Here is a 216465-nt window from a genome sequence, read left to right as displayed (position 1 = left end):
ATTTGGGAGGACATCCAGCTAAACACTGACCTTCCTACATTGTACCCCTGTTGCTTTACTAAGTATGGATAAATACCTCATACAACCCCTGCAGCATGTATATCTCAGTTTAAATGTACACTATATTAAGAATGATTCCACAGTTCTACTTTGCTGTCAGACAGCCTTTTTTCAACATGAAACCGCCTGTTGTCTAAGTGAAGTATCACTCTCTCTCCTTTTGCAAAAACAGTCGCAGAACACAGGAATTATTGGTCTATCGCTGCCTTGATCTGTCGGTTTATTTATGTTGTTGTGTAACTTTACTGAATCCAAACTATTCTTTTAAAATACCGATGTCACACAATCACACAAACAAAGTAACTAGTTGAGGCAGCAGTAGATCAAACACTCCTGTATTCTGCTAAATAGAATTATAAATTTTGCCAGTGGAGTCTGGTGGTATTGCAGGAAGCAATACTTTACGTACATATAAAACTTCAGTTGCCTGTCAGAAAAGATTTTTTTAGGTGTCTGAAATACCTTTTTCTGCTCACCACAGCAGTTCATAGTTTAGCTTCCAAACTGGGGGCATGCCGACCACCATCATTTTGTAGGTAACACACTGACAGTGTATAGGTACCTCAAACAATGCCACCTCGAATAATCCGAACTATCCCTTTAATCTGTATAGGGGTACTGTATGCATGTGCTGTATGACTTTTCATCATGATTATCCACACTGGTGTCTTCCACTGTGATCACACTGGCAGGTCAAAGCAGCTCTCTGAGAGCTCACCTCCCCACCGTGTAACAGTGCACCTGACAAGCTTTGAGAAAATGAAGGTTCAACTTCAATGTGCATCACGCCATTCATTGACCGCAGAGATGAGATTGGAGGCTTTGAAAACACACGGCGCACGGCTCTGAAGCACTACCTCGAAGCAGGCTACCAGGCAATTGTTGCTATGCTACCGTAGAAAGCCCAATCAAAGTGCAGTGTGTTGCTCGTTGAGGCTGAACTGCACCACAATGTTCCAAATACTTGTGAGGAGCGCTGTTTACACTCAAACCATAGACAGCACACAAAAAAAGCAGGAAAATGCATGCTAATGCTGCCGCTTGGTCCACCTCAGGTTTCTGCAGAGAAAAAAACAGCTGTGTAAACAATCCAGACTGATGCATCACATGAAGAATATCCACTATCGATCATTATGTGGTGTAGCGTATAAACCTCAGGAAGGCAGATGCATGTGATTTGATGACCTCAGCCTAATGAATGACATCCATTTGTGATTATCGAATGCGCTCATAAAAATGAAAGACATTCAGCTTCAACATTTACTACACTCATGCTCGATTGCCCAGTCCTGATTCTTGATTGCTCACAGTGTTGTATCAATTTTACAACATCATTGGAAATTAACGAACATGTTCTTATTGACCATAAACAATAAAGTCATAGCCCTTGAGGAAAATCAGTGAAAATGTGATGCATATTTTAAAAAGATCAATAATGATGACACAGGGCACTTGTCCTCAGGGGGTCTAAATAATACTAATCAGACTAAGCAAAGGTTAGATGTGTCACACTGCCCTCTGTAAGACAATTCTCACTGTGTGTTTTGTGTAATTGCATTTAACACAACATGGAAGCCCATTTCCACCAGTGAGATGAAGAAAAAAAACTATAATTATACTGAGAAACATTCTCAAAATAATTAGTTGGTATTCAAACTGATGATAACTGCATTAATGAAATACTGCACTCATATGATGCCGACCACGGGGTTGAGCTCATTACCGTCATCACCGCAAATTTTATTTTGAAGGGTCAATCTCATGTTGAGATCAGAGCGTGGATCTATTAACACACCTAACGATCAGCACAGTCACACACAAGTCAGGATCACAATTTCTGATCGGCTGACAGACACCACAGAGGACACTGAGTGGATTTATTTTACCACTTTTTCAAAAAAAAAAAAGGACGCTTCAGTTCAAGGCTGGATGACAAAGCTTCTGAAAAGGATATGATCACACCGTAGCTGATGTTTTAAAGGTACAAAGCTAACATTAGCATTTGCTTAACGTTAGCCTTTCCTGCTCAGCTTAAATCAGGGCTAACCTGCCTCACTTTTCCAGCAGTTAGGAAATAATAGACAAGACCTTTCTTGGTCTCAGGAAGCTGCAACGTTTAATAACTGACACTCTGGAGCCTATACTATACATTTACAGCCAGATTCACAGCTTACTGCAAAGTTTAAGTTTCTGCTCCACTATGAGCGGCACCATCAATCTACTGCTGTTGTGGTAGAAATAGGAGTACAACAATGAAGCTCTTAATTCCAAGAAAGTGCAGGACAGGATGTGTCTCAAAAGTGTTCGCTCTCCCTCACCTATTTTTTTAAAGGAGCTCCACTATGATTATGACAGCATGCTTCAATAAAGTCCAATACAACGTAATTATTAAAGCAGTCATTGTAAACCGGGAAAATGTTGCTTTATCACCACAGTAAGAAAAAATCCACATCGTCACGGCCCCAGTTAGTGTATCAAAATAAGAAAAAGTCCCCAAAATAATGAGTTAGTATTTCATAACTAGAAGAGGTCACTCAGCAGGGTGCAGGCAACTCAAATATTTGGATGTAACTCCTTTGTAATCACCAAGATTTCAATTAGTAACTGTAATTGAATTACATTTTTTTCCCAGAAACAGTAATGGATTGCTAATATATTTATTAAGTAATTATTTTACAGCACTGCTTGTGTCATCCTTTGTATATAATTAGCGTATGAATTCTGGAATGGCCAAAAATATGTTTTGTGAGGTCACAATGACCTTTGACCTTTGACCACCAAAGTCTAATCAGTTCATTCTTGAGTTCAGCTGTTTGAAGAAAGTCCTTCAAGGCGTTTTGAGATATTGGGTTCACAAGAATGAAAAAAAAAAAAAAAGTTGTTCAAGGTTTTTCAAAAAGTCTTAATCACAGAGGTCCTTCTGCACACAATCATGAATGTGTTAAAAAAAAAAAAAAATAGGCTGCTGGGTCCAGTAGTGTTACAGATTACTTGCAGAAAAGCGGACAAGTTACAAGTCTGTTGGTCACTCACACACCTACAGTCATGTTTCCATCACTTCAGAAAATATTACACTAAATAACATTAATTTCCTCAAGACTTACCCTAACGATGTCCACTCTTGCCTAACCTTTGCCCTAACCTTAACCTTAAGCTTAACCTAAACCTAGCTGTACCCTAACCCTTACCCAAGTCTTCACTCCATAGTTTAGTTATTGACATTATGGGGACTTTTGTTTTGTGCCCATAAGTGCACACACACACACACACACACACACACACACACACTCACACACACACACACACACACGATGTGCTTATGCCTGGAGGGAATAAAAATATAAAAATCTCAAAATAATGAGTTAGTATCTTCAAGTAATGACTTACCATCTCAGGACAGATCTTATTTTGAGATACATACTGAGCATTTTGAGAAAGTTTCTCATTTTAATGACTTTACAAGATCTTTCTTTAATCATTGCTTTGGCAGAAATGGGCTTCCATAACACAGAGCAACAGGCAGCCAGCAGCTTAACACACAGCCTACCTGTTCATCCTTGGAAGTGAGCAAACTAAAGGCCCGCCACCCTGCAGGCAGCACACGACTAACTGACCTGAAACACTCATCTGTCCTCTACACCAGAGGAGTGCACATCTCAAACGGTCACATGGCTCGCAGGCTCCAAAATTAGCATGGGCGAGGCGCTACACTTGATGCTAAATAGCTATTGATGGAGGACAAACACTAATACCAATCTGTAATTCTGCCCCTTACCTCACCCATGTCCCTCTGCAACTCTCAGTGCATTTCATTTATACAACACTTGGGGTGGTGCATATTTAACCAGACCCCCGTGGCCTTTTATTGATACAATCAAAATAATTAATTAAGTGTTTGTAAAGGTCTGGCATGAGGTTAATCTTCTCAATGGTTTATCAATATCAAAACAGCACGTCTGTGACACATAACGTCGTCCAGCAAAGTCTGTAGTCAGTAACAGCATTACCTCTCTCTGCCTCCTGAGAGTCAGTGAGTGTAAGTGTGCTTGTTTGTCTTTGCATGTGTGAGTAGGTACATGCTGTCTGCATATGTATCATGTCACGGATTCCTCTTCGTTTTTTTATACTCCATGTATCTTTTATATTACACTGTCTTTCAGCTGGATGGATTTCAGTGTGCCATTGATTTATCTTTTATCAAACGCAGTCTTACTGTTTCTCCCCGGCTCAAAGCTGGAAGGTGGAGGCTTCGCTTGGTCATTCTCTTATTCCTCTGGCTTAAGGGTAACTCATGTAATGCCCTTATTTGCATTCAAAGTGTCCTCATTTTCAGTTTTCCTTAAAATTCAAATGTCAAAGCCTGATGCAACAGCCCTCACTTGTCTGGATAACACGGAAACAATGAATGTCAACACAGGGATTCACCACTATACGCCGAAAATATGTAGTATCTCATAAATAGTAGCATTTTGTCAAAAATAGCACTGTAGCTTCCCTTCCTTCTTTTCCTATCTGTATTCTACGTGGGATTTCTACACGGAACTCCTACGAGAAAGGGTTAATGAATTCCTCACACAGATAGATATTGCCATGGAAACAGCTGCGTGACTGCTTGCAGCTTGTATACACACAGGAGAAAAAAAAACAATGGTGCCAAAGGTATTTTAAAATTCAGCGAGCAGAGGCTTTCCAGTGCACATAGCTGCATTTAAGATTTTTTTTTTCTTTTTTTTTTTTTTTAACAAGCACGGAGCCACAAAGAGGAGTGAGGAGTAGCCACCTTGCACCCTCACCCCCAGGTCCTCCCTCCCTGTCTCTCCTCCCTTCCTCTCCATCTTTGCAATTCAAAGGAATGTGATTGGCATTGGAGATGCATTTGCAATAGCCATGGAGTTAATGCATTCAAAAATATGAGGTCTGGATGTGGTAGATGGGAAATAATACTCTGCTCTGTCATTTCCTTTGCAATAACAAAGTACATACACACACACACAGCCACTAAGACACACACATGCACAAACACACACACACACACACACGCTCTAACACAATTCCAGCAGAGAATAATTAATTCACAATATGAAACAGACCTTAGGCAATGTGCCTCGCGGTTGAGCTGAAAAAGAAGGAATAGATTGAGGGCCGTGATGCTTCTTACGCTCTCAAATACAAAAACGTACACAAAAGCATGCATGGCTGCACAGACACACACATTGTGCACATGTACATGCAATAATTATTTGTCCCTTAAGATTATACAAGCCTTCCCCGTGTTTTCAAAATAGGTGGCACAGTACGCTATGTGCTTAGTGGGATAACCTAATCCATCTCAGCACAAAAACATGTTCTTTTAGTGCCATTAGCCATCCTCCCAATAGCGAGTCAATAGTCTCCAGCGCTGCCCAAATGGACTTTTGTGCTTGAGTCTGCAAATATGACTCTATAGGTTGGTTTTCTGCAGCATTCACCACTGCTGGCACTAAGTTGCTGAAGCAAAATAACTGTGTTTAGATTCATAAATATTTTGAGATGCATTGAAAAGCTTTTAAGTCCATAGAGAGGAGTTGGCATAGTGATGCGAGGTACTGTAAGGTGCAGCGAGCACGGAGCGCGGAGTGTTCTGTAAACAAACAAACAAACAAATAGAAAGGATAAATAAACAGGAACAAGCAGAAATATTAAAACACAGATATGACTTGCAGAAATCCACGCAGCTTTCTGTGCAGCTTGGACTAAAAGGTTCTCTTTCACTTGAGGTTGTTTTTTTTTCTCTTTTCCTCCTTCAATCAGAAACAAGCGCAGGGAATTCTCCCAGGAACTGAACCACATTCCATCAGCATGTGTCCTGTCCATTAAGCTGGATGTTGAGTGTGCAGTATGCTCCATTTTTGCAGATACATACACTATGTTATATAGCAACAACAAGGTTCTTCATGCTTTACATCGGCCTTGCAGAGATGTGCACAAATACATCAAAACATATCTTGCTGCAAATTACAAATACTTGGTCAAAAAAATGTATCAAAATAAAATAGAGCAAAATCTAAAATATAAAATAGATTTGAAATGGCCTGTCTGGAACCTCAGTCAGCTGTCTCTGTTTCTGTTTCCTGTACTTAAATATGCTATGTGTTAGGCAAGGCAAATTTTGATGACAGTTAGAAGATGTTGCTGGGGATCCTATAAAAGTAACACATACTATAGTCACATTTTAAGTTAGCTAGCTAACTAGGTAGCTAATCTCCGTCATTTGTTAGATAGTGAGCTAGCTAAATGTGGTTTCTTTTTTCTTTAGATGAACACACAGCATATCTAAGTGCAGGACACAGGAAAGGAGAAAATTGACAGAGGGAACAGAGGCGCCAAACTTTGCCAACTGTTATTCAAGAACAGAGCAAAAAGGGGAGGGACGGAGGAAGGGTTAGTTCAGGGTTGCATGCTGGGTTGTTTCTGCAAGTACAGTAAGTAAGTTCTAGAGTATATGTGTTAAAGGCTGCTACTAATGATTATTTTCATTATTGATTAATCATTTTCTTGAGTCATAGATTAGTTGTTTGGTCCATAAAATGTCAGAAAATGGTGAAAAATGTTGATCAGTGTTTCCCAAAGCCTACAATTATTTTTTTTTTTTTGTCCGTAAGCCAAAGATATTGAGTTCACTGTCACAGACGAGTAAAGAAACCAGAAGACTGGTCCACAGCAAAATCCCACACTCTTTGGCGGCCACAGTTTTCGCCACAGGAGGATGAAATTTGTTACGGAGGTCAAGTGCACATGTGCTAAGGTTTGTGTTTGTGTTCCTACCAATGGCTAAAAGGGGGCGTGGTAATGTGAGCAGCCTATTGCAAAACAGCACATAACTTTCAAATGGATTCACGTACTATAACCAAACCCATGAACACTTTATCATAGACTCTTGTGTAAGTCATCACTGGAGTAAGCAGAGTTCATTTTTCATTGATGGCAGTTAGCCGCCTCCTATACTTTAGCCACGCCCCCTTTAATAACCGATGAACCGTTTGTCATGGAGCCTCGCAGCGGGTGTCACTGAACAGTTATTTTTTTCAACCGGTGTGACTTTGTTCTATTCCTCATACTTAAGCTATGGAGGTCCAGTGGTTGTGTGTGTAGGTGAATGCATGTACACATGGATGCCTCTGCATACGTGCGCTGCAATGGCTGGTTGCATTTGCCTTGTTTCTTTAAAAATGATTAAAAATGATTAATCAATTATCAAAATAGATGTCAATTAGTTTAATAGTTGATACCTACTTGTTGCAGCTTTATCTTAAGGGAAATTTGCACAAAAAACCATAGTAGATGCACAAGGAGCACAAATGAAATTCTACAGTTCAAAATGAGTGTGTTGTTGGAGAGGACAGGTCACATGACTCACTACAGTGGACTGTGATTAGGACTACTGTGGTACAGTTGTTTTTATCTGAGAATAAAATGGCATATTCAATAATGTATTTTAAGTATTTCAAATATATAAATACAAGGTCTTGCAAGTATTGTGTGTCAAATTATATCTTATTTTTGACTTAAACCAGCAAAATGCAAATTACAAGAATACTCTAAAATAATTAAATATGTATTTTAAATACATTTAAATGAACCCACCTTTGCAGGCATGTAATGCAGAGAAGAAAAGGGTTTGGTTTGAGATGATCTTCAATCAATTGTGTAAGTTAATCTGACTATTTTCATATTTATTATTTTAAGCTGCTGTTGTTATTTTGCTGTGTCCATTTTGATTTGTGTTTAGACTCTCTGCTTTGTCTTTTTGAATATGTATATGTGGGAAAGAAATCAATAAAAACCTAAATGGCAATGAAATGAAGTTTCAAGAGTCTGTGATACTGCTTTTAATCAAGTCCCTGTTAAAATAAGAATGCAGTAAAAATAAAACATAAATCTGAACAGATGACTACAATCATATCAAGTCTTCAAATGTACTTGACAGAAATGAATGAAAGCTATTTTGAGAAATGAACAAACATCTGCTATAATTAGTCAGCAAATGTCACAGGTCACAGCTCACATGGGATCAGTCAGTTCATAATTTGAGCTCAGACCGACGCATCAGCTCCTGCGTCACATTCATCCAGGTTAATTAAAAAGAGACGGACCTCAGCGATCCCCTCGTCACACAGCAGGACGAAACGTGGTCAAGTATAATTACACAGCTGTAAGCAGATCATAATTGGATAATAATTTTTTAGTAATTCCTTTTGGGATCCAATCCTCCGCTGGGAGTTTTTAATTGATGAGATAACTCACAGCTGCCAGAAGTTACAAGATTAGGTGACTATCATAGCTTATCACACGAGCACAGAGAATAAGTCATAAAGCAAATTAGTGGGAGGCTCTGTGACTTTGTCAGGCAGGTACGTGGAGAGATATTATCTTATTTGCTAAATGAGCCATGGATGGACACTATCATTTTTTATAGCTACACATTACACGCCAGGCTAATACAGTCGCAAGCAGGCAAGACATTAAAGATGCATTTCTCAGGCCTTTTCAGTCTATAATCTTAATGTTTCTAATTATCAACAAAGATTTTCAGCAAAATAAAATTCAAAGGTCCATGACCAAAATGTTCAGTCTGCTGACAGTGTGCAGGAATTCAGCCTGGTCTTTCATATGAAATAAAATTTGAAGAAAAAAAAACTTACAGTATATGATACTATTTTAAATTTTCTGCAAAACATCATCAACATTCTACAGGTTACCCACAAGAACTCATGATAAGGATTCTGGCATAGGAGGCACAAAATTACCCGAAATTTGAGGGTACATATTAGGTAATTCAAGGAAATTAAATTGAGGGAACATAAGCATGTCAAAGAAATGGTCTTTTTAGTGAATATTCTTGTTTGTTTTCTTGCTGAGAGTTACATGAGAAAATCAATACCACTCTCAGGCTTGTGCAATAAATATGGAGGCAGGCTGTTAGCTTAGCTTAGCATAAAGACTGGAATATAAGGTAATAGCTAGTTTGGCTATGTCAGAAGGTAATCCACGTACCAGCTCCTCTAAATCTCACTAATTAATACATGATATCAATACATAAATTCTGTCACACATAAAAAAAAAACAAAACATATGTTTTGATGACATCTGGAAGTTATAGCCTCTAGCAACTAGCAAGCAATAGCAATTTCTCTGAAGCTTGTTGGAAGCATTTGGGATAATGTCAGCACACAACTCAACAAAATATATAACTTATGTCCAGCATTTTTATACATTTTAATGTGGAAATGTTATATATTATAGCTTTAAGAGGAAAATAACTTGCTATAGTTTAGGGAGACTTATGTGTCTAATTTGTTGAGGGCTGTACTACGAAACAAGCTCAACACAGCCAGGCTTTCTTTGCATGATCTGGATCATTGGTACCACGACGGTTGTTATGAACTCGCTTTGTTAATCCAGACTCTCATCTTAAGGCTTTGTGCACGCCCACATAAAAGGGGCGTTTGTTGCACCATTTGACTCTTCCTCTGTATGAAGTGAACGCGAGCCACCTACTTAAGTCAAAATGATCAAGTTGTTATAATTATATATTATATTATATTCACCTTAAAGGTGAATATTTTCACATTTCCTCACTCCTTTATGACAGTACACTGAATATTGCTGGATTGTGGGCAAAACAATTTATGAACCAAACAATTAATCAATTAATTGTGAAAATAACTGACAGATTAAACAACAATGAAAATAATTTTTAGTTGACGCTCTGCACCATGGTTAAAGTTTAGAGGTTTAGGCACAGAAACAACATCCTCCCTTTGCTGACTGTGTAGCTCTATAAATACTCTATTGCCCTCGTCACAGTTACCCCAGCTGCTATAGGGTTTTGTCACTTGAACGTAAACATCTGTCATTTTCCTTGAAAAAACTGCGACGTTTAAGCCTTTAGTGCCTTAGACATCACAATGAGACACACAAAAACCCTGTCTTTGATTACATTAAGAAATCATAGGTTTAGACAGCTTGAGAAGCTGCTGTGACGTGTCTCACTGTCTTCCAGCAGGCAGGAGGTTCTCACAGATGTCATCAGGTCAGAAGACTCCATCACCCACACCTCCAGAATAATGACTACCAGCTGCTGTGACTGACAGAAAGTCACATTTTCACATTTCCTAATTATTTCTGAGACACTTAAAGCCACCTGAGAGTGAAGCTGTAAAAGAAAAGTATTCTGATTAGATAATATACAGTAACACAAAGCAAAAATTCACTACAGGCACTATTTTTGCTTTGAGGATAAAATGTCTTGCGGTTGCTGTTCGCACCGTCCTCCATCTTGAAGCAGGTGAAAATGGAAGTGAGCAGCAGGGAGGAAACGTCTTGAGATTCCAATGAACAGGAAGCTTCATGTCCAAAACGGAGAGGAAATCTCAGCACCTGGTGAGTTGTGTTGATTCACTCGTGTTGATCAATAATCCTATCAGCCCAACGCAGATATATTATGGTCATTTTGCGTGACAGGGCAGTAAAATCTTACTTATTACCCCTTTACAGTAATGTGGAGCAGTTATTTATTGCGGACATTATTTAGCCTGATATTCGCTTTTGAATCAGCTGCGGTTGTGTGCTGACCTTGAGCCTCTGTCTCATCACCACACGTCTTTCATTATAAATATCTGGACATGCGGCACACAATCCTGATTTTATTCCTTTTCTTTCTTTTTTTTTTTTGTTGCAAAAATTCATCCCCCAAATAAATGAAGCTGAAGAACTGAAATAAACAGCAACAATGAAATACTGAAATAAAATGTCTCTGAAATTGATGGGTTAAATTTCAGCAGGTGTAAAACCTAGCCGCCCATTTTTATATCGCTGGTCTGAAACATCTGGAACAAAAACTGCCTTCATTTTTTTGCATCACTGAAGCAGTCATTAATAAATTTGCTATATGTAAAGCTACATCTGCTTAATATGATCAAAACCCAAATATGGCTGGGTGAAATGATAGATGGGGGAAATATTTGTAACAGAACAGCCTTATAATGAAGTACTGTGGGGCGTCCTGGCCTACAAATCTTGTTCTCCAAATTTAAGAGAATGTGTGTTTTGGTCCAGAACCCAACAAATGACATATAGTCATGATTTTCAGCGAAAATGAAAATTGTGCTGCAAAAAAATATCATTCCTACAAATCGTGAGTCATATTGCAATTGCAATATTTGTCAAAATAATCCCCATATGATGTTTTTATATCATAAAGGGACAAACAAAACACTGGCTCTGCATATGGCCTTTCACATTTTTTTGCAAGTTTTACAGCCACTGTAGGTTCTTCTATGTGCTTGGAAGGGGAGGGTGAAGTAAGTTGACTGCAATCTCAGACCTTACTGCTAGATGCCACTAAATCCTACACACTGATCTTTTAATATCTCACTATTAAGTGCAAGAGGAGCACTTCTTAAAGAGACTGTAAAGCAACAATGAATGTGTATTCTGAGTTTGTCACACCACAGAAACGTGTTATAAACCAGCCAGCCAAATTTGAATGGTGAAAAAAGGCATGTCACTGAGCGATGTTTCAGATCCGCCTAAAAAACCCTGAACACAGAAATTGTGAACAACAGTTTACCGATCTAACTCTTTTCACATTTTCAGCAACTATATTCTAACATATATAATGTGTTTAGAAGAAAAACAATTACAATTACAAGAATGATACTGTCCAAAATCACATACTATGCAGTACATTGCCAAAATGTGTACTATTGTTTAACATACTTTTGTGTAAATAAACAGCAGTATGTATCTTTCTGGACACACTGCTCAGCACCTATGACATCACTTCCTGAGAGCCTTTTTGAAAGTCAGAGACACATAACTGTAGTAATATATACAAGCAATTAAAAAAAATTAAAATTACATCACGCCTAGTAAAGTGATGTTTTGCCAGACTTGCCTTGGTTGCTGTCTTTGTTATCTTTGTTATGTTGTTGTCACTATTGCATTGCATTATGGGATATTTATGCTGGTGTAGTGTCCAGTTTGCATACTTTAATATTTCCTGGAATCAATATGCAGATTGTGTAATATTGATTTCATACTGTATTTTTGTACATACTAAAAAAACTCACATACTATTTTAGCATACTAGAAAGCATGTTAGTATGTAATTTTAGAAGCAGCCTCCCACTCAAAACACTCTGCTATTTAAGGAACAGTAATGTACAGCACGTCATGATTCAGGGCATGTCTTCAGGCACAGCTGCACGCTGACCTTCAAACCCTAAACCCAAACAGCCAATCACAGCCAATCTGTCAACATGTCCACCTCTGCTGACACACCTTCCAGTTTCTGTCAAAAAGCCCATGTTTCATGGCTGCAGCGTGCTGCACCTCCAACACACAGCTGTAGTGGTGCACGGAGATTCTGTAGCAAAGAAATGCTTGTTTCTGACTACTTTACTGTGATTTAAAGAAAGGCATACAATATGTATTGTATTGCAAATTATAGCTCAAATATTATCTTGAAAGCCTGAAAATTCAACTTATCCTGTTGCTTCAGTTCTGTTACACACTGGAAATCATTTTTAACTGGTTCAACTTCAAAAACATAAGTTGCCCTGCTGAATAAAAATGTGAGTTAACTGAACATGGGCTGAACAATTGGTTCAAAGTCATCCGATGAGTTTTGAAAATGTAAATGTGAATGTGACAAAAGCATTCAAGTTTCATAAACTTAAGATATTAATTTGAACCAACTAAGTGTACAGGGGTAGGAAATTAACTGGATATGCTGTAACAACAAAAAACTTGAGAACATGCAAAATTTCAAGGTTTCTTACTACAATAGATTTTTGAGTTTTGAGCCCAACCTCTTAAGTTTTGAAAAAGTTTTACTAACGACTAGTTTTGTTGAGATAATTGACTTCTCTTCTTTAGATAAACTTGAGTTTTAGAAACCCCACAAAAAACTGCATTTCAAAAATTGTTGAGTAAACTCATTGAAGTGAAAGTTAAAAATGGTTAGTGATTTAATATTTTCAGTTGCAACCATTCAATTTTAAATTTTCAAAGTGTATCAATAGAAGATAAGTAAATTATCTCAACAAATGATTTTGGGTCAGAAAAACTTTTTTTTTTTAAAAAACTTTATTTCACAAGAGTTTGCATTTGATTTAAAACTAAGACTCTAGTGAAGACAGCCTCCTTGAAATGATGAACTCTTTCAGCATATTCTTTCTGAAGTAGTCTCAAAATAAACATTAGAAATTTTTATTTGATTTAACTTGAGAGACTTATATTTACATTAAATTAACAAGAACAGATGAATCGATTCCAGTAAATTCATATATGATGTTTTGAAGGTGGCAGGTCTTAACCTCGCCGTGGCTATTAGTCCTGTCTTGGTGTACAGCACAACCTTCATCTGCTTCAGTGTGTTCGGACCGGCTGCTCAGTTGGTGTTCCTCCACAGATGATTAGAAGATGCCAACATTTTCCCTTCTCAGTTACAAATATTCCTGTTTTCCTGAGTTTGCCAGCAAGCTAAACCCATCCTTGTTTACTCCCAAGAATGCAGTTAAGCCTTTCTTTGGCTGAGATTTTGATGAGATGGAGACTCTGGGGCCTCCTACAGAAACCATGCAGGCTAACTATTTGGCCCCCCAAGGCCAACCGTCTGGTAGCAGGCAAACCCACGCTTCAGAGGAAGGCCTTTGCAACTCCTCAGCCACTCAGCTGGACAGATAAATTACTGTGCCCACACACTCCGAGCCAGAACAATGAGCTTAGCCGCTGCACTCCAGACTTGCTATTGTACATTATGTTACTGGCTGACCTGTACCAAAGGTCGGTCGCAGGAGAGGGACACCAAGCCCTGGATGGCCGTTGTAATCCAGAACCTGTTTAATATAATAATTTTTAATGTGTGAGGGAGCAGCAGAGACAGCAGTGGGCCACTGTTGCAGATGACTTATGTATAATGACCCACAATAAGCAGCACTGTCATGTCTTGTGGAGTCGAGAGGACTGTTCAGTCAGGCCGTGGACAAAAGTCCAAAACAAATATGACACCCAGAGTTAAAATTACTATCAAAACTTATGACAGTGTGTCCCAGTGCACACGTGGAAAGTTTTTGAAAGTGTCCTTTACTTGAGAAGCCTGACGATGTCAAACGTGCATTCATGGCTGAGCCTGACAGATGCCACAGAGTGCGTTTACATGTGTACAAGTGTCCTGGTCATGATTAGCTATTTGGAGTATCCTGGTTGTGTTTTGCACGTGTAAATGTCGTATTCTGGTTTTGAGAAACCTGGACATGCTACCTGGAGTACTCTGATATAAACCAGGATACTGTGGCATGTAAACACGTTTCCTGGTTTATGAATATTCTTTGCTGGTATGGAACAGAGTGGTTGAGATGTTGAGAGATCAAGATTGAACAGCACACAGGTGATCAGAAACCTGGATACTGTTTTTCATGTTTCATGTAAACGCCATATCCCAAATATGACTGATAATCAGGAAACCTATGCACATGCATAACATAGTCATAGAAATCAGTCTATACCAGCATTCCAAAATTATCTACCAGAAAACTTCAAACAGACACCCAAGTGATTGCATTTATCTATTTCCCTGCATTATTACTTGCTGCAGGCGAGTATATCACATTCATTGGATTTCATTTGACTTGCACCTGCTGCCAAACCCTCTGACCTTACAGGATGACTGGTTACCAGAATGCTGTCTCATCAATAAGTTGTTCAATCATATAGTCACCAGTCGATGAGTTATAAAATGGGCAATTAGCTTGCATGAAATAGTCAGAAAAACATTTTTGACCAAACACTGTTTAAAGGTGGATCCATTATATATGTATTTTTTCTTAGTTTCTTCTTTTAATCATTTCTAGCTCTCTGACATTTTCTAACATGAAAATGCTATTTTCCCAAGGTGCTCAAAAACATTTTTCTGCATGCTGTCATGGTTAGAATAAAAGTGTATCCATCAAGCTAGCAGCAGTAGACCTGCAGGCAGCTCAGAACCCAATGGCAATCATCTGACGAAAATCTAGCATTCATATACAGGTATCTGTTTTACAGGCTGGTATTTTCCCTATTTGTTGCACCCTTGGTAAGTGGAGTGAGGTATGTGACATTTGGCTCCGTGTATAAATGGTCACAAAAATTGAACACTGTAAAAATGCTAATATTGGATGTTATTCAAGGTTGCTTTGTCATAACATCTGTAGCAGAAAAACTGCCTGTGCTAATGGAGCTGCACCGTTTGGGTCATTGTCAATACATGTGTTCGATTACATGTCATCTAAAAGGTGGCGTATGAAAGTCCCTGAATAATAATTTCTTTCTGCAGTAGCATCTACCAGAACTGCTTTCCTACATTAAACTGCTCTAAATTATCTTAAATGAGCAGGTCATCATTTTTGAAAAGAGACGCCGGTTTTGAATTTTTCAAATGTATTCTTTTTTTTTTTTGTGGTGCTCTGAGCACGACAAGCTGAGTGCCATTTAGTCCCATTACTAGAAAGAGGGCAGGCATCTCTATGACCAATTTCTCCAAAACTCTGCAACTCACAAAAATCTAGTTGGATAAACAACACGACAGGCCAAAGGAAAAATCTGTATTTTTGATTTAGGGGTGAACTGTACCTTTAAGTCTTAGACAGCTGGAAGTAGAATTTGAGACTGTTTTGGGACTCTGAGGAAGAAAAAGTGACTTTCAAGCCCTAGCTGTTGCTGGCTAGCCACTAGTTGCTATAACATCCAGGAAAACACAGGATACATCAGATACGTCAAAGAGTGAGGAAGGAAGTCGGCAAATGTGACTAAACATAATGTGAATAAAACTTTAATATTACCCCATCCATGAACATGATTTCTGCCTGAGTCATGTCAGATAAATTTTAATCAGCAATGGTAGCTGTCTAAAAGTGAAGAAAACAACTCCCATGATCCCACTGTACTTCACAACATCATCAAACTACGTCTTTTCTTATTGTTTTAATGTGAGAGAGACCCCCCAGCAGCAGAACTTAACACACTGTGAGTTTAACTCAAGGTTAAGTCAAAGGTCCTTCTGAAAATCATCTTCATATTAAAGACCACACAGAACACATGAAAGCCATCATGACACCATTACGATCAGGTAGGATGGTGAAGCCTTTTAGGCATCTCCACCCAAGCCCATCATCTCATAATCTATCTGTGGGTGTAAATTGCTCCATTTATCAGCGAGAGCCATTGCCGATGTCCTGGACGCCACTATCTTAAATCACACAGGTAGTCGACGGCTGTGATGTACTACAATATGCTGCATCTCTCTCATATTTCAGCCGTGTGATCCCATCAGCAGCAGGAATGGCACAGGAGTCACTTTCAAAGAGGAAATCCCCCCTGCTGGAGAAACGCGAGATCAGAATAGTTTCCCTTGCAGAAATACAGCTCTGATTTTACAGCAAATCGTGGTAGTGCCAAAAACTATATTTTCTGAATTTTTTGAATCCTCATATACAAAAACAGATTCAGAGAGACTAATTTCTTTTAAATAAGAGGTGTAGTGCTGGCAGCAGTGCTCACTGTCACCGTGCCTATAGGATCAGTAGTGAATGTCCTTGGTCAGCAGACTACAGTGGACTCAAAATTCATTTTTAGAAGCATCTTCCTTGTTTGCTTGCTTCAACACATCTTCACAAGCAAAGCCGTTACCTGGCCACCACATTCAGTCATGTACTTGTAAGAGATGCAGCAGAGCGCAAATTAACAAACATGCAAGGACACGATCTTTTCCCGTCATACAAGCTATTGACTTAGTCATGGCCACTCATATCCCAGAAGTGCTGAATTTACAACCATGTGCCGTCTCTAACTGAGATCCTACCAGCAGAGAAGAGACGGCAGCCACGAGTTTCACAGTTGTGTGAAGTATCAAAATGGCCATGCTTGTTTGACACTGTCACTGTTGTTTTCAAAGCTGTCTTGTGTTAGTGCTGCGAGGCTCTTGAGGCCCACTGTCGCAATCATCCATTCCCCAGGCCTGCATATGTATGGAGTTCACAGGGGTGGAGGAAAGCACTGAGCATAGCATTTTTTGCGCAGCAATATTGTGTCGATACACCAAGTATCAATCTTTTATTTTATAAATTATTAAGACTGCAAACACAACTTGAACTTTTTGCTACAATAAATATATCTATATATATATAAATATCTATTTACTATCCAGTGCCCCTACTTCTCGTCATTTATTTTACATTGCTCAGATATGCAGTGTGACTAGATGGCATCCATGTTATTCAGATCACTATAGAAGCCAAACCACTAAAGCACATCATCTGGCTCATCAAATCACAATCCAAACACCCAGATCCACCACTTAATCTATCCTGGCATGACTGGATGATAGAAATTGCAGTGAAACAACTGAGGCCAGTGCTGTCTGCCCATTTGATACTATGCTAACTATGCCAAGAGCTCTCATGGTTGACACCAACATATGCATAGTCGTAGTGGCACATTGCCACTTTCAATTCAGTTGTTGACACTTTTTTATAGATTCCTAGCTGTCGTCCCTCTTTGTTTGTCGGCATAGATAATGAATGGGATGTTGTCACTTTGCAGCTCTTGCTCTTGCTAATAGAATTAAGGCATTACTTTGAAACTGCCAATTTTTGGAAGACAGTTTGACATTGTGTGTGATTAAAGAGTTTATAACTTATTGTTACAGTTCAGAGTCTTTCTCCTTTGTAGCACAAGCTCAGATAATTAAAAATGCTTAATTTCCATACATGAATCTGCTTTCTACAGTAATACTTTGACAACATCTAGCTGTGACCTACAGGAATTTCAAAATGAAGATTTCTATTACATGTGACATTAAGTGAAACATTGTATGTTCCTTACAATTTGCAACAGGGGTACAAAATGACCTGAGGTCAATGTCATTTTAGTCGTGAGCAATCAGCAACCACTGTGCTGTTCATGCCTCATTGCCCTCACTGATTGTGATGAGATCAATATATGGATACACAGGGTGAGGGAGAGGCTGGATGTTAAACATGTCTCTTCTTTTTCTTAAAAACTGGACTATTTGATTCAGTAGTGTTAGTCATGTTAATAATATACTTTTAAGAATAATTAACACCATGAATAAGGTTTATATATGGATTAACTATATTTAATTATTATAAAGTTAAGATGAAATGAAAATGTTTTTTCAAACCCTTTTAGATACATCCCCTATCTTATTGTGCACCTATTATACATGCTCAAAAAATACAAAAAAAAATTATATCAAAACCCAAACACGTTTTCAAATGAAATATCATGTGTGCTTTCAACAAACCAGTTTGAACCACCAATATCATAACATCCACCCATTAATCAATCCTCAACATTTAGGGGCACAGAGGTTCATCAGTCAGCTAGCTAGAAACAGCATGGCACCTTTGGTTAATGTATGATCACTTTTCAATTTTCATATCAAAATCTGCTTGTGATTAGTAACATAATATGGACTTGGGACGTGCTATTTGTGTGTGACACTTCTGAACTTCAGCTCTTCCTCCCAGCATGAGCAGTGTGGCGCTACTTCACCAAAGTGAGTTAGTGGATAGAGGGATAAATAAGCCTAGAAGACTGTGAGTAGATCCTGATATAGAATTTCTTCAAATAACATACATTTACAATAAATATTTTAAATATATATGTATGAATGATCTGAAGTGTTCCTTAATTGAAAGAAGCTAAAAATCAGGATAAGAGCTGTGACCTGACATAAGCGCAGATCTGACCCAACACAGGACTCATCAACACAAGAACCTCAGTTTTGTTTGGGTGATGCAGCTTTGGTCGAGTAATACCTTCAAGTTCCTAAAATCTTTCAGAGCGGTACAGCGGAGTATCATCTGCATAGCAAGTAAAATCAATCACACCTTATGCACTGTTATAACAATAATGGTATATTTACAAATGTACTTTGATTAAGCTTTATGATGAATAGCTACAAGTGCATTTAAATTTGTGAATGTGTGCCTTCTACTGCATGCATGCTGTAATGAAAATCATCCCCCACCACTGTACTCCCAAGCCAATGCAAGCCTGAGCACAGAAGTGCACCTGTAGCTTGCATAGAAGTACATTCAGTACTACAGTGTTAAAAAAAAATACACCCATTTGTTTACTGAAACATTTCAATTATATTTGCATGTTTTTGGGTTCTGTCTGCATGAGTTTGGCTGTAATACATCAGATTTTTATAAAAAAGACCTATAATGATAAAATAAACACTAAAGTTTAGCATTACTCAGCCTTCCTTGTACAATTATAGTCTTTTTTCCTTTTTCACATTAATTTATGCAGGATAGGTTGGCTGAGCTGAGCTATCTTTTAGAAATTCCCAGCTTCATACAGTCACACACAGTCCAGTCCAGCCAGGATCTAATGCTCTGACCACCTGGGATCTCCACTGGAGCCACTCGCAGTTAAATGCCTTGCTTAAGGGCACCTCATTGGGCAACTTGTAAGACATTTCCAAAAGCATCGCTGCAGAGTCGAAATTCACAAGTAGGTTTCCCCTGTTCTGGAATACATTTTGTTAAATATCTGACATTTGTTTTCATGCTAATCTTCCTTGAGGCGCCTATTTTTCCGACAATTGTGTAGACTTTGTTCTGGCCCTGGTGATCCGAATCACGCAGACTCCCAACAGGAACAGCTGCGGAGTCCACTCTAGGGAAAAGGAGGTGTGTGTGTGTGTGTCTGTTTCTGAATGTGTGTTTGTGTGTGCGCCTCTCTATGTCTGTGTGCATGTGTCGGTTTGTGTGGTGGGGTTCAGCCAAGGGACCTGAGCCATCTCAAAGCAGCTGCGCTACTCTTTTAGAGAGGTGGTCTCACATCGATGGGAATGAATTAATCAGGTATAAGCAGCACACACTGGATTAGTTTGATATGTTTGTTCATCATTGTCTGAAAATGACAAAAATGGCAGTAACCCAGTTCTAAATGCATAAAATGATTAAAATCATGCAATGTAAATTTATATAACGAGCATCTGACTCAATCAGCTATTAAATTATTTATTCCATAATTAAGCTTACAATGCATATACTATAATCACAGTCAATATTACAAATAAGCACATGACTGACTGACTTGTTTTCTCTGTGTGTCTCTCTCTCTGAGATGGTCAGTGTTGAATTAAGCGCACTTGAAGCCTGATTATGCATTCTTCCGTAATGCAGCCTTCAGTGGCCACTAATTTAGAAACAGAATCTTCCCCAGGGCTTCTTTCTGCTTTACTTGGTATATATGGATTCCCATATAGATGATTCACCTCATATTCCAAAGGCAAGGGGCTGTGAACTCATGGGCAGGTCCTACTGGGTCAGGGTTTGGGCCTCCATATTTCTCCTGGCAGGCCATGCTTTCACACTAAACCAACCCAGAAAGCAGCGGTCATTACTGCAGGCAAGCCGAGCCCTTCTCTTGTGGTGTCAAACCAAATGTAAACTAATCTGTCAACCTAAATGTGCACAGCTCAGTATTCTGCATGTCTAAGAGACCCGAGGGAAGAAACTCATATACTGTACAGTATCAAGCAAAGACAAGACCAGAGCCAACTAAAGGGCTTGGAAAGCAAATGGATTGTGCAGCATAAGAGAACAGAGAAAGAGAGATTTGGAGGAAATTACAAAGTGCAGGTTGCGATTGTAGGGACGATTTGGGTAAAGATCAAGGTCCTCATTTATAAAACGTTCTTAGATTTATACATGAACTTAGTCTTAAGATGATTTCCGACTCTGTGCTTATGTTCGATGCATAAAAGATGCTGATCATGAAAATCTTGTTTATGCAGGTTCTAAGACGCCCATTTGTAATTTACATACCTGTGATCTATCAATCTCAAATTAACTTCAAATTGATCTGTCATTGTATAAAGAACACAGTACAGTGTGCAGGAAATCTAAAAAAAAAAGTTACTGGTGTTAAAAAAGTTTACAAAAATTTTGCATGTGTCACATATCGCTATACAGAATTTTTGAAATTTTATACAGTATCAGGAAACACGATACTCAAGAGTATCAACATTTTCTTACTCCCCTTATGTGTAGTATACTGGAACACTTTGTATGTACATCTTATTAGTCATGATACAATAACAGTATTGTGAGGACTACATTGTGATCGAGACACTTATGTGGCCTTCTCTCATTTTTTAAATATTTTTCGAGATGTGTGAAGTATGGCCAGCATCACCTGTCCCTTGGGTGTCCTCTGGTTATTTGTGTGTGAAGATCCAGTGGAGGTGCGTAAAATGTGGCACATTTGTGCCTTCTGATCTCATCTGACAGAGCTGAGAAAAAATGGTGGTGACAAAACAGTGCTGATTTGTGCAGATGTGGACTGTCCTAAGGGAGCCCTTTTGCGCACGCGCTTCATTGATTTCCCAACTGAGGGTAACTGTGGAACCAGAGGTCACACCCCAGTGCCCTTGCACAGATATTCACCCATTTAGGGGAATAGGATGTACACAGTGAGCAGGCAACAAAGTGTAATATCACATTGTCCACACATGTCACCACTCATGTCTAACGGCCTCCTGAATGAACAGCCTTTTGAGATGTGAAGGACGTTTCAGAAGCAGACAGACAGGCAGACACACAGATGTGATCACAGGAACCCTTGACATCCTGTGGTTAGTCTAGTAGAGGTCCAGTAAAGCCATTGGTTCTTTCCTGGTAAAGCGCATTAGAAGCCACTACATCATTCGTCCCACACTGTCAGCCCAGAAGTGGCGTGCGATTCTCCCCCTGTACATTTATCATGCCATTACTGCTGGGATAGCAAGCAAGGCCAAGGAATGAAAAAAGAAGAAAACATATATTTTTAATGGCATTTGGAATTGATTTTAGTTGTCAATGCCAAAACATCAAGTACTGTTCATTGGACCAGTAGTTTAATATCATGGCGTATTCCATCATTGTCATTTCTCTGTTCAAAATCATCAATCTGTTTGTCGAGTTGCGTAAAAAAGCTTACAGTGTAATGTTGCATTTTCTCCATTCAGCATATTGCTTTCAGTCCTGGAATATTGTACGTGCAAGGGGAAAATTACATAATCTGTTTAAAATAGATCTCTGCTACATAATGTAGCAGTTAATAAATGCAGCAATTTCATAAACTTTTATGATCATTTCTGCCTGGAAGATTTGTTTTTGTTTGGATAAAACAGTAAAGTGCTGACGTGCTCTCTTGTCCTGCCATTGTAAGTACTCTTGTACAATCAGAACCTGAAAGACAGGATTGATTTATGAATCTACCTCCTTCTGCCCGGGGGTATTGATAGACCACTCGTCACACCGCATCTCATTGCCAGTATTGATTGCGCTGTATTTCAGGGTGGGGGGGCTGTGACCTTAGATACTGTTGTGGATTGCCTGACTGTCACTCACTTCACATCAAGGGTCACACGCAGCCCTCATACAACCCATAATACCAGCATAAGATCACTGCTTATATTGTGCATGTGGAGCACTCTGTCTGATTATCACTGGTGGTCTCTTTGGGCTGATATGTTCTCTTCAGCTGAATGTAGAAAGTTACAAAGAGAGATGGATCTAAATGTGCAAACATAAAAGCACTACAAATAATAAAGCCATAGGAAGTTCATATTGAAGAGCACAAAACTACAGCTACAATAACAACATTCATTTTTGTTATTGATTAAACCTTTAAAATCTAAAATTTCCATATTAAAAACGCTCAACTATGTTATATGTTTTGTTGAGTTGTGTACTTAGATTATCTGCAAGCTGCTTGTTAAATGGTAACAGCAAATGCGGTAATGAGTTTGAATGTGTCAGAACAACCAGCAAGGAACAGAATAACATAACACAAGTCTCGCTGTTCAAACCTGGGAATAAATAACCTTTAACTTCAACTGCTTCTCGTCTCCTGTCTCCGTCTCAAACTGCTGTGTCTTCATTGTCCCCAGAGTCCTGTTCGTCACGTTGGTCACGTTGCTGTATATTCTTGGTCATCAAACTAGTCTGTGTCAGTCTGTGACCCAGTCTTGTAGGACTGCTAACAAAGCTTAGCTAGCTAACTAGCTAATGGTAGCTACAGCCAAGTTAGCAGCAGTGACTACTTTTTCTGTGACTAACAAATAAATGAAAGCATGCTCGACTTCTCATCGACTAACAGATTAGCTGACTATTAGGGGCAGCTCTAAATATTACCTTATCTGTAACATGATTTCTTCCTGAGTCATGTCAGATATATTTTCATTCTCAGTAGTGGTTGTTAAACATTGAAGACAACAACTACCATGATCCTATGCTATTTCACAGTGTCATCATACTATATCTTTTGTTATTGTTTTAATGTGAAAGAGACACAGCAGAACTTACATACTGTGCATTTAATATATTGAGTATTTTGCCTTTCAATTGTTTAAAGTCTATAAAATGTTTAAAAAAAACAAAAACAAAGACTCATAAATTCAAAAATGAGAAAAAGAAGTAAAAGGAAATCAAATTTGATTCTTATGTTCGTCTGTGTGACTGAAGAGTTGCTGGTTCAACTTAATATTTTAAGCTTATTGAACATGTTTTCTCAAGTACAACTGAAGTAACATTAAGTTCATTTGACGAGAAAAGTTTATTTGTTGTAAATGTTTTAAATCATTACAAAATGACAACAACTTGTCAAGTCAACTTGAAATAAAAAAAATCTTTTTAAATGAAAACAAATAGTTTATTTTTACAGTGTAACTTGGAGACAGAGCTCCTTTAAATCAGCGCCTATAGTGTTATATATATTGCAGTCTGTATATGGTCTAATCATATGTAAATATGGCTATTTATAAATGCCTGTGTTTACATGTGTTTGTGTGCAGCGTGCTCCATGTGTCTTGCATAATGGAACCGGCTTGAAATGTTTCAGGTTTGGACTGTTTGTGCCTCCGTTTCACGTTTGTGTTGGCATGCACAGGACAGGCACTGGAAGCGTGACAGTTGAAGCCTCCACCTGGCCCCGCTGGGTCCACCTGCTCCTTCACTGGCAGGTTACGCAGAGGAGGCCGACTGTTGCCATAGGGAACAGGCGGACTGGTGAAAAGGGTTTCTTTTAGGGGCAATCTGGAGGACCATGGGTGAGCACTTAGTTCCTCGGGGCTCCTGGCATCTGTCGGCGCTTGTGGACTGGCACAAAAGGCAACACATAATTAACTTCATTATCTCACCTGGCATTGTTAGTGCGGGTGCGAGCATATTCTTTTTATCCTTTAATAGTGTGCAGGCTGTATTAAATATGAGGGTCTGCTGCTCGCCTCCGTGGTATATTTCTGTCTCCTGCTTCTGTTTCATTGGAGCAGCCTCCTCAGAAGCCCCCACCCCCTTCATGTTGGTACCATTATAGCTCCTATGACTGTCTGTACTTCTCTCTGTGTGTTTTTCTGCACCTAATGCCAGTGAACACAGAAGCTTCCACTGACAGCATATGTTTGTGTTGCCTGGCCACGTGACTAGAAGGAATCCCGCATGTGGAACTGAATGCATGTCCTGTTTCTCAAACAGACAACAAGCTGCAACGGTAGAAAATATTTTGATGAAGCGATGACTAATGGCTGGGAAATCTATGATGGAATAATGTGGATGCTGGTTTGTTTGCGCTGCACACACACATACAAGACAATATTTCAAAGGGCATCATTAGTTTGCTTCAAAAATTACAGCTCTAATTAGGAATATCTTTTAAAAAAATCCCATCAAAGGATCCGACATTCAACCATATTATAGATCCAGGTGCATATGATGTATAAAATGCAGAGAATTTAAGGGCGATAAAAGTCCTCCTCTAATCAAATCCTAAACAAGGCCAGTAGTACAGCATGTGTTTCAAAAGAGGGTGCCATACTGCAGTTATTGACCGGGGAGGATGCCAGTAAATTTGCATTTCTCAGCAGGATCCAGTAAAGGGGGGAAAAAATGGGGAAACCCCCTTGAACCGAACAAAGCCCACAGAGATTTTCAGTCTCATGGAAGTGGGCCTCACAGTGGCGGCAAGACGAACGGCATCCAAACTGTGTCTCATGAGTGAGGCGTGGGGTTGGTACAGAATTACTCTACAACAGCACGCCCATTGGTTCAGAGAGGAAAAGACAGCTCAATCCGCTCCTGGGCGGGGGGGAGGGGGCCGGCGAGGAGGGGTGGACAGCGTGGAAGAGATGAGGATCCAGGAGAGGAAGGAGGAAGCATGCATGGGGAAAAGAAGCTCCTCCACAGAGCAATGTGGAGAAGAAACGCCGCGAAATATAGAACCTGAACAAATGTGATAATGAGATAAGAGCGACAAAAGGTATATAATATGGAAAAAAAGGCTATGTTAGACAATGAAGCCTCGCAATATAGTTGCCATGGAGATGAGCAAGTCTCCCAAGCCTCGTCATTTCTCTGACTCCTCCCGTGAACGCTGGGATAAAAATAGACATGGGCAGAGAACAAAGAGCTATTTAAAAAGAAAAAAGAAAAAGAAAAAAAGAAGACGGGATGAGTGAAGAAGAAAGGTTGTGGAAAAATGGGGACATGTGTATAGAAGTGTATATGTGTGTGTATGTGTGTGTGTGTGTGTGTGTTTGATTGGTGAATGAAAATGGTGTGAGGCAAACATGCTACCACGCGTCTCTGTCAAATGGTGGAGCAGAGTGAGTGACAGACACAGCCTGCTTGTCTGGGTAAGGAAATCCCATCATTACCATTTGTCATTATTAAAGCAACAGAGGAACAATGTGAGGGGCTGCTGCCTTTGTCTTTACTCACCACGAACACCACATACACATCATTCTTATTCCACCTCCTCTTCTGCTTCTATTATTATTAATATTATTATTTTAAGTAGTAGTAGTAGTAGTTATTGTGTTGGTAGCATCATGAACATTGTGTGTATTGTATGAGACAAAATATTTGTAATTAGAGCCCGACAGATATATCGGTCAGCTGATATCATCAGACCGATATTGGCCTACAACAGCTATATCAGTCTATATCAGTATCAGCACATGTAATGATACGATTTTTTTTTTTTGACAACATAATACAGATTATTATTATTATTATTATTATTATTATTATTATTATTATTTGTTAGTCCTATAAGCAGCATTTTATAAATATTTGCTCTGTTTTCTTAATTTAAGTTTATGTATTTTGCTCTGTTTGTTTTTTTTATTTATTTATAGTTATTCATAATCATTATAAAAACTGGTGAAAGTTTACTGTCTCAGTGTCCTGTCATTTGGGACAAAAAAGTTTATTGTTAAACTGTGAAATAAGCCACCTCCATTATATATCTTTGTCACAAGTGTATTATAAGCACATTTGAGAGATCATCGTAAAAAAATTTGCGTTTATTGGAAAATATTTTCTCCCTGATATCAGTATCAGCATCAGCCCATCCAGTACCCACTGGAACCTATTTGTAATATACATTTTATGCAAAGTTTTTTTTTATTTATTTATCATTTTTAACATCAAAATCTACATTTTGATTCTGATCAGAATAATATTTTGATCATAATATTACTGCTCAATAAAATATGATACCCTTTAGATAAGTTATTAAGTATTAAGTAAGTTAAGCTGAAGTTGCCTCTGAGCACTTCACATTGTATCAGATGTGACATGTTCTCGTCTATCGCTGTGTGCCACTTTCATACTACATTCAGATTCTGAGGAGGTTTTGAATATGCAGTGTGTTCACAAGAAAGAAGTGACAAAACAAAGTCTACTCAAAGCAGATGGTATGCAGACTAGATTTGGTCAGTTCTGGAGTGTGCTGTTGATGCACACTATTCTCCCACAAAGCAGTGCGCAAAGAAAATGGAAAAGCTCTTACTAATAGTCTAAAAAAATGTGGGTGGTGGTGAAACCACCATAATAAGTATTAAATCTTAGTTGTGAGGTTTCACAGGCAGCAGTTTTCCAAAGTTGGATTTTGATGACATCCGACAACACACATATTGTATAATTTCCTGTTAGTATAAAATGGTCAAATATGTTGCTATTTTTGAATACCAATTTCTAAAACAATATACTATGATGCTCGATATATAGTGCATAGTATATAAAATGAGTGTGTAGTATGGATTAACAGGAAAAACCTGCTGGTTCAAACTGGTTAAAGAATAAATTAAAGAAATAGTTTGCTGAAGCAGGCATGAATGCCAGCACAGAAGCTGTGGACAAGCAGTAAAATATTTTAGCCACCAATGATAAAAAAAAAAGAAAAAAAAGATCAATATCAGTTGAAGTTTACGCTATCTTTAGAATACTTTCACTGTTTTACCTAATTTACCACCATTTAATAAGTTGCTATATCGGGCTCTCTAAGCCACCAGAGAGGAGTTGCTGGTTTACTGCTGCCTCAGTCTGTTTCTTTGTTTGTGTGATTGTGTGACTTTGGTGTTTTAAAGGGTTAGTTCAGATTCACCAAAGTTACACAACAGCACAATCAACCTAAATGATGGAAACGGTGGTAGACCAACAACTACCGTGTTCTGTGAGGTTAGGTTACTGGTTTTGTTAAGTAGTCTGGTGGCTTGGGAAAGAGTGATGTAATGGTGGTTTTCCATCAGAAATAAGGCCATCTGGTGGCAGCTACAGCTGTGAAAATATTCTAAATATAGTGTACACCTGAATCTACTGACTTTTTCAGGTGGGGCTTTTTTAGGCAGCTAAAACTGTGCTGTTGCTGACTCTGTCCACAGCTGTTCACTGCTTAGCTTCCTACACCTCTACTCCTGCTGCTTCTCCAAACTGGCCATCTACTTTAAGTAGGTACCTCAAACAACGTCACTTCAAAAAACCTAAACTACCCTTTTAACACCCCTAAACAGTGTGAATTTACTGACCTCCAGTGGTTTAACTTGCTCACCTTGCTGCAGTGATGTATAGGTAGACTCAGAAACACTGTGACATCACTGCTGGGTGGGGTTACAGGTGCAACAGGTTTGAAACTTTGAATAAGAGAAGGCAGACGGACTGGTCACCCACCAGTATGGAACACACTGTGAACACACACATGTATGACTGTGTGTCTGCAGCTTCAAGACTGCAAGTCTTCGGGTTCACTAGTGAGCCATCCAAACAACAAAACCTCACATGAAAATAGACTTATTCTGTTGACTCAGGGGAAAAGACGGGCCCAGAGAGAGACCCAGAGAGTGGCAGCTGGCCCTAGCTAACAGGACAACTGCTAATGGGACACCCCATCTGCTGCCCCATCATAGTGCCAACCTCTGTGCTTCTGGAAAATGTCCTGAGCTCCCCTGCTGTCTGGCATCTATCATCTCATAACATTATCTGCACACCAACATCCATAATGCACTGAACATTTGACACTGCAACTTCTAGTGGATGAAATCAACTGGCAAATGATCAGATTAGAAACCACTGAGAGCATTTTGCATTATTATATCATTTTCTCAACTGTGTCCATTCCAAGAGATTTTAGATTTTATCTTTTTACACAATGGACATTTTCCTGCCGTAAGTGTCTACTTTGCAGCTTCGGTTTTTATAAGCAAACAAGCTTAGTTTCAACATATGGTCCATTGTTATGTTTAAACTGCTACACCTGGACCAGTAACTACAACAAGATGCTGCTTTCACACATCAGTAATTTAACATCATGATGACCATTCATTCGTAGGAAAGTCCATTTTTACTTTTGATCCCTAAAGGTTCAGTATGTAAGATTTTCAGAGAAACTATTAGCAGAATATGGCAGAAATTCAATGTAATATTTCTACATATGTTTTCATTTTGTATAATCATTTAAAAATAAGAATCTTTGTATTTTTGTTACCTTACATTAAACTGTTCATATCTACAGAGGCTGCAGGTCATCTTGCATGGAGTCATGCTGCACCACCTTGTTTCTCAAGTAGCCCAAAACAGACAAACCCAACACTGACTTTAGATAAGGCCTTTCACGCTTTGCTGATTTTCACAAATGCCATTAGGAGCCTGTTTCACGTATAATCTGTCTCATGTCCTATTGTCAGGATAAAGTGACAGATTCAGCAAATATGACAAGAATATCTTCATAGAAGTTACCAACCATAGCTTTAAGTTCACATTTCACCTTACTACTTCAGTTCAGATACATTTTTAAATGCAGGTCTTTTTTGCAGGACAAGAGGTTTTTATATTGTGGCACTGGGCGCAGATGACAGGGGGACGGAAGGGAAAAGTCACCTTCTGAAAAACATGAAGTTGCCCCATTTCAAGAAATGTGAGGACTGGAAAGGGGGAGAGAGAGTGGGGGGTGACATGCAGCAAAGGGCTGCAGGCGAGAGTCAAACCCACAGCTGCTGCAGAGGACCCATAGCCTCAGTACCCGGGGTGCACACCCTCCCAACTGAGCGACCAGGACATCACAGGTTAGTTAATAATGTTAATGAGTGTGTGCCAATAGATCAAAATGAATCAGAAAAGAATCTTAGTGATGATGTAACAAAAGTTTTTACTGTGAAAAAACACGCCCTTACCATATAAAACAGCTTTTAGAATGGACTTTGGTTTCAGACTCTAAAGGCCTCTGGGAGAATTTAGAATTTTAACGTGAATAATTCATATAAATTGAGGTGACTGACCTTCAAATAATGAACCTTTTAAACAGCATCTAGTAACATAGAAACTAGGGCTAAAACCGACCTGCTTTCTACTTCTCACGCTACATAATAAGCAAAAATACCAATAGAGGTAGCCGTTCTGTTTGACAGTGGATAAGTCCAGGGCTGACTGTCTTTGCCTGTTCACCACTGCCCCCCCCCCCCCAATGATCTGCATTCCTGCTTATTCTTTATTTTGTTTGGGGTGTTTTAGCTTTTTCTTTTTCCCCTTGGCTTACTGTCTTGTTAACTGCCTTTAGCAATATTTTGACAGTTTCAGTAAAAAGACATCCAACATCCACTGCTTTCATTCATTTGGAGCTCACACTGACGAGTATAGAAAGAGTTGTCTCTGCTTTTCCATTAAGTACTAAGGAGCATTGTCCCCCTGGACCTCTAATTTGTAAAGTGCAAAGCATCACTCTCCTCCACAGCATACATAACAGCCTCTTTTCTCTTGTCTCCGATTTATAGCTGCCATCAGTCACTTGTCCGCGCACCAGACACCAGAGTTATGATGATTATCTTGATGCGAGTGCCCCTGCACTTCCTCATTCCTTCATCCTCCTGCCTGGACCGTTAACACATGGATCAAACCTGCCTTTGCAGCACCATCTGGTGACCACTGCTGTGATTCAGGAAGCCTTCCTGTAGATGAATGAGGGAAAAGAAATACAACCCCTATACTCATGTTTTTTTTTTTTTTTTTTGCTCCCTACCTGTAGTACCAGTCTGATCCTCTGGATGGTGTCTCAGCCCTGTGTGCTTCCTCCTCACTGATGGTCTGAGGGATTTTACAACCTGCACACAGACAACCAGCATAAGAATTCTTACAGTTTTCTGCTTCATTATTAGCACAGTCTCTCCTAAAACTACTACTCTTTGCTACATACTGTATGGATGAAGAATTTGTGTTGGCGGCTGTTATTATTGCCCCCACTGCCCTGATTTAGAGCTGCTGAGCAACTTGATTCTGGAGACACAATTGTGTACAATTAGAAGCCACATGTAAAGAAACCAGTTTGGAGTATCTCTCATAAAAATGTAAATTTCTTGTTCTTTTGTTCTTGCTGTTTAACTAATATTGTATAAAAAGACAGTTAGTTCAGATATTAACTCTGTACAGCCTGACACAAGAAATAACCACCAGAAAATTCAATTATTTAAATTGAAGTGTTTATTGGACCTTTTGACCGCCGCCCCTAAATCATTATATAATGTCATTATATCATTATGTGTGATTGTTTGTTTGCATTGTATTTCATATGTGGAGCATTTATAAAAATTCATTCATCAATTATTTTTTATTTTAGAAGCAATAACAAACAATTTTCATTGCTTTTGAACAGTTTGGCACATTTCAGTTGGTTTGGTTCTTTTTTTATTTTTTTCCAGTCCTTTTTTTTCTCACTGTGGGAGGAAAAATATAGTCCAGGAATAGTTTTGATGAAAATCAATTCAAAAGACATTTGTTAGCAAGTCCTATTCAGAAATCCTAGTCAGAACTATTTGCAACATACAAGTGATTATAATGAGAGCAGGTTGAATATGTGAAAAAAAAAAAAGCATACAAATATCTAAATTCTGACTCTAAATTTATCTAAAGTTGGCATTTTAACCTTAATTTAGCCTCTTCCACAGTATATCTGTGATTGTGGTAGAAATAATGCAGATTGCATTGTGAAATTCAGCAGAATAATGACTGAGGGATTTCCAAACACATCATCTTGTCTACTGGCTTTATCATGATTTTACTATAAAACAAGGGACAAAATATTAAATAATTATAGGATGTGTCACCAAAGTATTCACATTGAAATATTATTAAAAATATGAATGCTAGTAGTAATACAGTAACTTTTTTAAAAGTATCAAAGAAATCCCTGCCTAAAACATGCAAGTCACTACATGAAAGCAGCCATGTTGGAAGAGGACATGTCTCAGATGATTTTCTATCACTTTACAGTTTGTTTGTTTTAAATGAATTGAATTTGAAAGAAAGAAACAACTACCCATGAGAGGGACTGTGCATTTCTTGGTTTCCTCCGATTGGGGTGGACATCCCAACTTTATAGTGATATACTGCACCCAGTTTCTTTGGAGTATGAATTCAATATGTGGCCAGTTCTTACAAACTATGGCTCCTTAAAGAGACAGTAAGGAATGTCTTATAATCAGCACATTAATTACATTTGCATGTTAGAGCAAATTGCAACCATTCTAATCTAAAATTTGAAAGAAAAAAAAGTCATTTATAGCAAAATTAAGGGACAACTAACTGCTTAAAGTTGAATATATATTTTAAAAAGATGTCTCTGGTGTCCATCAGAGATCATTTGTGGCTGAAGTGAACATAAAACACAGTAAAAATGTAACAGATAATGATAAAAGTGCATTGTAATACAGAGCGCAGCTGCTGGTATTATTAGATTACACAAAGTTAGGTGTAGCACCTCGCCAACCCAGTGACCCAGAGTGTGCATGTTCTGATCATCAGTGTGTCAAGGTTTCACCCCATTCCTTCATGATATCAGAGACAGAGGCTGCTCCTGTAACAACGTGAGCGCTTTCATCTCTATTTTCAGCAAAATAAAATTAGCATTTCTCTGCCTTCCTAAAAATAATTAAAAAGAAGGTTAAGGCTTTTTACACCAAAGAACAAACTTTGATCCTGTTCTTAGAAAAACGTACAAAGAAAAGCCTTTCTGTCCCGTTCTACAGGCAACATCACAACTGACATACCAAAAAGAAAGTATTGAATTAAGTTTGAATTTGAGTTCATTTGCACAATTTGTCTAAATGAATAAAATGATGACCATTTACGAAGGTGCAAACCAGTGGTGGAAGAAGTACACAGATCCTTTACTTAAGTAAATGTACAATGTAAAAATACTCCATTACAAGTAAAAGTCCTGCATTCAATATCCTACTTAAATAAAGTACAGTATAATCAGCAACATATACTTAAAGTTTCAAAAGTACACTAGTTCTATAGAAAATGTATTATTATTATTATTACATGACATTATTGGATGGTATTTGTAACAAGGGGTCAGAGGTCACAAGTGCATTCTGCTTCTGTTCTCCACCTGAGTAAGTAAGCAGAGAAGAAGAAGTGCCTAAGAGACTGAGAGACTGATAAGCTGCTATTTTAGTCTTTGATGAGCTCCAGGAGAGGTAATACTGAGAGGATAGAACCGTATAGAGATTTTCTGAAATGCAAGAGAAGAGATGGAGAGATCAACCCTGGTTTTAACAAGGAGTAACAGGCTTATTTTCTCACTCTGTCTGGGATTTTGTACTTTGCTTTTCATAATTTTAGTGAATAAAACCAATTAGATCATTTGATCTATTGAAAGACGGAAACCTTTTCTACTTTTGATTTCTTCATTCCACTCATCCAAGACTTCTTCATCAACACTTCAGTAAGGCCCTTGTTTTTTCTTCTGTTTTTTTAATTATTCTCTATAATTTTAGAAATGCTGATTTTTTTTCTCCTCAGAGTGCGATAGATCTGTTAAGACAGGAGCCCTATAGACGGGGGTAAAGCCTAGAATGAGGGGCAGACCGGCTTTTGTCCTTGAGCTCCGTCAGACACTGATATTCTCTCGTCTCTATTTCCATATTGTAGTTTAGAGAATATTACAGATCCAAGATGAAACTGACAGAAGGGGGCGACCGAGAGGAGAAAGAGCAATTACAAATACTACTGCTGCTTTAGCATCCCAGACAGCAACACAGATTTATCAACGCACAGCACAGTTAATGATATTTCAGAGCTGTGGTCAGGGCCAAAGTAATAAAAATACTGCCTTGCACAAACCTCACAATCATAAAGCATCTGCCCCTGCACTCTTTCTACCTCTAATGGATGAAGAGGGGGCATGACATGTGAACACACATCCCCCTGTGCATAGCATTACTGCCCAACACTGATAACAGAATGGACTAAACACAGAGAATTAATTTGACTGTATAATTATACTGTGTATTGTGATCACAGTGGAGTTGGCCTTTACCTTTTACCTTTAATACTTATTAAAGATTTACATATTAATTGGGGTACAAAGAAATATTCGTATATGGTTGATAAAAATGTTAATTAAAATGTATATTATGAAGTTCACAGTGAAGTACTTTCATTAAGAGGAAACGTTATTATAAATATTCATTTAAGGATAATAATTGTCCAATTACTTGTCCATCCTCCAACTTATAACTTCTTTTTGGTAAATATTGAGATCAGTGACATGATCCATGGTCTACATGTAGAGGTTTACTTGTTCCTTTATCTTCGTGTTGATGCTCATTAACTTTAAGCCTAAACTATATTTTAACCATGTTTTAAAGCTGAATGAGCATTACCCAACCAACATCAAATATGTATTAATGCACTTTTTGACCCTTATAGTAAAGTTAAAAACCCTTAAGTAACACTTAATAAATGCACAAGGATCATGAATAAGCATTACTTAAGCATAATTAAACATGTAGTGTTAGTGTTTCTTAACCATTGTATTAATGCTATTTGTGAGCCTTGTTAATTTATTTAAATTTAAATGAAACTCTCTCAAGAAATCAAACTAAACACTCACAAACACTTGTCTTGAGTTTCAAGTGTCTTCAATAAACTTGAATCCAAATGAATGATGTGTGATGTCAGCTCAACACCAAAGATGTAACCCAACAGAAATGAATGAATGATGCACAGAACAAACTCTTTGACACTGAGCTGTTACTCCAAGGATCTTAAATCTTTAAACACTTGTGTAAGATATGACTTTCTTCAGAAACTAATTTTTTACGGTGACTGGAGACAATGAAACCTCCGATTTGAATGATGATTGTGATTCATGACTGTCTTCAGGGGAAATAAATATGAGTTGTAAAGTGTTCTTCATTTTGCAGAGCCTCTCCTGAGTCATGGTTTAAGAGCCTTTGCAGTTCAGGACATTTGCAATCACCCTTTTTTGGACTGTCTCTCATTTAAAGTGTGGTTTCTTTAGGTGGATAAACAACGAGCAGCAGCAGTCATACACACACTGGTTCTAGTCTCTGGGTTACTGTCTCTACAATTGATCATGAATGCAAAAGAAAGCTACCTCATTACCGCTCACAGAATTACATTTCATGGTGAAGAGCTAGACTAAATAACTGTCTCAATGCAGCCAGATTCACGACAGCCCCCTCATCGCCAGAGAATGCAACTATTCACACAACATCTCCCACAGCTTACACTGCAAAAAGCCACCTCGTAGCTTCTCTCATCACTCTAATTTCCCTGGGGCCTTTATGTATGAGGAAGTTTTTAGAGATGGGTACAGGCTCCACGCACACATCCCATCCAAACACTCCCGCTGCCATCGCTTGCTTCCTCACATTTCTGCAGTATGGTCTGTGATAAAAGCCTGTCCTTTTCTGCCATTTGGTATTCCCAGCAGCTGCAGCCTCAGTTTGTCATATCGGTTATGATGGCAAGTCACTCGGAGTGCACTCTGTGCTCGCTCTCTTTACGAAGGACACACACCATTTAAAATCAGTGCATAAACCTGTCATTCTCTCCTGAGACCTGTTCTTGGTAGGCAGATGCTTTATTTGTGGCACTTTTTGCACCCTAGGACTTGGGTGGTCCTCCATATTTTGTGCTGTTAGGCTGCATATGGCACTCTAATCAGCTAAAGGGATACGTGATTTACATTCACTGTCAGTTCTCCCCTCCTGTATCACCATTCCAGACGTGGTCAAGGTCACTTTGCTCCAGAATCCAACAGATAGTCTGTCCGGTCGTTCTGTGAAGCATTGGCTGTTAAAATTAAACACTCGTCTGTTTTGCCCTTTTATTCCTAAAGAATAAATGATGCACATAACATATCTATACACGTATCATCCCGGGGAGTCAGTCTGCATAAAGCAACCAGATATTTGTCTGCAGTACAAACGCTGTGTAAAATCATTCACTTTAAGGAGTGACACCAGAGGTGAATAGTGTTATTTTTTAATTGATACCATGCAACATCTGCAGTTGATTATTTACATTAGTTTTTGTATTACAAGTTTTTGTGTTTACATACACAAATAAGGCATAATCTAATTAAAAAAGTACTAATTTGCATTCAATTCCAGAACAAAAATTGGAACATCGGATAAAGCCAGGCTCAAAATTTTAGCTTTAGGTTTTTACATATTTCTTACCTATATAATTTGGGATATATCTTTTCATCATTCCATAAAAATCTGCAAATACTGTCAAAATTTAACTAGATATCCCCATGAAACTTTCCAAGTTGATTCCTAACATTACATACTTACACGTACAATTACACTACTTACAAGTACAAATTTTCTGATGTTTTATGGTTTAATATTGTCACTGTCAGGCAGAAAACTCATATGAAAAATCCCTGTGTTTTTAAACAAACTGAAGTTAGTAACTGTTTTTAACACTTCTCAACAGTCAAATAATTATAAAACCCACAAACAGACATAGAGTGTGACCAATTGCATTGATTTATGAAAAGGGAAAAAAAAAAGCCAAAAGATTGAGATTTGAGATTTGCGTCTGACAGCAGCAATATGCAAATGAGGCATTATCTGATTAAGAATGCACTAATTTGCATACATTTACAGAACATGAATGGGAGCGCTGGATAAAGCCAGGGTTTAGAGTTTGTTGTTTCATGCTATTAGAGTCAAAGGTTTTTACAGAGGGAATTTTGGAAATCTATTTTTACCACAAACAAAACAAACCCCTCTGTAAAAACCAAGTTCTGTATATTTTAAAGGGATAGTTCACCCAAAAATGAATACTCAGTCATTATCTACTCACCCTTATGCCGATTAAAGGTCTGATTTAGTTTTTTAGTCCACAAAACACTGCTTGAGTTTCACAGGAAAACAGCATTGCAGAGTCTCCTAATCAATGGAAATAAATGGTGGCAAGCATTCAAACATAAAAAAAACAACACATAAAAACATAAAATACGTCCATACTGCTCGTCTGGTTTCCTAAAGCCCCAACATGCCAAGTTACAGAAAAAATATTATTTCCCCCATGTTTTTAGCCTGAATCTTCACTGTCGATCCTTAGCTTGGAGCCACGTTCACGTTCACATGCACACCATCTGATTTGTGTGTGTGTGTGGTGTGACACGGTGCAAATGGCATGTTGGGACTTTAGGAGACTTGGATTATGCCAGACAAGCACTATGGAGGCATTTTATTTAGTTTTTTTTTTTCCCAGTTGTTGTTTACATTTGAAAACTGGTCACCATTCATTTCCACAACACTGTTTTCTTGCAGACAAACAAAATAAACCCAACCCACAATCAGCATGAGGGTGTGTAGATAATGTCTGAATTTTCATTTTTGGGTGAACTATCCCTTTAAAGACATGCATTGTAATTTCCATACATGATGCAAAGCTCTACAGGTGAAACAGGGTATACAATTTAACTTATAATTATTATTAGGAGAATCAAAGCTTTTGTATTAGTTTTCTGAAGTGTTATGTTTAAGTATGAATTCAGGAGAAATGTACAGAAACAAATAGACAAAGTATATTAATCACCTGTGTACATGTGTATTTTGGATGTTTTCCTTTCACTCGTCTGAAAGAAAACATGATATGGAGGCAAAATCTCAAAACTGAACAGTGTATGACAAAGCAATGTTTTGCTTGTAGTCTCTCACATTGTTCTGAAAATAAAATCATAACCTCACATTTTATGATGTCTGACTGTATGTAACGCTGTGATATCTGACAGCACAGCAGACGGTTACAAATGTGACCACTGTAATAAGACGTATTAGTTGAAGTTATTGCCACAGCTGTGGAACACCTCCAGCTAAAGAAGCCATGCCAGGAGCAAGACATTGAAGTATAGATTATCTGTCATAGATGTGAAGATTAAAGATTCAGTTTCTCCACCATGAAAGCTCTGTGGAGCTTGACAATTTCATAAGATATTTCAGACTGCTCATATATTAGTCTAACACAAGTTAGTTTCACAAAAATAAAGACTGACTTATTTTATGCATGAAAAGTTCGCCAGCCCACCCCCAGGCTAACGCTGAACCAAGAGCCATGTTTCCATGGTAACAATCAGTAACACCTGCTGACCAGTGGCACCGAACAACAAACAAAGAGAAAAACATGATTCATAATTTGTGGTTTGCTAACAATGTTGCCGAGCGAGTAAAGAGAAGGAAAACAGTTTTTAGCGACTGCGGTAAGCTGCTGGAAACATTCAGCAGTGACATTGTCAGTTTTCATTTGCACAAGAAAAATATCCTGACTGACCGACAAATTAGCAGATGTCCCGAGCCACAGCATCTCAACTCTGCTACAGGTCTGCACAGTGCTGAGATTGAATGTTACTGGAGGTTTTCTGCACTGCTACACTATGAATTGTCAGGTTCAGTTAGAGAATCAGGAGCTACTGTGCATGTTGGCTCAGTGGAAAGACTCTGCTAGACTAAATGGAACACAACCACAATTAGTACCATTAGTAACACCTGTGTTTACCCTACTATTTTACATCAATATGGCCACCCTGAAAAACTATTCTTCCAGGAGTAAAACTTTTTCTTCTCAACAGAATGGAGTCTTATAGTTTGAAGCAACTGCTCAGTCAGCCATGTTTTCATAGTTAAGTTTTAATTTAGCTAAAATTCATGGAATATCAGTTCTACTTAAAGTGTAACAGAGTCCACCGTAGCTTTTAAAGTCACTAGAAACGCACAGGGCCCTGTGTGGAAAAGTTTCTGTGCTGTAGCCAGGCGAGCTAACGTTAGTGGCTCAGAGAGACGGCTCTCTCCAGTGTGTGTGAGTATCTGAGCGGGAGTGCCAGTACATAGTCATAGCCCTGCTCTTTCTCATCATTGAGGGAAAGCACGCAGTCCGGTGTTTTTTCTCCAGATGTCAAAACTGCCAAAAGTTAAAAATACTAAGGGTTAGCAAAAAATACTGTAAACTCCTGTGAATGATGAGTCTCAATAAGCATTTATTTGAAAGCGAGTGCTGTGATTAGAGGGTGTTAAACTGCCCTTTTAAGTCAAACTCATGATATAGAACAGTCCCAAATCGTCGACTCTATCTCAGCATAGGCCTCGCAAGTTTCAGGATGATTGAAAACAGAGGGCGGCGTTTTGAGTCATTTTCAACCACATGAAATGCTGATTTCTATAAGAAATGTCAATATCAACACCAGCACTGATGTGTTTCATCATAGTACAGTGATATACTTTAGACTGCAGCTAAAAAAAAACATGTTCAATCATGCAGTACCTCTTTAAGATAACTACAGTAGACAGCTTTGTGCAACTGATGCATTTTGATGTCTATCTGAAGTCTGACTCACTTTAAGATCTGAGCTTTGGTCAACGTCTTTCTTTGGCCCCTGAAGACACTTTTTTTTACAAGTGCATATTGTTGCATCAGTTCAGAGCTGAACTCGGGGTTCACCAGAGTCAATTAAATGCAAACGTATACAGGAATGAGCCAAAGCCCAAAAATTCAAGGGCTATACACAGTCTGTCTCTGGTTTTTGCAAAACCTCACTTTTCAGAAGATGCATCATGTTGATTTGTCGTAGCTGGAAAAGCACAGGTGTTACTAATTAACATTAACAGTGGCTTTGATCTATAGTAAGTCATCATTAATTTTAGCATTTAAACCTGTGTTTTTCTTACTGTGACATTTCAAAATGTCTTCCATGAAAAAGGCCCGCTGCTTTCGAGCTACTGGTGAACGTATCATGCCCTGAAAAGAGTGTAGAAATATCCATCATACTGCCGCTGTCTCAAAAACAGGAGAAAGACAAAGTTGCTGTCACATCAGCTGTCCAAAAAAAAAAAAAAAAAAAAAACAACCAGAGAGGGAGCAGACTACACAAAAGCTTTTTCCCTAATTCATTTTGGATGTTAGGTGCTGATAGCAAAAACAATTACTGTAGCTACAGTGAGTGATTTCACCGAGTGCTCCGGTGCTACAAGAGCACAAATAACAAGACAACAGACCCAGAATGCCACAGCACATTAAAGTGTAGCAGTGAAAAGGTCCCTGAGTGAACAGGACAGGCCAATCAACCTGAGTGGACACGCTGCTATGATGAGTGAGAGCTTTACAGCCAGTGAAAGGAAAACTCACCTCTCCATTATACAGAGGTGGCAAGTAACAAAGAACAAATCATTTGTTTTTGTACTTAAGTAGAGTTTTCAGGTATCTGTGCTCGACTATTTATTTTTCTGGCAGCTTTTTAGTTTTACTCCCTACATTTTTAAGCAAACATTGTTACTTCTTTCATTTTCAAAACAGGCTTCTTACCTTAGCTTTGAAGCATTTGAGGGGAATTATCGATTATTTTTATTTTGCATCACTGTGCATCACCTTCCTAGGATCAAGACCAAATTTCAATCTAAATGGATGGGAGAATAACAGAAAAGACATAGAAAAGACAATTCCTTGGTGTATCTATCAGGATCGCGCAGGACAGATGTAACAAGACGAAAATGACGTAAGAAGACAAGAAAGATGCAACAAGGCAAAATGGTGTAATAGCGTAAAAAAGACGTAAGAAAACAAAAGTGATGTAACAAAAAGAAACAACACAAAAGACATAACACGACGAAAATGACATAGGATAAAAAGGACATAATAATACGAAAAACAATATCAAAGACATAACAAGATGGAAGAGAAACAACATTACGAAAAAGACGTTAAAGAAGAAAAAGACAAAAAATATGACAGAACAGATGTAAAAATAAAACAAATTCATAAGTGTCATTTTATTTTGGAAGGAAATACTGCAAAAAGAAACGATGACTTTAAAAAGCAAAGGGAAAGGTGGAGAAGATTTATTGAAGTTGAAAGCTGGCAAGAACCTCAAGGGCAGGTCTCTCTCTCTCTCTCTCTCTCTCTCTCTCTCTCTCTCTATACATATATATACATACATATATATATATATATATATATATATATATATATATATACATATATACAGAGGTGGCACAGTCACTCATTCTGCCTTCAGATATAGTCTGATGCCTTCATACATTGTTTTATTTTTATAAGACCAAAAGAAAAAGATGAAAAAGACGTAATGTTGAAAAAGACAAATAAGATGTAACAATATGAATTAAGGCCAAATACATTAAGTAAAAGACATTACAAGACAAAAATAATATAATAAGATGAAAAAAGTAACAATTCAAAAAAGACAAATAGAGCAAAAATGAGATAACAAGATGAAAATGATGTAAGAATATGAAAAAGACCAAAAAGATGAAAAAGACATAAAAGGCATAAGAAGATGTAAAAGTCATAAGACAAAAAAAATGACAAAAGACAAAAAAGGACATAACAAGATTAAAACAATGTAAAAGATATAAGCAAGAAAGGAAGACTCAACTGCAGAAAAGTTGAGGTTTAGTTAGTTCATTTTACATTCATCAGTCTTTTTTACACAAATATCTGCATGTCTGCTTGAATAAAGAATGTGTGTACTTGTGCGATCACTGCCATTATATACTCTGTTAAAAGCAAAGAGACACCAGGTCGAGTGAACAGAAAATACCAACATAATGGACTAAAAAACGGTGGAGGAACTGCAGTAGAGTGAAAGACGGGCCCGGCACACACCAAAATACCTTCAGATTTGCTGCTTCACATGCTCCCCATCACAGCTTAGTATTAAAGCTGCACCAGCACACGATTAAATTATCATGTGTGTTGGGCTCCTGTAAGATCATTGAGGGTTGTGATACTGTAATAAAAAGCAAAAAAGGAACAGGATGAGGAAGGAAAAGAGAGACGTATGAAGAAGTGGAAGAGCTTCTGTAATGTAGTGTGAGAAGGAAAAATAGGCCAAGGCTAATCCCCAACATTACAGCTCAGCATATGATTTAGAGGGTGCTGGAGTAATTGCGTAACCAAGTATGCCATTAAGTCATAAAAATAATGTTATTTTCCTGATTTAACCTTTCACATTCCACGATTCTTACATCTATAGACCTGTAAATCTTTAAACATGCTAAAATCTTGAGCTTACATGCAACCCTGAAACTAATTCTTTAAGCACTTGAGGCTGAATATTCATGTTTTGATGGGAGACTAAAGCCTGGACTAAGCCAAATCAAATCAAATGTTATTTGATGCATAGCCTTTGATGAATGATTGCAATACAAAGTACTTACAACTAAACAAAAAGAACAATACAAATGTAACTTAAAACAGCAAAAAATAAACGTGAGATGGTAGAAAAATGGCAGAAACTTACAGATGAGGTACAGCACTACTGTGATGCAAAAATAAACACTTTAAAGGTGCAACATGTAAGAAGTGGCAACCTGCTGAATTCCTACCCCAAACAAATAGGGGGCAGCATATGATCAGAGTGACGCAGAAAACGGTAGCTGCCATTAGCTAGTTGGTTAAGTTAGTTTTGCAGTTTGCAGTCCAGAGCAACAGAGGAGTGTTTGTGTGTACACCGCCAGCCCCGGAGCTTTGGACTGCTGGGAGGAGGAGGTTTTTGGGGCTATGGGGAGTGGATCCCAGCGTGGAATGCTGGCGAGGATCAGCATCGGAATGGGCAACAAAACTGGAGATTGGCAAGCAGGCAACAGAACTGGACTCAGCAGCCAGACTAGACACCTCCTAGACCAACAGAGGCCAGTTTGACAACAGGGAATGGAGTATCGTGGTGGTGGGTGACTAATACCTGGACTAAGCTGAATCAAACCAAAGGTTATTTGTGTTGAAAAACTAAACAAAAAGAACAGTTACAGAAAAAAAGTCCTGAGCACAGATCTTTTTTTTCTTTCTGTGCAAACAGCCTGCCAGTACCAAAAAGTCACTGAACAGCATTTTTGCTGCAAGCCAAATTTCAGGCAGGACGATAAAGACTGAACTGAACTAAGATCTTGAACGAACACTGCAACCTTTTTTTTATAGCTTCAGAACTTTTGATACAATCAAATATTTGTAATTTGTAGTTACAGACAGTGGGACCAGTGCTGAACACAACACACACAAGACAGACGGAGGCAAGTTTTATGGCAGGGAATACAGTGCCACGGTGGTTTACAGCGGTTACGACCAAGACTCTGACTGCTGGGACAACGGTGACATGATGGGTGGGGACAGGAGAGGCGTGAAGAAGAGAAGCAAGGTATCTGGGGATGGCCGGGACGGCATTCCAGGAGCCAAACCTGGTATTAAAACCTTGGCACTTTGGTGTCGGCGGATTGAGAGCAGACTGAAGACAACAGTCTCCTCTCAAGGTATCAAGTGGTATTACGAGACAGGACGGGCCAGGACCAGCTGGTTAGCTGCTAAATTCAGCAGACATCTCTGCAACACAATACACTGACATCTTTGACATAATGTCATAATGTTATTTCTGCATGCTCTGCTGAGAATTTCAGCTAATTTTTTAATGTTTTAAACTAAAAATCTTACATGCTGTACCTTTAACTGACATTTTACTATACGTAGTAGTAATGAATGGAGTTTTTTTTTTAGCCACGTTTGTGGCTTGGCTCTGTGTTTGGCAATGTTGGTTTTCTTAGTCACTTTGGTCCAGACTGAAATATCTCATAAACTATTGGATGGACTGTCATGGCATTTCATCACACAGAGACAATGATATCTATTGAAAATCTATTGAATGTGTACTATTGTTGTGTTGTATATTTAAAGCAATTTAACAAGTGAAACCAGATGCAAATTACCTGCTTTTACCTAACATGAACTGGTTTGATTGAATACTGGAATTTAGATAACTTTCAGTGATGCAGGCTTTGTAGCCATGTTAGCACTGGTTTGTCGACCCTTCTGTTGTTCTTTTCACAGTGTGAGAGATGTCTTCGCTGACAGAAATTCCTGATATCTCTGACTGAGAAATACAACTCAGAGGCTGATGCGAGTGTTTTTCCCCCACGCGGCCCCTGATAAATACACTTTGAATGACGCGACGTGAACACGGCGCTGTGAAGATTGCATGGCTGCAGACAGCAGTCTTGTTATAAAGTGCATTGTGATTTTAGAGACAGTGAGATCTCATTACTAGTACATAAAAATGCACAACCCCTTGTATCTTCCTGTCAACACAGTAGTGTTAACTGAATTAAATCCCTAATTCATTCCTTTAAATATTGATCATGTCCATGGAATTTTGTTGAAATGCATCTGATGGAAATTCTTCACAGCAGTTTATTTTTGGCAAAAACAAATCTCTCTCTTGAGTTCAGCTGTTGGCAAGCTGAGGGGTTGTTCCAGTTAGATAAAAAGAAATGCCCAACATGTATTCTTACAATCAGCTGTGATAAAACATTTGGCAGGTGCTTCCGTTATGCTGCTGGGAGAGTCATGCATGCACAGCTGGGCCTAATCCAGGCTTGTGATGTAAACTATGGGAGGTTTACTTTTTTTTTTCTCTTTAATGAAAACACACTTTACGTGATCATGCTGCAAATACAAGATGCGGTGTCAGAATCAGATTTTGAGCAGCCTCTTCCTGACATATCAAGCTGTGCTCACTGTTCCTGGGAAGACATCAGACCGTGGTGGGACTCCAGATGAGCGAGTCAATGCTCAACAGCTCCGCAGTGCTTATTGGAAAGTACAAGTCAGAAGTAGTAGAAGAGGTAAATATTTTAGTGCAGAGAGTTCACAGACTGTGTTATCAACCCTTTCTTCAAAATTTAGTCTTTCTGCAAATATTCTGTCTCCTTGTAATTGCCCCATGTTCTTTGAGTTAGGGATGCACAATATGGATTTTTTTCCAGCTGATACGATGATTGATAGTTAGCTGCTTCTCAAGGCTGATGCAATTAAATTAACCAGTAATTTTTGTATTTTTAAAAAACTATAACCTATAGTTTATACACTCCCGAGTGTGAGATGTAGTGAGCAAGATGGATGGTTTAAAGGGAGAATTCAGCAGTTTTCATGTGGCTCTCCAGTTAGTGCTGATGGTAAATGCATTGAAATTGCATTGTATCACCACCTTAGCTTATAGCTAGCCAGAGCTTATAGTTTATAGCTAAAGTGGTGATACATGGCAACATGTCACTATAACACTGTTGGCCAAAACACAGCATGAAGTGACAAAAATCCTCATCAGCACCAAGGCAGGAATTTTATGGCAGCCATTATGGCAGCCGTGCCCCAGTTTGGGCTTACACCCCTCAAAAAAATTATATGCCCCGAGAAAGGGAAATATGCAAATATGGACAGAAATGTCCACTTTTGATAAAGTTTCTCATTATTTAGTTTCTAATTATTTCATCCTTAACTATGAAGTTGAGTTCATTACAGTATTTCTGCAGATTTAACATATTTTTTCTAGTTGATGACCTTGCTGTCGTGGCACCCTAAAAAAACCCAAATGGCCTTGCCCCAAAAATGATAAAATTCCAGGTCTATCTAGCACGCCCCCTGTCTACCCAGAGACTAGGAATCCAAACTGAAAAGGCCTGTGGTTCTTCCTTGCATCTGGTGACACCAGATTTTGCAGCAGGAACATTCAGCTGTCTTGTTCAGTATAAAACACACTTATTGCTTCATCTGACTACATTTACCATCAACACTGACTCGACTTACAAATGAAAAATGCCACATTTTAAGGTTAATATTCAAAAGTTTTGACCCAACCAAATCTAAGTGGAATCACTATGGTAACAAAAACAAAAAAACAGCTCTGAAAGAAAAAATCTTTTTTTTTCTTGCAATTTACATGAAAAAAAAAAAAACTAATAATAAATTCACAAATATACTTTGGCTTTTATAGAGAATTTTGCCTAATAATTCAAATACTTATATTATAGATATTAATATCTAATATATAATCTATAATTTCATTATTGGAATAATAAATAATAACATAAACCTTCCATTATCTGCCAATAATTTACTTGCACTGATATTTATCATGCATCTTGACATGAAGCTGCTGATTAAAGAGTTAATACATAACATTAAATTAATTTTACAAAACAAGATCTTTTAGGGGTTTTTCTCCAAGTTTGTGTGCATTTGGATAACTTTCAGATTACCTCCCGATTATATCAAACTGTCTATATAAGGAGTCAAGCTGACCAGCTGATGAGGAGGCAGAATATCTTTGACAGTACAGACAACTTCACTTCCCAAATGACCGTCAGTGTTTTTTGTAAATTTGCTAATAGCTGTTCCTCAACATTAAGATTCTGTCCTTACTAGACCGACACAGAATAAAATATAAAACAATAAAATTAGTGATTATCAAAGTGACTTTGAAGATAAGAAGTAAAGCAGAACTAAAACTTAACAGTGGACTTCAGAGCACCCTGCGGTCTCCACTGAGTAGATCTGAGGTTGCACACTGGCTCATAAGGAATTAAAAGGTGTAAAGTGTATTTTCTGATTCAATCTGGAAACTAGCGTAGTGAGGCTCACATGGCCATGATATGATCTTGATTCTCTTGGCTGGTTAAAGTACAGTGGGCCGCATGCTGAGCTAATTGCAGAAGGTGGAGTGAATTCTGGCTGAGAGCGGAGGAGAGGGTAAACTAATCAACTAATCTAGCCAAGAAGAGATGAAAGCAGGGATAGCTTTCTTGAGGGGAGAAAGAGATAATAAAAGAGAAAGAGAAAGACCGAACCGCTTTCTTCACTTGATCATTAAAACAGAGATTGGAATGGGTGTCCTGGTGGCTTAGTTCACTAAAGCGTGCACCATGAAAGCAGCATCCCTGGGTCAAATCCAGGCTGGGACCATTGTTGCGTGCCAGCCTCTTTTCTCTCTCAATCCATCCTGTCAGCCTCTTTAAGCTGTAGAATAAAGCCAAATAATGTGCAAAATTATTCAGATAGATTGAAATAAGAACAGTATAACAATTACTGACAGCTCTCAGTGTAGCCAAACAATCACAATAACCTTTTAACAAACCCAACAAAATCTAGTATAAATAATTGTTAATAATTACAATAGATTCCACTGAATTGCTGCCTTTTCTATCCCCAGGACATTACATGCATACATATGCATTAAAAGTGCCTATATTATACATTATATCATCATACAAAGTGTCCTGCACTTTATACTTATTATCCTTGCCTAAAGGGGATAATGCGCTGGCTTGTGTGTGTGTGTGCATGCATGCGTGCATGACTGATGGACCTGGAGCTTGTCTGCAGGTAATCTTGTATATCACTGCATCGATCAGCCTGATTTTCTTTTCCAAATTCACGACTGAATGTTGAAAGACCTCTGTGATTTACAATTTTTGAAAATCCTCAACGCAGGTGCGGCCACAAGCATTGTGTTTTTTGAGTTATCCCGTTTTTGTGAATGCGAATCTCAAGAACACCTTGAGGGAATTTCTTTGCACTTGGTACAGGTGATAACTTGGACTCGAGAATGAACTGATTAGATGTTGATGGTTCATGGTCAAAGGTCACTGTGACCTCACGGCCACCTCACTCATATCAACGTGATATCTTAGGAACAGTTGGAGGAAATTTCTTCAAATTTTGGTACAAGTGTCTGCTTGCACTTGAGGATGAAGCGATTTTGGTTGCCAAAGGTCAAAGGTCAAGGTCACAGTGACACAGTGACACAGAACAACAAGCAGTGCTGGAAAGTAACTATTTAGTTACTAAAAAGGATTAAATAGGATTTTAGCATGTCCCCAGTCTTTAAAGGTATACTCTGCAACATTTACGTTAAAAAACAATTTATTTGTGTATGATTCAAATAAACATAATCCCTTTCAAACATCACATTTGACCCACTAGCAGTGTGTAGTGGCGTCTGTATCTGCAGAGACCCTGCCTTCTGCTTGTATTACCTTATTTTTTCTCTCATTGTTTTGATGTGCTCGGGAGGCTTTACCAACTTAAAACGTTGGTATTTGATGTCTTGTGTTCACAAACAGAGAAGTGATGCAATGTGGCTACATTTCATGTATTTGCTAATGCTATGCTAATAACCCTATCCTGTTATTTTGAGTCCTGTTATGAAGAATGCATGATCATCATTTTGAAACCTGGTGAAAAACAAAAGATAAAATGGCCTAAGATTGACCGTTGCTTATTTTGAATATTAAGCATGTATTATTAGATACTGTTCTGAAAAAAGATAAAGAACAACATTTAATTTTGACAAGTTAGAAGATGCAAATGGCACAGATTCTGTGAAATGGCCCAAAGGGTGAATCCAAAAGCACATTTCTGTGGTTCAGATTTACAGACAGCTTCTCTGTACTGTAGGTGTGTGCACTCCCAGCCAATGGTAATAAGCACTTGCACACCGAGCACACCATCAAAATTTATATCCTACTACACCAACCATGCTGCTGTTTGTGGCAAGATCCCTGACAAGCTCTCACAATTTATACCCTGTTCCACCATCTGCACTGCTGTGGAAGCATCACTGACAAGGCGAGTGCACTTATGTTGTCAAATGAAATGTACTGCAACATGTCAGCTCTTACTCTGAACAAGAGAGCGATTATGTAGAAAATATACTATAAGAGTGGGACTTTGTTTCTATTATATCTGCCCATCTTTTATATTTACATATTTTGTCCTGCAGTAATTAAGAATGATGAATCCAAACATGCCATCAGCTCCAGCTCAACTGGAACAGTTATAAAATGTTCAGCTGAAGGACACTTGGGCAGGATCACACCAGACATACCAGTGTCCAGTTTGAAAGAGAGAGTGGAACTGACCTTTTCATGTAGAAAGAAAGACTTTGACTCCTTGTTTGTATAACTGCATAGTTATGAGTGTAGAATACAAGCAGCAGACTGGGAGGACAAGGACAGCGATAAAGAAAAATATCATTACAGTGTCTGATAAAAATGTCTGTCACTCTCAACTTGTAGAATACTATAGCCTGATAACAACACAAGCTCCATGAAACAAATATCATCATGAATATCCTGTTAGGATACAGACAGACGAACGATGGGACTGCTGGAGGGACGGACAGAGCAGAAGACTTAAGGCCAGTCCACACAGAGAACATTTTCAGAGGCATTTTGGTTTCTTTCACCAGCTCTTCACTCACAACAGATAAGCTTCAATTTTATAAAATCAATCAATCCACACTGACTCCAAGGCACACATGTGAGATGATGACACAGCCACCCTGAGGTCCAGTGTGTAAGAATCTATTGGCAGAATATGACAGTAATGGAACATCATTTTTCATAGCATATAATCACCTGAAACTATGCGTTCTTGTTACCTTAGAATGAGCTGTGAGGGTGTGGGCGAGGGCGAGGGTGTCAGGTGCGCAACTAAAATTGTTCTAGATACAGAATTTCATGTTTTTCGCAGGTTTCTAGGTTCTCCTACACACTTGGAAAGGGAGAGTGAGGCAAAGTGTTTGAATCTGCAAGCTCACTGCTAGATACCACTAAATTCTACAAACTGGACCTTTAAGCTTCAGGTCTAGTATTTCCCCTCTGATACATTTGGTGAAGCACAATCTCCTCAAATGTCTAAAATCACACAAATCTCCTCCTATTTTATGTTATAAACTTATCTAATGGTATCTCTACTGATAAATGAAGGCTGCCAGATTTACAATGAGTTACTGGTTTTACTGTAGGAAAAATCAATGAACTGATAAACAATAGCGCTCTTGTCCTGTTTAATCCTTGCGCAGCCTATTTGAACAACAATTTTATTCAGTAAATTTGTGATGTAAGTCTGCCTGTCCTTTGATCACATGTCACTTCTGACGTGTCCACAGATAACAGCTTTGCTGTTACAGTGGTACAATGAGCTATTGGCTAAGACCAGCTAAGTAACATGCTCATGATGACAATGCTAACATGCAAATAATGTTCAGCATGTCCACCATCTTATTTTTGCATGCTAGCATGCTAACATTTGCTAATGAGCCCTGAACCCAGAGAACATCTAAGGCTGATGGGAATTTCATTAATTTTGTGGTAATGTATTTGATCATGAACCAAAGTAACTGGTTTAAGCTGGTCGAATGACATCAACAATCAATGTTTACAATACACTAGACAAGTGAAAACACATCAATAATACTGACATATTTTATAAACACAAATAGCTTATTTTTTTAAAAACTAGAAGCTGGAATGAAAGCCAACATAACTAATTGGATCAGATTTTTTTATTAGGTCATAAGTAGTTCATTGTCTGTTACTATAAGGGTTCATTTTCGGGACAATAATGGTTCAGGGTTCAGGACAACTGCATTTAATTTGAGACTGTCCTGAATTTTTCAGGACGTCTGCACACTCTTGTGGTCACTGATTTTTGTTTTGTTTTGTTTTGGTTTTTTTTGTGAACCTACATACCAACAATAGCAGCTGTGGATTGTATTTAGATTGACAGCATACGGTAGTCGCCGCCCAAACGTTTCCAAATGTGGGAGATGTGAGCAGCAAGCTAGCTACCACCTCAAATTCAACTTCTACTATCTACTATCTACATAACATATGGAAAACAAAAAAAACCTGACCATGAAAATACCATGAAAAGTAATCAAAATTACCATCTCATTATTAGTAAGATTGAGCCATTATTCCATTTCTGTTTCTTGTTCATGAAATAATGCCATTTCCAGTGTGGGGGTTAATAGGACCAGTCCTCACCGCATGACTGCATGCCACAGGAGGAAGTCCCTGCTGTGATACCTCTAGGGGAAAGCGTTACTCATCCCCTCCTCCACACATATTTTCCAGGAAAATCTGATCATTAGTAGTGGATGTCTTCGAGGTTCCAGTCTGCATTTCTCACCTTGACATTAGAGCTCCACGGCTTCAGTGGTCGGGGATTAAATTTATGGCAAACTAGTACCCTCCAGTGCTCTCTCCCTCTGTGCCCAAAGCAAACAGGGGGTTATTTTGTCCAATTTGAAATGTGTTATTCAAAAGAGTGTCCTGCAGTGCGATGACACGGCCACCTCATTATCAAAATATTCATTTATCGAATTCAGAGGACGGAGAGTCCTTAAATGTCGGTCCATGCATACGGCATCAGCTGAATAACTGAGAAAACCTGACATTGGTTTCTGTTAATTGTCCCTTGTGGAAGCGCATAAAAAGGAATAATGGGTCCAGAGTGCTTTGTAGGAACCAGACAGTGTTATTAGCTACCAGCTCTCAGTAAACAGAACATCTCCATGCTGTGAAGTGCTATAATCAAAGAAATGAAAACATTGTGATCTGCTAAAACAAAAGCAGCACTCAGATCATCATCGGACCACGATTTTTAAAATTCCGGCAACAATGTGAGGCTTTGCATAATTTAACAGCTTTTCCGTCAAGTTCGTTATGGTACAGGAGACCTTTAATCACAGAAATCTTATTCTGACGTGCTGAACAGTGGACCTATGAAATAAAAGAAAATCTGGTGCAGAGGAGAAAACAGTCAGCCTTGTTAGGTGTCAGCAAACAACTACTTGCAATTTAAAGATATGGTTGAGTAATGTCACACCAAAAAAAGACACAAAAACGTCAAAAACACACTGAGCGTGATGTCATGCTAACTGAGTTTTTGTTGTCATTCAGTCACCATATTTCTTATGATGGCTGCACGTGCATATTTGCGCATGCGAGTGCCTGTCGGTCAGCCCTGCATCGTTTTCAAAATGATGGCCTGGTGAGTTACTTTATCACATTAGAGCTAAACAGTTCACTGAAGAGACCGTAGGGTTGAGTTAAAAATTCAGTTAAAATTCTCACAAGATCTTTTGTAGGTTTGGGGTTGCGTTCCAGACAAGAGAGCTGAAATGGCGACCACCTACTTACAATCTTTCTGGTTTTATGATGAAAAAAATCACTAAAATATGTTTCTGAAAATAATTTAAGTGAGAAATAGGCTGTAGTAACAGAGTATTGATCCACATTTGATCAGCCTGGTTTGACAGTCTGAGTTTTTATTATTTATTTTATTGATCTGTGCATTTGGTTTGGTCTGAGACGCTGGAGCTCTACAGCAACCTGTGAGGTAAATGTTGTAAACATCACCTTTAAGAAGATGTTAAAGGAATACCTCAATATTTTGGGAAATATGCTTATTTGCTTTCTTGACCAAAAGAACTCTCATCCACAGTGTTGGAGAGTAACTAGTTACATGTAACGCCATCACATAATCAAATTACAAAATTGGTGTAATCTGTTGTGAAAAAATATGTAATTAAACTACCATTACTAATCTGAATATTGATGATTACAAAGGGGTTACATATTTTTTTCAGTACAAGGCTTACAGACTGTAACATTCATTCATTTCCTTTGCATCTTTTCTACAGAGTGAGTCAACAAAGCTGTTCATTGGGCAGTAAGTGTTCAAATTTTGAGTGTTTTTGATTGTTTTTCTTGTTTGAAATAGTCCTCCCTGTGTTTATGCGCATTTTCCCTGGTCGCTCTAGTTTTCATAGAAAAAAAATATGTTAGGTAAAGTTCCCTTGACCACTGCATTGACTTAGAACTGGTGTCCCCAGGTGCTGCATCATGGCTGTCCACTGCTCTTAATGCTTAGCATGGGTTAAACGCAGAGAAAAAAGTTCCCTAAGGGGATCAGTAAAGGATCATTTAACTTTACTGACTGTACAATCCAGTTAATTAAATCCTACTTTTGGGAAGCTTGTACTTACCGCTGAAATGATGAATATATTGACAGAAAATTATTAGTAAAACATTTGATTGAATAAATGCAAAAAATCAATTCAGTGTAAACTAAATATCTTTGGGTTTTGGACTGTTGGTCAGACAAAACAGTCTGAAGACATCATCATGTTTTTTTTTTTTCTATGTTTCAGATTCTATAGACTATGAGATGGGGCTGAACAATTACTCTTCCTCTACAGACATCAGAGAACAGGCTTTTTCGGTATAGACCTGACCAAAACTCACATTATCATCATCTTAAGATTTTTTTTCAGTGAAAATGAAAATGAAAAAAATATATTGTTCCTACAATATTGCAATCGCAATATGTCAAAATAATTGCAATAGGATTTGAAAACAGTAAACAAATGACTCCATAATGAAAAAAGAAATAGTATGTTAAAAACACCTCTCGATTAAACTCGAAAGTGAGGAACAGGTGCAGAACATGGGGTTGTGGGCGAATGATTTTGAGTGACAACGACCACTGTTCACAAGTATAACACTGCTTTCAGTTCTGATGGAAACCACAGGATGACTAAGACCCACCGCAGAGTAGCTTTTGTTGATTTAATATGCTTCACTGGAAGCTCTGCTGCTGTCTTGACTGCACACGGACACACTAGCTACTGTCAAACCCACGCATACCTCTGTGGCACACACACACACACACACACACACACACACACACATTTCTCAAATCAGCACTTGCTTGTGATGTGCGTGTGTGTGTGTGTGTGTAAAAGAAAAGAAAAGTGTCAGATGCCGGAAATTGTAGCCGTGTGACACAGAGCTTGTCCTTTAGGATGTCGCAGAGCTGTGCTTTGAGTTGTGACATTTGAATCGGGGCTTAAAGTCACACAAACTCCCCGGTGTTGATTATTACACTTTTGACAGGTCCAACACATTCACAGATCTACAGAAGACTTAAAGTGGTTGTAAACATGAGGCCATATTGGTCCATTGATCACAAGGAGAATCCCAGGGATGACGAGATAATTGCTTCAGAGCCTTTCATTACCATACCTCCTTTCAGTGACTGTAAAGGTCACGACCCTGATTGTCAGCCTCCTTCTGGTTCCATGTTGATCAATTTCAGTCATCAGACAGGCTTTATTGATTGTCAGAAAATGGGATATAATCAATCATTTTTAAATTTCTTTGGAATCAAAGATCCAGCAGGGACTTATGTTAACCTTAGCATTCTGAACAACAACCAGAATGAGCTTGCAGCCGTGCTTATGAAAGAAGGTAGGAGTGGATCAGATTAAAATGGCTGACTTAGACTTTCAGTAAACGCATTTTATTAACTACAACCTGCCATTACCGTATGATAAATTACCATGAGCCACCTATCCCTTGAGATGAATTTCCAGACTCCAGGTCTCACATACAGTGAAGTCGTTTTCCTTCCACCGCCGCCACTCGCTGTTCTTTTTTATCTGCCTCTGAAGACGCCTTTGGCTGTTGATGAAAGCCCCGGCCAGCCACATTTTCTCAAGCTTTAAACCGTTCACTGTTCAGCCTTGGCTGCTGGCTCAGGGTGTCTCTGCTGTACTTATGCTTTATACTTTCATATGCCCGATGCAAAGCATTTACTGCATCTTCCCCATTGCACTGTGAGCTCTCCAAGGTAAACAGAAAGCTGAGTGATGGACCCTTGTAGAGGGTCAGGTCTTACAGGATGGTGTTTGTTTTCTTTGGCAAGCCAGCGAGTTGATTTTCATATCCTTGCATTTGCCGTTCCCTCGTGTACCCAAGCTGACCTAACTTGTGCCTACTCAATAATTCTTTCTTATTTTCTTTGCACCTAAAATGCCATAATGATGTATGGTTGTCTCTCATAACACATCAATAATTAATTTCTGTTGGTTTACTTTGAATTACGACTCCCGTGCACTGCAGCAAATGGCTTTGCTGCCTGTGCCAACTGTATCTACAGAAAAGACTAACTTTGCATCCTCTTAGGATATATCGCAAGAGCTGCTGTCTCTCCTCTGAGCAGATAAGCTTCTTTCCCTTCCTTCTTTCATTCTCTCAACTCATCACATTTCCCTACTTAGCATGAGAAACCGTGTCGAGAACAAGGGAATTACAAAAAAAAGTTTCTCAAATTGACTTTTGTTAAATAAAAACTCGAGTCTGACCAATATATTAGTTGACCGATATTAGCCTATCACAGCTCTATCAGTCAATATCAGTATCGGCATATATGTTGCTCCTTCTTTTTTTTTAACAGAACATAATGCAGATTGTTCATATTTGCAAATGTTTCTGTGTATTATAACAGTATCAGAACCAAAAATCTGGTATCAGTCGGGCTGTAATCACAGCATTACTACAATAGCCTCACCAATGGAATATTTAGTTTGAAGGCAGAAAAGTGACAGGAAAGTCATTTTGTTTAATTTCTTTTTAAATTTTTTGCTATTTGCATCTGAACAGTCACAAATCAGCTATTCTGTTTGTTTGATTAGCCCCCCTAGTTTAGCTATTAAGAATGACAAAGTCTATGTTGAAAGGAGGTTGTGGCCTCCCCCCTTGGGAGACCAGTGTTAGAGTCCCACAGATCTAGGAGGTCACTTGGTCTTTAGTATTGTCAGCTTTTGAGGGCACAAAGGCCAAATGCCAGAGTAGCCAGGCCATCAGATAAAACAATTATTTTAAGGCCTTTTCACACCTTTCTGTTCACATATTAATGTTTTTCAAACTGGTATCCTGCCTTGCTATAAATAACTTGCATTTTCATGTCATTTATTTGCATCACTCTTGGTGTGTAAAGGCCTTTCTGTGGAAATAACAAAGTTAATCTGAGGATGATTTTCTTTAGTTCAATCTTTATAATGACTTCATACTAAATGTTGTGGAATTTTCATGTTTTTATATTAATTTGCACGGTAGTAGTTCAGAAAAAATAACTAAGTATCTAAGAAATTATTTTAGATAAGTTTCTCGTTATTTTGGGGAAACTAAGTCAATATTCTGAGAAATGATGATCCTTAATTAAGATATTTTTTTCATCACATTGGTGATAATGGCCTGCCACAGGATTACTAACATTTCATGAGAGTATACATTGCTGATCTGTTTGTCTCTTACTGTTAACAGAGACTCCAGTCTGAGTGTAAAGCACAGAATCGTAGAGTACTGTCAGTGTTTATATCATATCATCTAACACTCGTCTGAGCGCCCTCTCTCTCTGCTGAGAGTCTGCATCACACTTATCCCACTTTTCCAGTGGTTCAAAGCAGGCTTGAAATCTAACCCACCACTGGTTATGTCTGCAGCGTTTCACTTGATGTTGCCCAATCTGAATTCTGCTGTGTAAAAAAAGTAACGACAAGAAGGAGGCAGAGGAGAAAATGCCAAAATCAGCTGGGGCAGTGCAGTGGCATCAAGGCCACAGTGGGGCATAAGGCCAAACTGAGGGGGCACAGCGGCCATAGAGAAATTCCTGCCCTGGAGCTGTAGTGGTATATTTTGTGCACCAGATATCCCATCCAGGGCAACATTTATCCTTTAGGCACGAGACTCATTCTATCAACTGTAGTTCATGCCTCAGACTTGTTCTATCCAGGGTAACAGCTATCCTTTAGGCACGAGACTTATTCCATCCAGGGGGACACATATCCTTTGCGCACGAGACTTATTCTATCAGCCGTAGTTCGTGTCTCAGGCTTGTTCCATCCAGGACAACATTCCCTTTTATGGAAGATCATGATGCCATCCGGCAATCTTAGTGAGGCTGGGGATCTTGGAGATGTGCCTGGTGCTGACCACGCAGATAAGATATCAGGCCAGCTGCTATGATGTCATTTAAACAGTTCAGTGTTCTTTTCATGTAATGCATTGTGAGCCAAAATGTTCAAAGTGGGAGGAGGCGCCTAGAGCCTCCTAAACAGTATATAACAAGGTGTTTTGCACCTCTTTCTTCAGTCTAAACCTGGGTTTGACTCAAGCTTGTTGATTTTTCCATCTAGAGAGATCAATAAACTTTGTGTGGCTGAACTTTGTTGCTTCACCAGTGATTTTTCCGGACTTTGCCTGATTCTTATTTTTGATGGATTAAACTTTGGGAATATGCAAGTGATAACAGTGAATTTTTATCAAGGTTTTTAGGGTGTTGTGGCTTTAAGCCCAGACCTTACTGGCCTATTTTTCTGAGTTTTTTGTCACAACATTAAATGGCGAGCCCGCTGACGGAGGAGTGAAAATCAAGATAACCTGACGCCTGATACCGGGAGGATCCCCTGTACCCTACAACCACTTGGGTGGCCACCAAATAAGGTAAGCAGAGCCTATTTATAAATTCTGCAGTAAATCTAGGTGTGTTTGGGGTGCAGGATTCCGCCCAGGTCTCAGGTATTTAATCTTTTTTCCTCACAAAGAACCTAGTTAAAGCTATAAACACAAAATTCATTAATAAGTACTGAAGCATAAATAATATCACTGGAATGGACAGAGTTCTGTCATAAGTCTGTCTTAAGTGTCTCTATGTTTTATGTGTTCTGTGTAACCTGAGTGTACCATGGTGCGGAAAGAATGGATGAATGCCTGTTGAATGTGGTGATAACTCTTTGGATAATGACAGTCCACATAATCTTTGGAGCGCTTATCTGGTGTTGGGTTGTATCACATCAGGCAGAACCAGAGGGAGTGTAAAACATCAAAGGACAGCGTTTGTGTTGGGTACTATGGTAGTGTTTGTGTGTTATATGTGTGTTAAAAAATAGAAATAGAGGTTTATAGAGATAAGAGTTAAAGTGCACAAAGGGTTGCAGGGAGAGGGACTCCCTTAAAATCTCCGTACCTTTAATGTTGAGGAAGTGTATTTAGAGGTTCCTACATTTTTCAGTGTTGAGGAAGTGAATCTGAAGAAACTTTGATCTGTTGACGTTTCCAGATTGAGGGTAGGAAGGAGTTAAAGAAATAAGAGATAAGCAACCCAGCTACAGTGGCTACCGCTTCTAGTTGCTGAAACATTTCAGCTGAGTGCTGGGGTGCCTCAGCGAATGGGAGGACTGAACGGGCTGTAAGCTAAGAAGCCTAAGAGAGGCAAAAGCGACAGTGGCTACCGCTTCTAGTTGCTGAAACATTTCAGCTGAGTGCTGGGGTGCCTCGGCGAATGGGAGGACTGAACGGGCTGTAAGCTAAGAAAGCGATAGCGGATACCGCCGACCGTCTCTGAACTATATCAGCTGAGTGCTGGCATATTTCGGCGAAGGGAGGGGCTGAACGGGCTATTGGCTAAAGCGCGCTGAAGTGATCACAGTGTAAATAGTGCTTGTTAATAACGCTCCAGTAAATGAGTTAAAAAAAGGTGAATAGGAAACAATTGTATGAACAATTTGTAAAAGTAGTTAGGAGTGGCAGTGCAATATGTGTAAATAAGATAAGGAATGTAAAAGAGCTCTGTATGTAATCTGTGGTGTTAACAAAGTGTAAAATAATCAATGAATAAAATAATAATAATAGCTCATTAACAGCTAAATATTTGTGATAATAATAGTTAATAAAATAATAATAAAAGATAATAGGGAGTAGAATAAAGAGAATGATAAAATAAATAAATGATATAATAACTTGTAAAAGTTTATGGATTTAGGAGATATTAGTGATGATGAAATACTCACACTTGATCATTATATAAAAAGTGGAGATAAAGAAACTCAAGGGATAAGAACACATTTTTGGAAAGACAGAACATATATTGATAAGAATGGAGTAGAAAGGTGGCAAGATGCACAGTTGATCAAGCTAGAATTGTGGCAAATTACTTCTTTTCATAATCTAGAACAAAAGAAGCAAGACTTTCCACATGTGCGTTGGGAGGCATTGTTACAGTTGTTGTGGGGTCCTGTATTGGCATACCAATTAGAACCTCTGTTAAAAAAATCCTGAATCTCAAGTAACCCTTCCGCTGCCTCGGGATTTAAGATTGAGGGGAAATAACGGGGAAGAATTATCACCAAGGCTGTGTTTCTCTGTCGTTCCCAGAAAAGTAAAGTGGGAAACAGGTACATTTGGGTGTTTGTCAAAAATTCCAGAGAGTGACGGGTCTCACCGGTTTGAATATAATCCTTATAAAGAAATAAAATACGAGGACGCTATTACTATCGGTAAGATAATAGTGTTGATACGTACTGCGCCAGACGATAATCAACCTGAAATTCTCAGATCTCTAGCCAGCAGCGCCAGACAAGGATATATGGGGGCTCAACAGAGTGAAAATACAATGCAAGGTCCTACACCTGCAGACGTAATTGTTAAAAGACACCCAGAATGCCGTAAAAGAATCCAACATTGTATGAATAAGTGGCACAAGAAGACCGCGGGTAAATATCGCTGGCCCGAAGAGGGTACTTTGATATAGCATGTTGCGAAGAGGTAGAAACAAGACTAAGAGATGTTGAAACAAAAGATGCCATGACCAGGCTGAAAAAGAAAACTAAAAGAAATAAAGAAAGAGAAGTCTTAGGTTGGTTCAAGAAAGAAGGATTTCACAAACAAATGCTCATGAAACAGGAGCAGAAAAGGAGAAGAGGAGACACAGATTCCAGCACCGTCAGTGCCCATTCCCCCTCCCCCTTATGAGCATACACACACAGCCAGCGCAGGTCTGTACCCTGTGAGAAAACTGAGAGAAATAGAAGGCCAGATGAAAGGCTCCTTCACACTAGCCCTTGCTCACACACATGCAGAGGAGAGCAGTGACTCTGAGGGAGGAGAGACAGAAGAAGAGGAGTTGAGCGAAGAAAAAGGAGGGGCACAGGAGCATATGGAGACACTGACAGACACCTCATCCACTCTAAGCCAAAGAGAAGCTCGATTGCGTATAAAAGCAGCACGCTTAAATGAGTGTAAATCCACAGCAGAAAAAGAAACAGAGAGACAGAGAGCTCTTAAAGAAATAATAAAAAAGCAGGAACAAGAACTTAGACTTTTTAGAGAATCACAACAGAAACTACAAGAAGCTAAAGCTAATACAGCAACACATAGAGATACAACTGACTCACAAAGTGTACGGCCTAAAACAGTCAATCGTAACTTGTGGAGAGATAAATGAAGCTGACAAAATGTCCTCTAAAACTATGATAGAGGAGGAAGAATATTCTGACATAGAGCCTTATGAGGAAGATAGACAGCAACCATACCTTAGAGCTATGCCACGTAAGGTAGCTGCTTATACTAGAAATACTAATCTGCCCTTTGACACCCCACCTCCTAAATATTATTCACCCAGGCCTAAAGTAATGAGATCACAGTCCTGGGAACGAGGCCCAACATTATTAGAGTCAGAAATTGATTTAGAAGCCTCTGAGACATGTTGTAAGACAACCAATGGACCTGTGTACAGATACATTAGTGGCAGAGTGTGTATAGAGGATAAAGCAGATGCCCGAACCAGACAAGAGGAAGCACAACACAGGCAGGATGAGGAGATGCGAAAACTTGTGGATGAGCAAAAAAGAATTGAAGAATCCCTAAATGAGGCTATTTCTAAATGTGGATTTATTAAGCAGTCTCTTACAGAGCCTCAAACACTGGCAGAACCAGTGCAAAACCAAGAACAAAGGAGTGCAACTCGAAGTGGAGCATATTATCAGCCATTAACTACTTCTACACCTAATGTACAGCCTGACACTCAAGAAAAACTGAATGGGTTAATGTGTCCACTGATAAGCAAAGGTGATCAGACACGTTATGTGCCATGGTCCTTCATGGACATGGTGGGATTGGCTGGCAGACTGCCAGAACTCACTGGTGGCGCAAATAAATGGATTACGGCACTGGAGGAAAGCACAGCAGGTGTGAGACTGGCCATAAGAGACATAAAGGCCCTGCTTATGCACATAGCAGGTAAACACACCACTGAGGAACTCTTTGAGAATGCTGGCATAGGAGTGGCAACAGGAGGAAATGCAGTGGATGATGTGGCATTTGGTCCTTATCGTGGGGATGTGTGGCAACAACTGAGAAAACATTATCCAGAGAAAATGGATCCCTCCAAGCTAGAAGGAGAGGTGTTGGGAGAAGGAGAATGTCCAACTAAGTTTCTCCACACTTTCCAAAAGAAATGGAAAGATGAAACAGGCAGCGCTTGGAATGCTAATGACACCACACAAAGCCTGTTTAAACTGATGGCGAAAGAGGCCATGCCTAAAGAAGTGCAGACACGCCTAGACAATGTTGTGGGGCTAATGAAAATGGATTGGCCTTTGTTTTCTGAGCATATTGTGCATCATGTAGAGAACTACAGGAAAGAGAGGAGCAAAGAGGAAGAAGTCAACCGACACTTGGCCAAGAAGTTAACTCAGCTCCAACTAAATGAGCTAAGCAAAGGAAAGAAAGAAAAGGCCAAAGCTCAAGCTCCTGTAATAACTGTGGCACCTGTGCACACAGCCCCTTTAACCCCTTCACCTCAGACCCCTACTCAACCGCAGCCACCACCTCCAAGTCCAGCCAGTTCCAATGCTAATTGCCGGAAAGACTGTACTAGCTCCATTACTTTATTCAGCTAACACCCATGTTAACTTATTAGGAAGAGGTATATTATGCCCACTAAAAGCTAAAATAATGTGCACTCAAGATGGACTTTATCTTGATTTCCCTGAGGATTTTACTGGAACAATGATGCCAGCCATGACACAACAGACTGATGAGCATCTCACACAACCTATTGTCTTTTGGCTGAGACTGACACCTGAGGAGTCTCACTTGAAACAGACATGGAGAACATGGCTACCATGGATAAAGACTAAAATGGGACCAACAGCTGAGCCAACTCTACCTTTACATTGCACATTAATGTTTGATGCTGATCAAAGTCACATGGACTATGTACAATGTTGGGATGACATGATCAGTAAAAGACCTTTTTTACTTGAGAGTGAAGATATTTATTTAGGTCCCCAAGGTGTTGCAGCCGCAGTTAACTTACCTAAAGAAATGCAAGAATGGTTTCAAGTAACAAATTCTGTACCTCATGTAACCTTATTAATAGCAGAAGGTCATGAATCTCATGAACTAGGGCCAATGATTAAAAATGCCTTAAAGGTGTCAAACTGGTCTCCTACAGACAATAAATATATTCACATTTCAGCTGACAAACAGTTCATCAGAATATCAATGAAAGTAGGAGATGAGACAATAGCAGAAAAAGTTGTGCTAGAAGAAAGGTCATGTACACAAATGACAGTAACAATAAACCAAGAACAATTATTAAAACAAGTTCCAGACCAATTATGGTCCAACCACAAAACAGATGTGGGACTGGTAAAGTCTGCTCAGCCTGTTCATGTAAAAGTAAAACCAGGGGCCAGGTTGCCCTATCAAAGACAATATCCTCTGCAACAACATGCTATAGCGGGAATTAAACCCACAATTGAGGGGTTATTAAAAGCTGGAGTATTAACAAAGACCAGAAGCCCCTGTAATACACCTATTTTTCCTATAAGAAAACCACATTCTAAGGATTACCGTTTAGTGCATGATTTAAGAGCTGTTAATGCTGTTGTGGATGGTGAGACACCAATTGTACCAGATCCAAATACTTTGTTATCAAATATTCCTCCAGATGCTTGTTGGTACACAGTCATTGATCTATGTTCTGCTTTTTTCAGTGTACCTTTGCATCCAGATTCTCAGCATCTGTTTGCATTTACCTATCAAGGTGAGCAATACACATACACCCGTTTACCACAAGGCTTTTCTGAAAGCCCGTCAGTCTTTAACAAAGTACTGACTCAAGATCTGCAGGGCCTTGATGTCCCAAGTACTGTATTACAGTATGCAGATGATTTATTGATTTGTAGTCCTTCAAAATCACAGTGTGAAAAAGACTCCATTACTGTTTTAACTGCATTAGTCAATGGAGGTCACAAAGTAAGCAAAGATAAACTTCAATTTTGTCAACAACAGGTTGAATATTTGGGTAGACAACTTTGTGGGGGAAAAAGGCTCATAGCCCCCTCACAACTTGAAGCAGTATCAAAAGCTCCACAACCTGAAACAGTGGGACAAATGTTATCCTTTTTGGGAATGACTGGGTTCAGTAGACCTTGGATTTGTGATTACGCAATCAAAACTGCTCCATTGAGAGCTTTAATAAAAGCTGCAGGACAAACAAACAATAAAGCTCAATTGTCCTGGACTGAGGCTGCAGAAGGTGCATTTTTAGCTCTCAAAAGTGACATGCAATCAGCACCAGCTCTGGGAAACCCAGACTATACTAAACCTTTCCATCTTTATGTTGCAGAGAAAGCTGGATATGCCTGCGCTGTGTTAATGCAAGATACACCTACAGGTAAACAACCTCTGGCTTATTATAGCACAAAGCTGGACAATATTGAAGCAGGGCTGCCACCCTGTTACCAGGGATTGGCAGCTGCAATTTTTGCATTTCAGAAAGCATCATCTTTGACTATGGGACATGCAGTAACTTTGTATACATCCCATCAGTTACATGCACTGCTTACAAGTCCACGTTTTGTTCTAACACAAGCCAGACGCACAGGTTATGAAGTAATTTTGGCTGCCCCTGAATTAACTATTCAGCGGTGTAATGTAATAAATCCAGCTACAAAAATGTTGTTGCCAATTGATGGAACACCTCATGATTGTGTCCAAAACACAGATAAATTCATGCGCGCACGAGAAGACCTGTATAATGAACCAATTTCAGCTGACTTGACTTTATTTGTTGATGGATCTTGCTTCCGTGATGAAACAGGTATGCATGCCGGTTACAGCATTGTTGAACTAAATGCTAAAGATAACACCTTTACTACAATACAGTCACAAAGGTTGATCAACCGTGCTCTGCCCAATTAGCTGAAATAAAAGCTCTTACTGCTGCATGTAAACTTGCTGCAGGAAAAAGAGTTAATATATATACAGATTCTGCATATGCCTATGGTGTATGCCATGTACATGCTAATATCTGGAAACAAAGAGGTTTCCTTAGAGCTGATGGAACACCTGTAGCACATGGGGACGCAGTGTTACAACTAATTCAAGCGTTGTGTCTTCCCACAGCTGTAGCAATCATTAAATGTCCAGCTCATCAAAAAACAGATAATATGATCGCTAAAGGAAATAATCTTGCAGATGAAGCTGCAAAACAAGCAGCCATAGGGGATGTAATGGCTCCAATTTTAGTTGAAGAAGACATGGCTCCTATAACTACTTTGGAATCATTAGTAATAGCTCAAAATAGAGTATCAGAGCAAGAAAAACGTCTATGGGTAAAAAGGGGGGCAATTAGAACAACAGACCAAGGACCAGCAAATGGGTTGTGGAGAAGTTCTCATGGTCATTTTGTATTACCAATTTCTCTGTTGCGCCATGCAATCATGTCCACACATGGTATTGATCATTGTTCAAGAGGTGAAATCTTAAGAAAACTGCAACAAGTATGGTGGTCACCTTACATGGCAGCAACAGTAGACAGAGTTCTAAGTGAATGTGAAATATGTGTACAGTACAATGTCAGGAAAGTTTTTACTGCTCCAATAGCTCATATTCCAGTTCCTGATGGTCCATTTAGACATCTTATCATGGATTTTGCTGATATGGGAGTTGAACAACGTGTTGGTAGATATAGATATCTTCTTGTTGTTGTTTGCAGGTTCAGTAGATGGGTTGAAGCTGCTCCTACAGCAAAACAGGATCATAAGACAGTTGTCAAATTTTTGTGTAGGGAAGTTTTCCCCAGATTTGGTCTACCAGACACTCTTTCTTCTGATAATGGTCCAAGTTTTGTATCTAAGGTAGTACAGGAAACTATTAAACAACTAGGTATCAAACAGAAGTTTGGTAGTGTTTATCATCCACAATCCCAAGGATCTGTTGAAAGAGCGAATGGTGTTGTGAAAGCAAAAGTAATTAAGATTGTGCGTGACAGTGGTGGCAGACTAACATGGGTTGATGCTTTGCCTTTGGCTTTAATGGCTTTGCGCTCACAAGCTAACAGAACCACGCATCTAACACCACATGAAATGCTGACAGGTAGGCCTATGCCACTGCCTTATTTGAGGGGTCCTACAGAAGGACCCCCACTTGCACAACTTGAAAATGAATTGTCTGATTACCTGAGACATTTAACCCATATCCATAAAATCATATTTCAACAGGTGAAAGGTGCCACTGAGAATCGCACCAGTGACGTTTCTGACGAGGGTCTAAGAGTGCGTCCAGGTGATCTGGTGTATGTTAAAGTTTTCAAGCGTAGGTGGGATCAACCTCGCAGAGAGGGACCATTCAGAGTTACTCTTGCAACCCCTACCGCTGTTAAAGTAGACGGTAAGGACGTTTGGTTCCATCTTAACCACTGCTGTAGGGCGTACGACCCAGCGGGACCAGCACCTCCACGTAGAACGCGGAGAGGCGTGGTTCCCCCTGGGCCGACCGGGGATGGCAGGGCCACCCTACCCCTATCACCATCACAACAGGAACCACAAGGAACAAGACACTCAGCACGTTTAGCTGCTAGACGACGCACTGCACAAGATTCCATACCAGAGATTGAACCAGAGACTGAACCAGAGGCAGACATTGAGAGTAGTGGATCATTAGGGGAGAGAATTGAAGAATTTAGCACCCCTAGTTCACTTAGTTCACCACATAGTAATCTTGAGGGAGCCCAAGAAGAACAAGAACTAGAGTCAGTATCAGAAGGAGAACTACCTCTAAGTGGGTTAGAATCAACACTGAGTGCAGGAGAAGGGCCATCACAAGTTTTGTAGGAAAGGGTAGAAACTCAAAGCCAATATGAAACAGAGGAAGGGTCCCCAGAATCTTCAGAAGATTAATACAATGAACCCCATAGCTCCGATAACCTTTACCATTTTTGCCTTTATACTATTAGGAGTTATAATCCTCATTTTAAATAACCCTGAAAAACCAGAAGATGTAGATGTAGCACCGGGGAATCAAAACGGCCAACTGATTGATTGCGCGTTAGCCATGGGAGCTGTAGCCACTAAACAAAGGAAGCTGCCAATAAGAGAAACCCTAAACGTAACATATGTCCAAACCACAGCTAAGAATTGCATGCTCATGATGGAATCAAATGGGACAAAATTGGTGGGAATCATTGCAGGCGTGCGTTGCAAGGGAAAAGGAATGGTGACAATCAGGATGCAGTGTACCTATAGGGAATGCAAAGATGAAGACTCTCAAAAAGTTCTAACAGCTAAGGTAGCGGCCATGTGGCTGAGGTTGGCTCATTGTAAGACTAAAAGGGATGTACAGACTCTTACTAGGTATAAGACTGAAACCATTCGGACCAGCTATCTAAAAAACAACATGTTTTACCAATGGATGGAATACTCAGCTAGACAAGTTAGCAACAACTCATGTATAGCCTGCTATAGAAGGAAAGGAATGCCCAGTGTTAGACCTCTCCCTGGAATAGATAAATGCACCCACATAAAAACATGCTTCATTGAATGTGTTATGAGGATGATGATAGGTCAAAAAAGCCACAGTAATAGTACCGAAATCTGTACTGTTAAATGATACACAACTTAATGACACGTTGGAGGCTGAATACTCTATCCAATGCAAGTACAAATCTTACCGATACATCTGGTCTGCCAACGGCTTCAACTTTAATATGACAATACCAACTAAAGTGTGCAACACGAGACCAGAAGCAAAACTACAATGTGCACAAGTGATTGATGCCTCAGGAGGATATATTCTAGGAGACGGTCAAACACCCATTAAGTGGGGAACTTTTTTCAACCTTGAATTCGGCACCCAACCCTTAGCTGATATTTTTTGGCTGTGTGACTCAGACACCCAATTAAAACTTACATTATCTTACGGGTGGACAGGGATATGTACACCAGTAATGCTGACAGGACCAGTGTATCAGAATGAAAATGAAATGTATGAGCTACCCTCAGACAGATGGTATGAAACAATGTTTTAAAGAAATGACAACCTGATGTTATCATTCCCACATACTTGTATATACTGTAAGATAACCAATCGTAATCAATTGTAGAGTATGATAAGTAACTTCATGATGAAAGTATGTTAATCTTTGGAGCTAAATATTAAATGTTTGTGTTTTCTAGGTAAATAGGCTGGCACAAATCATGATGAGGGTACAAGAGCCTACTACACAACGCCGCCATTGGCATAGAGTAATACCAACCCTCAACCTACGAGCAGACAGCTCCGCGGTGGCACCCCCATCTGATGGTTCCACCTCCGCCACTTCAACAGATGACAACAGTGGCTCAACCCTCCATGGCACCACCTCTACCCCTGCAACGGATGGCTTCACTGGCTCCACCTGCACCTCCACAGATGACTTCTACTGCTCCAGGGACGACTGCATCACGGTTCCATTCTTCGGCCCCGAGACGCCATTCGGGACTCCCATATGGGACAGGGTTCGAACCACAACCATCCACCTCTGGCATATGGTCACCACGTTGCTCTCCCATTCTTTTGCATCTGCTTCAGGGTGGTTCCCAAAGACCACCTAAACCAGCACAAACCCCTTGCACTGATGACAGTGATTCAGACGCAGACACCTCCCCTTCCTCACACCCTTCTGAGTGCCTTCCTGAGGGCACTGTGGACAAGGCAGAGAGTTCTCACCAACCTGTCCCCACGAACGGTGACCCTGACCTGTTGGCCTATGCCACAGCACAGAAACTTTTGCTGGAGCTTCTCCCAGCTGACCTTAAGAAAGATCTCATTGATAGTTCTCTGGTTACTTTGATAATTACTGTATTTGTTTAATTACTGTGAGTTGCTTGCTTGCCATACATATAATATGTAGTCATAGGGGTAACTGGTTTATCCACAAAACAACAGCATATTCTGCACTATGGTACGGCCTTAAGCCTATTATGTATTCAGGAACTAGTACAAGCACATTACTTATATTATTTTGAAATGTCACACTACTGATTGCTGATATGCACTTATATTCTACATATTCATATTATTGTGTGCCTTACTACTGCCACCTTTTGACATTCTGGTCTGCTAGTTGTCTGTGTGTTGAACACTTTATGTGTGGGACTTCACAGTCCCAAAGGGGGGACTGTAGTGGTATATTTTGTGCACCAGATATCCCATCCAGGGCAACATTTATCCTTTAGGCACGAGACTCATTCTATCAACTGTAGTTCATGCCTCAGACTTGTTCTATCCAGGGTAACAGCTATCCTTTAGGCACGAGACTTATTCCATCCAGGGGGACACATATCCTTTGCGCACGAGACTTATTCTATCAGCCGTAGTTCGTGTCTCAGGCTTGTTCCATCCAGGACAACATTCCCTTTTATGGAAGATCATGATGCCATCCGGCAATCTTAGTGAGGCTGGGGATCTTGGAGATGTGCCTGGTGCTGACCACGCAGATAAGATATCAGGCCAGCTGCTATGATGTCATTTAAACAGTTCAGTGTTCTTTTCATGTAATGCATTGTGAGCCAAAATGTTCAAAGTGGGAGGAGGCGCCTAGAGCCTCCTAAACAGTATATAACAAGGTGTTTTGCACCTCTTTCTTCAGTCTAAACCTGGGTTTGACTCAAGCTTGTTGATTTTTCCATCTAGAGAGATCAATAAACTTTGTGTGGCTGAACTTTGTTGCTTCACCAGTGATTTTTCCGGACTTTGCCTGATTCTTATTTTTGATGGATTAAACTTTGGGAATATGCAAGTGATAACAGTGAATTTTTATCAAGGTTTTTAGGGTGTTGTGGCTTTAAGCCCAGACCTTACTGGCCTATTTTTCTGAGTTTTTTGTCACAACAGAGCCCCAACCTGGGAGACTAAAGTTTAAGTCCTGTGTGAAACTAAAGGGGTTGATCATTTAATTATTAGACTTAGCTGGTGTGTTTTTTAAAAGATTTTTTGTGGGGCTTTTTGCCTCTATGGACAGTGACGGCTGAAGAGTTGAAAGGAAAGGGGACAGAGAGACAGAGGGGATGACACGCAGCAAAGCGCCATAGGCAGGAGTTTAACCAGCAGCCACTGCAAAGGACTGATAGCCTCAGTACATGGCATGCATGCTCTACCAACTGAGCTACAGGGTTCTCCCAGCTAACATATTATTTTCATTTTTTTAAATGACTGTTTTAAATTTTCACTCTCAGCTTGGTTAAATTTGGGCAACAAAACTACTTGGTTAAATTTAGGAAGAGATCATGGTTTGTCTCTGCCATGCAGGTGAAAATAGCCACAGTAGCTTTGTACACCTGGGTGTAAATAGTCACACTGGTGATTACACCCAGGATTCAAATAACATTGTTGGCTACTGACACCTGCCAACATTTTATGTGCACATAACATAGTTAGACATGCAAGGCTGTCGCATACCTGGTTATATTATGTTTAATTTGACTGCAAATTTAAGGGTGATTTCAGCTCACAGCTTAATTCAATGATCTAAGGTTTGCTGCAGGAAATGTTTCCCTGGCAGAAGTCATTCTTTCGGGTATTCTCCACCCCCAAAAATCTTGAAAGAATAGTTTCTGCTTCATAAAACACACACATCACTTCTGCAAACTCTTTGAAGCCTATAGAGCTGACTGGCAGACAGGTTCTTTTTCAGTGATGCTACATCGAGCTCAAATCACCAGGGCCTGTCTGAAGATGTAAGGAATGGATACTATGTGAACTTTTCTTTTTTACTTGATGAAAGATCAAAACTTATGTTAAAGCTGGATACAAACTGAACTTGCACAGCATTTCAGTCTTCTTATATGAAAATCTATACAGCCTGTGTGTACACTCATCGTGATAGAGGATGTTGAAACAAAAGCACAAATACATATGGCTTTATGTTAAATAACTTGACAAGCGGATGGCTCAGTGGTGTGACGTGTGGATCTTGCAAAATGTTCTCATGGGACCTTTGCTGCATGTCGTCCTGCTAATCTTCTCTGCTTTAATATGTATGAAGAAGACAAAAACGCCAATTAAAACATAAACAATAAGCATGAATTTAAAATCTTTTTCCACAATCCAGCTACTGTATAATCACATTATTAGAATATGAGAAATAAGTCTCATAAATCTCTGTTGGATTACAAAAGAGGCATTTATAATGTAGCCCTGCTTCACCATTATTAGACTTTTATGAGCACCGTCAGTTGCATTGTATTACTATTACCACTGCATTCTTACAGCCGAGCTTTTGCTGGATTTCTTTCCTTTAATATTAACATTAATTGTGCATTATTCATTACGTCCTTATTATTCTATTTAACTTCAGCAGCTTAAATACAGCTGAGATTGATGTAACTTCACAGTTAGAGTTCTGGGTTAAAAGTACTTCCTTATACAGTTTTACCCCATGGGGCCCTACTCCAAAGTCTCCTTGTACCAACAGTTTGTGCTTGTAGTTAAATTTTAAGAAACTTCTTAGAGTTGCTATGCTTTCGGAGTATTTTAATATTTCAAATACAAAATTAAGTTATTGTTGTGAATCCATGATCCATCCATCCTGTTAGTTCTTCTTCATAATGTAGCTTAATCCACTTTTCACACAGATTTTTTTCTCGTTATCTCCCAGTCACATCTTTTGGCCCCATTCAAAGTGTCTCTGTAGTGTGTAAATCAAATGTGGACCGTCACCAGCTGAGACGTGAGATATTGTCATCCATGCATGGGTTTGACTGGTGCATTGAGGGAATGGTGTGGTACTTTGGAATAGTTCCATAACCAGCAGGGGGTGACAGCGCTGGTTGCAAAACAAAGTCCAACTGTACGAAGTCTTACAAGAAAATGACCCTACTTCTCATGTTTATTTATGATCTCAGTAAACAGTTTCCTAATGAGTTTACGTCTCAATCACTAGTTTCAAGTCTTTTTTGATGCAACACAGTGTTCATTTTGTAAATTATGGCCCCATTTACTGTAAAATAGATGTTAAAGCAGGGTATGCTTTAGGACAGGGCTACTTTGTGATTGTGTGAGTCACGAGTGCATTAAATGCAACACACAGGGCTCACACACCTCAGACATATTTCTTGCATTTTAGTGCACTGTTTTGTCGTAATATGAGAAAGATCACGAGGAGACAGCCCACCATTATTACCCACTGAATGGACCAGCCAAAAACAAGCACCATCCAAGTCACAGTATGTCAGTACTGTGCATGCTCTCGTTACAAAAACTAAGATGGCAACCCCACAATGCCAAACTTGAAGCTTAAAATCAGTAGTCCACAAACCAATGGGCCACAGTGTCTCAGTCCACTTATTCTACTGTCTATAGTCATACATCAACCGAACAGGTCGAGTCTGGTCAACTCTTTGATTTGTAAAACTCTCACAAGATTTGTACACTTCAATGTATATGTTGTACAAGCTAATTATGTTTTGTAATGTGGTTGAGATCTGGTAGGTTTAAGGACAAAAAAATGGTTACAGGTTAGAGTAAAAGATCATAGCTTGGGTTAAAATGATAATCTTTCATAGGTCGCCCTAGGTGACCTTCTCGTGGGTACTATGCATGCTCTGGTTGCAAAAAAAACAAGACGGCAAACCCCATAATGTCAAACTCAAGGCTTCAAAACATTAGTCCACAAACCAATGGGTAATGTTACTGTGGTTCCACTGATTCTACAGTCGGATTTAAAGTTACAGAGTCAAAGTGGCAGCACTGACTCCAATTTGCAGACCATGGGGATGTCAAACAGTTCCAGACATTTGGCGCATGTAGCAGAGATGTCCAGCAGTGATCACATTGATGTGGGTTATCTACAACAGAACTAGAGCTGATGGTTAAATACAGACAATGACAAGGGGACAGATGACTTATTATACATGTAGAACATGATTTTTTTCAATGAATTAGCATTTATTTTACCAGAAAGTTTTGGAGGAAGTCTTCCTACATTTAAGACTGTAAAAATGTTTGCATGTGTTATGTGTTTAAGGTCTCTCATTAGCATAAAACACTTCTAATTGACAGCCAACGTCCAGAGCCCTCTCACAGTGCTGGTGCATCCTCCTGCAGCTCAGAGCACCACCGTGGAATTCAAGCAGCTGACAGAAGGACAAAATTCAGTTCATTAAAGCTGCAAATGTAGAGTTATAATCCATTTCTACTTCATATAGAAATTAATTATCTGATACCTGGTATTCTGGTAGACGTGAAGACAAAATATAACATTATCTTTATGCCAGATTTTAATGAGTAGATTTTCTAATTGCTTGCAAAACCAATATCTGTATTTTATATTGAGCATTACATTTTGTCTTGAAGCCACATGGTTATTGTGAAGCATAGTAGTTATCTCCTTGTACATGAATTATTCAGATTCAGATTATTCCTGTTTTAATGGACTGTCCCAGCATAAACATAATTAAATATACCTGAGTGAACAAGGGTCTTTTATATAGGCTGCTCTTATTGGTGCCACCTCATTTAATAAAATATACACATTAATGCATGCACACACAGTATATAGGGCGCCATACAGTATTTTTCCAAGTTAGAAAAGTAGTCCTTTGTGAAATAAACAGCACAAATACACAACTGGGAACTTCAGTCAGAGTGATCCTCTGGCACAGACCTGTGCAATCTCCAGAGAACTATGTTTTTGAGAACAAATGTAAACTTCATGCTCTGCGCTCGACAGCCAAACAGGCTACAACACACTTCTGGGACAAGCAGTGCTCACACAGTCTCACGAGGCCCGCTGTACGTATACATCTGGGGACGGCTGTGGAGGGGGTTTCAGTGTAAATATGTTCCTGGCCTTCATTTCAGCCATCTAATCAAGGACTGATTAAGCACCAGAATACTGAGAGAACGCAATGAGCTCCAATTAACGAGGTGATGGGATAGAAAACCAGCAGCACCCCGAGTGCCAAGAACCGGGATTGAGAAGCATTGCTGTAGAGCGACATGTTTGGCCATGAGCACCTCTCATCCTCATAGCAGCTACATGTCTTGTGTGGAAAATGCCAGCGTCCCATCTGGGATTATTTGGAGCTAAATGGTTTGAATTCAGATTGCTGCTGGAGTCTTTGAGGGGATCATAGTAAAGGTCTCATTATACATTTAAAGGAACAATATTTAGCATGCTAAGGCTCAAAAATGAGAATTGCAGTCCAAATATCGACTTGCCTTAGATCATCCAGTATATTAAATAGGTTGAATCCCTATTTAATATACAATCTATGGTTGAATCAATTTGTTTCTCCTGCCACTTCCTCCCCAGACACAAAGCTCTGGCAGGTTGTCTGGAGGCTGCAGGGACACTGAACCTACACGAGCGCAAGATGAGCGCAACATTATACTGAGACAATGACAAGTGATGACAAGTCCTTCACTGTAATTCGATCAGCTGTATGTAAATGTCAGTTGTCTGTAGATGTAAAGCTAAGCCTGTTATCCTGAAAATAAAAGCCCACTGCTCTGAAAATACACACTCTAGAGTTGGAGTTCAGTGACTGCCTGCCAGACTCCATTGACGTATTGCTCAATTTAACTGTTACAAACACCTACTCCTTCTAAAAGATTATTACTGGTTTCTTACAACTCACAAACACATAGTAACTCATTCAGCAAACATAGCATTTTTCTTTCATTTCTGATGACATATCACGGTCATTTTATCATTAAGCGCAGTAAATATATTACAGACTTCTCTTAAGTAACATCCGTCAAAAATTACTACAACTAATCGAAAACAAAATAAAAGCAAAACAATTGATTCAAAGGGTAGCTGGATGCTGTTATCAGTAGCGTAACGTCTTATGGCTTGTTCATGAGCAGTGCATGGCGTTACTGCTGCTTTTTATTCTGGTGCCCATATTAACAGGTTAGAGCGTCCACTGTGTGAGCGTCACACAGTGTGCAGTGCTGCTCACGTGTGTGTCAGGCACCGCTGCAGCCACGATTCATCTAGAGATTGGAAACTTGCCTGTTTTTCTGTGTGGTTCTCGCAAAAATACACGTCGAAAATAATCTGCTGACAGTCTTATCGACACTATAGCAACAGGACACCTCTCGTGACAGTTTCATTGTCTATATCTGTGCAATATGTCACAGATATGTACAAAAAACATAAAAAATTACGTGCAAGGCAGTGTTTTTTTTTCTCTCCTCCCTCTTTCCATCCTTCCCTCTCTGAAGAACAGGGAAAATCTTCGGATAACAGTTATTTTCTTGTTTTCCAAACTCTTCCGCAAAACCAGCGCAAACGTGTAGTGTGAACAAGCCGTTATAGTGTTGCAGAAAGTCACTGGATGCTGTACTTGTGGAGGGATGTGTTGTTTACCAATAGAGATGGAACAATTAGCTTAAAAAGAGAAAAACTGTGCACATTTTCAGATCAGCTGATTAGATTCTCTTAGCTACTCAAATGTGAATATTATCAGGTTTCTTTAGTCCTCTGTGACAGTAAACTGAATATCTTTAGGTTGTGGACAGGGCAAGACGTTTGAGGACGTCAACTTGGGCTTTGGGAAACAGCAATCAGCATTTTTCATCATTTTTTGAAATTTTAAGGGTCAAATAACTAATCCATTAATCGAGAAAATGAGCAGCTGTACCTATGATGACGATCTATACATGACCTGAACAATCTTTGGTTGTGTTGTCGCTGTGTTTTTACTGCAGGAATGAAGACTCTGGGCGACAGTAAAACGGCTACATAAAGTGGACAGATTGATGGATGGAGGGAGGAGTTGTTAACAAGCAACAATATTTTTCAAAAGCAATTAGCATCAAGCTTCTGTTTTGGACCATGACAGTGTTTATGAGCTGAATCCCAAAGCATTAGGTGATTAATTACACGCTTGACAATGATTTGTGTTGCTTGATTTTTACGTGATGGTCGCAGCACTTCCTCCTAAAGCAATATACAACATTTAAAGGCAAACATTGGCTCTGTGCTAAATGTGCACATTTCAATCAGAGACATTCTCGACTACTAATGTAAAAATGTTTACACAGTTGTATTCAGCCACACAGACTCTCTGCAGTCCTCCCTGTCAGAATCTACACAGCTCAAGATGTACTGCAGACCCTGCAAACACACATCGCTGAGATGTGAAACACCCGTCGTTGCGACGGACAGGCCTGCAGGAACATACCACTGCATGTGTGTCTGATTACTAAGGAACCAGAACAGAAAGAGGCCGGCATGGTGAATCCACACAATGAGCAGTGTGGCAGAGTCACTGAATGACAGAGGAGCTGATGGCTTAAATGAAGAGCTGACAGCTTCAATGAACTGCCTGGCATTAAACGCTGAGAGTAATTAGCGCTAATTAGGATCGGATGATGGCTAGCTGATGCGGCGTTGTGATTCCTGCCTGAACTTGTCTGTAAATATGTGCTTTTTCTCACATTTAACTCATAACGTTCAGGACATTGTTTCATGCATAGTGATAGTGATGTGATTGTTCATTCATTTACCAGCTACAGCTACGGAGCAGCCACAAGGCGGCTCCACAGCAGGTAGTTAATCACTGATTGATCTCATGTGACGACACGCCGCACCCGTCTGCAAGACCCTAACACGCTGCTCTGTCTTCATGAAAGAAAAAGCATCAAGTCGTCAAATCATTTTGTATTTATTTATCAGGCCTGACAGCCCCTGCACCTGTGGCTCAGACCTGAGCGCAGACACATCAGGCAGAGCGCCGGCCCCTGGGTTAGATTTTCAATATACGATAATGAATGTCGAGAAAACAGCGGCCTCATTTTCAGGAATACAAAATGTCGAAAAGGTCACACTCATTAGGCGCAGAAAAGAAGAAAAGCGGGAGAAAACAAAGAAGGCTGGTGTCCAACAATGAGATTGCTTTTCCAACATGACATTCAGATACACGTGTCGACACCTTGGAGCCACCGATCACAACTCCTTGGCCGACAGCACCTCTTGAGAGAGTCTCAGTCATAGTGATGCGGTTGTTATCAAGTGATAAGATTTCCTCATTCATGGCTAAACTGAACTGGATTTGGGCACTGACAACATTTGAGTCCAAAGTCTGCTTCTTGAACAAATAAAAGGGACAGTTCACACAAAAATCAAAACTACATATTTTTCCTCTGGCCTGTAGTGCTATTTATCCATCTATACTGTTTTGGTGTGAGTTGCCTAATTCTGGGGATATCGGCCATAGAGATTTTTTGCGTTCTCTCAAATATAATGTGACTAAATGGCACAAGTCCTGTGTTGCTTCAAGCACCAAAAAAATACATCTGAAAAATTCAAAACCAGTGTCTCTTTCCAAAAATCATGACCCAGTTACTCAAAATAGTCCTCAGACCTTGTTGTGAGCAGTTTCATGTAGGAAATAATTTCTTTCTGCAGTTAAATCTTGAATCTTTCCAACAGAGAGACAGCAGTTCCTACATGAAAATACTCACAACAAGGTCTGTGAATTGTCTGGAGTAACTGATTTCTGGAAAGAACCACTGGTGTTAAATTTTTCAGATGTTTTTTTTTTTTTTTTATCTTGAACCAACACAGTACCTGTGTGTTAGTCCCATTATATTGGAGAGAAGGCAAACATCACTACAGCCAATAGAATTGGGTCTAAAGGGTTAAGATGGATAAATAGCACTATAGGCCAGAGGGAAAATGGTGAACTGCCCCTTTAAGATACAGGGATTACAGTGTTTGGACCTCACATATGATAAAAATAGCCAATTCAGCGATGCAGTAATGATTTTGTGAGCTGATATAGTTGAGAACACCTCAACTACTAAATAAATTTCAAAAGCTCTAAAATGATCTCAAATTATGACAAATTATAAATATCTTCCTGATAATTTTCTCCCATTTAGTCTCTATGGATACGTCTGTATATGACCAGAACTGAGCACTGCAGCCGGTAACTCCTTCAAACTTCGACACTTTCCTCTTTTAAACTGTTATTTCTTGAGTTTTATTGTTGGAACACTTATTCCCTCTGACAGAAATACACTCGTATGCAGAGTCAGCCTGAGGCATAATCGAACTAAGCGCCTGTTTAGGGCCCCTGTGGCCACCTGAGGGCCCCTGAGAGAAATGGAAATGTTTTGTTTTTTTTGTGATGTAATTATTGACTAGTTTTTGTAAGCATAAAAAACAATATTATGTTAATGAGCTGGCTAGCTAACACTACTTTCATAAATTCCAGCTGCCTCTGTCAGAGCTGGTGTCATGTTCATGCACACAGTTAAGGCCAATTACTTTGAATATAAAAATGCAAATTAACATCAGACCAGTCTTGTGACTTTGCTCCTTTTTAAGATTAAACCATAGAAGGGTAAAAGCATGCCAGACTGACATTAGCGTGATGTCTACAACACAGCGACAACTAATAAAATTGATAATGGGTGTGACAGATTTGCAGCAGGTGCATGAATGATCAGACATTAACAATAGTCAATAGTATTGGCAGCTCTGAGGCGGTGGGGGAGCGCCCAAATCAAATCCTATCATCACCATCTTGCTACTGCTGTTTACATTCAACATGAGGCGAATTCAAAAAATGCACAACATGATTATTTCCTAGGTATATACTTGTATATGAAAATAACTATAGTGTTTTGTTTTATATTTTATCCTATTATACTTCAAATTTAAGTATCTGTATACATGTTCTATGTGTGTGTGTAGCATGAAAGAACTACAACTCTCATTTCGTTGTATACTGACAACCTCCGAGTCTCAAGTCTGCTTCTTGAACAGTTTAGACTACAGGAATTACGTTTTTTAGACCAGGAATGTTCTAAAAGTTTCAGTATCAGAAATGCAGTAATTTTGTCAGATTTATGAGCTGAAAGGGATGTGAGGAAATCAATTACTGGATAAATTCCAAAAGCTATAAAATGATCATAAAATTTGGAACTTTAAATATCTACCCAATAAATCTTTCCCATATCATCTCTTGGACAGCTTTTCTTTACATTACACAATATTTGTCCATTTCTAAATAAGCTGCTGCACTTTTTCTGCATATAGTTTTTTTTTCTTCAAAAGCCAACCTTTGTCCACAAGCTGGGACTAATTAACAAAAGCAGCCCAGACATACACATATCTCAGTGTCAGTTTTTCTGGAGTTTATAATTATTAGCCAGAGGACATGATTATGCCGGCTGAAGGAATTATTGAAAGGAAGCTAACTGTAAGGCACTCGGTAACAGTAGAAAGTGTGGAAACACGAGCACGCTGTGTTTGATTCATGCTTAGCTACATATATTGAAGAAGGTAAGAATAAAATAGGTGTAAAATGTTACACTTTCAGCAGGTCATATTTGCAAGTATGCGTAGATTCTTGCATGCTGGAAGGTTAAACATAAAAACAAATAAAAGGACAGAGATTAAAGAAACAAGCCAAGAGGCAGCTTACACAGCAGGTGGTATTGATGATATAGGCAGGGAACCATTTAGCTTTGGGGCGCATGGATGATTTTCACCCTAAAATAAGCAAACAGGATCTACACCCAAACACTCTCTGTTCCTGGCTCACAGGCTCCTTGGCAGAACTGGCCGGCACCTCTCCCCCTCCTCGCCCACGGGAGCTCACAGCAAATCAAGTTTATTACAGCCTCTAATTACAATTACTGTCTCAAAGGGCTTCACAATGAAACAATAAATGAAAATGATAAATGGAAATGGCACCCCAACCTTAGACCCTCAACAACAACGGGGGAAAAGCCGTCCACAGCAACTTAATTAGGGATGAGATGTGAGAAACCTTGGGGTGGACCTCAGAGAGAGGAATTCCCCGGTCCCCTTTTCCTTTCACAAAAGCCACACAGTGGGCGGTGAAAGAATCAAGGCGTGCTTGCAACAGGTTTGTTGACTTTATGTGGCACAACTCTGATTTTTGCCGAGATGAATAAAATGCGACAAAAAGCTATTTTTGTGTGTTTAAAGGTCTTAACAGTCGTCCCATTGAACTGAGTTTAATCAAGTTATTTTCAAATGATAGGAAATACGATTACTCATGCTGTAAAAGTTGTTCAAGATTAACAACTGCAATTTTACTGAAGTCACCCAAATGTTTGGACATTGTCTGAGGGCTTTGTCTGCAAAAGCTGCTCATTCATTACTCATGAATGTCAAGTCTTTATTTGGTTTACCACAGGCTACAGTAGTCTGACTGCATGAACACCCAGTGCACCAACATTATCAGGACTATACTGTCTACAAACGAATGTAGCACAAATACTTTAAGTCAGTAATTTCAGGGGAGTCAATTCACTTGCCATCACTTCACTAAAGGTAGAATCAGTAGGATTTGTCCAAGCTGTTCGTAAGTGCAACAGTGAGATAACTGATTATTGAGTCTCATTCCTTAGATCAAACACCATCGCTTTGTTTTCCAAGCACACACACACACACACACACACACACAAAAGAGAAAATAAATAAGGAAATACAGGCAGAGGCAATGTCTCTGCAGTTACAGCCACCACCACTACCAAGGCTGGGTACTGAACTCACTACTTTTAAGGGCACTGACTGATCTATGTTGGTACTAAGGAGCACCAGTTCACGGTAAATCAGTTGGTGCCAAATTTTGATACCTGGGAGCGCGTATGGGTGAGAGAGCATCTCAGAGTATAGAGGAAAGGAGAAGGAAAGAGAGTGGTGTTAGAGTTAGCAGCAGCATGCTCAAGTGAGTCAACTGTGGTTACATTTTCAAAACTACATGGAAAGTACTCAGTGCAGTATATGTAATGTGAACTGCTAAGCTGGAGAGGTCATAATGTTGCATAATGGTCATAAAGGAAAGTGTTGAATAGTATGCCTTGAAGTTGAAAGAAGCATCCCGTTTTAGATTTATAACTATTTAACCAAAAAAAATCATGAAAGTAACATGTGTGCTAAAGTAAACACATTTATTTATTTATCAGGGGTCTTTTACATGGTTACCAAACCAAAAAAGGGTCAGGATTAGCCTTCACAATAAATCCAAAAGATACTCATGTTACAGATAGATTGCAGCAATTATAAAATCCACAAGTCTGTAATATTTCATTTGAACATGAGCTGAAATCTGACTGCCAGGTCACTCCTATCAGTTTTGTCTATTTTTGTTGGTTGTAATTAATTTTATCTTGCACATTAAATAGCAGCGAACAAAATCAGGTCAGAGACTGCTGGCTGCTTGCACAAACACTCCCACAAACACACCTGGGAGTTGACAGAGTACAATTGCATTCTTGTACGATTTGCTGCTGCATGAGCAGAGGTTAGAGGTGACATTAGGATTTGCGCAAGGGCACCTTGAGCACATTCCCACACGAAGGTGACACGTCTCATTTGTCTCTTCCCTCCTCTGCCCAGATATTTTTCCCTGCTTCCTCTCACTGATTAGACCACAAACAACCCCCAAGGTCACAGAGTGGGACTGATCTGCTCCCATTTCCTACTATACTGCAATGACTCAGATGAGATTGCTATATCACTGTCAGCGGCGGCTCACAGGCTTGGCATCTCTGGCAGTTGTGGTTGGACCTTGGGCACCTGCGTCAGTGCTCAAACCGCGGAGCCCCGCTGAATAAAGTGGGCCCACTCGCTGCTCTTTCTCGCCTGGGAGCTTGTTGTGCAGTAACAGCACAAGGAGGGGAGAAAGAAAGAAAGAAAAAAAAGAGTCCCTTCCAGCTGTCGAGAGCATCACTGACAAGCTGGTCGGTTAACTGGGAGCCCCTCTTCTTTTTTTTTCTTGTGCTCGTCCATGTGGGCATTGATCTGCGTGACAGATCACCGCCTCTAAAGCAGCCCTCGGGTTCAGGGTTTGCCCCTCCTGACCAGCACCAATCTGAGATGGGTAGAAGGAGGGGGCGGGAAGGTTAGTTTGAAGAGGGCAGAGCTTTGCGAGAGGACGTCGATTTCCTATTATTTCACCGCTGGAAGAAAAGAAAGAAAGAAAGAAAGAAAAAAGATCCAAACCCTGAGAACCCAGTGGACAATAACAGCTGAGGGAGAAATCAGTCGGACCAAGGAAACCCAGCCGGAGAAAGAGAAGAAACAGCCAGAGCACAACCCGTACTGCTGCTGCTGCTGCTGCTGGTGGTGGTGAGGAGATCAGTCTTTTTATTTCTTCACTGCTTGTCATTATTACCTCTGCTGTGTTTGATTTGCGAGGTTCCGCACACGTCGCCGCCAGGTTGATACCTGGACGTGGCTGCAAATGTGGTCAATGGCAATGTTTCATTCACATGCAACAACTGCTGTTTGTGTGGCTACCGCAGTATAATTGATGGTTTAACAGGTCTCCCTGCTCGCATGCTGGAGTGAGGATGATGCTGATGCGAGGATGCGGCGGGCGCAGCACGCTGCCCTGTCATGATGAAAGATTTGATCTGGGCTGTTTAAAGTGGCGTAAAGCAACAAATGGGCTGTTATTTTATTTTATTTTATTAGCGGGAATCGCAGTTGAGACAATGGCGCTGGTTATGTGGCTTTCTGGTTTAATGGCTTGACTTCTCAGGACAGTCAAACGGCAACACAATGCGACACTCCGACTCCAGCGGTAATTGTTACTTTCCCTTAATGGGCAATTAAACCACGGTGATAAACCCGCACCTGCACCGTAACTCCAGCCGAGTGCGTTTTTTGACCCATGCGTGTCACAATCACGCAACCACCGCAACCAGTGACAACACTGTTGAGCAGAGGCTAACTTAACCTTGAATAAAAAAAAAAAAGGGTCTGCCAGCTCTCTGCGCCCCCCACCTCCCCTCAAAAACAACACGGAATACCAGCGGTGCCTGTTTGTGTCCGAACTGATCAATTTAACTGACGCAAAAACAGATGAACTGACGACGACGTTAAGAAATAAAAAAAAAACTACACGCTTTTCACTTAAAGGCTTTGCGTCTCTCAGTCATTTAAAGTCGGTGTAGTTAGGTGTTTTTCTGGAGCAACGAGGAGACATGAGCTGCCTCATTAAAAAACACAATCCCTTCTTGAACAATCTCCGTGTTTCCGTCACTCTCTCCCTCTTCATCCCCTCACTCCTCCTCCTCCTCCTCCCTGTGGTGACCATACATGCATGGCATGTAGTGATGAGCAATGTACAACCTCAGTGAACACCAGCTGGTATTATAACCTTGATTTCTAGTTGAAAACTGGTTGATATTCTGTCTGTCTGTCTGTCTAAGACCTCTTTTTGCCTTTTTTTCAACCAGCTAAAATATGTTTACATCCTCAATTTGTCACAAAAAAAGATCATTCTGATAATTTGTGATAAGTCGGTGTTTCATGTAAATACAGAACCATTGAGACTGTGTACTGCCAACAAGAAGCTTCCAGGCAGGGGCAGATCTAGGGGGGTGGTATGGAGTGGCAGTTGCCACCCTTAAAAGATGCCTTGCAACCATAGCTGCCACCCCAGTGAAAGACAGTTCTAGTTCAAAATAAGCACATGAAATGTCATGGTTTTACAGAATTTACAAAACTGACATTCTGAAGTCTGAGTGCAAGTGAATGCAGCAAACGATGGTGCTCTAACTCATAAATTCATGATCTGTTTTAGCGACATTTTAGCCTAATTGATGGGCTTATATCCAAAGAAAAAAGGTGTGTTTGAAGATTTTAAAGTTAAACAATTCTTTCATTTCTGTTGCCACCTTCAGATATTCCTATCCAATGCTTTAATCATGTGGCACAAAAATGTAAAATAGTTTTATTTGGAGGAAGCAAATATTGATATATGTGACTGTTTGTGATTAAAAACATATATTTTTGCCACTCCTCAAAGTCTCCTGCCACTCCATGAATATTTCTTTTGATACGCCCCTGCTTCTTGATGGGAGTTCTTAATGTAAAATAAAGAAATTGTGCTTCTTGCTGTAGACATAATGTGCATTCACAAGCATTTAGGCGAATTTGTTACAACTTCAACTATTCTCAACTATTCTGAAGGTATATGTTACCAGTATGTATAATAAAAAGCAACACAGACGCCCAACTCAACAAGCAGACGTAGTCCAGACAATCAGGGTTCAAGTCCTGCCAGTGGTCAATATTTTTCTGGCTTTCAGCTGAGACATTTCTATGCAAGTTCTTAGTGAGGCTCCAAAGTGACGATAAGCTATTATTTACAGATTGTGGTGGATGAGAAATATCACTTTTGCAAGTCTTGGTGAAATACAGTCTAAATGTGAACACTTAATGATTGTCTTCAAATATTCAGTGAAAAACTCTTCACTTATGATCCAGTTCTGTATGTCTTTTCTCCAGTGACAATAGTCATTTTTAAACTTCCTTTCAATGGAAAAAAATGCTCAGTGGCTTCTAACTTGCCACATGTTTTTCACTTAAGGGATTTGCTTCCCTTAATAATTCAAACTCAGTGTGGTTGTGTGTTTTGCTGTAGCAATGAGGAGATATGAGCCCGGCTCATTAAAAACACACAATCCCTTCAGTATCTCTCTCCCTCTGTGTTTCTGTCACTCTCTGCTTCCTTATCCCATCACCCCTCCTCCTCCCTGTGGTGACCATACATGTATGTATGTAGTGCTGAGCAGTGCATAACTGGAGTGATGCTTCTATAAATCAGACCAAACAGCTTCGATAATTCAAATCTTCACAAAGCATCTCACCCGTTGCAGAAGTACATGCAACTCCCATTCTCTCAGGATCAACACAGACTCTCAGAATTACTACTGCATTGTCGTTTTGCTGTTTGTTCGCTGGCCAAGAAGAAACAGGGTCACACAAAGAGGCAAGAAATGGTTTCCATCCTAGGGATGTGTAGGAGAAGCTCCCTAACTGAGCACCCATGCTTTGCCATGCCATGCTTTGAATTTCCAGTAGGGGTGGGTGATATCACCCTAAAATAATATCATGATATTCAGGGTATTTGTGTGATAATAATATTTCTGATGATATGAAAAAATACTGAAAAATACTTAAATGTGCAAAGTTTGCTGTATTGCTCTCTTTTGTTGTTACAGTCTTCTTGTACATCTTAAATGACTTTGTTGTGCATCTGATCTTTTGCAACAAAAGCACTTCCACAATACTAAAGTCGCTCCCCGTTTTGTAAATAAGTCCTCCACTGTGGAGGAAGTAGCAATATTACTTTAACTTTCAGCCATGTTTGTTCTTGCTGGGCGTAATGATGATGAAGTTAAATATTGCCAATATTGTGGTATGATTTTTTTTTATAGTATTAAAAATGATCAGTATTACCATGGATGATACATTATGACACACTTTTTTTCCCAGACTAAAAAGGTGGAACCAGCAAATGCTTGAAAAATGACTGATTACTCAATCATCAACATAACTGGCAATGAATTTTCTTTTGATTGATTACTGGACCAGTAACAGTGCAGCCTGTCCTCACCAGAAAAATGAACGTCTAGTTGGACTGTGCAAGCACCTTATTATAACTCATATTTCCCGTATTTTTAGGCAGTGACCACTAGCTGGCGCAGTAATTATGCTGGTTATATATGTAATTTTGGGAGTCATTGGCAATCGACCTATTCTGTCGTGTAGGTATGAGGAGGTGTTACAGGTTAAAGTGTATGTGCAGAGGTGAAAGAGCAGCCTTCACATGCAGACACTTCACAGCAGGAACAACAGTGGTATTTCATTAGCTTTAGCTTCATCTTTTCATGCTTCTCTCAACCAGCCAGTGTCAGAGGCCACGCTCTGGTTTAATTACTGGACACCATCCAGATCAAGGTTAGAAGACATCTTTCATGCTGAGGATAATTTCCCACTCTCCGCTCTGTCCTTTTGCCTGCCTCGTTTTAAATAGTCCCTCCTCTGCGCATCACATATTCATGTTTTCACCACACCTCTCATTTGATGTAATGCACAGTCATCTGTAGCTCCTCGCAGCTTTCCCCCCGCCATCTCTCTCAGTCTGCACGCTACACGGCTCATAATGCGATGACTCTCTGGACTCATGAGTGTGACCACAAGTAAATGACTTTTCTCAGCCAGTTTCTTCATCTGCTGAGACATAACAGAGCACAGAGCCCCCTTTTCACAGCAAATGGCTGCGTGGTGGAAGGAGAAGCAAACTCAGATTTATCGTCCAGCAGGGAATGTGTCAGGCAGAGCAGATTTTGTTGAGGGAGAAGGTGTTATCTTTTTCTGAGAGTTACAGACGGATATGCTGTGCTTGTGCGACTTTGTGAACCTGCTACTTCTGAAGTGGCGTGATTAGACAATCTGTTTGTAATTGCTATTATTTGCATTCTGCATGCAGATGCAGTCAAATAAAACGTGTAGCAAAGATAGAGGCAGATTGTTGCAGGGATTAGCAATTCGATATTGTTCCTCGAGGCACAGTAAGGCATGATGCAGTAAAATGCAAAGTATCTCTCGAGTGATTACAAAATAAATGAGGGTAATGTCTCCCAGAGTGTTAAGGCAAAGCACTGTCTTTGGGGTCTTTTTGCAGGAGGCACATATTCTGTCCATAAATTAAAGTTAATGTTTACAACATGTTTTGGAAATGATTCAGCGTGCTAATAGGGTTACACTCCACACTCTTCATATTTGCACTTTAAAAAGCAGCGAGCACAATGTAAAAAAAAAAAAGCTATTTGCTTTCACTTAAACAAGCGAAAATCTGAAATAGCTGTGTTTGTGTGTGAATGCAGCCACATGTGCATGCATTCACACAAACACTCGACTTCCATGGCTAACATATGAACATTAAGTTTAAGTCTCACCAATGGAAAAAGGAAGCCTCTGCCAAGTCCAATGACGCCTGACTCTAAGGCTCTGCGACAAACAATTCATGAGTTATGGAAGGGGGCGTGGCTAAAGTATGAGGGACGAGGCAAACCATCATCAATGAAAAATGAACTCCTCTTTGTCCAATGACGACTCCCACCGTTCCACAAGAGTCTGCAAGAAACAGTGCATGAGATATGAAAGGAGCGCTGCTAAAATGTAGGGGGTGGGGCATAAGTCACTAATGAAAAAGGAAGTCTGCGGAGTGTGATGATGTGATGACAGCTGGTCCATGAGTTTGGCCTTGGTACATGAATCAGTTTAGAACTTATGTGCCTTTTTGTTATAGGCCACTCCCACTGCCACACCCCCTTTTTGCCAGTTGGCACCAACAGTTAATCGGCTGTCCTTTTTCTCATGACCAACCTTCATACTAAATCTTGTGCGAGTCTGTGAATCCATTTAGAAGTCATGTTGGAAGTTATGTGTCTTTTTGCTATAGTCCACTCCCACTGCCACACCCCCTTTTAGCCCAGTTGGTATGTACAGACACCTTTACACACACACGCTTGACCTCCATGCCAAATTTCAGCCTCTTAGGATGGAAACTGGCTGCCAAAGCGTGGGGAATTTTTGCGGACCGACCAAGTGACGTGTAATGGCCTTTTGAGCAGGGTACTGCAGTGCTTCTCATGTCTCAAGTCAAGCACACAAGTGCTCTGCGAGTAAACGCAAAGAGCTCTATGCATGGTAACCAGGGAAACGTCTTTTATTGCACTACTGTTTGCCAGAGCCACTGCTACACATACCTGATTTTTCCAGTCTTGTCCTGATGCTCTGCCATAAAAAAGTCCTCCTGTTTATGTCCCTATCAGGTGTAGATTTCTGGAAAACGACAAATAGTGAGGATCGGCCTCTCATCCATGGTAGCTGCGCATCACGTAGTAAAAAGTTTATGGCAGTTCAGTTCCGGCCACACGCAGGCGTGTGCATGAGACAAGCACAACCGCGACACTTTAATGGGATCACACCCGTTTCTCGCCCCCCTGTGCGACTGGCCACGCTTCCCTACCTGAATTATGAGGCGTGAAAACTGCTCCCATAAAAGTGCTGGTAAAAATGCTGGTTGCAGCTAAAAGTTAGTTAAGTGTCCGAGTTGCACTACAATTTTTAAGTTGGCTGAATCTGAAAAGAAAAGTTGAGGTAATTTTGTAATGATTCAAAACAAATAAACTGTTTTGTCAAATAATATTAAGTTGAACCATCAAGTCTTCAGTCACACTAACAAATGTTACAAAAAATTGTTACATCATGCATATTTTCTTCAAACAAACTTTATTTATTAAATTGAATAAATAAAATTTGTATATCTGCATTAAGTTAATGAGAAAAGATTAGTTGATTCCACTAAATTCCTGTATGATTTTTTTGCAGTGCACATACACACATTCCCCTACAGAGAGCTTTTTTTGGAGATGTCAATATGTACTGAGATCCACCACACAGCTCAAGTGGAGATGGGACTTTGGCATAAAGCTACCGTCTGATGATGATAATGATAACAGCTGACAGGATGTAATCACGAGAGCTCTCTAAGTGTACTGAAGCCTCGACCAAGATCATGTCAGTCAAGAGCAAGAGGCTTTGAGGGGAAATTTACAGCTTGGCTCCACGGTGGCCAAAGACGATGAGAAGTGGAACAAAAGCAGGAGAATGAGAAGACCACGCTCGCTTAATACAGCCCGGGGGAAATGGAGATACACTTACCTCACTTATCCAGCACAGCCGAACATAATTCACAGAATGAAGTGACGAAATTGAATATTTTAAGGTTTGGGGAGTGCTTTTGCATTACTGAGAATTTCTCCAACATATTCACTGCTTCCAATAATTTTACTTACCTCATTTATTCTCTGTCTTGGTGAGCTCCCATCATTTCCCCATTTATGTGAAAGAAGAGGAGTAAGATTAATCACTGAAGCACCATTCAGATAGGAATAATATTACCTCCAGACGCCCACTGATTCGTGATCATTTCTGTGATTGTCACTGATCTTAATCCTGCAGAAAATTTCCGCCACATGTGTAATTTGTTACGTAAAGAAACTCCACAAATGGATGACTCGTGTTGCAGTATTTTGGCAGCGACAGAGGGTTCCTGACAAGAACGATCTTGTGTGAATGCACATCCCAGTAATTTAGGGACTGGAACTGCATGCCAGAACTGCATAAAATATTTTCCAACAAGTACATTATGTGCAGAGCAAATCATCGAGTATTGTTTGATGAAAGACTGTTGGAGCTCGTGCCACAGTCGCACAGTTAAGCCGTTCAAATTGTTAGATAATCACTGAGATCAGGTTTGATAAAAGTATATTTTTCTATTTAATTGTAGAGTGCTAGTCAAAGGCAGTTTCTTTGTGGGGGCAGAATAAGCGAAAGAAAAATCAAGAAAGAAATTTTAATCTGTACAACGTTCTGCACATTTTGCCCCTAAATGAATTCATTCATCCTCGAACAATACCTTCTCTCAGGATCTATTGTCACCACAGATGTTCACCTTTTGTTTCTTGCACTCCATTTGTAGTGCATCACAAGAAAGGAGGAAATCGCTATCACAGAATCAGGTTTTATAAACAAAAGAGCAAGAAATCACTGATCCAACAGGCATTTAAATTAAGCAGTCAGATGGGAGACACAATGAAATCTGCATGTCAGGGCTCCTCCACCTTTTCTATTCAGTTCCATTCAAGCATTTTTCGAGAATTTTCAAGCTGCAGTTTCAAGCTTTTCCAGCACATTACAGCAGTGGTAACTACACATTTGGTAATTACATATTTATAAACATATACTTAACATGATACAATTATTTCACTTCCTTATCACATTAAAAGAGTAATCTTTAATATATGTATTGTAATAAATAATAAAACAACCATGATATGTCATCAGAGATCAACAAAACATGTTAAGTTGAAATGCATCTTTGACAACAACGCTACAGCCGCGTTATCCTCCTATAAAATTTCCATTTCAGGCAAGAATAACAACCCATTTCATGTTAACTAGAGTTCAAATTAATGCAGAATGTTCTCTGAATAGGTCAGTATCTGTTTATGAGCCATAAGAAATCATTAATATTCTTTTTGAAGGGGCAGATGTTTATAATGCTTAAATTGAGCAACATGTTAGTGGAGTCTGGCAGGCAGTCACTGAGCTCAAACTCTAGAGTGTGTATTTTCAGAGCAGTGGGCTTTTATTTTCAGGATAACAGGTCTGACTTTAGATTGACAGACAACTGACAGTTGTAAACAGTTGATCAGCTTAGAGTGGAGGAATTGCCGTTGCTTGTAATTGTCAGTTTACAATGTTGCACACATCTTACACTCCTGCAGTGAATAGGGTTCAACCTGTTTAATATACAGTCTATCTATATACAGTCTTTCTGCATGCACAATTTCTACATATTGCTCCTTTAAATCAGATGATACTGTGCTAGAAAAATCTACAGAAAGGTGACAAAATACAGGAAAACACAACAAAGTTTCACATAGGGCTGCAATGATGAATCAATAAATCAGTTATAAATTGACTAATAAATGAATCATCAACTATTTTGATTTTTTTTGTTGTTGTTAAAAAAATCTCTTATTCCAGCTTGTCCAAGATAAATATTTTCTGTTTTTTCACTCCTTTATGACAGTTAACTGATTATCTTGTTGTTGTTGTGGACAAAACAAAACATCTGAGGAGTTTTGAGCTTTAAAAATCAGTGATCAACATTTTTCACCCTTTTCTGACATTTTATAGACCAAACAAGTAAAGGCAATTACAGTTTAAAGGTTCAAGCACTTTATTCAAAATCCAATGACTTTGACTGAAATTCAAGTGTGCAAGGTAGATTTTGTTGGACTAAATATTCAGATTTCATAACTTTCCTTCTTTTTCCAAGAACCCATATCTAGCTGCAGGTAGAAAATATAATGCTGCCTTGCTCTCGCTTATTTTCACCCACTCTCCTTAAGCGCATATGTCTTTTGGGGTTTACTGTGACCTTTTAAGGTTGACAGTCAAAGTCTCTCAAATGTCAGAATCTTCCAGGGGCCTAAAGCTTCATATCAGGAGTGGCAGAATGTCTGCAAGCCCTGAGAAACTCCTAAACTGTCTAAGATTGTATTATACACATTCAAGACCTGAAATGTTGCTGAAGACAGATAAACTGTAGCCTAAAACCTTTTTAAAACACTGTTTGTCTGGTGAAGAATTGCCCCAGTCATGCATTAATTTGATCAACTGGCACAGAAAAGGTAGCAGAGCATTAAATATTGGACTTTTGATTGAGGTTGGCAGAGGATTAAGAGGTATTTTAGGTCTTTCAAGTTGAAGACACTCAATGTGGTGGTCAGATTTTGTTCCAGATCCAGATAAGTTGAGAAATAGTGCTTGGAGGTTATTGGACAGCAGGTGCATATTTTGTGAATCAAGCTGCATGGCACAAATTGCAGTCAAGTGTGATGTGTGCAGAGGAAGTGGCAGCGCACTTCTGGTGTTTTCGAGGCTGCAGGCACACTGGAATAAACAATTAAACCCTTACATGGTTGCATAACCTCCTGTCCACGTTCTAAAAGAAGTGTTTTTCTTTCCTCTGTAACAAATGTCTCTTTCTCTCTGGGAAATTTGACCAACACGATTCGATAAACATTCCAACATTCTGTTGTAGCGCATCACGGTGACCAGACAGTCACAGATCTGCCTCAATTGCACTGATGATACTTCAGAAGATGATGCACACAGCTGTTGCCTCGGTAACCCAGTGTTTTTGGCTGAAGATACGGCGAGGGGATTATTGGGAACCAACGGTCCTGAGGGGTTTCTATGATGTCAGCAGAGAGGGGAGAGAGACGCTTTAACTGTCTTCTGAGTTTTTTTTTTTTTTTTAAATGGACCTGAGTAAATTGTGTGTCTAACAAGTGTCCCCAGGGCGTCACCTTCGTCAACACTGATCAATTTTACTGCAACAATGGGAAAGTGCGTGGGATGTGAAGATAGAACCCAAACGGTACAGAGATTCTGACAGTGTATTGCAAGTCCAGGGGCCTGTTACACCTAAACTGACTCCCTGCTAGGCCTAAGCAGAGGGGATTGTTTCTGAACGTATTTTTAAGACGTTTTTATTGTGGGTTCACACCAAGTCGAATTGACCCAGACCAAGGATGTACAGATACCGATACCAGTATCAGGTATTTGTCTGATTCTGTGCTCATATACTCATACTTGTACACATAAAACTACTGTGATACCACCACCCCTGAAAAGTAGCGCCTTCAGAGCAAGTAATTTGATAAACATCTAAAGAATCAACATAATTCAGAGTTTGAGTTTGTTCATGCTAGCAGCAGGAAACAGCAACAAAAATTTGTTACATTTAGAAAGTGAGGAACGTGACAATAATAAAACTTTTTTTTAAAGTCATTGTAAGAACTGTAATGGCATTATTAAATACCAATACTGGTACACGGCTTTGGCAAGAACCCAAATTTAAATACTTTGTCTAAAAAAAAGCGGTATTGGTGCATTCCTAAACCGAACCCTGGGGCATTTACCCCCTTTCTTTAGTTTATTTGAGTTGGTGTGAATGGAGGACTTGAACCCTGATCCAAACTAAACAACCGCTCTCTGGTCCGCCTTGAAGTTGTGGTCTAGGACAGCTGTCAAGTGAACTCCTGAGTGGTTCTTTTCTGGAGTGAATGTCATTTGGACCAATCACAGATTTGTATGTGTCATTTCATTGGTTAAAGAAAAGTTTTCTCTTCCTGTTTTGGTGACTAGTGAACTAGCAGTGTGTTAGCTACCATAATGTGGACTGGCAGGGGACAAACCCAGACTCAAGACAAGGTGAGAAATGTCTGCATTATTAAATTAGGTAAAAACAGGCCATTGGTTGTCTTTTTACCCGCTGATAGTATGACCAATAATTGAATGACATTTCCAACTGAACTGCTTTAACTCAGTGTGTTGGTTATGTGTACTGCTTGGGCTATTTGTCAGTGAGTAAATCTTACAACATCTCAAGACCCGAGCCAAGTTCCTGTGTTCTAGAAGTAGAAAAAAACGTGAATCTGGTGTGTGTGTTTGTGTGTGTGATCCGACTCTCGCAGTGCGCCATGAATGTTGACATATATTTAATAAAAGAAAGATAGAACATGCGAGAGCAAGTGCAGAATCTCACAGTTGCACGCTCATGTAGATAGTGTCTCTTGAGTTTGTGCTGTTAACTGATTTGGCCAGCTTCATTTATCTATCAGAAAATGTGAATGTTCAACCGACCCAAGCGTTTTTATCTACCTTATGTTTACTTCAAGGGATGGCACTGGGATTAAGATAACACTTGGGCTTCGGCCTCACTTGAAAACTTGTACAGTAATGTTGAATACAATGGGAGGCGGTAGAGGTGAACAGTAAAATTAAACAATAACATTCCCAGGTCCTCCTCACTTCTGAAGATTTATTGTGTTTGTTTGTCTAATGTGATAATAAATATAATATTTTGGGGGTTTGGTTTGTTGTTCTGTCTGTGGGGTTTACCACGGTGCTCTCACCATCTGGTGTGTTATCTTTGTTTGATATATTCATGTACATTTAACAGCTTTTGCATGATCACGTCTGGCAGGGATACTTTAACTAACTTAAACTTGACTTGATCAAGTAAAGACTTGTTAAATTAAATTACTCTTGAGTGTGACGCTCTCTCCTCTAAACATAGACTGTTGGTCAAACAAAACAAGCGATTTTAGGATGTCACGTTGGACTGTACTGTATGTCGGGACGTGTGTTTGGCATTTTTCAGTATTTTTTCAATGTCTGAAGTAGGTAAGTTCTAGTAATTTCCCTGTTGATTAAACACACATTAATTTAGACTAGTCAACACACTTGGAAAGCAGTTCAAATTGAGCACAGTTTATTAATTTATAATGTTAAACCTCATCCCAAAAAATGCTGCATGTATTAAGAGTCATTTGAAGCTGTTAATCACAGCCCACAATCACCAAACCATATTTAAAATGCTAGTGAAATGTGTGTCACTTTGTGCTGTGCAATACGAACATTTCACATTAACCTACAAAACATGGCAACAACTTTTCAGGCGGAGAAGGGTCACTGTGTATGTGGGTTAACAACATTGTTTAGCCAGAGCTGACGCACTGTTTTTTATGAGCTGTAATCTGTCTAACTTTGCTGATAACAACATCCGTAGATGGATGGGCCACTGGGTGATACATGCTGGGCGAGATGGGCCATCATCTGACCGGGTCGCAGCCCTAACTAGTGTTGGGCGGCTGCATAACACCTTAGAGGCAACAGTTAACTGCATGAATAAAATATTGATATTGAATAGTTTAACTGACTAGTATTTCTAGTGCCAACTAGTGAGGATGGTGACGTTTCAAGCTTGCTGCAGCTTTCTAAAACAGTTTTGACTCATTGTGAATTTTTGGTCTGAACTGATCAAATTATTAATTGACAATAAAAATAATTGTTGGTTGCAGCTTTAGTGGACAGTAAAGTAAAAGTAGTGGAAGGTTTGTATTTCGTATTTTGTCACATAGCAGACACTGTACACTGATTCATGACAGAGCCTACGCAAAGGACTGTAACATTTCTACACAGAAGTCAACAGCTCCCTTCTTCATGCATAAGCTTACCACTGAGACCATAGCATTATTCCTTTTTTTTTATCATCTGCTGCCAGATGATTGTGGGCATTTTAATGTGCGTAGCGTTTGGCTACCCTCACGCTGTCTCGGCCTACTCTTTATTGCAGCAGGTGCACCATAGAGACATGTCTTTCGCAAAGATTATTTTACATCACTGTTGCATTGCCATGCTCAAACACAGTGTAGGTGTGATGATAGCTGTTGAAATATATCTTTTAAATGCACAAGGGGATTTTACAGTTTAAATTATAGCATAAATTGTTCCTGTCGAGAACAATGACTCTCAGATTTTCTGCATTCGCCACAGGAAATCTGTTAGTCAAGGTTATAATGACTGACTAACCTAAATGCCTTGATAAACAGAGAGACGGAGTCATGGGGATAACTAATGCAAAATATTCACATCAGACGAGGCAGCGGGGATGCAAGAAGACTAAACATCAAAGATGATAAAAAGGCCTTAATTGCAATGTCACAATGCTGGAAGCTTGTTCGTGAGCTCTGAGCCCTGACAGCAACAGCTTGGTCACCTTTAGTCTTTAACCTTGACAGAGAGGCTGTCAAGAGGCTCCTGTCTGAGGATTTCAGGCTGCATTCAGGGTCAGAAGGAATCTTAAGTTCAGAGACAAGTTGGGACCAGGTCATTCAAAGACTAAACACATTAGCGGTTCTAAAAATCAATGAGAAACCAGTGACAGGAAGCCAAAAAGGGGCAGGAGTGGTCCTGTCTGTCTCTTTGCTTTAGTTAAAAGCCTCGCTGCAGCATGCCTGCACGCACTGTAGCAGCTTCATGGGTAAGACAGATAAGCAGGCACTGCAGCATTGAAGTAGTCACTGTGAGTGCTATTAGAATATCATTTAAAGATCATTTAGTGGATATTTTTTTTTTATCTCAACCGTGAAATATTCAAATCTAACAGAGAGGCGGTAATAAAACATGTTTTCTTCACATTTTCTGACCCAGAAGGCACTTTTATCAAGAGACGGTGCTACTTTATTACATTTGATAGACCATGAAAGTGCACTGTAAATGCAATATACCTCAACAAAATATCAGTCATATATCTGTGGTTTTACGTGGCTGGCACCAGGCTGCCGGAGGAGCTTTTATTAACATTATTGTGCACCCAGCCTGAATATGTACACTGCAGACAGGAAGTGCAGTTTCTAATACACTAAAACCGCTCCATCTTCTCAAATGAAAAGAAATGTATCCTGCAAACAAATATCACTGTTGCCAACACAGTTTCAGTTTGTTTTCAACCTGGACCCTATTTCCACATGTTTTTGTGTCTGAATGATTAATGCTGAAATTGGTCCAGTATTGACTGAGACTGCTGCAACCGACAGAAGTAAATTTAAGCTAGGTAATCTCTGAGATCAACTGTCAAAATATGTCCCATAAATGTGCTTGTTTTTTCTCACTGACAGGCTCAGATTGTTATTTTAAGTGTCCGACAACATTCTAGAAAGGATCGACACAAAGACAGATCTTTTTGTTAAAAAATAAGATCCATTTTATTAAATCAGAAAAGGCTGTTTTATTGATCTCATCAAACCCACCAGACTCCCTTTGCAAAACTGTGTTGTTTTAACATAATCTTGATTTAAACTCACCAGAAATGTCTTGGCTTGTCCTTCTCGTCCAACAATTACCAACCCTTAATTCAACAATATACATGTGAAAATATTCTGGCTGCACATACCGTTTCTCTCCACGGCTTCTCTGATGTCTGATCTCCCTCTCTCTCTCCTCTCCTGATATTTTCACATCTAACACAGTAAATAAAGGGTTTACTGGACCAGACCAGAGTTTGTGATTGTTGGAACAGTGAAAAGACGAGTCAAGATGTTTTTAGCGAGTTTTATTTCACTTCTGTCGTGTTGATGACAGAAGTGACAATGTCAAACTTACAGTTTTACAAAGGGAGTCTTGCTGTTTCTGTTTCAACAAAACATATGTTACTCTTTAACAAAAAAAAAGTCTGTCTCTGCAGTGATCCTCTCCATAATGTTTTCAGACAGTAGAATAACAATCTGAGCCTGTCAGTGGGAAAAACAAGCACTTTTAGTGGACGTACTTTGACGGTGCACAGTTGCCCAGGGGGATCACTTTGCAGCTCATTTGGCTTCTGCCGGCTGCAGCGCTCTCCCTCAATACTGGACCACTAACAAAAATTGTTTTCCCCATTAGTCACTTAGACACAAAAAAATAAAATAGGTAAAATAAAATACATGCAGGTTGAAAAATACTAAAGTTAGCCTTTAAAGAGGGATGTGGACACTGATCTTTACATTAAACAGTATGTGTAACTGTATTTTTAATAATTGATGTGCACACCTGTAAATATCAAACTACACCACAGCCACAGATAACAGTCAGACGAAAAGCCCAAAGCATGACGTTTTTCTGCAATCAGCAGGGATGACATCCCACTGTCGCTGAGCTGGACAGTCAGACCTTGGCTTTGCCTTGATGCATATCCATGAACATCACGAAAAGGCGAGCGGACAACTCTGTCGGACTCTGACACCCACCTTGAACGAGTTTGACTTCACGCCAAGACTGTGAGCACAGCTCTCTGTGAGGACAGGGTGACTTGCAGCAGCAGCAGTGACTCTGTCCTCCTGTAAAACCTGTCACAGGTTACCTTGGAGAACACGGCCTCTTTATCAAAATAGCTGCCGATTCAATTTGACTAATCAATTAATTAATCATTGCAGCTGTAGTTTTGTTTTGAAAAAGAGATCAGAACAATATCTTTGGATTTGATACTGTACATTAGCCAGTACATCCTGATACACTGTACATTACCGTTCAACAGTTTGGAATCACCTCTTACATTAATGTTTTTATTCTTTCCTTCAATAATGTTCATTTTAAGACAGATAAAACAGCACCTCTCAGACACCATATGAGTCATTTCCATTTGAAAGAGTCAAAAGAGGAATAATTAAATAATTTAAAAAATCCATTTAGTTGCTGTTCCCACATTGCAATTATTTTTTCCCCAAAGACCCTTCGATTTTAAATTTGTTTTCCAGTTCAGAAGAGCATAAGAGACCCAGTATCCTTATTGAACCACAGCAGTGAAATTGGCCTCTAAATAATTTGGAAAGCTGTTTTTCTCTGGGCTCTTTGCAGACTATTCAGTGGTTAGATTGAATAGGTTTAAACTGTGATTTGTCAGTCCATAATATGTTTCAATGCAACATATTATATTGTATATTGCAATACTGCTAACCCTAGTCTAATTTTCTATTTCTGCTTTGAAGTTGTTAAAATAACTTTGCTAAAGTAACTGTTAATTCCAGCTTGTTAGAGGCATTATTGTGCACTCGACACTGAAACAGTCCCTTTGTAAACCTGTACAGATTTTGATGCTCAGCTTCCAGTTTCTTTTACCAACTAGAAGAGGTCACTCAGTAGGGAGCAGATCCCTGACCGGCAACAGATTGTGAAGCACCTACTACAATGCCGCCAAAACTGCCAGCTGCAAAGTTTTGTCAACATCGACACGACCCAGACATACGTTGCCTCTAGCTGAAACAAGATTTCAACCTGAAGCAATTGTTGATCACTTGCGGCCCCCAAAGGCAAGTTAGGAAGTGTGACGAGTCAGTTGTCAATAATCACATAAAACAGAGGAGCCAATAGAATTACTGCCTCGCAATTATATGCCTCCACCAACCAGTCAAGTTGCAATATGATGTATGTAGAGAAGACTTTGAAGGAATTTAATATGACATTTACCACCATTATTCTGTTGCCAGCGAGTCATAAAAAAATAAATAAAAAAAATCAAGGTTTTTTTTTTTCCCAAACTTGTGTACCACAGTCTTTTAGCACACAGTCATAAATGTGCACAAAACAGATAATAGGCTTATCAGACCAGTAATACGTGAGATTATCTCCAGACGAGCTGCAGGTCCGTTGATCACACATGCACACACTCATACACAGGCACACATGGTCATCCCTGGCAGGGATAATAATAATGATTATTCTTATTTAACTGCTGCTCGGAGCTGTCTTTGTTTCTGTCTGACCTTTCAATTGTCGGTCTGGTTGAACCACAGCGTTTTGTTCTCCATGTACAAAACACGACTTTTTCTTGCAAAGCCCTCACACAAAATAACATCTATTTGTAAAGACATCTTTCTACATCCTGAAAGCTTCTGTGGCAGGTGATTCCAAACGTTTGAACAGTTACATATGCCGATGTTAGAAAACTATTATTGGGATGATGTTATGTCAGTTGGATAATTTTTTTGTTTACGATTGTCCACTTTTTTCTGGTCACTGGTTGATCATTGTTGTGTCAGTCACTTAACGTTCCCCTTTCTAGTTGGTAGCAACATCTTTACTGACATGTAATCAATTATCAATAGTCTTTGATCAATGCCTGGCTTTTTCTGGTCCCTTTCTACCTGTTGTTAGCCTAAATTCAGATCATATTGTTCACATTCCTGTATTTAAAAGGTGCCAAAAGTATTTGAATGATATGGGTGGTTTGTTTACTCAGATCCAAAGTCAAGTTTTTTCACATTTCAGTGACCATGTAATGTCCTTATAAAAATTCAGCACCAGTGGGATATAAAACTTAATTACCATACAAAAGAATTTGAATGTGGAGTTATTTTCTGTTTTATTATTGTCTCTTCCTGGTGGCTGCCTTCTCATGATTGATCCTGTTTCCAAGGCAGAAGACTTTTTTTTTTTTTTTTTTTTACCTACTAGGCGCACACACACTATAAACTGGAATGACCTGGTGCTCTGTGTTTTCTTTTAGTGTTGTGTGTTGAGTAACGGTCAGGGTTTTCAAGAAGTAAGTTTGCCAGTTTTCAATTATGGATGAAGAAAGAAAGAAATAAACAGGACAGCCTGAATACAAACTCCATGGAAGCTATTGTTGGAGTTTTACTGGCCTTGAAGTCTCATCAAACAAAGTGCACGCAAATAACACGTTGCCAAGTGACTCATGACTTTAAATCCAAACTTTACTCTGATAACGGCTAATAATTAATTAAATAGCATTTATCAAAATGCTCGTCAATTATTTCTGCCAATAGCCTAATTGATTATTGAATTGTTTCTGCTGTAGACTCATCAGACTCTGAGTTTTCTATTGTTCGGTGACTATTTTGTATGTGAGCTGTAATGTCTCTTTAACGTGTAATTTTTTGGTATTTGGAGCACGTTTTTGCAATGAGTTTCTTTTTGAAAAGATGAAAGCACTGGCTTGACATTATCAGTCGACTCTGAGGTCAATTTCAGTTGCAACATGATACAGTCTACTGCTGGTGCAGGCCATGAAAGAATTCACAATAAACCGCAGAGCCTCCTGCAAAAGGCCTAAAAGGAAGACTCTCAGTATTACTAAGGGCGTTTTCACACCTATAACTGGTTTGTTCTGATCCAGATCAGTTGATGAGAATGTAAACTTGGAACGATTTCCCCTTGATTTGGTTTCTTTTCCATGTGTTTATTGGTCAAATATGTCTTGGATGGAAGCAACTAGACAAATGTAAGGAAAATAAAGAGATTATATCATTATATCACCATAGACCATTCCACACTGAAAATTATGAGAGATGCAATATCAATCATACCATTTGCAGACCAGCAGCAAATAAACAAATGTGCACATTTAGAAATATCAGTCAGTATGTTATTCTCTGAAATGTGTTGTTTCGTCTTTCAGAGGCATTTCTTCACCAAAGTTTTACTGTGCTTCTCCATGCATCTCCCAAAACCATCAATCGAACTGGCACCAAAGTTGCACCAAGCTGAGCATAAGATGGCCTTTAGTGATTTAATGTCCCTTCCTCCTTTTTATTTTTCTTGAATAAATACAGGAAGAAGTTCCTGTGTTCTGGACTTGTGCCTGTTTCTGTGAGAGAAACACTGATACGCAATTTAACATGGAGCACTGGCAGAGTTGGCATTTGCTCATCATAACTGTAATTATCTGGGCAATACACCAGGCAAAAGGAAACGTCTTGAAAATAGCAAACAGCTTCACACTTTGCAAAGAAGACATGCTGTCTTCAGAAGAGCCGTTTAGCTCAGACTTTGAAGAGTACACCTGGTAGTTGGGTTGAACACGTTCCCACCGCGAACGAAACCACCGCCTTTCAGGGGTCTCGGTGCGCTTGTTTCGGTCCACATCCGCATGTGATTACTGTGTTCACACCTGCCCAAATGAATCGCACCAAGGGGGAAATCAAATCAGATCCTGATTTAACTGGATTAAAAAACGCAGCTGTATAAACAGCATAAAAATCCAATACTCCAGTGCATACTGTCAACATGTTTTATTAAGTGAATGTTATGCACTTATGTCAGAAAGATTTGTGCTTTATACTGTTATGATATTCTATACTATTTCAAATAGTGTTGTTTTTACTTTGTACACCCCAGCAGCGCTCCATGTTGTTCTTTCCTTCTGAAGCACAGAACTTTGAAACATTCACATCTTTGAACTCATAGGAGAGAATGATAAGAACATTATATTCACTGTGAGCTGCGCCTCGGGGATTCAAAGTACTCGCCACTTTGTTGGGAGCGGCGGCTGCTGTTTATTTTGAGACCAGACTGTGATCTTACTAGTTTACAGTATATGAGTGGTACCAAAATAAATGAAAGCTACCTCGCCTTTCAGAGGCAGATAAAAAAATTGAAAAAAAAAAAAACACTCGATACACTCCGATGATTTCTGTAGAAGTAAAGACTTCACCATGAAACACAATTTAAAGATATGATTGATGAGTCTAATCAGTTACTTTTAATTACCTCTAATTTTATAAAGAAAGTTTGGGCAGTGAATATTTAACATGGCAAACTTTAATTTCACAGTCTCTCACCAGTATTAATGCACCATTTTCCTGATAAATGATTGTTACTGTGTGCATCTATTGGCACCAAATGAAGCAGGACTGTGAGTATGCTTGGCTTGTCTTTCCACTATTCTGCTTATAAATACTAAAGCTGGCACTACAGTAGATGGAACAACTCAGAATATCAGTCACAGACAATAGGAACAATTGCACAAATCTACAGTCTGTGTCATTTTGGAGCTGATTTTTGGAACTTTTGATGTGGCTCTTAAAGCTTTCTCGTGCCAGTGGTGTCAGACATAAGTGAACCTCGTTGTTGATTGTCATTGCGAGTCGATAAGCAGCTTGTCTCAAAGTTGTTGATTACAGAAATCAATTCTCAGTTCAATGAGTCGTGTCTCACTAATCAGTCTCTTGTCCTGCAAATGTATTGGTACGATTGAAGCTGAGGTTAAAGTTAGCAGGGTGACATGACGTCAGATAGCTGTGCCAGCGTACTGTTAGCATGATGGTAGACTGTAGTAGGTCTAATCAATGCTAAGATAGCTATGTGTAATATTTATCCCTCCACAAACTGGGGTTGTCTACCAAATTGGCATATGACGATGTCTAAAAGGGTCCTCGTGTTGGCACCACATGCCTGTAACTTAGCTGTGCAATGAACAGCAGCGACAACTTATTTTTGTTTTTTCTCTGTCAAAAACGGACCTGAGGCAACAACTCTATGGGAGCTTTGAGGGGACACGTTACTTCATATACAGAAGGCTTTAAAATCACATGTTACAATGGTAGAGGGCTCAGTGGTCGATGACTGTCAGCCATCGCAGTGGACAATGCCATCATTCATCAAGCCAACCCTGCTGCAGATACCACAGGCCTAGTTCAGTTACCAGTTTGAATGAGCTTTCCTTCAAAGATCTTAGCGTGGTTTCTGCATATTGTAGGCAGGCTTGTGCTGATTGGTGACAGGATCTTATATCCACGATTGAAGGCATGAAGATCGCTTTTTCCTTCGCTGATATTAAGGTAGTTTTAATTATCTTACTATCAGAAGGCATTATAAAAATAATAACTACAACCTGCACTGTACTGTGCATTTAGAGATGTTTGCCTGTCTGCTGAGCCCCACTGAGTGAATTTTAAATCCTTAATTACAAACCAGTTCCCACAAAAGTAGTTAACATTTGTGAATTAAATAAGAGTTATAAACGGGACATGATGCTGTGATATTGACACACCAAGCACAGACACACAGACTTTGACTTCACACTCATTTTAATCCATGCAGCTGTGCGCACCGGCTCCTGCAGGCTCTCACCGATGTAACTGCAACCTGAAGTGCTTATTTACGATTCAAGTCTACTTTTTGATAATGTGCATGTAAACATGAGCTTGACGCTAAATAAAAAGGTACTGAATGAATACATTTATTTTAATTCTGCAACTTAGGTGGAGCATGTCGCTCCCTCTGGACAGAGACAGACCACCTCTGGCGTAAACTTAAAGACTCTCAGCACCGGCTGGCCCGTTTGATTATCGCTAATAACAAACATAATCTACAGACATCATTATTTTCAAGTGACGTGATTGCACAACCCTAATTTTAGGCCTCTACTTTAGATTAACAGCATGTTGTATACACATTTAATTCAAAACAAATTGTAACAGTCTGCTATTCAAGTCTAGTTTGCAACACTCACATTTACCTCTGTTTGCACCACAAACTTGTGTGTGTTGCTGTCAACATTTGTATCCGGGAACACACTCAGCAGTGTGTGTCCAGATTGCAGGAGTACTGGAGCTTATCAGCAACACACTCCACTGCTGCTAGAAACAGAGCAGCATGAACAATGCTTAACTGAGTCCTGCTCGCCCCAGCGGCAGTCAGTCAGTCACACTTGTTGTGGTCGTGTTCATCGCGGCCTCTGCCCAACCAGCAAACTCCACCAGAGTGATAACTCGCTGCACCAGCAGTCAAAGCTGCTTTGATCACCAGAATCACTCTCACCAACCAGTCTGTCAGCCTGTGCAGCAGCAGCAGCAGCCCACACACAGCATCCACAATCATGCTCGTCACAGATACTCAGCCGCACTTGCCACAGTCGGGCCGACGCAGGCACAGTTCAAGTAGCCAGCTGCACCGAGCCGCGCTCTCTGCCGTGGTTGTAGCCAGAGTTGCACCCCCCCCCACCCCCCTGTGCTGCTTTCAGCATCATTCTCGCCAGAGACGTGCTTACCTCAGCCACAATCAGTCATGCTCACTGGAGTGCTACACAGCCCGAGCAGCTGGCACTACACGCTACATGAGACCAAGCAGCCATAGTTGGAGTCACACTTGCCAGAGGCACCCTCACAGCTGCCATCATTCACACTAAGTGGGATCCTACTGGCCACACACAAAGCCCCAGTAAACATCCCATCCACAGAGACACACAGCAGGATCCAGAGCTGATCACAGCCCTGTTCAGAGGCACGCTCACCTCATTCCAAAGCTGATGATTATCTAGGCCGGGGAAAGGTAACTCACAATGGCGGAGGATACTGGAAAAGCTATGAATTTATTTACGTACGTGTGTCGCTGGATCAAATTTGAATATGTCTTCTATCTGTCTGTGTGCTGTAATAAGAAGGTAATGAAAGTTGATGTGTGTGCCTAGATTTGTGAAATTCACATTTGCCGCGTAAGGTCTTTTTTGATGCACAGTATCTGCTCTTCAGATAAGATTAAATATTTCTTGCAACCCTAATGTATTTCAGGGAAGAACACCATCAGTAATATCCCTCTGTGTCATACTGGAAAAATGGGTGGCCAAATCTTGCCTATAGCACACACGCCTACATATCTGGCTTAATGACGATAAGTTAGAATATGAATTGCCTATTTTAAATTCAGTCAAATGACAGAATTTGTTCAATATATGGACATTAACGATAACACATATGACACTGAATAACCTGTTGGAAGTGTTAGATTATGCTGTATTTCAGCACAAATCTTTGAATTTCATTCCAAGTTTAAAATATATTGCTTATTTTTGCAAATGCACATGAAATCTCCAAGGGTAATTTACAAAACTGATAAAGTGGAACTCAACTCACCGTTGGTTTATTTTATTTTTATTTAAAACATCGTTTCAGTCTGGAGTTTTTCACTTTTCTTGAAGTCGTGCTGCCCTCTGATGCACTCGTCTCACATTCAGGAGGGCAGATTTTTCATGACAACTGACACATCTGAAAATAAACCACAGGCATTTTTCTCAGTAATCTGATAAATATCTTTTTTTTAGAATTTTAAGAGAAGCAGCACTTAAACAAATAACAAAAAACTGATTCAAACCAGAGGTACCACAACTAAGCCAATGGAAGGACACAATTAACCAAATCTATAAAATAAATCACAGCATGAGGAATCTAACTAAAATGTTTAATGTGAGATGGAAGATGATACCAAAAATAAATATTGATTATTAAAGGAGAAATCAGCACTACATTAACTATAAAAAAATATATAAAATGTTTAAATACTTGCTTCTCTGACAACAGTGATACAGCTGTGGTGTCCTCCTTTGAAAGTTTCTCCTATTCCAGCCTGTAACTTGTGTTACTGTTTGACAATTTCACATTAATTTACATGTTACAGTTTAAATTAATACTGAATGTTCTCTGAGCAAATTAGTATTAGTCTGTTTGAGTCGTAAGAAATCATTGAAAATGTTTGAGGGGGAGTAGATGTTTATAACGGTTAAATTTAGCAACATTTTAATTGAGTCTAGATAAAGAGAATTCAAAAAGAAAAAAGAAAATAAACTGAAAATCCTATGTCATACTTCATCCAAAACTGCATTTTCTTGTAGCAACAGATCAGAATAAACTAAAGTGAAACAAGCTTGTCACTTTGAAACCCCCTCCATTCATCTTAGAGTTGCACCTGATAGTTCATGTTGTTATATTTCACATCCTTGAACCCTTACAGTATATCCTTGTTTAGACGGCATACGAAAACAAGAACACACATTCCACACAGTTTCCTGCTAAGTGGCAAAGGCAAGCCTATAGAGCTTCAAGGTGAACCGCAGCATGGATGTTTGATTTATGGTTTAAATTATGCTGTTGGGCCAGTCTAGTGCGTGTGCTGAACTCTGCTGCTCTTTGTATGGCTATTACCTGAGAGTGAAACCTTGCATTCCAATTACAGTTGGGCTATATAGCTGTCGTTCACGTTAGTAATGACTATAGCTTCTACTTACACTGAATCGCCACCCTGCCCATGAATACCAAGCCTGTTAGTGTGATCGATAGCTACTGATCAAGCCACTTGAGAGTCGCACTCTTACTGTACACCAGGTAATCTATCCAGTGATCTTGTATAAAGGCTCTTGCAAAAAAAATAAGCAGGTTGTTTTGTGTAAATTATTGTGGTCAGTTGTTCTAAATTGGTTTTCTAATGTGCACGCCACAGCCGATCACAATAGTCAACATTTATGTTGAGGTACAAGTCAGTGTTTGGCCAACGAACAATTCAACAAATATTGTTCATGACTAATTTGATAATTAAATCAAAATTCAGGATGTGCTCAGTTCAGCTGTACTGTAGCTCTACTTTAACTTTAGCAGGATTAAAGTGGCAGGTTGTTAAATATTTCAAGGAGTCATTTGGGCCAGTGTCGTTGCTTGAATGATCATGGCACCAGGGGTTTCTGTTCTGATTTCATGACACTAACATGTTTAGACACATTTATCCTTTAACACCTTTTGCAATATCACTAAGTTCTTATATTAACTAGATACTTATGGGCGACAATGAATGGCAGCCTTCTTCAAAACACTTCAAGACTAAGAATATACAGTCATACCGAAGATGCAGATGCTGAAATTTTTGAATCAAGGATGATTCTCAGCGTTTCCCAAACATAGGGGTGAAACCCAAAATGGGTCCCAGATGTGACTTTATTGGATTGCCAATTGGCAGATTTGACAACCCCTCCACAAGGGCACTATGTGTCCCTGCTTCTTTGTCTTGCTCTCTTTGGGGACTCATCCCCCCTCCACAGCATGACATCACCATGAAGTTTACATTGTTTTCCTCATCATACACAGTCACACACCTATCCATGCCCCACACTGCTGATTCACTGATTCACCTTTGCTTGCTTTGCTTATGCTTTTTGTTTAAATAAATCACTTCTTTTTGGCCACCACCTGTGTCGTGTCTCCCTCCTTTGTTGTAGTCTTTGTGCCGGGCTCTGACAAATGGAGGCTCATCTGGGTAAAATGCACACAGCATTTACCCTCATCGTGACAGACAGCATGGAATGAGAGACAGAAAGTAGCTCTCAGTGATGCCAACTCTTGAGTGACATCCAACACGGGACGCACAGTCTTTAAAACACAGTAACAAAATATAGCTGGGATCAAGAAATGTATCAGCCACCTTACTACTGGTTACAGCACAAAAATGACAATTAGGCTACTAACATAAACCACCATGTTTTGAACAGAACATGGTGCAATGCTAATAAAAAGTCACCTGTATTTTGGAAAAAGCAACAGCTAACTTAATAAACTATTTAGTCTGGGCATGAATGGAAATGTGGGCCATCAGTACCATATTTCAGTATGGAACCTGTTTCCTGTTTGCCTTGTTAAAGTTACCACATTAAGCTGTTCATACAATTTCAACTGTATGTACAATTTCACACTCAGCAAATTAGATTTTTTTCTTGAAATAAATACCTTTCATATGGATTTTAAATTCATTCTTTGTTGTGTTCTTTGTCAGTTAATAAGTCTAGATGTTATGGCCATTAATGTTTTTTCTTTTTTAAATTTGGGTCCTGGGGAGATCCAATTTCTCTTTTGGGCAACTGAAAAAGCAAGGGAAGCCCTGCTCTAGAGGAAAAGTCAAGGGATGACCAAAGTAATGAAAATTCATCCTGAGGCAGACATGAATGTCTGTACCACTTTTTGTAGCAATCCGTCCAATAGTTGTCGAGATATTTCACTGAAAACCACAAATGCACTACTGCCAGTCCATCTAACAGATGCTGAGGTATTCCACCGGATAAGTGAAGACTTGGACCTGCTGGTGCACTACAGGAAAAGACAGGAATTTCCAAAATCAGTAGGTTTCATCCTTTGGGGATCAGGAATGTCTGCAAAAATCCTTGGCTATACAGCAAGTAGTTAATGAGAGTCTGTTGCAAACTGGTTGACTGACCGGCTGAGATTGCTATGCCTAAGGCCAGACCGCTAGCATGGCTAAAGTGATGTACAAGAAGGGACAGTGAATAAAGGTCTTGGGAATACCTGACATGTTCATGCACAGACCATCTTTGTTACAGTACTGATACGATGTGATATGAGGAGCATTAGATTGATGGCAATGTCCCATCGGAGATTAAACAGCCCATCTCATGTTCTTGCACTGGTGTGTCTTAAATCCTAGTGAAACCACACGACTTAACAGACAAGATGAAGGCAGACAGATGGTTGGCCATGTGCCCTCTTCACGTTTCTTGCCCTGTTTCTCTGATGACTTTGCAAGACTATCTGCCAGTCTTGTGAATGGACTGTTGTAGTGCAGTATTAATGCTGTTACATTTTTCAAACTCACTCCATGACCTAAAAAGCGGTGATTTAAGTCAGGGTGAACTAGGTTAATGGACCAACAATTAAAGATGCTGGTGATGCATTTAATCTTTCCTGTGTGGCAATATAACTCGAGCTGCATTCAGTGCTAATGGGCCTTGTGAATTCCACTGGTATGTACTGTTTTTTACCTTTCTGGACCATCGAGGCAGTGTCACTCAGTCCTTCACCAATTAGCAAAGCCTGATGGCTATGAAGAAGAAAACGATCGGAGACCTCTGACGTTGGAGAGGTGTCCTTAAACAGTACATTAAATTAATGGTTCATTAGTATAAGATGTAGTTCGAAGAAGCAGTTGGAAAAAGTATTTTTCAAAGTGCCTAAAAACCCCAATGTGACATGGAGGGTTCAGCTCATTAACAAAACTAGACAGTGTGAAGGTTTAAATAGCGGAGCTGCTGTTGCTTCTGGGTTCGTCTTCAAACGTCTTGTTAGCAATATACTTTATGGGATACTAAACATAAAAAATGAACAAAAAGGTAACCTATCTGTACAAAATGAGTCCTTGTTCATTATTTATTGCTTCCTGGCGTGAAGCCAGTGTTCCTTTGGGAGACAAATTTGATGGAGCTGTGACTCAGCGTCTCGGATAGCGGACACCAGTTTGTTCGTAGTCAAGTGATGGATATGTTTTCCCTCCATAAATGTCTTTCTGCTTAATTAGTCTTAGAACATAATGTCATCATGAGTTTTAAATGATTTATTATGATCATTTTGATTACTTGTTAGCATATTCCTGATTTATTTTTGGTCCTAAAGATGGATATTAATATAAAATGCTTCTATTTTATGTGAGATTTCTTTTTGCAAGTTTTTCTGCATTAAAATTTTCCATTTCAGAGAGCCAAGTGTTGGGTGTAGGTTGAGCAGGGTAGGAATTTCATGGCGGTCATGGCAATCGTGCTCCTTCAGTTTGGTCTTATGCCCCTCAAACAATGCTATGCCCCACAGCCACAGTGGCCTTAATGATTCGCCTGCATTGCCCCAGCTGATTTCGCTACCGTCTTCTCTGCGTCCTTCCTGTCAATATAGTTTTAAGACAGCAGTATATTTTGTTGTTGAGGTTCTGACTGGACAACATTAAGTGAAATTCTGCGCACATAACCAGAGGTGGGTTAGATTTAGAGCCTGGCAGGAACCGGTAGAAAACTGACAGAACACTCAGGATGAGCATGAGAAAGAGAGCATATGACTATGGACAGAAATGCTGACCATGACCCGTAATATTCCTTTAGAATTCTGTGGTTTACACCGCAGACTGAAGACCCTGTTAACAGTGATATAATGGCCAGATCCAAGCTATATACACTTGTCTCTGCTATGAAATGTCTGTATTTTCATTGTGCTGCTGTCCATGCAGTGTCTCTTTCTATGGAAGACCAGAAGAACTTGTAAGTCATCTAAACATGAAACTTTCTCAAAATAATGACTTATTATCTCAAAAAAATGAGTTAGTATGCTAAAATAATGAGAAACTTTGTCATTATTAGTTACTTAATTACTATTTTGAGAAAGTTTTTCATTATTTGGAGATACTATCTCATATATCGCACACTATTTAGTAAGATGATGTCATTATGTAGACCTCTGATTGATGTCCAGTGTCCTCATACTTGACATTAACAAATTATTGGAAAAAAAATTAATAGAATTTTTATGAGCTGTTCATAAATATACCAGAAAGATGCCAGGACATCAAATACTGACAATTTGAGTTGGTCCTTAGTGTCCTGAGCACAACAAAATAATGAAAAAATAAGGAAATACAGGCAGAGGACAGACTTTCTGCAGAGACGGCCATCATCACACACTTCTAGTGGGTGATAAGTCACTGGAAGGGAGTATGTTTATATGAGTCTTTATTGTTTCTTATAATGTTGCAGATTATGCTTTTAAGTTAAATTCATTATTTCTGTGGACTTAAAATCATTGCTTTATTTGATGGCCTTGCTCTCCTGGCATTTGGCCTTTGTGCCCTCAAAAAAATTGACAATACCTAAGGCCAAGTGGGCTTGACCCTAAACACATGAAATTCCAGACACTGAGACAGCTCCGAAGCTTAACATTATTGACTGCAATCAAAATTCAAGTCAATGAGAGTTGTTTTTATGCATTTTACTCTCATAGTAGAACTCCATCTCAATAAGGAGTTTTATGGAGCCAGCCATCCCTCCTGGGCCAAAGCAGCCCGACAAGCACCTCAAAAACTGAACAGTGCCAACAATCACGCACCAGTGAGGTAGCTAAAAGTGGTTTAGAACATGAATCAAGTGAGCAATCAGCAAGTTAATCATATAACAATTACTGCCATGCAAACAAGTGAAACCTGCTGTTAGCCATGAATAATGCAGGCAGCCCCGGGGCCAATTAGTGGGGTGCATCATCACTTCAAATGGGATTTGTCAGGTGATAACTTAGACACCACCGGCCTGATTTTGACAAACCCTGAAGGGATAATGTGGTTTTTGCACAGGGTCCAGTTTGGCACCTCACTGTTCATTTTCATCTGCTGGTTCAAGTTCATAAGAGTACTGTGGTGTCTCATACGTACATACAATATATATCTCATACTTGGTCTACTCTTTTCAGTGTATCTAGAGCACCATAATGTCCACATCAGATTACCATGTTCTTCCTCCACTGGCACAGTATTGCATGTTGTATCCATTGAATGCCTTTCCGTGCCACAATCATTTGTATTCCCATAGCAACCTCACAGCAGTAGGCTTCTGTTCTGACCCGCAATACCATTCCCTGCTCACAACTGAGCCATGTCAATGTCTCTGTGAAACGATTTGCTAAACATATGTGTCCATGCAGGCAACTAGAAAGAAGTCACACTATGTTCCGCCTCAAGGAACAAAGGCTTGTGATGCAGCTTCTGTATAACTTGAGAGTCACTGTCATATGAAATGCAATCTAACTCCAAAATCCTCTTATGTTCATCTAAAAGATAGTAATCTTTTTTTTTCTGATTTACTTTCCTTTGCTGCACTGAGTGATAACTGACTATTAATGCACGATCTTCCACTGTAAATAGAAAGTTTTTATGGATGCAGAAATGTTAACAATCACAGATGTGAGTTAATAAAACTGGGAGTTTGATCAGTTATAAATTTTGCAAGAAATGAGGTGAAGAACAAAGATGCTATATATACTATATTTCTCCTAGAATTTTTATTCTAAAACAAGCAGTGCCTTTTTGTGATATATTGATTTTATTGTTCTGTATCTTGAAACAAAAGAAACATGGGTCGATGACACAGCTCCTTAGATATTTTCCTCTTTTGGTCACCTACAAACAGATACAGTCCTACCACTGATGCATCCTCCCCAGTGCATAATGTCCCACTTCCAGTGTTGTTTACAGCTCATATAGGGGGGTACCAAGCACACAAATCAGTACTCGCAGACATACAGTATACATATACTGCATGCTAACTACCAGTATAAAAATACAACTCAATATAAAATGAAAAACTAAAGATACAAAGTAAAAAGAAACAGTTATGCAACAAAGCAAATACTTTGAGTTCACCATGTCTCCCACCACCCACACATCCACCTAGGGGTGTACGATCTGGCCCAAAAAAACATAACAGCAACATCTATCTGATTGTAATCCTGACTCAAGATTTAAATTGCTCTCCGTTTTCTTAATTTTGAAATGCTGTACATAGCCTATGAATTTCTGTATCTACTTCATTAAAACAGATTATTGCATTAAAGGTATTACACAGGTTTTAACATGGTGATTAAAACCCAGCCAAAAGATAACAATCATAATACAGCACTTTTCAAGTACTCACAACTCAGTTGCATTGTGCACAATATGTCACCCCAGAGCTGTGTGAAGTAATTCATCCAGTCAGCACAACTGTGTAGTTGGCTACATCACTCTATTGGTTACTTTTCGCCTGAAAAGTAGATGCAGAAGCCTTAGCTCACAATTTCAATGTAAAATCATAAGATTTCCCACGCCTAACACCGAGCCCCTCATTCTCCCAGCACCATATTCCTTCCACTCTTCCCCAGAAGGAGCTCAAGTAGGTGATTAGACATGATCTGATCTTCATCAATGCAGCTTCCTGGACTCAATGTGGGTTTTAGATTCATTCAAGTGATACTACATCCATCCAATAATGACGGCAAACATTTCGCTTGGACAATGTGTGCTGTGATTTCCATCTGAAGGCCGTCACGTTTTTAGCCGCCGTAAGATCGACTAACCACCATCGCTGTTGTGATAGGGATCATTCTAAATTGGTGCTTTGATATAATATGTGTAAACAGCACAGCCTCACATGTTCTGATAACAGTTGTGTCTCCAGCTTAATGGAAATCCACCATTAATGCTATAATATGCAGCGTCACTATAAATTGATACATTTCACTTCTCAATCCCTTCCTTCTGGTGCCTATGTCTTTTCTTTGTAAGCCAGCTTGGTTACCCCTCCTAATGGGCAAAGACTTTGTTCCAGCTGTAATCATAATCCATTGAAGAGATGCAGAACTTGTCACTGTCTGAACAGAGATATTAATTTCCCCTCCATGTGGGGCCCTGCTCTGCTGGCCATGTAATGCTATCAGCTTTGAAGGAATCTTGTCTGGTTAAGCCCTTCACAAACGTTCTATTTGACATCCATTTTCTTGCTTAGACTTTATTTGCGCTGATGGTGCAGGAAGGGAATTGCAGAAAGCATCACAGTTGAGTGGATGTATCTTCTTTTTAGTTTATTTTTAGTTTATTCTTTCATCATAGTCAACGCGTTCAATTTATGGCTTGCTGTTGTAGTAAATTAATAAAAGTGAATTTGATATTTTTAAGATATGTACTGGGTTACTTTAAAACTATATTGCAATACAGTTACTAATTACCTGTTGCAAAACATAGTTAGTAACATAATACAGTTATCACAATGGTAAAGTAATGTAACTTGATTAGTTTCCATTACTTTTGGATTACCTCAATACCAAATATGCTGAAAATTGAAAAAGTCCTACTGTTCCTTCTTTTGTTATGTCTGCATGCACGTTTAGATTAATAGCAATTATAAACAACTAAATATCCTTTATTACATCCCAGTCATCAGCATCACCACCTACAGTGACAAAATAGTTTTTCAGTAGTAGTGTGGAAAGGTTAGCTAACTGGATTTCTGTGTAGGTAACATTAGCAGTTGGTCTGTGTTTATAATGTTAGTGGTTTGTCTGTATAACTAATGTTAGCAGCTGGTGTATGTAGCTTACATTAGCAGTTGGTTTGTGTAATATTAGCAGTTATAATGTTGAAATTTCCACCCAGTGAAGCATTTTTTTCACTAGAGGCCATGATAATGGACTGACTGTAAGAGGACGCTTGTTTCAGTCGGACAGAGCAGTGTTTTTTTTATTTTAAAATTGTAATCCTGCTAATAATTCCCAGTTTGACTAAATATATCTGTAACCTCATTACATCTTTATTTTCTGTAACTGTAATGGGATACAGTCTGTCTATCTTTATTTAATCCTAATTACATAATCAAGTAACATGCAATACATTACTCCTCAAGTGTTCTGTCCTAAATGTACTCAACAGTCTAAAAAATAATGAGCATACAGTTTTTGTGTAAGAGAAGATGGATGTTATGTTTCCCAGAAAAATAGCACAAAACACATGCTATAATATTATATATATGTGTACAGTATGTCAGAAGAAAATAAATGAGTCAAAACATCTTTTAAACTTGATTTATGTATTTTACCAAGACAATTGTATGGAAACAGTGGAATTTCTGTGTGTAATACAGCTGAATTTAAACCCAGGACAACTGAACACTTACAGTATGCAACATTAATTGTGTTGTCATTTTATTTATTTATTTATTTTATTATTTTTTCTTCTCATCCTTTTGTCTTGAGCAAACAGTGACTTATTTTTCTTGCCCTTGGTCCTGAAGCTTACAATGTATCTTAGCCCTAGAACCACTGCTAATGATGTTATTGTTCGTTTTCTGTTTTTTTTTTTTTCTTCTGTTTCTTTAATGATGTTGAAACTGCATGAGCTGAGCCTGATGCCGTTTTTTTTTCCTCTAATCACAAATTTTTTTTTCCATTCCCACATATAGAAATTGCACCCTCAACTACAGCATAAATAAGAGGTCTTATATTTCTTATATTTATTATTCATACAGTATTTGGCCTATTTACCCTGCTCCTATTATGCGAAATACTTGTTTCTGAAATGTAAATGTAAACCAATATCAACTTAGTCAGTAAAAAGACTAACAGAATGTGAGGCATCAACAGTGAAGGTCTGCAATCTGAGTCGTGCAGGCATTGAGCTGCAAACAGAGTAACAAGGCCTGAGGTAATACATGAGCACAGGTGGTGAGTGCTAGAGAAGGTATTGCTCTGCACCAGGAATCCTTGATGAACTCTGACAGATTTCACCTACGAGGCAGACACCCTGTCCCTGGCTGAACAGCTGCCTTCCAGTTTTTTTTTTTTTCTTTTTTAATTACGGCTGTAGTGACTTGTATGCAGATCTGCAGGAGTTTGGTGCTCTGTGGCTCTAATTGTAAAAGTCACACTGATTTACATGATTATTCTATTTATCTGATTAGATCCCTTCCTCTTAGCAGTGTAATGAATGTTATTGCAGGGACAATTGCCATATTACAGTACATGTATAATAATAATAATGTGTGATTTCGGCATGGAAAGTTTCTCAGTTACATTCATCACATTGGAATTGATTTAAAGGACCAGTGCACAGAATTTAGTGGCATCTAGTGGTTATCTTGCTGATTGAAAACACCTCGCCTCACCATGTGCCAACCATGTAGGATAACCAACAGTGGCTGCGAAACTTGTAAAAAATTCAAAAGGTTGTATCTAGACCCAGTGTTTGGTTTGTCTATTCTGGGCTACTGTTGTGACATAACAGTGCACCATGGTGTAAGAGGACCTGCGCCCTCTGTAGATTTAAATGGAAGGGTTTTTCCCCAGCGTATTGCAAGCCTGGTGGACCACTGAGCCTTTAGGCCTAAGCATCTGGGGACTTTGCTTTTTTGGCGGATGTATTTTTAAAATGTCTTTGAAAACAGACATACATCCCTGTGCTAGTTTTAAAAAGGTATTCTTTTACGCACCACATGCCCATAACTCAGGCAAGCTGTGTTCAGCCTCTGAAGTTTGAAACAAAGTTAGACAGAACTGTACTGAGGAAGCTAAGCTAAGCTAAGCTAAAATGTGAACGCAGTGTCACACATGGGACCTTTTTCAGAAAAGATATGTATAGTTGTCAAAGGCAAGAGACTAAGCTTTTTTTTTTTTTTAACCCATTTTAATTATGCCATGAATTACACATACAATGTTTGTCAATTTTAAAATTAATTTTACAAGTCAATAAAGAATATATTTACATATTAATCCTTGAGGGATTAATCATTGAGGGATTAATGAGGGAACAATGAGGGGAAATCCTGAACTGTTCACTCTGCGGTAACAAAACCACAACAATTCTTACTTTAGGTGATAATACACTAATGAAAACATACTTATGAATATAACATTTCATTTCTGCCATATTCTGCCAATAAATCCCTGTAAATCTTACACAATGAACCTTTAAGAATAACTGATTATGACCTGTAATGGAAAATAAATTGTGAAAAATGGTATGCTCCTTATAAAATATGGTCTTTTTTAATCAGTGGTTATTGTGTCAACCCTGTTGAGGTCTGTTGGTATCAGACTCCAGTCATTTTTATATTGTATACTTTACAGATTTGACAAATGGATATCAAATACTGTAGATTCAGCACTATCTATAGAGAATTACCCAGCTGTGCTCGGTGTATGTAAACATGCCCAACTGAGTAAGCATTATAGATCTCACCTATTAGCAATCTGACAGGTGAGAACAGTTGATGGCTTATAGCAATATTGAATCGAGCCAAATCGGCTTTATTCAGACACAGACGAGACCGCTGGTTCCATCTCACAACCCAGCCTCACCTTTACATGTGAAAAGGGGGAAGGAATAATGGGTTGAGATAGATAATACAGGCCAGGCAGCCGTCTTATACGAGGCCATTCCCCGCAGCAGCGAGCAATCATGATTTTATAGAAGCCGAGGCAACACGTCGGCGGGTTTAAACATTACACTACCTGCGAGTACTTACAGGAATCTGCACTTCTCGGCTGTTTCTGTTATTGTTTTATCGCTCGTCGTCTCTGGTCTGCTGTTGCACAGCCCTGACGAGAGCTTAAGCCCCTGAAAGCCTTGCCTTGTCAAGTATCAAGTCACATTCACTGTCACATGCACTGTATTGTCACAAGCCACACCACGTTCACGCAGTTTACATTTATTTTTTCGAAAAAGGTCTGAACTCCCTCTGAACATCAGCTCACAAATGTTTAAGAGCTGTGACAGTGTTTTACTTTTAACCAGTTTGGCCTCATTTTGGAACCCAGATTTCTCTCCACTGTCATGTAAATTTACGCACGCAGTATGAAAAGTCTAAATCTATCTGTGTAAAAATAACTCCATCTGGTATGTTTTTTTTTTTATTAATTTCTTTATGCTAATAGAGGAGTCTTGTGCGTTTTAGGATGTCACACTGTTTTTCCACCTCTGTAAATGTACAGTCAGCTTTGTCGAAGTGGATCTTGGCGAAACAGCAAGCGAGGGACTATATTCTTTAGAGTGCTGCCAAGTTGAGCACTAATAGAAACATTTATCAAGACACTTCACCCTAAATTCAGAGGAGATTAAATATATTTAGCTTGGATTAAACTGGACAATCAGGGCCACTCGGGCTGTTTTATTCTACAGTTTTATAGTTGCTTTCGGCACCTGTGAACAGTATTCTTCTACTGAACATTAGTCAGACAAACCTTGGCACAGCCAAATGAAAATGACAGCGTGGAATTTATCTTTCTTCTGCCCTAAAAACAACAACAGAGGCTCATTGTCATGTGGTGCGGTGTTCATAATGGATCCGCTGTACTCTCTCATTACATGTCTGTGAGGAACAAAACCGAAATCTTGACAAATTATCACCAGCGTAACACAATCGTGACGGGCCCCAGTGGAAACAGTTTTGCCTGGCAGCCCCAATACATTGATCATTTGGCAGTGATGAGGCCTAATGATCATAATAACGCTCGTGCCCACAGTCTCAAAAGAGAGAAGAGAGAGAAACTGTCCTCACTCATTAGATCCACCTGTGTTCACTGTGCAGAGTGCCATCTACAGCTGTGGTTCACAACCTGTTTTGTCAAACAATGCATGTTACAACATTTGAATTAATTTTGAAGTAGATGTTATTTAACACTAATAATTAAATTGAAAAATACTGCCAATTCTTACATGTTTTTAGTTAAGTTTGTACCGCCCATAATTCATTACTTTTAGCTATAAATCCATTACTTTTAGTTAATTATTTCCACTCTTATTCGTTACTTTTAGCTAAAAATTTCACCTGATTAAATCCATTATTTTTAGCTAACTATACCAACTATTAGTTATCACTCATAGCTAATTACTTTAACCTTGCTAACTATTTCCACTGTTTATCTATTACCTTTAGCTAAGTATTGAAAATGTTAACCATTACTTTTAGCTAGGCTATCTATTCAGCCATTTATCCATTAGCTAACTGTTTTAACCAAGCCCCCAGGAAGAGCACCAGGCTTTAAAACCACGTTGACACAGTGGCCAAACCATGTAATAACATTGTCCCACGATGCACTGCTGCCCAAGAAGACTTTTCTCCCATAAGCTTACATTGTGAAAGAAGCAGCTGTAAAACAGTACATTTTTTGAGCATCACAACCCCTGTGAAATGACTCGTGTCACTGTTAAGGCTAAACCAGAAGTTAGGTGCTTGGCCAAAGGAAGTCTATAGCGCGCTTGCTTTATGGGATGTACAATGCAGGAGCATATACAGAAGCTCCGACACGGAGGTTGGCTTCATGCACCAGTAAGCAGCTCTCATTGGAACGAACAGAGGCCTGCCTCCACTGTTGTATCCAGCTCTCTGTGTATTTCCATGATTTCAGCAGTCACCCATAACATTTTTATCCCTAGTTGGGAATGTCTGACCTACAAGGTATTTTCTAACTCAACACCAGCATTAGTTAGTGTTGTTATTTGCTGACTGTTCTGTTCCAATTAAGCAGAGGCAGACGCTCGGAAAATGTATTGATCCTCAGTACCTTTTGTCTTTTCTTCTGTTTTTATCTACCCTGCTTTAAATCTGTTTTTGGCACAATTAATAGGCCCTAATTAGCTTGTGATAAACAATCAAGCTTCTAATTCTTATTATCTGCTTCAATATGACATCAGAAAACTACTGTACTCAAGTCATGTTAGTGCAGAAATGACTGACTCACTGATATACTGAATACAATCAATTGCTTCCCACCAGTATTTCAAACAACACTGGGTGCAGTTTGAATTTCTTCTCACGTATGTGTTTTAAATTATAGACCACAAAGATCAGTGGTAGATGTTCAGTGCACGACCGTCACATCAAACCAAATGTGACAGGATTTAGTGCTATTTTTAGTTTAACAGCCACTCGGATTACATGGCTATAGAGCTGTGTCCTAAATTCAACAATTACTGCAGCCGACAGTGTTTATTGGCTGATGAGGTCCACAGTTTTTTTTTGGGGGGATGTTCGCTGTTCCTTGACATCCTGCGCAGTTACTGCACCAGGGGAATTTATTTGCATAGAAAACAGACCATGAACTTTCTAATATTACAGTTTGAATTTCACTTCCCTTTAGGTCATGAATGACAGCCAGACTATAAAAATAAATGAAAAACCAAATTGTCCCCAACTGACATCCTTCTAGGAGAAAAACCAGGCCCTGCCTCTTCTTATTTCACCACTTATTATCTTTATTGTTCAACAAATCACTTCACTTCAGTCGTCCAGTCAGATTATTAAGCTAATTTGCATCAAAGTCATTTATAGCCTTTTAATTCTGTCAAATGTGATTACATTGCTCACTGCATATGCCTTTTTTCCCCCTTGAAAATAAAATAAATAATCTGACAGTAGAATTGAAAACAAATGTTAAAAGAGAGGGAAATGGAGAGTGCTTTAGCTGTACTGTCACCTTAGGCAAGCTATTTTTAATTTGCCAACAAAAGCACCATGTCTTTCTTCCCTCCCTTCATATTCTCTGTTTCAAGCTCAATCTGAGCCCCAGGGACCGCTGAGCCCCTCATTTGCATGACAGGTATTGGTAAATCGGGTGCAGAATTGTAGACAGCGGCCGGCAGCCAGTCTTTTAAAGCCTGTTTGTCTTCATATAGAAAGGATTTGTTGACACTTGTAAGAGTGCTGTCTGGTGAGCTTTCTGGATGCTTTTCACTGCAGCTCTAATTGGTGTTGAGGTGCAGAGACATGAACCGAATAAACACAACAGATCCTATAGGATACACTCTGAGAAATAAAAGTGCTAACTAGAACCAAAGCGTTCTCTGCTTTGTCCCCACAGGAGAACCACTTTTTGTACCTGGTAGAACCATTTATTACGGTTCAATTTTGAACCATTTCAGGAAGTTCTACCTAGAACCCAACTTAAAGGGTTATACCCAAAACCATCTGTGAACGGTGTAATGGTTCCACCCAGAACACTCTCTGGGGGTTCTATCCAGAACCATTCCACCTTCTAAGGGTGCTAACAAGAACCCTCCAAGGGGGGTTCTACTGAGAACATTTTTATATTCCAAGGATCTAGAACACAGTGGGTTCTACAGAGAACCTTTTATATTCCAAGGATTACATTTAGAACACACCCAATGGGTTCTACATAGCACATTTTTATTTTCCAAGGGTTTCATCTAGAACCCACCCAAGGAGTTCTAGAGAGAATCTTTTTATATTCCAAGTGTTTTATCTAGAGCCCTCCCAGGGGGTTCTACCAAGAGTCATTTTATATTCCAAGAGTTTTATCTAGAACACCCAAGAGAGTTCTACCAAGTATCACTTACATTCCAAGGGTTTTATCTAGAACAAAGTGGGTTCTCCAGATAACCTTTTATATTCCAATAATTTTATCTAGAACACACCCAGTGGGTTCTACAGAGTACTTTTTATACTACAAGGGTTTATGTATAACCCACCCAGTGGGTTCTACCTAGAGCTCTTTAATATTATGGTACAGAGAACCCTTGAAAAAAAAAAGTTCTTCAAGGACTTCAACAATCCTTGAAGAAATCTTTCTTTCAAAATGGGTTCTTTGAGTGAAAAGAGTTCTAAATGGAACATGTATAAAGAACCCTTGATCAAAAAAAATGGTTTTGGGTAGAACCTCAGCCCTCCAGGAAAAACTTATTTTACAAACTTTATTTCAAAGACTGTAGATGATGGAGTTTATGAAGTGAATAATGAGAATAATGAAATCTTTATTGTCACTGTTTTTGTTTACTGAACACATTATCAGAGTCTACCACTATCTGTGCTGCGTCTCTTTAACGAGAGCTCATCCTTCCTTTCAGCTACTTCAAACTATAATGACTACCAGTGATGAAACTACACTGACTGAACCTCAAGGCACAGAGGGATCAATGTATTTTCTAAAGATTTATTCATCCAGGACATTTAGAGTCTTAAAGATGACACATACGCAGCGATGATCCCCAAGTGAGTGGAAGTGACTTGAATAGGTGGCAATATATGTCAGGAAATTAGCATTGCAATTTTCAGACAGACATTATAAGACAAGGAAATGATACCTCTGGCTCCAGAGGGCATCCTGTAGATTTTATGGGGAACATAAAATCTTTAATGGATAACGGACCAGAATTAGTTTTAACATAAACTCGGTTTGCTAAATGTACAGAGAGAAAGGGAAAGAAAGAGAGGGGGAAAAAAAGGAAGAGGTCGGAAAGACTGAAGCCTAATATGATATGTGCCAAAAAGCGAGGAGCTCCGCTGTCTGCAGTTTTATGTTTACCAGCGTTCGTCAAGATACACAAGATCGGTTTAATTTGACACAGTCTGGGAGTCGGCCTGCCCTTGAGCCTGACATTTGTTGAAAGGGAGATGAGGGCTGAAATTATGAATAACATTTCAACTCATTTGCATGAACCTTACTCAGTTTAATTGGCTACATTCACAGTTTTGTTTTTAAAGTGGCTACTCAAGTAAGTCAGTTTTGGTTGAATTCCTGTAGAACTACAAGGACACTCAGAGAGCAGATCTCTGACAAGGGCACTAGTCTTTATTGATAAGCAAACATGAAAATTCATGGTCAATATTATTACTTGTTCTCAACAAGCATGAAGTCAAGTTTTTTTGTTATCTCTTATGGAGTTTACTGTTGACAATTCTCATTTGGATGGCAGTAAGAGTAGAATTAGTTGCATGATGTGTGTATTTACATTTCCATAGTCTTAAGTTTGAGAGGAAGGCATTATTACAAGGGTTAAAAGATGTTGCTGTGGGACATTTAAAAGCAACATATATGTAGTCACATCTCAATTTATCCAATGTTAGCAAAACACTACATCACTGACTAGTTAATCTACGTTACAACAGTCGTTATCTAGCTAGTCGCATCTGATAGCTAATGCTAGCAAAACAATAACTAAATAGATAGCTAATCAACGTCAATTGTTATCTAGCTAGCTTTTCACTGACATTAGCTAACTTAAGATAATATTATAATATGTTCCTTTTACAGGTTTCCAGCATAATCTTTTATTCAACTTCAAAATTTGCTTTTCTTTTTAACATAGACGAGCCTAGCACATAACCTTAGGAGAGGAAACAGGATATAACAAAGCCGACCGAGGTATCACCGGATACCAAGCAGCTCAACTTTTATTGGAGCCCAGACCAAAAAGGGGTGGGACTTAGAGAAGGTCAGTTGTGGCGTTACAATACTGATTCTCCCATGAAAATGTAGGAAGCTTTGGCAACTACATGTAGAGGCTCAAACCAGAGGATTACTGGTTCTAGTGAATGTGGACTGTGATTTGAAGCCATCATGTTTTGTCATTATTGAACTTAACAACTATCTACTGAACTTTAAGCACAGCATTTATTCCACCAAGGTTGAATGCTCTGTCTTGCAGTGTTGATGAAAGTGAAAAATGATTTGTGCATCCGCCCCTTGATTCAGATCAACTCCAAAATTTAGCAGGTTCTATCTTGGCGCATACTACACCCCTCCACCAAGTTTCATGAAAATCAGGCCGGTAGTTTTTCTGTAATCCTGCAGACAAACAGACAAACGGACAAACAGACAAACACACGGCAGAGAAAACATAATCTCCTTGGCAGAAGTAACAACCTGGATTCTCACATGTTCAGATTATAGCTAAGAATGCCTGGCTTACTTGTTTGCCTGGTTTTAGAAACATTCAGATGACACATTTTACTCCACTGAACTATCTTGACTTCTGTAGTATTTCTCAGCCAAAGAATGATGGGAGAAAATTGATGGATGGATGGAAGCTCGGTCACAGGTTAACAACGATGCCTGTAAATATCTTTGGATCAATAACACCTCATGGTTCTTGTATTTATGAAGCAGAATGTCAGTGTCACATCACCCATGAGCGCATTGATTGAAATTGTCAACATATTTCATACATTATTTATTTCTTAAAGTTAATAGAATAACTTATTGTTGATTTACAATTTCTATAAGCTTGGCCAGTTGCTGTAAGTGATGGAGCGTATTTATTGATTATACCTCCTTATAAAACTATTGTTCATTGCAGTTTTAAAGAACGTGCAGCCAGCTGTTTATACTGGTGCACAGTTGCTTGCAATGATCCAAAATACCATAATCAGTGACATCCAAGTTTCTACCGCTAGCTCATCTCAAAATACTCAATAATATGGGTTACAAACTGCCAAGAAATCATCAGCTCACACATGTAAGACATTTTAAAATAATTGGTTGGTTATTCAGAGTTCTCTGTCTGCCGGTGTAAAGACTTATTAGATGTGGATCTGGACTTAGCTCGGTGCTCAGCTACAATCAATACAAAGAAAGATCCATTTAAAGTGGTTTCACCTCAGAGCCATCGCAAGCGTGGCTCAGGAGTACGGTCACCAGATCGTAGCATTATTAGTGCAGTCCTCTTTGTACTTGAGCACTAACCCGAAGTGTATCTTTACATCCATTCATTTGTTTACTCCTCCTGTAATGATCAGTGTTCTACAGTAACGCAGACAACACTGATTCCCCCACTGCACAGCGTTTGATCTCCTCTCTGTACGGTGGCAATAAAAAGGCGGGGTAGGAGGGGTGGATCTCACAAAGGCACAATGAAAGCCTTTTAAGTACGACACAGATGCTACACGTGTGGATGCTCGAGTGGCCGTGTAACTGCACTACCCTCACTCATTTCCTTTCCCTCGTTTTCCTCGTGATTTCAGGCTGCATTCAATAACAGGCACGCCAATTTATAAGCACATGTATTTTTAATGAGAGGCCAGTTAATCTCGCTGAAAATTGCCAGACTGCAACCTCGCTGTAATAATTACCAATAATTATTCTACCAGTAAAGGAAAGAAACCATGTACTGCTGTATAATGTGTTTATTCCGGGCTTTTTACGTTATGTGTTATCCTGGTAGTGTTTAGTTAAATTGAGTTAAGTGGAGCTTATGAACGTCATCTCTCATGATTAGATGACAGACATGAGCACTCATCATGAATGTACAAATGAATGTAGCCGTAATTACACTGTATAGATTCAGTTTAATTTGGTTGGGGAATATTTAGGTGGATATTTATTATTTAATGTATTCACTTTGAGGTAGATTTAATTATTTAGGCTCACATCTGTGATGGTAGTTAAAGGTATGGATAATTTAGGCACTGTACAAAAATTATTGGCGTAGGGAGAGGGGCTGTACTTTATGCTTTACTTTTTAGAACCAGCCCTCTGTGGCTTTATTTTTTTAAAATGGACCACGCACAGTTTCAAACACAAATGTCACCATTTGATGTACTGTACCAGATTATAGCTTTAAGCTAATTCACATCTGTAGTCCCGTGGCAGGTCAGAACCAACAAAAACAACCCTCCCCTAGATGTAGAGAAAAGAAAGTGCAATAAACTCATCCCTACTTTCTAAAAACCATATCTAGTACAATTCTTTTAACCAAAAAAGAAAAAAATAAATAAATAAATAAAGGTGGCAAAGCATAAATAAAGAAAACATGAAGAATTTAATGTGAAAATGTAAACATTTAGTATCTTTATGTACCATTAAAAAGTGAGCTATGTACAAATCTTTGATTAACATTATATAAATCATTAATTATATCTCTACTGGTGGACAGAGCAGTGCAGCTGACCTGAAAAACATGGTGTCAGTGTCTGGGAAATAAAGTTACAAACTAGTAAAAGAAACAAAAATGCCTCTGCCACTGTTTGGGAGTATTCTGGGTTTGGTCCCGGTGAGCCAGCAAACCTGCAGATCAGATTAGCGTAGAGTGTGTAACAGCTGAGCGAGCGCGAGAGAGGGAGGTGCACAGAGTGATGGGAAATGTGCAGCGAAGTTGTTGGTCTGACAGCCAGTGTACAGTGTAGGTCTGAGTTTGTCAGTGAATAAAAGCTACAGCTTCTCAAAAGTAATGCAGAGCTCCTGAGTGTGTGTTGTTTCCCGACTGCAGGAATAGCGTCACTATGATGATCACCTCCCCCTGCTTCGAGGGACAATCTGCAGTAGAGTTGAGCCAGTTTACACAAGTTTTACTTAAATACTGTCACAGTACTGTCAGGAATAAATGCAGTCAGTAGCCATGTATGACAGTCAATAAGTGTATTGCAATTCTTTGATTGAGCCTCACTGTCCACCGTTGCTATGGTTACACTTACTCTGTCTAGCTAGGTAGGTTTGATTACCAGCACCAGCTGAGTACCACAATGGAGAATTCACACTTTGCCGCAGCTAATTTATATCTATTGACACTGTATCTTATGCAGTTTTAACCTGTTGAAAAATCTTTTGCTAAGTATTTCTTTTTTTTTTTTTTGTCAGATCCACCAAAAAGTTCATTTTGCACTCCATCAAACAGATATTACCACCGTAACTGAATGAGAACCAGGCACAGACGTCAGCTCTGTGTCTGCTGAGAGTCTCAAGCATCTTAATATTTTGGCTGCACCCTGGAACCAGATAATAAAGCCAAATAATAATTAGATCCGATGTCTCACCTAATAGGAGATCCGTTGTTTGACTGTTGATTCTGAGTTGTGTAACCAGCCACGTTAACCAGGTGTGTTTTGGATCAGCAGCTAGAGAGTCGGAGGAGAGACCGTTTCCTCCAGACAGGTGTGCCAAACAGCGTGGCGGCAAATATCATTACCCAAGCTAATTATTGTCGGAAAGCATTTAAAGTCCAGTGCTCACTGATGTGTAGGAGAGAGGGAAACAGCTGTGTATTCTCATACTGCACCACCAGTGAGCTCTCGTCTGACGCACAAGGTGATGTAGCTACATGTGAAGAGTGATACATATAAATGAAGCTTTAGGTGTCTTGGTTGTACGGTTAAGTACAGACGATGATGTGTGTGTTCAGGACATCAAAAAAGCATGCAGCACAGATCATATTAGTGATTTTCCACACTAAACATACACTGTCAACCTGTCTCCTCTCATCACTTGCAATATATTGCCTCCCTTTTCTGAATCTCATAAACTTTATAAACACTTTTTGATTTATGTTCTTTCATAAAAAAGTCTCACAATGTGACAATGTTTGACAGCAACACGCTGTTAAGTATAAAAATGTCAGCGTATCTGTTTAAGACCAAACAGAATCATAAATCACTGAAATCAAAAATATAAACCAGTCAAGAGCAGGAGGGTTGAGCAGGACAGCATGTTGTTATTGAAGCTTGAGTGAATTATTAGAAATCAATTTGTTGATCATTTGATGTCCATCACCTGTAAGTACCTGTTAAGGGGATAGTTTGGATTTTCTGAAGTGGGTGTTGTATGAAGTACTAGTTCTACCTACAGTAGAAGGTGGTCTTTACTCCCCCAGTTGGGAGAAGCAGAGAGGACTACTAGCACTGAAGATAAGCACTAAAAATACCTTGTGCTGCTGACCCTGTCCACAGCAGTGGACAGGGTCAGCAGCACAAGGTATTTTTAGCCATTTGAAATAGGGTTGTTGTTCTCCTGCTATCTTGATTAATCAGTTAGTTTGTGTTACTGTGTGACTTTGGAGTTTTAAAAGTAGCCACTTAAACAAGGTTCACCTAAAAAAATTATCAGTTTAAGTGTACAGTATATTTAGAATATTTTCACCGCTTTACAGCCTTTTTAGTTGTAAGCTAAATATCACTCTCTTTCCACACAAACCAAACTCAATCAATCATTTTACCTCATAGATCATGGTAGCTGTTGGTCTACCGCTGCCTCGTTCTGACTGTTATTGTGTTATTGCGTGACTTTGGTGAATCTGAACTATCTATCACCAAAGTCACATGGTTACACAAACAAACTATCAGATTTAGGCAGCGGCAGACCAGCAACTCCTGTGCTGTGTGAGAAAAAAATGGCTGATCTTGCAAATGGAGTCTAGTGTCTTTAGACAGATTTGGTTTATATAACAGCAGTTTCCCATCGGTAGGTAATGCACTGAGAAGCAGTGAGTACCTCATACAACCCCACTAACCCTCTAAGCTATAAACATTTTTATATTGTTTTCCCAAGTCACTTATGAGCTCTTAGCCTCGAGCTGAAATCATCTCCTTCTTTCTTCCGCTGTCATTTCTCCAGGAGTCTCCTGTTTAAACTGATATGGCTGCTGCACTTTGGACGCCTAAATCACTGGACCTGGCCTTGTGGATCTTCGTCCTGCTCCTCAACCTCCTTCCAGAAGCCAGGTACAAACGACACACTGCATCCCACCTGTCGGCCTCCCCCTTCTTCTGTTTGATATTTAGTGCTTTCCTTCCTCTCAACCCATTTCATTCTCCCCCGGCTCCGTCTCTCCTGTTGATGTCCCGGTGAAGTGTTTTGTATTATACCTGCATTAATCAGTCTCACTGCTGCAGCAGACATTGTAATCTAACCAAAAGCATTAGAGACAAAATTTAATCTGTTTTATAAGCAGCGAAAAAGCAAGAATTTCTTTTTATTATTAAACAGTGAGAAGGTCTCAGCTGTGACTGTCAGTTTGGCAAATGAAATAACCAGACCTCTATCTACAGGACTGCCTAAGAAAACCTTTAGCTTTGCATGATGAAGGAAAGAATATTAGTTTTTATTTCACCTGCACCCTCTGTGGATATTTTTTGCACTCAAGGACTTTCTGAACAACAATGTGACTTTCACACTTTTGGACGAGGTTTAAAATAGACCCCATGCCACCTTGTCCTAATTTAGGCCCAAAAAAAGAGCAAACATATAGTGAGCTCATCCTCTCATCTCGATGTAGCTGGTGCTCTCCGCCGCACAGGTCTACATTTCACTGACTGCTGAATTAATTTGCATTGTGCAGCACACCACAACTATGATTGTCCATTCACAGCAGTTTCACTCCTGCATCCTGGGCACATTTTCCAGTTTGTGTGTTAAGAGTCAGCAAAAAGGGAAAAAAAAAATGAGAGAGAAGCTCCAGGATGTCTAGGAGTCATTCTAATCACACTCCTTGTAATTTTTCAAACGAAAAGATTGCACAGGTTGCCATGCTAGCATTGTTGATAAGGTAGGATGTTATGGCAGGGAGACGCGGCGGAGTGTAAATCACTTTAAGATTTTGCACGCTAGGAAAGGCTCCCCGAACCTGGAAGAAAGCAGGCTGGGGAAAGAAATCAGAACAGTGTGACAGGGATTAGCCCAGTTTGCTTTGTCATTGTGCCACTTGGCTCTCCTTGCTTATTAGGAGCACACAGCGCTTGTAATTACATATATTAAATAGAAATGTGTGGCCAGGGGAAGGCGGTTGCCAAACCTGGTGAGAGATCTTTTACATGAATATGTGTTTTGGCCTTTCTGTACCCACCCACTCAAGGACATGATGTTTGTGGTTCACCTGACCAACTTAGGGACAAATCGGCTGTTGACACATGTGTATACATACAGAAATTTTGTGTACTATTGGTTTGGGGCTGTTTTTCATGGTTTCAGTACTTTCAGTGAAGGGAAATTAAAGCCACATAGTTTACTTCCAACTATGCTGCAACTATGTTTGTGGAAAACCCTTTTCTGTTATCATTTTTTCATATCATTTTCTGAGCACAGAAAACCTACTGATAAAAACATCTAGCTTTCGAATGGGTAGATATATATTATGGCAAATAATCCATATCCTTTTCTACCTTTTTCTTTTCTATAGAGACTGTTAACAAGCTGTATAGCTGTAAGGTCTGTCACCACCGCACTGACAATATTACATTCTGTGCCCATGTGAAAAGCCATTAAAACTTGCCAACCAAGTTTCTATGGTACGAAGTTAAGCAATGTTCTGCCATGTACAGAGTCAGGAGCAAGACCTATTTTAGCCACCCAAAAATTGATCAATATCAATATCACTCAAGTCCAGGAACGATTGTTTTCCAAGTTTGGTGTGGAAGAACTGTTGTGGAAGAACTTGACATGCCTGCACAGAGCCGTGACCTAAACCCAAGATCTTTAGGATTAGTGATGTCACAAATATCAAGTTTTTGATACTCATCGATTCTGAATGTTTGAGGCGGCCGGTTTCAATACTCATTTTCCTCAGTATTGATATACCTGCTCCTGCTTTCTCGCTCTCTCCTCTGCGAGATGTCTCTGCTCTCGCTCACAGTTCTGTCTTCTTCTTGTTACTTGTCTCATTCACTCTGGTTGGATACAATAGCTGACAACAGGCTGTGGTGTATTGCCACTTTTGTCATGGTTTTAGCTGCAGAGCCTCTGCGACTGGTTTTGGTTGACAAAGAAAGCAGCAGGAGGGCTGTTTAGAAATACTTTGCATTTGAGGCAAATGAACAAGATGGCCCGGAAAACTGTTGTTGATAAGTGTGTCGTCCTGATGTCAGCCCAGCAGCCATTTGTAATTCTTAAAGCTAAGCTAAGCTAATCCTCCCCAGAGCTATCAGAGTCTCAGAGTTTCAGTTGATAGGAAAAAGCTTTAACTATAGTCAGAAGTAAATTAACTTGGATGCTATTCTGCTTAACACAGAGCACAATTAACTTGAATTCATTTCTAAGATTAGTCAATTAGATCATTTAGTTATTTTTAAAGGCCTGGTCTTAAAAGAGAAGAATACATGTAACAGCCTTGTTATATTTATGTTTTTATCAAAACATAAATTGTGTTAACTGGAGTGGTATCTAAAACTGTATTGAATGTTAATACTTTTCAAGATACTGTATCTCCAGTATTGTGACATTTAGGATGAATTGAAATGCTGACTCTGAGTCAGGCTGTATCACCGAACATCAGTGGCCGACCTCACTAATGCTCCTGGGACTGAATGGGATCGGATCCCTGCAGTCAGCTCCCAACATTTTGTGGGAAGCTTTCCCAGAAGAGTAGAGGCAGCACATTAAAGCCCATGATTTTGGAATGAGGCGTAATATCCAGGTGTCCACATCTATCTACATCAGAGGTTTTCAGACTGGGGAGAGACACTGAGCTGCAGTGTGCGTCAAAATTAGTCCTCCCTCCTGGCCTCATACTGTAACTTTGTCAAATCTAAACACTCATATGACAAATATTCTTAGATTCAGTGTGACTCAGTTCCTGAAAATACCTCACTAAATCCACTAAGAAATCATGGGAAAAAAGCTTTACCATATAACTGCAGATTGAGAATCTTCATGTTTCCTTCAGTATCGAAGAGCCCAGTGACAATTGTCCATGGGTTCAATGCAAATATGAACGCTAATAACTAATTTAGCATACTTTTAATGGTGCCAGTTTGATGAAATGTGAATAAATATAGACTAAAAAAACAAAACAAAAAAACCCAGACATGCTAAGAAACACGCTAAGCTGAAATACTGGCTTCAACAGCAACACTATAGCCAGCATGTCCTCTGAAATTTTTTGCTCGTTTCTTTCTTTTTTTTTTTTTTTTTTTATATTATTTTTGGAGAATTTTTGCCTTTATTTGACAGGGACAGCTGAAGATATGACAGAAAAGTGGGTAGAGAGAGGGGATGACATGCAGCAAATGGGCCACAGGTGGGCTTCGAGTGTGGGGAGGAGGGGGCAAGGGGAGAACAACCTGCTTCAACCATGGATTGTGACAGGAACTCAATCTATTTAACATACTGTATATGGCACCAAATCACTATATAGACTGCAGTATTCATTTCTGAATGCGTGGGTCTTACATATTGCTCCTTTAAGTTATAATTAAGCTGACTGTAGTTACAGGAGATGAAAACACTTCCTTCCATTCCAGCATTTTATTTCTCATAAGTGACATATGTGTCATAAACTGAAGAGATAATTAATGTTCTCGTTATAAATTGAAAATGCACCGGAAGTCTGACCTTGGTTTGATTATGCAGCACGAGGCCAGAAAAGAAGATTGAAGACAGAATTATTGGCATCAGGATTCAGGATGTTATTATATAAAAATGGGAAATCATTAGATGTGATGAGTGCAGTAGGTTAATGATGGAAATATATGAAGTGTTGACTTATGCAGGGACAGAAAATTGTCACCACACTGCTTCTAGCAGGGCCAAAGCAGCAGTCAATGCGATTCATTATGCATGGACCTAACAGCATGTGACAAGGATTCTCACAAATGTTAATCTTTCTACAATTACTTGAGACATGATGTAGTGCACATATGCAAAGCCCGCACTCAGCAGTCTTTACTGAACACATTTTATTCAGTTTAACTTGTATTAAATGAAGCTTTACCTTAGTTCATTTGAGGCAAGACATTATTATAGGCTGAGAAATCCAAACCTGAACCAAAAATGGAATCCAAAAGTGAAAGTGTATATTAATTGTCCATCAAAGTTCAAGTTGCCAGAGTTTAGAAATAATCCTCAGAACATCAGCGCACACAGGCTCGCAGAATATCTGCGTATCAGCAGAGCCGTTTCTCTCTGAGAACTGCCACCTCCCTGATGCCCACTGATGCTATCGGCAGGCTCCAAATCGGCTTTAGCACAGTTGAGGCAGGAGACTTTCCTAATGGATTAAGGTGTAACAGACAAATCCTCTATATAAGGGTCTGTCATTCTGCACATCACCAAATTTCCTCATTTCCCACACACCAAAAGACGGAGCTGATTAAGCTATTATTCCCAGGAATCCATGTATTACATATGAATGAGAAGGCTGTGTTTATTTCAATGCAGAGAAGGTCTTTCAATCCATCAGCTCGCCTCACTTCAAGCCCCCCTACCCTCTTCCACATCTACAGTCAACACTTAACAAGTGTGGACACTTGGGCCGTCTTGTTGTCTATTTTGTTTGGAATCTATCGCCAAGCTGCTGCCTAACGTGGCATATAATCAATAGCTATAAGGATGAGTGCGCTATATGTACACTTGGCTTATGGATTGGCTGTGAAGTTGCCCAGCCTCCACTCGCTGTCTCACCCCATCTCACATGAATTATTCACAGCGTGGCAAAGAGGGGCATCACTTTGAGATGTGACCTGGTCAACAGATAACATTCTGTTTCGGTAGTGTTGTCAAGGTTAATGTGTCACAGGTCCGGACAAGGGTAATGTATTCACGGCTGAGCCACTTTGCTGATTGAATGACCAGACAAACACTTTCTACTTGGAGTCAAAAGAAAATAAAGTCAAAGGTTCACTGGGTGCAAGTATTGTTAAATTGTTGAATATATGCCTCCTGCTTTGGTCTGTCAGATACTGTTTCATTTTACTGGTGAGGCGTTCAGTGGATTCAAATTCTCTGTTCAGTTGAGGCAGTCACCACTGAGCAGCAACACAGGTTATGTATCCATTATATTAATCAACAGCATTTGTGAATTGCATGAACACACAACTAGTTTGAGTATAGTGGGTCACAGTGGTACCAGAAAGTAGCTCTGAAAGATCTAATGGATGCTTAAAATGGTTAGGATAATTAATTCAACCTTCACCTTGGTTTTCATTCATTAGTAAGTGGTTTAGATAGAAGAGTAAAAGTGGATTTGTTTAACCTGTCTGATTGCCTGTGGTGGAGTGTCTGCATTCCTATCAATCTCACCTATTACAGGAGCTATATGTGAGAATTGGCCACCTGTCAAATACTCAGGAGCAGTATGTCATCAGAAAGTTGGGGTGTCCACACCCAGGGTTTGACAGTAAACATGGCCACAAAAAGTTACTCTGTGGCCACTAAATATTCCATGTATGTGGCCAGGATTTATCCCCATACTGTCAGCCTTTGCCATCACGTTACAGCTCCACAAACGTCCCGATTCCTTTGCACATTTTTGTTCAACGTTCTATGAAAAAAGCGAACAGTACTCAGTACTAGCTACCAATATGTTGAGGCTGAGTCTCCTCAAACTGCTAACATGTCCCTTACAGAAGAACCAGAAACACAAAGGCGAACTATAAAAAACTGAAATGGCAACAAAGCAGGCGTTTAAGTGCCTAGATTATGACACATCTAAAGTACCATGGTGTGTGACACTAGTTTCCTCAACTAGCTGAGACGTCTAGCTTGTTTTTCATTGGTAATAGTTGTGTTACCAGAAGTTGTGCCTTTTCTGTACAGTTCTGCAAGTTTACAGTGGCCAGTGCTGAAAAATAATAGTATCTATACCTAACCACTGTTGTATGAAACAAGGAAATGCACAGTCATTCCCATATATCTTTCTTTTTCCCAACACACAGCTAACTTAGCAAATATTTTAACACTGTCAGTAGCATTATACAATTAGCTACCTCTCTAAATTACCATTAACAGCTGTTTACGTACAGTTCTAGATCACACATCAAGAGTTCAGCATCAAACTTCATCCCTTTACTCACCAAGAGCTGGCTCCATCAATAGAAAGCAACGTCAGTGTTAACTCGTTTTATTTCTATTTCTTCCACTTCTTTCTTTGGTGCCAAAATGGGGTAGCACTAGTTCTTTATCCTCTCATGTTGGGCTGAGGCCAGACTGGACATTACAGTGACTCACTATCACCTCTTGAGGTACAAAGTGGTATTACATGACAGGACGGGCTGGGGCCAGCTGGCTAGCATGCTCATTTCAACATACATCTCTGCAACTAGAACCATGTTAGATATTTTATTGAGTTGTGTACATACATTATCCCAAATGTTTCTAACAATGGTTAGATACAGAGAAATCCATTATTTATTTAAGGTAACAGGGCATTTCATACTAGTCACCAGCTGCTCTAACTTCCAGGAAAACATGGGACACATCAGATACAACAGAGAGTGAGGAAGGAACATTAATACATTAGTCATGTCAGATTGAGTTTCATCAGCAATGATGGTTAACAGTGAAGACAACATCTCCCAGGATCATACACTACTTCACTCTGTGTTTTGTTATTGCGTTAATGTGAGACCCTTACCAGCAGAACTTACATATTGTGCATTTAAACTAAAATTCTTACATATATACATTTTTCAAATAAAACCTACATTCATTTTTTTACGCAATTAATACAGTTAGTTTTTCTTAAATTTAGTCCCCTCTTCTGTGTTGTTAATTCCAGTGTTTACAATATCCTACTCATTTAAGAGAGGTTATGCTATACTAACGCTTGTAGCAAGAGTAATGTGGAGTGAAACCACTGCCCTTCCAGCAGCCCAAATTCTTTAAAAATGTCATTGATCTGTGCCCTAATTACTTTTGAGCTTCAGTCAATTTTCTATTGATATAGCGAGCATCTGGCCAATGATCTTCAAAGTGACCAATTAGCAGACATCCCCAGCAGGCATGAATCAAACTGAGGCTGGAATGGATTTCCCAGAAGGTGCCTGCACAGCTGCACACTGAAGACAGACCACTCAGTCCTGGAAATACACAAACGCTGAACTAATGTCTGAGGCCTCTCAGAATGGACCCTGATGATGTTACTGATCCGTGGAACTGGTAGCTTAAATTGCGGTTTTCTCGTTCTATCATGGCTCAAGCAGTATCTTTTTGCATTTTATGTTGTTTATTTCGGGGGGCGTTTTGTTTGTTTGTTTCTCCAGGAAACAGCTCTGACTCACTTTCCATGGAGCATTGTCTATGTAACACAATCATTCCAGTACATCCCATATCCCTCGCCACCAGCAACATCCACCCCCGACTCCCTCTGAAGTTGAATCTGAGTCTCAGGCAACGCTATGGATAACCGGCCTATTCAGTACAGATTTAAATCCTTATACCTATCTGTGCCTTTGAAAATGTTGCACAGATTGACTCAGTGTGGCGAACAAAGAGCTTGTAATGGATTTTCATGGGAAGTGTAGGTGTACAATTAAACAAGGAAGAGGAATCTATTTTTCTGCCCGATCAGAAAAGTTGTTTTTTAAAAGAGCAATATTCAGAATGGTGCATCCAAAAATGAGTACTGCAGACCAAACAGCAAGTTGGAGCCATAAACAGTATATTAAATAGGATGAAATACTATGTAATATGTAGTCTATGTCTGATGAGAGTTGTTTCTCCCTGCCCCCTCCTCCCCAGACTTGAGGACGCTCAGGCAGGCTCCAGGAGCACAGCAGGAGTGCAAGACAGGCACAACATCGTAATTTGACAAAAACTAGGTACGACGACTCCGACACTGAAAGTTGATCAGCTCTTTATAACTGTCAACTGTACATCTGTTAACATAAAGGCTCAGCCTGTTATCCATTCATGCCTTCTAAAAGATTCTAGATGGTTTCTTACGACTCATGAACAGACACGTATCCATTTGGCAAACATTCAGCATTAATTTGAACTCTAATTAATGTGAAATGGGCAAATAGTAACACAAGTTACAGGCTAGAACAGAAATTTCAAAGGATGACACCGTGGGTGTATTGTTGTTGTCAGAGACGCGAATATTTCAATTTAGCCTGTTTCCTTAATCTCTGATGAAATATCATGCTCATTTTAGTTATTACAGTACATATATTACAGATTTCTCCTTTAAATTGTTATTTCATATAATTATATATAAAGCTTATGTGTTACTGGTGGCAAATCCACACTGATTCATGATGAGTTTAATTTAAATCATAACTAATTGCATACCCCACACTCCTTCCCCACTGCTCAAAGCAGGCGAGCAGCTTCTTCTAATGCTGACTGCATGAACATTTTCTGCTGCTCAAGGCTACACAGCTTGTTTTCTGGTCAAAAACTTGCTAGAAGATATAAATCATGGGCTAAAAAAACAAAAGCTAAAGCATAATATGTACAGACACAGAAGCTGTGCTGTAATAAAGAACACAATATCACACAAACCAGCTGTACTGCATATTTTAACAGCTGAAAAAGATGCGTCAGACTTCCTTGGCAGTTTATCAAATAGCTTTTTGGGGAACAGACTATTTAATAATTCCTGTAGGGTGGATGGTTATGATTCTCCAGCCTGTGTTTTTTGAAATCAAATGTTTGGCAGAGTCATGATAGACTCTCTAGGAAACTAACTCAGAATCAAGATAACGGTAGTAGCTGTACACTTAAATTAATTGCCGCTAGTTAAGCTGATAATCATTTTATCTGCAAATGTTTATCAGCCAGTGTGTCCTTTAAATATTCTGATTGTTTAATAGATCATAGCTGTGGATCTGCTCACAGATTAAGAATGTACCGTATCAATGATGTAATGGGTGACTAATAATTACGCCTTGTGTATTTTGTTAATTCATGTTGTCATAAACTGTACAGTTTGTCCTACTCACAAATATTTGGTTTGGGGCTCATGATCCACTTGCAGCTTGTTCCAACAGCTGTGTAAAAGGGAAAAGCAGAACAAAGTCTGGAACAAGATAAATACAAAGTGTGCAGTAGGCCAAAGTAGGCTTTATGAAGTAGCCTTGTGATAATGCCAACTTTTATCTCAGACCGTGTGGGTTGGAATAAACTGGAAACATTAGTCCAAGTAGTCAGATGGCATCTGAGACTTACATTTTGCTAACCACACTGTCCCTGGATGGCTTGTATTCTGTTTTGGCAGATGGTTGGACTTATTGTGGAGGACACATGTATGAATTTTATAACAGCTGTGATAAAACATACAAAAACCACAGTACAAGGACCTTTATCATGATTTCTCTGTCTGTTTCCTCAGTGTTTTGAATATTTACTTATAATACAGAAAAGACAATTCAAGTTTTGTTTAAATTATGCAGTAACTGTACACTGTAAAATAAACTATTTGTTTTAACTGAAAAAAGTTGGTGTCCATGCCTTAAAATTTTAAGCTGACTGAATTTGAAAAGACAAGTTGAGGTAATTTTGTATCCACTCAAAACAAATAAACTTTCCTAGTGAAATAAACTTGATATAATTTCAGTTGTACTTAAGAAAACATGTTCAATAAGCTTAAGCTATTAAGTTGAACCAACAACTCTTGTTCTGTATTTGAATAAAGACAACATATGAAAATGACCCCAGTGAATTTATTATTATTTATTATGTGTGGGGACTAAACTCAAAACTGTCTGTATTTTTTTGCATTGTTCATTATTGCTAAAACAAACAACCATGGCACAGAAAGTTTTCGTCATATGTTTTCTTCAAACTATAAAAAAGAAGGGTCTCGAGAAAGTTTAAACTCCCAAACAATGCATGCTGGGAACTCTGCTAATACGCTGATTATGTTTCTTTAGAAACTTCATTTAGTAAGTTGATTGAACTCTGTGCTGTACATTCATTCATCTCATCATATGTTTATTTTGTTCTGAAAATAGTAGACATTTTACATTTAATTAACTTGAATAAATAAAACTAGTATATTTATGTTAAGTTAAAGAGAAAGGATTATTTGATTTCACTAAATTCCTGTATGATTTTTTTTTCAGTGTAAACTTATTCAGTCTGACTGTATTTTGAAAAATAACTTGCTGCATTATTAACAGCGTTGCTTCCTTTCCAGTGCACTTAAGCGTAAAAGCAAAGCATTAATTGAAAGGAAAAATACCACCTATCTGCCCTTACTCTTTTTTTTTATCACTAATAGATCCATTCTTCAGCACAGCAGGAGAGTCTTAGAGGAAAAAGGAAAATCTCGAGGTATTTATTTTTTCTCCACCTCAACAGAGAGGACTGCTTGAAAAAGAAAATATTGCACAATGTCCTACAAAAGAACAAAATGTGGTGCAATTAATCTTATTATGCTTATCTTTATCCAAATATCATCTCATTTGCTTGTATGAATATTCAATTTTCCAAACATAAATTCAGGATGGTTTTACTGCCCAGTTTGTTAAACCAGTGACAGTAACATTTATTCATGTCATGTTATCATAATGGCAGAACACCAGCAAGAAAAGATTCATTACGCTGATATTGGGACTTGGCACTTAAACTCATCGAGCAAGGACAAAAGATGATGCGGCAGACATAAAATCTGGGAGCTTGTGTCATTTTCATTCTAGTGTTGGGTGCAGGCCGGTAATTAGCTACGGGTGAATACTTGTCTTTTATGGATTACTTTTAAAATGACTTATAACGGTGTAAATTGGCAAGATAAACAGCTTTGTATCCACATTATGGGTTCAGCATTTTTTCCATATTGTTTATTTTCACCAAGTGTGTTTATACAGTAGGAAGGTATTGTTCTTCAGGCCTATTACCTGCCACTGACTAATGAGTAGCAGCAATGTTGCTGTTAGATTGCAGTGTGATCACACCTCCTTCACAGCTTTGGTTGTACCTGTGGCTCTACCACCTTCATCACAAGTGGAGGTGTGATGTGTGCCAACGGGTTGTCGTTTAGGTGTCTCCCAGAAAAAGGAAGCGGCGATTACAATGTTGCCTGGAATCTTTTCACATTGTCTCAGGTGTGAGATAATTAATGGCCCAGTTTGTCCTTCCTTTTGTGGCTCCAGACTGATGTCATTTGAGTCGGCGCTGATTTTGGTTCACGACCAGGAGTCTGAAAAGTCTGAAAATCTGTCTCAAGTCTGAAGTTTCATCAGACCTCATTAGCCTGCTCTTCATTACCACTTGAGGCTAGAGGCTCAAGGCTACATTGGCTTCTACCAGCATAACACACCTGAATCTCTGACTGAACTGCCAGTAGTGGTGTTGCATTGTGGTTAATGTAGGTACCAGGTTTTGACAAGAAAGAAGAAGGCGTGGAATTAAAAAAAAAAAAAAAAGATATGTTCAAAAATGAGTACTGCATCCAAATAGTGAACTGGAATCATAGTTGGTACACTAAATAGGTTAAAGCCCTATTTAATACATGATCTGTGGTTGATGCAAGTTGTTGGGACACTGAACATGAGTGCAACCATATAATTGGAAAATGACAAGCAACAACGAGTTCTACACTGTAAGACGATCAGCTATTTATAACTGCCAGTTGTCTGTCAATGCAAAGATATGCCTGTTATCCTGAAAAAAAAAAAACAAGTGCTCTGAAAATACACACACTGGCAGGCAGTAAGACATGCAGTCACTACAGACTCCAGACCCCATTAATATATTGCTCAACTTAACCATTATAACCATCTACTCCTTCTAAAAGACTTTTAATGATTTCTTAAGATTCATAAACAGACTCTTACTCATTTGATGAAAATTCTGCATGAATTTTGACTAATTTATGTGAAATGGGCATGGTTGGATTAAATGGATGGAAATTTAAAAAGAGAGCATGTAGGCTGCAGCGCTGTTGGATGAATATATTACAGATTTCACCTTTAACTGTCCATTGTGTATAACAGTGTCATAGCAGTGCAGTGCTACATCAGTGGAATGCTCCTTTAAAGAATCAACCTGCTATGATGTCTAGTGTTTTCAACTATTTGTATTAGAACTGAATTGATTAGCTGATCACCAGGAAATTAGTTGGTAACTTTTTTCATAACTGATTAATCATTTAAATCCTTTCTAAAGCATTTTATAAGTCCAGCTTCTCGATTGAGGATATTTTTTGCTCTAGTTTGACAGTTTTTTTCATAGTAGCCCTAAACTGAAAATCCTATGGGTTTGATAATTGTGATAATTTTTGTTCAACATTTTCTAATATTTTAAATAAATAATGTTGCATCCCTATTATCTTTTCCCATCACATGAGCAGGTCATTCCAGCATCAAGGGCTAATCTCTTTCCCCCTCCAAACAGCAGCTATGATTATCTCGTGACAAATTTGCATTTTTTTTGCAAACATTACAGACCACTACTCATATTAAACTAAGATCCCATGTCTGCAATCGTGCCCAAGCAATGCAGTTAAAAATTATACACAGAATGCACATATCCCCCAACCGCAGGCATCACTTCAATCCTACTCTCTCACCCACGTGCCTTAAATGCAAGATAGAAATTGGTACCCTAACTCATTGTTTTTGGTCATGTTGGAAACTGCAAATGTATTGGTCTAATGTGCTATCTGAAATAGAAAAGATATTGGGTTTAAAACTGGAGATGGACCCTGTGTTTCTCATATTGGGCCTCCCAAGCCGACGTTTAATATCAAAACATAATAAGAGGCTATATTGTATTCTTACTTATGCAGCGAGGAAGAATATTTTATTGCAATGGATCAATGAAAAAGTACCAACTGTTAAAGGCTGGCAAAAAGTGGTGTTTGATCTAGTGCCATTAGAGTACCTTACATGTATATTACATTTAAAAACAGATCAATTTTATAAAGTTTGGGAACCCTATTTGAAATACGTAGAGCCTGGGGTCTCTAATATCATGTTGCAGGGATTTTCTTGATTGCTCATATCGCACATTTTTACTGTAACCCTGGGTATTATTTATATGGCTCTGAGCTGGTGTTCTGTTTTTTGTTTTGTTTTGTCTGTTTGTCTGCTTGATTCGTTTTTGTTTCTGTGGACCATATTATGTATCCATTCTTTACTTGTAAAAGTGAAAAATTAATAAAAATATTGTTTAAAAAAAAAACTAAGATCCCATTATGTTAAATCCATTCACTGACTCGGTTTGACTCCTGTCGTGGTGTGGTCGGCTGGGTGTAAGGAAGGTCATCTGAATGTCCTTAATGTCGCAGTGTGGTTGGCATGCTGATCGACTGGAACTGACACAGGTCGCCACTGACAGGCTTCTACTGCAGAGGATATTCTGGCAACACCTCACAATGAAGGAAGGATGGACAACTGAATGTAAAAAGGCTGCGTTTATGCATGAAGAAACCCACTGTCATAGATGCACTCTAATACAACACACCTTACCTGCAAGTAATATGCACCAGTTCAGTAGAATGAGTAACATTTAGTTTTCCTAATGGGGTGGAAATATAGTCATTTTCTGCTCGTGTCAGCACAAAAAAAAAAAAAAAAAGAGACAGAGAGAGAAATCAAGTTGAAAGGAGCACAGCGATCAGAGATGAGGAGAGAGAACATGTGTTACTGAGATGAAAAACAATGAAAGGATAACACTGCTGTCAAGGATACAGGTAATGAGAAAGAGGAGCTCCAATATTTTCAGCCTCTTGTTTCACAGAGGCAGACACTATGACATACCTCACCTGGCCAGATGGGGATGCATATGTTGGCTGTTAAAACCTGCGAGACACCGTCGTACGTGTCCTTTACCTGTGGCTTCAGGATCACTAAATCAAGGCGATTTAGGCAATATAAAAGGAAATATCTACACACGGTGCCTAGTTGGGAATTACATGGACTGTAGTACAGCCTGTGCAGCCAGGATTTATGTGCAGGCCGGCTACAATAAACTCAGGTCCTGTTTGATGTATTGGATTCTGTTTGTCTGCCCTCCTCCAGCTGTATGAACGCTTTATTCCTTGGAAATTGTAATGAGATTTTGAATGAAAAAAGGCAAAATGTCAGCCTCGAGATCATTAGCTCTTGAGTTGTTTTTAATCTAGCTTTCCTGGGGCTTTATAAGAAATTATTTACCACATGAACTTGTCTACCGGTCCCGTCATCTGCTGTGAAAAATAACCACGTCTTTTAGAGAGTCAGGTTTTACAGCGCTGCATGTAGCAGTGGAGTGATACGGAGCATGCTTACAGTTACAAATGGTCTCTTCATTGCTGCTGATGCAGGTGATCGCGCTTTTCTAATCCCTGTAGATATCAGAGCTGCGTGTGACACCCAGGCTTGGCTTTCTTCTAAAAATGCCTCAGAAAGTAGGTTGGTGTCACAAACGTTGATATCACACGTTTCAGATCGTATCTGTGTTAGATAATTTCCTGCTGCTGTAGGGAGAGTCTTGTCCTATCCAGCATATTTCATTTGTGTTGCTGTATTTCAAAATAAAATGTTTCCTCTTGCTAAAGCTGTTATCACTTTTTTCAGATTTTTAAAATATATTTGTTACTTTAAATGAAATGTTAAATATATTAATTGCACTAACACCTTGCTGTGGATCTCCACATTGAACCTGGACTACATTTTCAAAACTTGTTCACAATCTTGTGATGGGAATACTAAACTTTCCCGTCCTAGCTCTCATTATTTTTTGAAATGGCATTCCTCCAGTTTTTCTTTTTGCACGCACCTGAAACCTTTCAGATGACAGTTCAGCGTTTGTTTTGCCGCCTCAACAGACACCGGAAAGACATCTCCCTGCCCTCTCTCTGACCTTGGTTGTCATGGCAGTGAATTAAAGCTAGTTAAAGATCAAGGACAACAAGAGAGGCGAAAACTGTTAAAATCCAAGATCAAGTGAGGCAGAGGCTTTTACAGCGATGGACTGGGGAATTGAGACTGTGTGTGGGAGGAGCGTGAATGTGTACTGAATGGAAAGAGGAGCGCAGTGCTAGAAAGAATGTGCCAGTGTTGTTTAACTAAAGAGAAGAATCTGCACCAAATGATACTGTATATTTAAAAGCAGCTTGACATTTGAGTAGATCTGAGTCATAATATGTAAATATGTGTGATTTCTCAGTGGATGACAGAAATGTCATATCCACACACTGTAAACACAGATTTCTGTAACCTTACCAAACAAAACCTCTATGTAGAGCTGAGACTAGACCCTGAAAATGCAGCTGAAAAATGGAATGATAGTTAAGTTTTATATCGGTCCATAATTATTGATCACGTAGGTTGTAACTGAGGATATGTTGTGTACCAAAAGGGTGGAAGCAGCTAAAGTGACAAAGTTTGTTGTATTAAGGCTCTTTTAAGCCCCCTTTACAGACGAAAATAGATATGATGCAACACTCACTGCCCATATAATTCAGTGTGTGCTTTACGTTTTCTTCTGCTGCTATCTGAGGCCGGGACACCATGGCAGCAGGTTAGGCAGGGTATTCCAGACATCCCTCTCCCCAGCACCACTTTCCAGCTCCTCCTGGGGGATCCTGAGGCGTTCCCTGCCCAGATGAGATATGTAATCCCTCCAGCAGCTTCTGGGTCTACCCCAGGGTGTCCTCACAGTTGGATCTGCCCAGAAAGCCTCCAGAGCGAGGCATCACGGAGGAATCTTAATCAGATGCCTGAACCCCATCAGTTGGCTCCTTTTGACACGAAGGAACAGTGGGTCTTCTCCGAGCTCCTTTCAGATGTCCAAGCTCCTCAGCCCCCAAAAAGTTTCAAAAACAGCCATTCCGGTGAGCAGTCCTTATTTAATCACAATTTTCTCTCCATCTGCATTAATTTTGTTACATGTTGATGGTGCGACCGAACAACACACTGTTGTTAAATGACTGGCTGTTTGCACGTCACTCGTAGCACGCAGATATGACAGGCTGTTTATGAACCAAAGTTAATTCATTACTTGTTATAACAGCGGTTTGAATTTAATGAATTTAAAAACTTATCAAACATTTTATCAGACTCTTCTTGTTGCAAATAGTGAAGTGTCTGTCACTAACACATATTACCATCGTTTTATTGCCAAGGCCTAGCTGAGTCTGCAAAGTACTGCAAGATATTATTGAGCCAACTTCCACAAGCAGTCACAGTGAGCATCTTTTTCCTCAACACTATCAAGCAGAGGGTATAGAACAGCAGTGTTGGCTGATTTGTTGGTAGTACCAGATGGAAATTAACATTTTCCAATTGATTTTATTTTCCTTCTCTTGTTCCACTGTCTGAACACGTTGTACTTGTTAAACACAGTCTCCCAACTTTTGGCCTCTAATGGTGATCAATGGGCCAAGGAAGCCCAATATCGGCCACCACGTCTTGCTTAAACTGGAAGTCTTAAACAGATGCTGCGGAGAAAGTGCTGGCCATGGTCGTCATTACTGCTGACCAACTATTGAAAACCTTTTTCCAAGTTGAAATAGTTTCAGCAGTCCTTGGCTCTAAACAAGAAAGCCGATGCAAACATCTTGGCACTGTCTGAAATGTGTAACAGTTTGTTTTCTCGAGTCAATACAATGGGTAAAAGTAGTCGGCGCTGTAAAGAAATGTTCCCAGTGGGCACAAAACCTAACTTGGCATCTACTCCAAACACACATTACAAAGTGTGTTCAGTGGAGGTGGTTTGGGCGTTTGCTAAAAATGTCCCCAAGGTGCCTGCTTTAAGAAGTGTGCCAGGGACAGCCAACTGGGAAAAGACCCGGGGGCCGACCCAGAACATGTTGGAGGGACTCCAGCCCAGCTGGCAGGGGAGCGCCTGGGGATCCCACAGGAAGAGCTGGAGGAAGTTACTGGGGAAGGATGGATGGATGGGTGGATATTGTACAGCAACAGTCCTACAGATCTACAGTGGATAGATTGTGTTAAAAAGATGGGAAATAGGACTGCATGATATGGCAGAGAAAAACAAAACAACAACACAATTTTCAGTTTCACGCAAAAAAAACTATTTAAATCATGATGATTTGACATTTGTTTTCTCAAATTTGGAGGGCAAGATTTGTAGGCCAGGGCATTTTTGCAGCACTACAGTATTTCATTATAATGCTGTTTTTACACACATTTTTCCATTGTTAAAAAAAAAATGTAGCTTCTGCAGTTTGGATATTGTGCTTGACCATATTGCAATTTCAATGATGAAAAATTGTGCAGCATTACTTGGAAATCTGATGTTTAACTAAATTAAGAGTCTATGACCATGTCAATGGCTCTGTGAATCTGTATTTGCATGTTAACATGCTTACACTGTTTTGGCTTGTTGCTGCGTTATATCAGAGTTTTCACCATAGTAGACAGGACAATACTGACCTGTGAACAAATACATGTAAATGGGGGAGTTGCTGTTTTCTGGATAAAAAGCTCAACACTGTTTATTTCTCAACTGATATCAATGTCTTGTTGATCAAGGTAGTCCATGATTTTTTTTTCATCACACTGATCATTTACAAGAAATTAATACATGGTTGCACCAGATTCAGCAAGAAGCTAATTTCCATCTGTAGTTTTGCTTGGCATGTTCAAGTATGGAAGGGATTTGCATCTCCATTACAGCAGGGCCATCCACTTGGATGTGTGTCTTCAACAGAAGATGAGCTGATCTTGAGTCAAGCAGCTGTAAAATGGCAAATAAATAAATTACATTTAAAAAAGCTAGCTATTATTTCGCTATTTAACAGCTTTTATTATGAAGCAGTAACTTAACATGAGTCCTACCTGGCTGAAAGCAAACATGAACAGAGATTCAGTTAGAAGCTACAAAAGTACTGAGTACTGAACACATAGAGACCTTTAAGATGCCATTCTCTCTGGGCAGACATGAGTTGAGTCACATGCTTGTATACGGAGGGGAGAAGGGGGGATCATCACAGGCCCCACTCCAGAAAATGGAGATGCACATCAGCACCGCACGATTTGATTTGGCACAGCCAAAAGTGCCAATGGAACAGCACTACAGCATGGATAAAAAAGCTCAAACCACTCTGTTTATCTGCTGTTAAAATGTAAAGTGCTTTCACATTTCATTACAAGTTTCAGTTTCCACACATTCTGAAATAAATTCTCAGTGCAGCTCCCCTCAAAAATGTGAACCAAAGTGGATGAAACAGGTTACATGTAAAATTTTGTCCTAGATTAACAATTATAGATGTGACAGTCGTCCCTAGAGTCAGCCAAAGCTAATGTAAGTTAGCAGCTTTTACATCCCTCCTTTCACTTTCCCTCCTGTGCATATTATCTGCTCCAAACAGGCAAGTGGAAGACAGAAGAAAGAAGCAAACAAAGAAAAATCAGTCATATTGTAAAGGCTTTGAATGAAACAAGGCATCCGTTGGTACAAGACAATGCGCTGCATAATGCGCTACTGCATAACATTATCAATATATTGTTGGTAGACTTGGAGTGAATGTGAGTGGGAGGATCTGGTGAGGAAGATTAGTTATGTTGTAAAGGTTAACTCATGCATGAATTCAAGCTTGGAATTTACTATTTATTAATCAAGAATGTGCTAATTAGACATCCCCTCCCCCACTCCGCCCCATTGTGGGATTTAGATGACAGGAAGATGGAATTAAATATTTGTTGCCACATACATGTAATAAATAAATCAATGCCCTCATAACCACATCAAGAAAAGTCATCAGCTTTTAATATATCTTCTCCAGAAAGCTCCGAGCAGCCTCACTAATCCCCTCCATTCATTTTCGGTTGCCGCCAGCACTCGGCAGCAAAACAGTTCAGTGAGTATCTTGTCTGGGCACTTTAGTGGTGGATGGGTATCAGGGTTCTTATCATTCATCCAGGGCTTACACATCACTCTAGAGGGGGTGACGCACCTTACAGAGAGACAAGGTAGTTGGGTAAAGAGGCCAGGGCATGTCCTGAAGTGCCCACTTTGAATTCAAGATGCACAAGTGGCAGCAGCGGCCAAATGTTTGTTGGGATGGGAGAGAATCGGAGAGGCTGTCTGATAAAAGAGGGGAACAAACAGAGTTGAACAATGTTCACCTTTACAAGGCGCATTTAAAAAGCACTCTGCTGATTTAGTATTGCACTCCTATGACATTGTCAGACTCATGTTGGATAGTGTAAAAAAAAAAGTCAAAAACAATTTGTTGAAGAATTAGAGAAAGTCGCTTTTCTATTCCGTGCACTCTAATTTTGTGTCAAAAACTGGTGGATACTGCAACTCCACCAACAGACAGTTTGGTAAGAGATACGGCTAATGTAAACTGAAAGGAGATGTATGTATTTACTGTCCTAAATCATAAAATGACCTTGATATGTCATCATTGATTAAGGAAACATGCTGGCCTCTCAGACAGCAATCCTACAGCCAGCATGTTTTCTTCCTTTATTTCATGCCTGTTTTACATTCATTTACTTGACATGGTGCAAAACTAATGCAGAATGTTCGCCGAACAAGTTAGTGTCTGTTTTTGAGTCTTAAGAAATAAATAATCCTGTAGAACTTGTCATTGCTTGTCTTTGTCAAAGCATAATGTTACATTTGTTTTGGGCTGATGTACAGAGGACTCGATTACATTCCCAAACAGATGCATACATGGGCAGTTACACCACGGGTGCCTGTTAGTTCTGTTTATACTACTTTATGGAGAGCTTAGAGGTTGGTATCTGTACAACCTGCAACAACAACCTGCCCTTTATGCTGCAAAATATCATCAACAAGAAGCTCCATTTGTCCATATGTTTATGAGCAAGAGAGTTTGCAGCTGTGGTTATGCAAGGTAGGGACTGAAGGAGGAGAGGGAGCTGTGGTAGCCAGAAAGCCAGTGAATCAGAGAAATTAAGTGTTATTTCCTAATTGTTTCGCAACAATTATGTTCTAAGCACAAATTAACACCCCTGCATACCCCCACGCTGCCGCAACACCTGACTGTGGCCTGACTGTGGCCTTACAGTGCAGACACACCAAATCTGGTGTTATTTCATATTTGATCAGAACTGCCTTGTTTGACAGTTTGGTTTGACTTTCTTGAGTCTGCTACATTGCGTTAGACAGACCTCATTTGCATGAAGTAGAGGTCTGGTCATGATTATGCAAATTCGGATATGGTGAACTTGCCGCGCTGTACCCGTCATGCACTGCACGACTGGATCTACTCCCTCCTATAGAAAATGAATAGGATCTGTCAACTTGATGTACCATTACGGATTTGGTGTGTCTGGTACAACCATTATTTCTATCTCATGGTTCAGGTCCAACCAATAGAGTCATTATAAACTTTTCAACAGTCTGACCTTTCTGACCATTCTATCAAATAAAACTTCCTAAGCTCATTAGCTCACACAGACTGAATCCTCACTTTCTAATATGTTGCTCCAAAAACCTCCTTTAAAAGGAAATTCATCATATTAAGTATAATAATATTCCATGGGACCTTTAAGTCAGTTGTAGCTACATTGTACAGGTGACAGAGCAGGAGTACATTCACCAGCTTAACCACAGTATTTCACTCAGGTCTTAATTGGTCGACTTTCTGCTGGCCCCTGATGGTGCCCCCTCAGACCTCTTTTCTTCAGCTCATAATGAAATGCGTGCCCTGCCGTGTGTACAGAGAGGATTTAATCAAATTCTTTCAAAGTGCTTCAAATATTCAACATCCAGGAGGATGTAGGATAAAATAACTGAATCATGCCCTCACTCCGTCAGCTCATGAAGCACCATCATCTCACACTGCCACCCAAACAGCTCTCATTACTGTTTACTTCCCTCCAGCTTCCTCACTCGCTCCTCCCTCCGCCCTCCACAAACCTCCTGGCTGGCAGCAGGCACCATCGTGCCCTCAGAGACCACCACTACATCTCTTCCCCGGCCAAGCTCTGCAATCCTTCACCTGTCAGACTGGTTCAGTGCACTAACCTTGGATCAGATCCAGTCCACTCACTCAGTACCCGTTCCACTAACTCAGACCGCTCGGCCCACACACATTTGTTCCCACCAGCCTAAAAAGTCAGTCTCACATTACGGATCGCCCACCATGTAGGACACTACACAACCTCATGAAGATTAATTAAAAATCATCACGGTAAAAGTGGACACAGTGACATGAAAGCAGTGAAAGCAGAGGAATTTATCAGGCTTTTGCGTGTACAGACAGTGGGTTTTGGACCCTGTAAACTTGAGTACACTAATAATTGGTGCATATTTGCACATGATTTAATCTAATTTCTAAAATATCTTCTGTCTCTCATCTTTGAAAGAGAAAAGAGAAAGATTCCCCTTCATTTCAGCTGAAGAACGTTGCAGAAATGAGACTGAGCAATAATTAAAGAGATGACTTCTACGGAAAATAGCCAATTACTAAAGTTCATTTTTGCAGGGTAACATTTCAAAAGCAGAATGTCTCGACTTCTGAGGGAATAAATTTCCACTAAAGTTAAAATTCTGTTTGCACACACACACTTTGCATGCAAGTTGTTTAATTGTCCATATGCTTGAGGACGTGTAATATCCTTGACCTGGCTGTTGTGTTTAATGTGATTCTGCTTTATACTGTTGCCATGAATGTGATACCACTAACAAAATGGTGCATTCTAATCCCAAATTAAAGCATTTTATGGGATAATAATCACTGAAAATTGCCTCCAAATATTTGATGTGCAGGTGAAAGCTTCAATCCAGAAATCCAGTTTTGTTTGTCTTTCAGCCAGCCCTGCCTCAGGTTAACTTTGTGCACTATTCAGTGCTCCATTAAGTCTGAACTGTTGTCGGATGTGGCAGCAATTTCCTTGTCACAAATAGTGAAGCATGACTTGTCAATTTTGGTACTGTAAAATGTCAGACTTTGGTCAGTCTCTGCCACAGTGCGAACGCGCTGCAAATAAAGCCAAAGATAAAAGGTGTGGAAGAGAAGTCTGAGCAAGTTGTTTCCTGCCTGTGGCAACCAGCCAATCAGCACTCACTCTGGACAGTTGTGTAGCAAAGAAAAGTCTTCAACAATTAGACTACTGTACGAGACAGTGACACAGAATATTTTGAGATATTTTGGTAGCTGATAGTGCCGACATAATTTATTCAGTGTGAAAGACTGACAGATTAGTTTATAGATTAGTCCAGCTGACACTGATAGATGAAGCAGCTGAGCAAATATTACCTACAGCAGAGCTTCTCAGAAATGTTCAGCTAGAGACCCAGGATCTAAACTTACAAAATGATGTACTGTCATAACATATACATTTATAATCTGATAAACAATACAACAAACCATAAATTTCATACTAAAATATTGTAGTGATGTCCTATATTTCCCACCATGCCTGGACTGAGTAGTCTGTTAAGTTAGCTGTGTTATGTTCCAAGGTCCCAGGTTACTTTTTGCTGGTGTTTGCACCATGTTGAACAATGAACATGGTGGTTTATGTTGGTAATTGTTGCTTGACCCCAGCTGCATTTTACTCTTGTGTTTGACTATTCTTGTCCTCTGTGTTAAATATAATTGACAAGTTGACGTTGCTTAGAGCTGCATTCTGCCTTTATGTGATGACATATGTATTTGTGGTGACCCGTGACAAACGTGTCAGCAGCCAATTTTGGGTCAGGACCCTAAGTTTGAGAAATGCTGACCTACAGTGTCATAAGAATAGTGATTAGACTTCCTGTTGATTTCCCAGGTGAAATAAATATGAAACTGAGCAGCTAATTTTCATTGTACAGTAAATCAGTGTGCAGACGAACAAGTTAAAGCTGCCGCTATCACCCAACATCTTGCCACCTTAATTGTATAGACTTACAGTAACTGTATGTCCACATAGTTTTGGTCGGGTGACGGCTGTATGGTGTATATGCATTAGATGCATTAGCTCATCAGAGGAAAGTACATTTTGATAATTATTCATGAACAATCTAAAAGGGTCTGCACACCTACACAGGTGTTTTCATTTTTTCTGACTAATTAAACCTCTGCACAGGTTAAAGTTGGGTGCAGCCAAACTACCCACACTAAGGGAGCTTTTTTATTTTGACTTGTCATAGCAGTAAATTAATCAATATTGATTAGCACTTAATGCACAGTAAGTGTCTCAGTAAGACATTCAGTAGCAGCGAGCCAACATGCACAGTGCCAGGAAGCTGGAACTGACTGAATTATTAATGTTTTTAGTGACACCTGTGCTCAAATATCTGCAGTGAAAACTGTCTACAAGAATGATAAAGGTGTTAGCTGTCCAACCCAGACTGGTGCAACTACCTCTCCCTTGCCCACACACACATGCAATTTTGTAGCGAATAATTTCTTTCCCAACAATTTTGTTGCAAACAAAATAAGTCAGACGTGTTTTGGGTTTTTTTAATCAACACAGGCTTTCCCAGGCTGGCCTCACACAGCATCAGTAAATATCACTCATCGCTTGATCAAATACTCACAATTCACTTTTAACCATCTGACTTCAACTTCACAGCGACCACACAGAATAATGCAATCCGACAGCAAGGCAGTTATTAAAAATGAACTTCATTTATATGCTGTAGCCATGACCAATGTAAATATTTCATTAATGCAGGATATGTTGGACTTAGCATCACATTTAAATGAGAGCAGATATACAGTACAACAGTGGTGGGATTTTTGTATTCTTGTCTTATCTTCAGTGTTTACACCTACAGTACCTTTGCATTTTCTGCTCCTTATGCAACTTGTTCTCCTTCAGGCAAAATTCAGAGACTTTCAATTCAGTTGACGCACAGTTTGTTCTCTTTGTATGTCTTTTTTTCAGATGTGAATAGTTCAGGAATATAATGACTGTTCTGTCCTTCTTTCTTTTCTTATTAGGTATTTATATGGGCATGTTGAGACAGTGTGAATAATGAAGGGGACTGAGGGAGTCAAACAAGGGGCTGGCGTGATTATAAAACCTGTGTGTTTTAACAAAAATGATGTCAAATTCAGAGGGAATGTCCCATTTCTTTGTCCTCATCAGGGAATTTAAACAGCTGGCTAATACTGGAAGACGTTAGCATGTGTGCATGTGTGTCTGTGTGCGCATGTGTGTGTGCTTCGGCAAAGCACACAGATGCTACACACCACACAAGTGCTTTGTTTTTCTGAAGTGGATATTTTCGTGTGGAGCAGACGTTGTTAGAACGGTTTCTCCGGGACTAAAGGTTTCTCATTAATTTTTGAGTTTCCACCGGTGCTGTCGGAGAGGCCACAGAGGCTTTTTGTTTGATATATGATTCATGTTAAGTGAGATATTACCTATTGCAGTTAAACTCGTCCCAGACATTTCTAAAGCTTTTTTGTATTTGGTGTTTTTGGTGCATCTGAGCTGCTTCAAACACGCGGGCCTGTCAGTTTTTGATAAGGTATGTGAATGAAAAGCCAGAAATGTACTTTTCCTTCAAATATTTATGAGTACACTGTTACACTGTCATATTTTAACATATTTTTGGCAGAGCTTAATTATACAGTTAGGTACCCATTTGACAAGCAGAATATATCAAACTGTGCCCCGCTCAATGAGGTGCAAATCGTGAGCTTAGTGTTAAAAGGCTCAGTCTCAGTGGAGTGCACTTTGGGATACTGAGCCTCAAATATCTGACATCATCTGGATAATCATTAGTACTTTCTTCTTAAAGTTGTAATTCTTGAGATTTTGGTCCTGGCTGACTTGGCCACGCCCATGATTACCATGGTGACACCAAGTGTAGTTTAATACAAACACTTCTTGAGCAGCTGCTTAATTAGAAATACAACAGAGAAGCAACCGGTGTCTCTGTTTACAGCGCAAACAAACAACTCTTTAATAAGTCACTTCAAATTTATTGCAAATCGTGAGCTGATTTCAAGCTGCACGTGGGACAGGTAGTTTTCCACACAACAGGAGGTCACAGTAAAGTTGGTCAGTTTGCTGAGAAGTTGCAGGTTAGCAGCTCTTTCTCGTGTGCAGCTCTTTCTAACACTTCATTCAGCTTCTGTCTTGTTCTGTTACTTTCTGCAATGTTTCAAACTGATCCATGGCCAAATAATGCCAAAAAAAGACTCTTGTCTTGTTTTATAGACTCATTTTTAATAAACAATCTTGCATTGCCTGTGGCAGCTAACAATAAAAGCCACAATGTCTTTTGGCAGTTAAAAGGCTTTCAATATGAATCAGCAGCAGCAGGAAGTAAGAACTAAAAGCCTCACTCCAGTGTATTTGGACTTTTTATGATATTTCATATTTTTCAGAGTCGTTTCCTGACAATGTTGATTAACCGCACTGTTGCCCAAATATTTTTTGACAAAATTTAATTTCATGCTCAATGTTAATAAATTGAAGCTGTGCTTTTATGACTGTACTAGAAGCTTGAGGTCATATGTCGTTCTCCAAGCGTGGCAGGCACACTGTCATGCCTCTTTGTCACCCTTGACTCTTTAGCCACCCCCTCACTGGTGACGTGACATGAACAGGAAAGAAAACCACCCAGGCGTAAATTGTGATCTCTGATTTTGGGCTTATCTTAGGTAATGAAATTTTGACTTGACTAAAATGTGCGACACACTTTGACAATAACTCTATCCCGCTACAGTGGTCCAGGATGGAGTCATCACCGAGTATCTTTGCAGAGATGTAGTGTTAGCCAGTTAGCTGGTGACATAATTTTGTAAGCCGCTGAGCAGCCCAGCTCAGCAGCTAACAACTAATCAGCAATTACCCCTTCCAGGTGGGCTACCTCTTGCCTCTTGACATCATCAATTATGGAAATATGTCTATTTGCATAACGTGCATGTTGGTCAAAGTACAGATTCTTCTGGAGAACAAGCTGCAGAGCCTCAATCATCTAAAGTGTGGGAGTATTTTAGACAGAGATACAACAGTATGGCTCTCTTTAGCTCCACAAACTGGACATGTCTTATCACAGCAGTACAACTGTTCTACACGAGTGCTGCTAGAGAAGCACCGAGTGCTCTGTCCTCCTGCAGCAGCAGCAAGACAGCAGCATCGCCATGTTTACTCTCTGTCAGCACTAAAGGCTGACATTTTTTCCCATCCCAAGGGATTCCTGTGGCATTCCCGTGGCATTCCCATGGGACTGGAGTCAATTTCAGCTTTCATCACGGGACTGGGACGGGATAGGAAAAAAGATATAAAACGTGTCTGGACTGTGGATTGACGGTAGTAATAGAAGTATTTCTGTGGGAGTGGGACAGGACAGGAGTGAAAGCACACTCCTGTTTCACCCTCTAGTCAGCACCCAAACACGATATATCAGGATTGTCATCATGTGGAACCTCTTTCTCTTAGTAGAAGTCACATAAGATATATTTTATAAGTGTTTCTCCATCATGTCCATGTTAAAAGTAATGTCTGAGCTTCTGCTATTAACTTTAAACCATGTGTCATCTTATGATGTATACTTTCCGTTTGCTTTAACAACCACGTATTAGTGAGAAATGGCCAAACCTAACTTTACAGACAGTCTGTAATTCATTTCAGTTATTTTCTGTCCTCCACACTGATGCAAAAATATGTTGCCAGTGATCGTCTTACCTGCATGTTACTGCAGTGATAAAATAAATCCATGTCATAACCAGTATTAGTTTTAAGTCAAGTACTTTCAGGGAAAGAGTTGATACGATGATTAGTAATTACAGTAAATTAATCTGGGTCACAACTTTGAATTTGAGGTCCAATATTTTTCTGATCAGGCATCTGACATGGAATCTATTTATTAGAGTAGAAATTAGACTAACTTTAAAATATGCCATTATTATGATTATTCTGATGTGCTTTATGTGTCTATTTTTAAGGATTATGATTGAATGAACTATTGAAATATTAATGAGACTTTTTTAAATTAATTGTTATATTAAAAAATAAATATTTTTTAAAAATCATTACATTAATCAAGCAGTTAATCACTAGATTAAATAATCATTAGATTAATCATTTAAAGTTGACCAGTCTGGTTGTCATGGTAATGGATTACATCCGACAATTAGCCACCATTCTCTCTGAGGAAGAACATTCACCTAAAAATGTTAGTGAACACTGGTGAGAGTGGGGTTTTAATGACGCTCTGACACGCTGTAAAGAGAGTGAACGTAGAGTAAACACTGAGGCTGTTATCAATGAGAGAAAATTATGCCGGATCCCTCGTGTGTTTGAAGGCAATTTAAATCCACTGTGGGAATGGCGAACTCCACCACTGAGAAATGAAAACTACTGAACGTAGCGGTAATGACTGACTGCAAACACATCGAATGGCTGTAGAAAGAATGTCGACCATGAAAGGCATCAAAAACAGGGTTTGATTTCATGAAAATCTTTCTACCTTTAAATAGTGAACCCAAAAAAAGTTGTTTTAAAGATGAAACATGATGGTCACGGATGCATTAATTAATAGGTAATCCTTTAGTATTACTGAGCATGCTCAGAAAACAAGTAATATTATCAGCACCACTGGGCTAAAAGAAAGGCTAATGTGGTGGTATTAATGCAGCATTCAAAACTTCAGAGAATAGTGCCAGCAGCAGTTGTTCTTCTGTAAAAACATACCTACTTCATCAATTTTTTGGGTCTTCATAAATATCAAAGTGCCGTTTTTATATGCTGTGCACCGGTGGTTCACGAGGGAGCCATGATGCTTAATTGATATTTATTTATTGCTCACAAATGCCCACGTAATAGCCACTTAGCTTGGAATTCATTTGCCCAAATGCCTCAAAATGATGATGCGTTTGCTGTTGAGAGCGTGCAGGAATGTCATTTTGAACTCCCAAACACCCAGAGCTCACAGTAATTACAATTGCATACATTTTAAGTAGTGACCTTCACCCAGTTAGTGTTTTAATGGATGGAGTTGTAGCTCAGATGGGCTCTTATGTTGAGTTGTTATTATTGGACAGATTAAGCTACAGAAAGCCCCTCTAAGAGGCCTAGCAGACACAAATTCACTGGCTTCTCTTTATGTAACATTGTGAGAACATTCTGGTTACTGTTCAAACATTAGACTGAGCAGCACAAAGCTGTGTGTGTGATAGTGCATCAGGACAGACTGGTTGTTGATGGGGATTACTTGGATATTATAGGTCAGCTCCTCAGGGGATATAAGTTTAATTAAAGACGGTACTCATTAACTCATCAGTGCTCCACCTACAGTATAGTGGCCTTTTCATCTCATCACAATATTGTTCTGCAGGGAATTGTGGGCCATGTAAATTAATATCCAGTGGCTGATAGCATATGATGAATTCTCTAACAAAACGCTGCGGAGTATTTCCTTCTTGGGAAAGAATTCATTATCATAAATTCACTGTTTTTTGTAAATAAGGACGTTTCATCATGTAAGGACGACCACAACAAAAACAAACAGAACACAGCGCTATTATCCAAACACTGATGAAAGCGTGAGGCTGATCGCTAACCTGAGATTAAGACTGTGAGGGATATATTATACAAGCAGGTGAAATGAGACCCAGTCACTGAATTGCATTGAAGATATTCTGTATCAACATGTGTTTAACTTTCCAACTATAATTATCTTTTGATCATGGTCAAAATCTAAAATAATACATTCTTACATCAGAAGGTATCGTATCTGTGAAGTTTTAATTAAGAACTCATTAATATACCATTTGAAGCTGTACGTTTACTGTAATATTATAGATCGATTTGCAGGTCACCAGTGCTTCAGTGGAACCATATTAGGACCGGGTATCAATACTCAATATCATTAAGGTATCGACAGAAAATGATATCCAGACCTAAATAGTATACCAAAGTTTTTTCTACATCTTACACGTTTTGACTCCACCGTCTTCTCTCCATTATCTTCTGCAGGGCAGTAGTTGGACACAGAGAGCCGCTTCCTGATGATAGTAAAGACAATATCACCATTTTCACCCGGATCCTCGACAGGCTGTTGGATGGATATGACAACAGGCTACGTCCTGGGCTGGGAGGTAAGCAACACTATATCTCACATAAATCACAGATAGATTTCAGACTGCTCACTGTTTCGTTGGTTGTTATGGTGGATTATGATACATGAAAACGTGCATCAGTCACGGCGTGTCTTAATGCATACTTAGTTTTTATATGTGCTGTGAATATTAAAGTAGTATTACAAATCTAAGGCAGCGGTTCCCAAACAGTGTGCAGAGACACACCGGTGTGCCGAAAGGCAAGTCCAGGTGTGGCTTGGGATCTTGTGACAACCATAGACTATACAAAAAGCTATAAATGTTTAATTTACTATATCAGTACTTTGTATATACTCATTTTCCAATTTAGAGGCAAATTCAATACCCTAGAAAAAGTCCCTTTAAAAAGTTTCCATCAAAGCAAATCTCTTGCTTTGGGAACTCTGCATCTGATTGGCTTGTTGGCTGCTTGTTGCCTCTTGTGAACAGACTGGACATAGAGGCCATTGTGCAAGAATATGAATGCAGGTGTGCCTTAAGATTTTGACTTGCCCTCTGGTGTGCCTTGGGGACAAAAAGTTGAAAAATCATTAGTCTAAACAGTATAATCTTTCACTGACCAGACAAATTATTTCTCCAGCTGATTTAATGGACACAATAATTCCTAATTCCTAACTGGGCTCAATTTAATGTTTTGGTAAATGACAAACAGTTTTTGTAGCCTCCAGCAGCTAATTATCGACATGGACTGGTAACTGTGAAAACAGGATCATATTTTTAAGTAATAACATTTTTTTTGCTTGTTGCTGTAATAATGATCAGAAATGCTGTAACTTTTTCATTTCATCATTCTGCTTATTATTGTTTAAGATGAATCAATTAAATAAAGCCTCAGGAAATAGTGAACAATGTCCATCCCAGTTTCTCAAAGTCCAAGGTGATGCCTTTAAATCCCCATGAATCAGAGGCTGAGAAACAGCAGTTTGCCATTTATGACAAAAAACACTTCAGTGATCCATCTATTATCAAAATACAGTAGTTGATGATTATTTTACTGCCAGTTGACTTGTCTGTTAGTTACATCCTTTACATGCAAAGTCTGCATGCTCTCCCAGTATAACCTCTGATTTCCCACCACCAATCAAGTCTCAATAGAAATGCCATTCTCAATTCTCCAGTCAGTACCCCTGACCAAGGTGTTGGCAAAGAACTGGAGTTTGTCCCTGGGCGCTGCACAGTGGCTGCCTACTGCTCCTAATACTAGGATGGGTTAAATGCGGAGACTGAATCTGACTGTATAATTGCAATTTTGTATGGTTGTGTATGTCACAATAAAGTTGAAGTTGCAGTTCTGATTATCAGACACTGTGCTGTATTTTCTTTGCTAAGTCTTTGCTAAATTGTTTATTTCCAGTGGTTGTTTTGGACCTCTTAACGTCAGTCACTGGCTCTCTATAAACATATCGTCTGCTTGGGGACATCAGCAGACATGATAACTCATACAGACAGCACACCGACACCAGAATCACACTGAAGTCAGCTCACTTTGCGCAGAAAATCTGATTTCCCTTGGGTGGAAGTCTTTGTTCAATCATGCCCAAATGGCAAATAAGCGCATATGTCAGTGAAAATCCCTCTAATTGATGCCATTTCATCCAAATATTCGCACCCCCAAGGACAACAAACTGCATAACAGTGAGCCCACATGCTCAAGCAGGCTTTGCCATTTCTCAGCCAGCCAGCTGGAATGGTCATTTCTGCTCTACTGCGCGCTGCTGAAGCCACAAGCGTGGCTACCAGGCTGCAGAGCCACCAGGCCGGATGACCTGGACTCCATGGCAGCAACCAGAACAGAGGAAGCAGGCACAATACGTTAATGTCATCTTCTGCCTCTGTGCAGAGGTTCTCATCTCCAAGGGCAAGGAGACGGCGAGGCCTGAGCCACTCAGGGCTCACAGTCATGATGGCTTCCTTCTGCAGTGCAGTGACTGACTGTGCAGACCTGTGTTGTGATGTGAAACATAGCAGGCTTTCACAACAGGCCCAAGAGGTTTATACTGGCCAGTGGAAAAACACAACAAGAACAGCATTACCTGCACCTCATGTTTTCTAATATTTAGTAAATTATCACTGAGCCACAACCACTGGCAGAACTATTATACTTTATTATTTAACAGGATACAGGAGTTGGACAGTGGTCAGCAGATCAGAGCAGTGGTTGTACAGAGCAGCTTCCAAGTGTGAATGTGTAACTGTGTGACTGTGATCAGGGCATAGATTCCTGCACTGGGTCAAGTACCTGCCAGGTAATCAACAAAAAGGTGTAAAGATATGTTTCTATAAATTCTCTCATACAGCCATGGGTAAAAATGAACTAATTACAGGTGAGTAGCAGGTGAGGACAAAAATGTAACACAAAATAATATGCTTTTTTTTAGAATTTAAATCCATTAATCTAATCAGCTAGCAACAAGTCAACAACCAAGCCAGGGAGAATATTGTGGTCAAAGGCCAAGTCACATGTTTAGGAGAAATCAAGTGGCACCAGAGACTGTGAGAATAATGTTGCTGCTTGAACAAAAGTGCACAAAAGTATTAGCTTTTAATGGCTGCAAGTTAGGCGGGTTCGGTTATTAATGGTTCCGGACAGTTCTGGATTTGATTTGGAGATAATATTTGTGGGAAATGGATCAGTCCTGGTACTGAGTTTTGGAGGCGGGGTTGGGCAGTGTCTACAAAATTGGAATATGATGATGTCCTCAGTGGAACATCATGATGGACAATTGGCTGAATCACAGCTGGGTCTAAAAGCGTCTTTGTTTCAGCACCACGTTTGTAACCGAAATGGAAATGTAGGCCAATAACCAGCAGCAACAGATTCTTTTATTTTCTCTCCCACGTGCCAAAAACGGGACTTAGGCAATAATTCTGAGGGGACACACAACCTCAAATACAGAGGGCATCGTCTATCAGCCCAACCCTATTTGCAGTTGAAGGTTTACAAACCCAGACCCGTGCAGGACTCTGTCAAGGCGTTTCTGAAAAAAAGAGCACAGCTCTCAGCAAAACTGCCCTGGATAGATAAAGGTGAAAAAAAAACATTACTTTAAAAGTTAAACATATGGTTAGACATGCACTTTGTAGTGTGTTTACATGCATTTATGTGGTTACATGCACTAGGCACTGCTATATGATGTGCCATCGATTTCATTACATTTTAATGATTTTTTTCAATTTTAAACTGTTTTTTTTTTTGTTTTTTTTATTAAACAACAAGACGGCTGTATTTTAAATCATTTATTTCTTCTTTATATTTTTTATTCATCATTTGTCTATTTTTTATGGAATATTAGTGTTGTCTTTTTAAGATCCCAGAGTATTGCATCTGTCTTACTGCAGAAATTTTTCATGTGATCTGCAGTGTTGAGTTGAACAAGCTGAGATACTGTGTCTGTATCAGAGTTATAATAATTTAGTTTTTTCATTAGTTTTTCCTTGTATTTTGTTTTTCAGTTTTTCTTTTCAATTTGCTTTAGATTCAGTTTGATTCCAGAGTGGGTTTACTTGTCTCAGTTTAGTTTTTATTGTTTAAAAATGTTTAGTTTTTCTTTTTGTTTTTTGTTATTGTTATAATATAGGCAGTATTTGTCAGGTATAAGATTGAAGAAGTTCAGAACAGACATAATACCAACAGCACTGACATCCCAGTCTCAGTATACATATGCAGCATTGCCTCCTTGTACTTGTTGCATTGACAAATTTGACTGAATTGACTAAACTGAAGACATTTTTAGTTATTTTTAAAGTACAAAATATTGTTTCATCTACTTTTCATTTTTATCGTAAATCTAGTTTTTAATTTATATTTCAGGTAACTAAAATGTATTTTCACATATAGTTTTAGTTTTTATTTTAGTTTTAATTAATTACAATAACGTTGGTCTCTCTACAATGTGAGTTAATATTACCTGTGTGATTCCCTGGAATAGCAGGCATCGTGTGTTGCAGATGCATCTGCATTCATCTTAGCTGTCAAATTATATCATGAAATTACAAGATGTTGGTTATTAATCGGCACACTTTATTTTTCTATTTTTATTTTTTATTTTTTCCTGCTAATGGTTTAGCTTTTGGACCTCAATTTTTCAACCATCAACCAGCTGGGGCCCTCCTCAGTCAAAGTCAAGGGGTTCTGCATGTACATGAAAAAAAAAAAAAAAGCCAATCTTCCCCCTGTCGTTCACATCTATTCACGCCCCCACCCACAGTCCTGGTGAGAAATAGTCATGTGGGAGCGTCTCAGACAAACAGACTGGATAGAAACTGGATAGAATCTGGAGAACAGCATTTAATTTCATTTTCAGCACTGGCATCTATTAGCTCTGCCCTATGCTCTGGTGCATTGTTGTAAACAGAAACGGGGCAACTCATTCTGTTCCCCCGCCTATGCCTGCCATGCAAACTGCTGACTGGGTGTTGTGATAATCACGTATTTGTGGGAGCTATTTGTGTCACAGGAATGATTAATGTGGAAGTGGATCTCCTCTCTCAGGGGGGCCCTTTGCCAAAGGATTGGAGACTTCACCTGTGGGTGGTCGCTTAGATCTGGGACACAGTTAGAGCCGAGGATCTATTCAGTTTTGGAGAAAAGCCTCATCACTCTCTCGTTGTTGCACCACCGGGAGCAGCTATTTGTCTCACCAGCGGCCCAGAAGCCTGCTTTACACATTTGGCCCAAAGGAGCTGATTCATCCCACACTGTAGAGGGCAAATTTTGGTCTGTCACAACTTTCATATCACGCCCTACTTAATGCTGAGTTCAGTTCATTCGTGAAGTTTCCGGAAACAGTTATTCCACAGCTGGTAATTAATATCATCATTAAAATCCGACTAACTTACTGTATAATGATCAATCTGCTCATCATTACAGTATCACGAATCAAATATAAATCATTGTGACAGCACAAAAGCAACAATGGAGCTTGTCATGTAATGTGACATGCAATTATACATGTAATTCTAATCGATATAAAATCATACATCGACATCATCTAGAAATGCTGCCGACTTCTCTGAGCTTGAAAGTGGAGGCCACAGCACAGATTGTTTTCAGAAATCATGGATGTTGTTTGACCTCCTGACTAAAGAGGAAAAGGAGCATCCAGATTGTTACCAGCACTAACTTCAAAAGTTAGCATCTGTGATGGTATGAGAGGTGTTTGTGCCCATGGCATCATGGGTAACTGTCACATCTGTGAAGGCCCCATTAAAACTGAAAGGTACATACAGGTTTTGGAGCAACATATACTGCTATTCAGACAACGTCTTCTTCAGGCAACAGACACCTTCTGCACGTGTTACACCAGCATGGCTTCGTAGTAAAGAGTTTGGGTATGAGAGTGGCCTGCCAACATAACGACCAATGATACATGTGATTATAATCAAAGAGCTACAGCGGCCCCAGGAATATAACAGTCATGTCAGATTCTTACTACAATAGTCTACATCATGTCTAATTTGATTATAATGTGTACTGAGATTTGTGTAATAACAAGAAAGTGTGCCCATTATTTGAATAATACATGCACACCAGCATCCTTAATGCTGAGCTCCTGCATTTTATTCCTGAGCCAGTGGTCCCTTAGGGGCTGTTAAATGTTTTTGGGGCAGGCTAACTAAAATTATTTTGGGTCAAAGGGGATGTCTTCTCTTCAAAGATACACACTTGGGCCTGGCCCAAAGCTGATTTTATGCTGTAGTGGACAAAAGTAGCTGAAGCCAAACAAATGGTAGTTTTACTGAACTAAAGACTTACAAAAGCATCTGTGAAGTTGCTCACAGCAACATTTTTGCTCCTAAATTGAGGCTGAAAAAAAAAAAAAACTCCTCCTGGGCCAAACAGTCAGAGTGCTATTACCGATGCTGTCTAGCAATGCTTGAATCTAGATTTTAGGAAATGTCTAATGCTGTTGGACCAGCATTATGTTCTTAAACCTGCGATCTGTGGCACAACAAAGTTGACACGGATCTGACAAAATGATGCCCAAAGACAGTTTGAATCCAGGTATTAAGCCATCCTCAGGGGCACAAATTCCTCACTGCGCATGAATAATTTCCTCAGTCTGAAGTGTTCCTCTAACCCTTGATTACAGTTGAATTTTTGTGTGAAGCGGCTTAGTTAAATGCCAACAGGCAGACTTCACCGTCATGTACACAAACAATCGGCTTAACAAAGACGGAGCTGCGGCGAGTCTTTCTGTATACAGACTGCACTGTAATGTTTTCTGCTTGTCTCTTCCCTCAGAGAGTGTGACAGAAGTGAGGACAAACATCTACGTGACGAGTTTCGGGCCGGTGTCAGACACAGACATGGTGAGTATTTTTCTCTTCTCCTTCCTCCTCACTTTAATCATCAGTGTGAGTCATCAAATCTCTGCAGGTCATCAGTCTTGTATTCACTTGTAATTGTTTCAATTTGACAAAGCTAAAAGTAGAGAAGATTTGGCATTTTGGTTTGTGCAGCTTTTCCATAGCAGAACAACTGAATTTCATTTCAGCTAGCACTGCACACATTTCATAAGTTTAAGGAGAAATTTGTAACAATAGTTACTGGATAATTCATAAAAGAAACATGATATGTCATCAGAAATGAAGGAAACATGTTAAGTTTAAATACTCATGGCTCTGATAACAACACCACAGCTGCAGTGACCCCTTTTGAACCCCATTTCCATTCCTGACCAGAATGATCATTCTTCATATTTTCACATTAGAGTTCAAATTAAAGCAGAATGTTGGTCGAATGAGTGCCTGTTTGAGTCATAAGAAGTTATCAATAATCTTGTACAAGGAGAAGATGTTAAGAATGGTTAAATTGAGCAATATGTTAATGGAGTCTGGCAGACAGTAAGGCAGGCAGTCACTGAAATACAACTCCAGTGTGTATTTTCAGAATAGTGGGCTTTTATTTTCAGGATAATGGGTTTACGTTTACATTTACAGACAATCAATAGCAATAAACAGCTGATCAATCTGCAGTCGAGGAATCGTCATCACTTGTCATAAAAAAAAAAATCACTAAATAATGTATTAATTAAATTATAATAAGGGCTGCGTCTGGATTTCCTTTTTTTTTTCCACAAAGAGAGATCTCCAATCCAAAAGGTATTTCTAAAGGTTCTTGCACAAACATTCTTGACAACTCTGCTACCAAGTTCAACACTCCCTTTTAATGACTTCTCCAGTGGAACCCCAAATTAAAATACACTTTTTGTTGAGTTGGATTATTATTTTGTTTGGTGGATGAAGATGCTGGCAAGGAAAAGGAGCTTGAACAGGATTAAGGCCTTGACAATATTGATTCTTGTTTTATAATTAGTGTGTTTGTTTACCCATTTCTGTACCCTTTTTTTAATTTCACGCATACTTTTTTTAAATTTCCCACCTTCTCATTTGGAGTCTGATTCATAGTTTCTTCAGATGTTAGAGCTTGCTCGTACAAGTAAAATATACCTTTTACATTATTTTCAACAGATACATTTGGTATTTTACCATCCTGTCACTCAAGACTTTTCTCACTTCTAGCTGTTTCTAGCTTTGCTCAGGGATATCAAATAAAACATATGAAATTATATCACAGAAACATTGTAGCTAAAGGGCCAGTGTGTAAGATTTAATGGCATCTAGCAGTAAGCTTGCAGTTTGCAAACACCTCTCCTTCCCCTTCCGAGTGTGAGAATCTACAGTTGCCACAAAACTCACAAAAACTGCCTAAGGGCAAATCTAGAGTCAGTGTTTGGTTTATCCGTTCTGGGTTATTGTCATGTAATGGTGGTGCAAGGAAGAGGACCAACACCCCCTGTAGATATAAACAGCTCATTCTCAGGTTACGAAAACATAATAGTTCTTATTTTCAAGTGATTATACACTAATGAAAACCTACTTATGAATATTATATTCACTTTCTGTCATATTCTGCCAATAAATCCCCATAAATCTAAAACACTAGACCTCAGATAATTAGTTCTGCCTGATTAAGAAAACAAACGGAGGAATTAAAAGCAATTCAACAATATTTCACAGGTGCAAAAGATCAAGGTTTTTGCAAAATAAAGCATTTAAATTCAGTCAGGAAATGAGTAAAGAGCATGGTAACCAGCCAAACAACCAAAGCAAACTCTTGTTTGTTTTTCTCCTCAGCTTTTCACACTCTCTGTGGTCACAGTCTGACAGACTACAGCTATTTTAAACCAATATTCCTGCTGTACTCAAAGGAAGCCACTTCTGCATGAGGCGTTCTACATGTCTACTTGATGTTCCTCCTACAAACTTTCTTACAGACGATTTTGACATCGTTGGTCCTAGTCATTTATTTTCTATACATAGTTGCCTAGCACATATTCCTCTACTTTCATGCTTGCAACACTCCAACTACTTCTGGAAAAACATCTACCAACTTTAAAGGAGCAATATGTAAGACCTGAGCATTCAAAAATATGGACTGCAGTACAGATAGTGTGTTGGAGCCACAGACGGTTTATTAAAAAGGTTGAATCCTTTTTTAATAATACAATATATGATTAAAGCGAGTTGTTTCCCCTGGCCTGCTCATCCCCAGACAGAAGCTCTGGCAGATTGCCTGCAGGCTGCAGGGATATTGAACAGAAATGTAAAACAAGCTCAACAGTTGGACACTTGGACAATTACAAGTGACAATGATTCCTGAATTGTAAGTTGATCAGCTGTTTTTTTAAATGTCAATTATCTGTCACTGTAAAGCTAAGTCTGTTTTCCTGTATGTGTAAAATACACACTCTGGAGTTGGAGTTCAGTGACTGCCCGCCAAACTCCATTAACATATTACTCAATTCAACCGTTATAAACATCTACTCCTTCTAAAAGATCATTGATGCTTTCTTACAACTCATAAACAGACAATAACTAATTCCGTATTAATTTTAACTCTATTAAACGTGAAACAGGCAAAAAATTTTGTCCTTTAATTCATTTGGGAAATGAGTAACATACCAACAGACCAAAGCAAACTCTAGTTTGTAGTACATTTTCACTCTCTGTGGACACAGTCTGACAGACTGCAGCTATTTAGAACCAATATTCCTGCTGTACTCAAAGGAAGCCGTTGCTGCATGAGACGTTCTACATGTCTATTTGATGTTCCTCCTACAAACTTTCTTTTGACATTGTTGGTCCTAGTCATTTATTTTCTATGCATAGTTGTCTGGCACATGTTCCATTGCTTTCATACATGCAACAATTCAACTACTTCTGGAAAAACAGAGTCTTGTTAACGTACAGACAACGACCGACTTTGAAATGCTGCTTCTGTCGGCTCAGCTGGACATTAATAAATTGAATATGACAATATTGCTTACTTAATAAAAGGGCACTACTTTAGTTCAACAATTAGATGAAAAAATCATTACTAATGTGATTTGTGGCTAATGCAGGTATTAGCCATTAGGTCATACATTTTTAATTTTTACTATGCAGCTAGAGTAGTCAAATAACTTTAGTGGAAAAATATCAACTGTAGGGCAGTCTTTACAGGCAGGAAAATATGACATTTGATATCCTGACTTTCTATTACAACAACCAAAGTCTCTAAAAGCATTTTAGACAAAGTCATTCTCAAAGTGCCCTATTTAAACAACAGTATTCTTGATTAACTCCATTGCGAGGCCTGGGTGACCTCCTTTAAACAGCAGATGCTGGAGATGGTTCATGCTTTGTCTTGGGACCTTATGCAGCCTTTGACATATTTGATCATGCAGCTCTAATTGACCGCCTTGAGCACTGGGTTGTTTCTCCGGCTCAGCACTGAGCTGGCTCGACAGCCTGTATGACGTAGCACGATTAGTGGGTTTTGGAGAACTTGAGATTCTTGATCTCACTAGAGGGCTGGCTCATTTTGTAACAAGTCTCTACCCATAAAGCTCTCTTGTGTGGTTCATGTTCAGACTGTAAGACTCAAACTTTACACGAGTCGATGAGGATCTCAAGGTCTTAAGTTGAGATAATTACTCTGGCTGGGAAAAGGCAAAAGTCTGTTTTAATACACCATTGATGAATTATATGTTATTCAGATACATCTACCAGCTACAGAAAAAGACAGATGATCAATTCATTTCATGTTTAATTGCTCATTATATGATGATTTGTGTTCTTTGGGATGGATTACCTTATTTGAAGTCAAAGGTCTTTGTTTGCATTGAATGAGAGGTTATGTAATTGTTTGACCTCATTTAACATTTTGACAATATAAACTTAGTTTTGCATTATTTACCATTCTTCAGCTATTCACGTGCTCACAAAGTAGTACATTATTTAACAATAGTTAAGACTTGATGACATTTACCTTTGCATATTAACTATACTGAAATTCATGGTTTATTTGGAAGCCTACAAACATTTTTTTAATCTGTGCAGGTCTGGGGGACATATGGCCGACTGTGAATAGGAGATATTTTCTCAGCATCAACTTGCAGAAACTGATGAGCGCTCATACTTCTCTGTTGATTTGCTGTAGATGTAGCTCATTTGCACTGTACATTACAACCATGGACACACATTATCCCTTTAGAGGCATATATTGTAAATCTACATTGTCCTGTTTTAGAATCTTTCTTATTTAGCATCAATATAGACTGGGTTTGACTACCAAATTTATTCAGCATCAGGGGCCAGACGGTGAGGGTAGACTTTTTGTTAGCATCATGGATGGATTGCAGATCTTATGGTCACCTAGCCAGACCAGCTGGACCACGATCGCTCCAGGACAAGAGCCGGGATAATACCTAAGCTAACCCGGCTTAGACCTGAGAGAGCATGCCAGAGAGCGGTACGTCATCATTGGCCCACTTTGATTCTGTACCAGCCCACATCCTCCTCCTTAAACAACCACAAAGAGTAGCAAACTAACTACAAAGGCCCCAAATTACTATAAACAGATGCAAAATTACCACAAAGAGATGCAAAACAGCTACAAAGAGACACAAATGAATCACAGACGTAAAACAACCTGAGATGACTCAAAATGACTACAAAGAGATAGAAAACAACCACAAATAGACACAAATTAACACCAAAATGACCACCAAGAGATGCAGAACAACTACAAACAACAGTTTGTAGAGCCTTGTTCATGAGTTTCAAATAGCCGATATTTTCATTTTTACAAATGTTCCCCCCTTCTTTAAAAACTGTGCCCCAGCCTGGTCCCCTCATTTCAGACTCTGTAAACTCGCCCCTGCCTTTAAGAGACTATTTCTGCTGAAGATACAGCACAGCAATGGAAGTATGTTGAACTTGCATTGTGGGAGTGTGTTACCGCTCTTTCTTTGTTACAATAGAGAGTGCTTTATCTTTTTCAGTAGATATCACCTTTAGGGTCTCTCAGGGCTCAATTCTTACGCCGATCTTTTATTCTCTTCACATGCCCCACTTGGCAACATCATGAATCAATGGCAAACACACAGAGTACAATCAGTGGCACACACGATGGCCGCACAGGATATGGCAACCCACGTGTGCTAATGTTTTGATCGTAGCATGTTAGAGGTAACAGCAACTGTTTTCTGTCTGTTGGAAAAAGCTAAATAGCTGTCATCCACACACACTCGCACCTTTGTCTTGTAATCTATGAACGTATTGTAGCTGCCAAGGTTTTGACTGTTCCAGGATGTGGAAACACAGCATCAACATTTCTAAAACTGACTAAACAATGCAGAAATTTAAAAAATTATTTCAGGATTTCACTGATCATTACCCAGGCAAGGCTCATTGTGGCCCGAGGCTATGCTGCATTTTCTGTCTATATGAACATGAACACTGTATAAAAGCTTTCAGCATTTCCTTTCATGATTCTTCACAGTCTAGCCTCAAAAGATGATCAAACTGTAGCCTTCAGGAAGCATCATGCTATGCAACAGACAACTCAGTATCATCTTGCAAAACATGTTGAAAGTCTGTCTATACTTACATGTTTACATACATTTATTTATCTTTTACATCTATGACATATGTGCTGCATTACGTGAAATCACTTTTTTCACCTTTATGTCTGCCTTTTGTCTGCACCAGCTGTAAACTGCTATTTTACAGTTTTCTCTTTACATTGCACATGTTTTTCTGCCAATAAGCCTTTTATGCAATATACATAATATACTATTAGAGATGAAACTGTATGAAAATTTTATATCACAATTATAGCCCTGTTAAAGTTACTGCTTTATGTTAATACAAACTCAACATTTATTGTATCCGTTTCAAATTAAAAGCCCTGTAGTGTTTCCATGTACAAAAACTCTCCATGTTTTAGGGGCAACCCTAGTTTACACTGATGCAAAACAAACCCATGTTGTGTCCTGCGCCTGCATCTGGGAGACTGCTGCTAATTTCAATGCATACCTATATATACTGTCTTGTGTCCAATACCCAATGAATGCTTTGATTACAAATTACTATTACACTGGATCAGTCCCGTCTCTAGTATAGTATAAATATTAACAATAATTTAGTAATACTATTTGTGCTCTTTGCATTCAGAAGGAACACTCCAATATCTTCCTCCTGCTATATTCACTGAATTCTGCTTGCTCATAGGTAGTATTGGTTGCAGAGCTATCGTTTGGGATTGTATGATATCCTCAGCAATAAAACGTTGGTCAGAGATCAGCACTGGGAGCTCTGGGGGAATGAGAGGACAAGGCCGAAGATTATACAGTACAGTGAGCAAATGTGGATAGTAGGCTGCACTAAATAAATAGGTCTTGACTCTGGACTTTAATAATGAGCAGTCTAAATTGCTGAAATCTGTGCCTGTTTCCAGAAGGGAGGGCACCCTCTGGGAGCGAGTAGGTGGGTGCATGGGAGGGTGGCTCAGTTTTTCTTTTGAGCTGAAAAAATTATAAGGACTGTTGCATCGAGCAAGCAGAGAGCTGGATCAGGTTTACAGATCAGATAAATGATGTGCTCAAGTTATTTTCATGGTTTTTAGAAAGAATATTCAGGCTTTGCAGACACTCTTGAGGTTTGATACTCAGAACCAATGAAGGCAAATCTACAGTAGGTCAGGGTCGTGCGATCGTGTTTTCTGGTTCATGAGTTTCCAGGCTAGTGAGTGCAGAACAAGTTGGTTGTGTTACTTGAGTGTGCAATGGGACGGCCTCGGAGTATTGAGCTTCGCAGTAAACAGTTCTGGGAAACAAAAGCACAGACCAGTTTTCTAGGTCAGTTAAAGGAGAGGAAATGAGTAATCCTGGAGGTATTTCAGAGGTGGAGAGGAGCTTTTTAAAATATTTTCCTTGATGTGCTCAACAAAGAAAAGTTCTCTATCTGAGACAATTCACCAGAGTTTAACAGATTAATTTGGGCAACTATCTCATCATTAAAATAAAGTCAGGAAACTCTGTTGTAGACTGCTAAGGATCTTCAAACTAAGTCTTCTTTGTGTTATTATGTTGTTGCTGCGTCATTGTTTTCTCAAAGCTAGTTTGTTTCCCTTCACATTTCTGAATGACTCATTTAATAAACATTATTAACTCTTTAATAAGCTGTAAATTGAAAGTGCTCACTCTCAATAAACTAATAAACAACTCTATAAATGCTAGATTTGCTTTTGATACAATGCAGGAAATTGAGCTCACCCCTGCTGGGTGAATATCTGTAAGCACATCCTCAAAGGTAAAAGCATCAGCTTTTATGTCACCAGGGAAATGAAAGTGAAAAACAGGTTATCCATAATAGTTTGAGCATTAATTAGTTACCTTGAAGTCATGAAAAGACATGAAGAAATGTATTTAAGGCTTGTGTTTTAGATTGAACGGGACAGCACTGAAGGATTAGAGGATGGAGATAAGCATATTGCTTTGTAGGAGGGGAGGGACAGAGGAAGCACATGCACACTTAAGATAGTACTGGATTGTGCTTTGCATTTAATGGCGAATCACACAAGTCAGGCAGTGCCACTGCACATTCTGCAGAGGCTCTTGTTACCGGCTAGTCTTTGAAAAAGTGTCATTTTCTAAAGCGTTTGGAGCACATTCACCACATTAACTGCAGGTGACCTTGAATTTAATAACTGCTGAAGTGCTTAATTCATGAAATGGATTGTTGATAAATTACCAGCAAGACTAAAGCTACAAATCCAAATCACATACTGTTTATTTATTTTTTTTTTTTACTTTTGGAGCTTTCCTTACAAAGTATGTACTATTGCATACAGTATTGTTCAATGGGAACATACTACTTATAACACTGCACCTTAAACTTCGACCCTATTCCTCATACATCCGTCACAGTCCATAGTTCTAAATTTTGAGTAAAAAGTATGGGATTTAGAGCGCAGCTTTATCGTGCTGTCATCTTTCATTGCGGCTGCTGTCATCTTCAATGAGCTGTCATCTGTCTGTGCTTTCTCAATGGTTCAGTCAATAGGCTTATTCAAGATGAGCCAGGCCTGCTCAGAATCTAACAGCTGCGATCGGCGCACAATTCGAGTCGGTTAAATTTGTGGCCATCTTGATCTGATGTCAAGCACACGTGAGCAGTGATTACCTCACGAGATTAAGGCAGCCACAGTTTTTTTTTTCAGACGTCACAGTAGCTCTCAGCCGACTAAAAGCAGCGAAGCACCTAGCTGTGAGCAATGACACTAGTGGCTCTGAACAGGTCTTTGTTTTGACAAACACCACATGTTGTAGAAATGTAATTGTAATATTTAATGCCAGATATATTAGTCTTATGTTGTGGAATGAAGGACTAATCTGTTCAAAAGCATATACTGTGGGGTTTATAATAATAAAGGTTATTTATATGTCATTTATCAAAAAGAGCAGTTACAAGGCGGACATAAAAAGAACAAAGGATCATGGGACAGTTTGATCATTGATCAAGAGGACAGCCATAACTATCTGAAGGTGGTCTGCAGACAACAGGTAGCCTGCACATGGATCTTGCAGGCTGTAAACAGTTCTGTCACCTCCTGTAAATTCTCTGGAGGGTTGCGGGTTCAGCAGAATCTCCATGGCTCTAGGGAAAAAGCCGGTCCTTAGCCTGTTGGTTCATGTGCAGATGGTTTTGCGCCTCCCTGAGGGGAGGGTGGTAAAAAGGGAGGGGTTTTTCATGATCTTAGAGGCCCATTTGAGGTTAAAGCTTGAGTAGATGTCTCCCAGGTTTGGGAGCGGGGTGCAGACAACCCACAAAGCTGCTTTAACCATCAGTAGATCTTTGCTGTCCACAGCAGTGCAACCAGAGTACCAGACTGTGCAGCGGTCACCTCACCTCAGGGTCTTCAGGAAAAAACAAAACAAAAAACAGGCACCTTCTTGACCAGTTGGGAGGTTTCAATTCAGGTCTTCTGATATCCCAGGAACCTGGACAATAGATACACAGTCCAGTGTGGTGTGTTTTTTTGTTTTTTCCTGAGGTCAATGATGATGTCTTTTGTTTTTTGTGTGTTAGGGATCAGGCCAAATCAGGTTGTCCTAGCACCATGCAGACACTGTCTGGACCCCATCCCTGTAGGCTGTTTTGTTATTATTGGATATCAGACCCACTAAGGTCATGTTGCCAACCAATTTAATTAGGGGTTTGAAGCAGTTAGGTACTTTTTCAATACCTTTTTTGTTAAAAATGGTTTGACATTAGAATTTCACAATGTCCAGTACTTGTTGTAGGTCAATATTAATGTGTTTGCACAGAAAGTGAAGTGAATTTTTGCCTTGCACAGACACCAAGGCTGTGTATTTGTGTTCAGTTCAGGCTCTGAACTTCACACACAAGAGACTTCACCTCTTTCTGTTATCTCCCTCCAGTCTCACTTCTTTTTCCTCTGTCCTCTCTGTACGTTTATGAAGTACATCAGATCAGAGTAGAATCCGATGTGACTCTGGATGTTAATATTCCTCCACAAGCTCGGGCTCTGCCTCCGGCTCTCTCCACCAAAGCTCCCCAGGATACACTGCCTTGTGACCATGAACGTGAGCAAAAGTTTGTGCCAATCCATCTTGTACAGATATTTCACTAGATATGTGAAAATTCTGACTGCTTGTAGTGCTAGATGAGAAGTCAGGGGATCACAAAATGTTATCAGGATTCATCCTCTGGGTTTCATGGCAATCCATTCATCCATTGTTAAAATATTTCATTCTGTACCAAGGTGGTGGACCGACCAACCGCCATTGCCATCCCTAGGGCCACGCCGCTAGCATGGCTAAAAACGAGCAGCATAAATGCGTAGGAAAACTGTTAAAACTGAGATGTGCCTTGACAAAGCACACTCTATACCCTAGGCATCTCATACTTTATGTCGTGTACATCCAGTGGTCCAATTACCCATCTCTGTTACATCAAGTGTCCCAGAAATGTCTGCTTCTCAGTCACCCTGAGGGCTACTCGTTCAGCCTTCACTTGGACCCCAATACGCTACATCTGCCTTTAGTGTCCGACTGTCCCCACAGGAGGGAAGATAACTGCATAATCGCGGTCAAACTCGAATATTAGGCCAATAACAAGGCACGTTGTTCAGAGTTGTGTCTGACCGCGGCAGATTTCTGCACCGTGTCACAGCAAGACCCAGAATGTGGGTTTACGATGTTGATGCTGATCTCTGTTAAGTAGGTGGGTGTGTTTCTCCACCTCGAGCCTACCCTTTCTCATTTTCTCTTGCAGACTTTTTCCTCTGTCTTTTCTTCTGCCTATAGAGTCACATCTTATTCACATGTATGCAGCGTCAGTGTTTCATGGTGGGATTTGACAGGTCTGCTCTGATGAAATGGAAAGCGATTGAGGCTGTCACAGATACTGTGTTGAAGCTTGCTTTGACAAAAATGTCAGTGATGGCCTGATCTCACCGGGGTTTTGCAGTCTCTGGGAGTAAACATTTCAGGGATATGTGAGTTTTTCAATACAGCTGTGCGTTTAAAATTCAGGAAAAGTCAAACTACAAAATGCCCGAGCACTGAGCAGTTCGAGGTCTTTTGAAGAGAACAGATGGAGGTGAATCCTGGATTCTGCATCAATCATGTTCACCTTGTTCAAAGACATGTAAGTCCAATTAAGCCCCTTTTCACCAGAATTTTAAAATGTCAGATTCTCAGCACCTTTCAGGAAAAAATAACTATACTCTTAAAATAGGGCTTGATTATTTTTCACTCAGCCCACAGGTCATCGTGTTCGCAGCGTCACAAAATGATTCATGTGCAGGGTGGAAACAACTTGAAAGCAGAACAGGCAGTCTTTCTGCACCCAAACACCCTATATTTATTTATTTTTTTGATGAAAATTGCAGCCACAGCTAACACGACAATTGAAGACTTCGGTGCCCTGCAATCATCTAACAATCAAGTGGAGAAAAGGGACCATTTTGAATTAGGAGCGACCTGTTGTATTGACCCCAGCTTCAACATGTTCATTTTGTGAGCACCGAGCAGATTACCCAGCAGGACGTGAGCATATGGTGATTGTAGGATGGGACATCATTCACTGTTGCTGCCTCATGTTGTGAAACTTGTGTTGTTAGGACTGATAGGACACGTGAAAATGAAGTTCATTGCGGTCACCCACAGCGTGACCAGTTGATTGATTTGCACACTGAGAACAGAAGTCGCATGTTTTGGTCGTGCAGAACTGCCGATTAAAATGTGTGATGTCAGTTAACACCGTGCACATGGTTTCTGTCAGCTCAGCTATAGTGACACAATGTTGACACAAGATGGGGGATTTTTACCTTTTAAGTGTTTAACTAAAATCATTATCTCTCCCTAAACAGAATCTCAAGGTATGTAGGTAATTTATTGTCACTATACAAAACAGGGTTGCATAACAAAAAGGATGTTTTAGGCTCATCATGCTACACATACATACAACATATATACAGATAATTAAAATCAGAATAGGATAGGAAAAATATAATAAAGTAAAAGAAATCAATATGCAGTTATTTATAAACATATATACATATAAAAGTAGCTCATTTTCTGAATTTGCATCTGGTTGATTCTAAATAGTTGCAACAAATTGCTGATGATAATATAGTCAACATCTTAACATAAAAAGTTTGTAATCTGGGGAACACTGTCCAGCAACTGTGACTGTACATTAAGCATCATAAATGTAAACACAAACAGAGAGTCCTGCTCCCCTCATCCTGATGGAATCTTGTGTGTTGCCTCCTGTCAGCTTGGAGTACGTTCTGCCCATCAAATGCAACAGCTTGATCCAGCCTAGCATGATAAAATTATGCGCCAGATTGCTGTTTCCTTGTGCGTGGCAGGAACAAGCTGTTTTGTGGACTGTGTTGACACCTGGTTTGATCGAAATGGTGATACTGGTGACTGAAAAATGTGCCCAGATAACCTACCAACTTGGACTGTGAACATAATCCACACAGAATGTAGATTTCCTTCAAACAATACAAGGCAAAACTATTTAGTAGTATATAAATAAATTATATGTTATGATTTTATACTATTTATATGTTGTAAATAGGGTTTGACATGAAAGAAATCATTCTATACTTTGACCAAAATGTATTTCCTCTCTCATTTCTTTCCTGAAAGTGAGCCACTGATGTTTATTTCCCTGAATGCAACTCACAATAACCATCATTTTATAATGTGTCTTAGATTTTAAAAATTCATTATGTTTTTACTGGCATGAACATAATCACCGCTACATATCCTTCATTTGTTTACTTTCTTTGTCTGTTCTAGCCTGATTATATTTGTGGAACAAAATGAACTAAGTGTCTAAGGTGTTGCACGACGAAGAGCTAAAACATGTTTTTGCCTCAGAGCTGCAGAAGCTGGAGAACGCTGAAGATAATTGGAGTTGGTATGGGATTCACAGCTCATTGCGAGTCTTACACAGGTTTCACTCCCAGCAGGGAAAGGTGAACAGCACAAAAGAAGCATAGCGAGAGGGGATAACTGACAACCCGAGAGCGAGATGGATTAGTAATTAAGACATTAATCAAATCTTTAACTAATCATTACAGTGCCCAAAGTGTGAAGAGCCAGGCTGAATGGATACACTGCCTCCAGGAAATAGCCTGTATCATTCACCACACCAGCTAGCTTCATCAGAATGTTATATCTGTTCTGCTGTGAGCCATCAAAAACCGAGGCATCATATATCACATATAACATTTCTGCACATTAATTGGGGAAACAGCTGTCTTGCACAATATCATATCTTGTCAGGGGCACTAAATCAAACCTGTCAAGCCCATCAGCTAATGTAGATAAACAACATTTGTACATCATGTTTGTAGCCGAGCAGCAACAATGGACAAATAGAGGAGTGAACTGCAGGTCTCTGCCAGGCAGTGGTTAGCACTGCTGCCTCACAGCAAGGAGGTCCTGAGTTCAAATCCCCCAGCTGGTTGGGGCAGGGCCTTTCTGTGTGGAGTTTGCATGTTCTCCTCGTGTCTGAGTGGGTTCTCTCCAGGTTCTCCGGCTTCCTCCCACAGGCCAAAGACATGCATGCTAGGTTAACTGGTGACTCTAAATTGCCCGTAGGTGTGAATGTGAGTGTGAGTGGTTGTCTGTCTCTATGTGTTAGCCCTGCAATGAACTTGTCCAGGATATACCCTCGCCTCTCGCCCAGTGTCAGCTGGAATGGGCTCCAGCCCCCTGCGACCCTTCGGGAATAAGCGGTTACAGAAAATGAATGAATATTTAGCATATGTGACAAAAATTCCCTCAAGACATTGCTCTGATATTGCGATCCCAAGAGTGAAAAGCACAAAGTCCTTCCAGCATACAGCCATGAATGTGCACAAAAATAATTAGGCTGATGGGCCCAGCAATGTGCTCTTCCACATACTCACACATACATGCACACACACAATCGCATAATCCCCTCCAATAATTTACTGCGTAGAAATAACTGGGACACAGCGATTTGTTTGGGTCGCTGCCGTCAGTTATGACATCAATTGGGCTTTTGTAATATATTTGGAAAATGAAAAAAATAATTGCTCTAAAATGGCAGATACATGGTTTGATTAAGCATGTAATTTAATGAAATACAAAGAAAAGGCTGGTACATCTGCTGTAAACCCACAAGAGATCAAATGCCTGAAATAAACCACAGACCTAAATGTCCAGATCTGTCTAATAAAACCAAATTAAAACTCAAATGTGATGGTATTATTAAAATGTGATCTAATAACCAAATGTTTAGAATTTAATGAACTCATTAATTTAAGATAAAAGGCTGCATTAATATTCTATCAGATATTAGACCCAACCTTCCTGCCATTATCAGAGAACCAGACACTGTGTCGTTTTTTAACGTCTGGACTCATTTAGACCAGTCTGCCGTACATCCTACCTTAACTGCCACCTTATCAGCCTTTCCTATCATTTTCCTCATTTCCTTTCATTCCCATCACTTTCTGAGAAGCACACTCACTTACGGGCGAAGGAGTGTTTTTTGTGTGTGTGCATGACAAGCTTGTTCTCTTGTTTTTTAATCCCTATTTTTATCTCTTTGTGCGTTACTTTCCCACAAAGCACTGCTGTGACTATCTCACAGTATATACTGAAAGTGTTCAGTAATTAACCTCGACTTGAAAACAGAGACGCATTTAGTTATGGCATATATGGTGCTGACAGTGATTTCTACATCATTAAACACACAGACAGTTTTACCTAATTCATTTCCGTTTATTGAGCTCTGCACTGCATGTGGTAGACAAGACCAGGTATATAAGAATCACATTATTCTCCATTAAATGTAACGTGATTTGACTTGCCCATTAAAACTTCTTCACCTCAGTGATACAGTAGTTGCTGTGTAGTGAAGCCCACAGTATGTGAAAGCGTACCGGATGTTTGTCTTCAGAGAGAAATTAACTGTCCCTCCATGTTTCTTGTCTGTCTCACTGTCCAACAAAAGCGCTAAATGACACAAAAATAATCTTAAAGCTAATTGTTTTTAAGTTTCTCAGAGGGCTGAAGTGAATTGGTTTAGGGTAAACCAAATTTGAAACTCATCCAGTTATGAGGGATTCTTATTGTAAAACACCTACAGTTAGCAGTTAGTCCAACATAGGAATATTAAGCGATAAAAAAATAAATAACTCTAAATCTCTTAAACCCATGTTAAAGTGAACACAACATTGCTCACTGATTTATTAGGTAATAATATTCCAAACAGTTGCTAATTACACATCGTGCAGCTACAGAGCAACATTAGCATTCACTTTGAGTCGTGTCTGTGTTCATCTCATGAGTCTAACATTCAATTGAAATGTTTGGCTCTTCAGGTGCTAAATGCTCCACCATGTTCGGCTAGTCGCTGACTTTGTTTGTCTGCCGTTTGGCGCTGGGCAGGAAGTGTTCAGTTGGTTTATCGGAGCTTTGTAGCTGAAAACCGCTGCCTGCAGCTGGAAACAAAGCCGATGAGAGCAGTGAGGCTGAACCCAGACAGTTAAGATGTGGTCCAGAAAACCGAAACAATGAGCTGAAAGACGCTGAAAGGCTTCACAGAACTGAGGGTAAGTGCTGCGTCAGTGATAATCCTCTGTGGGTTCGTCACTACAAGTGGCGTCACAATACACAGTCATCTGATTCACTGTTAGGGGAAACTTTGGCACTTTTCACGTGGATATCCAGTGTGGTAACTGTAGTCAACTGAGGCAATAAAGTCCTCAGTTTGTGAGCTGAGTTGTCCTGCTCAGGGAGCTGTGCAGCAGTGCCTACATGTACCAGGATGCATTGTACACACGCTTCTGACACCCATGTTCATGTTGCCATGTAGACGGGGCTCTAGTCAGGGCTCTTGGGGTCTAGAAACTTGTAATAGGCATTTTGCACTATTGTTTCAGATTTTGAAAATGTAAAAAGACAAATTAATAATGAAAATGATCTTTAATGGAGCTCTAGACATACGCTGTATTGTTTTTAATGTCGTTTATCCAGTTGTCAGGTTTAGGGTCTCATTATATTTAGGTCATTTGTCAGTTGAAACAGGATAAATACAAATACTTAATAGATTTTAAATAAATATGATTGGTGTTTAAAGACACATACAGCTTATCTTCAATGATCCACTTCTAATCCCGCCAAAGACTGTTGTGGTATGACTTTCTTTCTCTCTCCCATCTACTGTTTGCCAAGTCTCTACTTTCTAATAAAGGCAGCATGCCAAAAAAATATATGAACGGGCATAAAAAAGGGATCTGTATTGCACTTGTGGAGAGTGATTCTGTATTCATGAATGTATTTGTAACACTGTCATCCAGGTGCCATGAATGTGTTTTAAAGTGTCGTTTAAATTACAGTTGTTTGCTACAGTAAATCCATTCATGATCTTCACTGCTATAAAAAAAAAGATATTGGAAAACTAGTGTTGGGTAGAAGCTCTGCTCAGTCTCCTCTGTCAAGGAGAAATCAATCACTCCGTCCCTGGAGGAACACCAGCTGGCATTTGAACTGATTGTGCCATTTGGCCCAGTGTGGAGATTGACTATGCGTTTCCTCATTCTTGTCTTTCAATCTTCAAATTAATTCCCTGTGTTTACAGGAGATTTCTGTCCAAAAGACGCAAACAAAAGACGGCATCGCCCAGCTGGGCCAATCATGCTTTTGTCTATTTATTCATCGCTGAAATCTTTTTACATTGTTTGGGATGAGACTTGGCAATGTTGTTGGATGTCATACATAAGAGACTTGTGGACTAAAGTGCCAAACGTAGTGTATAACTGTGGTAATGGACATTTAAATGGTCCAGGGTCGTTCTGTGCCAGGATAGAAAAAACTTTCTTGTAGTGTTGCCGGAAAGTTGTGGTCGAGCAGACACAGGGCACAGAACAATAAATCACCAAATAGTGTGTGCTAGTGTCTGTGTGTGTGTTCATCAGTCTTTCTTGTGACCTGGAGAGTCCTTTGTCATCTGCACTGGGCATCTAATTCATGACCAAACTACAATGGGGTATAATTAGCATAAAAAAATAGATAAATCACTTTTTAGGTCAGTTTTTTCAATAGATGTGCAGACACTGTAGACACCTTAGACATTAATTAACAGATGCTTCAATTATATGAGGAACATAACTCAGTAATAATCATAATTGGCTGGGCAATATATTGCTAAATGTTGATATTATGATATGAAACTACATATCATCTTAGATTTGGGATACTGGATGGAGTTTTAAAGGCTGCATTACAGTAAAGTGATGTAATTTTCTCAACTTACCAGTAGGGTTGGGTACCATACTCTGTACTTTCAACTCACTCAAAGCAGACAATAATCACTGCAATGTTTTCGAAATACAAAGCTTGTGAGGGCAACATGTCTAACCAAACAACATATATCTAAAAGCTGAAGAGTGTGCGAATAATGTTAGCACACCTGCAGCCTTCCTTTAAAAACTTTAAATTAACCCTCCACGGACAACAAAACTTTAAGTGAGGCATCTCTTCAGGTCATGAAGTAGCTTGTTGGATAAGTTAATATACAGTACTTACACACCACATTATTGCATTAGCTTTTATGTCAGTTCAACTTATTGTCGTGATGAATTGGAAATCACAAAAAACAAATTGCTTCAGCATTGATAACTGGTTAAAAGACCTCATGGATTTATTAAAGGAATTTGACCACGGAGATTATGGATCCTGGATTTTTATAATATATCCGGAAAAAATGGTCCATGACTGTACTTTAATTGATCGAATTTAATTGATTTCCAAAAATCTACTTGTGTTTATATTTTGCTGTGATAAAAATCAATATAAGTATTTGGTGAAAAATCGGGTTATTTGGTTTTGTCCACATTGCCAAGCCCTGCTCAATATGTATAAAAAATAAAGACAGTAGTTGAGTAAAATGTGTCTGTGACACTCTCTGCAGGCTTTATTAAGAACACTGTTGTGAGCACAGATGCTGTGTTGTTGTTTTTTTTTTTTCAGTGGTACTGTAGGTATGCAGGCTGCCACCACCGGGAGGTCAATCACATCAATTAACAGACGTCCATCCTGCGCCGTTTAGAGGAGTCCTGTTGATGTGTTGAGTGGAAGCTGTACACCTCCCCCGCTGAGGATGATGGCCTCCTGTTGTTAAAGCCACTGAGAAATGACTTTTAAGTTTTTCACTCGGAGAGAGGCCAGTTTACAGCTCACCAGTGAACAGCACAGTACGCGAGCCCTTTCACCATATGAGCAAAAGCACAAAGCGAACTGAAGAGAAACACATACGGCGTGTTTTATTGATCGCTGATAATGTGTACTGTTGCGTGAGATACAGACAGCTTACTTCCATCCCACTCTGTTAACACGGCTGCAGCCAGTCTGCACCGCCACTGCACGCAGCTGATGAGGGGAGTCTGTTGCTAGGACACCAAGTCCTATTGAATGAATAATGTGAAATAAATTCCTTTTGACTGGCTACTTCCTGCATTCATTTTACTTTATTTACTTTTTGTGGGTTGGTGACAACACAGGAAGACTTTGTTGCATATTAATAAAACATGAAACAGATGTATTACAAGGTTTCTCGCTGAGGCTCATTTGTGTCTCAGTCCATGGTTAGGCTTTGAAAGATAAACACTGCCTTGTTAACAGAGTAGTAATTATATGAGGCAGGAATACATAATTTCAAAAATAGAACATACTCGACAATAACTGTATGACATGTATAATTGTATAGCGTTGCATAGAGGATAAATGTGCTGGCCAATTCACTTTTGCTTTTTTGTTGAAGCTGTTAACAGATGGTAAAGCACAGCACACACCTGTGCAGCTCTTATTGAAAACGATGACTGAGAGCAGTTTCACATACACTCTCCACAAGCTTTAAATTCCACATTTGTTATAAGTCACTTTTTATCACTTGTTTACTATGCAAGCAAAAAGAACATCTTTGGATTTTTATTATGGTTTTATAGTTTGTGGGTTAGCTTTTCTTTTTTCCTTTAATCCCTTCAGACATGGCGTCTTTCTGAAAATAACCACAGTGACTGAAAATGTCAGTCAATTCATGATGCATCATCATATTCATGCATGTCCCATAGTACCAGTAATCAGTGAAGTTTTACGTACCTTTTGCATTGTAGCGGTAAAAACACAGGTGTAAGTTATAAGATTTACATTGACTGAGCATTTGCAATACTAATAATGAATGGAATGCAGCCGTCATTAGTGTTATTATTTCCACCTGTGCCTGAACTGCTCTGACAAGTCAAAATGCCTGCTGCAAAAAGTGTCTATTAATGTTTAAGGGTTAAATGTTGCTACCAAATGGATTATCTTTATGTAACCAGTAGGGGTGCAGAGAGATGCCATCATTTGTTTCTCTATCTCTATTCGAATAGGAGAGCAGATGTGGGCGTGGTTTACACTGGAAGTCACTAACATTCATAACAATTCATAAGTTTACTGTTTAGAAATGCTTTGGTATTATTTTATAATCATATAATAATAACAAACAACTTCAGGTTGAAGAAATACCTGTTTCTGTTGCATTATTTGTGCTTTCCGGAATAACATATTCAGATTCAGTAGCATCCCTAGCAACCAGTGCCAGATCTCAGCTCTGTAAACTGTTATCTTGCCAACTAATCTTTTGCTCTCTCTGCCCCTCAGGAGTACACCATCGATGTCTTCTTCCGTCAGAGTTGGAGGGACGAGAGGCTGAAGTTTGATGGGCCCATGCAAGTCTTGCCCCTCAACAACCTCCTGGCCAGTAAAATCTGGACTCCTGACACCTTCTTCCACAATGGAAAGAAATCTGTGGCCCACAACATGACCACGCCTAACAAACTGCTACGACTAGTTGACAACGGCACCCTCCTCTACACGATGAGGTGAGCCACTTTTGAAATTACACTGCCACTTCTTTGTTCGGTATTATTGTACTTTAACAAAACTAAGAATCTATAGCTATGCTAGTCATTCTGTGAGGCTGTACATGCAGATGTTTAGCAGGTATAATGTTGGCCTTGTTCACCTGCTTGGGCAGCATCTACTTTTTCATACTTTCATACCTTACTGACATTCAAGCGGCGTACGCAGTAGTATTTGTGTAAAACAGCTCAATCAGACTCCCTCAGATAGTACTCCCTCAGTGAAGGCGGTGCTGATCATCATAGTGACACTATTTCAGCAGTTGGGAAACAACACACTCAGTGAATAAAGGCTGCAGATCGCAGCAAAGCTCCTGACAAACTGAAACCTAAACTGTACATTTACTGCCTGACCGACAGCTTCACTGCTCACCTTTTCCTCTGCTCAGCCCACATTCACCCCCACTCTCTCTGTCATGCTCGCTCAACTATTACACATTCAATACACTATGAACCAGTGTTTGCTGGTTCATGTTATCAGGACTAAACCCCAAATACTCCAAAACGGAGGCAGAGGCATTCTTCTTTTCTTAAAAGTTAGTCCTGTAACTTTATCCCCGAGGTAACATGTTTCTCAGCCCATCTAATCTGCCAGTACAGAGACTGACCTCTGGTGGCTTGTGCTGCATGCTGTATCACAATATTTTTGACAGAAGTGAAAATTATACCATCACCATTTCTTAATATCCTGGTATATTGTAATACCTTGATCCCATCCCAGTTCCCCATCTTGGATTAGTGTGTTAGCATGCTAACATTGCTGACAACTAAACACAAAGTACAGCTGAAGCTGGCAGGCATTAGTGTTCAGTACATGTACAAATGAATCTTTAACACGGACTCTTCAAGCTGAACTGACTACTAGTGACTGAGAGCACTGTTTTTAGCTCATCTGTGATTCACAGTACGTTACTGCCTGGATTAAAGCTAAGTGACAGGCAACACCACACAAACAATCATGACGTGCTGCTGTGTTGCAAATATTTGGTCCGTGAGCCAAGAAACAGTGTTTGTTCAAGCTTAGTTTTGTACTGAAATGGACAAAACAGCTTGAACAAACTATAGACTGCACTTACTACTGAACTGATATCCATCAGAACCAGCATAAAATAAAACTGTGTAATGCAAGATGATACAACCGATAAGCTTAGAACAGGGGTCCTCATCATTGGGTCCTTTCTCATTTTTACTGCAGCTGCTGAGATAGCAGCAGTTGTAGCATGGCTAATGTTAGCTGTGGTAGCCTCACTGTCTGCACTTTCACCAGTGGTTTCTGTGGTGGACGGCAGGCCTACGCCAGAGTCGCTTGCTCGTGACGTTACAAAACAATTCTTGCGACTCCCTAAGAGTGTCTACACTTTGGTTAATAATACAGCAAAGAGCGATTTAGTAGGTTATCTAGCGTTTGTCAGTGTTGTGTAAATTAAATATTTTAGGTTTCCTTTACAAATGGGTCAATTTATCTTTGCTAATAATGTGTTAGATTTATGCTCATGTGTATTTTCAGACATCTTTAAATTTTGAAAGAAAAAAATTGGCAGACCCCCTGCTGTAACTCTGACGACCCCCTAGGGGTCGCTGACTAACTGATGAAGACACATGGCTTATAAAGAGGGTGAATAAACTACATAGTTAGTGACAACATATGAGTTTTTTAACTCAAACAGAATGATTCAAATCAGCAAAATACAGTACATAATTTACACCTGTAGTGGTAATTTCATATTTGTCATAGTTGGTTGCTGGTAGTTGGTCATGAACCACAGTACTGGATGAAATGAAATTCTGACCTGTTTAATTTAGTGACAGTTCACCCAGTAGTTATTAAGACATAACAATTAAAACCATAAATTTCAACCTCATGGTGGTGGTAGATAAAAAATCAAGGGATTAAAACTAAAGTTGTGCTCAGCTGATCATTTTTGATCAATTCATTTGTCTGAGTGTCAGATAACCAACCAGTCACAGCTGCATGTGTATGTTTCACACAAAACAATTCAATGAATAATCACTTCATCACCGTAGTCACTGTGTGTATGTTGTGCCTACAGACAGACACTGTATATAGCAGCCAGTGAGTACCATTATCCACAGGACCAGAGCAAAAATAATCCATTGGTTTTCAATCCATCTAACCATCAAATCTGTCACTCCATCTGCCTTCCCAGCGCCTTTGTGTCAGAGCCTTGAATCACTTGAAAAGAAATATTTTTATGACGCTCGTCCACAAGGTCAGTATTGATTTTCAAGGGTGTGAATGAAATAGCGGGAAAAAATTATTCTGTTGTGCCACATGAGTAGATTTGATGTGGTTGCAGTTCTGCCAAGGCCAAGAAAGACATCTGAGCTCTAATGGAGCATTACAAGGACTGTTGTGTTTACATAACTGAGTAAATGTGTGTGGAAAGATGATGAAGATGTCTGGTAAAGCAAAGTATGATAAACCTCTGACAGACAAAACAAAATGCCTTTATTAGGAAGCAGCTCATTGGACATCACATATCCAGTTTGAAGCTATTTCTACAACATATTTCTATTCAATTTAAGGCTACCAACCCTCCAATCAATGTGGATTAGTTATGGCAATAAAGGCAACAAATTATTCTTTTGACCATTTGACCAGGAGACATCTGTAATATATTTACAGTAAAAAAAAAAAAACACAAAATGACCATGATATATCAGGAAGAAAACATGCTGAATTAAAAAAATATTTGCTTCTCTAACAACAATGCCACAGCCGTGGTGTCCTCTTTTGAAATGTCTAGTCCAGTCCATAACTTGTGTTTTCTTTTGCCTGTTTCATGTTAAAATTAATGGTGAATGTTCGCAGAATTAGTTAATGTCTGTTTATGGCTCCTGAGAAAAGTTTATAATGGTTAATGTTAATGTTGTGTGCTAATATGTCAATATGTTAATGAGTCTGGCAGGCAGGGAAGTTGGCAGGCATCTAACTTTAAGTCCAGAGTGTATTTTCGGAGCAGTAGGCTTTGGTTTTAAGGATGGCTTTACATTTACAGACATTTGACAGTTTAGAAGAACTTAATATTTAACTGCAGTACTAGTTTTTGGATGCACAGTTGTTACATATGAGTTTTTTAACTGACACCATACAAAAGATAAGAAATCCTAAGGCTAATATGCAATGTGTTTTTTGAAAAGTGCTTGCAAGAATTTTATAAGCGTTCAATTCATGGGCTACCTTAATGGAGCGTTGGATGATGAGTTGAAGCAGGTCTAAAAGAAAAATTTGCTCATATTGTTAACACTGGATAACACTCCAAAGGAGAGTGTGATAACACCTTTTTCCTGAGCACACCTGACAGGTATTAGGCTTTAGAATATAAATCCATCTATTTTTATAGGAGAAATTTAGTGTGAGGTGTATCACCGTAGTACCTTGTGTTGATTTACACTTCTTGCTAAACAACTGCCTAAATCCCTTTAATCAGCCCGTCCACAGCATCTGAACTGACAAATGCTGCGAAGGCATCCGCTCTGCAGGATTGCGTCATTATTTTTAAATTGAGGGAGCTGGTATTGTCTGCCAGGGCTGCTGCAGTCTCGTTTTTTCTGCGAGAGCATTTATCACTCACTCTCAGTTCACCTCAATTTAACTCAAACTCTGTGTGGTTGCGAAAGCAATTCTGTTTCCCCTGATAGAGAATATTAATTTGTGAAAAGTTGAAAAAGTCCTCATCAAAGGCACTGGTGTATATTTTGGGTTAAAACTTTTTTTTGCAGGAATTTATTTATTCTTAAATCCCAAAATTGGACTTGACAGCTTATGAACCGCCAAAAACAAATGCAGCCATATTTGTGGATATCCAGTTCAGAGTGATGAAAGCGTTTTCAACTAAATCAGGATCATCTGGACCAATGATGCATGACTGAACGCTCACTGCTGTGCAACCACAGTTGGTGCAATGCTGCCCTGAAGCACAGACTTATTAAATACTGTTGGATTTTGAACATATGTTATATTTAGTATATAGAAAACTAAATATCCTGTCTGTACTGTAGAATATACACTAGATCTTGCCTTTTGCCAGTGACCGTTGGTCTCGGCTGAAATATCTCAACAACTATTGGAATGATTACCATGAAATTTTGTACAGAAACTCAACACCCCCAGGAAGATGAATCTCACTGACTTTGGCGATCCCCACACTTTTCATCCAGCAGCACCATGAGGCTGACACTTAATTTTCAGGGAAATGTTTCAACAACTATTCCATGATTGCCATGGAATTTGGTGCCGGCATTCATGTCCTCCTCAGGATGTATTGTAATAAATTTACTGATACCGCATCTTTTAATCTAGCCTCGCCATGAGGTCAAAATTTCAGTTTGTCCTTCAGTGTGGTTTATGAGTAATTACCTGTACAACTAACACAATTCCTAGTGTTTACTGCTAACAGAGACGGATTATAAAGGACACATCCAACTTCAGAGTAATTTCCAGTATCTGTGTCACATGGGTTTTGCCACCGTCCTGCTCCTTTAGGAGACGACCCAAGCCACCGGGAGAAATGAACGTGACTATGACTGATTCTTTCGCCCCAGTCACCGAAGCAATTATTGGACCCATTTTTTACAAGCCACATATCATCTACAGTATTACAGGCAATATCTGGCAACATATATGTGCTCTAAAACAATATTTAGTGGCTTATATTAAGTGAGTAGATAAAAATGGGGAGGAATAACTACAAAATTTTGCCCATGGTAAACTATGGTAAACTTTTCAGCATTAGCATGCTAGCATTCCCACTGCGAGCATCTTATGATGCTGCTTTGTGAAATTAGCTTAAAGCACAGATGTGCCCAAGTTCACAAGTCGTACTTTCTGTGGATGCACAGTACAACAGGACACGCCCACTACACCCTCAAAACTGTCTCTGTCTGGTTAGGTTTAGACACAAAGAACACTTGGTTTGGTTTTGGAAAAGATGATGGTGGGGTAAAAATAAGTACATTATTGTTCAAGAAGTTATGTCAGGGTGTGTGTCCTGTAGAGTACTCTAAGTACAGCCTCATGAGTTGCTAGTATGGCTGTAGAGTTTTAACCTTGTTCCCTTTATGCGTAATATTAAGTTTTGCCATCGCAGCTTGCTTTGTTGTCTTTCATCAAAGTCTAATTATATCTGCAATCTCTTTTTTTAATTTATGTTTTGCTTCTGTTTATGTCAGAATGTCAGTACAGCTTAAGAATGAGATGATTTCGTCAATTAGTTGCCAGTTTAAGTGTTGCATGATATGCAGCGGTGCGTTGCTCACATTTGATTTATGTTGTATTACATTAATTTACGTAGTTACTGAGCCACTTATCAGTAATGAGGCAGCACCAGAGAGCAGCCAAGAGGGTATAATAAAAGGATCACCGGGTTGTTGCTAGTGCAACACAAGGAGCTAATTAGAAACGGTCCATAATAGTAGTTTTAATAATGTAGCTGTAACAAACTTCATAAGGGGAGCATTCTGTAAAATGAAACCATGTTTACCATCGTGAGACCAATTGAATCTAATCATGAAATTATATTTTTCATCAAGCTCTTCATAGAATAGAGTCCAGGTTGCCTTAATATTTTAAGTTGGCTGAATTTGAAAAGACAAGCTGAAATAATTTTGCAATAATTCAAAACAAATACACTTTTATAGTCAAATAAACTTGATATTAATTCAGTTGTATTTGAGAAAACATGTTCAACACAGTTAAGATATTAAGTTGAACTCTTCAACTCTTCAGTCACACTAATAAACATGACAAATTTGATTTCCTCTTTCATTTTCTCATTTTGAAGTCAGTTCTTCATTTCAATTCCTCATATATGATTTCTTCAAACTATAAAACTTGGGAGAGTTAACTCTCAAACACTGCATGCTAGGAAGTCTTAAATAATGAGTTGATTTAAGTCTTTACAATATATTCATCAATTCATCATCAAGTCGAATTTACTTAAATAAAGAAAACTCATATATTTCTGTTAGCTCATTAGAAAAGATTTGTAGATTCCACTAAATTCTTGTATGATTTTTTACAGTGTATGCTTCGTCTAAAATGTGAACACACCACAAATGCAAACAATACATCCAATAACTAATACAGGCATAAAACTCAGAAGCATTCAAACAATATTCAACATAGCTGACATGTTTTATAAATGAGAATTAAATATATACTAAGTACATTTTCCTGCTCAGATATTCTGTCCCCATCCTCGTTGCTCAAATAACCCACTTTTGGGTTGATGCATGGACTATAAATGTTGTAATTGAGTTACAATAACCCAGTTTGTGGTCCTTTTTATGAGTAACTCAGTCCGCTGTAGGATTATTTTATGGGGTGCTGTTTTGTTTGAACTCAGCAAATGTAATCCCCTCGTTGATTAAACATGTATGAGTGAGATAATATGCACCATTTCTCTATTTGCTTACAGAGTGCATTCTGTGGCTCGGCCATCTGACCAAATGAAATAAACTCTGCTGCTCTCTGGAGATTTTTTCTTTGTGGTCAGTCAGCTCAGCGCCCATTACCAGTAGTGGCACTGTAGTACTTTGATATTCAAGCAGTTACTGTGTCATGTATAAAAACAGTAGATGTTGAAAATACTCACTGTGTTTTGTCTCTGGTGACACGTGTCATGATGTGTTCATAACGGCCACCTCAACCATACTGCAGCCTGACCCAGTGGAGTATTGTCTCCCCCTGTCCCTCCTTCTGTCCTCCCTCAGGTTGACCATTCATGCCGAGTGCCCCATGCACCTGGAGGATTTCCCGATGGATGCACACGCCTGTCCTCTGAAATTTGGAAGTTGTAAGTCAGTCCAGATGGTTGCAGCAAAACAGAGTTACATATAGCAATTGCACGGCAGAAACAGTGGTGATTGTTCTCTGCAGGTGTTCAGCGCCTTTCCTGTCCTGGAAAAACTTCAGAGGACTCAAGCAGCACTCACCACTATAAATATGATACTATGGGATAGCTGTCATAAAGAAGTGTTTCTTTTAAAAGCCGACCGCTTCCTTGAAGTGAGAGTTCCCTTGATAAACTCCCTTGATAAATTCTTACCCAAGAATCTGCAGCCACACTAACAGCTCTGTAAGGTTGGCTGTACTTTGCTTTGAGCTAAATGCTGACATCAACATGCACACTCACAATAACAATAGTAATATACTGATGTTTAGTGGGAAATATTTATCATGCTCAGTGTAGCGTGCTAGCATGCTAACATTTGCTAATTAACAGTAGGAAACAGAGTTCAGCTGAGTCTATTTGGTAGGGGTGGGGGAAATTTCCGATTCTTAGATGCATCGCGATTCGGACGTGGACGAATCTGAATCGATTCACAAACGTCCAAATTTCGATTATTTAAATCTGTTAATTAAAGTGATACAGAAGCTTCTAAATAATGTGGAACTAAGAAGCGCGGTACGCGTCATCGCCGGGACACTTTGGGACGCGCACCTGGAGCGACACACGCACAGCGGAAAACAAACATGGCCGACCGGCAGCCACCTCGCCATGAGGTCCGAACAGCTCCTTCTAATTTAAAAGCAGCCGTGTGGAAACACTTCGGCTTCTACAACGTCGACGGCGGAAGTGAACTGGACAAGAGCCACGTTATATGTAAGCTGTGTCGAGCTAAAATAAAATACTTTGGCAACACAACAAACATGAGAAGCCGTAACTCGATTCCACCCGACGGAGGAGTCGGGGAGACGGCAGGCTGCTGTTGCTGCGGCTACTAGTGGCTACTGTTGGTACTTTCCAGTTTGCACATATTTCCAATAGTTTAATAAAATATAATCGAAATGAATTCTTATTACAAATGCGCTGTTTTTAAAAATTGCAAGTGACGAATGCTTATGCAGTGAGACAAAAAGAAATGTGTTTGTGAAAAAGTGCATCAATATACATAAAGATGCATCAATAATCGTTTTATAATCGAATCGTAGCCCCTGAATCGTAATCGTAATCGAATCGGCAGGTGCCCAAAGAGTCCCACCCCTACTATTTGGTCATAAACCAAATTAGAGATGCATATAATTAATATTTTTATTATCGAGTGACCTATTAATCAGTTTCTTGATTGACTGATTAGTTTGGTCCATAAAGTGAAACAAACTGGCAAAAAAAATGTTGACCACCATTTCCCAAAATGATGCTAAAGAAAAACTCACAGGAACCTCAAAGTGATTACCAAACATGATCTGGAACACTTTGTGCCATCTGCTCTCCAGCCTGAACAGATAGGATAACAATAATGTGTTTTTTTTTGCCTTCTCCCTGTCGCCCAGATGCCTACACCAATAACGAGGTGATCTACCTGTGGACCCAGGGAGACGAGAGGTCTGTTGCAGTTGCAGAGGATGGCTCCAGGCTGAACCAGTACGACTTACTGGGACACGTTATTGGCAAAGAAACCATCAGCTCCAGCACAGGTACAAGCTCAGACAGCAGTATACAGTACACATTCAGTCATATTTTGGTGCGTTTGAACAGGCAAAAGGTAAGGTCCTAAAGCAAACAACACAACACACTCAGCTTGTGCGCTTGTTGTGTGCACAGGCCGGTCAGCCAAGGAAAATATCATTTTTGCAGACTATTTTGATGGAGGATACTGCAAGCAGTGAAGCAAAATTAGTGTGTCATGAAATTAAACTGCTTCCCCTGAAACAAAACTCTTATTAGTTTTTCTGTATAAAATTGATAGTAGATTAAAATCTCCTTCCTTATTTTCTGTTGACATATATTGGCACTCTTTGTGTGTTCTCATAAAGTAACTGTCTGCACTTTTCTCCAGTTCTCTGTCGTTTTGGATTCAGCTTGCATTATTTGGGTCCATCGAGAAAATGATGACTTATCAGCTTTGGGGAAACTATTCAGCATATTTACGAAAAAATAATATGAAGAGGTGTGCCAGAGGTGAAGTCTTATTTCCATGCTGTTTTGGGCTACAGCCCAAAGTCAACTTTAATAAGCACGAAATTAAGGGGAAATCTGCCAGCTCATAGTGTTGATTACATATTCATTTGATCTGAAATTCTCATCAAAACTGTTGCAGAAACCTTTTATCCGTCACACACAATCAAATCACTTTTTATTTATTTCCCACTGGAGGATTTATGTTAGAGATTTAACGTAAAGGGATGAAATAACAAGGTAAAGGGTGAGTCCTGAAGGAGACAATTCATTCCAATTATCTTGTAATATATAATAGAGACCCTCAGACAAAGCAGTGTTATAATATTTAAAAGTAGTTATTATTCACAAGAAATTGTACATCGCCATGTATTTTTGATAGGGATGTGTCAGGCAAATTACATCAGTGTAACATTTTTAACATTAATTACCAGATAGCAGTGCATGAAGACTGGAGAAAGTACTGACCACTGCAAAGACTGCAAAAGATAAAAGATTGTTTCAGTGAGGCGGCTGGTAATTACTGAAGGACTGCATAGCTTACTGAGCTTACTGAGCCACACTGGCTCTCCATTTTTAGAGATTTATCTAACCTCTGCGGTGAAGCTGTTTGCCAGTGTGGATTTCAGGAGGTGAGCTAACGAGTCACAGAGATCTGTCAGACCTCAGTTGTGTTTGGAGACTAAACCGCCACGAAACCTCTTTGTTGGATGGCACTCAGCTTGTTTTCCTAGGAAGCAAAGTGTGTTGAAAGCTGTTGAAATAATAGCACTTGTATAACTCTAGAGAGGACACTTTCTTTGAGTCCATCTTTATTGTTGTGTTTTTCAGTGGTTTAACCTTAAGTCAAGTGAATTGCAGAGGTTTTTAGACGGAACAAGACCAACTAAAGTCTGCCTACGAGTGCTAAACTCTAAGGTGGAGTCAACATGATTCCTTTTATAAACTGGTCCAGCCAGTGGATGTGAAAAAAAAAAAAATCTAATTTCTTTAAACTTTAAACCTAATGGACGACAGTGAGCTGAGGGGATGGGAGGATTTTAGCCAGTTCAGCTCTGGTTAGAATCTGCTCAGAAAAAAAACACCTCAGGGAATGAGAGGCTGTTTTTCTCATATCTTTGCAACACAGATTACAGACATGGCAATGACAGCTGGTGCTTAGGGGAGATGTGACCTGCCATCAGAGACAAAATCTGATCTGAAGGAAGTGTTCAGTATTGAGGTTTAAGGGCCATCCACACCAAGAACAATATCTATAAACGAGCCACACTGATGGCCAATAATGTTCGATAAGCAGCAGCTCTGCGTGCTCCAACTGTGTCCAATATTGATGACCTGTTACTGCTATACGTTGTGCAGGGAAACAAAAAGAAACGGAAAGATATTGGTTCATGAAATTCTGCAAATACTTAAGGAGTCATGAAAATTCAACACGGTTACAAGTGAGAAAAGACGGGACTTTAGAATGACACACGCAGAAGTTCTTCACATCTACTGCAAATTATTTATTGAAAGGATTTTCTTTATTTTGAGAATCAAAGGTTTGGCATTAAACTTGAAAATGCTGAACAGTTCCTTTTTTGTTCAGCTGTAGCCAGACCAATCATGTTTCTTGATTTACATGGAGACGCAGTCCTTCGAGGGGACAATAACCATCTAAGAATTGAAGTGACGAGGGATGTTTGTTGCTCGACTTCACCTCTTTTCTCTGGCCATAATGATATTCAGAGAGATATGCTAACTTATTTTCCAGACCTCCAGTGCTTTTTTCTATTAACATTTGTACCTCAGCTCAAGGTTTCCTCTGACACTGACAGTCGTCCTCGAGTGTAGCATCAAAACTGCACACAAACATTCAAGTCAGGGATGTCATCTGTCAAGTCACTTGTTTCCACTCTTTCAATCCCACTTTCCATGCTTTTCTGAACATTTAAACTGAAGTCAAATTCAAGGTCAGTTATGTGACTTTTTTTTTTTTGCACAAGTGCACATCAGAAACGATTTGAATATTTCTCAGTGCATTTTAATCAACATTTTTCACGCTTTCATATGGTTTAGTGGCTCATCTAAGGGACTGATTGGCTGCTTTGATGATGCAAGCATACATGTTGATGTTTTAATTTTAATAAATCTTACTTTGAATATTTCAGCTTATGTTGCTCCCAACTGGGCATGGCTGTATTAATAATTATGACCCTGTGTGTCTCTCTCCATCTCTTTCTATGTTTCTCTCCTCTCCCTCAGGAGAATATGTAGTGATGACAACATATTTCCATTTGAAAAGGAAAATTGGCTATTTTGTGATTCAAACCTACCTCCCGTGCATCATGACTGTCATACTGTCTCAAGTCTCCTTCTGGCTAAACAGAGAATCGGTTCCTGCTCGCACTGTATTTGGTGAGTGCCATCTTATGTTTTTAATCCAAAATAAAAAAAACATGCACTAAATGATTAATTGAAAAGGCTAGATGATTTCGTGGAACTTTTTGAGGACTAAAGTAAGAGTAAAACAAATGTGCAGAGCTGCATTTGTTCACATCGTCAGATGATTTAGCAAACAGGAAATCAAGTGGAAGGTGTAAAAACTTTCTCACTGAAAAAGGAATTACTTATTCATACATCGTTATGTTAATTAGAAATTTTCAAAGCTTTTATTGATTGCTTTGGGTTTCAAAGCTTCTGTGAGAATTGCCTGTGAATATCCGAAGCTCTGGCAGGAAAACTTGTAGTCATTATTTACCTATATACAACATACTTTGCCATTACTGTAATAATGAGTCTAATGAGAGACAAGAGGGGAGGCATCAGCCAATGCCTGTTGCAATGGTTCTCAACTGTTTCAAGTCCCAGCACCCCAGGATAATCAGGTTGGTGATCGGACCTGCCGCCTCTCCCACACGCCTCTGCCAGAGAAACTCAAAGACAAAGACAATGGCTTTGTCTCTAACATAAAATTCAATGACAAAATAAAATTCTAGGACAAATTGGGCAATGTAAGTCTAAAATATCGCCTTTATTTCTCATTATGCCTAGTGCTGGACTGAGTAGTTTAAGTTTGCTCATTTTACAAAATGAAAATGTTACTTGGGGGTCCTGACCCACAGTTTGAGAATCACTGGTGCACTGCATCCCCACCTAATCCTCAACAGTCAACTTGACAAGCGACGAGTGTTAAGCAGTTGCATGGGCACAGGGAGGGTTGTCCTCGCACTCATCATAGCCCCATGTTTGCAAGACCCACATACATACAAAGGGCAGAAATAGTCCCTCGTGAGCAAGCTTTTACAGTAGCTTTCACTGTAACCATGAAATATTCATACTGTTTCGTCTGAACTTGGATCACATCCATGCAACTGTTTTTTATGTGTTCGAGTAATTAAATCTCATGAAGGACCTCAATTTCTCACTCTTTATTGAGTCTTTATCTCTTTTTCTTTTTGCTCTTAAAAACAAACCAAAAAACCCAGCATTCAAACACTGTAGAAGGTTCAAAGCACTTGGGTCAGCCGTACTTTTATCACAGTATTGACTTTCCCCTAACTCCGTAACAGCAAACACTAATTAATCAAAAGATAAGTTCAAGCAAAGTTGGAGAGTATAAAAGTGGCAAAGTGTGGCAGGTGATGGACGAGCTGTTGCAGCTCTTGAAGAGGATGCTCGGCTGCTTTGTCAACAGTCAGCCTGGTTTGAAGTGTTATTACTCACTGAGGTTGAGGTAATTTAGAAAGAACCAGACACATCAGTTTTAAGAACAGAGATAATCCCACCAAAGCTACCATGGACTCCTAAAGGGTCAGATCAAAGGTTTGCATTAGTGGAAAAAATCCATCCAAATTTAACAGTTAATAAATAGGACAGTTAACTTCTAAGAATACCTTACATTTTACAACAACAAAACATTAATAGTATTATTTAAAAAGATGTAAGCTGCACACACTTGGCCGTGTTGTCCTCCCTTTGTACTGTGAATAATAATAGATTAAATTTGTCCGTCTAGCACCATCCATGTTGAGAAGATTGTGTCCGCTTAAATCACCGCATATTCAATGATGAGATGTAATTTGCCCTCCCCCTTCTTCTTTCAATTGTTATTGTGTTGCATAAATCGATGAAAGTGCCCCTTAACCGGCATTTACTGAATAATTAGCATGTTGATTTGGAAATGAAGCACACATTGTACAGTAAATGTTGAGTAGCACAGAGAGCAAGGGGCACTTTTCATCATGTTGGCGAGGAAATAAAAACCGTCACAGCTACCTTCTCCCATGCATTCCTCTGAATATCGCTGCTCCTTCAGTTCTACGTATATACACAAACACACCGACAAGAACGTTCTTCTTTGAGCATACATCTAAAAATCATTTCAGTCACACAAGAAATTGAGTTTTTAGAGAGACAATTTCCTTCACATAAGGAGAGGAGCTGTAATCAGTGTCATTTTCTCAGAGGAATGATTGAAACATTTACTGTGAAGGACGCAGTCTCCAGCGGCGTTCATGTCTTTGTGTTTTTTGTTCACGCTGTCACATTGATCAGCTGAAATCAGCATCTTCTACTGTGTTGTAAGAGTCATCAGCACCGAAACTGATTTATCATTTCTGTTACCTGGTAAGCTCTCAGGTTGGATTTTGTAGACATGGTTAAATACGTTTTGGTGAGTAATTAGGTTTCACCGTGTCTTATATATCAAGATTTAATTATGGAGGACCAAAAGTGCCAGAATCAAACATAAATAATAACTCAGTGACTAAATGAATGAATTAATATGCCATTAAATGCACCAATAATGATCTTAAATGTAGGCATTATTTAATTTATACAATGTGACAAATGTCTTTTTCTGTTTGAATTTGCTAGAGATGAAACCAAATCCAATCTAATATCAGTACCGGGACCTGATGTTGCTGCAAGTCATACATCAGGTGTCTGACTCACGTCACAGATCCGCATTCAAATCTAAATTCCACAATGTCACTTATTTATTTGTAATTACTAGCAGCCTTTTGCCTTTTGGAACAGCTGACCTAAAGTCTCAGCAATGCATCATGGGAAATTACACAAATGAGGGCCATCTCACGTGTCACAAGCTACAACCCTATAGCACCCAGCTGAAAGATGTAATTTTACAAACTAAATGAACTACATTACACAAACTGAACAAGCTTTCTTGATGGTCACAATTCTGACAGGATGTTGGTTAACATCAGCTTTTCACCACTAAACTGAAGTTCAGTTTCAGCTTCATGTAATCTTACTGCTACAACTAATAATGATGAAAGAGCACTATCAGTATAGTAACACTACTGGCGGATAACCTAATTCAGATCAGAAGCACAAAAAAGTGGATCTATGCGTCTCTGTAATTTGCTTGTTTGTATTAATTCCCCTATTATTTTACTTTCCCATTCAATTTTAAATTGGATTTAGTAATTTACTAATTTTAAATTGTTTTATGTATTTATTTCTGCATTATTTCCCCCTTGCAATTTGTCCTGCTGTTTATTTCCCCACTCTCTCTGCATAGACTACAAAATATAATAAACTTCAGAAATAAATAAACACATAGATTTGAAAAATTGATAAATTAATTAAATTGGAAAATAAATACATAGGGTAATTAATAGGTAGAGTTAAATTGTATTAATTTGTTTTCTTTTGATTTTGGTCCTCCTTATAAATGACCTGTTGCTTTCTTAAGAATGTCCTCATTGATATTACAAGCAACTCCATGTCCGCAACTTGCCCAACAGCAATTTATCAGAAACTTGTTTTTAAAGCTGTGCAGATAAACACTACTTTCCCTCTGTGGGTAGTAATAAACTAATTAAATAGAAGCATACCACACAGTTACAAAGTTGAAACAAGAAAATAAATCAATCTCCGCCCCTTAAACAAAGTGAATTACCTATCAATCTTTTTGTCATAAGTTCTAATTTCTCACTCATGGCTCACTGAAATGAGTTGACCTCCCTGTTCTGCGACACACTACTCATTTTAGAGCCCACCGTGGATCTATTTTCATCAGATCAGATAGGTCGGAACAGCTGAGGTGATTGCTTTTATGTCGTTGGATGGGTGACCACTGTCCAGCCCACATTTCATTCCCAGCAGCACTGAAATTATTTGCAAAAAGTTTCAGTGTTCATACGCCAAAGGATTCATTTCCAGATGAATTACTGTAATTTCATTGGATGGAGGTCTGTTTTCTCTTTCATGTGTGATATAATTTAAAGTCTTCATTGTAGACGGCACTTGCTCATAACCATGGCTTTGACATTACTAAATGTATGCAGGACAATAGCATGCCTGTCTCTGTTTGGGTTTAAGGAAGGAAAGTGCAATTTCTTTACAACTTGGGTTTTTGTGTAGATTTTTGGAGCCTCCAACCCCAAAAGACACAGCTATACAAGAGCATCTACAGATGCCAGAGAACACATCCGACAGACTGGTCTGAACTAAAATACAGCGCCAAACATCCTTTATAATGGCTCACTGGACTGATAAACTAGTTCCTTATGTTTGAACCTGCAGGACTGACCCAGTGTACTTACACTGTTTATGCACCCATTGAATTTGTTAGTGTTATCTTTGTGAGTTCACAGTAGATTCTGTACTTAAAGTAATTAGATAACTGAAAGACAGTAGACAATTTGTTAGCACTTTATTTGAAGGGGTGTGCACATGACTGCCATTACACCCGTCATGAACATGAAGGAGTCTTTATGAATGTTTATGACTGTCATTCAGTCAGTTATATTATTTTTAATGCCACACTGACATTGTTTGTCTTTGTTTTGGCACCTTGACATTAATCAAGCTGATAATGCTTTTCTTAAGACAATTTGACATTAACCAAGACAAAAACGTCTTTGTCACGACAACTTGACAGTAATGACCTTGGTTGTCATAAGACCATTATAAGTGTGTCATGAAAATTTTCCTTAACCTCAAGTAAAGTGGTAGATTTTGGTCTTGAAGTGGTTCCATTTTGACTTGGCATAAAGATGTCATTAACTGTTATAAGGTCAGTTGTAATGTTAAAACATAAAGACAACCATTTCTTTGTGTTTAATAATGTCAGGTTGTCATAACAAAGACATCTCAAATAATGTCAACTTTACATCAAAAATGACAATTGTCCAAAAGACACTTAATGAGAACATTTATAAAAATTCATCATGACATGGTTATGACAGTGTAATGACAGTCTTACGCACACCCCTTCAAATAAACTGCTACCAACAATTTAAACCAGTCTGAAGCAGGGGTGTCATGATTTACAAAAACTGTAATATTTAAAAAATGTTTATCAGCTCATCTGGTTGCGTTTTCATTGTTTGTACACTTGGTTACAAATCCCTACACTTGTATTTTACTTAAAAAAAAAAAAAAAAAAAAAAAAGACAAAACACACAATAAACAAAGTTAAAGATGAATTTGACTGAATGCATTATTATTCTAATCATTTTTATATTTTTCATAGATATTGCAATAATATTATAATCCTATCACTAGTCTGAAGCTTCTCTTACGTGGCTCTTATAGACACCGTTAAAAAGCTGCATACAAAGCCTCCTGGTTTCCAAAATCTCCAAAAATAAGTTAAATAAAATGTTTTCACAACAGATAATCATGATAGCAAAAGTTATAAAGAATTCCACCCAAGTTGTAAAAAGCTGAACTTTCCTTAACATGTTCAAAAAGGAAAAAAAAAAAAGAATCCATTTACTGACGTTTTTATTTCATCCTCAGGAGTCACCACTGTCCTAACCATGACCACCCTGAGCATCAGTGCTAGAAACTCCCTTCCTAAGGTGGCCTATGCCACTGCCATGGACTGGTTCATGGCTGTGTGCTATGCCTTTGTCTTCTCTGCCTTGATTGAGTTTGCCACAGTCAACTACTTCACCAAGCGCAGCTGGGCATGGGATGGGAAAAAAGAGGGCATGGAAATAAGGGTGAGTGATTCTTATATATTTTTTTTAATTTAACGGATATGACACACACACGCACCAACATTAACAATGATGAACACATCATCCTGAAAGCAAAGTGAGGGACCACAACTAACAATTATTTTCACTGTCAATTATTTTTGCAATTAATTGATTAGTTGTTCGGTCTATAAAATGTCAGAAAATGGTGAAAAAAGTTGAACACTCTTGTCCAATATGATGTCCCCAAATGTGGTTGTCCACCACCCGAAGATATTCACTTCTGTCACAGAGCACTGAAGAAAAAAGAAAATATTCACATTTAAGAAACTGAAGTCAGAGAATTTTGTCCTTTGTTTCTTAAAAAACACTCCAAGTATAACTAATTGCGATTAATTTAATAGCTGACAACTAATCGATCAATGGTACATCTCTAACAAAATGTAACAGTTTTTTCAGAAAGAAGTCTCCCTTCCCACTTTTTTCTTCTCATTGAATCTCAGATTAATTGTTCCCCATCTTTTGAGTTGATAACCTTCTTAAAAAAGGTTCCATGTTGCTCAGTAAGTCCTCATTTTACACTGGAGGAGCGACGATGGCAAATGGCACTTTGGAAACGCTGATAGAAAGTTCCCTGCTTAAAGCAGCCTGGAGTACTCTATAAAGACTATAAAGAGAGATTTTATTTATTCATTAACAGCCAAATGGAACAGGGACAGCGGGGCGGAACAGTGAGAGCAGAAGCTGAGGTAAACTCCCAGAGACACTGGCCCTGATTTATGATGGCAGCATATGTTCAAGTCTCATCCTAAAGTCACTGTAGGCTCGTTCTCCCCAGAAAAGAAGGCATCCTTACATCTACTGTGCACGTTATGGACACGCTGATTAAAAAGCGAGTGTGTGCATTATTTAAAATGAATCACCTGGGGCTGACGTTTTTATTTTAGGCATGAAATCTAATAAATCACAGCGTACAGATTTTTAATTTGTCAATACTCTGGGCTGTTGTTTATGAATATACAGAATGGGGAGTGGATCTGCATCAAGGTAGGAAAGTAGGAATACAGATGACTGAATTACTTTGGCACAGAGTCATTTTTATGTGCTGGACTTTAAGGACTGGTTTCATTTGGATGCGGAGGTCTTGACAAGATGCTTTCCTCTGAAGATGTGATGAAGTCACATAAATAAAACCTGCTAAGTTCCTCATGTTAACCTCAGCGCTTGAATTTAGCATGATTTCTATGATGTTTTATAACTAATCAAATGAAAGAGATTAGAGGCATAAGACAGTATCAGAGTAGGCAAAGAGCGGCTGTGAGGAAAATTAAAGCACTTGCTCATGTTTGTCTTAAATTAAGCCTATAGCTTCAAGGAGGCTCCTTCGTCCCAGTAATGAAAGGAACTTATGCATAATTTCCCCATCTTTTGTATGGACCACATGATTGACAGAATCAGATGTTGATTGATCGACAGTCCAGAGAGGTCGGCTAAGAAATGTGCCTTCTGCCATGAAATCTAATTATATATATACACACACATCTATGAATTAATAATATATGGTTTGTCCAGATTTTTTTTTTTCTGATGAGTTAACTCACCAGATGCATGTACAGATGTTTTGATACCTCTTTTCCCTTCCGGATACCGATTCCAATACCTCACCCTTGAGTACTGATCCGATACCAGTGCATTAAAATATAGTACATTAAAAACAGTATATTATTTTTTAACAGCTGTATAAAACTAAGCCTGTATACATGTATTATGATTGCTATCATTGTGTGGCCAAGTTGAGGTTGAAGCCTACATACAGAGATTGAAAGCCATAGAACATGACTCCACCAAAGTAGGGGAAAAAATAGTCACCAGGAACATCCCTTAACGAACTGGGATTGTGCGTCTTGTACATCAATTGCCCTGTTGATTTAACAGACAGTTTCTTAACAGACAATTAAGACTAGCTGACTAATTTAGAAGTAAGGAAACACACAGAAAACAGTCAAAGTTGTGCACATTTTATACATTGTCCAAAAAAATTGCGTTTATTACGAGTCATTAGAAGCCATTAAGCACATTCTTCAATAGCCAAACTGACAAATCAGAACAAGCAGGATTACAGCTTCTTGCTGCTAATGAGAGCTGCTACACAGCCGGGCTAACGTTAGCTGTGCTAGCGCCAGCAGTCTCCTCGTCTTGCAGGTTAACTCACACTTGCCTGTTCTAAATGTGATTATATATTGTTCCAGTCAAGTGGGTAGATGTCAGCCTACATACAACCTTATTTTCACTTTCTAAATCGAAATACTGACAAACTCTGAGATGTTTCCTTTGTTCCACTTTCTATTTTCTTCATCCTGACTAGTATTTCTGGTGCCGACTACTAACAATCTTTAACCATTTAGTCAACTACTTGATCTCATGTGCCTATATTCAATAAATTAATAAGTTAATAAATAAGGTGGTATCGGATCGTGCATAGACTTCTACACTCATTACTCAGTATTCATACTGCATTTTAGGCAGTATTGGAGGCATTTTCCAACACCAACATCAGTACTGGAATAACTCTACTTGCATGGTGTTGAGGAAGTGTCAAAGAACGGCATAACATCTGATTTTGTGAACAATTTGTTGGACCACATGTTACAAAGTCACACTGATTACTGACAGTCAGAGAGCTGGCAAACACCATCACCCTGTGTATTTGTATTTCAGTGTTAGAAAGTCAGAAGCAAGAAAATGTACAGTATACATTCATTACTTCGTTATAAATCTATTTATTTTCCTGTTTAACAAGATAAAAGTTTCATTGTGCTTAAACGATATTTAGGAGAAACACAGTCAATATCGCAGCACAAAAACGGTATTAAGAACACAGTACAGACAACTTAAGCAGGCTGAGGGGAATTACTGCTAAACTAAGTATAATGGACCTGTTGCTGAGGCATTTCTATATTCTACAGTAAATGGATCGGCTTATATGAGCAGTTATAATAAACAAAAGAAGCAGCGCTACATTAAAATAATGGGCTTCTGGGTGTTGTGCTTTTGAAAATCACATTTGAAACATTATGAGACTGTCCTTTTGGTAAATAGTGGCTAGGTAGAAAACTGTTATGTTGCTGCTAGCACATAAATTGCTTGAACGCTTCCATCAGCCACAGACACAACATGGGATAAAACATATTTCTTCTGCTGCGACACACAGAGCCGCAAATCTATTTTCTGCTATTAATGTACAAACTGTCTGACACAATCAGTACAGGCTTTACAGTTTTTTATAGCTTGACATTTGGCCCTCTGAGTGATTGGCAGAACGGCATACTGCTGCTACAGAACTTTGCAGTCAGTTGGGATAATTTGCAGTGTTACATTGCAGAGCGAAGGTTTTTTTTTCTTTCCCTTCTCCTTTTATTTTATTTTTTTCTTTTGATGCCTCGTCTTAATGGCAACAGCCTGGGCTGCGTTCTCGGGGGCTGTGCTGAGCATGCAGTTGTCATGATAGATAAAAAGGAATGGGGTCATAGAGGGAGACAATGCACTCCCATCACCACACTCCCTGCTAGAATAAGCTACTGGAAAGCAAAGGGATCAGAATACACACATCTTTTTCCCTTTTTATTTGCAATAGAATAATAAAAAAGAGGATATATGTATATATACATATATATGTACATGTAAGAAGAGAAGCTGTGAGGACAGAGTGTCTTTCAGAAGAGGAAGTTTCAGCTCAGTGAGTCTTTTCGCCGTCCCTAGTCATCAGAGGCAGGGTTTCATCCACCACTCTTACTGGAACCAAACGATGACTTCATTGCCCCCAGGCTCCTTCTTTTTTAGAACTGAAATGGTGAGCTGCAGACGAGTCAATGGGCACTAATTTACCTTGCTGGTTATGGAGCTTCTGTGCCATTTTCTTCCTCTTTTTTGTCACCTAACATTCTGTTTGACAAGCAGTCTACCTAATTAGCTCTCCCCTCGCCGGCTCAAGGTGTGCTTATTACAGAAATTAGCCAGTGGGGAGTTTGGTTGGGATGAAAGCCTGCCATTGGACACTACTGCGTTAGATATTATGAGCTGGTCTCATCAGCAGAGGCAGGGGCACCAGCTCAGTGCGCAATGTGCAATGGACTTCATTGCTGGAGCACAAGTGACTTTGTTTACTGATGTTTTAACACAACAGTTTGTTAGAAAATGATCAACACTGTCATCATCACTCCTAACAGTCACATTTCAGCATTACACTGCTACTCATTTTACTGGACAACACAAAAGTTGGACAGCTGAGACTTTTGCAGCCATATCAGATTCTGCTTGTCGATTTTGGTTCTTAACGACTCAATTTTGACTCTTTGAGTGTCCTCCTGTGTTCTTCACACCAGAGTTGTATGAAACACTAATTACCACAGATGAATGTTACTAGCAAAAACACTGAGCTGAGCTAACATTAGCTAGACAACAGTAATGACGGTGGTCTCTTTTGTGGTTTCTTCGATATTTTCAGTTTTATTTTAATTTTACTTTGCCTACTTTGCTCTAAACACAGAGGAGTATTCCATCCTTGTAAATAATTTTTTAGCGTACCATTTGCTAAAGGGTGGTGATTGTTACAAGATTTGCAATTTATGCCATTAACCTGCTGTTTAAGCAACTTAGCAAAGGCAAAGTAGGTTGACTGGGAATCCTAGAACTGCAGTTTAATAAGATTAATGCATTAGGAAATGGGAAAACATGCATGCATTCAGCTCACGTCTATAGGTGCAGACAAATAGCCAGGTCGATATATGGTTTGCAGTACTGCAGTAGTGTTTAATTTGAAACTGCCTTAAGTGAAATTTGTGTTGATGAACAGAATTGAAATTAAGATTTCGTAATGATTCATTTGGAATCGTAATTTCTAAATTGATTCTTGTTTGGAATCGGTTTTCAATGCCCAACTCTAGTTATGAATCTTGAGGCATCTTGTTTTTCCCCACATACCTACTTTTGTAAAAAGTTTCAGATCAAAAGTTTCTGATTTATGTGGAGTAAGCTTTAAAAAAGTGTGTTTTTATAGTTCATGTGGATCATGAACCCTTGAATATGACTCATTGAGAATGGTTGAGAAACGTTATAAAAGGCTACTCCTCCATTTAAATATATTTGTTGAGAGGCCAACCAAAGTGGTCAGTGATGCATCTTTGAGTTTATGTCCATGGTCACTTCACTTTTTGATGATACGTTTTCCATACCTTTGTTGTTTGAGCCTCTCCTGACTGCTGTGACAAGGAAAAACCTTTGTAATACAACGAGATGAAGTGGTTATATCTGACTAACCATCCTAAACCACATTTTTATTGCATATTAACACCATCAAGCCTGGATGCAGAGATTTTATTGCAGCAGTATAACAAATTATTATTTTATTTCTGATGAAAAGCAGATCATCTCTTGCTGTTTTAGGCAGTGAGTCTGAGTGGGACAAAGAGGAAATGAAAAAGATAAACACAGGAACAAGGAAAAGGGAAGAAGAAGTGTTTGGAGGAACCAGTGTGTTTTGATCAAGGATTTCTAACAGCGTTTAATTAACAGTAATTACTAGGGGTGTCATGATTCACCAAATCCACGACTTGTTGTTAGACTATCGAGTCTTGATTTATAATGTTCAACAGGTCATTCATTTTGTGCCCTGCCAACTCTTCTTTAAAATGATGAATGATGTCTATATGGTATCAAGTGTGAAATAACAGCAGCTGTGTCATCTTTGAAATGTTTTTTCCTTTGGACACACGTCGGATGCTACAAGTAGGTGGGGGTGGAGAGAAAAAAAATAAATAGCAGGAGCATCGCTGTTTCTGGCTTTGATTTCGATTACCGAAACGGAAAGCCCATTTTGATTGTTTTTTGATTTAATATAGAATTGTGACACCTCTACTAATTACAGGTAACCTGTAACACAACCTGCAGTGGTGAGATCGAGCTCAGCCTACATCTACAGCTACCAGGTTGACAGAAAATTTGGTACGGCAAGTGCCACTAAAAAATAAACACTCACACGGGGACAAACAGGGACACTGTGGCTCCCTAAATGCAGTCTGCACGCTCATACACCCACATGCTCACATACTTGAGGCTATTAAATATGCCAACACCTCCATCTCCAATCTTAGACAGGGACAGACTGTCACAAGGTTCAGTTACACGCACACATGCACACACCGAGCTCCAAACAGCAGGACACAGCGAGGCACAATTGCCCCCAGGACACTTAATCACACTCATAAAGAAATTCTGATGCAACAATTTGCAGAAGTTACAAAGACAAGGTCAATAGATGCATTGTATTCAGGAGGGGTATTTGTGCCTGCAGCTAGCCAAATGACTTTGAATAGTGCGCAAGAATCTCTGGCCGGAAGCAAATTATGTGCTGTGTCACATTAGGTTTACAAAAACATGCACACAGCCCAACGCCACATGTGGTTTCCCCAATAATTACACCATATAAATTACTGTACGCGCTGGCCGAGCTAAGTAGCAGCAGAAAATGACTTTGCTTGGTTGGTTTGTCAGGTTACTGGGCGAAGAACATCTTTAATGCCACGGACTGAAGAGTTTAGGGGGCTATGATTAAGGTCATATGACACGTTAGAGTAGTCATTGGCTTTTCCTGCTGATGTAAGCCATAGCTGTGATAGAGGAGGCTCGTGGTGCTGTTAGATGTGAAGGAATCAATATCCGGGGAAAAGATCTGGTTATCCAGGGGGTTATCAGTGTGACTCTTTCTCTCCCTGTACTAATTGACTTGAGATAGACCCCTTCAGGCAGCGGCTCGCCATTTCTCTGTTTAATGCAATCAACAGTCTGCAAGTTTTCTGAGCTGCTGTGTTTGCAGAGGAGCTTGAAGGATCATCCACCTCCTGTTGTCCTGCTTGCTTGAGGAGAAAACACTGATCACACTTCCTCAATCCTGCTGCCTCAATCACATCAGACAGACAGTCTGGAGCTTATCAACGACTTAATAACAGCATCGTGATCACGGCTGGATACTTCCTAGTATTGGAACTTCTCCAGTTAAATGAATCTGAATTTGATCCTTTTTGTACACAGATCTAGTGTTTCTACAGGTTTCTAGAAATTCAATTTAAGACTTCTTAAGACCATTATAAATGCAATTCAAGAACTATATCACGTCTATGCTGGCAAAACTGGGTTGCGCTTGAGCCGTATTTTGGTGATACTCCCAGTGTGAATGAAGAAATGATGATGGCAGGCCAGGCCAGGTTTTTACGATTTTCTGACTTCCTATTAAACTCTAATGCCCTTATACCCAAAGATCCTCATTTTAGTGTTTTCTTGCACAACATGCAGTGGTCCTCAAATTTTCTCTTTTCAACATGCTTCAATCAAACATTAAATGCAATGTTCTCAAGCTAGATCTCACTGAATTTTCATTAACCAATATAAGCTGAAAGTAATGTGCAATGGGCAAAACAAAAATTCTGCGTTTGTTAAGCATTAAAGGACTAAATTTCAGACTTTTTGACACTTTTTAAAACCCAGCAGACATCCTGTATTAAAAAATTGCTATTTGTATGGTTTTGTTCTAGAATACAAGTAACATGATAAAGCCCCTCATCGAGCATGGAGAAAACCTCAGGATGGACAGTGTAAAGGGTATTGAATGAAGTACTCTATTGGTATTGGTATCACATCAAGGTACTGGTATTGATACTAGCAACTAATCTCCCTGTCGATTAAACGCAAAATTTAATTTAGACTAGTCGACTAGTCTAACACTAAGAAAACACTCAGAAATCAGTTAAAATTTAGCAGAATTTATTAATTTATAATGTTAAACACTGTCCGAAAAAAAATAGTGTGTATTAAGAGCCATTTGAAGCCATTAATCACAGTTTACAATCGCCAAATCTTACTTTAAATGCCGCTGAAATGCACGCTACTTTGCGCTGTGCAATACAAACCTTACACATTAATGTACAAAACATGACAACAACTCAATAAACGCTTCACCTTTTCAGACCGAAGAGGGTCACGGTGTCTGCGGGTAAAGGACCCTGAGCTAACGTTAGCTGACAGCCTAACACACAGTGTGGCTAACGTTAGCAGTGCTAGTAGCAGCAGCCTTTCCGCTTGCAGGTTTATGTCTGTATATGTGCTTAATGTGGTCACGTGTTCCTCCAGTCGAGTGAATACATATCCGCTTATTCTGTCACACTCTACGTTCATCTGTCCAACTTTGCTGATATAAACATCTGGGGTTGCCAGGGCAACCCGGGCATACGCGCTGGGCGAGAGGGGCTGCCGTCTGACAGAGCCGCAGCCCTGACTAGTGGCGTTCGGCTGCATAAAATCTTAAAGGCTACAGATAACTGGCATCGTGCATGAATGAAATATTGATAAATATTTTAAACGACTAGTATTTCTGGTGCCAACTAGCGTGGGTGCAGACGTTTAATCGTATGGTTGACTAATAGCGCGCATCCCCAATTTATACTCATATCAGAACTGTTTAAAGGATACCCAGCCCTGATCATGATACCTACCATTAATATTATTGCACTGTCTAACACAGTTGACATCAAAAAGTGTTTTTCCTGTGCATAATAGTGACACACTGGTGTGGTTCAGATACTAAATGAACATATAACAAATGTCTTGTCATATGAAAAATGAATTTTCAGCCTCCATTTGAGAGTCTCTGTGAATATTGGGGATAAAAGACCAAACAAAACATTTGGTGATGAACTGTGTGTGGAGAGAGATCCACCGTGAAGCACTTTGGAGGGGGGAGAGGGGACATTAGTTATGCTAATTAAAAAGATGGAGTCAAAGGAAAAGGAAGGAAAATTAAATGAAGCTGAAAAAGTGGAGCAAAAATTAAAGTCGGGCTCAAAGCAAAAGTGAAAGCATGGAGCACTGAAAGTGAAACACTGTGTTACATGAGACACACAGCTTTTAGTTTTGCTGCAGATCTTAAAGTGGCCACAGTGGGGATGAATGGTGTGAAGAAAATGACCCAAGCACAGGCCCACACAGGAAACTAAAACCTCACCGGGTGATCAATCTTGGTGCCCTACTTGTTCTCTCACATTTACCGTGTGCACTGCACTGTGCTCTTTCAGGCTGACAGGATCCTCTGGTGATGCAAGTTTAGCTATCTGAGTGCACCAGTTTAGCAAATGAAATTCTATCTCCCTGTGCGATTTCAATATGAAAGACAGTCTAACGATTTCTCTCTAGTAGCAGAGAAAGAGGGCAGCTTCTTCAGCCAGCTTTATCACACACAGCCTTTGTCGTGTTTGTTTTATCGCAAGCTGTTTGCCTGAAGAGGCCTGGTTGCTCTCATTGATACAGTTTGTCAGACATGTTTTCAGGCACAGTTTCTTTTTGCTTTGTTTCTAATCCTGCTCTGTGCTGCTACTGCTACTGTTAGCAGTTAGCAGTATCAGACGCCAGTCCAGCCTGGTTCTGCAATGATGCAAAACATAATTGTTGCCATAGAGCTTAACAGTGACTGACCACTTTTTCTGCGGCTCCAGTTCCGGAAGTGAATTTCCCATTCATTCCCTCCATTGATGTTTCAGAAAATCCTTGAATGAAGAGTTTTGAGCCTGGAACCAAGCCAACTAACCAAGAGATGAATCACAACCATAAAACATTTGATTCTGAGCAAAGAAGTTGGAGTTACGAGACTGTGTACGTAAAGACAGAAGGAACTACTCATCTCATAAAACACTGCAAATGATGGCACTTCTTAAAATTAACTTTTGTCATTATTGAATATATGAATCATGTTAGTGACCAAAGTAGCCAACCTGCTAGCAGGATTACCCATTTGTGGGCATGGTAAACATTTCCATGGTAACAGCAAGCGCCACTGATCAGAGACGTTGCTGTTACACTTAAGGATTGTGGGCAGTGCTGAACTTCTCCATGACATTGCAAATAAAACGTGTTTTTCTTCGCTGTAAAAACAAATAAGTTGGGAAAACGTAAAATTTCAAGGCCACTTGCTGCAATAAATTTTGGAGTTGAGTCCAACTCAAGTTCAAGTTTATCTAAAGAAAAGTAAATAATCTCAACTACCTTTTTTTAGTTAATTAAAAACTTGAGAGTTTGATTTGGGCTCAAAACTCAAAAATCTGCTGCACTGTTTTGCCTTGAAAGTTTGAGTTGTCTCAACTTTTTTCCTTACAGTGTTAAAAAAAAGTTTTTTGCCTTCTACAGGATTATTGTTTCACAAATTCATAGCATGGTCAGTCTACCTTGAATGGTTACAACATTATAATTAATAATCTGAATCTTATATTTAGAATATGAATGGCACTTTCACTTCCGGTACCTCACTGATGAGCTCTGTTTCCGCACTCTTAATTTTACCAGCCTGATCATTTCGTCATGAGTTTTTATCATGACCTTTTTTTTTTTTTTTTGCAATCCAGATTTGTATGATGCAGATTTGAATTGACAATATTAATAGTGTAAAATGTTCAAAAGTAGTTCCAGCTACATACTGATGAATAGAGTTTGTAAGTTGGGCAATTTTAATATAATTGGTAAACTTTTTTTCTTTTCTACTTTTCTTTTCAGGAACCGTTTCAGGCTAACATGGCCAGGATTAAAGATATGGTTAGGCTTTTGTTTTGTTCTTGTGTGTGTCGTGTCTCGTGGTGTTGCTTCTATTTCCTCTTTATGAGTTCAAATGGAAGTATTGTTGAGTTCTGGTGCTTCGCTCCTGACGACCTTTACTTTACTGCTTTCTTCCTTTTCAGAGAAGAGAATCGGCAACTCTGTCCAAAAAGGCGAACAACACCTTCAACATTGTCGGGACCACCTACGCCATCAACGTGGCTAAAGACCAAGGTTTAACAACCATTTCCAAGAGTGCCGGAGCGTCAGCCAAACATCCCTATCTCCACAAAATGGACGACCCCTACACGGAGGCCAAGAAGTCCTACAACCGCGTCAGCAAAGTGGACAAGATCTCACGCATTATTTTCCCAGTTCTGTTCTTCATCTTCAACTTAGGCTACTGGGCCACATATGTCAACAGAAAGCCCGCTATCATGAAGGCCAACAACCTAAACTGAATTTGACCAAATGCTAGGCTTGATCTGGTTGGTATCGGAGGGTAGACAGGTTTGCAGGAGGCCAAATCCATCACATCTAATCGTGTGCGTGTATGTGCGCGTGTGTGAGCGTGTGTTTCGTGTGTCTGTTTTTTCTTGAGAGTTTGATATTTTGCACGTCTGTATAGGTGGAAGGCAAATTTTAACATACAGTAGACTCACATATAATAGCTGACCTTGGAGGGAGCACATTGTCACATCAGACTGTGTTTGTGTAGCGTTTCTTTTCTCCCCCTCCACACTTAGCTCTGGCCCTGTTCCCCCTGTTGTGAGTAACCAAGTGTTCCTTTGCTGTATCTTGATTGCTTGCTGTTTTGTAGAGTAGTCAAATTGTGTTTTCACTATGTTTTGACATGTCTGTGCTTTGCTTATAATAAGTTAGAGCAAGCATGCCTCTGAAGTTTTCATTGTAGCTCATTACAGATGATAAGGTTTTGACACATACATCCAGTTAACCACATGCATGCACGCACGCACACAGACAGACACACAGCGACGCATTAGAAAAACGCCAGAGGAGCCATTCGTCGTCGGTTGCTTTACCGTGCTCCGTTAGCCGGGGGCAGCCTGTATAGTTCCATAGGAACATCATTAATAATCGTCAGTGTCTGGCCTTCAGCTCATGCTGAATCTCAACAGACCCGATGCAGTATCATCTGGAATTGCTTTCACGTCCCATGGGGCTGCCTGTACATTTTCTAGTCCAGTGGATCTTATTGTTTTAACTGGCTGGGTATGTTCAATGACAGAGAAGCTATGTGCCTTGGTGAATACACACATGATAGAAGAAAAAAGGCTTTGACACGCTCACACTTGCATTCGCAGAACACACACACACGCACAACAGGCCTGTGTGTAGATTACACGCAAACTGGTGTCCACAGGCTCCGTGCACTGCAGTATGTGGCTGTGCCCCACCCACCCACAGCCCATGGGCATGAGCACCCAGTGTAAAATTGCCCATTAGTGTGGAAGGTTAACAGACCTCTGCCTGTGAAAAGATGAAGCGGAGAGATTAAAGGATCCAGCGTAGTCCAGAACAATTATCATGTGCATTTATGTTTTGGCTCATGGTGCGGCGCCTCCGTGAGCTGAGCGGTCAAAACAAACTACCACCATTACCTCAGACGGAAGTCGAAATCTGAATTGCAGTTAATTATATGTTTTCCATGGAAATGCAAATAACATTAGATGTTTTATACATTAAAATCATACCAGACACTCTTTATTTGTTTTGGTATATTGTATTTGTTTTCTTTGCATCGGTCACTGTAGCTGTTTTTTGGCTCCATTATGATTTTTCTGCCTTGCCATTAGCTTTGATTCATGTTGTACTTTTGCCCTTTTATACTTAATTGTGTAAAGTATATTGGTGTTGATTTGATTGTCTACATATGCTGTACTGTTTTTGTGTTTTGAAGTAGACAACAAAGGCCAATATGTCACAGTCATTCAGTACTTTTAAACAAATGTTGGAGACACTATCATCACCGGAGACTGTTATACTGCAAAATGCTGCCAAATCAGTAAAAATACTGCCTAATTTCTCCAACAATGAAATAACGAACTTAATTTAATTGTTGTGATCACACTGAAGAGCAAACTAATGGTCAAACTGATCAGATTTATCTCCAGCTGTGCTGACTGTCTCCAACTTTTGTTTTCCGTTTGTTAAGTGACATCTGTATTTTTGTTAAGTGTTGAATTTGGTACATGTTTATACAGATGTTAAATGATTCTAAAGCAATTTCTGTTGCTTTTTCGCCGGATGCACTCTGGATATTTTGCAGTATCTTAAGTAGAGACTCTTTGATGACCACTGTACTTCAACATGCAGTGGATCTCTCTCTTCAAACTGTATCTTCAGTGGTAAGCATAGGAAAATGAGTGAACTGTGTTGTGGCCTCTTTTAAGGTGTGGTAATAACACAAAACATGTACAAAGTATCAGTCATAGGTTAATGCATGACAATCTGTACACGTGTATGTCTGCAACCTCCAATAATGGTGTTTGTAACACTGGAATAGGGCTTAGTATCAATGTTTCTGTAGTTCATCTCAGTTACTCATCTATTACTTGCTCATAACCTCAGCAACATCTGCATAAACGCACTTAAACTCTAATTATTTGTGCATACTGATGTGATGCTAATAATTTACCGCTGGCACAGAGTTCTGAAAGTGTTTTACCCTTATTTGGTAGGACACATATTTTTGGTTTTATTGAGATTGCTAACACACATGCCAAGCTGGCCCTACATCTGTCTCAGTTAAAAGCATTACAATACAAAATGAGGTAAAAGGTATGGAATTGCATGACCACACAACCTACAATTCTTGATGTAGTTCCCACCTTAGTCACATTCAGGTCATATTTCAAACTAATAACTGCAAGTTCAGCTTTGAAACAAAAACTAGGGATGCAAAATCACACCACATACATATTTGATGATGTGGCAATAATGCTGTGCATCCCGAACAAAAACGAATGAAGCATATGAATGGATCATACTTTTATTTCTTATTAATTTCATTATGATTAAATGTTGTGGTGGTTTGTTTCAGTCTCACCTACTCCACTCTTGCAGTGTTTTTAAATTATTTGATATTGTGGTTAATTATACATTGCACAGGACAGATTTTTTTAACTGTTATGTCCAACCAAAACATGTCTCCATTCTAGGCATGAGGACCACAGAGACCTTAGCCAACATTGTTCACTTCAATTAATATTATCTCCTGGTAAACCATTTTCATATTCAAAACACACACACACACACACACACACACACACACACATACATACATACACACACACATACACACACACACACACACACACACACACACACACACACACACACACTCAATGACTAGAATGACATAATGAATCATGACTCTATAAACTCTGGGGTGAAATCTGTGAGGAGCTCATCAAATTTTTATTGTCGCATGAAAGTACAAACAATCTGAACATGTCCCTGTCTAACAACAATTTTTAATACTTCACCATATTTTTCAACACCACAGAAAAACACCAGGCATGGGCTACTTCTGACAGAGTAGGGCTTTTGGGATCAAATATATTTCGTAAATTGATCAACTGTGAAGAACTGTGTCTCTTTTTCAGACGTGATTTTTATCATTTTGTCTCTAACAAACTGATTCATGATGCACATCAGCTGAGGGTGTATCCAGCCTGCTGGCTGCTGCTAATTCAGGATCTGATGACACAGAGCGCTAATGTTTATGCATGATTCCTCTGAGTAATGTGATCGAGGTACTGTAGGTAAGTAGTTATGAGAGGCAGCAGCGTGAGTTATTTGAACTGTCTTTGTGAAGAAACTTGCCTTAAAGACAGTCATCCTCTGAGTGACACAACCTCCTCAGTCATAAATATCACAAATATGCTCACGTGCCTTTAGCCAGCTGACACAAGCAGCACATTGTATAATGCAGTGAGCGTGGATACATTCACAGGGCAGATATATGTTTCAACACTCCAATTTAATTCACATGGAGAAATGATTTATGTGGGAAACTCATGAAATATACCAATACTTTTACATTTTCATAAAATTCTCAACAGGATAGCAATGTGCCCCTCAAGGGAGTATTATGCAAAAAAAAAAAAAAGAGTATTACAGTCCAAGTAGTGAGTTGGAGACACAGATTGTATATTACATAGGTTGAAGTCCTGTTTAATATACAATCCATGGTTGAAGTGAGTTGATTTTGCCACCTCCTCCCCAGACTTGAAGCTTAGGCAGGTTTCCTGCAGGCTGCAGGGACTGTGTGACATTATAATTGGACAAACTGTCAAAAGTGCCAATGAGTTCTACGTTCTAAGTTGATCCAATATTTATAACTGTCAGTTGTCTGTAGATGTAAAGCTAAGTCTGTTATTCTAAAAACACAAGCCCAGTGTTCTGAAAACACACTCTGGAGTTGGATTCAGTGACTGCCTGTCTCACTGCCTGCTAGACTCTCAATTTAACCATTATGAACAAATCTTCTAAAAGACATTATTGTTGTTACATTATTTATTTTTAAATGTCAATATATATGCTTTTTCATATTTCATTTAATCAAAAAATGGTTGACCAGGAGTTCAGGGTTTGGTCCATTTCTTTTCTTGAATGTAATTTATATTTAATCATTATTCTGTACATTAATAGTCTTTGCATCAGATTCCTCCCAATTTGGTAATTTGATAGTTTAATTTCTTTTTTTTCTGATCACAGCATGCAGGATTACCTTTTTTACTCACATATCTTGTGTGTCTATGTGTAACCAAAAAGGGTAAAACCACTTCCAGAGCCTCATAGCCACAAACTCTGCACTCTTCGACTGAAGTAGAATCTACAGGAGAATCTCTGTCATCCAAACTGCTCAGACTGATGACCACAGCAAACAAAACATGCAACAGTGCTAAAATAAGAGATGATGGATCAACTTTCAAAGAAGAGATTGTAAGCATGAAGCGTGTACAGCTGGCACATCAGGTCCAGAGTTTGTGGCAATTCAGGAATGTTTTGAACATCTTTCGTTCCTGAGGGGTTTTGATAAACAGGACTCTGCTGTATTGTTGCCATTTAGGTTTGGTTAGGACTGTGTGATTCATGTGGTTAATCTTTTCCTCACAGGGCCAGAGTTAACGTCAGCAGAAACATGTCATCCTATAAGATACAGTATATTAAAGAGTATATTACTATAGGAATATATTTATGCTATTCAGTGCAGCATTAAATATAAATATTATATGTTTTATACAACATAACCTCTGCAGCATTGATGCAAATCTCTTGATGGGTAGAAAGCCGTAGACAAATAGATAAACTGAACAAATTATTATTAACTAAATGGCAACAATTCTAATTGCTCAGAATAGTGTTACCAAGTTGTGAATTTGTAGATATTGTGAAATCAATTCCAATAGTTTTTGTGAATATTGATATGTCACGTCATTTATTTTTACATCTGATAATAAGTACTGCTGTCTTACATTGAGCTCTGTAACACTACGTGTTATGGTATTTTAAAGACGTACAGTAGAGATAATATTCATCAAGCTACTTACGAGATCAGTACCTTGTGTGCACTTTTCAAACCTAACTGTGAATTAGCAGCTGTCTGCAAGCAGAGTTGTACACACTGTGTTCTCTCTCCAGCAATTTCACTGCATGTCCCTACGCATTGAGAGATCAAAGACTTCCTCCACAAAGACAGCTCCGGGAACATAAGTGGACTTTGTGTTTTTGTTGGGAAGTTGCTCTCTACAGTATATGCTCAGTGACTGGACTCTGTATGTTGCCCTCTCGTTCATGTTCATACTGTATGAGATGTAGCGAATGGAAATGGGGATTAAAAGGACGTATTTTGTCTTGGAGTCCGTCTTGGTCACATTCAAGCCTCAAAAGGGTGCAAATTTTCAACTAAGTGGACTCATCTGACGCTCCTGTAGGGGCTCATTTGAAGTGATTTTGTCTGATTCTTTGTGCGATTCTTTTGCTGGCATTGTGCATGTAAGACATTTTGTTTGTGGTGTTTACACTGATTTGTTAGGGATAAAATCGAGCAGTACAGTGGGAGGACATCCTACAGGGAACAAAACATTCAAATCAAAGCGCAGCCAATTAAAATGTCTTGTGGTATTTCTGTGAAGTTTGGCAGCATATGCAGCTCACAAGATCTAGAACAATAGTACAGTACAAAAATATTTATCCCATAGGTATTTTAGGGTCAAGATTTAAGAGAGGTATATCGCAAAGGTATTTTAAAGGGGTAGTTTGGATTATTTGAAGTGGGGTTGAATGAAGCACTTATCAATAGTCAGTGTATTAGTTAACATCATATTATTATACAAATACAGTATTTTCACCACTTTACTTTGCCATAAGACAGCTTTTTATTATGGGAAACTGCTGTAACATAAGCCAAGTACTGCTCTCTGCAAAGCAATCAAACTCAAGGGGCAAAATCAGTAATTTTACATTATAAAACAAAGGAGTTGCCAGTCTACTACTGCTTTCATTTGTCAGTTTGTTTGTGTTATTGTGTTACTTTGGTGAATCAAAAATATCTGGCATCTAAAGTAGATAAATACACCAACTATGAATAAGTACTTCATATAGCCCCACACCAAATAATCTGCAGTTTTCCTCTGAAAGCTGCTGGTATTCAATGCCTAGCAGGTAGTGAATACCTGTGCTCCCATCTGAAAGCTGCTGGTAGAAATATTTCATAAAGCTGGACTAGTGTGGTTAGTCACAGAGTAATAATTTGCTTTTGCAGAGCCTGACGTGTTTTATGGCTGCACTGGTGAACTCAGGCCAGAAGGTGCTGCAACAATTCACCCATTTGACTTCTTAAATGATTTAAAAACTGTAAATCCTCAAACCCCTTCTCTATGAGAAAACTGCCAAAAAAAGAAAAATCAAAACAAGCTTTAGTTTCAGTATGCATCAATAATATCCACGATATCACCATCTAAGCCTGAGATTTCAAAACTGCAATGGAACAGATACAAAGAGCTCAAAAGATGAAATCTACTTTAGTCTGTACAAAGCAATGAACAAAGCACAGAGGTTTCAATGTGAACATTACTGAGTATTTCTAATAAAAAAAAAGGCTGTGCTGTTGTCTACGGACTCTGAAGGTTACTGTTGCCGTCTGGCTGCAGTCCAGTCCTGACTGCCCTGTAGGTGCCTTCAACTGCACAGGAATGCTATTATGTCTAAAGCTAAAACGCCTCGTTTTTCTCAGCACGCTGGGGAAAATGAGCTCTATAAAGCCCCCCACATGGACGTATAAGGTTGTTTGCCTGCTTATGCTTGCTATGATAAATGAAACCATCCATCTTACATTTACAGGCTGTTCATACCAGCTCAATAGGAACATGTAGTGATTCGTTTTTGTGAGCTGCAACACTGTTGTACTCATCTCCCCAATCTTAAGCAGTCACACTTGAGAATATTTTCACAACAAGACTGAAGACCTGCACATATTCATTTCTTTAGTCAAGCTGAAGGTCATTTTCTACTGGGATAATAGGTCTATTTGAATGACATACTGGAGAGAATGAGAGTACTAACACAAATCACTGAATTGTAGAAAATGGTCATTTAGACATACATAAACATGAAAAGTGATATCAGAAACATAAACACTACTTTGAGTATATAATACGGGAGGTAATTAGTGTTATAAATGTAAAGCGGGGGTGTCACAATTTTAATATTAAATCAAAAATCGATCAAAATAAGCTTGCAACTCCAATAATCAAAATCAAAGGCAATTCTCCCAGATTTTTTTTCCTTTCCTGTTAAACTAGGCTACTTCTTGTTTTACAAGTAGCAAGCAGTCACAGTGTGAGAAAAAATGAATAATGTATAGAAATGTTGATGCATCAATAATCATTTTAGAATTGCATCATAGCCCTCTGAACTGAAAGAAATCGTAAGATGCTGATAGATTCCTGCCACTAAAGACTGCCTTTATAGATAGAAGAATTTCAAAATGTAAATGAGTTGTCATTGAAAAAAAAACAATGATCTGTTGATCTTTACAAATCAGGGCTCAATAATCTAACAATGACATAGCCATCAGTGCAAAAAAAAAAGTTTAAATAAAAAACTGAATCATGACCATAAAATCAAAAGTCAAATCAAATCATGCATTTGGAGAATTGCGTCAAGTCTGAGCAAATTGAAAGAAGCGGGGGAAAACAATCAGTCACAAAATGCCTGCGATACCACAAATGACACAAATACGTTTTTTTCACATAATGAGCAACCTGATAAAGGGTGCCTGATTTCATTCCCAGAAAAATAATGAGTGGAGATTTTCTAGCATAAAAAAAGTGTAATGCAACTGTTGAAGTGTAGAATTTGTATAAACTGTACAAGCTGATTACAGTAAACCATGGATGGAAACACTAAACATGCAAAAAGGCCGAACATGCTTCTCTCTGTGATGTGAAGTCAGTATTGTTAAGAAAAGAATTCATAGTGTTGTTTACACTGACCCTCTCACTAATGTGCAAAGCAGGACGAGCAGGAAGAAGGAAGCTGATATCTGATCTCCACTGACTTATGAGGGCGGTGCAGGCGGGGCAATCCTGTCAGACATAAAAGATGTTCCCCCTTTGTTTGTAACCTCTGTTAACAGTCGTTTTAAAAGCGTCCACCTCTCTATTACTGAGGTTTATTTGTGGGACTGCTGACAAACCGTTTCCACCCTTTTTGTCCAGGAGTTGCTGTTCCTTACAGCAAATAAAGATGAAGAGCTTTCACATGTGTAAGTGTGACTGAGTGTTTGGTGAAATACATGATCAAGTTCATAAAAAACATTACAGAGGACCTTGCAGCCCAAAGATCACCCAAAAATCCTCTCGTACATGCAGTTCTGCACAGAGGATGACATCATTACACAGCTGAGGGGTCACTTGCGATGTAGTTTGAAGGTGCAGAGACGCATCTTAACATTTCCCTCAGCCAGCTCACACGGAACAGATTGATATAAATGCATAACGCACAACAAGGCAAGATACCTGGCCTTGTCGTTTCATGCAAGCAAGCAAGCATCAAGGTCAGCACTGGGTGTTACTCTGCAGAAATAATGCAAACAATAACAAACT

General features: G+C 39.2%; 1 protein-coding gene and 1 long non-coding RNA gene across 3 annotated transcripts; both read left to right on the top strand.

Moving 5' to 3' along the window:
* Nucleotides 1-62007: 62007 nt before the first annotated feature.
* Nucleotides 62008-67536, top strand: LOC146318729 (uncharacterized). Its single transcript, XR_014771595.1, has 3 exons — nt 62008-62054; nt 62640-64684; nt 66469-67536. It is a non-coding gene; the product is annotated as an uncharacterized LOC146318729 (long non-coding RNA).
* Nucleotides 67537-79893: 12357 nt separating this feature from the next.
* On the top strand, nt 79894-209995 carry gabra3 (gamma-aminobutyric acid type A receptor subunit alpha3). 2 transcript variants are annotated; one of them, XM_084730844.1, is made up of 11 exons: nt 79894-80396; nt 124991-125097; nt 153886-154007; nt 160273-160340; nt 179582-179802; nt 186577-186659; nt 188141-188284; nt 191010-191162; nt 196518-196723; nt 207290-207328; nt 207472-209995. In XM_084730844.1, exons 2-11 carry the CDS (start codon nt 125012-125014, stop codon nt 207787-207789), a joined length of 1440 nt encoding a protein of 479 aa, XP_084586970.1. In that variant the 5' UTR covers nt 79894-80396; nt 124991-125011; the 3' UTR covers nt 207790-209995. The 2 variants fall into 2 exon arrangements, with proteins under 2 accessions (XP_084586970.1, XP_084586971.1); XM_084730845.1 differs by lacking the exon at nt 207290-207328 and having other exon boundaries at nt 79895-80396.
* The last annotated feature ends 6470 nt before the right edge of the window (nt 209996-216465 follow it).

This window comes from Lutjanus erythropterus, chromosome 11 (assembly GCF_056507025.1).
Source record: "Lutjanus erythropterus isolate fLutEry1 chromosome 11, fLutEry1.hap2, whole genome shotgun sequence".
In the NCBI taxonomy this organism is placed as follows: Eukaryota; Metazoa; Chordata; class Actinopteri; order Lutjaniformes; family Lutjanidae; genus Lutjanus; species Lutjanus erythropterus.
The sequence above is the reverse complement of the archived record's forward strand: the minus strand, read 5'-3'. Positions and strand labels throughout refer to the sequence as shown.

Coding starts and splice junctions, on each gene's coding strand:
- gabra3 (XM_084730844.1), top strand. CDS start 125,012: ATGGCTGCTGCACTTTGGACGCCTAAATCACTGGACCTGGCCTTGTGG. Junction 160,341..179,581: donor CGGTGTCAGACACAGACATG/GTGAGTATTTTT, acceptor TCTGCCCCTCAG/GAGTACACCATCGATGTCTT. Junction 196,724..207,289: donor AAGAGGGCATGGAAATAAGG/GTGAGTGATTCT, acceptor TTTTCTTTTCAG/GAACCGTTTCAGGCTAACAT.